This window comes from Oncorhynchus kisutch, linkage group LG23 (genome assembly GCF_002021735.2).
Source record: "Oncorhynchus kisutch isolate 150728-3 linkage group LG23, Okis_V2, whole genome shotgun sequence".
NCBI classification, from domain to species: domain Eukaryota; kingdom Metazoa; phylum Chordata; class Actinopteri; order Salmoniformes; family Salmonidae; genus Oncorhynchus; species Oncorhynchus kisutch.
In genome coordinates this window covers 11,492,595-11,780,952 of record NC_034196.2, presented here as the reverse complement: position 1 = coordinate 11,780,952, position 288,358 = coordinate 11,492,595, and the positions used below count along the sequence as shown (strand labels likewise).

The 288,358-nt window shown below is 42.7% G+C and overlaps 6 protein-coding genes across 17 annotated transcripts in view; 2 read left to right on the top strand and 4 right to left on the bottom strand.

The window, feature by feature from the left end:
- unc5cb (unc-5 netrin receptor Cb) overlaps window positions 1-22,544 on the bottom strand; it is a 202,612-nt gene extending 180,068 nt beyond the window's left edge. For all 3 annotated transcript variants that reach the window (XM_031802490.1, XM_031802491.1, XM_031802492.1), the window contains exon 1: window positions 21,871-22,544. In XM_031802490.1, the coding sequence (XP_031658350.1) occupies window positions 21,871-21,991 (121 nt within the window). In that variant the 5' untranslated portion in view covers window positions 21,992-22,544. The remainder of the gene's footprint in view (window positions 1-21,870) is intronic.
- Window positions 22,545-131,208: 108,664 nt separating this feature from the next.
- glis3 (GLIS family zinc finger 3) lies at window positions 131,209-171,122 on the top strand. Of its 2 annotated transcripts, XM_020458328.2 has the most exons (11): window positions 131,209-131,560; window positions 141,700-142,290; window positions 146,891-147,080; window positions 147,263-148,421; window positions 159,373-159,534; window positions 159,983-160,093; window positions 160,588-160,729; window positions 160,916-161,036; window positions 168,845-169,014; window positions 169,862-170,047; window positions 170,152-171,122. In XM_020458328.2, exons 2-11 carry the CDS (start codon window positions 141,873-141,875, stop codon window positions 170,274-170,276), a joined length of 2,784 nt encoding a protein of 927 aa, XP_020313917.1. In that variant the 5' UTR covers window positions 131,209-131,560; window positions 141,700-141,872; the 3' UTR covers window positions 170,277-171,122. The 2 variants fall into 2 exon arrangements, with proteins under 2 accessions (XP_020313917.1, XP_020313918.1); XM_020458329.2 differs by lacking the exons at window positions 131,209-131,560; window positions 141,700-142,290 and having other exon boundaries at window positions 146,973-147,080; window positions 147,250-148,421.
- Window positions 171,123-173,437: 2,315 nt separating this feature from the next.
- rfx3 (regulatory factor X, 3 (influences HLA class II expression)) lies at window positions 173,438-226,911 on the top strand. Of its 3 annotated transcripts, none has more exons than XM_031803320.1 (17): window positions 173,438-173,645; window positions 197,341-197,465; window positions 197,555-197,643; window positions 200,397-200,664; window positions 205,082-205,156; window positions 205,454-205,635; window positions 205,982-206,101; window positions 207,852-207,976; window positions 208,289-208,404; window positions 211,781-211,896; window positions 212,516-212,670; window positions 212,789-212,886; window positions 213,063-213,212; window positions 213,465-213,673; window positions 213,946-214,099; window positions 214,212-214,254; window positions 221,396-226,911. In XM_031803320.1, exons 2-17 carry the CDS (start codon window positions 197,346-197,348, stop codon window positions 221,686-221,688), a joined length of 2,313 nt encoding a protein of 770 aa, XP_031659180.1. In that variant the 5' UTR covers window positions 173,438-173,645; window positions 197,341-197,345; the 3' UTR covers window positions 221,689-226,911. The 3 variants fall into 3 exon arrangements, with proteins under 3 accessions (XP_031659180.1, XP_031659178.1, XP_031659179.1); XM_031803318.1 differs by having other exon boundaries at window positions 200,397-200,670; XM_031803319.1 differs by lacking the exon at window positions 173,438-173,645 and adding an exon at window positions 192,136-192,232 and having other exon boundaries at window positions 200,397-200,670.
- Window positions 226,912-227,148: 237 nt separating this feature from the next.
- Window positions 227,149-242,969, bottom strand: smad4a (SMAD family member 4a). 7 transcript variants are annotated; one of them, XM_020457269.2, is made up of 12 exons: window positions 242,857-242,969; window positions 241,393-241,801; window positions 240,992-241,166; window positions 240,852-240,881; window positions 240,553-240,756; window positions 240,118-240,255; window positions 236,566-236,673; window positions 236,240-236,290; window positions 234,543-234,726; window positions 234,154-234,322; window positions 228,971-229,109; window positions 227,149-228,565 (listed from the first exon to the last, which is right to left on the bottom strand). In XM_020457269.2, exons 2-12 carry the CDS (start codon window positions 241,630-241,632, stop codon window positions 228,354-228,356), a joined length of 1,650 nt encoding a protein of 549 aa, XP_020312858.1. In that variant the 5' UTR covers window positions 241,633-241,801; window positions 242,857-242,969; the 3' UTR covers window positions 227,149-228,353. The 7 variants fall into 7 exon arrangements, with proteins under 7 accessions (XP_020312858.1, XP_020312857.1, XP_020312856.1 ...); XM_020457268.2 differs by lacking the exon at window positions 242,857-242,969 and adding an exon at window positions 241,990-242,582; XM_020457267.2 differs by lacking the exon at window positions 242,857-242,969 and adding an exon at window positions 242,201-242,582.
- bmp10l (bone morphogenetic protein 10, like) lies at window positions 242,933-248,422 on the bottom strand. Its single transcript, XM_020457271.2, has 2 exons — window positions 247,671-248,422; window positions 242,933-247,097 (listed from the first exon to the last, which is right to left on the bottom strand). The coding sequence occupies exons 1-2, from the start codon at window positions 248,032-248,034 to the stop codon at window positions 246,034-246,036; spliced, it is 1,428 nt and encodes a 475-aa protein (XP_020312860.1). The 5' UTR covers window positions 248,035-248,422; the 3' UTR covers window positions 242,933-246,033.
- A 34,281-nt stretch (window positions 248,423-282,703) lies between these two features.
- On the bottom strand, window positions 282,704-288,338 carry npffr1l3 (neuropeptide FF receptor 1 like 3). Its single transcript, XM_020458503.2, has 4 exons — window positions 288,062-288,338; window positions 286,070-286,464; window positions 284,529-284,628; window positions 282,704-284,362 (listed from the first exon to the last, which is right to left on the bottom strand). Exons 2-4 carry the CDS (start codon window positions 286,428-286,430, stop codon window positions 283,498-283,500), a joined length of 1,326 nt encoding a protein of 441 aa, XP_020314092.1. The 5' UTR covers window positions 286,431-286,464; window positions 288,062-288,338; the 3' UTR covers window positions 282,704-283,497.
- Between the last annotated feature and the right edge of the window lie 20 nt (window positions 288,339-288,358).

Here is a 288,358-nt window from a genome sequence, read left to right as displayed (position 1 = left end):
TACTGTTGGGAATTAGAACAGTACAATGCACAACGTGCATCAGCAGTTTCTCTCTTGTGGTGTCAGTCACTCATAGTCACTCAATAGGCCATGTCACCTAACAATATTTAGATTGGTCAATTATTCTAGCGGCCAGCTTTCTAAACCTAGTAATCATGGTTGAATTACAGGCCGGGGGCCCCCATTGATTTAGTTAGTCACTCTCACTCAGATATCATGTTAAAAACTGCAAACATTTCTCTCCACCATATGGCAAAATGTATAGAATTTTCAGGAAATTAGCTGGAAATCACCTACTTTTCCTCTCCGCCCCATGGCAAAATGCGTAGAATTGCACGGGGGGGGGGGGGGGGGGGAGAGAGTTGTACGCAGACCCGAAAGCAACTATGGCCCCTCATGATGTGTTCAGATTTTTTTGTAGCCCACACCCCCATCAAAGATGCCCATGCCTGCTTTACATCATAGAATGTACTTGATTTCAGGGGTTCAGGAATGGTCTCATTCTATTCCATAACTTCTCCCCTCCCTATAGCATCTGCCCTCTCGTCTTCTCCCCTCCCTATAGCATCTGCCCTCTCGTCTTCTCCCCTCCCTATAGCATCTGCCCTCTCGTCTTCTCCCCTCCCTATAGCATCTGCCCTCTCGTCTTCTCCCCTCCCTATAGCATCTGCCCTCTCGTCTTCTCCCCTCCCTATAGCATCTGCCCTCTCGTCTTCTCCCCTCCCTATAGCATCTGCCCTCTCGTCTTCTCCCCTCCCTATAGCGTCTGCCCTCTCGTCTTCTCCCCTCCCTATAGCGTCTGCCCTCTCGTCTTCTCCCCTCCCTATAGCGTCTGCCCTCACGTCTTCTCCCCTCCCTATAGCATCTGCCCTCTCGTCTTCTCCCCTCCCGAAAGCGTCTGCCCTCTCGTCTTCTCCCCTCCCTATAGCGTCTGCCCTCACGTCTTCTCCCCTCCCTATAGCATCTGCCCTCTCGTCTTCTCCCCTCCCTACAGCATCTGCCCTCTCGTCTTCTCCCCTCCCTATAGCATCTGCCCTCTCGTCTTCTCCCCTCCCTATAGCATCTGCCCTCTCGTCTTCTCCCCTCCCAACTCTCCTCTGTACAGAGCGCAGCGTGGAGGCCTGCTGCTGTGGAATGAGGCAGAGGCCCATCATTATAAATCAGCCTGTCAAGAGGTAGAAACATATTAAGAGCTGCTCTCTGGATTCAAACTGGGCTCTCCAAGACAAATGGCTGCTTACATGGCAACATGGAACAAAATCAACACAACAAACTCCTTAGTGACCGTTTTCAAATCCCCAACTCCGTATTTCTCTTTTCTCAGTTATCTCAGTGTGTAACTCAACTTCCGTCTGCCAAGGAGTTGGAATGTGTAAGCGAATATTGTTCATATTAAACAGACAAAACGCCCACATCATTTAAAATATACAGACACAAATAACAAGATAAGGACAAAACATCTGGTTTATAAAATACACTCCTATGATTCATTAGAAATCTGTACGTTTCTCAGTTTCCCACATGAAATATGGAGCCCTCTCAAACATAAGAATAAACAGGAAGCCGGTAGATATAAGACATAGTATACATGAGTATGCTGCAACACAGAACCCTGGATGAAGATTGATACTGTCTTGTGTCCCATACCTCAGGCTAATCTTTCAACACCCTCACCCTTCCACCAGGAGACCTCTACGAGTTCTCCCTTCATCTGCTTAACGCAATTAGGAGAAAGGACTCTAATCCAGAGAGACATTCTTTTTTCCTAACCCTCAAGTCAGTCCACATAGCTAACGGGTGGAAAAAAATGAAGGAGAGGGGAGGAAGAGGAGGAGAGGAGAGGGGGTGTTCCTCTCCTCCTGCTGTGGTCGCTGGCATAGGCCTAGCCGCAGACAGGAGACAGATAGCAGGCATCAGAGCCCTGGGAACGACAGAGCGGGAGGAAAGAGGAGAAAAACAAGGCCACACAGCAGGAGCATGAAGATGGAGGGGCTGGGAGAGGGGTGTGAAGAGATGCTGATTAGTGGAAGGGGAAAAAATGATGTAAAGAGTTTAAAAACACAGCAGCTAAACACACACATACACACACACACACACACACACAGAGAGAGAGAGAGAGAGAATGGATTTTCATTGTGTTGCTGCCTGAGGGAGGCTGCTGCGCTTGTTGCTACATGTGCTGTGATCGAATCAAATTTTATTTGTCACATGCGCCGAATACAACAGCTGTAGACCTTACAGTGAAATGATTACTTACAAGCCCTTAACCAACAATGCAGTTTTAAGAAAAATACGTGTTAAGTCAAAAATAGATATAAATAAATAAAAAATAGTTAAAGAGCCGCAGTAAAATAACAGCAGCGAGGATATATACAGGGGTTACCGGTACAGAGTCTGCTCCTCGCCAGTGGGCCAGCGGAGGGGGGCGATTAACGACAGCAGGCAGAGTATGTGTAAGTGTGTGTAAGGCCTGATCGTTACAACGGACAACTCGTGTAACACAATTACAGGGGCTTGCAGGGAAACTGCTAATGTGCATGCAGGCAACTCCGTCGGACGGATCAGGTATTGAGTTCTCTCCGTTTAATTCACTTTCCAGCGCACACACTGGGTGCATTAGTTCGATTAGACCAGGGGAGGCTGGGGGGAGCCGAAGGGAGGAGAGGGGTGGTGGGCGACAGACAGATTTGTTTAGCGCGGCTTGTCAATTGCAGTCCTGACCCTTACACTAAATGGCTGCTCATCCCGTAGGAAAAGAAGGGGAAACTGGGGGAACTGAACAAAGCCTCGAAGTGATTGGTAAAGACAGGGCCATTTGCCATGGGAGATAACTAGTGACATGTTGTGGAGCCACACAATAACCACAATATCTAGCATGATGCCTCACCAATCAAACAGAGTGCTGCACGGGGCTTGAAAGCTCAGCCGTTATTCACATTGGGGGGAAATGACTGTAGTAAGCGTTGTTATTAACAGGTAGTAGCAATGGGACCAAACAATGCACCGTGGCAGAGTTAGACAGGTAGGTACTGTGGAGAGATGAGCTGGAGAATATCTGACAAGGAAATGCCACCTTTAATCCAACAGATGGATGTGCTAGAGGTGTGTATCGTCTATAATCCACCCTACAATTCCACATTGATCTACAACACCATTGGATCATTTTGAAATGATCAAACTCTAATCTGCATACGGCCTATATTTTTTTCCATCCTTTTTCAGGAAAGTTGTTCAGCTTTTACTAAAGTGGAAAAACTGATTAAAAAACTAAGTAAAAATGGCTAGCAATTATGTGGCAGAAGCTTTGAAAACCTCCCCAAAATGTGTGTCCTTGCGTCTGTGTAGAGCAATTACAGACTTCTTTCACCAATGCTGAGACTATCCACCTCAGGGGAAGATAATGACTCTAACTAGTGCCACACTCCTTATCAGGCCCTCTCCCAGAGATCAGCTAAATAGAGCGGCAGTCTACTGCTGCCGCAAAAACAGCTCTGGTTCCACAGCTTCTTAGCTTCTCCAGTAGCTAGGTGAAAAAGAAGAAGAAGGAGGGAGGGAGGGAAGGGGGGGGGGGGGGGGGGGGGGGCTACGGTTTCCTGCGTAAACACTTCCCAACCATGTAAACACACATCACAACAATATGGCCGCTGCAGCACAGCCAAGGGCTCGTAATTGTATCACTTAGTTTGAAAGGGGCCGGGGGGGGGGGGCCTTTATTGCTGTTTGGCAGTTTATTTAATTAAAATGGCTGCCTTGCTCCCCTGAGATCACCCCTATACAAAGGCGCCACATTTTGGCCATGTTACTGGGGCATAGCGAACAGATGTAATCTTGTAAGCATTTTTCTAAAGAACCCTGTCTGCTCCCCCTGACACTACACTTGCCCTCCGTCACCTCCCTCTCTTCTCGAAGACAAGAGGAAGCAAAAAGAGTGCATGCTCCAAAGACAAAGAGAGAGAAGTAAAAATGAAGAGTTTGCTTCGATGTGACAGGAAGTGAAGAGGGGACGTGGTGCCGCTGATAGAGGTTAGACAGTTACATCCCCTCTGTGTGGCACATCCATCACGCTCTTCATCACTGTAGTCCTCCCTCTTGTTCACCAGATACCCACACTGTGTCAGCAATGTTTTAGACTGTCCACTCCATTTACACCATCAGCCGCTGACTATCCCGTTGACTATACAGGGGTGACCATTGACGCTCCCTCGATTTGACATGGACATTTCGGAAACGCGACACTACATTCTGTCAACAAACTACAGGAACAGAGCCCAAATGGAAGCTACAAAATTAAATATTAGAGATCACGTTTTCTCATGCCCTAGTCTCTCAGAATAAAGCAATGGGGTAAACAAACTGGCAAAAAGAAAAATGTGTGAGATTGTGTGAGGTGCGCAACTTTTACTGGGGACTGGGGGACATGCCCCCCCACATTCTGAAATTGCATTGTTGTCCCCCCCAGATGTATCATTGGAATGTGATACAAAATGAGGCAATGTGTGCTTTAGAACCGCCTCCTAGAGGTGGACTGGATCATTTTATTTATTTTTATGTCCCCCCCACTTCTAAAACCAAAGTTGCGCCCCTGCTCCACATGACAGAAATACAAAAGGGTCCGGATTTCCATACCCAATCATTCCCAAGAAGACAACGAAGGGAAACAAACACACGCCTATGAGAGGGAGGAAGTAAAAGCAACCCAATCCCAACGAAAGATTAGTTCTTTCAACATTGTTGTGCTTGTTTATCAGACTTAAGGTTCTTTCGATGAACAAAGCAGCCAACAAAGCAGCCCAGAATAGATGTGGTTAATGTGTCTGGATCCTGCTGGTTCCACGATGCGCTCGTCCTGTTCAAACTGCCTCTTAAAGCCACGCAGCTTAGGAGAAGCGGCTGTGCTATCTCTGTATCCTTCCTCTCCTCCTCCTTCTCATCTTCCTTCTCCTCCTCTTTCTAGTCCTCCTCTCTGGCCTGTCTCTGTGCTTTTGTTGGCGGAGCCAGCGCTCGCTGGGGCTGAACAATAAAACATCTTGCATGGAACAACAGCGATAAAACACAGAAAATGTAACCGCCGGAAAGCTAGTACGTTTTTGCAGCTTTGTTGTAAAAACAAAAACATTGTGATTTAGTAATGTGTTCCTTTGCAAATGAGAGGAGTAAGGGAATGTGTAGGGTAGGATTTATGCAGGTGGCTACCGGCGGAAACTCCTCAGGAGGTGTGATTTACATTGCACGGTATGAACCGTTCATACAGCAACCGTTGCCGTGGTGCGTGGCTTCCCCCTCCACCTCTCGGTGGTGCGGTGAGTAAACGGTGATTTACATTGCACGGTATGAACCGTTCATACAGCAACCGTTGCCGTGGTGCGTGGCTTCCCCCTCCACCTCTCGGTGGTGCGGTGAGTAAACCCCCCAGCTCATACCTGCCAGCTCGGCTTACCCCGTGTCAGCCTAAAAACCTGGGAACCCCAAAGCTTTGCGTGTCACCAGTGAATTATCGGTTTCCGGTGCACATGTTGCAGCATAGCTACAGCAACCCATTATGGTGTATCGGTTTCCACTGGCGAGCTGGATCTCTTACAGCTGTGTTACTGTATGGGGTCATGGTTTATAGGGGTCTGGGCTGGCAGGAATAAGCCCCCGCCATCTCATTCCATATCAATCGTTTATTCCGTACACAAACCTCCTTCCTCTATAACAAACCTCTTTTCTATAACAATCAAGTGGGATGGATGGCTTGAGGCTTGTGAAAAATAACTGATACAAATCTACAGTCAAATTAAATAAACATTGCTTGGAAACATTCCAACAACGTTTTATTCATGTACATTCCCGTACACTGCTTTTTAGCATTGCATAAAACCACAGCACAGAAAGCCATCAGAAATGTCTTCCTCAGTCAGTCTAGACTATATTTACAGTCCTCTTAGCCTTTGACCTTCAAAATAGCCATTTTGTTGTTCGTTTCTGTTCCGGTCTGATCATCACAACAACATTCATTATTCATCCTCTTCCTGCGGTCTGTTTGGTCAGCTACTTCTGGACTGTTTATCCCATTCTACCCTCTACCTACCTTAACTATTTCCATACTTTCCTCAGAGTATGAATCCAAATATGTGCTGTGCAGATGATTGCTATAGGGTGCCTCTGTGTGCCGACTCCCTGATGACCTACCGTTTGAAAAAGTCATAGAATATTGCACCAAAAATATCTTCACCCCTCAGATTATTGCTATTCTACACTTTACCTGTGTTTTCTTTCTCCCATCAGACTCAGACCCAGTTCTGGTTTTGTGGGACCATTACAGCCCACCCACACACACACACGACCCTGACCTAATTTCCAGGTCTGTGAGTAATGATGTTTAACTTCCACCTAGTCCATTATGTGCAGCTTTCTGTCACGTTCACGTCATCCCCATACTGCTTTTCATTCCACTGGACTAAGTGGTACAAGAAGCGTCTCTCTGGGGCTATGGAGTAAAGAAACTCTCCGTCTATGAAGCCCTTAATTTGGCAGACAGCTTCAGATTTAACAGTAGTCTACACTTTGGTTCCTGACTGTGTGTCTGAGGAGACATACAGTACAAACAGCCTTTATCTAGCGAGCAGACATACTGTAACTTTATGAAAATGCGGTTCACAAACAGAATAAGTGAAGTCGTAAAGCAACCCTTCGCAATGGGGTTTCTGACTGGGCCCCATTTAAATGAGCCCCATTGAGCTTGGCCCAGTTTAACGGTGCCTGCCAGCGAGCTGCTCCTGCCACTGGGGACTGATCACAGAGATATGGCACACACACCAGCACACAAACACATGCTGTACAAACACAGAAAGTGCTGACACCCGAGAGCCATTTTGAGCTGAGAAGTAATAGTGGAATTACAGTAACAAGCCCCAAACTGGAGAAAAGAGGTCAGAGTTTGGGGAGGGGGTCCATCACACACACACACACACACACACACACACACGAGAGATGCATTTAAACACATTAGAGGAATAAAACAATATGCAATATGGACAAAATAAGCAGAGTAGATTATTTGATGGTGAGTTCCAGTCTCCACTAAAACATGTAGAGAGCATTATTAAATCAAAACTAAAATAACAACCTTTCATAATTCCGATATAATTATAGATGACTACAACACCATTTGACTTCTAGGCACCTATGCCTTTTGACACAAACAGTCGTCACATTCCTTCTTTTATCTCAGTCAATAACGCGAGGGGGAGGAGAATCGATCAGATCACACACTCACCCACAGCACTGCAAACCAATGGCAGAGGACTTTAATTTAGCACCTCACTGAACAGAGTAAGAAACAACAACATCACACGTTGACATTCTGGCACACATTGAATGGGGCCTTGGTCATAATGGCCTGCTCTGTTTAAAAGTCTGTTGGCAGCTCTGTAGATAACAGATGGAAGAAAAATGAGGGGAATTATAAGACATATTGATTTCCTGGGGATGAATGGCCTGGTATTCTCACAGATTTATCTAGAGAAGACTTTCCTCCCAGGGTCAGACTCTGTTACTATCGGACACACACACACACACACACTCTTTAACCCTGACCTGTCTAAGTGTGTGTGTGTGTGTGTGTGTGTGTGTGTGTGTGTGTGTGTGTGTGTGTGTGTGTGTGTGTGTGTGTGTGTGTGTGTGTGTGTGTGTGTGTGTGTGTGTGAGGGGGTGAGGGTCCCAGGGAAAACAGGTAAATGTTTAGCAGGACAGGTCTAGCAGTAATCTCTGTTTCTGCAGTGGTTAATGTTGTCCCGAACCAGCCTTAGGGATTTAGGGGTGAGACACAGAGCTGTTATTTCATTAGATAACACAGACACACCCTACAACACACACACACACTACCAGAAAATCCACTTACTCCTTCCTGGTAAGATTGGACAATTACATAGCTCTACCCTCATTCCCCATTACTGCAACCTCTGACTCGTTCAACATACAGCGATTAGAGTTACTGTAAGACCATTCATTAGTGTAGGGGGAAGATGAAGTAACACTGTCCTTCTAGCATCCCCAGTCTGCCTCCATTGAGCTCTAATGTAAACCAGAAACCATAACTCTGCTTGTGAGATCACAGAGCTGGGGTAGGAATGGAGGATGTCATTTAAGCCCCATAAAAACAAGGAGGCACAAACATTTATCTGTGCTGGCCTTTCATCAGGCGTTTTAAGAGCCCGGGGATAACAGAGAGGGAGATGCTGATAAACGTTAGACAGGAAACGCAGAGCGTGGGTCTCCTGATCTCATGTTTCCACTAAAGGGCATTGGTCCCATATCTCCCTCCCCCCATGTCTCCCTCCCCCCGTCGCCTCAATGCTGATATACACTGAACCCCCCAAAAAACACAACATGCAACAATTTCAAAGATTTTATTGAGTTACAGTTCATTTAAGGAAATCAGTCCATTTAAATAAATTCATTAGACCACAATCTATGGATTTCACATGACTGGAATTTTTTTATGCTTCATTTAACTAGGCCAGTCAGTTAAGAACAATTTCTTATTTACAATGACGGCCTACACCGGCCAAACCTGGACGACGCTGGGCAAATTGTGTGCCGCCCTGTGGGACTCCCAATCACAGACAGTTGGGATACAGCCTGGATTCAAACCAGGGTGTCTGTAGTGACACCTTTAACACTGAGATGCAGTGCCTTAGACCGCTGCGCCACTTTGGAGACCAAATACAGACATGCATGTGTTGGTCACAGATACCTTAAAATAAAAAGTAGGGACGTGAATCAGAAAACCAGTCAGTATCTGGTGTGACCACCATTTGCCTCACGCAGTGCGACACATTTCCTTCGAATAGAGTTGATCTCTTCAATGACCGTGCGAAGTTCCTGATATTGGCGGGAACAGGAACATTTTCAGCTCACAGGAATTTTGTACAGATCCCTGTGACATGGCAGCGGATGAATGGCACGACAATGGGCCTCAGGATCTTGTCATGGTATCTCTGTGCATTCAAATTGCCATCGATAAAATGCAACTGTGTTCGTTGTCCGTAGCTTATGCCTGCCCATACCATAACCCCACCGACACCATGGGGCACTCTGTTCACAACGTTGACACCAGCAAACCGCCATCTGTCCAGTACAGCTGAAACCCGGGATTAATCCGTGAAGAGCACACTTCTCCAGCGTACCAGTGGCCATCCACGGAGTGCATTTGCCGACTGAAGTTGGTTACAACACTGAACTGCAGTCTGGTCAAGACCCTGGTGAGTACGAAAAGTACGCAGATGAGCCTCCCTGAGACAGTTTCTGACAGTTTGTGCAGAAATTCCTTGGTTGTACAAATCCACAGTTTCATCAGCTGCTCAAGTGGCTGGTCTCAGATGATAACGAAGGTGAAGAAGCTGGATGTGGAGGTCCTGGGCTGGAGTGGTTACAAGTGGTTTGCGGTTGTGAGGCCGGTTGGACGTAATGCCAAATTCTCTAAAATGACATTAGAGGCAGCTTATGGAAGAGAAATGAACATTCAATTCTCTGGCAACAGCTCTGGTGGACATTCATGCAGTCAACATGCCAATTGTATGCTCCCTCAAAACTTGAGACATCTGTGGCATTGTGTTGTGTGACAAAACTGTCCCTAGTTTCCTTTTATTGTCCCCAGCACAAGGTGTACCTGTGTAATGATCATGCTGTTTAATCAGCTTCTTGATATGCCACACCAGTCAACTGGATGGATTATCTTGGCAAAGGAGAAATGCTCACTAACAGGAATGTAAACAAATTTATGCACAAAATAAACTTTTTGTGCATATGTAATATTTTTGAAAATCTTTTATTTCAGCTCATGAAACCAAACACTTTACATGATGCGTTTTATATTTTTGTTCAGCGTACATACACCACAGCACTACTAAGACCCATGCCTGGTGAATGTCCCTACAATTGAAAAGGATAAGGCCCAGACAACTCAGGAAATAACGTGCTGATGGGGCGTGAAGATTTTATTACCGTACAATTATAATTATATGTCCAAGTTTACGACATCTTCCGTATCTGAGTTTTTAAGCTTAACAAAATATCAGGCAGTAAGACACATGGTTTCTATCTTGGATTAATGCTGTTTCTATTCTTTGAGGGGTCCTAACATTTGATTGAGTTATGTTCTTCTCCTTAGTGTTCCACAGTGAAAACAGCCAGCTTTAGCTGTCTGCACAAGAAGACATCAGGTGACCGGATTAAAAGGTTTAGCTTTGTCAATCATAGACGGCACATAGGCACAGATAGGAGCTCTCTGAAGAGGTATGATTTCCATAGCGGTTGTGTACAGTACACTAGGACCCAGATGATGCCTGCTCTGCTCCATACTGTGTGGTGGTGTTGGTGGTGGTGTTGGATTAGTCAACACACCCATCAGCTCAGACCAGCCACTTCCTGCTGCTGCTACTGGGAGCTACACCCAGGTCTTTGTCATCTGAACTGCATGACTTTAGGATGACTTTCTAACCACTTTCCACAGAAAGACGGCGCTGTAGTTTTCTCTAAAGTTTTTTTTAAAAAGGGGGGGGGGGGGGGGGGGAGAAGCAGTATGCTCACTGCAGGCTTAGATTCTGTATCCTGTGGAGCTCGGGGGTCTGAGGTGCATCGCAAGTAAGACACGGCACACAGTGTCCGTTTTTATTCACCTACCTCCTCTAGCTCTGTACAGTACTATAGCCTACTGTAGTGCACCTGCTGGGACGAGGCAGCGCCAGGAGTCTGAAAGGAACACCATTAAAGGAACAGCAGGGAAATAACAGCCATATGACTGTTTGGTGCTCATCAGCACTTTGGGGCTTTTTATAGTGTCTGCCAGTGTGTAACATCCGTGTGCCAGCAGCATTCCAATTCAGTCCCAAATCCCTCCACTCTTACTCCGCCTATTTTGTGTCCTAATCCTCTTCTTTTTAAAGGAAGACTAACATGCATAGCAAAAGGAGAGGATATCAGTTTGATTGCGTGTCCTCTTATTGTTGATGTCAGTTGTAGTAGGCAGAAAGGGGTATTTCACCAGGTGAGTTACACAGTGTTTTAAACATACAGGTACAGTGCTTTCCATAGTGTGCGTTGGAGTATGAGTGTTTGGGTTGAATCTATTGTATATTCCAAATTCCCTATCAGTCAACTCATAAACAACATTCTGCAAATGTTAAAAGCGTACTTGGGGATGTTGGCAACGAGACCATGTATCTACTTCCCCAGAGTCAGATGAACTCGTGGATACCATTTTAATGTCTCTGTGTCCAGTATGAAGGAAGTTAGAGGTAGTTTTGCGAGCTAATGCTAAGTCATTGCGCTAACACTAGTTAGCAATTGCGCTCGCGCTAGCTAGAAACTTATGTCAAAAATGCACACATAGATGTAAAAAGTGTGTGCATCCGACTCTGGGGATGTAGATTGAAAAAAATATCCCTTTAATAGCAAAAGAGTTACAAACCATCCCCCCATGTCATGTTAACTCAGCTATGTAGCAGATCTGTGCTCAGTTGTGCTCGTTGCAATGCCAAACATGTAGTTTACGGCATGACAATGAATTACAAAAGGCTTTGATTAAGCACATACAGATTTAGATGGCTAGTCACATAACACAAAAAACATCCAATTCTGTAGCAACAAACATTGAAAGCACACCTAAGATCACATAAAATCCTGTATTTGACCTGTCCTGTCCCCTGGCTGCTCTCCTGTTAAGGGCATGGAAAGATGCAAAAGCAACAGGGTATTTGTGGTTGCACCCCAGTGGGCCCACAGGGAGAACAAAAGCCAAATTAAAGGGCAGAGGATAGAGTCTGTACTTGTATTCGCTCAAGATGTGCCCTGTCAGTCTCTGCTTAAAATGGCATGAGAAGGGCCACTTAACTGGAAATCACTTCTCCCTCGCTCTCTTTTTCTCTCCTTCTCCCTGTCTCTCCCTTTCCCTCTGTCCCTCTGATCCTCCATTTCTCTCCCCTCTGATAATAATGTGCCTCTCCGTGTGGAGTGGGGGCTGTAGTGTACCCTTGCACCACCTCTCCTCTCCTTGCCTGGGATCCTTCAGTATAACCACTGTAGTGTTCACTGATTCACCCTCTGAATGTGAAATTACTGAGAATGTTAGCAGCCACCAACCACCTCAGATTGGGAGAGCCATGATCTGGTATTCACTCCAAAACAGAGGTGAGAGCACAGGTAACCTTCAACATGACCATAACAGTCATCATCCCTTATCAAAGCTGGTAGCACGGTTGATTAAGTATAGGAGCTCTTTTTTAATAACCATTTTTGTCAGTGACTACATGTAGTCAAAAGGCAAAATGGGACACAGTACTCAGGCAATAGCAGTTGGACAGAGTGTTCGCTCACTGAGCTCTCTAATGCACTGTGTCACTCCAAACACTGAGCTCTCTAATGCACTGTGTCACTCCAAACACTGAGCTCTCTAACGCACTGTGTCACTCCAAACACTGAGCTCTCTAATGCACTGTGTCACTTCAAACACTGAGCTCTCTAACGCACTGTGGCACTCCAACCACTGAGCTCTCTAATGCACTGTGTCACTCCAAACATTGAGCTCTCTAACGCACTGTGTCACTCCAAACACTGAGCTCTGGTGAAATCAAAGGCGCACGCACACACACACACAGGCACACACCCACACACAGGCACACACAAGCACACACACACACAGGCACACATTATGCACAACACTTCAGCTGTGTGTATGTGATGTGAATGGGAGGCTTTCTGCTCTCTGGGTGGTATTGAAGAGGAGTATCCGTTGTGCTGAAACAGAGGTCAGCCGTTCTGGCACAGGCCTGCTTGTCAAGGGCTGCTACTTGTGCTGGGCCCTGCTAATGCACTGCTAATAGAAGTGAATCTTGCACTGTGACGCTCCCCTGTAGTTTAGAGTGTCACACTGCAGGGTGATTAATGACACTTTCCTCTCATCTTCTCTCTAACCCCGTCATCTCCTCCTCGTATCTCTCCCTCTCGTCGTCGCTCTCTCCCTCTCGACTCCCTGTCCTCTTTGACTCTCACCCTCTCCAGTCTGCCTTTCCTCTCTCCTCTCTACTGTATCTCTCTGCTCCCTGCCTCCGCCTCTCCTTTATTTTGTATCTCGGAGAATAAGGCAGATGACAGAGGATGTTGTGAGTCGTTATTGTGCCCATGATACAGTATCTAGCCGTATCCGCACAGCTGGAGATATCCGGATTCAACAGCACTGCTGCACACACATCAGGCCCAATAACAGTCATATTTATACCCTTTCCCTTCAACAAAAATAGAAAGTGATGTCAGGTGTGGGGACACAAACTCAGCAGCCTCTTTTCACAGTAATTATCACCCTAAACCACACTCACACTCCATCTGGAGTAGAGCCAACAAACACCATGTTTTTCTGACATCATCCGCCTGAGGAAAAGGCTCCAGAAGGCCATTTCTGATGACATACACAGTTGGATGTTGCCCTTTGCCATCAGCTAGGTTGCATATGTTACTGAGTCTCACTTTCCCTCAATGAAATATGGGCCTGAAAGCATAATCTTGTCACCTTCTGGGCATTGCCAAAAGGTCTTAGCGCTAGATAATTCGCTAGCATTCCTCCACAGGTACAATGTGCTCATTGTGCGTGCAGACGGCATTTGTGAAATGACTGCAAGTGGCTGTAACCTTAGCAGCTCGGCTGGGACCATAGTTGTCAGGCAATTGGGGAAACGTTTAGAGTAATAATGATAGCAACAACATTCTCACTTACCCCGTTTTTTTAAACACACTGTGATCAATCTCGAAATACGAGTGTGTGTGTGTGTGTGTGTGTGTGTGTGTGTGTGTGTGTGTGTGTGTAAGCACGTTGTGTGTGTGTGCCTCTGCGAATGTGGTTACATTTCCATCCTAAGTTTCCCTTCACTTAAAAAGAATAACAAACTCTTATACTGTCTGGTTGTTTGAACAATATTTGTTTTTGTTCAAATAGAGGGAGAGAGAGCACTGGGGGGGTGTAGTATGAAGTATTGGGAGGAAAGCTTGGAAAAAGTGGCTAATGGCTGTGTCCACAGACTCCCACAGACTTGGGTTTGGTTAGATTTGGTTTGCCTCTGCACAGTGTCTGAAGCTGCAGTTTCTGAAGATGACAGAGAGGCTTAGTTGGCATCATACTGGTCTTCATTATGAAACAGCTTATCTCATGTATCAAATAGGCCTGTCATTTAAGTAAAAATGTACTTAAATCTTGTTAACACATTTGACTTTTAGTTCAATATATTGTGTAATTCCATACCGGAGTGACAGCAGGGTGGGTGTATTGGCTGGGATGTATTTGAAGTAGGCTTAAACATTGATTTAGATATGCACTGTTTGGAGAACGATCAAAGATAAACCTTCTCTTCCACTGCCTCTTCTCTCTCATCCTTAGCTCATCTGCATATTCAGACAGTCACAGAGCCCAGGTCTGCTCCTAAATATACACACACACACACACACACACACACACACACACACACACACACACACACACACACACACACACACACACACACACACACACACACACACACACACACACACACACACACACACACACACACCTGCTGCTGCTGTGCGAATGGATGATGGTGTGGACGCCTGCCCCTTCTTCAAGAATGCCAATCAAGCTACTGTCCCTGAATTGGAAAGCATTTGGCTGCTGGCTGGCTAACCCCATTTCTCTGGGGCGGCAGGGTAGCCTAGTGGTTAGAGTATTGGACTAGTAACCGGAAGGTTGCAAGTTCAAACCCCCGAGCTGACAAGGTACAAATCTGTCGTTCTGCCCCTGAACAGGCAGTCAGTGAAAATAAGAATTTGTTGTTAAATGACTTGCCTGGTAAAATCAAATAAAAAATTCCTGCTTTGTAAAGAGTTTGGTAGGGTAAAAAGCTATCTTCTTTAACCCCTGTTCCCTGATAGCTAGACAGCTATCCTACTCTCTTTCTCTCTCTCTGCTGGAAACAAGCTAGGTGGATTACCTTGTCAAGAGTACAAGTTCAAACATAGACTAATAAGAAGCAGAGCCTGTTTAAATTCACCATGAGGAGCTACCATGCCGAGAGTCCGTCTCATACTATCTGTGTCACAACCGGCTTTGATCAGGAGTCCCATAGGGTGGCGCACAATTGGCCCAGATTTGTCCGGGTTAGGTGAGGGTTTGGCCGGGGTGGCTTTAGTTGGCTCATCGCAATCTAGTGACTCCTTGTGGCGGGCCGGGCACCTGCAGGCTGACCCCGGTCGTCAGTTGAACAGTGTTTCATCCGACACATTGGTGAGGTTGGCTTCCTGGTTAAGCGGGCGGGTGTTAAGAAGCACGGTTTGGCGGGTCATGTTTCGGAGGATACACGACTCGACCTTTAACTCCCGAGCCCGTTGAGGAGTTGCAGCGATGAGACAGGTTGAAATTGTGGAGAAAAATGGGGGTAATTCTTTTTATTTTATTACATTAAAAATAGAAAAGTCTGTTGCCGGGTAAGTGAGACACTAATCACCAACCGGGTGAGTCCTTTTGAGCTGAAGAGGCTCTCCAGTGGAATTTGCACAGGCAGCTCATCAGTGACCAAAGAAGGCAGGGCCATTAATTACCCCCAAACAATGTTCTCCAGGCTTATCGACTTCTTAATGGACAGGGAACGACCTGGTTCGTGTTCCCACTCCAGTCAACGACACGACCCTCTCCGGGGTTCTGGAATGGCCATTATGTCATCCCAGCCCTGCCCTTTAGAAACCAGAGCTGTTTTTCCTCCTCCGTTTTTCTCATTCCTCATTAACTATGTAGGAATCACTGTGATGCTGTGGCTGAGGCTGGGGCCCGGGACTGAGAGCTGGGGCAGGATCTATGGCTGGGAGCTGGGGCAGGGGTTGGGGCCAGGACAGACTGAATTGGGTTGCTGACAGACCCTTTTCCCTGTATGGATCATCTGAAATTATGGTTTTAGGGCTGCAATTTGAGATTGCAGGGGACTCTTGGACTGATCCAGAGCATGAAGGGCGAAAGCGTGACTTCCAAATTACTCGTTAAACTGTTGGGAAAACATTCTTTCCTCCTCCAGCTGGTTCTGTGTTAATAGAGCCCTTAGTTCTGACATAGAAAATGTGAAAAATCCTCACACCATTACTTCCATTGTTACATTATGTGTGTGTGAATGTGTTTGGGATATTCACAATGCATCTATGGTAAGAAAGAGGCCACCCACCTGCCTCCGGAGAAAAAAACACACACAGGGATGCACATTCAGCACACCCTAGGGGATGGTTTTTTGCCTTTTTTTGTTTGACAGACAATCCAGCTCAGTTGGGAATGGATTTGGTAAATGGGTTTTGGTGTTCGAAGCTCTCTGCATGCTATTTGAGATTTGACTGCTATTTGAAATGGCAGCATGCAGGAAAATAATGAAGAAGGATACAAGCCTCAATAAAACACAAATCAGAACCATCGAGAATTAATAACATTCAACCATTGAAACGTTATACTGTATGTAACCAATAAAGCCTTCCAATACTATTGTTGACCAATGACTCTAGCCTCAGCGTTGTGGGCCTACCACTGCTCAGACAGCTGCAGGTGAATATCCAAGGACAACAGATGTGAGAAGAGCAACTCTCCTGATGGATGAGGCAGTGGCCTATGACCCTGAACTTTACCATCCTTTCAACAAGTGTGAGAGATGGAAGAAAGAGGGAATAATGGAAGGAAGAGGGAAATGAAAGGCGATGAAAATCCACAACAACAGGCGACAACTATACCTCATTATAAGTCTATGAGTGCATTAAAATCCAACGCTGAGATTGATCTAACTCATAGTTGCAAAAAGCTGATATAAAGGACAGAATATTTACCAGGGGGGGGGGGGGGGGGTTCGAACGTTTAGTTTTGTTTTGGGGAGGGTTGTGTGATTTTTTTTTATTGGGCACAGGGGAGGGTAATGTGTTTTGTTCCTGGTTTACGTTTGCTCGTTTGCAGGTTTTACTATATAATGTCTTCCATCCTAGCTAAATGTCCTCATCTGCTTGTATGTACCTCCCTTATATCAAGGTGTTTTGGTACTTCCCTTTTGCACTACGCTTTTCTGCACTAGCTTGTACTATACCCCAGGTCAATATAGTCCAGTCTGTCGATCCCGCCCTCTGTCCACCAGTCATAGTGACAATAGTGCTAGGTGGATTGTTCGTCCAGATCTGCAATAGGCTGACTAGCAATCGTTCCACACATCAAATCAGTGTGGCCAGGTGCATCATGGAGCATGAAAGAGTAGAAGACGTGAGACGCACAGCTCAAACAGCTCCTCTATTGATCTTGTTCAGGGACAACATAATGCATAGACTAGCCGACAACGCCACATTGCAATGAATAGTTGCATTATTGTTACAAAATTCTACTCCAGGCTGCAGTGAAAATGTCATTTGAATAACGGCGCAAAAGCCCTGTGATTTGACTGTTTTATTCCATTTGGATCAGTTGTGGGTCTACACTCGACAGTTTAGAAGGTCTAGAAAGGGCTGTATTTTCACTTCTGATACTGAGATGCGCTGTCTGTTGCAGATCATCATTCTCCCTAGTCGTCCTAAAGCAATGTGGCTTCATATGCTCCCAACAAGGCCCAGTTATTCAGATACATCAAATATAATTCCAGTGTCCTCAAAATGACTTGACGTTAACCAGGTTTCCATCCAACCTTTTTAAGGGAGCAAAGTATGTATACATGTCGGATCATTTATCTGTTTATGTCATCATGGGAAAGCATGGAGTTTATTAGGCTACAGAGGAAATAAGTTATGAGGGACTTCACAGGGTGGTAAACGTGCACGGTCATCGTGATGCTTTCCAATAAATATTGAGGGTCTTGTCCTGGTGATATATTCTGCCATTTGACAAATAAAATAATATTGCATTCGTCATGCAGTAGGCTCTACCCGCACTGTATCTGCCGGCTGTTGGCTAGAACGCCAATGTCAACACCAGAGTGGGTACATTCCCTATACCTACACAACATTTTTTTGTGACAAAAGCATCAGCAGGCCTAGAGTTGAAAATGCCATGGAAACTAATTTAACTTTTATTCGGTATGGGAATTTAATACCAAAATACATTTTTTATGTGCACGATGTATTTATGCCCAGACTTTTATCCTCAACGAGTCAATTTGATGGAAACAACTCTGATGGGATTTTTTTTTTAAACATTCACATGAAAATCTGTCACCAATTGAATGGAAACCTAGCTACAGACACCCTAAAGACTCTGGAAGGTGGGCTAGTCCAGTTTCATTGATAATGCCTACACATCATGGTCCACCAGCAGCCCCAAACATCTAAAGACCAAGCAAAACAAGAATTGTACTTAAACTCCCCTCTCATACTCATCTGGAGGTTGAGCAGTTTTTTGTCTGCTTCTCTGTAATCTGTCTATCTATGTAATAGAGCCCCACATTGGAGGTGTCATAATACCCATAAAACCTAGCAGTAAAACAGGGAAATGGTTACAATCGTTTTTCCACCGTTCATTTTTCCCCACATGGGATTTTAGAAACACTTAAAATAAGCGCTGTGCTTCGTGTAGGCTTACCCTGGCATGACGTTTTCATAACCATGTTAATCTCTCTCGGACATGGTGACGTTTATCAATATATTCGGCTCTACTTAGTCTCAGACTCAAAAATGCTAATTAGCATCAAAGTAGACATGCAAAACTACAATCCCCTGCAAGCTCCTGCACATCATTGCTAGCTGACACCTTTGCTAACAGGTATTGTGTCAATTTAAAACTTGCACAACACAGTTCACATAATTGTCAATTTCAAGAAATGTTGCCAATTTATTAATTACCACATTTAGCTAATGTGTGATAGTTAATCCAGAGATTCTTACCTTTGCCTCGATTTGACTGTCTCACCCAGATCATCATGGCATTTGTAGTTCTTTAGCAGCTAATTAGCATTTCATTTTTTTTTGGGGGGGGGGGGGGATACAGGCGAATATATTGATTAAAGTCACCTTTTCCTAGAGAGATTTGCACAGTTATCAAAACGTCACTACTGGGTAAGCCTGACTCTTACTATGTGCCTTCATACCCCTTGACTTATTCAACTTTTTGTGTTACAGCCTGAATTCCAAATTGATTCATTAGATGTTTTGTTTTCTCATCTACACACAATACCCCATAATATTAAGGTGAAAACATGTTTTTTTTGTTTTTGTTTTTTGAAAATATCTAATTTACATAAGTATTCAAATCCAAACTGTAACTCGCCACTCAGGCACATTCACTGTCTTCTTGGTAAGCAACTCCATTGTAGATTTGTCCTTGTGTTGTAGGTTATTATCCTGCTGAAAGGTGAATTCATCTCCCAGTGTCTGGTGGAAAACAGACTGAGCAAAGTTTTCCTCTGGGATTTTGCCTGTGCTTAGCTCCCTTCCGTTTATTTTTTTATCCTGAAAACTCCCCAGATCTTAACGATTACAAATGTACCCATAACATGCTGCACTATGCTTGAAAATATGGACAGTGGTATCCAGCAATGTGTTGTATTATTGGATTTGTCTCAAACATAACACTTTGTATTCAGGACTTGTTGCAAACAGGATGCATGTTATGGAATATTTGTTATTCTTTCCTTCTTTTCAAACTGTCAATTAGGTTAGTATTGTGGAGTAACTACAATGTTGTTGATCAATCCTCAGTTTTCTCCTATCACAGCCATTAAACTCTAACTGTTTTAAAGTCACCATTGGTCTCATGGTGAAATCCCTGAGCGGTTTCTGTCCTCTCTGGGAACTGAGATAGGAAGGACGCCTGTGTCTTTGTAGTGACTGGGTGTATTGATACACCATCCAAATGGCAATTAATAACGTCACCATGCTCAAAGGGATATATATTCAATGTCTGCCGTTTACCCATCTACCAATAGGTGCCCTTCTTTGTGAGGCATTGGAAATCCTCCCAGGTCTTTGTGGTTGAATCTGTGCTTGAAATTCACTGCTCAACTGAGGGACCGTACAGATAATTGTATGTGTGGGGTACAGAGATGTGTCATTCAAAAATAATGTTAAACACTATTATTGCACACAGAATGAGTCCATGCAACTTATTAGGTGATTTGCTAAGGACATTTTTACTCCTGAACTTATTTATGCTTGCCATAACAAAGGGGTTGAATACTTATTGACTCAAGACATTTCAGCGTTTCATTTTCAGTAAATTTGTAAAAACATTATTCCACTGACATTATGGGGTATTTATTGTGTGTCGGTCAGTGACAAAACATCAAAATGTAATCCATTTTTTTATTCAAGCAGTAACACAACAAAATGTCCAAAAAATGGAGGGGTGTGAATACTTTCTGAAGGCACTGTATTTATGTACAAAAAAATAGGGACCACAATGGAAATAATTTCCTGACTTTATAGTGCAATCCCGGTCACTTGTAAAAAATATTTGTACTGTGTGTAAATATATGCATTTTTTTAAAACTGACAAATAAAACCAATCAATCCAAACTGTGCCATTTGATGAAACACCAAACACCAAAATGTTGAATGACATTTGGATACTGGGTAAGCCTACAAGGTAGGAAGGGATGCATTTTCTGTTTGTCGAGATTGTCATAGTCTATTTATTGTGGTGTTGAAAACACAAACCATGATATTGGTTTGTTTGTTGGTTGTGTGGTGCACAAATGTGGTGTATATATTTGATATAATTATAAATATGGCATAAAAAAAATTGAAAATCTGATTTCCCCCTAGCTGATCATTGTCTGCAGCCGGCTCTGATTGTAGTGTAATGAAACAGGCAGGGAGAGTGAGCTTGTCTGTGGTGGTCGGTGAGAACCCTCAACCTTCTGACCTGTAGCCCTGAGTAGCATCGCCTGCACCACAAAATCATGCTGAAGTGGGAAAGTCTATATCCACGTTTATTAACACCGGGTTGCTACAGTTATTGTTATTTGTGGTATTAAACATGATTTTGAGTTAACTCTACGAGGGGGGGTGGGCAGTTTATTTTAAATGTTGGGGAGACAGGTGCAGTTCTTTTGACACCTTAAGTTGGACCAGTAAATTTCGACCTGCCCCTTAGGAGTATGATGAAATATAATTAAGCCTCCACGGGCAGTTATTGAATTTTGCTGATAGGGTTAGAGTCAACGTTCCTTAAACGAAATATTTTCAATTGCTGTTTAAGGCCTAGGCTACTATGTAAAATGCCGGAGAAGATGATTTCTTTTATGTCTCGATATAAGACATCCCGCGCACTTTGATCCGCACGCAAAGTTGAAGTCAACTGCGTGTTTGTGTGTGTGTGTGTGTGTGTGTGTGTGCAGCGCGCGAGAGAGAGGGATAGTCTAAAGAAACATATTGTGACTACGATGACTCAGGTGTAGCTTGCTAATCTTTCGTTTATATAACAACAACAAAAACTATTAAAAGTATCTTAAAATTGAGCAAAAATGGCTATGGTCAGGTCTGTTTTACACCAAGCAAAGGCTTTATTGAAGTTGTGTCCTTTTAACGCATAGCCTTAAACTTAGGTAATAAACACATTTGAAAAACGTCGATATCCACCACATTCCAGTGGTCGATATGGAAGAAACAGTAATTAACTGTGTAAATATCCCAGAGCGCACCATAGTACAGCTGTGACTATATTTTTCACTCTATAAGGTATGCGACTCTGGGATTCTTCTATTTTGTTGGGCAGAAATGGACAAGTCTATACTATTCATTTACGGTGTCAGCGAACTATGATTTTCTGTTGTTGCAAAAATCCAGCACAAATCTTCGACTTTGGCCATCCGCAAAACACTCGAGCGCTGGAGCTTTTTTCTGCATGCAGGTATGAATTCGATCGCTTACCTTGAGCAGCTCCGATATCCACGAGGGCAATTAGCAAAACGAAAGATATGGTGATCATCTGCAGTAAGTATCCTGTGACTCCTCTTCTTCCACTTCTTGCAGTTTGTACACTATACCCCATGATGAGGAGTCAAAAACTCCGCGATGAGGCAAGTCCAGTGGCTATCAAATGCTGTTTCAAAGACCTACTGCCTTGCAGCAGCTGCAATTGAAATCTTTAGGAGTCTCACACACTTGACGAATATAAGGGGAAGGTAAAACAAGGTGGGGATGGATAGAGAATGAACAAATTCCAGGACTTCAGAGAATGAACAAATTCCAGGACTTCAGCGAAACAGTTTTGAAATATGACAGCTATTAAATTGTCTTAAGAGAAGCGAGCACCGCCCTCAGTCATATGAAGGTATGCATGAAAACCTTTGCAATTACCGTTTGCTCTGTTCACTTTTAATGCTTATCGTGTCTAGCTGACTACCTGGGCCGATGTCTGGTTGATATGAAGTTCATGTTCCGAATCAGAAAATTCACAAAAGTCCTCCGTAACTGCCGCTACCACGCTCCGCACTCCGTCTAGCGACAGTATACAACCTCAGTACCGCGCCTAGCGCTCTACTGATGGAATTGAATCGGACAAGGCTCCGTCTCTGTACTATGCTACTTCAACCAATCCAACAACGACCGACTCCTGTCTGTGGCGGCCATATCAAAACCCGGCTTGGAGCCTCGGAATGGATGTTATTTATCGCGTATAAAGTGGTGAGGAGGAGAAGCTCCATATCCGGAAGTAATTTGGCCATTCATAGTAGCAATTGACGCTATGTAGAGTCGTTATTTTTTTTAGGTTATGGATACAAGACTGTGGACATATCTGGCTGTGTTGGCAAAACCACTACATATCCCATCGAGCAAAGTGGGTAGAGGCTGCCTGTTATCACAGTTGGCAATGATGCCGAAGAGACCTTGAACCAGTCATGGCTATTCAAAAAACACTAAATAATTTTCAAGTTTCTTTCCAGGTAATTTCTTAGTTACATGATTGTATAACTAGCAAAGGACTTTTGAATTTGAGGGTGTAGTATTTATGAAGTTTGGGAATGAGGATGAAAACTAGCATAGCTTAGCTAGCCATCTAGTTTAGCCAGGGAAAACAAGGTAAAAAAAAAAAGAAGAAGCTCGAGACAGGCTATAGCTGTGCGCACTAGGCTAATTCAGGAGACAGATTGGAGTTGTTATGCCCTGATATCAGGAGCTGGCGGCGAAAAGTTTGATTAAACAATTCAGAGACGAAAACGAATACATCAGTTCACAAATATTTAAGGAGAACGAATCCCGAAATCAGCTGTAACTATCAATAGTAAAACAAAGCTTAAAATGATGTTTGAATGAACCTGAATCCAGGAAATGAATGGTGAAGTCGCTTCTGATAAGCATTAGTCTACCATCAATTATTTATTTATGGTGGTTAAAATGAGCAATCAGCAGTTGCTACATCCATTCTTGGACTTATGTAAATTCATGATAATATGTGCCCATTGATTCTTGAAGAATATAACTTATAAATGCCTCATGTGCTTAGTTCAACTGTAGTACCCCATCAGAACCCAAAGTATAAGCTTGTTTCACTCCTATGTTTGTAAACAAAGTAAATGTAAACATACCCTGTACAGCCTAAAAACATGTTTAAAACTATAATTGTGATATCATGGATGGTCAGTCCTTGCATCCATAGCTATCTATGAATTTGAGAGTGGTTATATTTCTCCATCCCCATTCCTCAGCTTTTTTTTTTTAAACAGTGGCAGTAGCAGTAGTTTATTATTTAAATTCCTGATTGCCGCTTTAAGTCGAATCCTCTTCCAAAATTCCACCAAAATATAAACAAATAGGTAAGGCTATATTGAAAAGAATAGCCTGTAGACAGTGAAATTGTTGGTTATGTTGGTTAACATGGTTGGTTATGTAGCAGTAGCCTATAATCGATTAGCTCAGAATTGAAATATAAGGTTTTTACCACTGATATTCTACCCTAAAGTGACTATCATTTTAATCTGTCTATTACAATATCTTTTGTAAAGGATGTTTGAGCAAGCATATTGCCTGCTGAGCAAACAAAAGGCAACATCGCTTTATACTGCTGTAAGACCGCAAATGTAATCACTGTTGAAATTCAATCAAGAAACACATTTTCTCTAACTGGCATTTGTTCTCGTCACAGTCGCACTCCTGATTCTCGTTTAGACACGGTCATTAGGACTAACATACAGCCATGTCTAAAGACCTGATCAATAATTACCACAGAGGGACAGTGGAGTCAGTTCAGCTAAACCTTTTGGGGGGGGGGGGTCTCAAAGTTGAAGCTCATTTACTGCATTTCTAGACAATTTTCAAACTCTAAAATGCTATTTGGAGAACACCAAAAACAAAACAAAAACGCAATATTAGGTTTAGAGGTCTGTGGAACGACATGTACAATGTGAACCACTACTCAACCTCATCCATAAATTGACTTGTGTAGTGGTCCATACTGTGCAACATGAAATAGATGCATAAAACACGCTATGCAGTCACAACGAGGTCGAATTCAAAAGTCGACATCAATGTGAAAGTAACCGGTCCATAAAAAAGCTGGCTTTGAGGCTAACAGGGCCGAGTTCAAATGCCTACATCAAATTAAAAGCAAATCGGCGCACTTGCTAAATGGCTGACCGGCAAAGCAAACTGTTTGGCGCTGTCTCTGCTCTCTGCTTTCTTAAAGTGAGAGAAAGGCGCGCAGCATGGCAACTTCTCTCTGAGCGATGCTCCGCATGGTCCTAAAGCAAGCCATCAAATACGCTAAACAGTCGTTGCATTTTAATTGGGATTGGAATGATTTTAGTGTTCTTTTTTGTAGCCTACTTTGACATTTTTGGTCTTGAGGTAGGGTATGGCGACTGCCTTACCCAGCTGACGGGCATGAATGAGTTACAACACCCTTGTCTGACTCCTCCAGTCCCCCAGTGCTCCTACAGTCTGACTGGTGCAGATCAATCCTGCTTAGTACTCCAGGGGCAACACATTTTATGAATGAACCATGACCTGGTTGACTATATCAGAAAGCAAGAGCAATGTTGGAAACAAGTAAAAGTGGGGTTTGTTGAGTTTATACAGGCACACATTGTTTTAGGCTTTGGGGAGCTCATGATTCCATCCCAAACACTTTTCAGAAATCACTGCACATCAATCAAGGTCTATGGAGAGTCTAATGCACACATACCATTGCTTTATTTAATATTTTTTGGACATAACTTTGTTTTGCAAAGTGAGAAAGTGGAAGCCTTTATTGTATTTAGGGCAATACTTTTTCCATTAGAACATAATGTTTTTTATTTTTTAATATTTACATATGTATGTGTGACAGAATTGTACACTACCTTGACTTTCTGGGATTAATGTGAAATGTGAAGTTGACGGTCGCTCTATGCCTCACAAAATTGAAAAGTGAAAATGACAATTTTTAAATGTAATTTGAGAAACAGGGTATTCTCATCACCTTCCTTCCATTTTAGGTGAATGTACAATAATGTCAATGGGCCACTGTCATCTCACTGGCATTTCAGTTTGAGTTACGAGACGCAGGAAATTGCTTTTGGAACTCTTGTGGGATGGGAGAGACGGGTTGACTGAGGCATAGGGCTCCAAAACATCCATCCCTCAAATTGACTTCTGATCATCAAAATCTGGTTTACTGCCATTTCATCCTAAATCACTTTCAGTGTGGTGATTTGCATAGTGGTACAGTTACTGTAATATGTTAATAGCTAATGTCGTGCCATTCGTTTACGTTTCTCATGAGCCTGAGAGAAAATGTTGTTTTAAAGCAAATTTCCTGCAACTCTACCCATATTGCCATGAAGCAGAGTTGAAAATCTGCAGTTTTATAGCTAATCTTATGCTCTTCTACACATGTTGTTATGAGGCTGGAAGAATTTAGGCATTTTTAATGCACATTTCCTGCTATTCTACACATTTTACCATGGGGGGGTGTCCAGAGTGTGGCATTTACCTGCTGCATTTATATAATTTCAATCAGTATTTTCATTGGACTCTCTAACTGGACTTTGAATGTCATAAATAAAAAGTCACTGCCCACTGGGCACAGACCTCAATTCAACGTCTATTCCACAATGATGTGGAAACAACATTGATTCAACCAGTGTGTGCCCAGTGGCTGGTATAATCGGTTGTTAATTCATTCAAAGAGCTGATGTTACTATCGCAGTACTGTTTACACGGTAATTGCATGCAATAAACACATCGGCTACTGTACTTTCTGCTACATATTTCAAGTCATTTCACTATTTTGTAACTACTTTGTAAGGATTATTGAATCCCCAAGAAACAGAAAATGCTTATTGCGTAATGATATTAGCTAGTTATTGCCTCCTTGACACTTCTAAGTAGATACAGTACCATGTAAATAGTGCATGGTAAAACAGTACCACCAAACAGTGGACAGATGAAGCAGGCTGCTCTTTCCTCCACTCATACCGCTGTCAGATTTGAATTAAGGAACAGTAAAAGTGTATTAATGGTATGGTTGTTAATTAGAGGACAGGAGGAGAGGGAGGTGGTGTATTGTGGTAATGAGGTTGACCACACCACAGACTAAATAGTATACTAAACAGCAGCAGTTAAAACTCTGTGTCTCTCTATTGCCCTGCTGATAGCATAGTTAGGGATAGTAATGTCCCCACACTGTCCAGGCTCTAAAACACTTGAATATTCTCAGTGTCTCATCAGGGACTCCTTGGGATTGAAGTGTTGCCATTTGATTTTGGTACTTAGGATGAGGCATAACAGTCGCTGAGTGATTCCCAAAATTATTTCCTCCCTATTCAGCGTCTAACAACTCTTGCTGGGCCTTTGTTCTGTTCTCTTTAGCCTGGCCGTCCAGATATATCACTAACAGAAACTGTGTGTCAAAGGTCACAGCATCTTTACAGAAAGTAGTACTGAACAAACAAAGCCTCCCTGTACTGATCGATCACCTCACTCACTCAAGCAGCAAGGGATGTGAAGATGATGTCACCACCCGAAAGAGCTTCTTTCTAATTTAGAAGATACACATCTCAGAGTGAAATTTGAATCGGAAATTAATCCTGCCTGTGAATTGCAGCGTCTTCGTAGGGTTGCCTGTCCCCTAACAGTGTGACACAGAATGAGGGTACCAAGCTGCAAGAGCGAGAAAGAGTTGGAAATTATTACAACCGACCTGATATGATTTGTACACAAAGCAGCAGTTTGGAGGTGATTTTTATTACTGTGAGCCACAGAGAGACAGTGACTGTCTGCCAGTCGTTGATGACAGTATGTGACACACAATAAAGCTATTTTCCATGACTTCAGGCTCTATACTTTACTGTTGCCCTTGATAACAGTATTAAAAAGTGATTTGCAGCACCGTATGTGGCAAGGAATCAAAACTTAATTTCGGCAGATAAAGATGCCATTTTGCAGGGAGATAAAGTGCTGCATCATGGACGATGTGTCCTCCCTGCTCTGCTCTCAGCTCCTCACTCGGCCTCACAGATTTACAAGCTACTTTTTCCTGCCCCATAAAACGGCAAATCTGCTCACCAGGCGACACAGGGAAATGTTAATGGATTCATTTGTCAAGAAGCCTCCACTTATTTACAGTCCTCTTCCATTACCATCGTTTTTCCTGTAAGACAAAAATCAGGTGCCAAAGTCAAAATATCGATCTACCTGTCTGTCATGGCCATGAGTCATCGTAGAAAACACACAGAGCCAAAGATGCTGCCGACAGACCTGCCTACCGCAAGGATGGATTAGTCTGTTTCACATCAATAGCTTCACAGTCACATTAGCATAATCATTTTAATTTGCAATATAACAATTCTTCTTTAGAAACTGACAATGAGTGTAATTACAAATACAGCTATGACAATATGCCAGAAAGACTCAGTAAATGAACGGTAAGATGTTTGGCTCATATCACTGAATGCTGATTGCTTTCACCAACACAGTATCAATACTTATTTTCATTCTATTTCTTTAGTTGTTTTGCCACTATGCAGTGCCGTGTCTGACCTCTGTCAAGCAAAGTAGAAAGATCAGAGATGAGTGGTGCCCAGGAAAGTCCTACGATTTAGCATATGTCACAACCATTCCATTGACCTATGCCTCTTCTGTCTCAATGGCTGCAAACTAAGAGGTATTTTCCTTGCTCTCACTTCTCGTCCACAACTTCTGTGCCTCCACATTAACTGCCGCAGAGAATCTATCCGAAATAATTGGTTTTCTGACATGATTAATATATTCTGCATAACCCTGTGAACCTCTTAAAGAGACTGAAGTCTTTTGGTTTCTGAAAGGGTTCATAATGGCAGAGGGTTAATTTCATGTTATACTCCTCTGTGGGTTTGCCAGAACAAACTGGGCAGCTCACTACTGGCGAGTACATACTGGAGAGAGAAGCGGGTTGGACGAGGAAGAGCTAAACTGGAAAATACAGTATGCATTAATTTATCAGACAATGAAGTGTACCAAAATACCCAAATAAACCTGACCACAATCATTATTAATATACGCTATATATACAAAAGTATGTGGACACCCCTTCAAATGAGTGTATTTGGCTAGTTCAGCCACGCCTGTTGCTGTCAAGTGTATAAAATTGAACACACTGCCATGTAATCTCCATAGACTAAACATTGAAAGTAGAATGGCCTTACTGAAGAGCTCAGTGAATTTCAACGTGGTACCATCACCTTTCGAACAAGTCAGTTTGTAACATTTCTGCCCTGCTAGAGCTGCGCCGGTCAACTGTATGTGCTGTTATTGTGAAGTGGAAATGTCTAGGAGAAACAACAGCTCAGCCGCGAAGTGGTAGGCCACACATGTACTGTAGTACGCAATTTTAGGGGACCACTTTTGACTCGTGAGCGCTACTTTCAGAACTACTGGCTAAAAAGTATACAAAAGTACCGGAGAATCTCTTTAATACTGTATTTTGGCACACTTCATTGTCTGATAAATTCATGCATACTGCATTTGTCCATATGTGTTTGTTTCTGGTAAGGGACCACATACAGTACTGTACTATTCTGCCCTTCACATGACGAGTACTCTGCTTCTCCTTTGGAATTTGTGCCTAATGGGCCTCTGTAGACCACCACTAGTGTTCAACAGTGACTAGTGACTTAAGCCAGATCTTAACCCTAACTACTAACCTTTGACCTTCCACCCTATCTTTCCTGTGAGATTGTGTCAGCAGTGGAAGAGATGGAAACCCGCATACTGTTGAAAGAATAGGAATAAATCCAAAATGGAGGCTTAAATGCAAAAATGTAGATGTTTTATTTGGATATCACGGTGGCCAAAACCTGATTGTGCAGAAAAGTGCATAAGTAAAGAGTGAAAACAAAAAGACAAACCTTTCGGCATCAAGCCATCAGTAGTGTGAAATAAAATGATACCTACACAGGACCATTAAAGAGTGCTGATGGCCTCCTACCATTTCTGAGCTTGTGTCAGCACAAATTACCACAAGATAAGAAGGAAGACACTAGGGATCCAACATGGTGCTGAGGTTCAGCCACAGATCATCACTAAAGCTCTCTTTTCACTGTCAAATTCATGATATAATAGAGATGACAGTATATTGTCATCTCAGTCGATGGCATCTCTTGTGACACTGTAAACGCACTTTTATGGCAGAGGGTTTGAATAATAATAAAAACCACTTTGAATAATAATTCATAAGAATATATCAGTGATTCAATGAAATAGTTTGAAGACAAATATCAGGATCATTGACATAAAGTTTACAGGTCAAATCAAACAGCCTGAGACGAGGATAGAATCCAGGGTCTTAAAGCAGCTATTCTTCTCCACATGTACACACCATGGCCCAACCTTATAGCAGTGTTAAGAGTTCCAGTGACCCACTGTCACTCCCGCTCTTGTACATAGCACTGAAACATGACAACCCTGTGACTGTTCCCAATAGCCTGTGATACAATAAGATTGGATAAGACAAATATCCATTTTGGCTATTGTATCGCAACCCTGTCACTGTTTCAGTAGCCTGTGATATAACTGGAAATCAGAAGAACACCCATTGAGTTATTGTATCTCTGAACCATTGTTTGATATACCATTCTAATCACCACTGAACGCAACCTTGGAGGAAATGTTTGTAAGCCTCTGCATCCAACGAGCATTCTATGACTCAGTTCCATAGAGATTTGTTGTTTGCCTTCTGTAACAGTATGAAAGGTTTTGTTTATTTCTCGCCCACCCCGGCACACAGGGTCCAACAAGAGTTGGCACACAGAACCTCTGCTTGGTTCACTGTACTCCCCTGTAGGCCTGTGAGAATACCACACACACTTCAACACATACACAACACACGCACACAAACTTTCTTATACACACACACATACGTCAAATGCATGCACGCAAACACACTCAAATCGAATTCATGGGGACCGTATGTACAGTATATGAAGCAATGAGCAATTGCACTTCAATGTACCCTCCCTCCACGGGAATGGTTTGGCCTTCCGGTGTAAACAGGCATTAATCACTCTATCTGACAGAAATGTCAAGGGGAGAGCCCAAGGCATCTGAGAAGGGTTGGTATGTAGGCGAATGGGACAGGGAGATAGATGTTGCCCCCCCCCCCCCTGGGAGCTGGACTGCACCAGATGATGGGGTCACTGTGCCCACCACCTTGAGAAAGTGTGTCAAGGACACCGAGTGAGGAAAGAGGGAGGGACTCTACTAGGGTCTGGCTGAATTCATCACTCCAACCCAACACAGCACAGACGTGTTAGTCCAAGAACCAGTAGCTGGCAGTGCACCATAAGTACTCCTATGTCCTGCTTTCAGGGACAAGCAACGATACTCAAGTGTATATCTTACATGAAAATAGATAGGGAGGAACAAAGAAAATATACCTCGAATTGCTCAGAGCCTTCTCTGCTGTCAGTCAGTAATATCACATAATTGAATTCTTTGAAACTATTATTTGATTTCTACTTTCGAACGTTTCATGACAGTGTGCAACCTAATTTCATTTCTGACAGACGCATTCAATTATCCTCCAACAACCGTGAGCATTCTTAAAATTAAAAGTGTGATCTCTCACCAAGCGCTAGACCAAAATAAGTCTGCCAGAAACACAACTGTCACGAGGAGTGAATCAGAGATTTTTCTGTGTTGGGTTGTCCATTACTAGCATGCTGCTGGAGGCTAGGTCTGTGGTACAGTCCCCTGCTCTTAAAACAATGGATCCCTGGCCTCCAGTATAAGACACAACCACTTAGACAGAGAGCATATAGGAGACATATGTCCCTCATCTTAAGTGGTGCTTGAAAAGATATTGATGGTTTAAAAGCAGGCAGTAAGTAAGTAGGTGATCAATGAGGAGATCCTTGTCTGTGGGTTGTCATCATGTTGCTGCCTCCTAAACAATGATATACTGTACAGATGGAGCCTGTCAGACTGTTCCGATCCTCCCTATAGACTCCTTCAGTTCACTGACCTCTCAATTAGATGACTGAATTCTCATTCAGTTCAGATTAAATTCCAAATCTTAGACCTCGCGATAGTCAATTAAGAGGCATCGGAGGTCTATTGTTGTCTTCCCCCCTGTGCCATTGTGCACAGAACATTGCCTATTTTTGCTGAGGTCTTGAGTAGTATTTTAGAGAAACAGAAAACGTGTGATTTGGGTAAGAAAACCAACTGTGTTGTGTGAACTGGCACTGCAGGAGCAAAGCTCTGCTGATTGCAATCAGTCAGAGTGCCAGGCGATGTTTGATTGCAATTGTACAGAAGGGATTTTTTTTTTTCTTACTCAGTATATTTTTCATTCCGTTCTGTAATGATCTAAACTCCGACAAATAGCAGAACAATTTGGAGCATGTGAAGTACACAGGTTGACTGTTATTTCATTGATTGTAGGCTACATAGTAAAATACTGCAGCCTATGTAGATTTCTGACACTGGTATTATGTGTATGAATATACAATTAGGATTATAGTACACTGTAAAACCCAAAGCAATTTTTCCTCAAATACTTCTAGTAAGTTGAACTCAAAGTCAATTACAAGTCTTTATTACTTAAACTGTTTATGTGGTACTGACTAAAAACTACATGAGAAGTCACATCAACTTTGTTCTTTAAGTTAATATGATTTGATAATGATAATAAATGATAACTAAGCAAGTACAACTTTATCATAGCAATTGTGCTTTTATTATTACACATGTATGATGTTTTTTAAGTAAGTGATTTAAACAACAGATATGTGCGTTTCATTTATTTAAAATTTACTAGTTTATTTTGTTTGGCCAAATAGTTTGTCTTGTTTTTTTGGGGACAGAGCTAATTTTTTGGGGACAGAGCTAATTTTATTTTTATTTTATTTTACCTTTATTTAACCAGGTAGGCAAGATGAGAACAAGTTCTCATTTACAATTGCGACCTGGCCAAGATAAAGCAAAGCAGTTCGAAGGATACAACGACACAGAGTTACACATGGAGTAAAACAAACATACAGTCAATAATGCAGTATAAACAAGTCTATATACAATGTGAGCAAATGAGGTGAGAAGGGAGGTAAAGGCAAAAAAGGCCATGGTGGCAAAGTAAATACAACATAGCAAGTAAAACACTGGAATGGTAGTTTTGCAATGGAAGAATGTGCAAAGTAGAAATAAAAATTATGGGGTGCAGTTGGGAAAGAGGTAGTTGTTTGGGCTAAATTATAGGTGGGCTATGTACAGGTGCAGTAATCTGTGAGCTGCTCTGACAGTTGGAGCTTAAAGCTAGTGAGGGAGATAAGTGTTTCCAGTTTCAGAGATTTTTGTAGTTCGTTCCAGTCATTGGCAGCAGAGAACTGGAAGGAGAGGCGGCCAAAGAAAGAATTGGTTTTGGGGGTGACTAGAGAGATATACCTGCTGGAGCGTGTGCTACAGGTGGGAGATGCTATGGTGACCAGCGAGCTGAGATAAGGGGGGACTTTACCTAGCAGGGTCTTGTAGATGACATGGAGCCAGTGGGTTTGGCGACGAGTATGAAGCGAGGGCCAGCCAACGAGAGCGTACAGGTCGCAATGGTGGGTAGTATATGGGGCTTTGGTGACAAAACGGATTGCACTGTGATAGACTGCATCCAATTTGTTGAGTAGGGTATTGGAGGCTATTTTGTAAATGACATCGCCAAAGACGAGGATTGGTAGGATGGTCAGTTTTACAAGGGTATGTTTGGCAGCATGAGTGAAGGATGCTTTGTTGCGAAATAGGAAGCCAATTCTAGATTTAACTTTGGATTGGAGATGTTTGATATGGGTCTGGAAGGAGAGTTTACAGTCTAACCAGACACCTAAGTATTTGTAGTTGTCCACGTATTCTAAGTCAGAGCCGTCCAGAGTAGTGATGTTGGACAGGCGGGTAGGTGCAGGTAGCGATCGGTTGAAGAGCATGCATTTAGTTTTACTTGTATTTAAGAGCAATTGGAGGCCACGGAAGGAGAGTTGTATGGCATTGAAGCTTGCCTGGAGGGTTGTTAACACAGTGTCCAAAGAAGGGCCGGAAGTATACAGAATGGTGTCGTCTGCGTAGAGGTGGATCAGAGACTCACCAGCAGCAAGAGCGACCTCATTGATGTATACAGAGAAGAGAGTCGGTCCAAGAATTGAACCCTGTGGCACCCCCATAGAGACTGCCAGAGGTCCGGACAGCAGACCCTCCGATTTGACACACTGAACTCTATCAGAGAAGTAGTTGGTGAACCAGGCGAGGCAATCATTTGAGAAACCAAGGCTGTCGAGTCTGCCGATGAGGATGTGGTGATTGACAGAGTCGAAAGCCTTGGCCAGATCAATGAATACGGCTGCACAGTAATGTTTCTTATCGATGGCGGTTAAGATATCGTTTAGGACCTTGAGCGTGGCTGAGGTGCACCCATGACCAGCTCTGAAACCAGATTGCATAGCAGAGAAGGTATGGTGAGATTCGAAATGGTCGGTAATCTGTTTGTTGACTTGGCTTTCGAAGACCTTAGAAAGGCACGGTAGAATAGATATAGGTCTGTAGCAGTTTGGGTCAAGAGTGTCCCCCCCTTTGAAGAGGGGGATGACCGCAGCTGCTTTCCAATCTTTGGGAATCTCAGACGACACGAAAGAGAGGTTGAACAGGCTAGTAATAGGGGTGGCAACAATTTCGGCAGATAATTTTAGAAAGAAAGGGTCCAGATTGTCTAGCCCGGCTGATTTGTAGGGGTCCAGATTTTGCAGCTCTTTCAGAACATCAGCTGAATGGATTTGGGAGAAGGAGAAATGGGGAAGGCTTGGGCGAGTTGCTGTTGGGGGTGCAGTGCTGTTGACCGGGGTAGGAGTAGCCAGGTGGAAAGCATGGCCAGCCGTAGAAAAATGCTTATTGAAATTCTCAATTATGGTGGATTTATCAGTGGTGACAGTGTTTCCTATCTTCAGTGCAGTGGGCAGCTGGGAGGAGGTGTTCTTATTCTCCATGGACTTTACAGTGTCCCAGAACTTTTTTGAGTTAGTGTTGCAGGAAGCAAATTTCTGCTTGAAAAAGCTAGCCTTGGCTTTTCTAACTGCCTGTGTATAATGGTTTCTAGCTTCCCTGAACAGCTGCATATCACGGGGGCTGTTCGATGCTAATGCAGAACGCCATAGGATGTTTTTGTGTTGGTTAAGGGCAGTCAGGTCTGGGGAGAGCCAAGGGCTATATCTGTTCCTGGTTCTACATTTCTTGAATGGGGCATGTTTATTTAAGATGGTTAGGAAGGCATTTAAAAAATATATCCAGGCATCCTCTACTGACGGGATGAGATCAATATCCTTCCAGGATACCCCGGCCAGGTCGATTAGAAAGGCCTGCTCGCTGAAGTGTTTCAGGGAGCGTTTTACAGTGATGAGTGGAGGTCGTTTGACCGCTGACCCATTACGGATGCAGGCAATGAGGCAGTGATCGCTGAGATCTTGGTTGAAGACAGCAGAGGTGTATTTAGAGGGGAAGTTGGTTAGGATGATATCTATGAGGGTGCCCGTGTTTAAGGCTTTGGGGAGGTACCTGGTAGGTTCATTGATAATTTGTGTGAGATTGAGGGCATCAAGTTTAGATTTTAGGATGGCTGGGGTGTTAAGCATATTCCAGTTTAGGTCGCCTAGCAGCACGAACTCTGAAGATAGATGGGGGGCAATCAGTTCACATATGGTGTCCAGAGCACAGCTGGGGGCAGAGGGTGGTCTATAGCAGGCGGCAACGGTGAGAGACTTGTTTTTAGAGAGGTGGATTTTTAAAAGTAGAAGTTCAAATTGTTTGGGTACAGACCTGGATAGTAGGACAGAACTCTGCAGGCTATCTTTGCAGTAGATTGCAACACCGCCCCCTTTGGCAGTTCTATCTTGTCTGAAAATGTTGTAGTTTGGAATTAAAATTTCTGAATTTTTGGTGGTCTTCCTAAGCCAGGATTCAGACACAGCTAGAACATCCGGGTTGGCAGAGTGTGCTAAAGCAGTGAATAGAACAAACTTAGGGAGGAGGCTTCTAATGTTAACATGCATGAATCCAAGGCTATTACGGTTACAGAAGTCGTCAAAAGAGAGCGCCTGGGGAATAGGAGTGGAGCTAGACACTGCAGGGCCTGGATTCACCTCTACATCGCCAGAGGAACATAGGAGGAGTAGAATAAGGGTACGGCTAAAAGCTATGAGAATTGGTCGTCTACGTCTGGAACATAGAGTAAAAGGAGGTTTCTGGGGGCGATAAAATAGCATCAAGGTATAATGTACAGACAAAGGTATGGTAGTATGTGAATACAGTGGAGGTAAACCTAGGTATTGAGTGATGAAGAGAGAGATATTGTCTCTAGAAACATCATTGAAACCAGGAGATGTCATTGCATGTGTGGGTGGTGGAACTAATAGGTTGGATAAGGTATAGTGAGCAGGACTAGAGGCTCTACAGTGAAATAAGCCCATAAACACTAACCAGAACAGCAATGGACAAGACATATTGACATTAAGGAGAGGCATGGTTAGTCGAGTGATCAAAAGGGTCCAGTGAGTGGAGAGGTTGGTTGGGGGTCACGGCGATTTAGACAGCTAGCCAGGCCATCGGTAGCAAGCTAGCGTATGATGGAGGTCTGTTGTTAGCCACCTCTTGCGTTCCGTCAGTAGATTAGTAGGGTTCCGTGTGGTAGAGGGGATTAATCCAAATCACACAACAACAAAAAAAATAAAAACAATAGATATAGTTATAGAGGCCCAAGAAGAAAACATAATAATAATAAAAATAAATAAATAGTCCGATTGTCTATTCAGATAGCAGCCGGTAAGACAGCTAACGGTTAGCAGGCCGCAGATGGGCGTTCAGGTAACGTCGCGACGGAGGAGCCAGCCGGATCTCCTTCGGGTAGATAACGTCGGCAGTCCAGTTGTGAAGGCCCGGTGGGGCTCCGCATAGGCAGTAAAACGGGTCCGGATAGGTGACTGCAGCCCAGGAGTGATTGATGGAACTCAGGAGTGATTGACGGAGCTGGCTAGCTCCGGAATAATTGATGTTTGCTCCGGAATCGACGAAGGCCGATAGTCACACGGATAGCAGCTAGCTAGCTGTGAGATCTGGGTATGAATGTCCAGAGAGCAGTCGAAATCCAGGGACATGGAGAGAAAAATTGGTCCGGTATGATCCGTTCCGAGCCGCGCTGCGCCGTACAGAACTGGCGATAGATTTTCGAGCTAAAGGATAGCTGATGACCACAAACCGTGGTTAGCTGAATACTAACGATTTGCCAGTAAAGAAGCTAACTAGCTTCTGAACTAGCTTCTGATTAGCTTCTGGCTAGTTTCAGGCTAGCTTCTTGGAGTTTCTGGCTAGCTTCTTGGAGGATTACAGATTTGAGGTAAATAATACTTTTTTATAAATATAAATTGGTGAGGCGGGTTGCAGGAGAGAGTTTTGAAGATGAGTTGATGGAAAATAAAAATAAAATGTATGTGAAAAAAGTTGTAAATATATATATACACAGGACACGACAAGACGAGGACAAAAGACGTCTGAACTGCTATGCCACCTTGATACCCAGCATGCTATCCAAATGTTAGTTTATACATTTACATTTTGGTCATTTAGCAGACGCTTTTATCCAGACCAACTTCAGTCAGTGCATTCAGCTGAAGTAGATAAAATAAAGTTTCTGGTAAGCATTACTGAGAATGTCGTTGTAGTTATTGAAGTGGTCTGTTGGTTGGGCCATTTTTGACATGGGTGTTAATGACAGTTCTAAAAAAGCATACAGAAGTGCAAGAGACAGATAGGAGCCTTAATGCTCCCTACTGAATTCTGTTATGCTATTATTAATTGGAAATTAAACTTTTGAATGTGACATAATGCTTCCTTCATTAAGTTGTGTTAGAAACTGGATAAAATACTTTCTTTGTAGTTTCTTTGCGGTTGGGAAAAACAACGAAGTTTGGAAAATATTTTTAATATTTTTGAAATATTAAGCTTGAAAATATTGACGAGGATATGTTCATGTAAGAACAAAATGTCTGTATTCTAAGTTCAATCAAATTAATATTAACAATTTCTTAACACATCTGTTTAGTCCCAGCCACTAAAAAGTTTTGCATTTAATTAACAATGAGCTTAAACTTCAATGAACTTAAAACCTTTCTTGATTTACTCAAAATTGTCAAGCTGATACAACTCAAAAACCGACTCTATCGGTTTGAGTAATGACTAAAAAAATCACTTCAAGTAACTGTACTCTTATGGTACAGTAGTGCAACGGGTTTGTACAGAAGTTTTGAGTAATGACAGCACATTGGGGTTTACAGCGTCTGTTCCCAGAAATAGGATTTTAGTTGACATCTATGGTTTTACCCATTTTATCTCTGTACAGTATTTCCATTTGGACCTATTTCCCTGAATTCATACGTAAGTTATAGTTGAATGAATACCATACTTTTTCAGGTCCACTTATTTTTACTGCTCAAAATGCTGAATTTTTACAAACAACTTAGTATGCACACTATTATGCTCTCACTTACCTCCCCTTATTTGATAGCTCTAGCATTCGTTAATAGCTTTAAAAGCACCCTGACTGTCATTGTAGCCTACTCAGTTTGGCAGGGATACAAACAGAAATCCACATTCCTGGCAGGTTCGGGGGTGAAAAGCTTAACATAATGTACTGCGGCATTAGCGTGCCGCTCTCCACATTCTGGGAGACGCTTTCATCTCGCTCTCTGGAACTCAACCCTCTCGTTCTTTGTTAGGGGTGTGAGCTTCAGTAATGTTTCTAGCTGAAACTACACAGCCAGCCATGTTTGTACATCCAGCGTAGAAATTCCTGACTAGAGAGGACTATGTGGTGATGTCTGGGCAGGATGTCAGGAGCTGTCTGTTAACGATGATTTATGATGGTTTCAGGGGGAGGCTGTGAGGCCTGTGGGAATGCAGCCGCTAGTTACAATGCTACTGTAAACACAGCGTAGGAAGCCTGATGAAGACCTCACACCAGAACCCAACACACTCAAACACATTCCTCTCTATATGAACCTGTCTATCTAACCTTCAGTAACAGTATCTTCCTCAATCCAGCAGAATGCTGTTCCTCTCCCAAGTCAAAACTGTTGCACCGATGAAATAGATCAGTGAATATGTCTCAAACAGAGAGAGAGAGAGAGAGAGTGTGACAGATCAGATGAGAAGTATATTTTGTTTCGTGAAAGTAGTTCTCAACTTGACCAGAAGCACTTCAAGCAGTGGGGTTGTTGTGACTCTCTATCAATAGCATTTCAGTGGCCTCTTTAGTTTCAAGTCCTTGGAGAAGGCTCCCTCTTAAAGACAGGGACTCGCTTATCACGGTGTGATCACACCAACATCACAGACATAGACCCGAATCCTATAACAGTTGTGTGTGTGGAGACCAGCACAGGGATCATGGTGTGATGTTACTCTAGACCTTGACCCATCAAAGAGGCTCTGATAAGCAGACGGGACATTTCTCAGAGTGCATCCTGTGGGGCTGCTGGTCGCCACGGTGACGGGAGGGGGCACTGTGTCAGACTCCCATCCTGCCCCATTACTCAGCACTGCCTCATTAACATATCTGCCATCTGATCTGCTCTGGTACAGGCGAGAGGGGACAAGTAAATACACAGAGAGAACAGGGAAGTCAGAGAGAAGGAACGGAGGATGGAAGGTTGTGATTCTTCGTGCGTAAAGCGCACATCACTAGAGTACTGCTCCTTACCCTGCAAGGTACGCAAATAGCATGTAGAAGCAATTATGTTGTGTACCTACAAGGTCAAATCAATCGAAGAAAAGCTGATTTACTTTTACTGCAGATGTAATCTCTAGGGGTTATTAAATTGAGGGAGGAGGAGGAAAAGTGGGGGGTTGTCCAGTGATGTGTGTGTGTGTTTGAGTGTGTGCATGTGATAGATCGATTTGGATAAAGAGAACATGTGCCTATTCAAGTGTGGTAGCATGGTAAGCACCTCCCTTGCCGATAAGGACCGGTTTGCCTCATTAATAGATTGTAGCTGAAGGGGAAAAATATGCAAACCAAGCAAGAAAAATTTGAATCTAAATATTTTCTGTCTTCCTTGGAGTTCTCTGGGGAGTGTCTCGACCTCTAGACAGGGCAGAGTGTGTTCAGAACACAATATGTTGTTCAACACAGCAAACACAGCTTCTACAGTATATTAACGACTTCCGCTTTGAGGTTCAATATAGAGGTGTAGGCTGGCCAATCAATATTTATTGCATTTCAGTTGTAGAGTCTTATACAAAAGTGTCTGAAGTGATTTCCTTTTGTGCAATAGATATTGTAGACTGCAGCTCAGTGAAGAAAGAATGCTTTAATCTTGGTAGAGTCGCATCTTTGCCTTGAAACTAGAACAGCCTACCCCTTACTCCTAGGAATAATGAACAAATAGGAACACATGAACGAGTAGAAAGTCAATGTTCTGAAAACCTGGTAGAATAGGAGAATGGCTGAGATATTGCATCCGCCAGAGAATCCGTACTATGCACAGTAAGCAAACCACAATAGTTAACACAACAGTAAACAACAGAAAACAACAGTAGACAACAACAGAGAACACAGCACAGCATAGCATCCTAACCTAAACACAACAAAGCAGAGCAGAGAGCCCAACTCACCAGGAAACCAATGCCTGTCACATTGACTATCGCCCAAGGTATAGAAACCAGACACCAAATGCCAAAACCCCAGAAATGGGAGGGAGGGGGCAATGATAAAACAAAATAGGGTTTTAATTCTACTTTTCTTCTCCCCCTGCTGCAGACTGTAGCCCTGAGAAAAGGGTTTGTGTCTCCAGCAAGGCCCCCTGCAGAGAGGGGCTGGTGCTGGGAAGATAGGGACTCCAGACAGACTGCTCTCCAGACTCAGAGCAGGGGATATGGGGTTTAGAGGGGCCCTCTCCAGACCGGGGGTGTGAGATAAACCGGGAACCCCTGCTCTGATGGAGCCCCAGGTTACAGCAGCCATAGCAGGGGTTCCCTCAGTCACGGAGGAGGGGGGGGGGGGCTCACCCCTGGATGAACCAGGATGAACCTAGGTAGTTAAAGGGTAACTGTCATCAAACACTTTAATGTTATATACCTGCTCTGTTAGTCCTCATGAGGAAGGTACTGCAGGGGATATTGGGGACATTCAAGATGGTTGGGGGGGGGAGGGGTTGATTGCAACCAAATCAAACGGGAATCACTTGAATCATCTGCCACCCTTTCATACAAAGACTTCAGATTTGTCAAGTATCCCCTGTGGTAAGACATTTTCGGCAATAGTCTCTTCCAAAACCTCACCACATCCTACCCATAAAATACGAAGAATATTTTCGGTGGTTGTTTAGAGCTGGGAATAGTTATGTGACGAAACAAAATGAAAACAGAAATCGACCCATAAGAAGAGAAAACAATCAATGAAGAAATCCAATCTTCCTGTAGCCTCTGAAACACTCAAATCTGTAACTACCGGAATCCATAGACTTTACTGTGCAATGCAGAGCATCCTGAAACGGAGTCTCTACTTCTCAAGAACCATATGGGTGTTATGTGGGTACTCAAATCAAACAAGTAAACAGTAAATAGTCAACAACAATAGTAAAAAACAACACCAGAAAACAGACTGGCACAAGATCCTAACTCAACCTAAACACAACACCCAAACACATACTTCTTTTATAACAGGCATGGCAAGGCAGACTCTCACAAGTGCTGTTTAACTGTGAATTTGGAGTGACCTATTTTTAAATAAGAGGGAGAAATGAACTATTCATACATGCAAAAGGCAGCAGCAGCCTACAATAGACCAGACTCCTTTCAAATGCTGGAGAAATTGAATTTTCATGTAGGCAGCTTGAAGCTTTTATTCCACAGAGGCATTGCAGTGCATTGAACCCTCAGAAGTTTGAGGAAGTCCTCAGGAACCAGAGTGCTGGTTCAACCTATCTCCATCACCTTCCCACACCTCTTTTTTTTTACTGCAAGGGGCGAGCCGTCTTGTAGGTACAATGCAAACATTGTTGGTCTCAATTTCATTGACATTGTTGCCGCACTTAAGTGCAGAGTCACTCGATCCCTACTGAAACAGAAGGGTTTCAACCTCGGCCAGAGGGCCGGGAGGCACAGAGAGAGGAGTGGGAAGGGAAGAGGGGGTGGTGAGGGATGGGTGTCGTTACTGCACTTACAGCATTACAGACCACTATGGAGGAAGAGGCGGGGGCCTTGGGGTTATTTAGATAGGGTTCCCTTACCCCTGAGATGTTAAATTCAAAAGCACATTTATTATCGCGAAAAATGCTTTTCTTTCAACATCTGCTCGCTTAATGTTAATTATAGCTTCCCTTTAGAGGAGGGAGGCCATTAAGCCGGTTTGGGGTCTTAACTCACACTGCTCTCTCAGTGTGGAGTAGCTACACTATTTCTCAGCTAAGTGAAGACTAGGGAGACTATGTAGCTACACTGTTTCTCGGCTAAGTGAAGACTAGGGAGACTATGTAGCTACACTGTTTCTCAGCTAAGTGAAGACTAGGGAGACTATGGGTTGAGGTTCATGGAGTTATTCTTCATTCTCTAATTGCCATCATTATTTCAGTAAACACTACAGAGTTTTCCACATTGAGAAAGCAATCCTCCTTAAAGGTGAAGGCAAAACCGGTCTACTCTAAAATGGTTGATTTTACACCAGTTTACAGAACAGCACATTGCTGGGAGGGAAGATCATTAGTGAGGTTTTGCATTGACTCGGTTGTTGTGGAGACGCAGGCGGACAAGTTATATTCTGTATAATTACCGGGGAGAAGTACAGTAGGTAGCTACAGTAACTGTAAACGTGTTCTAGTTTAGTATTTATTCAAATGCTCCCCTGCACGTCTGCATGCTGTAATCTTTGGTGTCTTTGTCATTATTTTTCCCATTTTCCCACAATGTACTATAAGTAGTTAGAGAGTACCCCACTGGAGAGATTAGTTGTGTTTCCTGTTGGTGAAGCTTTGAAGTTAAGTCCTCAGGGAAACCAACGCCATACAGTCCTGTTCCCTTCATCTGTGTCATTCAATGTATAGCACTGTACAATCACCTCCAATGTCAACCAGCCATTCACGCTCCTGCCCTCTTACACACAGCGATAGCAGGCCTGTAATTGGAACAGCATGAAAAAAAAGAGGTTTGATTTCCTCTTTGAATGTCACAGTTACAGCTTTGCATCTCTGCTGACAGAGAACTGCATAGTGCGACTGGGTGACTGGGAGAGCATCCTTTGAGCTAAAGGACGTTTTATCTGAATCCTCAATCAGTTCAGCTGCAGTTGGCCGAAATTATAGTACATATAAGCATCACGAAGAGTAAGAGATGCAGTATGTTTTCAACACAATTATTGTATATCATTTCAAATAAAGTGAGGTTCAGTAGAAACATGTTCAAACGTGAGTGTAGATACAATAGACTAGGCCTTCTGACTTATGTTGTAAGTTAGATTCCACCATAACATAAGATGTCTGAGTGTAGAATTGTTCTCTTTCAGGTGCTTTTAGAGGTCCTAGCAGTGGCCAGAACAGTAGTAGTGGTTGGAGGAGTGTGTGGTGTAACAGTAGTAGTGGTTGGAGGAGTGTGTGGTATAACAGTAGTAGTTAGGAGTAGTGGTTGGAGGAGTGTGTGGTGTAACAGTAGTAGTTAGGAGTAGTGGTTGGAGGAGTGTATGGTGTATCAGTAGTAGTTAGGAGTAGTGGTTGGAGGAGTGTGTGGTGTAACAGTAGTAGTTTGGAGGAGTGTGTGGTGTAACAGTAGTAGTTAGGAGTAGTGGTAGGAGGAGTGTGTGGTGTAACAGTAGTAGTTAGGAGTAGTGGTTGGAGGAGTGTGTGGTGTAACAGTAGTAGTTAGGAGTAGTGGTTGGAGGAGTGTGTGGTGTAACAGTAGTAGTTAGGAGTAGTGGTTGGAGGAGTGTGTGGTGTAACAGTAGTAGTTAGGAGTAGTGGTTGGAGGAGTGTGTGGTGTAGGAGTAGTGGTTGGAGGAGTGTGTGGTGTAGCAGTAGTAGTTTGGAGGAGTGTATGGTGTAACAGTAGTAGTTAGGAGTAGTGGTAGGAGGAGTGTATGGTGTAACAGTAGTAGTTAGGAGTAGTGGTTGGAGGAGTGTGTGGTGTAGCAGTAGTAGTTTGGAGGAGTGTATGGTGTAACAGTAGTAGTTAGGAGGAGTGTATGGTGTAATAGTAGTAGTAGTAGTAGTTAGTAGAAGTGGTAGGAGGAGTGTGTGGTGTAACAGTAGTAGTTTGTAGGAGTGTATGGTGTAACAGTAGTAGTTAGGAGGAGTGTATAGTGTATCAGTAGTAGTTAGGAGTAGTGGTAGGAGGAGTGTGTGGTGTAACAGTAGTAGTTAGGAGTAGTGGTAGGAGGAGTGTGTGGTGTAGCAGTAGTAGTTAGGAGTAGTGGTAGGAGGAGTGTGTGGTGTAACAACAGTAGTTAGGAGTAGTGGTTGGAGGAGTGTGTGGTGTAACAGTAGTAGTTAGGAGTAGTGGTTGGAGGAGTGTGTGGTGTAACAGTAGTAGTTAGGAGTAGTGGTTGGAGGAGTGTGTGGTGTAACAGTAGTAGTTTGGAGTGTGTGGTATAACAGTAGTAGTTAGGAGTAGTGGTTGGAGGAGTGTGTGGTGTAACAGTAGTAGTTAGGAGTAGTGGTAGGAGGAGTGTGTGGTGTAACAGTAGTAGTTAGGAGTAGTGGTTGGAGGAGTGTGTGGTGTAGCAGTAGTAGTTAGGAGTAGTGGTAGGAGGAGTGTGTGGTGTAACAGTAGTAGTTAGGAGTAGTGGTTGGAGGAGTGTGTGGTGTAGCAGTAGTAGTTAGGAGTAGTGTATGGTGTAACAGTAGTAGTTAGGAGGAGTGTATGGTGTAGCAGTAGTAGTTAGGAGTAGTGGTAGGAGGAGTGTGTGGTGTAACAGTAGTAGTTAGGAGTAGTGGTTGGAGGAGTGTGTGGTGTAGCAGTAGTAGTTAGGAGTAGTGTATGGTGTAACAGTAGTAGTTAGGAGGAGTGTATGGTGTAGCAGTAGTAGTATGCATGCCTAGAGGTACAACATTAGTAGAAGTATCATCGTATGTCTGCCTTTAAAATGCTCTTACCTCTAAGATAATAATAGTTCTGAAAGTCCCATCTGGTGCTGTGCACTGCTCCCTCTTGTCCATTTGCAGACGGAAAGAGAGAGAACATCACAAGATGAAAACCAATACCGCTTCCCTTTGTGAGTGTAAAACAGATAAGGATCTTGATGAAATTGGCAATGTTTTTGTACGAATTATACTTTCAAATTAAATATAGCAAATATAAAAAATTGGCCAAATCATATAAAATGACACTGCAGTATGTATTTTGATATCATATGCACCTACGTCAGTCTCATTAAGAGTGCAGAACTGGTAGTGTACAAGCTTTAATCACAGAACACAACATAACAAATGAACTGGAATGACAATCCAGCTCATGGGGGGGGGGGGCAATAAGCACAAAGCCACGCCCCCAACAAGCCATGCCTCCAAGTCTTCTAATAGGCTGCCACCATTAAAATAGATTTTGTCAAAATGCATTTTTGTTGTACTTGACACATACCAAAGCACTAACATGCATTTAAATAGTGGCTCCATGTCTTTTATGTGCATATGACAAGTAAACAATGCATTGCAACAACCACCCAAAAGCTATATTTTGGCATTTGTTTCTTTAGTCCATTGTTGACATAGTCCCAAAGTGTTTTGCTTGTCAGCAATCAAGTTTTCAAGATATGTAACTTTCAAAATACAGAAATCACACAGTATGAAGCATTTTGCATCATATGATGCTGCGTTTTGCATCAAATGGGGATGATTTCAGTATCTTGAAAACCTGATTGCTAACAAGGAACCCTTTTTGGAACTATGGCAACAATGGATAAATGAAACAAATACCAAAATATAGCTTTTGGGTGGAATTTTCCTTTTAAACCTCTACAGGATCGGTGGGTCCCCCGCGGGACGGTTGAGCTAAAGTAGGCTAATGTGATTAGCATGAGGTTGTAAGTAACAAAAACATTTCCCAAGACATAGACATATCTGATATTGGCAGAAAGCTTAAATTCTTGTTAATCTAACTGCACTGTCCAATTTACAGTAGCTATTACAGTGAAATAATACCATGCTATTGTTTGAGGAGAGTGCACAGTTATGAACTTGAACATGTATTAATTAACCAATTAGGCACATTTGGGCAGTTTTGATACAAACATTTGAACAGAAATGCAATGGTCCGTTGGATCAGTCAAACACTTTGCACATACACTGCTGTCATCTAGTGGCCAACATTTAAATTGTGCCTGTTCTGGCATAATACAATATGGCCTTTCTCTTGCATTTCAAAAATGATGGTACAAAAAAAATACAAAAAAACACGTTTTTTTCTTTTACCAGATCTGATGTGTTATATTCTCCTACATTACTTTAACATTTCCACAAACTTCAAAGTGTTTCCTTTCAAATGGTACCAAGCATATGCATATCCTTGCGTCAGGTCCTGAGCAACAGGCAGTTAGATTTGGGTATGTCATTTTAGGCGAAAGCTGAAAAAAAGGGGTGGATCCTTACAGGTACTGGGGCGTTCCACAAAATGAATTTCCTTTTGCATCACTTTGATGTGTTAATTGGATATGATGCACCAATATTGAATTTAAAAGCCTATTTAAAAGCCTGTTATAGGAAATGAAGTGCCCTTTAATATAGACCACATGGAGAATTCAATAAATACAATTTTCAATATGAATAAAGACTTAAGTGGCAAAATGATGCATTTTGACATGTCCCTCTGTGCACCATCTGTGACTTCTAGGAAGATTTTAACCCACTAACGCCCTCAAAATACTCCAAGTTTTCCCAATCATTGAAAAGCCGTAGTTATGTCATTACTTGTACAAGGTTATTTGTGAAGAGTATTATTTATTTCATGTGATTAGTGATTAATTTACCTCTGTTCCTCATTTTAAGGTGAACTCTGTTATGTGAACTGAACTCTCGTTTTAATATGGTGAAACTATTCCTTTTTAAATATCTGTTTTGAAAGAAACATTGAACATCTAATAGACAAATCATAGTGTAAAATAAGGGGAGGGGAATAAGGGGAATAAGGGTTTGACTCTTTTTGGATATTTTCTGGTGTTTTGTGGAGAAAACCTGAGTGGGTCGAGCATACCATCTTAACCCTGTTACACCATAGATAGGCTAGACATTTTTTAACAATTACATTTTTGGGGCGAATCTTGCATTCAAATGCCTCTCCCTGTTGCACACAACAAGCTTCGATTCCCCCGGTCACAAGGGGATTCGTGGCTGATTTAACTAGTAATTACCAGTTGGAGGGCCTTTCAAGTAGATTTTTCCCAGATGTGGTAAATTCCCTCTTTCCACTTGGTTACGAACGCACCGTAACACCGCTAACCATTCGCTGTAGAGCCGTATAATACCACTTATTGGAAGCACAAGACCTAGCGTTGTACGATGGATGTATAGTCAAAAATGTGTATTTTTAAAACAAGTGCCCGATCTTGATTGATTACCTCCATTGATCAATACGTGAAGAGTAATTAAGGAAGACGAATTAGGAAGCACTTTGGCCACCCTGTAGACTAGATGTCATAGCCACGCATTTCTGGAATATTGTCAGGAATTACATGCATTTGAGCAAAGATGGACATTTGACGTGACTTTAAATATATTGAAATGTATCTTTTTTTTCGTATGGGTCTCTCGAAAGGACAGAGACCACCGTTTTTTTCCAAATTCAGCTTCTCAGCTGGTAGCAGCATGAGCCTATCAGCAGAGGTACTAAAACAGGAAGAAGAGACAGCGGCAAATCTGCACATGGACCTTAACTGAACGTTTCTTGCATGTGGAGAATATTCTAGTGTTTACTGTAAACTCTGCATTCTATATATTTCATATTGGGGCATGCAGAGACCATCAGAGGGGATTTAGGATGAGTGGGGGGACATCAAAGGGGCCACGAGAGCTGAGGAGACTGAACAGCAGGGTGGGATAGCTGGGAAGGTTTGGAACAGGGGAAGCATGTGCGTACTGCTATGTACACGTATGTTTGTGTACTTTTTGTGAGCACTATGAACGGCTGTTAGTATTTTCTGTCCTTTAAAACTTAAATAAATGAAAAACATGTTATCCAAACACTAAATCTTAGTAAAAGGACGGTAGGGGTTGTGCTATATTTGCTAAAAATCACAGAATATATGGGGTGCAGATTGACTAGAAACCAATACGGGGGAAAATAATCCTACTCCATTATTCATGGGCATGTATAGCAGAACAATTTTGTTTTGGGGGAATGATTTTCATTCTACTTTATTTCTCTCCATTTTCTTCTTTGTAATATTAATTCTAATTTAAGCAATATTTATGGTTGTACCTCTGCTACGTTCGGCTAGCCTCACAGCTGCAGCCCCCCCCCCCTAGAGCTGTCAACGTGATTGACGATTGAGACAGTGCATGAATTTCAAATCCTGCAGGAACATAAGGGGCCTAGAACATAAACAGGTACAAAACTCCCAAGTAATAGGACTCAAACGCAGGCAATTACAACTCTTGCATGTAAATCAGGTGCATGTGCAGCAGTCTGAGGTTTTTTGTTGCCATTACTTGTCAGCGAAGCATGGATCTCCCCCCTCTGCTCACTCATCAGGAATTGGCTAAAGAAAGCAGGGTCCCTGGGCCCTTTGCCGCCAATTATTGGCCTCTTAAATCCTCCAACCCCTGAGTGAAGAACAGCTTCTACAAGTTGGCCAGGCAATGTAACAGACAGACAGACAGACAGACACTCCCTGTTTTCATATTAGAGTATGGGAGCGTATCCAAGCAAGGATTTGAGTCTTTTTTTCTTCACAAGTAGGCTGATGCAGTTGCTTCTCATTGAATAATGTTGGCTCTGGTGGGACAGCAATGAGTCTCAGATAAGATATTTTAAAACACCAGATCACCTAAGGGACAGATTCTCTGAAAATAACAGAGAAAACCTCCAGGATGGATTGATTTTCTCATGTGTCCTGTATGATGGCAGTGAATGAATGATTAGAAACATACTGTATGCATACTCTTTCCATGTACTCTTTACAACATGTGATAAATTAGTCCGTTTGTGTATGGGCCCTAGTCAATGTAGCCAATTGACAGCTTCTTTGATGGACTCGATTGAGCAGAGTTGATGAGAACACAAGACTGTGATTTACCAGATGGCACATTAAGTTCTTGTTTCTTGGCAGTGTGACCCTATTGAATATTTAAATGAGAGACCAGCTTGGGTTTTTGTGGAGAAAATGTCTTGCAGGGACAACGTTGCCTATCTTACTACACTGTACTTTTGTATTTGTATGAATGTGTATCGACTTATTAAGTTCTTCCAAGTTTATGGTCTTCTCTTGTTTTATTAAGTAGGACAAGCCTGGGAGAACAACCAAGTTAAACAGAGGCTTTGGAGTGTTTATATATTGTTCTGTGAAAGACTGTGATAATAGCGCAGATAATCAGATATAGTACTCAGACATCCCGGAGCAAAACTACGCTGTTTGACACTAAGGGCTCTATTCAATCTGCATTGCTGAAGCATTACAGATTGCGAGATAGAAATGTAAAGGTCATTTCCGATTGAGCCGACATGCAGTGTTTCGCGTGAATGCAGTCTCAGCCAACGCGGGAACGTTGCCTTTAAATTTCAATTGGGCTTTGGCGCTGAACTCCCACGACAAACATTCTAAGTTGGCTACATCTCTGATATCAGATCATCTACGGTATAGGACTACATTATGGATTCACAAATATAGAGACTTAAAAAAATAAAAATAATAATGTTCATTTGAATTAAACCCTCAAACATCTCATTGCTACGTACATGCATAAGACCTGTTTTGTAGAGTCATATGTCAATCACGACATGTTTCACCCCCCTGAGAGATACAAGTCTATCCAGACAGTGGCAACGCCAAGTGCTCCGGGGCAATGGCAACCAGCGTCAAACGTACAGTTGACATTATTATCATAAGATAAGTTTGGTACTCCTTTTTTAAGAGTATGTTTTAAAGGACAATCTCCAGTGTTTTTACTGTTACTCTGCTGGTGCAACACAGTACAGGTGTGCCACCAGGACATCTCCCATTAAACAGCAGGCCTTTCCGGCCCAGCGGCCTGCTTCAGATTTGAACCTAACCTTAACACAGGCCTCGGCCCTATCTTTTCATCATGGGCCCCTGGATCCTTTCATTAACCTCTTTCATTAACCGCTGAGCTGGCTTTGTCACAGATTGGAAACAGCTGTGGGTGGGTGGGTGGGTGGGTGGGAGAGGGGAGTGGGCAGACCCAAAAATAAAACATGGGGACCCTCTCACCTGAGCACTGATCCCTTGAGTCGGACATATTAGACAGAGCAGAAATTTATGAGGCTTATCTAGTACACCATTACACAGGAAGGCTGAAGGGAGGGGGTGGATATCGGTAAGATGTAAAACTAAGGTAGTAAGTGTGTGTGCATGTGTGTGTGTACTTGTCTGTGGGTCTGCATGCATGCATACCTGCGCAGATCTTTGTTTCTTTATGTCTATGTGTCGTAAAATGCAATGATAGCATAGTGACTGATAGCACAAATTGGGCATCAAATTGGGTACTTCACTGATTCATCATATCCTCAAATAGTTCTACAGCTGCACCACTGAGAGCATATTGACTGGCTGCATCACCTCTTGGTATGGCAACTGCTTGGCATCCGACCACCAGGCGCTACAGAGGGTAGTGCGTACGGCCCAGTACATCACTGGGGCCGGTCTCCCTGCCATCCAGGACCGCTATACCAGTCGTTGTCATGTGAAGTCAGAGGAAGGCCCTATACCAGGCGGTGTCATAGGAAGGCCCTATACCAGGTGGTGTCAGAGGAAGGCCCTATACCAGGCGGTGTCAGAGGAAGGCCCTATACCAGGCGATGTCAGAGGAAGGCCCTAAAAATTGTCAAAGACTCCAGCCACCTAAGTCATAGACTGTTCTCTCTGCTACTGCACAGCAAGCAGTACCAGTGTACCAGTCTGGAACCAACAGAACCCTGAACAGCCATAAGATTGCTAAATAGTTAGTTAAATAGTTAACAAAATAGTTCCCCGGACTATCTGCATTGACCCTTTGAGTCATCTCATACGTTGCTGTTACTGTTTATTATCTGTATATTTGAAGTCGGAAGTTTACATTAGGTTGGAGTCATTAAAACGCGTTTTTCAACCACTCCACAAATTTCTTGTTAACAAACTATAGTTTTGACAAGTAGTTTAGGATACCTACTGTGTGCATGACACAACTCATTTTTCCAACAATTGTTTACAGACAGGTTATTTCACTTATAATTCACAGTATCACAAATCCAGTGGGTCAGAAGGTTACAATCACTAAGTTGACTGTGCCTTTAAACAACTTGGAGAATTTGAGAAAATAATGTCATGGCTTTAGAGGCTTCTGATAGGCTAATTGACATAATATGAGTCAATTGGAGGTGTACCTGTGGATGTATTTCAAGGCCTACCTTCAAACTCAGTGCCTCTTTGCTTGACATCATGGGAAAATCAAAAGAAATCAGCCAAGACCTCAGGAAAATATTTGTAGACCTCCACAAGTCTGGTTCATCCTTGGGAGCAATTTCCAAACGCCTGAAGGTACCACGTTCATCTGTACAAGCAGGAAGGAGACGCGTTCTGTCTCCTAGAGATGAACATACTTTGGTGCGAAAAGTGCATATCAATCCCAGAACAACAGCAAAGGACCTTGTGAACATGCTGGAGGAAACAGGTACAAAAGTATCTATATCCACAGTAAAACGAGTCCTATATCAACATAACCTGATAGGCCGCTCAGCAAGGAAGAAGCCACTGCTCCAAAACCGCCATAAAAAAGCCAGACTATGGTTTGCAACTACGGTTTGCAACTGCACATGGGGACAAAGATCGTACTTTCTGGAGAAATGTCCTCTGCTCTGATGAAACAAAAATAGAACTGTTTGGCCATAATGACCAACGTTATGTTTGGAGGAAATCCCAACTGTGAAGCACAGGGGTGATTGTTGTGTGGGTGCTTTGCTGCAGGAGGTACTGGTGCACTTCACAAAATAGATGGCATCATGAGGCTGGAAAATTATGTGGGTGGAAAATTATGTGGATATATTGAAGCAACATCTCAAGACATCAATCAGGAAGTTAAAGCTTGGTCGCAAATGGGTCTTCCAAATGAACAATGACCCCAAGCATACTTCCAAAGTTGTGGAAAAATGGCTTAAGGTCAACAAAGTCAAGGTATTTAATTGGCCATCACAAAGCCCTGACCCCCATCCTATAGAACATTTGTGGGCAGAACTGAAACAGTGTGTGCGAGCAAGAAGGTCTACAAACCTGACTCAGTTACACTAGCTCTGTCAGGAGGAATGAGTCAAAATTCACCCAACTTTGTGTGGGAAGCTTGTGGAAGGCAACCCGAAACATTTGACCCAAGTTAAACAGTTTAAAGGCAATGCTACCAAATACTAATTGATTATACAGTGGGGCAAAAAAGCATTTAGTCAGCCACCAATTGTGCAAGTTCTCCTACTTAAAAAGATGAGAGGCCTGTAATTTTCATCATAGGTACACAGAAATCCAGAAAAATCACATTGTAGGATTTTTTATGAATTTATTTGCAAATAAGTTTTTCGTCAATAACAAAAGTTTATCTCAATACTTTACATACCCTTTGTATACCTTTTGTTGGCAATGACAGAGGTCAAACGTTTTCTGTAAGTGTTCACAAGGTTTTCACACACTGTTGCTGGTATTTTGGCCCATTCCTCCATGCAGATCTCCTCTAGAGCAATGATGTTTTGGGGCTGTTGCTGAGCAACACAGGCTTTCAACTGCCTCCAAAGATGTTCTATGGGGTTGAGATCTGGAGACTGGCTAGGCCACTCCAGGATCTTGAAATGCTTTTTACGAAGCCACTCCTTTGTTGCCCGGGCAGTGTGTTTGGGATCATTGTCATGCTGAAAGACCCAGCCACGTTTCATCTTCAATGCCCTTGCTGATGGAAGGAGGTTTTTATTCAAAATCTCACGATACATGGCCCCATTCATTCTTTCCTTTACATGGATCAGTCGTCCTGGGCCCTTTGCAGAAAAACAGCCCCAAAGCATGATGTTTCCACCCCCATGCTTCACAGTAGGTATGGTGTTCTTTGGATGCAACTCAGCATTCTTTGTCCTCCAAACATGACGAGTTGAGTTTTTACCAAAAAGTTATATTTTGGATTCATCTGACCATATGACATTCTCCCAATCTTCTTCTGGATCATCCAACTGCTCTCTAGCAAACTTCAGATGGGCCTGGACATGTACTGGTTTAAGCAGGGGGACACGTCTGGCACTGCAGGATTTGAGTCCCTGGCGGCGTAGTGTGTTACTGATGGTAGGCTTTGTTACTTTGGTCCCAGCTCTCTGCAGGTCATTCACTAGGTCCCCCCGTGTGGTTCTGGGATTTTTGCTCACCATTCTTGTGATAATTTTGACCCCACGGGGTGAGATCTTGCGTGGAGCCCCAGATCGAGGGAGATTATCAGTGGTATTGTATGTCTTCCATTTCCTAATAATTGCTCCCACAGTTGATTTCTTCAAACCAAGCTGCTTACCTATTGCAGATTCAGTCTTCCCAGCCTGGTGCAGGTCTACAATTTTGTTTCTGGTGTCCTTTGACAGCTCTTAGGAGTTGGCCATAGTGGAGTTTGGAGTGTGACTGTTTGAGGTTGTGGACAGGTGTCTTTTATACTGATAACAAGTTCAAACAGGTGTCATTAATACAGGTAACGAGTGGAGGAGCCTCTTAAAGAAGAAGTTACAGGTCTGTGAGAGCCAGAAATCTTGGTTGTTTGTAGGTGACCAAATATTTATTTTCTACCATAATTTGCAAATAAATTCATTAAAAATCCTACAATGTGATTTTCTGGAGTTTTTTCCCTCATTTTGTCTGCCATAGTTGAAGTGTACCAATGATGAAAATTACAGGCCTCTCTCATCATTTTAAGTGGGAGAACTTGCACAATTGGTGGCTGACTAAATATTTTTTTGCCTCACTGTATAAACTTCAGACCCACTGGGAATGTGATGAAACTACTATTATTCTGATGTTTCACATTCTTTAAATAAAGTGGTGATCCTAACTGACCTAAGACAGATAATTTTTTTCTAGGATTAAATGTGAGGAATTGTGAAAGACTGAGTTTAAATGTAGTTGACTAAGGTGTATGTAAACTTCCGACTTCAACTGTACCTCAACTACCTCATACCCCTGCACATCAATTCACTACTGGTACCCCATGTGTATAGCAAAGTTATCGTTACTCATTGTGTATTTATTATTATGTGTTTTACTCAATGGTGTAAAGTACTTAAGTAAATATACTTGAAAGTACTACTTAAGTCATTTTTTGGGGTGTCTGTACTTTACTTTACTATTTATATTTGTAACAACTTTTACTTCACTACATTCCTAAAGAAAATAATGTACTTTTTGCTCCTTGCATTTTCCCTGACACCCAAAAGTACTCGTTACATTTTGACAGGATAATTGTCTAATTCACACACTTATCAAGAGAACATCCCTGGTCATCCCTACTGCCTCTGATCTGGCAGACTCACTAAACACAAATGCTTCTTTTGTAAATTATATCTGAGTGTTGGAGTGTGCCCCTGGCGATCTGTAAAGAAGAAGAAAAAAAAAATATTGTGACATCTGGTTTGTTTAATATAAGGAATTCTAAATTATTTATACTTTTACTTTTCATACTTAAGTACATTTAAATCCAAATACTTTTAGACTTTTACTGAATTATTTTACTGGGTGACTTTCACTTTTACCTGAGTCATTTTCTATTAAGTTATCTTTACTTTTACTCAAGTATGAGAATGTGGTACTTTTTCCATCACTGGTTTAACTTTTCTATTATTTAGTCTATTTTCTTTCTCTCTGCATTGTTGGGAAAGGCCCATAAGTAAGCATTTCACTGTTAGTCTACACCTGTTGTTTACCAAGCATGTGACAAATCTTTTTGGTGTGAAATATTATAAAGCACTCATTCCAACATAAGCCGTGACCTAGAGTAGGAAGAGTAGAGTAGGAAGCACCCACACACAGACCTACATTATTTATTAATGACTCTCTCAGTTACATCATGCCCAGCACACATGAAATGATATGTTTGTGTTACTTACCTGTGTGTTGTTAGCTTTAGTTATACAAAAGCTAACAATTAATTCACACATTGTATAGGAACTACCTCAGAGCCTTTTGATGATCGTATCTTCTGACCGGGGGAGTTTTGTTTAGATCTTGACGCTTGCTCTAAACGATAAACGTTGGAAGCATAAGTATCTTTCATATCAGTGATAAATAAATATTTAAAAAATAAAAAATAAAGTTGAAATTACTACACACCTTTATACAGATGTAGGATATTCATTTGAGCCAGTTTGCTACAGCAGGAAACGTGAATTACTATGTGGTTCATAATTAATGGACATTTTTGTAGGGGTTGATCCATTTTTCGATAGGGCAAATGAAGTCTGACATTTTAAAATGGAAATGACAAACTTTCGAAGCCTTTTTAAACCTCGAATACACCTGCTGTGCAGGAAGATTCTCAGCAACAGAAGAGTGATCAAATGAAGGGTTAGGGTTCCCACACAGCCATATTTCCATGCTACACCGCTTGTTTATGGGAAACAGACAGAAGACAGAGTGGACTACCTGTGCTAATTAGCTCTCTGCCTCTACGAACATCTGTGTGTAAACGGAAGACAGACATCTCAAAAGTGTTGTCACTGAAAAATATGGTTGGCTGCAACTGTGTTAAAACAGTGTACACAAAGTGTTTATTTTGCAGTTGTGAAGTCATTTTAATGTGTTATGAAAGTAGAGGGCTTTATGTTTCTAGAACCGTACCGCAATTGAGAATCGATTCACATTCACATAGATTATTTGGCTGTTTTGGCTGCCAGAGCCAATTCACCTTTAAACAGAACATTTAATGTCCTTGGACTATAAGGAGTAACATTAGGCTCCTATAATCCATTATTGGGCTAAGCCTTACTTCCCAAGTCATTTTGGTGTAAGCTAACCTAGTCCTTTAAGGACCTTATGTTATGTTCAATGGTAAACTGGCTCTGGTACTCTCTCTAATACACTGACTGTTCACTATTTTAACACAGTTGACAGTATTTCTCAGTTACAATTTTTTTTTCTGGTGTCCTTCTTCCATTACACACAGTTGTTAAGAGATGCTAGATAGCTGATTAGAACAGGTGGCCGCCTCTCTCTTCCGTAAACAAGCCATCATGTTAAAAAGTTGCTTTTGAAAACGTCCTCAATGGTATTAAAGTTAAGTTCCAAATGTTTCCAAAACTGTACTGCAAGTGAAGCGTATTAACGTTTAGACATCGCATCGGGCAGCAATGGAGCGTCTGTACAATTACCCTGGACAGGAGATAGGTTTGTGAATAGACAATATGTTTAGCATTACTGTCTATAAATGGGCTAGTCGTAGCTCAACCTTTCTTCTTCTTCTTCTTCCAAAAAGGTGTATTTCCGCCAACAACTGAACAGGTTGAAAAACAAAAACAAGGTAAAAAGAAAATCCATTTGTGATAGGGAAACTAACTTAATCCACCTAAATAAAAATAGTACATTGACAAAAAATATATCTCTAATCTCTATATCTCCCTTCTCAGGCCCTAGGTCCGGAGAGGGTGGTAAAGGCTTGTGACAATATTCCATTTAACTCCTCCGCTGAGAAATCTTTCAGTCCCAGGAACCGCTCCGCTGCATCCACAATGATATCTATGTTCCTGGACCTTCTCTCCACCATTAATCACCACAGCTATAAAGGCCACAAAGTCCACCTTCTTAACCTTTCAAATGTCAGGATCCTGCTGGTGAAAGGCAACCCTTGCAGTCTGCATTTAAGGCCCATCCACCACCATGGACTCTTCAGGTGCACCATTCAACCCCTCAACCCTTTTAACAGCTGCTGCATATGAAATGCTCTAGACAGCCCTGACTTTTCCCCCTTATTCCTTTCCCCCTTGTCGGGTGATCATGGTTCCCGCCACAACTGCGACATGTCACGTTTTCCTCACTTTTAAAACACATGACATGATCTTTTCCACAACTTGGACATCTTGGCTTCTCCCTTCTGCAAACACTTCAAACATGACCAAAAGCTTGTACAGTGGTCACACCGCTCTAACTCTGCCGTTTATAAACCCTAACTGCACTTGAGTAGAGAGAGACTCCATATCAAAGGAACAGATAGACACTTTTTTCACCATTCACCACACGATTCATCCGAAGTGCATCAATCACTCCAGGAACATTTTTAATCTCTTTAAAATTGACTTCCCACGAGACGCCAGATATAACCCCCTTGAGGGGTGCCCACACACGACACTTCCAACTTATCAAATCGGATGAGACGCAACGCACGTTCCTTCTGATCCGCAGAAGCACTAAAAATCGAAGCAAGCCCACCTCTTGTTATCCTCACAGACTTCACTTTTACCCAGAACTCTCTCCACCGGTTTGGATAACTCACATGGTTTCTTCAAGATTGGTCATCTGTTTAGCCAGTCCTCATTAACAAACGATACTTCTACTAGATACAAAGGGACATTCTCATCCCAGTACACTACTTTGCTCCGTTTTCCATTCTTTTGGACAATATTCTAATTCTCCTTGATTCTACCTCCGTTGGATTCAGAATCCACTTCATCCAGTCTTGAGAAAAACTGCTCAACCTTTGAATGGTATGCTTACTTTTGATCTTAACCATCGCAGAGATATGCACAGTCATAGATCGATTTCTATCATTGGGATTTGGTTAGATGGGCAATTTACTAAGGTGGGCAAATTCTGTTATCTTTATTGTAACTCATTTAAATCAAAATAGTTTGTTGTTTCTATTGAATTTACCCTGTCGAACGAAGTCCCAGTCGTCCAAACTGGATGTGGCAAACCTGGGCCATGTTCAGGTCGAAAACGTTGTGAAATGTTGCGAATAGAAATGCCATGTAATTCCTTATTCTATACACCAGCAAGGTATGTTTGTTCTACATTATACATTCCTATCGGAGCGTTGGCCAACGTTGTATCCTGCTGAAAGTTGCTCTGTATTGGGAGATTCCAAGGACAATAGTTGAGGGGTTCCCGGGGTTCAAACCAAGTAGGCCTGCTGTATAGGTGGGGAATTTATGAACTGTTTGGAATTTACACCAGATTGCTATAACATATTGGGTGTGTTCTCAGTAAGGCTAACCAAATCGAAGTCGGGGGAGGTGCATCTGCAACAGCCCGAAAGACGGACACTGTAGTGGTTTTCCAACAGCAAGGCTCAGACCAACATGGCAGTGTCAACAAGGCTGCTATTGTTTATACTTTTTTTTAATGGCGAAATAAGCATTCCTCTGTTTAGATGTTGTTGACGCCTGCCACATCTTAAAACTCCTGGATAGGTATTTTACATATAGGCTAACCACATCACATGTCATAGCAATCTGATGGCGTGGCAGGCAACCATTGGTTGATGTACTGTATGGAACATCTGAGCAGGTGGACGTGACCATGATGTGGTTGGCTAATACGTAACATACCTATCCAGATTTCACCTGGGTTCCCCTGGTCAGTCTATGTCATGGAAAGCGCAGGCGTCCCTAATGTTTTGTACACTCAGTGTAAAATAATTCCCACTGGGACCTGGAACTTCACATCTTTAGTCAAATAAACATGGTGACTCTGTACTGCTGCTTCTGTTCCAGTGCTTTCAAGCCTCCTACTGCTGGGACAACCTACTCTGAGATGTTGTGTGTGACAAACAATCACTGTACAATGTTGTGACGTACATTCAACAAGATGTATGGAAGTGGCTGGGCTGCCACCTTGAGGTAAGGAGATGTACTTTTACAATGTCATGCCTTTCAAACTCTCCTGTCAAGTAAAATATGTTGATGGATGACCTGAACACAACTCTGCACATTGCACATTCTTTAGATAACTGAAACGTATGTCAACATGTGCCTTGATGGAAGACTGCAAACACAAGTATTTAAAACTTGCAATGAAAAAAAATCACATTATTGCAGATATCAACAGTTTTCTTATATTTGAACGAGCTTCAAAGCATACTGTATATTCTTGCCTATCCCGGACTTCAGGTGTTAAGTTATGGTCTGTTGTTGATACGGTCAACAGGTTGATTGGTTAGAACAGATACCAACCAATGAAAAACGAGGGGAAGTAACAAACTGGGAGAAGCCTCATGCTACATTCATCCATACATTCATAATTGACCATCTAATTATGGTGAAATGACAGAGCCTTCAGGGGAGGCCATGCCCTACATCTCAGTGGCACAGCTCCCTATGATACTTGCTGATACAAGACACAAGCTTCTGTGTTATGCAGCTGAATAGCTGGCATGGAGATGGTCTGCTGTGTGGCTCAGTAAAAACCACTTGCTTCCTCCACTATATCAGAAGGCTTCAATGTGTGAGGGATGACGCGAGAGTGCTGGTTGTATGTCACAAGTGCGTCTGGGGTTTAGACTGAGACTGTAAAGGACACATGCTGTCGAATTTATAGTGGTATTAAATGCTATAATGCAGTAGAAATGTCATGAGAGGGAAATGGGATAGTTAATAACGCTCTCAGTGAGCTGCTTCCCCGAGCTTAGACAGGGTGTACAATCAGGTCAAGTCGACTGGAGAATTAGCGTAAGGGCAGCGTTTTTTTTTTAGGACTTTTCCACTTTGGAGTGTGTGATATGGGGCATTAATCACAGTAATGTTGCTGCATTGCTACCACAGACAGTCAATGATGCCTTTATATTCTAAAGAGAATATTTCAGCTAATTTATGTACTGCTGTGCCTCGACAGTAAAGCTTTCTGTGGATGCTTATTGCATCGTATCTCATAACGGCTAAGAGAACGCATTGGCCTCACTTATTAGGTGCTTCTGTTATATGGTAGCAAGCAACTGTGCTCGTGAGTAGAGGGCACTATGTGGTAGTGGAAAGGGAGTAGGGAACAGAAACCAGAATGGAAGCCTTCCATCTCCAGCATGATCTGCTAGTTTCCTCCTCCTGATATTGTAGATCCCCTACAGGGCAGGGTGATAACAGAGAGTGGGTTACCGTACCCCACTACCCAACCCCTATTAGCAGGGACGGTCCTAGCTTTTAGGGGGACCTACAGTGGCTTGCGAAAGTATTCACCCCCTTGGCATTTTTCCTTTTTGTTACCTTACAACCTGGAATTAAAATGGATTTTGGGGGTATTCGTATCATTTGATTTCCACAACATGCCTACCACTTTGAAGATGCAAAATATTTTTTCTTGTGAAACAAACAAACTTGAGTGTGCATAACTATTCACCGCACCAAAGTCAATACTTTGTACAGCCACCTTCTGCAGCAATTACAGCTGCAAGTCTTTTGGGGTATGTCTCTATAAGTTTGGCACATCTAGCCACTGGGATTTTTGCCCATTCTTCAAGGCAAAACTGCTCCAGCTCCTTCAAGTTGGATGTGTTCTGCTGGTGTACAGCAATCTTTAAGTCATAACACAGATTCTCAATTGGATTGAGGTCTGGGCTTTGACTAGGCCATTCCAAGACATTTAAATGTTTCCCCTTAAACCACTTGAGTGTTGCTTTAGCAGTATGCTCATTGTCCTACTGTAAGGTGAACCTCCGTCCCAGTCTCAAATCTCTGGAAGACTGAAGCAGGTTTCCCTCAAGAATTTCTTTGTATTTAGGGCCATCCATCATTCCTTCAATTCTGACTAGTTTCCCAGTCCCTGCCAATGAAAAACATACCCACAGCATGATGCTGCCACCACCATGCTTCACTGTGGGGATGGTGTTCTTGGGGTGATGGGTTTGCACCAGACATAGCGTTTTCCTTGATGGCCAAAAATCACAATTTTAGTCTCATCTGACCAGAGTACCTTCTTCCATATGTTTGGGGAGTCTCCCACATGCCTTTTGGCGAACACCAAATGTGTTTGCTTATTTTGTTCTTTAAGCAATGGCTTTTCTTCTGGCCACTGTTCCGTAAAGCCCAGGTTTGTGGAGTGTAGGCTTAAAGTGGTCCTATGGACAGATACTCCAGTCTCTTTGCAGCTCCTTCAGGGTTATGTTTGGTCTCTTTGTTGCCTCTCTGATTAATGCCCTCCTTGCCTGGTCTGTGCATTTTGGTGGGCGGCCCTCTCTTGGCAGGTTTGTTGTGGTGCCACATTTTTTCAATTTTTGAATAATGGATTTAATGGTGCTCCGTGGGATATTTAAAGTTTCGGATTTTTTTTTATAACCCAACCCTGATCTGTACTTCTCCACAACTTTTTCAGTGATCTGTTTGGAGAGCTCCTTGTTCTTCATGGTGCCGCTTGCTTGTTGGTGCCCCTTGCTTAGTGGTGTTGCAGACTTTCAGAACAGGTGTGTATATATATTGAGATCATGTGACACTTAGATTGCACACAGGTGGACTTTATTTTACTAATTATGTGACTTCTGAAGATAATTGGTTGCACCAGATTGTATTTAGGGGCTTTATAGCAAAGGGGTACGCACCACTTTTCCGCTTTAAAAAAATATATTTAACAAGAAAAATGTTTCATTTCACTTCACCAATTTGGACTATTTTTTGTATGTCCATTACATGAAGTCCAAATAAAAATAAATGTCAATTACAGGCTGTAATGCAACAAAATAGGAAAAACGAAAAAGTTTAGATAGCTGGTTAGACTATTTTGCAAATCTAAAAAATGTTAGCTGACATGGGCTAATGGACTGCTAGTGGCTGACATAACAAGAGAAAAACTGCTGGTGCCCAACCAAATTTCAAAATTGCACAACAGTAAGTTGAGACCCTGACTGAGTTCCTAAAAAATATATATAAAAAATGGGTTGGGGGCCCCCTAGCGTCTGGGGGCCTAAAGAGACCGCTTATGTTGCTTATGCCTGGGGCCAGCCCTGCATACTAGAGAGACAGTGGGGTACCTCACTACCTTCCCAGCCCCCTACTCATTTATCGCAGCACAATCTCTATTTATTTGTAACTTCTTTCTTTAGTTTAGCTCGATTTAACAAGCTACATTAGCTAATGGAGTGCAGCACAGTTTGAGGGGAAAGTTGGACCTTTTCCAAACACTTGAGTCTTTACTGAGCTCATCTGCCATGTAATTCAGATTTAACAGAAATCAACAGTTTCCATGGTGAGGAAACACAGTATGCCGTTGGATATGTTATCCTTGATTGTTTGTATTTAGTTGGTTAAATACACTACTGTATTTCGTGGCCTGTCTTCAACATAGTTTAAGGAAGCAAAAAGTATTATGGAAAATTCATCTGTTCATGAGCGATCTAAAACAACATATGCTACCCATGCCAGAATATGATGAAAAATGTTGTTAGGCTTATGCAACAGTTCACTTGTTAAGTGCAATACCTTAATGAGACATATGCAGATGAGAGCCTGTTGTAAAATGCCCTTACTGTATGTACTGTATTGATTCATATTGGCTGGGGAAAAGGTCATTATCACTTCATGAGATTGTACCGAGTGTACTAATGGATTTATACAGTACACACACACCTCTATGCTATACGTACAGTACCTATACCTTTTGTCTTCATGCAGGTCAAGGTGGTGCAGGAGTTCAGTCCTACCTCTTTGGATGAAGGTCAGTCAGGTTCAGCGCAAAGGACAACATGGGCTGGAGGTGTAGTGGGTCTAAATGAGTAGCAGATGGTAGGATAATGACCAGCTCCAGAATGAAGAGGAATTTACAGGAAAAGGAAGTGACAGGAGCAGGCTGACGTATGGAGAGCAAAGACACAAGGTTGAGAACGGTCCTTTCAAATACGTACACGCAAACATCCCATGCACGCACGTACTGTGTATTCTCACACACACACACACACACACACACACACACACACACACACACACACACACACACACACACACACACACACACACACACACAGATAGAAATGCATCATGTGTGGAACACCAGTACTGTACACTTGCAACATACCTACATGCAAAGATATTGTTTGGTACTCGCATGCCAAAGATAAGCAACAGTAGATTTTCAATAGAATTATTCAGGAGCTTAATTTACTTAGCATAATGGAGCTAATTTATAATTTCCCTCTTAAACCATTATGAAAATGACACTTAACTGCATGCCTACACCATTAGGATAAATCACTCTAACAGCACTTCTGCTAACAGCATGTCAAAAAATATATACATTTAAAAGGAATATTCCAACAACTCCTGTCTCCTGGAAATAGATATTTGACTATTAATTTTTCACAGTTTCATTAAATGATAGAACATGTTGATGAACAACATGGCTGTTTCATTGCTCAGGCCCATGTAGAATGAACTGCTGTAGGTGCTTGGCATAGGCTACTAAAATATGGAATGTTTCAAACTATCATGATTATTAGAGCTTGAAAACCCCACCTGTCTCCAACCCCACGTCTTTGTTAACTGACAAACATAAAATGAAGGTTGTGGTTACACTTCGAAAAGAGTCTGGATTTTAGAGAGAGAGAAACCAAGATGACATTTCCAAATGAATTTAGTGAGGTTTTTGGTCCAAATAAAAAAAGATAAACAGAAACGTTTCATCCAACACAGACCAATAAACAATTTACCAATCTGCCAGAATCTCATACACCCTCCCCCTTAGCACACGTGCGCACGTACACATGGGACATAGCTGTCCCCACATTCTTCCCTGGGGATGTGTTGCTAGAGATTTCACATAGCCGCTCTGGCCCAGTCACAGTAAACATCCTGTGGCCAGAAACACGATGGGATGGCTGTGTACATAGACCAGGCAGTGTGGGTTAAGTAGAATCCAACGGAGTTAATGGCATAAAAGCTATGACTGTATGGTTGTCATACATAGGAGTCATTGGGAGCATAACGTTAGGCACACACATCAATATGGACTTTGACAGAAGTAGGCCTGTAACATCTTCAATAATCAACCATTGTATAAAAGACTCCAACCACCTAAGTCATAGACTGTTCTCTCTGCTACCGCACGGCAAGCGGTACCAATGCACCAAGTCTGGAACCAATAGGACCCTGAACAGCTGCTACCCCCAAGCAATAAGACTAATAAATCGTTAGTTAATTAGTTAACCAAATAGCTAGCCGGACTATCTGCATTGACCCTTTTTACACTAACTGTTTTTGACTCATCACATACGCTGCTGCTACTGTTTATTATCTATGGTGTTGCCTGGTACTGTGTGTAAATATCTACCTCAATTAACTCACACCCCTGCACATCAACTCACTACTGGTACCCCGTGTATATAGCAAAGTTATCGTTACACATTGTGTATTTACGATTACTTTTATTATCATGTTTTTTACTTTTCTATTATTCCTCCATTTTCTCTCTCTCCGCAATGTTGTGAAGGGCCTGTCAGTAAGCATTCCACTGTTAGCCTACACATGTTGTTTTGCGAAGCGTGGGACAAATCCATTTTGATTTGATTTGATGAGTGAATGGAATTAATAGTTTTCATGGCATAAGCCCGTTAAACGAAACAATTTAGCTGTAGTTGTAGGCCGCTTCGATCTCTGTATGACAGTGTGATTCTTAACCTTTCCAAAATGAGGAGTATGGTTGAGGGTTTCCAATCTATTCTGACAGAGATCACACCTGGCTTCTCCCGGAGTGAGAGAAAGACAATGATTTATGACATGCTGCTGATACAATATGCAAAGCAACCGAGGAAAGTTTGAACTGATGCTTGCAAGATTGGCTAATGAACTGCGTGTTGGCAGAGGAAGTTTTCGGGGAAGTGTGTTCCGTGTGGTGGGTGGGCAGGAGCTATGGACCTTGTATAGTACAGCAGATGGGGGTGTTCGTTAGGGCTGCACTCTCCAACACTGTAGCCTTGGTAACAGAAATGGCAGATGCTTACATGGTGGGGTGAGGAACAATGCATAAAATATATGACAATGTCCTAGTTTTTATGGAAAACCCCCCCAGAGATGACAAGGGACCAGTTTTAATCCAGATAATGAGAAGTGCAATGGACCACCAACATACAAAGGGATCCATTTGATATGGGAAAGGGAGATACCTAGTCAGTTGTACAGAATGCCTTCAACTGAAATGTGTCTTCCTCATTTAACCCAACCCCTCAGAATCAGCCCAGCATAGCTGCTCTCATAACACCTTCATACATTGAAAATTCTTAATTACACAGAAAACACATTGTAAATGCCAGTTCATGCTAGTTTCCTGTTAGCGGATGACACCGTGGTTCTTTTCTAAACATGACATTTATGTGTAGACCCACCATCGTTCTCGGCTCCCTACGAACATGGATAGGTGAGGATGTAATTACGTTCATGTAAGAGAGGGCAGTCATTTTCAAATGAACTTGAGGAGCTTCGGGAGAAATCCACAGGGGCACACAACGTCATTTCGACATGGAAATGTGGGTAATATTTGGTTGAGATGTTGATCAGTGAGATTTCCTCCTTTATTCACCCACTTAAAAAGATGTTATCGCTATGCTTTCAACCATCTAAAAGCACAACAACGATCAAATGGGAACAATGTCAGATATTTTGTATACAACAACTTCCTGTGTTATCACTGTGCTTCGTCTAATTACATTTAAAAAGTACATGGTGCAAGTGATCAATGCTGTTCAAGATTCTGCACAGATTATTATAGCAATTGTGAAGATCTCCACAGACCTGGGACCTTTGCTATCTTGAACATACACACCTTCTACGATTACATAAGAAGACATTTATAGTTACAGTAACCTCAAAATGTGGCCATGGTTGTGTTACTCATTTTAAGGTTGAATGTTACATTAGTTTGTAAGATAGCCTTAACTTTAGGCTGTTTATGGTATTACAAAGGTAATATTGAATTGTGTTTGGTAAACAAAGCAACCAAATATCAACATTTAAAGGTGATGTATCTAATGTTTGGGTAGTTGCATCCTGCCTCCGCTGACCTTATTGAAGCCACGAACTTTCTCAACCTTCAGTCTCATCTACTCATGATTATGAGTTTTAATTTGCTTGATTTTGTTGTTGTTGCAGTACAGAGCTTTGAGATTTGTTTATGTTATGAATAGAGCTATACAATTTGAATAAATTATTATTACTATTATACGTTTTATCTGAGCCACTGGCTTGATCCAATTATTTTACTTGTATTTTTGATTTAGTTGGACATTGTCACGCCCTGACCTGAGTATTCTTTGTATTCTTTATATATTTTGGTTAGGTCAGGGTGTGACATGGGTGATGTATGTGTTTTTGTACTGTCTAGGGGTTTTATAGGTTTATGGGGTTGTTTACCAACTAGGTGTTTATGTATGTCTATGGTTGCCTAGATTGGTTCTCAATTAGAGTCAGCTGTTTATCGTTGTCTCTGATTGGGAACCATATTTAGGCAGCCATCCTCTTTGGGTATTTGGTGGGTTATTGTCTATGTGATGTTGCATGTTTGCACTCAGTATATATAGCGGTCACGGTCGTCTTGTTATTTTGTTTGTTTAGTGTCCTTCGTGTTTTTTCGTCTATCATTAAAATTATGTATTCACACCACGCTGCGCTTTGGTCTACTCCATACAACGATTGTGGCAGACATAATTTGTTAACTTGTTAACAAGTTAATAGGCTATTTACTGTATTGCAACAGTGGTATTGAATTGTGTTTGGTTGTCAACACAACCAAATATCAACATTTGAAGGAGACGTGTCTTTTCTACCACTGACTTAGTTTGTCTACAAATGAATAATTGATATGTTGGATTCACTTCTCCATCTCAACCAAAAATCTAAGTTAAAGATTAGGACTAAATGAAAACGTTATTTAAAGTGCTTTTATTTTTTACTTGATTTGATTTAGTACTATTCTTTCACTTAGTTTTTTTGTAGAGGAGACATGAATTGAACATATTAATTATCAAGATTACATTTGAAATCCACCAAATCTTGTAGCCCTAGGCCTATACACTGTCTATAACAAACATTAGGAACACATTCCCTACATTGAGTTGCACCTTGACATAAATAGATTATAGCTTCTATGGCATGGAAAGAGCAGGTGTTCTTAATGTTTTCTATACAAAGTGTATGCATTTTCAGTTGAATACTGGGTTGAATAGCTCTTGATTACTTTGCAAATGCTATGTATGCCTAAATATCATCATTGATGATGTATAATTTATCAGTGGTGTAAAGTACTGAGGTAAAAATAGTTTAAAGTATTACTTAAGTATTTTGGGGGGGGGGGTATCTGTACTTTACAATTTATATTTTTGACAACTTTTGCTTCACTACATTCCTAAAGAAAATATTGTACTTTTTACTCCATACATTTTTCTTGACAACCTGAAGTACTCGCTACATTTTGAATGCTTAGCAGGACAGGAAAATTGTCAAATTCATGTGGTCATCCCTACTGCCTATGGTCTGGCGGACTCACTAAACACACATGCATCTTTTGTAAGTAATGTCTGAGTGTTGGAGTGTGGCCCTGGCTATTCGTACATTTTAAAAACAAGAAAAGGGTGTCTTTTGCTTTGCTTAATATAATCCATTTGAAATTATTTATACTTTTACTTCTACTTTTGGTTCTTAAGTACATTTTAGCAATTACATGTACTTTTGTGTAACGGTTCTCTTGTGGTGAAGGAGAGTCGGACCAAAATGCGGCATGTAGATTGCGATCCATGTTTAATAAACAAACGTAAAAACACGAATCGATACAAACACTACAAAAACAAAGACCGTAAATGAACGTAACGAAAACAGTCCTATCTGGTGCAAACACAGAGATAGGAACAATCACCCACAAACACACAGTGAGACCCAGGCTACCTAAATATGGTTCCCAATCAGAGACAATGACTAACACCTGCCTCTGATTGAGAACCATATCAGGCCAGACATAGAAATAGACAAACTAGACATGAAACATAGAATGCCCACTCAGCTCACACCCTGACCAACCAAAACATAGAAATATACAAAGTAAACTATGGTCAGGGTGTGACATTTTGATACTGTAGTATATTTAAAACCATATACTTTTAGACTTTTACTCAAGTACTATTTTACTGGGTGACTTTCACTTTTACTTGAGTAACTTTCTATTAAGGTATCTATACTTTTACTCAAGTATGACAATTGAGTACTTTTTCCACCACTGTAATTTATGTAAGTATGGTTACATTTCATTTGCTCTGTTAAACTTACCCGTTGGAATGACTTCAATAGCAACAGTGAATCTATTTAGTTATTAAGAGATCTCTCAACAATCCTTCTCACGACAGCACATTAGTAGTGGTCAGAAGACACATATCAAAGATAAACAGGGCTTGGTTAAAATCCTGGATGAGAGGTCAAATGGATAGATTAACTTTACTTTCCAGTAGGAGGTGCTGCCCAGCCTACTATAGTTTTTTCTTCTTCAAATAGTGGCTATAACATTGAAGATCTGACATTGTTTCAAAGGTACAAATTCAACATATTTTGTACAAGATTTGACTATGTTGAAAATTGGTTAACATGATGACATACTACTGTGGTTGAAATTTTACCCCCAAAACAACATTTTACATCATCTTCTGTCATCATGGAGTGCTTTGAGAGGCTAGTTAAGGATCATATCACCTCTACCTTATCTGACACCCTAGACCCACTTCAATTTGCCCCAATAGATCCACAGACGATGCAATCGATATCGCAATGCACACTGCCCTATCCCATCTGGACAAGAGGAATACCTATGTAAGAATGCTCTTAATTGACTATAGCTCAGCATTCAACAACTTAGTACACTCCAAGCTCATCATTAAGCTTTGTGCAGCTGGGCACTGGACTTCCTGATGTGCAGCCCCCACGTAGGAAACAACACCTCCACTTCACTGATGCTCAACACAGGGGCCCCACAAGGGTGTGTGCTCAGCCCCTTCCTGTACTCCCTGTTCACCCATGACTGCGTGGCCAAGCACGCCTCCAACTCAATCATCAAGTTTGCAGACAACACAACAATAGTAGGCCTGATTACCAACAATGACGAGACCGCCTACAGGGAGGAGGTGAGGGCCCTGGATGTGTGGTTCCAGGAAAATAACCTGTCACTCAATGTCGACAAAACAAAGGAGCTGATCGTGGACTTCAGTAAACACACCGACGGGACCGCAGTGGAGCTGGTGGAAAAATGTGGTGTGCACATCACTGATGATCTGAAATGGTTCACCCACACAGACCGTGTGGTGAAGAAGGCGCAACCGCACCTGTTCAACCTCAGGAGGCGGAATAAATTTGGCTTGGCACCTAAAACCCTCACAAACCTTTACAGATGCACAATTGAGAGTATCCTGTCGGGCTGTATCACCGCCTGGTACGGCAACTGCAGCGCCCGCAACCACAGGGCTTTCCAGAGGGTGGTGCAGTCTGCCCAGCGCATCATCGGGGGCAAACTACCTGCCCTCCAGGACACCTACAGCACCCGATGTCACAGGAAGGCCAAAAAGATTATCACCGAGCCACCGCCTCTTCACCCCGCATCCAGAAGCTGAGGTCAGTACGTTCAAAGCTGGGACCGAGAGACTGAAAAACAGCTTCTATCTCAAGGCCATCAGACTGTTAAATAGCCATCAGTAGGCAGCTTCCACCCAGTTATGTAACCCTGCACCTTAGAGGCTGCTGCCCCATATACATAGACTTGAAATCACTGGCCACTTTAATAATGGAACACTACTCACTTGAATAATGTTTACATATCTTTGCTTTACTCATCTCATATGTTTATACTGTATTCTATTCTACTGTATTTTAGTCTATTCCACTCCGACATTGCTCATCCTAATATTTATATTTTCTTTAATTCCATTATTTTACTTTAGGTTTGTTTGCATTGTGTGTATTTTTGTGAATTGTGAGACATTACTGCACTGTTGAAGCTAGAAACACAAGCATGTGTATGTTACCAATATGATTTGATTTGATGTATTTTCCATGTAGATTCCACGTCACAATATGTGGACACATTATGTTGAACCAATGTTGATTCAACCAGTTTGTGCCCAGTGGGGAAGGAACCACTATTCGTTTTCCTTTTGTATGTAGATGAGCTTCCATAGCCGTGTGAATCGTTAATGTGTTTATTGTGCTTATCAATTAAGGCCCTTCTCTGGGGTGAGAGCAGGCAGATGGGAATACAGCTGTGTGCAGTCAGAAAATGATCTCTGCCATTATCAAGGCTAATCTCCTAGGCAGACACACACAGACTGTCTGTACTGTGTTAAATATTGTAGATTGCATGTAGCTAAATACCAATGATATGTCAATGTAATTTTGCTACAGAGATGAAACAGCAATAAGACAAGGAAAGCAATATCTGTTCTATCCGTTTCTGTACCTGTGGTTTCAGCACAGCTTCTACACAGGGACCTAATTTCCTTTTCCCAGCATGCATATGTGGTCCGCCCAGCACCCTGACGTGGTTGTTGTGTCTGGGCTGCTCATGCAGAGAGGACTGTTTTTCTTTGAGTCACACTGAGATAAGCCCATTCCGTTACAGAGACTCACGGCCCCTGCAGTCTGACACATTTTTGTTTTCAGCACAACTAAAAGACAAAGATGCCAGTTGTTCAATTACAATTATTATTTTTTTAAACAGAGGACAAACCTAATGTAATGGTAGATTACCTTGAAGAAATAGCCCACGTTTGATAATGAGAGTGAAATCAAATGGTTGAACAAACGTTGCATTTTTATTTGATTTATTTAACTAGACAAGTCAGTTAAGAACAAATTCTTATTTACAGTGACAGCCTACCACAGCCAAACCCTAACCCGGACGACGCTGGGCCAATTGTGCGCCGCCCTATGGGACTCCCAATCACGGCCGGCTGTGATGCAGACTGGAATCGAACCAGGGTCTGTAGTAATACCTCTGAGAACGCTGCGCCACTCAGGAGCCAAAATAGCGCCCAACGTGGGCATACATATAGTACTATACAAAAACTGAACATGATTTTACATCGAAGTCTTACTTACAGTTGTACTGTTGAAAAACAAATGATAGTCCCACTATGTGCGAACCAGATGGCATGGCGTATCGCTGCAGAATGCTGTGGTAGCCATGCTGGTTAAGAGGGCCTTGAAATCTAAATAAATCACCAAAAGTGTCACCGACAAAGCTCCCCCACACCATCACACCTCCTCCCCTATGCTTCACGGTGGGAACCATACATACAGAGATCATCCGTTCACCTACTCTGCGTCTCACAATAGACATGGCAGTTGGATCCAAAAATCTCAAATTTGGACTCATCAGACCAAAGATTTCATATTTCCACCGATCTAATGTCCATTGCTCGTGTTTCTTGGCCCAAGCAAGTCTCTTCTGATTATTGGTGTCCTTTTAGTAGTGGTTTCTTTGCAGCAAATTGACCATGAAGGCCTGATTCACACAGGCTCCTCTGAACAGTTGATGTTGAGATGTGTCTGTATTTGAACTCTGTGAAGGATGTATTTGGGCTGCAATCTGTGGTGCAGTTATCCTCTGCAGCAGAGGTAACTCTGTGTCTTCCTTTCCTGTGGCGGTCCTCATGAGAGACAGTTTCATCACAGCGCTTATTAATGGTTTTTGTGACTGCACTTGAAGAAACGTTAAACGTTTTTGACATTTTCTGTATTGACAGACCTTCAGGTCACAACACAACTGATTGGCTCAAATGCATTAAGAAGGAAAGAAATTCCACAAATGAACTTTTAACAAGGCACACCTGTTAATTGAAATGCATTCCAGGTGACGACATCATGAAGCTGGTTGAGAGAATGCCAAGAGTGTGCAAAGCAGTCATCAAGGCAAAGGGTGGCTATTTGAAGAATCTCAAATATAAAATATGTTTTGATTTGTTCAACACTTTTTTGTTCAACACTTTTTTCATGTTATTTTTCTACAATGTAAAAAATGGTCTAAATACAGAAAAACCCTTGAATGAGTAGGTGTGTCCACACAACTGCTCCACCCTCAACCACATGGCTCTTCAGAGGGTGGTGCGGTCAGTCCCAAGCATCGCCGGGGCCATGCTACCAGCCCTCCAGGACATCGACGGCACCAAGTGTCAAAGGAAGAACAAGGAGATAATCAAGGACCTGTCACCCGATCCACAGACTGTTCACTAGGCTGCTGTCTGACAGATGGAAACAGTACAGCTGCATCAAAGCCAAGACCGAGAGACCTAAAAACAGCTTCTATTACCAAACCATCAGACAGTTGAACAGATTCTATTACCAGGCCATCAGACAGCCATCTCTGGCCATCTAACAGGTAATGCACACACACACACACACACACACTTCCCGTTTCACAAGGGTGTATAATATTATAATATTTCTACTACTGTAGATTGTGTTTTAGTTACACTTATGTTGGAGTGTATAAACAGTATATGTAAACTTCTGACTTCAACTGTATGTACGCAGGGTGAATTTACACAAGATAAACTAAGAATAATATGTACAACAGTAAATATATTAAAGTGAGCTATGTCAAGAATCCAGTATATAAATAAATATACGGACTCATTAAAACTCGTTTTTCAACCACCCCACAAATGTCTTGTTAACAAACTATAGTTTTGGTATGTCGGTTAGGACATCTACTTTGTGCATGACACAAGTCATTTTTCCAACAATTGTTTACAGACAGATTATTTCACTTATAATTCACTGTATCAGAATTCCAGTGGGCCAGAAGTTTACATACACGATGTTGACTGTTCCTTTAAACAGCTTGGAAAATTCCAGAAAATTATTCCATGGTTATAGAAGCTTCTGATAGGCTAATTGACATCATTTGAGTCAATTGGAGGTGTACCTGTGGATGTATTTCAAGGCCTACCTTCAAACTCAGTGCCTCTTTAATTAACATCATGGCAAAAATTTTAAAAATCAGCCAAGACCTCAAAAAAATATTTGTGGACTCCCACAAGTCTGGTTCATCCTTGGGAGCAATTTCCAAACACCTGAAGGTACCACGTTCATCTGTACAAACAATAGAACGCAAGTATAAACACCATGGGACCAGGCAGCCGTCATACCACTCAGGAAGGAGACGCATTCTGTCTCCTAGAGATGAACATACTTTGGTGCGAAAAGTGCAAATCAATCCCAGAACAACAGCAAAGGACCTTGTTAACATGCTGTAGGAAACAGGTACAAAAGTCTCTATACCCACAGTAAAACGAGTCCTATATCGACATAACCTGAAAGACTGCTCAGCAAGGAAGAAGCCACTGCTCCAAAACCGCCACAAAAAAGCCAGACTATGGTTTGCAGCCGCACATGGGGACAAATATCGTACTTTTTGGAGAAATTTCCTCTGGTCTGATGAAACAAAAATAGAACTGTTTGGCCATAATGACCATCGTTATGTTTGGAGGAAAAAGGGAGAGGCTTGCAAGCCGAAGAACACCATCCCAACCGCGAAGCACGGGAGTGGCAGCATCATGTTGTGGGGGTGCATTGCTGCAGGAGGGACTGGTTCACTTCAGAAAATACGCATCATGAGGATGGAAAATTATGTGGATACATTGAAGCAACATCTCAAGACATCAGTCAGGAAGTTAAAGCTTGGTCGCAAATCGGTCTTCCAAATGGACAATTACCCCAAGCATACTTCCAAAGTTGAGGCAAAATGGCTTAAGGCCAACAAAGTCAAGGTATTGGAGTTGCCATCACAAAGCCCTGACCTCAATCATATAGAACATTTGTGGGCAGAACTGAAAAAGCGTGTGCGAGCAAGGAGGCCTACAAACCTGACTCAGTTACACCAGCTCTGTCAGGCGGAATGGGCCAGAATATTAAACTTCTGACCCACTGGGAATGTGATGAAAGAAATAAAAGCTGAAATAAATCATTCTCTCTACTATTATTCTGACATTTCACATTCTTAAAATAAATTGGTGATCCTAACTGATCTAAGACAGGGAATCTTTACTAGGACTAAATGTCAGGAATTTGAAAACTGAGTTTAAATGTACTTAGCTAAGGTGTATGTAAACTTCAGACTTGATACTGTTACAGTGATTATTTGGATGTGTCCTGCCGTTCTTGATTTCATCATGACATTTAACGGAATTGTTAGGAACTAGTAACATAAGCATTTTGTTGCACCTCTAACACCTGCTAAACTGTCTACAAGACCAATCAACTTTGATTTGATCTGATCTCTGGGGATGAAAGTGATCCTGTATCTCAGGATATGACCCAGATGCAGACACAGGCGGATGGTTCGCTTCTCAGAATATGTATTATGACAAAGGGGCAGGCAAAAGGACAGGTCGAGGGTCAAGCAGAGGTTCGCAGTCCAAGGCAGAGTCAACAAGGGACAGAACGGCAGGCTCAGGGGCGGAGCCGGGAAGACTAGAAAACAACAACTTGAGAACTGAAAACACACGGAAAACACACTGGGACAATATGACGGAACAAGACCAACTGGCAACAGACAGGCAGAAAATGCAGGTATAAATACACAGGGATAATGGGGAAAATAGGAGACACCTAGAAGGGGTTGGAGACAAGCACAAGACAGGTGAAACAAATAAGGGTGTGACGTCCTGAGAAATTAGACTTCCTGTATAAAGTCTCACATCCCATATACTCATTGCCTTACATCTTTCTGATCAATTATCATCTTTGATCTTTTCCGTATCCCTATCTCTTTTCGTGATAGTGTGACACAGAGTAAGGCTCTAGCTGCTAACAAAAAGGTTTCCCTGCCAATGGACAGGATAGGAAAACATAAAAGAAACGTCAAAGAGTGAACTTTCAATTCATTCAGACCGGAGGGTGGCCAGTAACACCTACCTAGGGCCAGTAGGAGGCACTCTTTCCTCTGGTCTAAAAAATATTCCAATGCCCCAGGGCAGTGATTGGGGACACTGCTCTGTGTAGGGTGCCGTCTTTCGGATGGGACGTTAAACGGGCGTCCTGACTCTCTGAGGTCATTTAAGATCCCATGGCACTTATCGTAAGAGTAGGGGTGTTAACCCTGGTGTCCTGGCTAAATTCCCAATCTGGCCCTCAAACCATCATGGCCACCTAATCATCCCCAGCTTACAATTGGCTCATTCATCCCCTTCCTCTCCCCTGTAACTATTCCCCAGGTCGTTGCTGTAAATGAGAATATGTTCTCAGTCAACTTACCTGGTAAAATAACGGTAAAATAAAAAATAAAAAATTCTGTCACAACTGCAGCAAGATGCATAATCAATGTACATTCTCTGACAATATTTTATTAACTCAATTTCACAAAGTTCAATAATGAATTGTACCATTTCCAGGTCCGCTACTGTATGTTTAGTTTTGCGAGGGTGCTGAGGCGACCGTTGAAAAGTGAGTGAGTGACTGTGTGGTCTACATTCAAATGAGCTATGATTTCCTCCGAATATCTAGAAAACGCTTGTGAAGGCTGATAATTCTGAAGAATATACAGTATGATTTTTATACATGGGCCTACTTTTAGCATATCATTGATGTAGAAGTAGTGTACCTGTCATCTATCCACTCAGAAGGGCCTTTATGCTATTTTAACAGGCATTTAATCCCAGAGTGTTTAAATCAAGAGTACAGGACATTCAACGAAAATACATTTGTAAGCACCAACAATTACTCATCTATTTGAATAGCCATTATTCACCCGCATCCTTCACTCATCTCTCTCTCTCTCTCTCTGTTTCTTCACATGTTCCCATTCCTTCACAAACAGAGCTGTATCCAGCAGCCGGCAAGTGGCTTCCTATGGGAGCTGGCCTACGACAACCAGCCTCTCTCTGCTCTACCAGACTGGGGTGGAATCCACTAATCGGCTTTGTTGCCAAACCTGATAAACCCTCATTCAGCATCAGACCAGTTTACCACGTGTCAGATTCCTGTGTCCCGTGTGAGATGCGTGGCCATGCAGAGACAAACATGAGACCGGGCCCATCGTCTTAGAGACCATCTCCACTGTCTGTCTCTGTGAGAGAGGCTGTGTGAGAGGCTGTGTCTGCGTGTGCTTAGCCCAGTTTGAGGAGGCAGCATCGGGCACTACAGCTGGTGTCTCCAAGAGACACATTTGCATGGAATGGTCTTCATACACACTCTCAGTGTAGGGTCTCCTTGTCAGATACATACAAGCAATGGAGCGGCAGGTAGCCTAGTGGTTAGAGCGTTGGACTTGTAACCAAAAGATTGCAATAGATCCAATCCGTGAGCTGACATGGTAAAAATCTGTCGTTCAGCCCCTGAACCAGGCTATCATTGAAAACACACATTTGTTCTTAACTGACTTGCCTAGTTAAATAAAGGTAAAAATCAAACAAAAACACCATGAGCTGACAGTGTGTGTCAGATTACAGCAGTGCAGATGCTGCCAAGGTACTGGCTACTAAGGAGTATGGATGAACATTTTTGATGAACAGTCATTAAGATACACAACACATGCTGTATTTGTACTCCATACAGATACTGCATGTGTACGTGTGCCTTAGGGCGTAGCAGAGGAAGGTGTTGTAGATCAACTGGCGAGAGTTTTTTTTAAATTCCAATTTCAGACTGATTAATATCAACAACACGGTTGGCTCTAAGCTGTGTTGCAATCTTGATAAATAACACTCCATATTGTCTTAAATCAAGAGGGGCCGTTTAAAAAAACACAAGTCGTTATTAGAGTTACTCTCATCATCGCTGCGTGGCTTATACTTTTCAACCGCCCCTCTTTATAGAGGAATTAAATCATGGCTCAGCTGACGTGCACATTGAATCATTCCACCTGTTGTGAGAGGGGCTGGCAGGAATGTAAATGTGGAGGTGGCTGCTCTGACTTAGATAAGAAAATAGGTCGACAAAAAACCTTGACGACAAAAGATCTGAAAGTCTTACACAATAGCAGTATGCCAACACATAGACACTCCCGATGCTCAGATTTACTGAAGGAAGCGACTGTCTTGGAGGTGTTGGATTACAACCACCTTGCATAGCTAGTGTAGGTGCCAACATGTTCACTTGTCTATACACTGCCTGCTTTACATGACTTCATGTTTAAGTGTTCAAATGAACAATGGAAAATATCTCCTCAAGCGAGGAGTAAAAAAATGAAATAGGCAGTATTGTACGGCACATGAACAGAAGGGGGGCACCGAGGCCCTGGCAGCCATTTTAGAGAGCATGCCAGCCTCCTTATGGGTATGTGCCATCCACATTATGTGTGCCAGGGCTGGGAGCTCACAGACATGTGGAGATGCAAGGACCCTGTGCCCTGTGGGCAGCACTGCTGCAGGACAAAAGCAGACTATAGGCTACAGCCGACATAGAACAACCCGTTCCTGTAATGTTCCCTTCCTACTGTATTAGTAACCTCCATTGACCTGCGTTTTTCACTGTGGATTCGGTTAAGATGGTAGTGACATAGCTGTTGACATCGAAATGCTTTCTCAGCATTTTTTGGGGGGGGGGTCTGTCACGGGAAGGTATTAAATATCTGATTATTTCTCAGGTTGACTGACGCCAGCCTTCCGTTAGACATTTTGGACACATTGAATAGAACGTGTTGAGGACTTACACATATGGAGATGTATGATTTGGTTGAGTCATACTGGACCATATTTAGGACATCCTAGCCAGAAACAAATTCTCTGTGCCTACTTATCGTATTGAATGACATGCTTAACAGTGTGTCTCACTGTGAGAAAGATTTTCCAGGTCGTGTTTGTTGGATAAACAATATTCAAAACAGTTCTCTGATCTCTGCCGTCTATAGTCCCACTGTCAGTGTCATTATTCAGTCAAGGTGGCTTTGTGACGTCCCTCCCCAGTCTTGGCGTTAAAACAACGTCATCCTCACCTCCCCCCATTCCTCAAACCCTCTCTCTCTCTAGATTTTTCTCTACCTCTCCTTTGTGCGCTCTCTTTTACTCTCTCCCTTTCTACTGTCTTGATCTTTCTCTGTCTGACTCTCACTGCCCTTCTCACTGCCCCTCCTCCCGTACAGCACAGTACGTCTGAGCCTCCTAGTAGTTTGAAGCAGTGTGGCTAGACTAGTCTGAGGAGTGTTCTCGTCGTCATTGCCCCTTATGACCTCCACGTTCCCTCTGGCACCGGGTCAATTATTCACCACACCTGTGTCCCTTGTGGATCTCCCTGACAACCAGCAGCAGCCAGAAAAAAAATGAGTCTATTACCATGGCGATGCCAGGTGATGGATTTCCTGTTTGCCAGTTTAGTGCAGGTAGAACCAAGGGAAGTCATCAAAGATGACCTTCACAGCTACGGCACCATTTCCAACAACTCTCTCTGCAGACTCCCAGGAGAAGAGAGGAGAGAACAAAAGAGAAAGGAGGGAGAAAGAAAGGAAAGAAATCCATGTCGGACTTGTTTGTTGTGTTTGATGGTATGATGTTGTGAATTCAGCAAGTCTCAATGACCTTCAGCTGTGTGATACCGATTTTTTTCCCCCCGCTTCCACATTACCCTGTGGACTACTGCAGCTGTGATGATGTGCTCTGTCTATCAGCCTGTTAGAAATGGATCGCACCAGGCTTTTGTGAGACTGCCGCTTTATCTGTGGAGAGACAAACTTGTCGGTTGACATTCAACAACGACCGGTATGGTGTGGTAGGATAGAGAGGTCTGTGTCTCGAAGGTCTTGACTGAGAGGCGCACCAGAACTGAAAGTTTACATACAAGCTTTACTCGTTTTTACTGATGACATGGGGTTTTCAACTGAATTGTATTATTTCACTAAACGACTGAATTACTAATGCAATCACACCAGTACAATAGATGGAACATTTTGATCCTGAAATCTTGCACCTTTCGTGCCACATTGTCCGTACCCACTAGTGAGGTGGCATCTGTAGAGCTCAAGGCAGGATGGCGCCCATGCAGGGTAGCACCAACCCAAGCTGTCAGCCCTGCTGTCTCCTGATACAGTCGATGGTGGCACCACACCCTGCAAACCACATGCAGCCAGCACTCCAGGTCAACACACATGGTCATTACATGTGGTCAGCACATGTGGTCAAGACACACGGCCAGTGCACTATTCCACCGCATGCAAAAACATGGAACTACTGACCTAACTGCAAGCAAAGGTAGTTATTGAGTGGCTTACCCCAATATGGCCCGGACCTTCTCCTGCTCTCCTTGTGCCACGCCTGTGCAGTGGTTGTGTGTGTGTGTGTGTGTGTGTGTGTGTGTGTGTGTGTGTGTGTGTGTGTGTGTGTGTGTGTGTGTGTGTGTGTGTGTGTGTGCGTGCTTGTGTGCGTGCTTGTCTGTGCGTGTCTGCGGGTGTGTGCACGCATGCGTACGTGTGTGTGCGTTCGTGCATGTGTGGGCGGGAGGAAAGTTGGCTACATTTTATAGGGACAGGTGAGGTATCCAGTGGGGCCAGGCAGTTTTTTGGATCTCCCTCTCCTTCCCTCCTCATCTCCTCTGCTGTCCAAAAGGCTTTCTGTACCGTTGGACGGTTGATGAGTCTGTCTTAATACCAGCGTGTGTCAGCTGTCCTCAGCATGCAGAGGCACTGAACTGTACAGCTCCAGTCTGCTGCTCCTCCTCTCCTCAGTCCCACTAGCTCCCAGGCCAAACCGCCACTGGCACACACACACACACACACACACACATACACACACACACTCACACACAAGCCCGCCACAATACCACAGGCCTGGCACAGGCAGACCAGGAGAGGGTCCGGGCCGCCACACAACTCAGCCTCAGTCAGTCAGCCTGTACTCGCTTTTGTTACAAAACAAGTCTGGCTGATTAGTTTCTCTCTCTTCCGAAGATGAAGCCGCTGAATAGAGAGAGAGAGAGACAGAGACAGAGACCGCCTTGGTTGGTTTGATTATAGTATATTACATTACGTTCAATTATGTGATTATATATACATGCTAAAGTTCTGGTAGTGGAGCTAACAGTACATGCTTGGTGTTGTCATTGATATACGTACTGTATGTAGCTGTGATCTTCTCACACTACTGGGCTTGGTCAATACATGCATATGCACATGGTCATTCATACAATTGACAGTGAATGAATGTACTGATAAGAGACCTGAGTAGAAAGATGGCAGACACACACTAGACACACACTAGACACACACTAGACATCTGTTATCCTCTAATCTTGCAGAGTTAATTACGTGTAATTTGAGTCTGTGACATGATGTGTCCATTAATGAGACGGTAAGCATACGCACTCCCCCTACATGTCCGTCATTAATCCCATGGACTAAGGTGAGGTGGTTGGTGGTTGAGTGGAGCAGGGCAGGGCTGGGAGATGGGTGGGGGGGGGATTCTCCCTCACCAGTCACCTCTAGTCAACATCTCTGTCTGCCCCCACCTCCACAATCTTTACCCTGGCATATTCTACTATGAATAGCCCAATAATTGCTATTGACACAAAGTAACGACAAACTATGAGCAGAGGTCCCTGCTGTCCAAACCCATGACCACTGCTCCAATCACCAGTCAGCTCCAATCACCCTTGTAGTATCAGAACCTCAATGGTCTAAAGCTGTTACTGTAGCCCCACAGCACCAAGCGTATTATAGTGAGTGTGGTGTCAGGAAAATAACCTCACACTCAACGTCAACAAAACTAAGGAGATGATTGTGGACTTCAGGAAACAGCAGAGGGAACACCCCCCTATCCACATTGATGGAACAGTAGTGGAGAGGGTAGCAAGTTTTAAGTTCCTTGGCATACACATCACAGACAAACTGAATTGGTCCACTCACACAGACAGCATCGTGAAGAAGGCGCAGCAGCGCCTCTTCAACCTCAGGAGGCTGAAGAAATTCGGCTTGTCACCAAAAGCACTCACAAACTTCTACAGATGCACAATCGAGAGCATCCTGGTGGGGTGTATCACCGCCTGGTATGGCAACTGCACCGCCCTCAACCGTAAGGCTCTCCAGAGGGTAGTGAGGTCTGCACAACGCATCACCGGGGGCAAACTACCTGCCCTCCAGGACACCTACACCACCCGATGCTACAGGAAGGCCATAAAGATCATCAAGGACATCAACCACCCGAGCCACTGCCTGTTCACCCCGCTGTCATCCAGAAGGCGAGGTCAGTACAGGTGCATCAAAGCTGGGACCGAGAGACTGAAAAACAGCTTCTATCTCAAGGCCATCAGACTGTTAAACAGCCACCACTAACATTGAGTGGCTGCTGCCAACACACTGTCAATGACACTGACTCAAATCCAGCCACTTTAATAATGGGAATTGATGGGAAATTATGTAAATATATCACTAGCCACTTTAAACAATGCTACCTTATATAATGTTACTTACCCTACATTATTCATCTCATATGCATATGTATATACTGTACTCTATATCATCGACTGCATCCTTATGTAATACATGTATCACTAGCCACTTTAACTATGCCACTTTGTTTACATACTCATCTCATATGTTATACTGTACTCGATATCATCTACTGTATCTTGCCTATGCTGCTTTGTACCATCACTCATTCATATATCCTTATGTACATATTCCTTATCCCCTTACACTGTGTATAAGACAGTAGTTTTTTTGGAATTGTTAGATTACTTGTTCGTTATTACTGCATTGTCGGAACTAGAAGCACAAGCATTTCGCTACACTCGCATTAACATCTGCTAACCATGTGTATGTGACAAATAAAATTTGATTTGATTTGATTTGAGTAAAGAGATATCTGTGACGATTCTCACACTGTCTGTCCTCTGCTGCCCCTAGTGGTAGTGTCAGCAGATATCTCTCTCAATTTCTGAGTATCACATTGCATGGGTCCACTCTAATATTAGGAGCATTCTTGGTCCCCAGATGTTGATTATTGCCAGATGCTGAGATTTCTTTCTACCGTTAGAGCTATTGTTACTAGAAAGGTCACTCTAATACCGATAACAAAAGTTAACCCTTGTCGTTAGTGTTTGGGAGCACAGGAGGTTGGTGGGACCTTAATTGGGGAGAAGGGGTTCTTGTTAGTGGAATGGTATCAGCCTCCTGTGTTGGGGAGACAGCATATGCAGGGCTGGTCCTGGCTGCTCTGCCGCCCTAGGCAAGACGAAAAAATTGTCTCCCCCAGCAAAACTAGAATAGTCCCAGTAAGCAAAATTACGTTGAAAAGACGTCTAAAATACGTATTACGTACGAAGTCTGGAGTCTGAAGTCTAGGTTCTGAATGAAAGGTGAAAATACATATTTTCTGGACTTTGAAATCAGGTACATTTTCGGGTTCTGAATGAGTTGAAAAGACATCATTTGAAATGGAATTTTAGGAAGGCTCATCTATGTGGTAGGCCTACCGTATGTAAAACACACACAAAAAGACGGCCGGTCTGGACAGGACAAAAAAAAAGACGTCCAAAAGATGTTGGCGTTGGTCCGTGCTTCCTGGGGAGTGGCCTACTGTTTCGGCCTGAAATGGAATTTTATCAACGTCCATCCATATTGTAAACCCACCATTTGTAAAACAGGCGTTGGCTTTATTCGTCCTGATTTCTCTGACTAATCAATTTGGCTATTTAAGCTCTGAATATCACCTACCCAACTTTATCAGGAGTCGCCCTTAGCGCATTTGCAATCTGTTTAAACAGTGAGAAATGCAGAAGTATTTTCTTTTTTGCTATGATCAGCTTGTCAAAAATGTACAGATTAAAACTTGACAATTTAGCCCATGGGACGAAACTCATGGACAGCAGTTGTGAGTAGCCTGATTGTCCCTTCCATATTGTCCATTTCACTTTGACCTGTCCTGTTATTAAGATATGTTGTTTGTTAAACATGTCAGCACATTTTTCATTTGATTGGGCGCCATTTAGCTTAGGCTATTTGATCTGAGAATGCATGATCCTGCATGATGTAAAATGTTTCCGTCTCATCACATTGTCATGCATTTTATCTCCAGCCTGTAGGCTACAGAAAAGGCCACGTACTCTTTCTACCATATCCTACAGTATATCTGCTACGTCGATGCCGCAGCGATGCGTCTCTCCAACAGCACCCTGGAGAGGCGCGCTGGGAATGGACAAGATAAATATTTAGGATCCCTGCCTTTGACAAACTGGGCACTTCTTATTACAGGGCGGCATTAGCTCTCACCTAAAAATCCCATATGCCACTGGTTGAGAGAAATTGTCATTGTTTTTGGGCAGAATTATGTGAGGTTTTATGTGCTGTTGTTGGAGGTGTGTTTCGGTCAGTTTAGCTCAAATAATGAGAGTCAATGTGCGGAGGCATCGGTGTCGAGGTAATTGAGTTAATTATGTACATGCAGGTAGGCTTATTAAAGTGGCTATGCATAGATAATAACTGAGAGTAGCAGCAGCGTAGGGGGGAGGGGGTGCAACTAGTCAGGGTAGCCATTTGATTAGCTGTTCAGGAGTCTTATGGCTTAGAGATATAAGCTGTTTAGAAGGCTCTTGGACCTAGACATGGAGCTCCGGAACCACTTGCTGTGCGATAGCAGAGAGAACAGTCTATGACTAGGGTGGCTGGAGTCTTTGACAATTTTTAGGCCCTTCCTCTGACACCGCCTGGTATAGAGGTTCTGGATGGCAGGAATCTTGGCCCTGGTGATGTACTGGGCCGTACTCACTACCCTCTGTAGTGCCTTGCAGTCCGTGGCCAAGCAGTTGCCATACCAGGCAGTGATGCAACACGTCAGGATGCTCTCGATTATGCAGCTGTAAAACCTTTTGAGGATCTGAGGACCCATGCCAAATCTTTTCAGTCTCCTGAGTGGGAATAGGTTTTGTCCTGCCCTCTTCACGACTGTCTTGGTGTACATGGACCATGTTGGTGATGTGGACACCAAGGATCTTGAAGCTCTCAACCTGCTCCACTACAGCCCCGTTGATGAGAATGAGGGCATGCTCAGTCCTCCTTTTCCTGTAGTCCACAAACTTAATGATGGTGTTGTAGTTGTGCCTGGCCGCGCAGTCATGTGCGTGAACAGGGAGTACAGGAGGGGACTGAGCACGCACCCGTGAGGGGCCCCCATGTTGAGGATCAACGGGACGGATGTGTTGTTACCTACCCTTACCACCTGGGGGCGTCCCGTCAGGAAGTCTAGGATCCAGTTACAGAGGGAGTTATTTAGTCCCAGGATCCTTAGCTTAGTGATGAGCTTTGAGGGCACTATGGTGTTGAACTCTGAGCTGTAGTCAATGAATAGCATTCTCACATAGGTGTTTATTTTTTCCAGGTGGGAAAGGGCAGTATGGAGTGCAATAGGGATTGTATCATCTGTGGATATGTTGGTGCGATAAATTGGAGTGGGTCTAGGATTTCTGGGATAATAGTGTTGATGTGACCCATGACCAGCCTTTCAAAGCATTTCATGTCTACAGACGTGAGTGCTTGGGCACAGGAACTATGGTGGTCTGCTTGAAACATGTTGGTATTACAGACTCAGACAGGGAGAGGTTGAAAATATCAGTGAAGACACTTGCCAGTTGGTCAGCGCATGCTCGCAGTACACGTCCTGGTAATCTGTCTGGCCCAGCGGCCTTGTGAATGTGGACATGTTTAATGGTCTTACTCACATCGGCTGCGGAGAGCGTGATCACACATTCATCCGGACCAGCTGATGCTCTCATTGCATGTTTTAGTGTTACTTGCCTCGAAGTGAGCATAGAAGTTATTTAGCTCGTCTGGTAGGCTCGTGTCACTGGGCAGCTCTCGGTTGTGCTTCCCTTTGTAGTCTGTAATAGTTTGCAAGCCCTGCCACATCCGACAAGCATCAGAGCCGGTGTAGAATGATTCGGTCTTAATCCTGTATTGATGCTTTGCCGTTTGATGGTTCGTCAGAAGAGCATAGATTTCTTATAAGCTTCCTGGTTAGAGTCCCACTCCTTGAAAGCGTCAGCTCTACCCTTTAGCTCGGTGTAAATGTATCCTGTAATCCATGGCTTCTGGTTGGGACATGTACGTACAGTCACTGTGGGGATGACATCCTCGATGCACTCATTGATAAAGCCAGTGACTGATGTGTTGTATTCCTCAATGCCGTCAGAAAACCAGGAACATATTCCAGTCTGTGCTAGCACAACAGTCCTGTAGTTTAGCATCTGCTTCACCTGACCACTTTTTTATAGACCGAGTCACTGGTGCTTCCTGCTTCAATTTTTGCTTGTAAGCAAGGAATCAGGAGGATACAATTATGGTCAGATTTGTACTCGTTTTTAGCTTTGTACTCGTCTCTGTGTGTGGAGTAAATGTGTTCTACAATTTTTTGCCCTCTGTGTGTGGAGTAAATGTGTTCTACAATTTTTTGCCCTCTGGTTGCACATTTAACGTGCTGATAGAAATTCTGTAGAACGGATTTAAGTTTCCCTGCATTAAAGTCACAGGTCACCAGGAGCGTCGCCTCTGGATGAGCATTTTCCCGTTTGCTTATGGCGGAATACAGCTCATTGAGTGCGGTTTTAGTGCCTTCTTTGCTCTGTGGTGGTATATAGACATCTACGAAAAATACAGATGAAAACTCTCTAGGTAGATAGTATGGTCTACAGCTTATCATGAGCTACTCAGGTGAGCAAAACTTTGAGACTTCCTTAGATATCGTGCACCAGCTGTTGTTTGCATAAATTCATAGGCCCCCGCCCCGTGTCTTTACCAGAGGCTGCTGTTCTGTCTTGCCATTAGACAACATACAGTGTTGAAACCAGTAGCCTGATGCAAGTCACCCAAGACCAGGTGAGTAGTCCCTCAACAGAGAGTGAATAATACTTGGAGAAAGTCTCAGTAGAAAATAACAGTTTAATGTATTTTGGTTTATGTATGAGAGGGAATATCAAAAGTTTAAAAACCCCCCAAAAAAACGAACATGAAAAGGGTTTCAAGGGTGTATTGAAAAAGGGAGAGAAACCCAACCAGAGCACATTGTGACCTACGGACAGACCCCCATGTACCTATTTAGACGAGAGAACATTTGAACATTCAAACAATTGAACAAAATACTTACATTTACTGAATTAGACCAACTTGACTACTATGTAGCCTACATGTATGCACTAAAATAACAGTTGAATTATAATTGAATTTCACATTATCTTTGATTCATTATTAAGTTGCTATTTCCTCTTAATGCCCCCAACAGTGGTGGTTTATGGACCGAACCTATTTGAGGCCTGCTTTCATTAATCCATACAGGACCCCGGGCGTCTCCCTCTCCCTCTGAGAGGGTACCCACCCTGCCTTTGCCCACATCAGGGATGGAGAACAAGACTGATGGCAGGAGGGATGGAAGGAGGAGGGAGAAGGAGGCGGATAGAACAGGAGAAGGCCAATTTGTGTGTTAGCCCCTGCAGCAGGACAGGCAGGCACTTAATTCAGTGGAAGCGCATCATTATACGCATCATTTACCAGATGCTCATTTAACATGCAATAATTAGATCACTCAGTTTGGGGAGAAAAGGAGTGAAGAAGTGGGCTACTTAGATGGAGTCCCGTTTCCATAATATTATCTAGCCCCCACAGGGGCGATTGTCAAAACTGTTTGAGGGATGATTTATTTGGAGTGTTGAGGGGGGAAAAAAGGTAATGTATGCACTATCTATTTGTGTTTTGGGTCTTTGTTTTCCGTTGTCTACGTTTGATCTCTGAGACTGATCTAGAAAGTTGTTTGAACAGTGTGTTTTTATCTGATCTCTACAGTACAAACTAATTACAGTACTCCTTGTCCTTCCATGACCTCTTTCTACGAACATTCCTTATAACATGTATTTTTTACAACAGTATCCTTTTACCTTTTATACTTTCGATCTTGAGATTGTATGAAGTTATATAAAATGCTACTTTGGAGCAAGAATGCCATAATGGCATTATTATTGACTTCATATTGTTCCTAATAAATGGAAAAGCATTCCATCTCTTCATGGAGGTTTCAATCTCCGTCCATATCTAAATGGCCTAATATCCTTGCCATAATGTTTACTGACTCGCTCCATCATGAAGCACACTGCTTGAGACTTCCACACACTCACAGAAGGGCTCTTACTTGAGAATACCAGTCAACTAAATTCCATTTCATCTGTTCAATTTTATGTCATCTATTTTCATATGAAATATAGTTTCTTCAGAGTTTCACTCCATGTCACCCAGTCAGTCCAGAGACAGACGTTGGGTCCACGGAACCTCTAGACCCCCTGTGAAGTGCAACCAAAGCCTTGCTGACCTCTATCTCCAGAAGCAGGCGTTGGGTCCACGGAACCTTTAGACCCCCTGTGAAGTGGAACCAAAGCCTTGCTGACCTCTATCTACAGAAGCAGATGTTGGGTCCACGGAACCTCTAGACCCCCTGTGAAGTGGAACCAAAGCCTTGCTGACCACTATCTCCAGAAGCATACGTTGGGTCCACGGAACCTCTAGACCCCCTGTGAAGTGGAACCAAAGCCTTGCTGACCTCTATCTCCAGAAGCAGATGTTGGGTCCACGAAACTCTAGACCCCCTGTGAAGTGGAACCAAAGCCTTGCTGACCTCTATCTCCAGAAGCAGACGTTGGGTCCACGGAACCTCTAGACCCCCTGTGAAGTGGAACCAAAGCCTTGCTGACCTCTATCTCCAGAAGCAGATGTTGCCTTGCCTTCACTGAACATCCTATGCCTTTAGTAGAGCCTTTATGGAGATGTTAACGGAGTCATTTATGGAAGATATAAAAATGAAACAGGTCATCAAGAGTCCTCCAGCTTTCACTCCAGCAGAGCCCAGTGTGTGTGCTGGCCTGTGCCTTGCTCCATTCAGCCGAGAGGAGCGGAGCCATTAAACCCTAGTGCAATGGGTAGGGTTGGAGGAGAGGAGAGAAGGAGAGGAGAGGAGTCATTAAACCCTAGTGCCTTGGGTACAGTTGGAGGAGAGGAGAGAAGGAGAGGAGAGTGAAGCACGTGAGGGGGTTAATGGGTTGAGGAAGACATGGTTCAAGGTGCATTTATACTTTATGGCCCTAACAATGTCCCAGCATCAATGTCCTCATATGGTGCATAGAGATACAATGTAGTGCTTCTGGTTTAGTAATGTTTGGTGCATTTGTGTTAACGATCTACTTACTCAAACACAGAAAGGTGTACTGTTCTGTATAGTATCCTCCGTGCGCCCAGGTGGTGTACTGTGCAAAACTGCACTGATGAAATGATGCTAATGTATGTTTGATGGCCCATAGCTTACCCCCTCTGTATTGAGTGTAAAAATGGACCAAGTTGTGCACCAGAAAGGCTCAAATGGAGGGAAAGTGGACCCTATGAACCTGTCTCCTGGCACTAGCTATATTCCCTGTAGTTTTCTCCTCTATTAAAATAGGAAAGTACCCCTTCTGTCTCAATTGCATGGTACAGCACCACTGGAACAATAGGAAAGGGGATCTCTTAGTGCCATAGCACCCAGTGGACCTGAGATTGGCCTACAGTTTGGTTTATGTTTGCCATTATGTGTGACTGGCTATTTACACCAATTTCTATGTCTTTTAAACTTAGCAAATAAATGGGACATTGTCTGTAATATCTGCATCTCTTTATTATGGTACTTGTAGATTGACACTTGGGATCACTTCTGGGATTTTTCATTTTGTTGGGAATTTTGGTTTATCGTTTTATGCTAACAAATTAGCATTGCATGATTCATTTGTTATTATGCCTGTGTGATGGTTTCTATTGCCCAGAAGCCATGCTGGGACCATAGCTGGGACCATAGCTGGGACCATAACGGAGCACTGTCATCAGGAGTGACAGGAAGGTAGCCACTGATTCACTTAGAAATGGAAGGCCCATTTTGTGAGTAATGCTTACAAATGGAAGGCCCATTTTGTGAGTAATGCAGTCATTGTCATATTCATTAGCTGTGTCAGCCATAGATGATATAGCCATCTAATAACACAAAGAGCTTTTTTATTCCTGTGTCACTGGGATTGGCAGCCTCTGATTGGCTGGTTAGCCCGTTTTGGTCTGCAGATAAAATTAAACTACCCTCGACCATAATTTATAAATGCAATTTCGCATGACAGTCGCAAGCCCATATTTGATGCCAATTTTAAGGCATGTCTGTGTGTGTTCGCTCCTGTGTGTGTGTGCAGAATAATTTCCACAACATTTACAAAAAAGAAAGGATTTTTAAAGTGTTTATTCCCCTTCATATTTCTCTTTTGCACAATAGGCCCTAAGACACTGCAATCTGATTATAATTATCGCTCTGTTGTATTGTACAAATTAGTAACTAACCACTCCCAGGCATATTGATTCTAACAGAGACAAAAGGCATGCAGTATAGCTATTGATTACCTGTCTCACCTATTAGTCAGAAGACATCAGTTGTCAAGGTCAGCTGCATAAACAAGTACATACTAGCCCCTCCCCTTGGCCCCACTCTCCACTCCAGCCACTCTCCCTGACCACTTAAGGCAAACATTAGCCGGACACTAATCAAATCCAGAGTTTGTTTTCCCATTGGTTCTGGCTTTTAGCAACGATTCATACGAATCGATGAACACTGTCTATATACCCAATAGTCTTGGCAGTAACGCAGTCAATGGGCGGCCTGCTTATTCTGCAACTTCTAACACACACGAAAAGCATTGTCCATCGGGGAAAACAAACAAGAATGCACACATTTATTCTGCACTGCCAAATCCCGTGTTATTATATCGCCTCAACGGTGACGTTCACAATGTGTGTCTATTTTCCAGTATTTGACCTTTTGCTCTTGTCGAGGCTGCCTGAGGGTATTGCTTCACATAGTGCAGGTACATCAGTAGAGCCTTAGTTGAGGAGGGGGGTCTGCTGACTTCTAAAGGGAAGCTGCTGAATCATGTGCGGATGGAGTGGGAATCTGGGGATGATGTGAGGAGCTGAGGCCTCCCTGCTCTGGGCGCAGAGTAACACTTCCTGTGTGATCCATTCGATTTATGAGAAATTTGGTCCGAAATCAAAGCGGGGGAAATTGGCTGGAATATGTGCGAGGCAGAACATCCATTTATCATCTCCAGATAAAACATAATTTCTCCGGCTAGATGTGATATTTCAAAGGCAGATTGATGGCTAGCAGGGCTGGCCAGAGAGGCTGTGCACAGTGTGTGTCTAAAAGCAGGGGCCATGGTATTACTATGTTGTGATGCTAGGATGTGATGTCATCTCAGGTAAGGATTTTGTCAAGACATCTGCACGTGCCATCATCATTTTTCGTTACGTAAAGAGACATTATATGTAAATGCAGTTACGTTGCTGTATGTCAAGAACTTGAGTGAGATGTGATGAGAATATGTGTCAGCTGTCAGAACATTGTTCTAATATCTAGAATGTTTCTCAATGACAGCTGTCCTTCCAACAACTTCTGAGAAAATACATCCTAATGGTGCTATAATGGCAACTATCTAAAAGCACATGAAATGAAAAAGAATGTGATTTGAATGACTCTGACGTTAACAGGATGGCATAGAACAAGGTGTGAAAGTATGTTTTGTACTTTGGGCCCCCCTACTGAGATCCGCCCCCTTGGCAAAAGGGTTCCCATTACCTAAATCAGCTCCATTAGTCTTTCTCTGTGGGGACCGCCAGGCTGCCTGAACCAAACCCACCAAACCCGCTCGCACACTTGGAAACAGCTTTCATAACGCCATTTCTCTATTGCCCTCCAGTTTTCTTTCTGATTTACATACAAATTGATCTTGAGGTAAATCAGATGTCATTTTTCTCCAGGTCACGGTGGGAACACGCTGAGATAATGAAATCAGGGTCCGATGAGTGCTATGCTACCACGGCGACCAGATGGGTCTCTCTGTTAATGTGTGTGTGTGTGTGTGTGTGTGTGTGTGTGTGTGTGTGTGTGTGTGTGTGTGTGTGTGTGTGTGTGTGTGTGTGTGTGTGTGTGTGTGTGTGTGTGTGTGTGTGTGTGTGTGTGTGTGTGTGTGTGTGTGTGTGTGTTATTTCCTTTCTCAATGAAGGAGCGAATCATGTGTGATCATTCATTTGACGGTGTTGTATAGAGTACATGGCTCTTCTGAATGAGTCTGTGATTGGTTTGATGGGGGCTGTGATTACCTGGGTCTGCATGCCAGGATGCATTTCCTTCTACGCCAGCAGCATCCAGACATGGAAATCCCTCATATTCCCTACACACATATTACTGTAGGTTAAGAAATTGTCCACGAATACAAGTTTTTCTTACCTACAGTTTATTCTGACAATTGCACAATGCAGTTGCACAGTCCAGAGGACAGTGTTAATCTTCTTTCCCATTTTGAAAGTTGTCCAATGGAGTATATTTCTATGACCAGAAAAAAAGCCACAAGCAAACCACTATTGACTAGATTGTAATGACATGCGACTCCCCCCTCCAGAAGGTGAGAGAGGCAAGAACGCATGCAGAGGGAGGGCCCAAGGCCCAGGGTAGTACACGGAGAGGGGAAAGAACTGAACGGACCATCACATCCTATTAATGATGTCACTGGGACATTAATAAGCAAAACATTTTTTCTCTAATGGAACAGACTGGTAATGTGGGGAGCCGTGTGTGACTGCATGGGGTAGCGTAGTTGTAAGCACTAATATTTGTTGATGAAAGGCAAAAATGACTCCTCCAAGTTCATTATGTCAGCGATTTCTTTAAATAAAAGCCTGTTTGTGCATGTGCTCTATAAATGCATATCTGCATATCCTTATGGAGAATAATGTTAGTTATGTCATGCTTTTTAAATGAGGTTTGCCTACTGTGACAACAGCATCAGAAGGGGTTAGTTATTATGGGCTCAGACGAGTGGTTCTCCTCTACATTCCACTCACCTCATACAATTCTAATTGACCGGGTATGAGAAGGTAGTCCCAAGCTCTCAGTCATTGGGGGAATTGCTAATTGTGAGGAATTACAGATCCTTTGTTTAGTTGTTCATCTTTTTTTAAAGGTTTTACCAGAGTACCCATTAGAGGAAGAAAAAAGTGCAGAGCATTTGGCATTTAGGACAAAGAGTTCAATCTTGGTTTCATCAGACCAGACATCTTTTAGGTGCCTTTTGGCAAACTCCAAGCGGGCTGTCATGTGGCTCTTACTGAGGAGTGGCTTCCGTCAGGCCACTCTACCATAAAGGCCTGATTGGTGGAGTGCTGCAGAGATGGTTGTCCTTTTGGAAGTTTCTCCCATCTCCACAGAGGAACTCTGGAGCTCTGTCAGAGTGACCATCGGGTTCTTGATCCCCCCCTCTGACCAAAGCCCTTCTCCCCGGATTGCTCAGTTTGACCGGGTGGCCAGCTCTAGGAAGAGTCTTGGTGATTCCTAACTTCTTCCATTTAAGAATGATGGAGGCCAATGTGTTATTGGGGACTTTCAATGCTGTAGACATTTTTTTGAACCCTTCCCCAGATTTGTGCCTTGACACAATCATGTCTCGGAGTTCTACAGACAATTTCTTCAACTTCATGGCTTGGTTTTTGCTCTGACATGCACTGTCAACTGTGGGACCTCATATAGACAGGTCCAAATCATGTCCAATCATTTGAATTTTCAACAGGTGGACTCTGATCAAGTTGTAGAAACATCTCAAGGATGATCAATGGAAACAGGATGCACTTGAGTAATGCTCAATTTTGAGTCTCAAAGCAAAGGGTCTGAATACTTATGGAAATCATGTATTTTTGTTTTTAGTTTTTATTCATGTGCAACATTTCTAAAATCCTGCTTTTACTTTGTCATTATGGGGTGTTGTGGGTAGATTGATGAAGAAACCATTTAATTTAATCCATTTTAGAATAAGGCTGTAACGTAGTAGATGCAGTAGATCTAGCTGGTCTGTCATAATATAACAAAATGTGGAAAAAGTCATGGGGTCTGAAGGAGTCATTTGGAGTGATCTGTCAATGACAGGTTTGAAATGGGACAGTGCCATTGTTCACTCCCCAGCTCTATACTGTACACTATTTTAATATTTGTTAAATAACTTCAGTATGCATGAGCCAGTGCCCAGCTATTGTAATTCCAGCTGTCATGGCCCAATTAAAGAGAGGGTGAAAAATGACTGGCATGCTCACTCTGTTACAGGACCGGGCTCTGCAGTACCACCTTTATACTCTACTGTTTTAATTTGTAAAAAAAAAAAAAAAAATCTGATTGGATTTGAAATTAGAATATTGTATTACCTGACCAATAATTAAAGATTCCAAAAAGATACTGGCAACCGCAGTGGGAATAGTCATTGTGCCATTGTCTATATGGTGCTTGGGTTGCCATATTTTGCCATTTAGCGTAATTCTTTCAAGGTCATCCTCCTCCTTTTAGTCCCAGTACAGTATGTCTTTCTCTATCATAACTCTGTCATCAGAGGGTATAAAGAGAGAATATAATGGGGCAGTAGTTTATATTCTACTACCAGTAGGTAGTGGTAGTCTCAGCAGGCTGTCTATGGCCGGTGAGTCCTAATCTTTGGCATGATGAGGGACATAAATCAATGGGACAATAACCTGGATGGCCCTATCACTACCCAAGGGGCACCACTTGGAATTGATAAAGGTGGGGACTGACAAGCCCAGAACCAATAACAGCACAGTCTGGTCAAGATAAATGTAACACAAATTGTCTTGTTTAATTGGGTTCATGATCTGTGGACCTGAGTGTCAGGTGCTCCCAGTAAAAAGGCCTGACAAATGGAACGCACAGATCTCCCAGCGCCAGGCAATGCTATTAGAAAGATTAAAAAATACTGGAGGTGTCAGGGGAAAAGGAGATTGAGTTACTGCCAGGTCGTGTAGGCTACTCTACTACCTGGGTGTGAAACTGCTCACTAGTGCCTCTATTATGGATCAATCTCATTTACGACACCTGGTCCGGGCTGAGGACCTCTGGAAGGAGTCTCCTAGCTGTGATGCACAGCCAGTCACTATACTGGCAGTGTTACCACACTCTCTCTCTCTCTCTCACACACACACACGAACGCACACATTCAGAGACACACACACACACACACACAAACAAACAGGTATGCTTGCTTTTACTGAGACGTACTATTTTCCACTAACTCTCCTGCACTGACTCTATACTCACACACGCACACGTTCTTACACTGAAACCCCAACACACACACGCACGCACGCACGCACACACTACATACACCCACACACACATAACACGTGCACACATACATACTGACGTCATACACACTTTCACAATCTGCATGCCTGACGACTCAAACGGAATTCTCGCTATTCTCGCTATGTACTTCAGTCAGAGACTGTCTTTGTAGAAGTCCATTGTGGTGACATCATAATGAGGGCTTTTGTACCAAACAACAGTGATTGACTCATCTCTAACCAATCGTAGTATCAAAGCCAATTATAAATGTTATAAATGTTCTTTGGCCCAACCCATTGTTTCCTGGGACCAATCAAACAATCTAGAATGCCTCGGATTTCACTGTTTGTCTACACCTGTTGTTTATGAAGCACGTGACAAGTAACATTTGATTTGATATCATTAATCAAAATGTACATTGGACTGAATAGGTAAATAACCAAATTAAGATCAAGATATTTCAATATGGACATTGTTAAGAGTATTGATACAATAACAACTAATCTGTTGTGGTACAAGGCATCTTACACTATGCAGGGATGATCTACCGGTGTCGTGTTTGTGTCCATTTGTTCCTCATGAATGACACTGAAACTGCAATTAAGGTCTGTGATGATGTGCAGTCAAATGATTCCTGTCTGAACAGTGACTCCTACTGGTATATGAAGGGAACTGCACTTCAGTGAGAATAAGTCTACCAACCAGATGCCTACCTCCAAGTACCCTGCTTAGCAAACAAACTGTGTTCGATTCAGCTGAGTTACTATGTCAACACATTTAGATATTGATCAGCTTCCATACTCAGTTTCCTGTGTCTATCAAGAATGGTCCACCACCCGAAGGACATCCAGCCAACTTGACACAACTGTGGGAAGAATTGGAGTCAACATGGGCCAGCATCCCTGTGGAACACTTTCCACGCCTTGTGGAGTCCATGCACCTTGTAGAGTCTCTATTAGGAAGGTGTCCCTAATGTTTGGTATGCTCAGTATATATTGAATATGTGGAATTTTCAACACAATTTCAATGTATACATAGTTCTGATGATTATGTTGAAATTAGATTGATGTAACAACCTGTTAGTCAAGTTAAGTCGATGTATTTAGGTTAAAGTTTTCACCTAATTTTAAATGTTTACAACGCAGGTTGAAATTAGATGAAAACAGTACAGGTTCATGACTATTTTCAAATCCAATGTATTTTCAATGTATTTTCCATATTGATTCCACGTCACAATACATTGGCAAATTACGTTGAAACAGCGTTGCTTCAGGGCGGCCGATTCTAATCAGGAAGCCCAATTCTGATCTTTTGCCAAATTATCCGCAAAACCCCTGTTCTGATGGGTCAAAAGACCAATTATCGATAAAAGATCTGAATTAGACTGCCTGTGTAAACGCTGCCAGAGACACACACATCTAGTCAGTTCAGGCAAAGGCATCAGAAACACCTGGGAACAGAGTCTTACTAAACAGACATAACACCCTCACTGGCCAAGGCTACTTTACAGATGCAGGATGTGAAAGAGACTGATGGATCAGCCACTCACACCAAATCAGAAGTCAAATCAAACGCATATAAGGCAAACAGACAAATTACAAATACAGTCAGATTTGATAATGATGGATTGATTGTAAATGTTTAATATGTGGTTTGATTTAAATCAGTAACTGATGTGAGAACCCAATTATGCTAATCCATTACGTGTCCGGCTCCTGGTGATGCAGTCTGAGTAATGGTTCGGTAGATAGCAGATGGTGTGGCTGCCAGAATGTGAATGTGATTTTTGATTATGACTCATTTTGAGATGGAAATTAAATATATTTTCCTGTGCCACTCATACGCCGCCTCACTGTGCTGTCTGTGGAGAGAAGTTCATTTATAATTGTCACACCATGTGCACAAACACACACACAGACAGACAGACAGACAGACAGACAGACAGACAGACAGACAGACAGACAGACAGACAGACAGACAGACAGACAGACACACACACAGACAGACAGACACACACGCACACGTACTGCACACCAGCCATACCTCCCCTGAGGCCAAGCTCAAATGTCAGTTTTACTCAACACCCCCACTCTCATATCTCTCTCTTCCTCTCTCTCTTCCTCTCATACTCACTTACGTACACGCACACATACACAGACACTCAGACACACACACGTACACAGACACTCAGACACACACACATACACAGACACTCAGACACACACACACACACACATACACAGACACTCAGACACACACACATACACAGACACTCAGACACACACACATACACAGACACTCAGACACACACACACATACACAGACGCTCAGACACACACACACACACACACGCATACATGTGCGGAGGGTCCGGGGGGAGGAAAGTGGAACATGATATAGAGATCGCTACCCATGTCTGATAACTGTGTGTGAAGGTCATTTGTCCCCCGCCTCAGCCAGCCTTATCGTAAATCATTCTGGAATCACCACGATGAGTATTCATGGAGGCAGCAGATTACTACCCAGACTCCCTCAGTCTTGTCTCCCACAACACAGGCAGATGTGTACAATAAATAACACCCTGTTGTGACCATTTCATCCATTACCCTCATGAGTATGTTCCATACTGACACACCACCCGTCAACCCTGCCTCTGACTGTCTCCCTCTCTCTCCATCCTCGAGTATCTTCCAATTTGAGTTGGTTGGCTATGGTTCATGCTGTCTTTATTTGTCTCAGGGCCCTTGTTATTGTTGATGGAAGATTAGCAGACTGCTGCAGTCGTTTTATTTCATTCCTATTTGATTGTGAGCGTGTTTAATTAACCTATCCTTGGGCTAAAAAAAACATAGCTGCCCTTCAGAAAACGTACTTATTAAAACATCCAAATGAAACCCAACTCTTCCTGGTATCCCTGCACCATGTAACTATTCTTCTAATCTCTGTCACTTACCAAGAAGCAGTTAAGGCATGCAACCCAAGTGGGTTGACACCTTCTCGTGTGTGTGTGTGTGTGTGTGTGTGTGTGTGTGTGTGTGTGTGTGTGTGTGTGTGTGTGTGTGTGTGTGTGTGTGTGTGTGTGTGTGTGTGTGTGTGTGTGTGTGTGTGTGTGAGTATGTGTGTGTGTGTGTGTGTGTGTGTGTGTGTGTGTGTGTGAGTATGTGTGTGTGTGTGTGTGTGTGTGTGTGTGTGTGTGTGTGTGTGTGTGTGTGTGTGTGTGTGTGTGTGTGTGTGTGTGTGTGTGTGTGTGTGTGTGAAGGAAATAGAGAGTGGCAGGTTTGGACCCTGAGGCGATGACAGAGCGATCAAACTCTACGTGTAAAATATAAATTGCATTGAGCTCTTTTCCTCTTCGACTCATGGCTCTGTGGCGACAGGGGACATTTTATACCAACTGAAAATCGTGCTCAGGTCGGCAGAATATTAGAAAAACAGGGAATGTGGAAATTAACAGACGTATGTGTTTGAAAACTGATATCCTCTGGGAATGTGCATTTCCCATTTCCCAAAAGACATTCAAGAGACCATGACGTTCATTTCAATAAATTGCATGATAATGGAAATAATTCTGAAATAAAATGTTGCTGGTAATGAAGCAAATTATTATATTTCCAGATATTATGGCATTAGCTCATGTTAAATAAAGGTTAAATAACACAGACACTCAGACTGTGGGAAGCAAAGAAAGAAATACAATTCAAAAAAGATAATGCACTTTTACAGTAACCTAGAATTACTCCTACTAATCCTCTCAACTACAGTAGGTGAGGAGGCAGCCTTGTGTTGTTGTCTAAAAATTGACCCCATTTCCACATTTCAATTCTTCAAAGTTGCATGAATTCTAAATACATTTCATAAAGAGATGTGTTGTCTTCAGTGGCCATCTGGCCAGAAGTCATGTTTAGAAATGGGCCTCGAGACACTTGACTTTTGAGTTACCAGCCATGATTACTTTCTTGGCCTAATGCAATATTCATGCATTAGCCTGAGCATTCATTAGTCTACTTTCTCTGGTCTCCTTTCCTCACTTCTCCTCATGCTGCTCTCAGTAATAGAAATTTCTGAAGTGTGGCATGTTTAATAATGGAATTCATTTCCCATGGAAAGGGTTTGAGATTGACAATGCATTGAGAGTGGAGGTGGGAAGCGACTGTTTTTTTTTAAGGGAAGAAAATGGCAGACTATGAGCTAATGAGCCATGTAGTAGGGTGCATAGATTTCTAATAAAATCAAGGACTGGTTTAACTTAGCTTTACTCTTGTTTTCACCTAATGCATGGACTTATTTAATACTGTACTGCCCATGAAGATCTGATGTCCATAACTGATTGAAAATGAAGAGGATGCAGCTGAGTGATCCATAAACCAGTTTAAAATGTAAATGTTCCATCTCGGCACTGTGAATATGTGTACTACAGTGCATTCAGAAAGAATTCTGACCCCTTCACTTTTTCCACGTTTTGTTCAATTACAGCCTTATTCCAGAACGGATTAAATCGCTTTCCCCCCTCATCAATCTACACACAATATCCCATAATAACAAAGCAAAAACATTTGCATAAGTATTCATACCCTTTACTCAGTACTTTGTTGAAGCACCTCTTCTTCGCTACAAGCTTGGCACACCTGTATTTGGGGAGTTTCTCCCATTCTTATCTGCAGAGCCTCTCAAGCTCTGTCAGGTTGGATGGGGAGCGTTGCTGCACAGCTATTTTCAAGTCTCTCCAGAGATGTTAGATTGGGTTCAAGTCCGGGCTCTGGCTGGGCCACTCAAGGACATTTAGAGACTTGTCCTGAAGCCACTCCTGCATCATCTTGACTGTGTGCTAAGGGTCGTTGTCCTGTTGGAAGGTGAACCTTCACCTCACTCCAAGTGGGCTGTCATATGCCTTTTACTGAAGAGTGCCTTCCGTCTGGCCACTCAACAATAAAGGCTTGATTGGTGGAGTGCTGCTGAGATGGTTGTCCTTCTGGAAGGTTCTCCCATCTCCACAGAGGAACTCTGGAGCTCTGTCAGAGTGACCATCAGGTTCTTGATCACCTCTCTGACCAAGGCCCTTCTCCCCCGATTTCTCAGTTTTGCCAGGTGGCCAGCTCTAGGAAGAGTCTTGGTGGTTCCACTGTGTTCTTGGTGACCTTCAATGCTGCAGTTTTTTTTTACCCTTCCCCAGATCTGTGCCGTGACACAATTCTGTCTCGGAGCTCCACGGGCAATTCCTCCGACCTCGTGTCTTGGTTTTTTGCTCTGACATGCACTGTCAACTGTGGGACCTTATATAGACAGGTGTGTGCCTTTTCCAAATCATGTCCAATCAATTGAATTTACCACAGGTGGACTCCAATAAAGTTGTAGAAACATCTCAAAGGTGATCAATGGAAACAGGATGAACCTGAGATCCATTTCGACTCTCATAGCAAAGGCTCTGATTATTTGTGGAAATAAGGTATATCTGTTTTTTATGTTTAATAAATGTGCAAAAATGTCTAAAACCCTGTTTTTGCTTTGTCATTATGTGGTATTATGTGTAGATTGATGAGGAAAAAACATAATTTCATCCATTTTAGAATAAGGCTATAATGTAACAAAATGTGGAAAAAGTCAAGGGGTCTGAATACTTTCTGAATGCACTGTATATCAGGAACGGTCATACTACAGAGCAGATGAACTTCATCAATAGTGGAGTCAAAGAATGAATGTCATCGTGATGTTTTTTTTTATCATACAAGAGGTAGAGAGGGAGAGAGACAGGGGGAGAGAGTATCGGGATGTGATACAGAGTAGAATATGCAAAGTGATTTTTAAAAGTCCTGATAAATGGACCAGTAGGAGGATGGGGATTCCCAGCTGCTTGTTAGGAGGTAATGATCAAACTGGGTTGACCTCTGAGGCAGTTAATGCGGAGCAGACTTCAGCTTCCAGCGAGCTGGCCTGGATGTAAATGACGGACAGATCATCACAGGCAGAGAACAAAAGCCTGCAGCTCTCAGACCAGACCTGCTCAGCATGGCCACTCACTCATCACGCTGGGGAGACAGGGAACAAAATCTTCATCCCACTGCACATGTTTCGATCTAATAGAGAACATGATGGTGCTATTCTCTCTCTCTCTCTCTCTCTCTCTCTCTCTCTGTGAGAGTGGTGTGTTTTATAATACATTCCTTTTGCTCACCATCCACTCATCTTTTTTGTTGTTTTCCAAACCTGTATCTCCCTCTTTGCCAAATCTCAGACTTCCCCATGTCTTTCTCCCTCTCTCCATCTCCATCTCTCCCCCCCATTACTGTAATATGTTTCTCCTTTCTCTCCTCCTCCTCTCTCTGTCTCCACCACCTGTTGTGTGGAGCTGTCTTTCTGTCCCTGCAGGCTGGCTGTGGGGGTGGAAGTGGCATAGCATTGGGGAGCAGAGATAGAGTGGGCTCCAGCTGGGGGATGTGTACACACATGCTGCAGCAGCCAAGCCATAGACATATTAGGCTAATGAAATGTGCACAGGCTGTAATTATGGTAATAGAAGGGCCTGGGGAGAAGGCACTGTACTGTACAGGCAACCAGGCAGAGCGAGGGGAGAAAGAAGGGACAAGGAGAAGGACAAGCCTTCCAGCAAATCTATTCAGTTTGAGGAAAATCGAAAGGTATTACATCCACTACAATTATGACTGGATCCGTTTAAAAAAAATGTTAATGCTAATTGAATCCTGCCAAGAATCTTGTTTTCTTTTCTATGTAGTTTTTCTCTTGTTTTTTTTTGTTGGTTCATTTACTTCACTGTCACCTTTCCCTTAAGATCGGATCTGCAGTATGTTTTCTAAACGCATTAAGAAGAGCCTCCCACATCTGTCAACATATCACTTATTTTAGAGACGGCTAATGCTACTGAGATCTGTCAACACATTATCACATTCCCTCCTACAGCAGGCTCTGTGCTTGTCAAAGAGACTACGCACCCACGCGTTTTCCAACAGTTCCATAATGAAGAAAATAAAAAGTTTGAACTTGATCTACATATAGAAGAGAGAGAGAGAGAGAGAGGGGGGGGGGAGAGAGAGAGGGGGGGGGGGGGGGGGGTAAGTCAGTTGCATTCTAATACGTGATGATAACATCTCCTGAAGTGTCAAGTACATTTCCATTTAAAGTGCTTGCTTAAACACCCATGAAGGAGAGCTCTCTGCCTGCCTGCCACGCATACAGCTGATGACTAGGGAGTCTCTTAGGACCCTGGAGCCATGAGACTCACCTCTCCCTCCTCATATACCCTGCAGAAGACCTCCATCATTGACAGGCTAACATTGTGTTAAGAAGGTACAGGAGAGCCTTCTTAACACAACGTATGTCAATCATGGCGGAATATTAACAATGTCCCTGAAAACTACATAGACATGTCTTGTGAAATGTGTTGGAAAATCCCCCCCAAAAACACACAAGCAACACTAATTGTGGGCATGTGAATAAAGGCTCTACTTGTAGGGTATTGAGAAGCAGAAGGAAAAGTTGAGAAGCAGCAGCTACATTGACATGTGTTGGCGCAGGGTGTGAATTACTTCAACAGTGACGTTTTAAGGATGAGAATGGCTGCCTGCCATTGGCATGATTAAAATACAGCACTGTTGTTTGCCTTTGTGTTTGGCCTCTTTGTCTTTGTCATCCGAGTGCCCTCACCCAGCGCCAAATAACAGCCAGTAAACAACATGAATGATGTGTCGTGTACCACGGCCGCCCTTAACGCAGATTTATTAAATCACACTTTTCAGCCGCGCATCAGCTTTCTCCTTTGATTCATTCTCGTTAATGAGTTTGCTGATGTAGAATGGCGTGGTATAATGAAAAGGTAAAGACAAGCAAGCTGGAGAGGCATAAATAAGTCTAGAAGCTGACGGAATAATGACAGGAGTTTAATGTCCAATTAGATTAAAAGGCTCAGAGACACAAAGGCAGGATGTAGGATCTGGTGAATGCGCTGCTCAATGAACCTCGGAGGGACATTGATTAATGCTAAACGGATCTATTACTCCCATCAGCGGCGTCCTGATCAACAGCCCTGGCTGCCATCTCTCGCACTGCCGTGCCCTGACTGTGTGTGTGTGTGTGTGTGTGTGTGTGTGTGCACGCATGTGCGCACGTGCGTGTGTGTGCGTGTGTGCGCGTGCGTGTGTGCGCGCGCACGTGTGTGTGTGTGTGTGTGTGCGCACTCATCCTCACCCCTTGGTGAGTTACGGTATTAAGAGAGCTGCCGAAATATGTCCTAAGAATCCATGAAGGTTAGAACCGTTCTCAAGGGCATCCAACTGATTATTTATTCACCATTTGTTTTTGCTTATTAATTTTATTCATAAACTAAAAAGCAAGCTAAGCCAAGCTGGTTTATACAATCAATTACTTTTGATATATGAGTTTCATAAAACACACAGCTGTCTTCTCAAGAGAGCTCAGAAAGTCTTACTATCAATCAGTGCTACGGGTGACTGGCTTCTTCTCAAAGGAATGCCTTAAAGACAATTTAGTGGGTTTACTGTCCATCTGCACAGTGCACTTTACACAGTCACAGGCCTCCTAAAAGACTTAGAGGTACGGAGTTGAACTTCCTTAGAGTAAGTTTGGAGCATCAGAGGAGCCATACACATGAGCCAATTCTATCCTCCCCTGACCTGAGAGGGAGGAAAGTCCCCTACTGTTGTTCATTAGGCCGGTCACAGAGTGACTGAAAGAGTGATGAGTGATCTCCCTCCTCTGGTGAGGCCTGTCAACACCTCCGACACATCAGACAGGCCAGACCACCTCCTCTCCCTAACCTCTCCCAGGCAACCCAGAGGATGTGGTTTACAGGGACCAGATCAAACATACACATATCACTACAAACTGTAATGAGTTGTCTCCCTAGAAGACAGAGCAGAGTGCTCCCAACAAACGAAAATGGAAAGTTCCCAGAATATTTGTTTGGTTGCGGCAACTGTTGTCACACAACAAAATCTGTCCAGTTGTTTCGGTATCACAGTTTAGCTGAAGTACGGCCACCCTAGAAAGACAATAATCATAGACGGTCCCATAGAGTAGTACATTTTTAAAATTCCAAATAAGACACTTTAGTCATCAACTTTATACTCACAGGCAAAGTTATGAACATTTCAAAGATTCATGCTGTGACGTGGGCGAGCTAATGTACACTGAAGGGAAATCACTTGCGCGCTCTAGACCGGGACCTTCTCATTTGTGTCTGGAAGATTCTTTCCACCTGTTGAACAGAAGCAGCAAGAACCTGAATATACAGCTTTCAACTGCACCAAACATGCAATTACGTCTATTTAGTTATGGATTTTGTCATGATGCGCATAGATCGATGGGTGATTATGTGTTGTATTGGAAGCTAGCACGTAGCTAGCTAACATCAACTACCTTAAGCTTCTCGACAAGGCATCTTGACATGGCTTGTGGTTGTTTGCTTGTTATGCTTGCTTACTATTATAGCTAGCTATAGACACAAAATATTTGCTAAGATAATTGTGAGGATAAGGCAACATAGCGGCATAACTCTGGCAGCACAAGATAGCTATTTAGAATCCAAGTGGATGTGACAGACCTAATCTGACTCCAAGTTAGCCTGGCTATAACTAGACTATTATTGGACTAAAGTAGCCTAACGTTACTCCTTACAGTCCAAGGACCTTACATGTTCTGTTTAAGCGCAAATTGACTCTGGCAGCCAAAGCAGAATGCTACAGTAAATAAGAATTTGTTCTTAACTGATTCCATATGTATTATTTCATAGTTGTGATGTCTTAACTATTTTTCTAAATCCTGGAATGAGTAGGTGTGTCCAAACCTTTGACTGGTACTTGCATAATTAATTTGATTAATATTATGGTTTTTCTATTCCAAGAAAAACGAAAAACCCTCTGGGTTTCCATTAGGATGGAACGGAAAATATGGCACTGTACAACGTGATGGTCGGCAGTACAGTACTGGGCTACTTACAGTTAAAGTCGGAAGTTTACATACACCTTAGCCAAATACATTTAAACAACGTTTTTCACAATTCCTGACATTTAATCTTAGTAAACATTCCCTGCCTTAGGTCAGTTAGAGGATCACCACTTTATTTTAAGAATGTGAAATGTCAGAATAACAGTTGAGAGGATGATTTATTTCAGCTTTTACTTCTTTCATCACATTCCCAGTGGGTCAGAAGTTTACATACACTCAATTAGTATTTGGTAGCATTGCCTTTAAATTCAACTTGGGTCAAATGTTTCGGGTAGCCTTCCACAAGCTTCCCACAATAAGTTGGGTGAATTTTGGCCCATTCCTCCTGACAGAGCTGGTGTAACTGAGTCAGGTTTGTAGGCCTTATTTTACTCTTGTAGGCCCACTTTAGCTAAGGACGTGAGGGTGTATGTTTCCTCCTGCTCGGTGTGCGCCCAGTGCTAGGCACCTAGACACCTGCCCAGAGGGAAATAACAACCCCTACCCATTCCACAACGGCCGTGGTCACACCTATCGGTGGATTTCGTGACGAATCTCCCTCTGTCACAAGGAAACACCACGATTCTGGTTGTTGTGGATCGTTTTTCTAAGTCCTGCTGTCTCATTCCTTTGCCCGGTCTCCCTACGGCCCTACAGACTGTGGAGGCCCTGTTAACACACGTCTTCCAGCACTACGCGGTGCCTGAGGATATAGTGTCTGATCGGGATCCCCAGTTCACATCAAGGGTCTGGAGGGCGTTCATGGATGGGGGTCTCGGTCAGCCTGACCTCAGGGTTTCACCCCAAAAGTAATGGGCAGGTGGAGAGAGTTAACCAGGATGTGGGTAGGTTTCTGTGGTCTTATTGCCAGGACCAGCCGGGCGAGTGGTTGGCTTTCATCCCCTGGACAGAGATGGCCCGAAACTCCCTCCGCCACTCCACTCCACTAACCTGTCTCCGTTTCAGTGTGTACTAGGTTATCAGCCGGTTCTGGCACCGTGGCATCAGAGCCAGATCGAGGCACCTGCGGTAGATGAATGGTTTCGGCACTCGAAGGAAACCTGGGACGCTGCCCATGTACGCCTGCAACAGGCCATCAGATGACAGAACGCGAGCTCCGACCGCCACCACAGTGAGGCCCCGGTGTATGCACCGGGAGACCAGATCTGGCTCTCGACTCGAAACCTGCCCCTTCGCCTGCCCTGCAGGAAGCAGGGTCTGCGATTTGTGGGGCCATTTAAAGTCCTGAGGAGACTGAACGAGGTATGAAATGGGTTACAGCTTCCCCCTGATTATTGTATTAACCCCTCGTTCCATGTGTCTCTCCTTAGGCCAATGGTGGCTGGTCCGCTCCAGCAGTCTGAGGTGCGGGAGGTTCCTCTGCTCCCTCTGGACATCGAGGGGGCCCCGGCGTATACTGTGCGAGCCATCATGGACTCAAGGTGTCGGGCGAGGGGCCTTCAGTACCTTGTGGAGTGGGAGGGGTACGTTCCGGAGGAGAGATGCTGGGTGCCGGACATACTGGACCCTTCCTTACTGCAGGAATTTCACCGTCTCCACCCGGATCGCCCTGCGCCTCATCCTCCGGGTCGTCCCCGAGGCCGGTGTCGGCGTGCTGTTGGAGCCGGGCGTCAGGGGGGGAGGGGTACTGTCACGACTTCCGCCGAAGTTGGTGCCTCTCCTTGTTCGGAGTGGCGTTCGGTGGTAGTCGTCACCGCCTTTCTAGCTGCCACCGATCCACGTTTCTTTTTCTATTTGTTATGTCTTGATTGTACACACCTGGTTCCCATTACGTTATTATTATTTCTCTATTTATCCCTCTGGTTCTCATTATGTTTAGCGCGTGATTGTTCCTGGTTTTGTGTTAGTCTTCTGTGTTAGGGTTTGTCATCCCTGCGTGGATTTATTGGTTGATTATTTTTCAGAGTAAAGTACGTTATTTTACTCAGTTCTGTGTCCTGCGCCTGACTCTGAGGTCTTGGCTGATTTCTTTTGGTTTTACCATGACGTCACGCAACGAGGCACTGAGTTTGAAGGTAGGCCTTGAAATACATCCACAGGTACACCTCCAATTGACTCAAATGATGTCAATTAGCCCATCAAAAACTTCTAAAGCCATGACATAATTTTCTGGAATGTTCCAAGCAGTTTAAAGGCACAGTCAACTTAGTGTATGTAAACTTGATACAGTGAATTATAAGTGAAATAATCTGTCTGTAAACAATTGTTGTTTGTGTAGTAATTGAAAAATAACTTTTAATGACTCCAACCTAAGTGTAAACTTCCAACTTCAACTGTAGCTAAAAATCCCCACAGGGCATGCGGGAGACCGGGGTTCAATTCCCTGATGGGGAGGAAGGAGTAGGCTGTCCTTGGAAATAAGAATTTGTTCTTAACTGACTTGCCTAGTTAAATAAAGGTTACACTAAGAGCATAACATTTCTGCACCCTAATTTTCTCATTTTTGTCTAACCAATACCCACATGGAGATTAAGATAAATCTCATTGATTTATCAAGACCAGTCCCCAATTTTCCGTAAACAAGCGCTGTAACATGGAAATATAGCCGTGTCTGAAGCCTAAACCTATAAAGTTGTGTATCAATTTAACCTTCTGTTTTTTGAAAATCATTTCTTGCTGAAATGAAAGATAAGGTCCTTCTTCTTCCAAAATCGTACCGCAAGCGATGAATGTCAATGTTCAGACCGAGCGTCGCGGCTCTTAACAAAACTCCCCCCTACAGAAGACGCCTTCGTTCAATGACTCGTATGTGTAATTTAATGGAACTGAGAGTTGTGATCAAGGGGTTGTCCTTGAGTAAAGACATTTTGTCACCTCACCGTCCATCGAACATTAGTTTTAGGACATTAGCTAGCTAGCTATTGGTTTTCATCCAAGAGTTACAGCATACACTGAAGACATGTAAAAATAATATGAAAACTGAATTGCTTTATTTCTCTCAGCTAACTCATTTCATGAAATTCATTGTGAAAGTGTAACAAAACATTTAGACCAAATGCATCGAATCTATCAGACCTCAGGATAAGACCCAGATGCAGACAGTTTGAAATAACAAATGTTTATTTACAAAACAGGGGTCAGGCAAACGACAGGTCAAGGGCAGGCAGAGGTCAGTAATCCAGGGCATCCGTAAGATGCAGAACGGTAGGCAGGCTCAGGGTCAGGGCAGGCAGGGGTCAGTAACGCAGGGACAATGCAGGTGATACAGATCAGGGTGTGACAGAATCGTTAAGTAATGTCTATCATGTATGGTCCTAGTATATATATATATATATATTTTCACCCTATGAGATTGGAATAATACTGTGAAGTTGTGAAAATTATGATAATGCCCTTTTAGTGTATAATATATTTCTGCCTGTTTTGGTGGGATGTAGTTTTGGCCTGCCTGGTGACATCACCAGAAGGTAAATCAGTTAATAAACCAATATGAAAGATAGTTCCAAACTGCCAACAACAGCTAGTTTTCAGTTTTCCCCTCTCCACTCAGACCACTCTCAGACAGTCCTAGCAAAATTCTTGCTTGAGAAATTGTTTTTTGCTAAGAAGCTGTAGTCGTAGTTTTTTTTTACCATTTGAATTGAAAACAATCACAGTAAGGTATTTAATTGTTACACATAAATGATTTGATATTGAGATACAAACTGCTGCACTGGGCCTTTAAAGCCAGGGTCCCACAGGAGGCTGCTTCCTCTACAGAACTTAATCAAACTAATGACACTACAATGTGAGAAAAAAGGTCTCTTCAGCTGTCCCCATAGGAGAACATTCTTGGTTCAGGTATTACCCCTTTGGGTTCCTTGTAAAACCCTCTGTAGAAAAGGTTCTACATGTAACCCAAAAGGTTTCTACCTGCAACCAAAAAGGGTTCCTTAAAGGGTTCTCCTATGGGGACAGCTAAGGAACCCTTTAAAGTTCAAGAGAGCACCTTTGTAACACTCAATTTAAAACCTTCATTCGTCTCTGATTACAACTGAGGGACCCGTGAGTGGCTGGGAGGGGAGTTAGCTGACTTAGTGGTTGGTTCAGAGTGAACAATGGGAGAAACAAAGTTAGCAAGTTGTTTTCTCTTTAGAAGTTGCTCTAGCTCATAAAAACACCTACTCCTACATGTATCTATATCTGTCTCTCCTCCTCCGTCACCATTAGTATCACCAAGACAACCCTGTGCACCACATTAGTCTGAAAGTCTATATCATTCTCCCCTTCAGAATCACCATGGTTTAACCAAGGCTTTAGAAGGGGATGATAGTGAACTTGCAGATGTACAAGGCTTTAGGAGTTCCTATTTCAAGCACAAGTCAAATAATAGGCCCACTTTTCCAAAAACCTACACTGTTCGACACCACACTTTCACAACAAAAAAAAACAGAAGCTACAGGTAAGTTCAGTTTCACTGTCTGTCACAAAATCCAACTGAATAAAACTGATACAATTAAATACACTAGTGTATATAATTCAACAACAAAAACTTTTATCGCAGTAATTTCAAAGCAGTGGTAGGACGATTGCTGGTTTTGTCACTGGAGGGCAAGCATAGCACAACTGGTTTTGATGAAGTTTTAAACAGCCCTGATGAGGATTTCTAAATATTTTGAAAATATGTTGTCACATTGCCTAGCAACAATCCATGGCAACAATCTTATTTGTTTTTGTTTCATGTTCAACATTGTCAAGGGTTGTCAGCAAGTATTCATGGTAATGGAACATGTTGAACTATGGCTGACCACATGTTGAGCAATCTAGTTCTGATTTGTTTTGGAAGGTTTTTGTCTGTAAAATAATACATAGAGGAGAAACAAACAATGTTTTCACAAATAATAATTATATTCATGAATGAACACATAATAGACAGGTGTTCTAATGATGCAACACATGAGTGAATCAATTAATTACATAAAAATATATTATATTATTCAAGGTGTTCACAGAACCTTAAATACACCAGTTCACCATGCAGAGGATGAAGTTCACAGTCTCTGTCTCTCCCCAGATGGGAAAACAGCATTTGAAAATAAAGGAATTCATTACTGTAAAACTAGAAAAAGTTAATTAGCTAGGTGAGCCTTGGGGCTCTTACAAAATGCCTCCCCAAGCAAGATCAGAGAGCAAGAAGTACCCCCAGCTACAGCAGACCTGCTTACTGATACAGAAAATTTGATTGCTTTTCATATTCCACCGCATCTTGAACATTTCCTTTTTTAGCTCTAGGACACAGAGACACCCAGAACACATTAGAATAGGTGCATCGTGGGAATAGGGTGGGGGAAAGGGGGCAGGGCGTGGGGGAGTGGGGGCGGAATTAGTTCAATGTATTTTAATCAACAGCATTGAAAAAAAATGCAACATAAGTCAACTTAATGAAGAAATTAAACACTTGTTAAAGTATGCAAGTTGATAATAGAATACTGGAGGTGTGTTTGTCCAACTTGTTCAATTTATATGTAAATCCAATAACTTAATGGAATGACCTCCTCCAGGTGCAACATGATATGACAATGTTTCTACCTAAAAAAAAACATTTTAAGTGCATAATACAGTATATATCACGCAGGATGGCATCACTGCACACGCTTCTCTAGCCTATGAGAATAGTGTGCATGCGTTCCTCTGTCCAAGATTTGTCTCCACATGCCACATGACACATAAAGATGTCCTGATCTCTAATTGCATGTGTCCATGTGAATGCCACCAGTAATGCTCAAGCTATCTTGTTCACCCAGCTGTTCGCGTGAATGTAAGATAGATTGGCGTTCCCACGTCGCGCAACCACTGTCTGTGTAGCCTACTGTCTGTCTGAGTGGTAGAACAACCAAGTCTGTCACTTTGTCTCTCTTTATTAGAGTCACAGTAGAGGATGATAAGACAACAAGCATGCTGTAAACGTGAACCCCTTCTGGAGTATGACCTTTGACCACATATACGTACGGCAGGCTTGCTAGCTCCCAATGACTTATTGTAACAACACAGACATAGAGCAATATGATTTACTGCACATGCATTGTAATGAACAGATTCCTTCGAAGACAACAGTGTCTCTTATGGGTTTGTTCATGAGAAGAGTAAGGTTTTATTCCTTACCACAGCAGTCTGTGGGATCTTCCTTGGGATACTGGTGTAATCCAGTCACACTAATGGTGAGGAGCAGAGGGAGAGGAGCCAGGACACCGGTGTCTGCCTCCTTGATGATAATGAACATGATGAAGATGGATAACATAATCACTCTGCTCTCTGGTTAGGAATCACTACAGAATCAGCTGAAAACACTGCCCACTAGGCACGGACGTCAGTTCAACGTCTGGTTTTGATTTACATTTGGTTGAGTTGTCAACTAACGTGAATTCAACGTGACATTTTCACCCTGTCATTAGATGCACGTTGATTCAACCAGTTTTTGCCCAGCGAGTTGGAACCTCTGAGACTGCTAGCAGTACCTAACCTCTGATCTACTGGTGTGTGTTGTTATCTTAGCAGGCATTGTGCAGTTGTGCACAGCACTGAGTCAAGCAGCAATGAGTCAAGCTACAGATGTAGGATCTTATTTTTTTTAACCTGTATTGTCAGAGCAACATAATCTTGCAGCAACAGGATTTGAACATTTAGTCCATAACGTTGCTTGATTTGCGGTTAGGCTATTAGCTGGTAAATATGAGGCTAGATGGAAGGTGGAATACTGTAAACATAACCGTGTTTGTGTGCAGGTTTTTTCAGTTAATTGATGTAAATCACAAAGCTCATCTGCATTTCCTACGACTCAGGAAAACTTTCAGCAATGAAAGAGTGATCAAATTAAGATCCTACATATGTAAGGTGAGTCAGCTACACAAAGACCCCTGAACAGAGCAGCATGGCATATTTTCACATATGGTTTTGCAGCTCTACAATGCCTTTGCTCACAATAATATCTCTAAATTACGTGGTCAGGTTCAAAACAGCACACTGCAGTAGTATTTTTCATAGCTCATAAAGTTAAAGAGACACCGGTGCACTATCCTCCAACGCTGACACAATCAAGTTTTGTGGATTTGCCTCAATCTACTGCATGTACCCAAACTATAATCTTGGAAACCCAGAACTAAAATCATGATAATTGATACTTGATTAGGTTCTGGGGAATGATGTATGTTGAAATATAATAATGAGACTAGCGACAGCCTGGCCTCAGAGCCATACAAAACATCTCTGATGTACACCACCGGTCAAAAGTTTTACAATACCTACTCATTCAAGGGTTTTTCTTTATTTTCACTATTTTCTACATTGTAGAATAATAGTGAAGACATCAAAACTATGGAATAACACATATAGAATCATGTAGTAACCAATAAAGTGTTAAACAAATTAAACAAATGATAGTCCCACCAAGCCCAAACAAGATCTGATGGCGTATCTCTGCCGAACGCTGTGGTAGCCATGCTGGTTAAGCACCACAACACCTCCTCCTCCATGCTTCACGGTGGGAAATACACATGCAGAGATCATACGTTCACCCACACCGCATCTCACTAAGACACAGTGGTTGGAACCAAAAATCTCCCCTTTGGACTCCAGACAAAAGGACACATTTCCACAAGTCCAATGTCCATTGCTTGTGTTTCTCGTGTTTTTTGGCCCAAGAAAGTCTCTTCTTTTGAAGAATCTCAAATATAAAATATATTTAGATTTGTTTAACATTTTTTGGGTTACTACATGATTCCATATGTTTTATTATGCTGAAAATAGTCTAAATATAGAAAAACCCTTGAATGAGTAGGAGTTCTAAAATGATTAAGCATGTTAAGTTTGGTATCGGTATCTAAAAAATAAGGAAACTATTAACAATTAACGTTTTTGACCATGTAAAGCTAATGCTTAAAATAATCATAAAAAATCTTCTGATCTAAAAGTCTGATTCTTCACTTCAAATTTGGTCTTTGAACTCATCATAATAGTCCCTAAAGAGTTTGAGAAAATAACATTGATGCGTTCAAGGATAGCCACACAATACCAGTAGATGCATATTAGCACATACATTAATATGCTAAAATGTGCCAAAACAATCTTCTTCTCATTAACCATAGGACCAAATGACACCAAATTGCAATTTAGGTATACGGTACCGGTCTTAACTTGGTTTAAGAACAGCTAAGGGATTGGTCAAAAGATGGCTTAGTTTTTGACTAATCATAAATCAAATTATTTCATGTCCATTTAAACCATTGTAAATCCACTCCACAGAGGCCTATCATCTTCAAACTTATCATTGCTATCATGGACGTTCCTAAGAGGAATCACACCGAATTCTTTGCATATGTAATGCTAATGCTCAAAATAATCTGCAATAATCTTCTCCTCATGAACCATACATCAGATTCACTCCAGATGTTGTATTTAGACTCATTACATCTTTCATGGGTTTGAGAAGAAAGTGTTGTTGCATTAAAATATGGTTGCCTATAGATGCAGGTTAGCACATATGCTAATGCTTTAAAAAATCCCTTCTCAAGAACCATGAATCTGATTGCCTCCAGATTTTGTATACAGTGATTTGCGAAAGTATTCACCCCCCTTGACCTTTTTTCTATTTTGTTTCCTTACAACCTGGAATTATAATGTATTTTTTGTGGTTTGTATCATTTGATTTACAAAACATGCCTTCCACTTTGAAGATGCAAAATATTTTTTCTTGTGAAACAAACAAGAAATATGACAAAAACACAGAAAACTTGAGCGTGCATAACTATTCATAACTAAAGTCAATTCTTTGTAGAGCCATCTTTTGCAGCAATTACAGTTGCAAGTCTCTTGCGGTATGTCTCTATAAGCTTGGCACATCTAGCCACTGGGATGTTTGCTCATTCCTCATCGTAAAACTGCTCTAGCTCCTTGAAGTTGGATGGGTTCCGCTGGTGTACAGCAATCTTTAAGTCATACCACAGATTCTCAATTGGATTGAGGTCTGGGCTTTGACTAGGCCATTCCAAGACATTTAAATGTTTCCCCTTAAACCACTTGAGTGTTGCTTTAGCAGTATGCTTAGGGTCATTGTCCTGCTGGAAGGTGAACCTCTGTCCCAGTCTCAAATCTCTGGAAGACTGAAACAGGTTTCCCTCAAGAATTTCCCTGTATTTAGCTCCATCCATCATTCCTTCAATTCTGACCAGTTTCCATTCCCTGCCGATGAAAATCTTCAAATCAAATCTAATTTATTTATATAGCCCTTCTTACATCAGCTGATATCTCAAAGTGCTGTACAGAAACCCAGCATAAAACCCCAAACAGCAAGCAATGCCGGTGTAGAAGCACAGTGGCGAGGAAAAACTCCCTAGAAAGACCAAAACCTAGGAAGAAACCTAGAGAGGAACCAGGCTATGAGGAGTGGCCAGTCCTCTTCTGGCTGTGCCGGGTGGAGATTATAACAGAACATGGCCAAGATGTTCACATGTTCATAAATGACCAACATGGTCAAATAATAATAATCACAGTAGTTGTCGAGGATGCAGCAAGTCAGCACCTCAGGAGTAAATGTCAGTTGGCTTTTCATAGCCAATCATTAAGAATATCTCTACCACTCCTGCTGTCTCTAGAGAGTTGAAAACAGCAGTTCTGGGACAGGTAGCACGTCCGGTAAACAGGTCAGGGTTCCATAGCCGCAGGCAGATCAGTTGAAACTGGAGCAGCAGCACAGCCAGGTGGACTGGGGACAGCAAGGAGTCATCATGCCAGGTAACCCTACCCACTTTGCTAAAGCACAGCCCCCACACCACTAGAGGCATATCTTCAACCACCAACTTACCATCCTGAGACAAGGCTGAGTATAGCCCACAAAGATCTCTGCCACTGCACAACCCAAGGGGGGGGCGCCAACCCAGACAGGAAGATCATGTCAGTGACTCAACCCACTCAAGTGACGCACCCCTCCTAGGGACGGCATGAAAGAGCACCAGTAAGCAAGTGACTCAGCCCCTGTAATAGGGTTAGAGGCAGAGAATCCCAGTGGAGAGAGGGGAACCGACCAGGCAGAGACAGAAAGGGCGGTTTGTTGCTCCAGAGCCTTTCCGTTCACCTTCACACTCCTGTAACATCCCTTCAGCATGATGCTGCCACCACCATGCTTCACTGTGACATAGTGTTTTCCTTGATGACCAAAAAGCTCAATTTTAGTGTCGTCTGACCAGAGTACCCCTTCTTCCATATGTTTGGGGAGTCTCCCACATGCTTTTTGTCGAACACCGAACATGTTTTTTTCTTTAAGCAATGGCTTTTTTTCTAGCCACTCTTCCGTAAAGCCCAGCTCTGTGGAGTGTACAGCTTAAAGTGGTCCTATGGACAGATACTCCCATCTAAGCTGTGGAGCTTTGCAGCTCCTTCAGGGTTATCTTTGGTCTCTTTGTTGCCTCTCTGATTAATGCTCTTCTTGCCTGCTCCGTGAGTTTTGGTGGGCGGCCCTCTCTTGGCAGGTTTGTTGTGGTGCCATAATCTTTCTATTTTTTAATAATGGATTTAATGGTGCTCCGTGGGATGTTCAATGTTTCTGATATTTTTTATAACCCAACCCTGATCTGTACTTCTCCACAACTTTGTCCCTGACCTGTTTGGAGAACTTCTTGGTCTTTGTGGTGCCACTCTGGGGCCAATCAGAACATACTGATATACTGAGATCATGTGACAGATCATGTGACACTTAGATTGCACACAGGTGGACTTTATTTAACTAATTCTGTGACTTCTGAAGGTAATTGGTTGCACCAGATCTTATTTAGGGGCTTCATAGCAAAGGGGTATGAATACATATGTACCTTACTTTTCCGTTTGAATTTTTTTGTAATTTTATGGAAAAAGTTATATTTTTTATTTCACTTCACCAATTTGGTCTATTTTGTGTATGTCCATTACTTTAAATCCAAATACAAATCTATTTAAATGACAGGTTGTAATGCAACAAAATAGGAAAAACACCAAGGGGGATGAATACTTTTGCAAGGCACCGTAGACTCAATGAATTAGCCTCTAATGAACTTCAGAATGATTCGTTACTGCATTCAAAGTCAACCACAATACATCAATTGATGGCACCATATCACAGCAGGGCTATGAGAACTGAACCGATGAACCTGGGGCCACGAAATGTTGTATGTAAATCTTATGTATATGTCCTCAGAACCTGTATGAATGTAAAGTCTCTGCAACCTTAGATGGCTGCACCAGACCAGTTAGTGGCACTATAGATGTCATTGGCACCAGCTGGCACTAATGCAAATTTATGGGCCTAATAGTTAAGACATGTCATTTAATGGTAAAAATGTTTTATTGCCTTTTAATTTGATATGAACAACCAGTCAAACAAATCACTTAAAAACATCTGCGCATGTTCAACCACTTAACAATAGTTCCAGCATCATTTCATGAATGGAAAGAGACCTCTGAGATACAGGATTGTCCCGCAATAACAAGTGAAGCCACATGTAAAAAATAAATATGTAATCCATGAGACAGAGGTGTGGGGGGGGGTGGAATAAGCTTGTTTGAATTTACCATTGTAGCAGTAGAAATGTCATTCTAAACAGGTAGGAGAGTGGTTAAATTAGCATTATTTAGAGCGGCCAGTGGCGATGCATGCCAGCAAAGCCAATACACAACACAACACTAAACAATACATGAATTGCACTATAACGGTGACAAACGGTGCCCACAAACTGTTAATTGCCTACATAAAGCTGTCCCAACAGCAGTCCCAACATCTTACCACTGCTACACATGGGTATCAGCAAAGCCATGTCTGGCAGCAAAACAGTTCCTTCAGCCTCATTTACTGCCTTTTAAAAAAACATAGCTGATATGGCTGACTTGCTTAAACAAATGTGGTTTCTAATGACAATTGAGATGTACAAACTATGGCATAATGAGACAAGCGGATAAGAGGCAATCTGTAATTTCGATAAAGACATTAATGAGCGAGCTAGGACGGACGTAGTCAATATAACTATTTGTTGAGCACTTTTGAAATGTACAGCAACAGAATTCAGAACATGGGCTGTTCTTACAGTGTTCTCCCTGTACACCAAGTCAGAACCGTAGGATAAAAAAAGGGGGCATATAAGCAGACAATGAAAGCTCTTACAATATTCAATGATTATGTTACTCTAAAACAGGTTATAGGCTACATGTGCACCACCAAGTCAGAACAATAGGCACAATTAAGACGGCTAACATCTTACTACACAACATACATTTAGTATTAATTTCTTAGCTAGAGTATACATATTTCCCTGGCATTTTGCATAATTTTTGCAGCAGCATACAATACATTTTTGGACTCACATTGTTGTGCTGTGCTCACGTGAACAAGAAGGTGCTGTGATGGGCCTTCATGGGCAAAATTTGCCATCTGAGTCTGGCATTCTCTGGATTTATGGTGCTTTCAAAACAACTGGAAACTATGAAAAAATAAGGTTGAATCATGATGACGTCATTGATCTCCAGGTCGTAGCTCTAGAAAGAGGCCGGATTTACAATTCAAATCAAATCAAATTTTATTTGTCACATGAGTGGGGCACTGGTTAGTCGAGGTAATTGACTAACATGTACATTTAGGAAGAGTTATTAACGTGAATATGTATATAATAACAGATAATAACAGAGAGTAGCAGGAGTGTAGATGGGTGGGGCAATGCAAATAGTCTAGGTAGCCATTTGATTAGATGTTCAGGAGTCTTATGGCTTGGGGGAAGATGCTGTTTAGATGCCTCTTGGACCTAGACTTGGCGCTCCGGTACAGCTTGAAGTGTGGTAGCAGGGAGAACAGTCTATGATTAGGGTGACTGGAATCTCTGACAATTTTTAGGGCCTTCCTCTGACACCGCCTGGTACAGAGGTACTGGATGGCAGCAAGCTTGGCCCCGGTGATGTACTGGGCCGTACGCACTACCCTCTGTAGTGCCTTGTGGTCGGAGGCCGAGCAAGTTGCCATACCAGGCAGTGATGCAACCCGTCAGGATGCTCTCAATGGTGCAGCTTTAGAACCTTTTGAGGATCTGAGGACCCATGACAAATCTTTTTCCTGAGGGGGCACACAGCCCTATGGGGTCCCCTTGTTGAGGATCAGCGCGGCGGCTGTATTGTTACCTACCCTTACCACCTGAGGGGGGGCTCGTCCTAAAGTCCAGGATCCAGTTGCAGAGGGAGGTGTTTAGTCCCAGGGTTTTTAGATTAGTGATGAGCTTTGAGGGCACTATGGTGTTGAACGCTGAGCTGTAGTCAATGAATAGCATTCTCATGTTCCTTTTGTCCAGGTGTGAAAGGGCAGTGTGGAGTGCAATAGGGATTGCATCATATGTGGTTCTGTTGGGGCGCTATGCAAATTGGAGTGGGGTCTAGGGTTTCTGGGATAATAGTGTTGATGTGATCCATGACCAGCCTTTCAAAGCACTTCATTGCTACATACATGAGTTCTACGGGTTGGGAGTCATTTAGGCAGGTTACCTTAGTGTTCTTGGGCACAGGGACTATGGTGGTCTGCTTGAAACATGCTGGTATTACAGAATCAGACAGCGAGAGGTTGAAAATGTCAGTGAAGACACTTGCCAGTTGGTCAGCGCATGCTCGGGGTATACATCCTGGTAATCCATCTGGCCCTGTGGCCTTGTCAATGTTGACCTGTTTAAAGGTCTTACTCACATCAGCTGCAGAGAGTGTGATCACACAGTCGACCGGAACAGCTGATGCATGTTTCAGTGTTACTTACCTCGAAGCAAGCATAGAAGTTATTTAGCTCGTCTGGTAGGTTCGTGTCACTGGGCAGCTCTCGGCTGTGCTTCCCTTTGTAGTCTGTAATAGTTTACGTGCCCTGATTCATCCGACACGTGTCGGAGCCGGTGTAGTACGATTCGATGCTAGTCCTATAAGTGACGCTTTGCCTGTTTGATGGTTTGTCGGAGGGCATAGATTTCTTATAAGGTTCCGGGTTAGAGTCCCGCTCCTTGAAATTGGCAGCTCTACCCTTTAGCTCAGTGCGGATGTTGCCTGTAATCCATGGCTTCTGGTTGGGATATGTACCTACAGTCACTGTGGGGACGACGTCAACGATGCACTTGTTGATGAAGCCAGTGATCTGGTGTATTTCTCAATGCCATCGGAGGAATCCCGGAACATATTCCGGGATTCCTCCGGAACATGATGACTCCTTGCTGTCCCCAGTCCACCTGGCCATGCTGCTGCTCCAGTTTCAACTTCCACCTGACTGTGCTGCTGCTCCAGTTTCAACTGTTCTGCCTTATTATTATTTGACCATGCTGGTCATTTATGAACATTTGAACATCTTGGCCATGTTCTGTTATAATCTCCACCCGGCACAGCCAGAAGAGGACTGGCCACCCCACATAGCCTGGTTCCTCTCTAGGTTTCTTCCTAGGTATTGGCCTTTCTAGGGAGTTTTTCCTAGCCACCGTGCTTCTACACCTGCATTGCTTGCTGTTTGGGGTTTTAGGCTGGGTTTCTGTACAGCACTTTGAGATATCAGCTGATGTACGAAGGGCTATATAAATAAATTTGATTTGATTTGATTTGATTTGATATTCCAGTCTGTGCTAGAAAAACAGTCCAGTAGTTTAGCAGCTGCTTCATCTGACCACTTTTTTATTGATCGAGTCACTGGTGCTTCCTACTTTAATTTTAGCTTGTAAGCAGGAATCAGGAGGATAGAATTATGGTCAGATTTGCCAAATGGAGGGTGAGGGAGAGCTTTGTACGCGTCTCTGTGTGTGGAGTAAAGGTGGTCTAGAGGTTTTTTTCCCCTTAGATGAAAACTCTCTAGGTAGATAGTGTGGTCTACAGTTTATCATGAGATACTATACCTCAGGCGAGCAAAACCTTGAGACTTCCTTAGATATCGTGCACCAGCTGTTGTTTACAAATATACAATGACCGCCACCCCTTGTCTTACCAGAGGCTGCTGTTCTATCCTGCCGATAGAGTGTATAACCCGCCAGCTGTACGTTATTAATGTCGTCGTTCAGCCACGACTCGGTGAAACGTGATATTTAATGTCCCGTTGGTACTGTAGGATATACGTGCTTTTAGTTCATCCCATTTATTTTCCATAGATTGTACATTGACTTACAGTACAGATGGCAAAGGCAGATTAGCAACTTGTCGCCTGATCCTCGCCCGATCTCCTTCCGCAAAATCTATGTATTTTTCTCCTGTGAATGACGTGAATGATGGCCTGTTCGGGTGTCTGGAGTAAATCCCTCCCGTCTGACTCATTAAAGAAAAAATCTTCGGCCAATTCAAGGTGAGTAATCGCTGTTCTGATGTCCAGAAGCTCTTTTTGGTCATAAGAGATGGTAGCAGCAACATTACGTACAAAATAAGTTACAAACGGTTGGTTAAGCACGGTTGGTTAAGGGCCAATAAAACAGCAGCTATCCTCTCCTGCGTTCATTGAATGCAATTCCGAGTTGGATGACCGCTCAAAACGTATTTTCTCATTCAGAGATTGTTTATTCCCGACTTCCCAGTTGTCTTGAACTCACTGAAGTTAAGTTTTCGCAGTTCCAAGTTAACAGTTGTTTTGAGCGCGGCACAAATCATTTTTCTTTGACAGCATGGCCAATGTTGAATGTTTATCATTTTAAACTTGGAAAAGAGCCTCTCATTCCCAGATTTGGGACCACACAGCTGCATAACAGGCTCGTTATTGCTTTGCAAATTCTTCATGTTAGCCACTGTCCCTGATTCCTTCCAAACCACTCATTGATGAATTTGCGATTTCCAACTTGTTGTGTAATGTTTCTGTCCAATGGCCCATGAGCACCGAACAGTGAGCCAATCACAGCGTAACGCTCCGTGTTTTCTGCTGGCTTGCCCCACCACCACAGAAAGCACTGAGCTAGGCTGAAACACCTGCATTTTTTGGAGTTGCCTTACTCAAGAAAACAAAAAAGAGAACATGTTTGTATGCGGCTTTATTAACTAAATTATATATATATTTTTTTACATTGTTTGCAAACTGATATGTGAATTTATGCCAAAATAACTTGCAAAACAGGCAAAAAAAAATATATATATATTTTTAAAAATTGTTGCTAAAAATGTGGTGCTCAAAACATGCCCTGAATGACGGGTTTGACTTTGTTGCATTTAGGGGGACTCATGTCTCATTCAAGGGGTCTGAGACCACCCTGGGCCCCCTGTAATTCACACTCTGCCTGCATTCTACACAGCTCCGCTGGACAGATGGGAGGAAGAGAGAGAGAGAAAAACTGTATTATGGGAATGTTCTTTCCAAAATAAGAAGCCTCCACTAATATAGTATGTCCTCTCTGACACTTTAGAAACACAAGCTAAGTCAATTGCAAATGGGGTTTCATTCATTCTATGGCCATGAAAACATGCTGTCATACTGTCAAGACATTTAAGAAATGTTAACATCCAATTTCACCAAGTCAATTACTGGTAACTACAGTATGACCTTGGATGCAGATTGTCATTAAATGTTTGTCCGTTTCCGGAAGCATGCATTGAAACGCGTGGCTTTCTCATTGCTTTCTTTTGCAAAATAACTATGAATTAACAGATTTATTTTCAAGTCATTGTCAACATAAAGTGCATTCAGAAAGTATTCACACCCCTTGACTTTTTCCAAATTTAGGAAAAAAAGCATTAAAAACTTAACACTAATATATCTTGATTAGATAAGTATTCAATCTCCTGAGTCAATACATGTTAGAATAACCTTTGGCAGTGATTGCAGCTGTTAGTCTTTTTGGGTCTCTAAGAGCATTCCACACCTGGATTGTCCAATATTTGGCCATTATACTTTTCAAAAATTTTCGAGCTCTGTCAAATAGTTTTTTTATCAATGCATTTTCAGGTCTTGATATAGATTTTTAAGCAGATTTAAGTAAAAACTGTAACTCGGACAGGAACATTCACTGTCTTCTTGGTAATCAACTCCAGTGTAGATTTGGCCTTGTGTTTTAGGTTGTTGTCCTGCTGAAAGGTGAATTTATCTCCCAGTGTCTGGTGTGAAGCAGACTGAACCAGGTTTTCATCTAGGATTTTGTCAGTGCTTAGATCCATTCTATTTATTTTTTTGTCATGAAAATCTCCCCAGTCCTTAACCATTTTGAGTATACTCATAACATGACGAAGCCACCACTATGCTTGAAAATATGGAGAATGGTACTCAGTAATATGTTGTATTGGATTTGCCCCAAACATAATACTGGTCATATCTCTGGTCTGTCTTGGAACATATGGGAATTGGCTCCAATTTCATTAATATGATTAAAATGCTATATGCCGTCCCTCAGCCATAGTTATAACAGGCAATATCTGCTCTGCTTCGTTCAGAGTTACTCGAAGCAGCAGACTAAGGCGATCCAATTTTTCTTTTATTATCCATGGAACCCCTGGCCCAGGCAATTCGCCAATCGAATGAAATAACACAAATTTCCCTCAAATCTACTGATCCCTTCATCTCGTCTCATATTTTACTATATCTAGACAATGTACTGTATCTCACCTGTTTCCAAAGGCATGGAAGATCATATTCACCTTAATCTCAAGTTATAAAACTAATATAACCAAATCAGCCATACTGTCTCTCAAGACCCCGGTGGAAGACTCCATTTCTACTTAAGAAATCTCAATAGTTTCCCATTTTAAATAGAGTAGATCTTTTTCCTTCCTGAGATAAAACCATTGCCAGAAACTTTAACAAAATGCTCAAATCAATTCAAAAGTATGTGGACACCCCTTCAATTAGTGGATTCTGCTATTTTAGCCACCCCGGTTGCTGAGAGGTGTATAAAATTGAGCACACGGCCATACAACCTCCATAGACAAACATTGGCAGTAGAATACCCTTACTGAGGAGCTCAGTGACTTTCAACGTGGCACCGTCATAGGTAGCCACCTTTCCAACAGGCCAGTTCGTCAAATTTCTGCTTTGCTAGAGCTGCCCTGTTCAACTGTATGTGCTGTTATTGTGAATTGAAATATCTATGTGAATTGGAAATATCTAGGAGCAACACCGGCTCAGGCGCAAAGTGGTAGGCCACACATCCTAACATAACGGGACCGCCGAGTGCTAAAAATCATGAGTCCTCAGTTGCAAAACTCACTACCGAGTTCCAAACTGTCCGCACAAGAACTGTTCATCTTGAGCTTCATGAAATGGGTTTCCATGGCCGAGCAGCCGCACACAAGCCTAATATCACGATGTGCAATGCCAAGCGTCGGCTGGAGTATTGTAAAGCTCGCCGCCATTGGACTCTGGAGCAGTGGAAAAGCTTTCCCTGAAGTGATGAATCACACTTCACCATCTGGCAGTCCAATGGACAAATCTGGGTTTGGCGGCTGCCAGGAGAACGCTACCTGCCCGAATGCATAGTGCCACCTGTAAAGTTTGGTGGAGGAGGAATAATGGTCTGGAGCTGTTTTTCATGGTTCCGACTAGGCTACAGCATAAAATGACATTCTAGACAATTCTGTGCTTCCAACTTTGTATCAACAGTTTGGGGAAGGCCCTTTCCAGATATTTTATTTACACAAGTATTCAGACCCTTTGTTGTGAGACTCGAATTGAGCTCGGGTGCATCCTGTATCCATTGATCATCCTTGAGATGTTTCTACAACTTGATTGGAGTCCACCTGTGGTAAATTCAATTGATTGGACATGATTTGGAAAGGCTCACACCTGTCTATTTAAGGTCCGCAGTTGAAAGTGCATGTCAGAGCAAAAACCAAGTAATGAGGTCGAAGGAACTGTCCGTAGAGTTCCATGGCAGGATTTTGTTGTGGCACAGATCTGGGGAAGGGAACCAAAGCATTTCTGCAGCATCGAATGTCCCAAGAACACAGTGGCCTCCATCATTCTTAAATGGTAGAAGTTTGGAACCACCAAGTTGAGCAATCGGAGGAGAAGGGCCTTGGTCAGGGAGGTGACCAAGAACCTGATTGTTACTCTGACAGAGCTCTAGAACCTCTGTGGATATGAGAGAACCTTCCAGAAGGACAACCATCTCTGCAGCACTCCACCAATCAGGCCTTTATGGTAGAGTGGCCAGACGGAAACCACTCCTCAGTAAAAGGCACATGACAGCCCGCTTGGAGTTTGCCAAAAGGCACCTAAAGGACTGTCAGACCATGAGAAACAAGATTCTCTGGTTGGATGAAACCAGGATTGAACTATTTGGCCTGAATGCCAAGCGTCACGTCTGGATGAAACCTGGAACCATCCCTACGGTGAAGCATGGTGGTGGCAGCATCATGCTGTGGGGATGTTTTTTAGAGGCGGGGACTGGAAGACTAGTCAGGATCGAGGGAAAGATGAACTGAGCAAAGTACAGAGGGATCCTTGATAAAAACCTGCTCCAGAGCGCTCAGGAACAAGACTGGGGCCTAAGTTCACCTTCAAACAGAACAACGACCCTAAGCACACAGCCAAGACATTGCAGGAGTGGCTTCGGGACAAGTCTCTGAATGTCCTTGAGTGGCCAAGCCAGATCCCGGACTTGAACCCAATCGAATATCTCTGGAGAGACCTGAAAATAGCTGTGCAGCGACGCTCCCCATCCAACCTGGCGTGGCTTGTGAGGATCTGCAGGGAAGAATGGGAAAATCTCCCCAAATACAGGTGGGCCAAACTTGTAGCGTCATACCCAAGAAGACTCAAGGCTGTAATCACTCCCAAAGGTGTTTCAACTAAGTACTGAGTAAAGGGTCTGAATACTTATGGAAATGTGACATTCCAGTTTTTTATTTTTGATACATTTGTAAAATTTCTAAAAACCTGTTTTTGCTTTGTCATTACGGGGTATTGTGTTTGATGAGAGGGAAAAAGCAATTGAATCACTTTTAGAATAAGGCTGTAATGTAACAAAATGTGAGAAAAGTCAAGGGTCTGAATACTTTCCAAATCCACTGTATATATTATATTTTTGCTTTCAGGCACACGGGGCATAGTTTGTTTCAAATTTTGTGTGACTGTAAAAATGTGTGACTGTAAAAACATTTTTTTGTAGTTATACATGCTCCATGTTCAACCAGTTATCAAGTCAAAAAAGAATAATATCCTAGTTCTGACTAGTACGTGAACACGGCATAAGTTTGTAAGTGACAAAGTGAGGGCTTTGCATAGACGCTTTGTGGCGATTTTTTATTTTCCGGAACTGTACAGATCACTCGGTTTGGGTTCTGCTCTTCAAATAATTGAGTTATTTTCCGGTGTTCGGTTCTGTTCCCTGAACCGGTTCAAACCCTTGATTTAAATACTGTACCTATAACACCCCCCCCCCCCCCCCCCCCCAACAAAAAAAGTACAGAATAAAGTACATTTCATCACACAAAAAAAGTTTGCTTCACCACAGTCAAATGCCATGTCTAAAAAACAAACAAATAAAAACAGGCCTTGTGTCATTCTCAGGTGACCTCGTGGAATTCCTCTGAGGGGTAGTTTGACTACAAAGGTGCCATTAAAGGGGTGATGTGATGGGTGTCCTCCAGGTAGTGTCCCAGTACAAGGAGGAGGAGGAGGGCTATTCATTACCATCTGCTCAGAGAGAGGCCAGCTTCATCTCTTTAATGAAGACGTATTTGTAGATAAGAGAGCCTGACCAGGAGGTGCTAGGCAGGGGGCTAATGACACAGTGGGTCCACTACCTGGTCCTGGCTTCCCACTGAGGCCAATGGGCACACCCATTAACACTCGGGGTGGGTTGCACCAACATGGATTAACTCTTAAACTGGGTTCAGTCAAGGTGTAGCTATAAATATTGTTTCACCAAAATGTAAACCTAGTTTTAAATCAATCCTAGTTAAATTCCTCTAAAACTCAGTTTAATTGTTTTTACTTTAAACCAAAATCAAACGTAATCTTGTTGCTCCATTGTTACAAAATCAGATTTAAATTCAGTTTAGGGATTAAATCTTACTGGTTGTTTTTTTTTGTTAATCTAATGTCACTGTATGTGCAGTTTCTTTCGGTGTTATTAACAATTTTAGCTCTTGTGGTTTATCATGTTTGTGAAATTTAACTAGCCAGCGAACTAATTTGACAAAAAAGTACAATTAAGTTCAGAATTTAGCCCGAAGTCAAAACTCACTTTTGTTTCCACAGAAATATAATTAGAACATATTGCTATGGTGAATCCATTATGACACGTGTCTCTAACCATAATTTTGTGATTAAACCTTAGATTAACTAACCCAGGTTTAAAATGAAATGGTGCAACACATCTCTAGCTTTACAAAGTCTAGGTTAGGTTTATTATAAACTGTATTTGAAGCATGTTGGTGCAACCCACCCCCAATATTAAAAGTAGACTCAGCGAAATGACGTTGCCCCGAACGGCATTGCAGAACAAGATGCAAGACTTTGCTCTGACACAGTCACACATAGTATCTGTGCATGTGCACGGCTTCGCTTCACGCTGTCCACAGCATGTTAGCCAGAAGTTGAGCCTTCAACGCTCTTAGTTCTTGTGAAAATTGACCCATTATCCTGTTTACTTTCTGCATCTATGTCATATTACAAACTCTACCTTCAACTCCACACACCCTCACCGCCTGTGTCAGACATTAGGACTAGTGAAATATTACTGTGGCATAGGCATTGAGTGACCCCTGCGTGAGCTTACACTTTTCAGTGAACCTCAGCTATACACTTATCAAATGCATCTTTTGAAGGCCTGTCACATTCAATGTGATGCTATGTCTGATTCAAAGAGGTTGAATATACATTTGAAATGGTCTGTGTCAGAAAATGAAGTCAAAAACATGTAAGATCATACGTAACGGTGATGTCACTTTAAAAAAAAGTGGTTACGCCTCCTGTCTGAAGTGATGCTGCAGTTGTATTGTAGAGTGTAATTTCAGAGCTCATGCTCAACAGCTCTCCACCCATGAACTACTTGGAATGTTGTGACTCATCTCCTATGAGTGCTCATATTTACTCCCTGCATCAAGAGGTGTCAGACAGGGACTACTGCAAATGAGAACTGTGTTCAACTCAAGTTCAATCCAATCCAATCTATAAAACCTGTAGGCCTACCTCATTCAGAAGCCTATTGATACTTTTTTCCTGGGATGTTCACAAACTCATCTGGCACAGGCCTTGCTTATTTCCTCAACTACCTCTCAAAAGTCACAATAGCTCTGGGAAATTGCAGCTCCGGCTCTTTTATGTTCATACATCAACAGATCACCACAGTGGAAGACAAGGGTCAATGATGAACATCACTGTACTCTGATGTTACTGGATTTCCAATAAAAATCTAAACAGAAAAGACCTTTTGTACGTTTATTTCTTTTATTTTTTATGACCTGGCCCATTTCAGCTTTTGAAGCAGAACAAATGTCCTGAAGCTTTTCATTACGTTTTACGGAGAAAAAAACTCCTCTGTTTGCCTTAATTTAGGTGACATGCTGGCCCAGATATCCTGGCCGATTGGCAGAGGGAGTAGAAGAGCTGTGGAGGATGCCCAGTGTGAGGCATCGCATCTAAGGTCCAATAACTGTGCTCTTAATAACATCCAAAGAGAAGTGAGTTTACAACACACACCCTCGGGCCTGAACCTGCTGGCCTACTGAAATTAAAAACAAGCATTTGGCCCGAAACGGTTGATTCCCTACACAAGCTGTTGTGTCAGCAGTCTTTTACTAGAGTCATCCTGTCCTCAAAGACAACAGTGAGATCAGAAAAACAACACATGACAAGAATGAAAGAGTGGTGGCTGCTGTCTATATCTGCGTCCAATCCAATCCATTCATTTTCCTCATTTAGTGGTTATTCTGTTGCAAAGGTTATTAGTGAAGTAGAATAAGATTGATGGATGGAAGTGAGAGGCATTTAGAGGCCCATCTCTCCCTCGCTCATCCCTGTCTGGAGGATGTGAGGGAGGGACTGCCTTCAGAGGGCAGAGGGATGGATGGCTTACACTCCCCCTTTACATTGGCATTCACAGTGGACGGCATCATCTATACTTCAGATGAGAGGAGAGAGAGTTTATGGCCTTTAGAGTGATGATGAGGCATTGTTTCCAGGGCAGCTCAGAGAGCCAGCTCTTATTCATACCCTCTCCACCCCACAACACTGTTTACAGCAGAAAGCCAATCATGAATATATTGTATGAGATTTCTGTATGTTACAGGTTGTCCGACATGCACACAACATCCATTCTTTCCGTAATGGCCCTCTGGAGTATCTATGGAAAAGCTCTTCTTTTTGTGTGTTTTGTTTTGCATTCCAGTAAAAAAGGATAATGTATCTGTGTAATATATGTAATTGAATAAAAGCCCTGGGATTTTGAGGGATTATTCAAAGAAATGGATAACTTTAAATCACTACAAACACTCCCTCTGTCTCTCACTCTCCTGCACTAAAAGGGTTGAGTCAGCCTGCAGTAACCTTGTATTGGACTTGTATTGTCATTAGCAAATCAAACGTGGCTTAATTAGCCAGCACTCCAGCGGAATGTGCATTACACTAAGTGATTATAGTAATATAACTTCAAGAAAAATCACCAATGGTCTTTCACATTGACACCAGAATGAATGAACAAGGTGTTTTGGTGCTTTTGGAAGTGCTACTGTTGTCATCAAGTATGGACATTGATTATTTGAGTATTAGAGAGCCCATAAGTGCATTAATCCAATACAAATGGAACTCCCTCCCCAGATGGGTGCCACCCCTTTCCCCCGGTCTCTCTCTCTCTCTCTCTCTGTCTCTCTCTCTCTCTCTCTCTCTGTCTCTCTCTCTCTCTATCTCTCTCTCTCTCTCTCCCTCTCTCATACATACACAAATAAATGGTTGGAAAGAAACATCTTTAGGGGACAAAGGAACACTCTTGTATGCTGACTTTACCCTAAGGTTTACATTAACAGTAAATACCATCTACAATGGACATAAACCCAATCGTGGTGTTCCCGCTCTATCCGTGTTTGTAGTGAAGATGGAGTCAGAGGGCTGTTTGTGTGACTGTGTTGTTGCTCTGCCCCCAGTCCTACTGCTGTTATATTCCGCCACGCTCTGACATTTGAAAACCCACCGTGACTAGCTTAGCCAGGCGAAGGGAAAGGAGAGGCCAAATCACAGAGGGACCAGGGGGAGGTTGCTCCTTGAAGGAACACACCCTGCAAGTATACAACCCTCATGATAATATTGTAAACAACATCCAATCACATCTAGTTGACCTCTACAGGCTGCATATGTGGTAAAAGGTACTGTAAGTCTATCCTAAAGGGACACTTAACTAATGTACTGTACTAGACTCCAAAATCATGTCATTGGTGTACTAACAGTACCCCCTGCTGGTAAGAGGGACAACCTTTTACATACAAGGAGTACAAAAATGACACAATGTACGTGCTGTGAGCTGATGAAAATTACACGCAGTACTACGCAATAAATATCAAATATTAAATGATGAATGGGGAATGAATTAATAATGACAGCAAGTGAGCAGAGGGAAAGGGATGGGCGGGATCCTGTGTATTGAGGATTAAGGACAAGCCTTCCTTCGACTCTCCAATAGAGGTCATCATCATACTGACTTCCTGCTGAAAGCTGACACAATTACCAATCTGCTCCACTTCCACTCTAATACACAGCCTAAAATGTACAATGGAACATTCCAAGTCAAAAGCCATATGAGTTAGAATCTAAGATGTATTTCTCCTAGTAATACTGTCATTACTTTAGCTGGGATTCGTCTTGACACTGAAACAGGTGTAATCAGAGACCCACTGACCCTAAAAGGCATAATCACTGCCCACCTAAGAATCTCAGAACGTCCTTGATATCACACTGATTTGGCTAAAAGAGAATGTACCCACCATAGAGATCCTATAAAATGAGTATTAAATTAGTAAGCTATTCTAATTCCTAATTATATGGTATCCACATACCGATACGTCAATGCTCAATGTCCCCAATATTATAGTGTTTTTGACCAGTCCCCCTGTCACACAGCCTTCATATAAAATGCATTTATTTGGTATTTATTTATATTCCCTCCTATTTTATATTTCTTTTGATACTATTATTGGATGTGTTGCCCCGGCACAGAGAATTCCTCCTTTACAGGTTCCCAAGCACTACTACCTTCAAGTCACCCTAGAGTAAACACTGTGGTTGCCATGCCAACTTGGAGCAGGATCCACAGAGCAAACACTTTAGACGCCAGGAGAAAAGTGCGTAACAATGGAGCCTGAACTGGGGTTAGAGGGGAAGGGGGAGATGGAGCAGCACACAGGTAGACTGGGAACATTAAGTTCCATGTAGCTAAATAAACAGTGTTCAAAATCTTGGGACACTGACAAGTTTATATCGAAAGTATGTCATGTTCGCCTTAACATTAACAATTTGCCAATCTACTGCTATTTCCTAGCCATACCTATCAAGTGAAAATATGGTCAGAAATAGGCCTACTGGTATATAATATAATTATCTGTGTCTGTCTGTCTGTCTGTCTGTCTGTCTGTCTGTCTGTCTGTCTGTCTGTCTGTCTGTCTGTCTGTCTGTCTGTCTGTCTGTCTGTCTGTCTGTCTGTCTGTCTGTCTGTCTGTCTGTCTGTCTGTCTGTCTGTCTGTCTGTCTGTCTGTCTGTCTGTCTGTCTGTCTGTCTGTCTGTCTGTCTGTCTGTCTGTCTGTCTGTCTGTCTGTCTGTCTGTCTGTCTGGTCTGTCTGTCTGTCTGTCTGTCTGTCTGTCTGTCTGTCTGTCTGTCTGTCTGTCTGTCTGTCTGTCTGTCTGTCTGTCTGTCTGTCTGTCTGTCTGTCTGTCTGTCTGTCTGTCTGTCTGTCTGTCTGTCTGTCTGTCTGTCTGTCTGTCTGTCTGTCTGTCTGTCTGTCTGTCTGTCTGTCTGTCTGTCTGTCTGTCTGTCTGTCTGTCTGTCTGTCTGTCTGTCTGTCTGTCTGTCTGTCTGTCTGTCTGTCTGTCTGTCTGTCTGTCTGTCTCTCTCTCTCTCTCTCTCTCTCTGTCTCTGTCTCTGTCTCTCTCTCTCTGTCTCTCAATTCAATTCAATTCAATTCAAGGGCTTTATTGGCATGGGAAACATGTGTTAACATTGCCAAAGCAAGTGAGGTAGAAAACATACAAAGTGAATATATAAAGTGAAAAACAACAAAAATTAACAGTAAACATTACACATACAGAAGTTTCAAAACAGTAAAGACATTACAAATGTCATATTATATATATATACAGTGTTCTAACAATGTACAAATGGCTAAAGGACACAAGATAAAATAAATAAGCATAAATATGGGTTGTATTTACAATGGTGTTTGTTCTTCACTGGTTGCCCTTTTCTCGTGGCAACAGGTCACAAATCTTGCTGCTGTGATGGCACACTGTGGAATTTCACCCAGTAGATATGGGAGTTTTTCAAAATTGGATTTGTTTTCGAATTCTTTGTGGATCTGTGTAATCTGAGGGAAATATGTCTCTCTAATATGGTCATACATTGGGCAGGAGGTTAGGAAGTGCAGCTCAGTTTCCACCTCATTTTGTGGGCAGTGAGCACATAGCCTGTCTTCTCTTGAGAGCCAAGTCTGCCTATGGCGGCCTTTCTCAATAGCAAGGCTATGCTCACTGAGTCTGTACTGTGTCTCTCTCTGTGTCTCTCTCTCTCTCTCTCTGTGTCTCTCTCTCTGTGTCTCTCTCTCTCTGTGTCTCTCTCTCTGTGTCTCTCTCTCTCTGTCTCTCTCTCTCTCTCTGTCTCTCTCTCTCTGTCCCTCTCTCTCTGTCTCTCTCTGTGTCTCTCTCTGTGTCTCTCTCTCTCTCTCTGTCTCTCTGTCTCTGTCTCTCGCTCTCTGTCTCTCTCTCTCTGCCTCTCTCTCTCTGTGTCTCTCTCTCTCTCTCTCTCACTCTCTCTCTGTGTGTGTCTCTCACACACGCACACATACACACACAGAGATAATACTTTTTAAAAAATCTAGCACACACTCGTCAAAACTAACCTAATAGCCTAATATTCAGCAAAATGTTAATAATTTTACCAGTTGTAAAACACCTGAAAACCATTGGATTTTCAATTTGCATAGAGCAGAGTTAAATAATTACCTCTTGCTGCAACCTGGACTCAGGGGTAGACATAACATAGTAAATGTAGAGCTGTTTCCTCCATTTAGTATGAAATTATATGTTATGCATTCCAATTTGTTGTTGCTAACATTAGCTAGGTGGCTAATGCTAACGTTAGCTATGGGTTAAGGTTAGGGTTAAAGTTAGGGTTGACGTTAGTGTTAGTAGTTAGGTTAAAGGGTTTTAAGGTTAGGGGAAGGGTTAGTTAACATGCTAAGTAGTTGCAAAGTAGGTAAAAAGTAGTAAGCAGTTGCAAATTAGCTAAAATGCTAATGTGCTTGCTGAGATTCGAACACGCAAGATTTGCCTTAAGTAACCTGTTCTGTCATGTGTAACTATACAAAACATAACATATCATACTAATTTGAGTGTCCCGGATTTTCGTTTACTGTGTTACGTCTAGTATATGAGACCAGGCTGCTTGAATATGAAATCACATCGCTCACACACAAGGGCAAAAGGGTAACCGATACACCTCCCTGCTGGAGATGATGACCAAAACGAATACGTAGCCTACCAACAAGAGGCTCAGTGACTGGGTGCAAAGAGCGCGTGGGACCAACTTCATCACAACTTCTCAACTTCTCAAACATAGATATGAATAATGTATCGAAACCGCGAACAGTAATTTCACCTTAACTGTGTGGTGATGTCGAAAATCTGCCTTATTTAGATACTTAGCGATGTCATCATCACCTTGCGGTTTCGAATTTTGACCTGGCAATCTACCGAGAAATGATCATACTTAGATACATTATCTGAAGTCATTATTGCCTTGCTGTTTCGAGTTTTCACCTGTCAATCTACTACTTGACAGATGATAGTTTCAGTGCTAAAGAATTTTCAGGTGAGTAAACATGTAATTGACAGTATTTACAATTCAATAGAAGTTTGACATTGTCATTAACTTTTTATTTACTTTAGTTTACTGTTAACGTTAGGGTTGACAATGATAGGCCTACTACAAACATTTGAAATAAATGTGCTCACTTTGTGCTAAATCTACCAAATTACTTGCCATTGCAATTCGTCTTTAGTAACAAAGTAGCCAACAGTAAATAGAAACTGCAATCTGTCTTGTAGAAAGTTGTTTTTAATGATAAAGCATGTACGATTTGATTTATAATATGCCTGTCATGTTTTTAAGACAGAAAGTGCATTTGTGGGGGGCTTAAATCAAATGTAAGGGATTTGCATTTTGTTTTCACATTGTATTCAAGTAACGTTACAGACTCAGCGCTTCAAAAGGGTACATCATACACTGTAGTTGGATCAAACATGGGGAAGTAATGTTGCTTTAAATGTTGATTAATGTATAATTCCATTTAGGAGAAAAAGGCTTTCAAAGATTTGGCAGCCATTTACACACTTGCTTTACAATAATCCTTGGGAAACATGTATTTAGAAAATAAATATTTTCACCAAATTGCCAAAATAGATATTCTGTACATTATCTCATTAATTCCCTCATTAGGCAAAACATTAACGGTATTAAATTGCCCATTTGTTGTATGATAAAGATAACCTTTCATATTGAACAGCTACAGTGCTTCTCTTTGTTCACGCCCATTTAACATAGTTCAAACACTCTTAAGCCTTAGACCCACCCATCTCTTTAAGAATGCACATGTGAACCCATGTGACTGTGGCCATATGCTAAAGCAGTGAGGTACATTGCTTAAAAAAAAACAAAGAAAATATTTAAATATTACAATATTTGATTAACTTCAGGTGCTAGTTTACAAGAAGGAACAACTTAAAACACCCAAACACATATCATAAGATCCTTTTGAGCAGAAGTGGTGTGTGGGTAAAATCACTGGGGAAGCCAAGAACCCCCCCCCCCCAAAAAAAAAGTCATATTAGAACCCACACAACCGTGCAAAAGTTTGGGGTCACTTAGAAATGTCCTTGTTTTTGAAAGAAAAAAATGGCCAGAAACAAATAACTTTCTTTTGAAACTTGTCAGTCTATTCTTGTTCTGAGAAATGAAGGCAATTCCATGCGAGAAATTGCTAAGAAACTGAAGATCTCGTACACCGCTGTGTACTACTCCCTTCACAGAACAGCTCAAACTGGCTCTAACCAGAATAGAAAGAGGAGTGGGCGGCCCCGGTGCACAACTGAGGACAAGTACATTAGAGTATCTAGTTTGAGAAACCGACGTCTCACAAATCCTAAACTGGCAGCCTCATTAAATAGTACCCACAACAGTGAAGAGGCGACTTAGGGATGCTGGCTTTCTAGGCAGTGTTCCTCTGTCCAGTGTCCGTGTTCTTTTGGCCATCATAATCTTTTCTTTTTATTGGCCAGTCTGAGATATGGCGTTTTCTTTGCAACTCTTCTGTGAAGGGAGAGGAACACAGCATTGTACGAGATCTTCAGTTTCTTGGCAATTTCTGGCATGGAATAGCCTTAATTTCTCAGAACAAGAATGAACTGACAAGTTTCAGAAGAAAGTTCTGTGTTTCTGGCCATTTTGATTCATTAATCGAACCCACAAATGCTGATGCTCCAGATACTCAACTAGCTTTTTTAATCAGAACAAAAGTTTTAAGCTGTGCTAACATAATTGCAAAAGGTCAATGATCAATTAGCCTTTAAAATGATAAACTTGGATTAGCTAAGACAACGTGCCATTGGAACACAGGAGTGATGGTTGCTGATAATGGGTCTCTGTACACCTATGTAGATACTCCATTAAAAAATCTGTTGTTTCCAGCTACAATAGTCATTTACAACATTAACAATATCTACATTGTATTTCTGATCAATTTTATGTTTTTTTAATGGACAAAAAATGTGCTTTTCTTTGAAAAACAAGGACATTTCTAAGTGACCCCAAACTTTTGTGTTGTGATAATTGCATTGTTTTCTCTATAACCTGTTAATTCATATGCCTTGCAAATGTGATATATAAGCCTAAAGGTTGATACAATAAGAAGACACAGTGGCAGAATAAATTCAACCACACCTTTGTTTTATCACAAAACCAGATAGCAACCTCTGTCCAGTGAAGTCCACAAAGCATATTGCATGTACAGTAACAGACAGTTATATGACCTACAGTATGGTCAAGAAAGTTAATGTTTCCGCCATTTATAGACCACTAAACAACAGTACGGAGAATTAAGTAAAACCACAAGTCCAAATCCCATCTCAATCCATGGCTAATTTAGGAAAGGGACAATATTAAATTAGCCATGGATTAAATTAACCATGGATTGAGATGGGATTTGGACTTGTGGTTTTACTTAATTCTCCGTACTGGCCAATGATTATAACGGTGATTCTGATCCAACCATTAATTCATACATTGTTGTGTCCCTGGCCTGAGAGGATGGAAGTTCAATATGTAGCTAAATGTAGAAGGCTCATGTTAACTAGCTAACGTTGCCCATGAATGGAAGATAGGCGAGCGAGCAAGCATTTTAGCTAGGTAGCCTAGGACAACAAAAAATAAGTGGACAACAGCACAATGAGAAGCAACAAGTTTCTCTGTCAATTATGTATGCTCTCAATGGGATGAGGTGTGATGGAAAAATCTAAGTTGGCTTCCTTTGACACTTTTTTTTGGTGCGCCAGGACCATTTACATTTTAGATCAACGCTGATTGGCAAATGTTTTATATATTTTTTTATCAAGGGAAGCCAAATGCTTGCTGGCTTCCTTTGCCTTCAATGCTACGGGTGGCAACAATGTCATACTCGTTTGGACCAGACAGCATCAGATAGATGGCCTACACTTAGAGAGACAGAGAGGTGCTGTTTCACTCGCTCGAATGCTTTCTCCTGTGCGATACATTCAGCCGGTTGCGAATTGAAAGAAAATGAGGAAACACAGAGAGACAAAAGATACATTTTTATGTATTTTTTTATTTTTTCTTGGTCAATTTTTGGGGGAAGCCCGGCTTCCCTTGGCATCCATGAATACACGCCACTGCCTTTGAGTGACTTTGGTTCAGGTCATGTTATGATATGAACAAAGGAATCTACTGCCATTTGGAGCAGGACATGTAATATTCATGGCCTTTTCCTTCTCAAAAATATATGTTTGCCGGGATGTGTCCAGTCCAGGGGATTCTTGCACATCTCTGGGAGGAAGGACGTCAACGTTGCAAAGCAGCTGAAATCTGGTTCCATCTGAACGAAAGCTCCTTGGCTACAACAACACCAGGCTCCAGACATTTGAAGCCGAAAAAGAGGAAAGCAGACTAAAATAGACAAGACTTTAAAACCTTGTATTAAAAATAACAAACCCAGCACTAACATTAACTGACCCCCGAGTCAAGCAATAAGCTCATAAAGTACAAATACAAAATACCGAAAGTGCTGCTTGTTCACCCTTGTTCATCTCCTTGTACTTGCAGAGGAGAGCAGGTTCTTCTTATGCTGAAAGACAAATTCCAGGAAATAGGTTAGAGTTAATACATAAATACATTCATACTCTAATAGCTTGTTATTGGCTGTTGACTGCTACAGCTGTACTAATTTGCCAGCTAAAAAACAAGCCCTGTAGTCAACCTGCTTCCAGTCAAACAATGGCAATGCTGACACAACTTATTTAGCAAACATTTAACTTCATAATTAGCTAAATGTAAATGATATTCGTCTAGCTAGCCAGTTAGTTGAAAATGCAAAAAACAACATAAATCTAAATCTATTATCCAATCTAGATAGCTTTTTAGCCATTATTTAATTGTGGCTAGCTAGCTAGAAAACCTTAGCCTGTATGTACCTATCACCTGGCTAACATGGGTTAGCATATGCACCACAGTGGCTATTTTCGATGGTTAAACATGACCAACTGACAAACATGACAAAGATTATCATCATGTTATGCATGGCTCAGCACATCAACAATAAACATTAGACAATCTAACATTAGCTAGCTAAAGTTCTAGCCAGCTAAAGTTAGCTAGCTGTATTAGTGCTATGTTCATTATGAGTTATTATTATTATTTGTTTATTATTAGTGCTTTTTGAGGTCGGTTCAGTTTCGGCACAATTATTTAAAAAAGAATAACGATTTTTGATTTCGGTTTTGATCATTTAAAAAATAAATGTTGGTTGAATAAAACAAAATAACACAAAAAACACAGATTAAAACAATTAATAGAAGTGATGGTAGTGAATGTTCATTACTGCTTATCACTTACACATTACTTAACTTTATTAATATAATTTTTTTTACCCCTTTTTTCTCCCCAATTTCGTGGTATCCAATTGTCTCATCGCTACATCTCCCGTACGGGTTCAGGAGAGACGAAGGTTGAATGTCATTCGTCCTCCGATACACAACCCAACCAAGCCGCACTGCTTCATAACATAGCGCGCATCCAACCCGGAAGCCAGCCGCACCAATATGTCGGAGGAAACACCGTGCACCTTAGTGTGCACTGCGCCCGGCCCGCCACAGGAGTCGCTGGTGCGTGATGAGACAAGGACATCCCTACCGGCCAAACGACGCTGGGCCAATTGTGCATCGCGTTTTATCACGTTTTCTGTGCTAAACTATGTAGAACATTGGCCTGTTGGAAACTACAACTCCCTACTACATCTTACAGTTAAGGCATAATCTGATTTATCTCTAGATTAACTGTAGCGCAATGTGCAAAGTGAGCTCACAGAATAAACATTTTTGAAATATAATTCAGATAATTGAACCGACTTCAGTCAATTAGTAAAGAAAATTCTGAAAAAAAGACTCTTTGTTTAATCGTTCAGCAGTAGCCTGTATGCAGCTGTTTAGTTACACAGCAATAGCCACTGGGCACACCACCTCATTTCAACGTGGATAATTGGGTCATATTTGGTAAATACATTGATCAACAACAGGACTAAATAAAATCTAACTTTAAATACACTTTAAATACAATTTGATTTGATGTAATCTTATTCTTTCAATTGTATTTTTGGTTTAGATGGAGACGTGAATCCAACATATGTATTATTAACTTGTAGATTCCATTTGAAATCAACCAAAGCTGAAACGTAGGCCTATATGTATTTTCTATTTTTAGTTGAACCCTGGGTTGAATTGCAACATTAGCTGTTGATGACTTCCCAAATGCTATACAGGCCTAAATGTCATCATTGATGATATATGATTGACAAATGATGGTTATATTTGATTTGATTTGTTGGGCCTACCCGTTGGAATGACTTCGATAGCAACAGTGAATCTATTAACTTGAGATTTTCTCAACAATCATTATCACGATAGCACATTGGTAATAGTCAGTGACAAATATGTCAAAGCTAAACAAGGCTGGGCTTGGTTAAAATCCTGGATGGAGGACCGAAGGAATGGCTGTAGATAGAGTTGATCTATCTTTTTTTGTTATAGTGGCTATTATGTTGAAGATCTGACGTTGTTTCAGTTGTACAAATTCAACATATTTTGGTTGTTTAAATGTTACCCTCAAAATGACAGTTTTAACAAAGGTTCATAACTTTTTTCAAATCCAATGTATGTTCCACCACAGGAAGTTGGCTGCACCTTAATTGGGGAGGACTGGCTCATAGTAACGGCTGGAGCAGAATAGGTGGAATGGAATCAAATACATTAAACACATTGTTTAATGCCATTCCATTCACTTCATTCCAGCCATTATCATGAGCCGTTCTCCCCTCAGCAGCCTCCACTGTTTTCCACGTAGATTCCACATCGCAAAATGTTGACAAATTACATTGATTCAACCAGTTTGTGCCCAGTGGGTAGCTAGCAACAAAAACAACTTTATGACACTGTGTTGAGCTAGCTAATGAAGTATGCACATGAAGCTAGCAAGCTGTTTCACAGGGGACTCTTACCTGCATATGGGTGATGATTAATCACAGCAGACTAAAACTCAGACTCAAAATATTCTTCCCACTCGGCATCAACCAGTAAGAGCTGCATGATACCAGCACCAGCAGAATTCAGGGCGACACTGTTGTTGAAAGCTGTAGCTACACTTAGCATGTTATCTATAATGGAAATATGAAATATGAGTAATTTTTCCAATATCCGCGGTATCAGAGAGCAGGATGTGACATTTGATAGAAGGCTGGAGGAAACTCGCTAGCTAGCTAACCAAATCAAAGTTTATTTGTGAAATCAAATCAAAGTTTATTTGTCACGTGCACCAAAGACAACCGGTGTAGACCTGAAATGCTTGATTACAGGCCCTAACCAACAGTGCAATTTTTAAGTAAAAAATAGGTATTAGGTGAACAATAGATAAGTAAAGAAATAAAAAACAGCATTACAAACAGTGAAAAATAACAGTAGCGAGGCTATATACAGTAGCGAGGCTATATACAGTAGTGAGGCTATATACAGTAGCGAGGCTATATACAGTAGTGAGGCTATATACAGTAGCGAGGCTATATACTGTAGCGAGGCTACATACAGACACCGGTTAGTCGGGCCAATCGAGTGTACCTTACCGTGAAATGCTTACTTACAACCCCTTAACCAACAGTGCAGTTCAAGAAGAGTTAAGAAAATATTTAACAAATAAACTAAAGAACATTTTTTTCACAAAAAATAAATAAATAAATAAAAGTAATACATTAACATAACAATAGAGGCTATACAGGGGGTACTGATACCGAGTCAGTGTGCGGGGGTACAGGTAGTTGAGGTAATTTGTACATGTAGGTAAGGGTGAAGTGACTATGCATAGATAATAAACAGCAAGTAGCAACATGTACAAACAAATGGAGAGGGGGGTGGTGTCAATGTAATAGTCCGGTGGCCATTTAATTAATTGTTCAGCAGTCTTATGGCTTGTGGGTAGAAGCTGTTTTAAGGAGTCTTTTGGTCCTAGACTTAGCGCTCCGGTACTGCTTGCCGTGTGGTAGCAGAGAAAACAGTCGATGGTTTGGGTGACTGGAGTCTCTGATAATATTATGGGCTTTCCTCTGACACCGCCTATTATTATTATTTATTTATTTATTTATTTGTTTCACCTTTATTTAACCAGGTACGCCAGTTGAGAACAAGTTCTCATTTACAATTGCGATCTGGCCAAGATCAAGCAAAGCAGTGTGAAACAGACAACAACATGAGTTACACATGGAGTAAACAATAAACAAGCCAATAACGCAATAAACAAATCAATGAGACAGTAGAAAATAAATAGGCCATAGGAGCGAATAGTTACAATTTAGCAGATGAACACTGGAGTGATAAATGAGCAGATGATGATGTGCAAGTAGAGATACTGGTGTGCAAAAGAGCAGAGAAGTAAATAAAATAAAAACAGTATGGGGATGAGGTAGATAGATTGGGTGGGCTATTTACTGATGGACTATGTACAGCTGCAGCGATCGGTTAGCTGCTCAGATAGTTGATGTTTAAAGTTGGTGAGGGAAATAAAAGTCTCCAACTTCAGCGATTTTTGCAATTGGTTCCAGTCACTGGCAGCAGAGAACTTGAAGGAAAGGCGGCCAAATGGGGTGTCGGCTTTGGGGATGATCAGTGAGATATACCTGCTGGAACGTGTGCTACAGGTGGGTGTTGTTATCGTGATATATAGGTACTGAATGGCAGGAAGCTTGGCCCAGTGATGTTATGGGCCGTTCGCACTACCCTCTGTAGCTCCTTACGGTCAGATGCCAAGCAGTTGCCATACCAGGCGGTGATGCAACCGTTCTGGTTGCTCTCGATGGTGCAGCTGTAGAACTCTTTGAGGATCTGGGAACCATTGCCAAGACTTTCAGTCTCCTGAGGGGGAAAAGAACACACAACTGTCTTGGTGTGTTTGGACCATGATAGTTTGTTGGTGATGTGGACACCAAGGAACTTGAAACTCTCGACCACTCCACTACTGCCCCGTTGATGTTAATGGGGGCCTGTTCGGCCCATCTTTTCCTGTAGTCTACGATCAGCTCCTTTGTCTTGCTCACATTGAGGGAGAGTTTGTTGTCCTGGCACCACACTGACAGTTCTCTGACCTCCTCTCTACAGTGGCTTGGGAAATTATTTACCCTTCTTGGCATTTTTCCTATTTTGTTGCCTTACAACCTGGGATTCAAGTAGATTTTTTGGGGGGGTTGTATCTTTTGATTTACACAACATGCCCACCACTTTGAAGATGCAAAATATTTTTTTCTTGTGAAACAAACAAGAAATATGACAAAAAAAGCGAACTTGAGCATGCTTAACTATTCATAACTAAAGTCAATACTTTGTTAGAGCCACTTTTTTTGCAGCAATTACACCTGCAAGTCTCTTGGGGTATGTCTCTATAAGCTTGGTACATCTAGCCACTGGGATTTTTGTATATTCTTCAAGGCAAAACTGCTCCAGCTCCTTCAAATTGGATGGGTTCTGCTGGTGTATAGCCATCTTTAAGTAATACCACAGATTATCAATTGGATTGAGGTCTGGGCTTTGACTAGGCCATTTCAAGACATTTAAATGTTTCCCCTTAAAGCACTCAAGTGTTGCTTTAGCAGTATGCTTGTGCTGCTGGAAGGTGAACCTCCGTCCCAGTCTCAAATCTCTGGAAGACTGTTTCCCTCAAGAATTTCTCTGTATTTAACGCCATCCATCATTCCTTCAATTCTGACCAGTTTCACAATCCCTGCTGATGAAAACATCTCCACAGCATGATGCTGCCACCACCATGCTTCACCATGGGGATGGTGTTCTCGGGGTGATGATAGGTTTTGGGTTTGCACCAGACATAGCATTTTCCTTGATGGCCAAAAAGCTCAATTTTAGTCTCATCTGACCAGAGTACCTTCTTCCATATTTTTGGGGAGTCTCCCACATGCTTTTTGGCAAACATATTTTTTTCTTTAAGCAATGGCTTTTTTTCTGGCCACTCTTCCTTAAAGCCCAGCTCTGTGGAGTGTACAGCTTAAAGTGGTCCTATGGACAGATACTCCAATCTCCGCTGTGGAGCTTTGCAGCTCCAGTCTCTTTGTTTCCGCTCTGATTAATGCCCTCCTTGCCTAGTCTGTGAGTTTTGGTGGGCGGCACTCTCTTGACAGGTTTGTTGTGGTGCCATATTCTTTCAATTTTTTAATAATGGATTTAATGGTGCTCTGTGGGATGTTCAAAGTTTCTGATATTTTTTTAGAACCCAACCCTGATCTGTACTTCTCCACAACTTTGTCCCTGACCTGTTTGGAGAGCTTCTTCGTCTTCATGGTACCACTTGCTGTAAGGGATTTCTTCCATTGACGGAGAGGCGGACCAAAGCGCAGCGTGGTTATTTTGAGTCATGTTTTAATAAATCACTTCACATGAACAAACTAACAAAAACAAGAAACGTGAAAACCCAAAACAGTCCTATCTGGTGCAAAACACAGAGACAGGAACAATCACCCACAAACACACAGTGAAACCCAGGCTACCTAAGTATGATTCTCAATCAGAGACAACTAATGACACCTGCCTCTGATTGAGAACCATACTAGGCCGAAACATAGAAATACCCAAATCATAGAAAAACAAACATAGACTGCCCACCCAACTCACGCCCTGACCATACTAAATAATGACAAAACAAAGGAAATAAAGGTCAGAACGTGACACTTGCTTGGTGGTGCCCCTTGCTTAGTGGTATTGCAGACTCTGGGGCCTTTCAGAACAGGTGTGTATATATACTGAGATCATGTGACAGATCATGTGACACTTAGATTGCACACAGATGGACTTTATTTAACTAATTATTGGAGACTAAATATAGTTTACCTGTTGTTAACAATATAAGCCATGCCCGTCTGTTTTGCCCCATAGTTGCTCACATTTAAGTTTTCTGTTGTAGTTCTGTTTGCTGTCAAACGTCCCAGACAAGGACACCTAATTCAACTTGTCAACTAATCCTGCCCGCAATTAATTGAATCAGGTGTTTTTTGTCTTGGGATACAATAAAAATGTGTATTGTTGGGGGTTCTCGATGGACTAGAGTTGGGAACCATGAGTATGTGGTTCATTTATTACTCATAACTATAAATGTGTGCCTGTCTCACTGATATATTTCAGATGTCTTTGTCCGTATGGATAGACCACTGAGAGCCTGAAGATGAGATGCTGATTTAGCCACGGATCTTCTGCTGACTCAAGCATGACTTTTGGGAAGAGGAGCATTGTGGGAAAAGTTGTTCTTGTCTCCTAAACCCCCCAAGGCTGTTTGTGAAAAAGAAACCAGGTCAGACATGAACGGTAAGGGCTGTCACCTCTTGGTCTCTCCCTCTGGTGTACCCCCATCGCTGGACATGATCACAGGACAGCAGGCCCCCTCCATCAGGATGCCTATGCGCACCACCCTGTCCCCAGGATTCTGTGCCACCCTGAGCCCCTCTCCAGTGGGTAGCAGCTGGGGTAGAGGAGGGGGTGTCCACCACTCCCAGGTACCCCTCAGCTCCGGGACAAACTCTGGGAATTCTGGGAGTTCTGTCCTGCTCCCTGCCCTGAGCCTCCGCAGGCAGATGTTGACCAATGGGAAACAGCCAAATGTGTCAAGTGTCTCACAGATGTCAAGGCAACAAGTGCCAGCCCTTCAACTCCCACCCATCAGCATTGCAGCCACCAATCAGGGCATGGCATCTGACTGCTCTGACAGTGGTGTCAAAGGTACGTTCTTGTAAGCTTTGTCGATATACAGTATTACAATGCAGACTAATACTGTATGTAGATGTGAGTGATGTATTGACATTTTATATAGGATAAGGTAATTTCCATGTGAAAGGTTCCATGAGCACCAACATGTGAAGTTCATAGGAGGATATCAAATTGGGTGTCAAATGAAAGCTAAGGCTCTATTTATGTTTTATTAAGACATGTACATTTTTCAACCATTTCCATTCTAGAAATTAGGAATAAGCACAGGCTTTGATTTCTTGTCAAACAGGTGGAAAAGAGGTCTTAGAAAACATCTACCAGAAAAAGCTTTCAAATCTATTAGAAATAAACAGCAAAAAAAGAAACTTCCCTTTTTCAAGACCCCGTCTTTCAAAGATAATTCGTAAAAATCAAAATAACTTCACAGCTCTTCATTGTAAAGGGTTTAAACACTATTTCCCATGCTTGTTCAATGAACCATGAACAATTAATGAACATGCACCTGTGGAACGGTGGTTAAGACACTAACAGCTTACAGATGGTATGCAATTAAGGTCATAGTTATGAAAACTTAGGACACTAAAGAGGCCTTTCTACTGACTCTGAAAAACACCAAAATAAAGATGCCCAGGGTACGTGGGGCGGCAGTGTAGACTAGTGGTTAGAGTGTTGGACTAGTAACCGAAGGGTTGCAAGTTCAAATCCCCAAGCTGCCTTGTTCAGTTCTGCCCCTGAACAAGGCAGTTAACCCACTGTTCCTACGCCATCATCTTAACTGACTTGCCTAGTTAAATAAAGGTAAAATACATTTAAAAAATACTACAAGGAGGCACGAGGACTGCAGATGTGGCCAGGGCAATACATTGCAATGTCTGTACTGTGAGAAGCCTAAGACAGTGCTACAGGATGGACAGCTAATTGTCCTTGCAGTGGCAGATCACGTGTAACAACACCTGCACAGGATTGGTACATCGTCTGTGGTGGTATGTCACAGCATCATTGGACTGAGCTTGTTGTCATTGCAGGCAATCTCAACGCTGTGCATTACAGGGAAGACATGTGGTACCCTTCCTGCAGACTTATCAGCATGACAATGCCACCAGGCATACTGCTCGTTCTGTGCATGATTTCCTGCAATCACGCACAGAACGAGCAGTATGCCTCATCCCATTGAGCTGGGACCTGTTGGATCGGAGGTTGAGGGCTAGGGCCATTCCCCCCATCCCCCCAGGACAGGTGGAATTTATTTAACTAATTATTGGAGACTAAATATAGTTTACTTTGTTCAGGGACACATTATTCCATTTCTGTTAGTCAAATGGAACTGTGGAACGTGTCTGTGGAACTTGTTCAGTTGTTGAATCTTGTTATGTTCATACAAATATTTACACATGTTAAGTTTGCTGCAAATAAACGCAGTTGACAGTGAGAGGACGTTTCTTTTTTTGCCGAGTTTACATCAAAACACAATCATGTTGAAGACCTCTGCCAACTAATATCAACATTTAGTTATGGGGAAAAAAATTCTGCCTTCTGTAAGTTTCCGTTGCCAAAATCTTCATGATATTTTCACATTTCTCTCCCTCATTAGGGGGGAGGATAAAGACAGTTCACAGAGGTGACAAGTAAAGGTAGACCTGCCAGTTAGTTCTAGTGTTTTTACTGATATTAATCTAGTTCATTTTGTAGACTAAGTGATTAAAACAAATTGGTTACAGAATTTCTGCAAATGAATTAGCTACAATGGGAACTCCAAGCAGTCACAAACCACAGTTGGGTCACCTGCTACTGTCCTCCCATCCACTGGCATTCTGTTAAGTTCAGCTGACAACTGACAACTGTTTTCTTTCTCTTTCTGTCATCTGGTGGTCAAAGCAAGTGTGTGAAAAGTCTAGACAACCCCTCCCTCTCTCACTCCCTCTCTCTTCAATGAATGTCCCCTCTCCCGGCTCTTACTGACACTCCCTTTCCATTTACTATAACCAGGATCCTCACCCACTGAACACTGACCGACACTGGACATCCATGGACATTGAAAAGTAGTTTGCATTTGGTCCTGGCCTTGATTTCAACATCCACAGACGTCTGTACTGACCTTCATTTGGCCCAAACATAGACGTCCATGATTCACAAGTTTGGACAGCACAGTACATTACAGTACAGTACAGTAGACTATAGTACACTACAGTAAAGAAATGTAGAGTATAGTACAGTACATTACAGTAGAGCCCAGTAGAGTATAGTACACTACAGCAAAGAAATGTATAGTACAGTACATTACAGTAGAGCCCAGTAGAGTATAGTACACTACAGCAAAGAAATGTATAGTACAGTACATTACAGTAGAGCCCAGTAGAGTATAGTACACTACAGCAAAGAAATGTATAGTACAGTACATTACAGTAGAGCCCAGTAGAGTATAGTACACTACAGTAAAGAAATGTATAGTACAGTACAGTACATTACAGTAGAGCCCAGTAGAGTATAGTACACTACAGTAAAGAAATGTATAGTACAGTACAGTACATTACAGTAGAGCCCAGTAGAGTATAGTACACTACAGCAAAGAAAAGTAGAGTATGGTTCAGTAGAGTTCAGTACAGTATACAGTAGAGCACACTAGAGTGGAGTACACTATAATGTACTGTACTTGTGAAACATAGACATCTGTGATTGGTTAATATTTGGTCCAGTCTGGACCAACCAAATGTGGTCTTATTTGGTGGCGGAGCTCATTAAAATAATAGCCAGTGTGTAGAATAATACCTAAATCGGAGGATATTACATATTTATACCTTTGTGTACCATTTTAGGATACAACACCATGAAGAGAATGAAATGCATATCCATAATTATTCATTTCTGTGTAGTACAGATCAGGGACCAATGATGAAATTCAGTTACTGGGTGTAAATCCACTTCACTTACTGTAGTTCAATAACCAAAAGAGATTTAAAGATAAAATAGAAATAAAAATAGAAATAGTGACATGGGAACTAAATACAGTGCATAAGGAATAACAATAATGAGTAAAAAATAACATGACTATTTACAGGAAGTAGCTATAAGCATCTGCACAGGTCTTCCAGGAAATTGTTAAAAGTAGTCCTTGTGCAGAGAGTTATACAGTTTGTTAAACTTTGAAATCAAATGGTTTTTGTTTGGCATACAATTTAAGAGAGAGAAAAATCGGAGTCTCAGCGCAGTTCCTTTAGTGTGGAATTGGCCATAACTGTGATTATTTTGATCAGTCTTTGTCCCCTCATTATGAAATATTGTGACCCTCGTGACCTTAGGTTAGTTATCCTCTCTAGGTGCACTTGTCCCTCCAAATATATTGAAAGCACCCTATTAAAGTAATCAGTTGTTTAATAGCTAGCTAAATGTTCCCTACCATAAACGACTGATTTAAAGCCTGATACCTATGCCCTCCAAAGAACCGGTATGGAGGACTTCTTCCTCCCTTTCAATTGAAAGATCACAGTGTGCACATGTCCCAGTGATATGTTGTAAACAGCATTTCAATCAGCCCCTCTCTTCTCGCCACTCTTCAAAGTAGCACTGATTTACATAGAAGTCGTCATACTTCACTTCAATGTCGTCCTCCCACCCTAACCTCCGTTCTTCCCCAGGACTCCTTTCTCCCTGGCTTGTTTATTGATAACTAACCAAGCAGAAAACATATCCCTAAATGAGCGATGGAGGAAAAAGGAAGAAAAAAACAATCTCATTCGTAATTAACAGAGCAGAAAGTGTCTCTGGGCAGTTCAGGTTTGTTAGGGTGAATTACAGGACTCATAAGCTTCTATTGAGCAAGACAAAAAACAAATGTAGGTTTGTGTTTGATTTCTGTTGATGATATCTGCCTCATGGGTCCCTGGTGTACAAACACAGTTTGGTGAAGTGAACTGTGGCGGAGATGAACAGACGCTGGACCATGGATTCATTGCGTCTCTATCAAAGTCAGATACTGCCAGTACAAACTAAGAAATGTGTGTCAAGCATGATTACAATGGTTGGATGCAAATGGCAATGCCACAACCACTGAAGTGTGACCATTGTAGAAGACGACACAGTAGTTGGAGCTCTCACGACAATTAATACACAGTGAGAGTTCTCCACAAGTGTCTCTCTATTATCTCGGTCTGTAATTTACTTTGAATGACTTGATTCCACAATTAATTCAAATTAGTATTCTTTTTCAGTGTTTTCTTTTTCAATCTTGTTTCAAGCTGTGTCGAACGATTTTGTTTGAATGTGGTCTTAGCGCAAAGCAACAGCACAGGAAGGCTGGATGCTCAGATGTAAAGACCTCTTCTTTATTATGATTTTTATAATATTCCCAGTTGAACATGAATTTGAAACCGTGTTGATTCATTTATGAGACCTAACAAATGTCACTCGACATTTTAGACCCTTAATCATTGATACAGTATGTGGTTCCTCACTATTTAGATATTATTATGCAAGAAGAAATGTCTGTATTTCTTATATTTGTAAAGTATATGGTCTAATTCAAGCAAACCATGTCAAGTGATTGTATTTCCTACTGTATGACCCTGACGTTGGTGGTGAACCCTCAAAACTCTAATGGTGAACTTGTCTCTACCAGGTTACTCTGTCTCAGGACCAAGTATGCAGGTGTTGGGCCAGCCAGCTGGTGCTAACCTCTGGGTCACCAGTAGTCCGATGGTGGTCCAGAGCCAGAGTGCCCAGGCCTACACCTCAGGTCCTCTGGTACCACATGCCCCCCAAGACTCCCAACCCCCACAAGGCCTGATGGTACCCTACACAGATGCCAGGTGAGTCAACCTCTGCACCACTCTAGGTGGGGGAGTATACCTTCAAACTCTTTTCATTGCACTGATTTCTGAGCTACTTTCAACAAAATCCATGTATGTTATTAAACAGCTGTGATACTCAACTCTACCAGACTTTCCTGGTATTGCTATCCTTACTCACATACTACAGTGTTGTGCCTCAGGTCCTTGCTCTCCAGAGAGTCCCTGGCCTCCACCACCCTGAGCCTAGCAGAGACCCAGTCAGTTCTGAGTGGCAGACAGGAGTGGCCCTATGGCTACCGGGTCATTCCTCCACTCTGCCCACAGCAGGGCTCAACCCTTGGCAGCGAGGGGGGTGAGCTGCTCAGCATGCCCCCTGGCACTGCCATGTCAGGGAGCACCAGCATCTCCAACTCTGCGTCCCTGCCTTCCTACCTGTTTGGCGGGGATGCCAACAGCCCCCGGCAGTACTCAGCCCGTTCCAAGAAGAGGGCCCTCTCCATGTCCCCTCTGTCAGATGGCTATGGCATCGACTTCAACTCCATCATCCGCACCTCACCCACCTCGCTGGTGGCTTACATCAATGGCTCCCGGAGCTCTCCGGCTTCCCACCACACCCTTTCACCCCTCCAGCCTGAGGTCTATGGCCACTTCCTAGGGGTGAGAGGGAGCTGTATCCCCTATCCTCAGTCTCCAGGCCTCTTCAGCCTCCCAGGCTCCACGCTGGCCCTGATCCCACTGAGTGACTCCCACCCTGGGACGGAGTGTGGCCGCATGCAGATGCTGGAGCAGGGAGGGGCGCTGGAGAGCCAAATGGCTAACATGGTGGTGGAGCAGCAGTGTCTCCCAGAGGAGGGAGGGACACTACAGGAGGCAGCCAGGAGTGCTAATGACCTGGTGCCATCTCTACACTTTCAGCTAGAGTTGGCCACCATCATCAGATCAGCTAGTCCACCACAGGGCCCTCCGCCTCCCTACCACTCTCACCAGCACCTCCACCTCCACAGACCTCCCAGCCACATCCAGGGCCCTGTCCCACAGGCTCCGCCAGCTCCCCCTGTGCATGGGGCCAGCCTCCAGCCCCATCCCCTGTCCCTGTTCCCCATGCTGGAGGAAGAGGAGGGGGAGACAGAGGAATACAGTGGGGGCCACTGCTGCCGCTGGGTTGACTGCAGTGCTGTGTATGACCAAAAGGAGGAGCTGGTAAGGCACATAGAGAAGCTCCATGTGGACCAGCGGAAAGGCGAGGACTTCACCTGCTTCTGGGCAGGGTGTCCACGCAGGTTCAAGCCCTTCAACGCCCGGTACAAACTCCTCATCCACATGAGAGTCCACTCAGGAGAGAAGCCCAACAAGTGCACGGTACATAGCAAATCAATCTCTGGTGAATGCCTCAAAACTGTCTATAAAATGCAAGTGTGAATCTGTTTAGTCACCCACTTTAGTCACCCGCTTTACCTGAACAAAATGTTACCTCAGGTATTCCACCCCCCTTATGCACAATGGTTAACATCTTTTTCCCATAAGTATGCTAAAGGTGGAAGTGAGTGCACCAGTTCCCTTCCAGACTGTCTCCCCTGTCTACTGTGAGTCAACCAGCCAATCCTCTAGACCGGAGCTGTAGAGGGCCTTTCAGCCTCTTAATAGCCTTGCTGAGACGGTTTAGAGGGAAATCGACATCTTGAAGTACGCACGTTGTACCTCTTTAAGGTCTTTGTGTACTCTGATGTACGTCCGAAGGCTGAAGGTTTGGGTCAGAAATATGGTCTCTCTCTCCTCTTAACTGTGGCCATGGGCTAATTAGTCCAGCTCTGTGATAGTTGACATGGCAGTTAACTTAATTATGTAGTTATTAAATCAGCACAAAGGCAGCACAGCGCTTAAGTTCTGGCAGGGCACCAGTCAGCCAGCCTCCTGATCCCTGCTCTGCCACAGTCCCCTCTCTCTCTCTCTCTCTCTGAGCTACTCTACCAGGCAGTCACAGGGCCTGTCAGCAGCCAAGAGCCTGCCAGGCAGGGACAGACTTGGCTGGGGTTCTGGGAAGGTGATGTTCCCTGGCCCGGTTCTGATTGGGTCTGGTTCTGTGGCCAAGGAGAGAGAGACTTGAATGGAGCTCATCTGAAGGCCATGTATCCTTGGACCTGGTACTGATGAGGAGGATTGGCTGGATTCCCCTGAGACAGGTGCTCCCAGTCCTAGTGCTACTGGTGGTTCTCTCAGATGTGCTGTTAGAGAAGGCTATGTTTGGTTCTTTTGATTTCACGGCATGACAACATACCATGTTCAAAGCCAAAGTGTAGTTGACAGATGAGTTGTTCTGCTCTGGATTTTTTTATTACATTTTTTTATTTCACCTTTATTTAACCAGGTAGGCTAGTTGAGAACAAGTTCTCATTTGCAACTGCGACCTGGCCAAGATAAAGCATAGCAGTGTGAACAGACAACACAGAGTTACACATGGAGTAAACAATTAACAAGTCAATAACACAGTAGAAAAAAAAGGGGAGTCTATATACATTGTGTGTAAAAGGCATGAGGAGGTAGGCGAATAATTACAATTTTGCAGATTAACACTGGAGTGATAAATGATCAGATGGTCATGTACAGGTAGAGATATTGGTGTGCAAAAGAGCAGAAAAGTAAATAAATTAAAACAGTATGGGGACGAGGTAGGTAAAAATGGGTGGGCTATTTACCGATAGACTATGTACAGCTGCAACGATCGGTTAGCTGCTCAGATAGCAGATGTTTGAAGTTGGTGAGGGAGAAAAAAGTCTCCAACTTCAGCGATTTTTGCAATTCGTTCCAGTCACAGGCAGCAGAGAACTGGAACGAAAGGCGGCCAAATTAGGTGTTGGCTTTAGGGATGATCAGTGAGATACACCTGCTGGAGCGCGTGCTACGGATGGGTGTTGCCATCGTGACCAGTGAACTGAGATAAGGCGGAGCTTTACCTAGCATGGACTTGTAGATGACCTGGAGCCAGTGGGTCTGGCGACGAATATGTAGCGAGGGCCAGCCGACTAGAGCATACAAGTCGCAGTGGTGGGTGGTATAAGGTGCTTTAGTGACAAAACGGATGGCACTGTGATAAACTGCATCCAGTTTGCTGAGTAGAGTGTTGGAAGCAATTTTGTAGATGACATCGCCGAAGTCGAGGATCGGTAGGATAGTCAGTTTTACTAGGGTAAGTTTGGCGGCGTGAGTGAAGGAGGCTTTGTTGCGGAATAGAAAGCCGACTCTTGATTTGATTTTCCATTGGAGATGTTTGATATGAGTCTGGAAGGAGAGTTTACAGTCTAGCCAGACACCTAGGTACTTATAGATGTCCACATATTGAAGGTCGGAACCATCCAGGATGGTGATGCTGGTCAGGCGTGCGGGTGCAGGCAGCGAACGGTTGAAAAGCATGCATTTGGTTTTACTAGCGTTTAAGAGTAGTTGGAGGCCACGGAAGGAGTGTTGTATGGCATTGAAGCTCGTTTGGAGGTTAGATAGCACAGTGTCCAAGGACGGGCCGGAAGTATATAGAATGGTGTCGTCTGCGTAGAGGTGGATCAGGGAATCGCCCGCAGCAAGAGCAACATCATTGATATATACAGAGAAAAGAGTCGGCCCGAGGATTGAACCCTGTGGCACCCCCATAGAGACTGCCAGAGGACCGGACAGCATGCCCTCCAATTTGACACACTGAACTCTGTCTGCAAAGTAATTGGTGAACCAGGCAAGGCAGTCATTCGAAAAACAGAGGCTACTGAGTCTGCCGATAAGAATATGGTGATTGACAGAGTCGAAAGCCTTGGCAAGGTCGATGAAGACGGCTGCACAGTACTGTCTTTTATCGATGGCGGTTATGACATCGTTTAGTACCTTGAGCGTGGCTGAGGTGCACCCGTGACCGGCTCGGAAACCAGATTGCACAGCGGAGATTCGAGATGGTCAGTGACCTGTTTGTTGACTTGGCTTTCGAAGACCTTAGATAGGCAGGGCAGGATGGATATAGGTCTGTAACAGTTTGGGTCCAGGGTGTCTCCCCCTTTGAAGAGGGGGATGACTGCGGCAGCTTTCCAATCCTTGGGGATCTCAGACGATATGAAAGAGAGGTTGAACAGGCTGGTAATAGGGGTTGCGACAATGGCGGCGGATAGTTTCAGAAATAGAGGGTCCAGATTGTCAAGCCCAGCTGATTTGTACGGGTCCAGGTTTTGCAGCTCTTTCAGAACATCTGCTATCTGGATTTGGGTAAAGGAGAACCTGGAGAGGCTTGGGCGAGTAGCTGCGGGGGGGCGGAGCTGTTGGCCGAGGTTGGAGTAGCCAGGCGGAAGGCATGGCCAGCCGTTGAGAAATGCTTGTTGAAGTTTTCGATAATCATGGATTTATCGGTGGTGACCGTGTTACCTAGCCTCAGTGCAGTGGGCAGCTGGGAGGAGGTGCTCTTGTTCTCCATGGACTTCACAGTGTCCCAGAACTTTTTGGAGTTGGAGCTACAGGATGCAAACTTCTGCCTGAAGAAGCTGGCCTTAGCTTTCCTGACTGACTGCGTGTATTGGTTCCTGACATCCCTGAACAGTTGCATATCGCGGGGACTATTCGATGCTATTGCAGTCCGCCACAGGATGTTTTTGTGCTGGTCGTGGGCAGTCAGGTCTGGAGTGAACCAAGGGCTATATCTGTTCTTAGTTCTGCATTTTTTGAACGGAGCATGCTTATCTAAAATGGTGAGGAAGTTACTTTTAAAGAATGACCAGGCATCCTCAACTGACGGGATGAGGTCAATGTCCTTCCAGGATACCCGGGCCAGGTCGATTAGAAAGGCCTGCTCACAGAAGTGTTTTAGGGAGCATTTGACAGTGATGAAGGGTGGTCCTTTGACTGCGGCTCCGTAGCGGATACAGGCAATGAGGCAGTGATCACTGAGATCCTGGTTGAAGACAGCGGAGGTGTATTTGGAGGGCCAGTTGGTCAGGATGACGTCTATGAGGGTGCCCTTGTTTACAGATTTAGGGTTGTACCTGGTGGGTTCCTTGATGATTTGTGTGAGATTGAGGGCATCTAGCTTAGATTGTAGGACTGCCGGGGTGTTAAGCATATCCCAGTTTAGGTCACCTAACAGAACAAACTCTGAAGCTAGATGGGGGGCGATCAATTCACAAATGGTGTCCAGGGCACAGCTGGGAGCTGAGGGGGGTCGGTAGCAGGCGGCAACAGTGAGAGACTTATTTCTGGAGAGAGTAATTTTCAAAATTAGTAGTTCGAACTGTTTGGGTATGGACCTGGAAAGTATGACATTACTTTGCAGGCTATCTCTGCAGTAAACTGCAACTCCTCCCCCTTTGGCAGTTCTATCTTGACGGAAAATGTTATAGTTGGGTATGGAAATCTCAGAATTTTTGGTGGCTTTCCTGAGCCAGGATTCAGACACGGCAAGGACATCAGGGTTAGCAGAGTGTGCTAAAGCAGTGAGTAAAACAAACTTAGGGAGGAGGCTTCTGATGTTGACATGCATGAAACCAAGGCTTTTTCGATCACAGAAGTCAACAAATGAGGGTGCCTGGGGACATGCAGGGCCTGGGTTTACCTCCACATCACCCACGGAACAGAGGAGGAGTAGAAGGAGGGTGCGGCTAAAGGCTATCAAAACTGGTCGCCTAGAGCGTTGGGGACAGAGAATAAAAGGAGCAGATTTCTGGGCATGGTAGAATATATTCAGGGCATAATGCGCAGACAGGGGTATGGTGGGGTGCGGGTACAGCGGAGGTAAGCCCAGGCACTGGGTGATGATGAGAGAGGTTGTAGCACTGGACATGCTGGTTGTAATGGGTGAGGTCACCGCATGTGTGGGAGGTGGGACAAAGGAGGTATCAGGGGTATGAAGAGTGGAACCTGGGGCTCCATTGTAAACTAAAACAATGATAACTAACCTGAACAACAGTATACAAGGCATATTGACATTTGAGAGAGACATACAGTGAGGCATACAGTAATCACAGGTGTTGAATTGGGAGAGCTAGCTAAAACAGTAGCTAAAACAGTAGGTGAGACAACAACAGCTAATCAGCTAGCACAACAACAGCAGATAAAATGGCGTTGACTGGGCAGGGAGGGTCGGATTAACTACACACAGAGCCTGAGTGCGGCTGGGGCCGACAGATAAAACATAAACAAGCAGAATGGAGTACCGTGATTAATGGACAGTCCAGCATGCATCAGCTATGTAGCCAAGTGATCAGTGTCCAGGGGGCAGCGGTGGATGGGGCAGGGAAGCTGGACTGGCGAGTATTATCCAGGTTTAAAAACTGGCTGGCTGTGCAGAAGGTAAAAGGTAAAAGCCGCTAGCAGTGGCTAACAATGACTAAATAGCTTGTAGCTAGTTAGCTGGTTAGCTTCTGGAGGTTCTTGAGTGTGTTCTAAAAATAAAAAATGATAACGATTCCGTATCACATTGGGTGAGGCAGGTTACCGGAAGGTATAAACAAATTAAAAATCGAAAAGAGATTGAAAGTAAATATGGGTCCAGTGAGTGTTTGGGACGCGGCGATTCAGACGGTTAGCAGGCCTGTGCTAACAAGCTAACAGTTAGTAGGCCGGGGCTAAACAAGGTAGCAGTTAGCGGACCGGGGCTAAACAAGGTAGCAGTTAGCGGACCGGGGCTAAACAAGCTAGCAGTTAGCAGGCCGAATTAGCAAGCAAGGAGCTAGCAAGGGCTAGAAAGTTAGCCTTTGGAGGGCGTCGCGATGGGGTGAGTCTGTTTATGCCTCTTCATGCGGTGACATTGATAGACCGGTCGTGGGATAGCCTTCCTGTGCTGTAATTGCAGTTATAGGAGTACTTCAGGAGCCATAGCAGCACATAACCTATGCACATTAGTTGCAGTAGTGAGCTCGGGCTCTTTTCTAGGCTCATCAAGCTGGAAGTGTAGAGTTTTTTCTTTTAACCGATTACCAAAATGAAACTGTAGAAATTATATTGGACCTACATTGAAACAGTCTCTTTACTCTTTCCAGGTTGCTATGAGTCACCGAAAAGAAAGCTGAATAGTTAGGAAGAATAAAACATTTTAGAACAATTTTGAAATCAAACACATTTTCTGGACTCCGAATGTGGCCCGCAGGCAAACTGACTTTGACATCCCTGGTCGAAACAATTGTAGAGATACCACCCGCCCTCAACCCCACTGGGAACATACTTGAGGTTCAGATGAGTAAGAGGCCAACAATTCTCATTCTTGACTCGTTTCGCTGCTTCTTGGTTAGACAATTATTAACTGGGTGCATACCTGTGGTCGACCTTTCGCTCCAAAACACTCACTTATTAGTACCAACCAGTCACGTTGCTATGGAGGCTGCAGCTGCAGTCAGAGGGTTCTGTGTACCATGTAATCATGTGTTACAGGGGAAAATATCCAGGGTCATGCCCAAAAACAGAACATTGGAAATGGCACCTTATTCCCTATTTAATAGAGTGCCTATTTGGACATACCCATTGTGTGACATCCCATCATCCCAGGCTTGATTTCAGTGTACGCTGAAAAAGTCAGACTGAAAAGAAATAGAACGAGGTCAGTCTAATTGACAGAAACTGTCAGAAAACCCATACTTACTGAACAAAACAGTCTGAGCAATCAAAGTCAGAGCCGAGGAGCTAGACAGACAGCAGAGACTCTCACAGAACGAGAGAACCAGTTCTACTTCACTAAAAACGTCTTAGATGCCATGCCAGTCAATTGTCCGAGAATTACACTCGGTCTTATTGTGAGGAATGATTGACAGGAAGGATGGGGCTGGTGAATGGCAAACAGAGGCGCGAGCCGCCCGCCCAGCCGGTAGCATTACAATGAAGTAGATCTGATTACGCAGCACACTGCCCCACATACACCAGGCAAGCCATGACTTGTACCTGTCAGCTCTCAGTGCGTGAAGGTGATTGAGCACTTTCTTAACACATAGTTGATTCATCTGTGTATTTAGTATATGCCTTATCACTGGGATTTCAACACTTTCAACAGTTTTCAAACGGGTTTGGAGCTTTGGAAAGCACCAAGAGCAACGCCTTTGTAAACACATTAGCTAATCATGTTTTTTGCTCTACATTCATTTGATGATTTACTGTTCGAAGGATGAACAATTACCGCCATAGTTAATAATGGTTACATTTTCCAGCTTATCAGAACAGCTTTAGATGTTGTGCAATAGATTCATACAGTTTCTTGGAAAGCTGAACCATATCTCCTTCTACAGTAACTATATTATTTTCTAATGGAAGCTCCCTGTGTTGTTGGATCTGGATCATGGTTAATTAAATAGAGAGACATATGGGGTACCCAAGCAACTGTGGAGGCCAGGGTTCCTCTAGCTTAGTCAGTTTAATAAAGCACTCCATGGGAATAGAGGCGTTCAAGTGTCATGGTAGCTGCATGGCTGTGCAATTAAGATGAACCAGTCAGCTCAGATAATTCCCGTTGGTTACTCAATCCACATTGCTGCAGTGTGATGTTCAGCTACGTGAATGATATAGACGATATCTTGACACATCCTGGAGTTATCGGTTTTGTTTGGGCCTCAAAGCATGTACATCTTCTGAATTATAAATGGTCTTGATGCTGGGTGTTCTATTCTGCGCTAGAGTACTTGAGTTGTAGGTTCACTTGAGGAATCACAGTGTGCATTTTAGCATATCTCTTATTGATGTTCGAAGACTGTAGCCGTTAAGGTGTAACACAACCCCAGTAGTTTGGTTTTAATCCACTTAGTTTCCCTTACAATGGACAGCTTGAAATTCTAGTCCTGCCCGCAACGGCACAGAATGCAGGCCTGATGGGATTTATGGTTTGCCAAGATTTTTAGCGCCATCTCTACAACCGTAAGGAGGGAAATAACTTGATTTTGCCGCCAGAAACCGGTTCAGACTTCAAAGTATTTTAACGCAGCAGCTTATTCTCCAGCTTCTGTAACCGTTTTCAGCTCTTGTTTTAAAGACCTCAAAATCTCATGAACTAACTTTTTGCACTTAAAGAAGATGACGATAGATGAGAAGATAAGAGGGAGAGGAGACGTTGACTGGGCATGAGGAGAGGATATGTGAGAGGGGGTGAGATTTGAGCGTTTGAAGAAGATAAGAAAGGGAGTTGAGCTGTAGATAAGAGTAAGGAAAGCGTTCTGTAAAGATGTGAGAAAGAACAGGGGGCACACGGAAGGGATGGAGAAGAGAGTAGAAGAGAGAGAGGCGATGTGAGAGAGCGGAGATGTGAGAGAGCGGAGATGTGAGAAAGAGGAGATGTGAGAGAGTGGATATGTGAGAGGAGATGTGAGAAAGTGGAGATGTGAGATGTGAGAGAGAGGAGATGTGAGAGAGAGGAGATGTGAGAGAGTGGAGATGTGAGAGAGTGGAGATGTGAGAGAGAGAGAGGAGACATGAGAGAGAGAGTGGAGACGTGAGAGAGTGGAGACGTGAGAGGGAGGAGATGTGAGAGAGGAGATGTGAGAGAGAGGAGATGTGAGAGAGAGAGAGGAGACGTGTGTGAGAGAGAGAGAGGAGTCGTGAGAGAGAGAGAGGAGACGTGTGAGAGAGAGAGGAGTCGTGAGAGAGAGAGGAGACGTGAGAGGGGGAGATGTGAGAGAGAGAGAGGAGACGTGAGAGAGAGAGGAGACGTGAGAGAGAGGAGATGTGAGAGAGAGGAAAGAGGCTGAGGCACTATAGAGGGCACTAGACTGACTCTGCTGGCACGCTGTGGGCGGGTCATTGTTCCCCAGGGCATGCCCGACTGCCAGGACCTGTCAGGAGGCTGGCTGTGGCATTCAGCTCCACTGAGGAGCCATGTTGCTGTCTATTCAGACCCTCTGTCCCTCACAGCAGCTAAAAGGGGACTCTAAGCTTTATTAGCAAGAGAGTGTGTGTGTGCGTGTGTGAGTGTGTGAGTGTGCATGACAGGCCACTCCTGGGCACCGCTGGGCTCCTGGCAGTATATTTGTGTGTGATGCTGGTTCTCAGTTCTCTTCCCATCCCCAGGCTGAATGGCTATTTATCCTGCTCATTCTCCCTGGCCTGTATTTTTCTTATGCTAGCCCGTCTGAATGGTCCGATGCTGATCCTTTTCTCTTCACTGTGGTTTGGAGTGTCCGGTCGTGGTGTACTTCCCTGGTATGCCACCGTTTTAGAGAGCATTTGGACAGAATATCCTGCTGTGTGTGAAGAAGACTTGTGAAAGACTAGAAAGACTATGGAATGGTGGTGGCTTTCTCCACTTTCAGGGATACTTCTGTTAGGTCATTACTCGTGTCCCCAGACAAGCAGGACATAGAGTGCAGTGGTAAAGACCCACAAGGAGATATATCGTCATCGTTGCATGGGAGACCTCATCTGTAAGCACTAAAATGCTGTTGATTGTGCCCCGAATTCACACATTCGCTATGATACAGTCATGCAGAATATGTTTACTATCCCTAATAGGCTGGTGAGCACTGATAGAATTATCAGGCATGTCTGCCTCCCTCTCTCCCTCTTGAATTACTTAAGGCTTATAAAGTCTGACTCCCATTCCTTTTGACAATATGAACATATGGTTGCCATCAGAAGGAGTCATAATGGCCTTACTGGAATTGAGGGTCAAAGTTAGGCATAATGAGTTTTGGCATAATGGCCGTACTCTGCTGGGGGTTTTGCTCGGCAGAGTGTACAGTATGTTCGCGCCTGCTGTTTGCCAGCTTCCAGACAGAACAACATCGAGTGTAGTGGCTGCTGAGTAGGTAACACTTTGCCTATACAGCACGTTAGAGATTTGAATTTTATCGCGATATTGTCTTGCAAGAAGAGAGTGGCAATGTTGATTCAGATAGAGTTCCGAGGAGAAATACAGTCGGGAAGTTAGCATTATGTTATTACGCAAATCAAAGGAATCAAAGGAGTGAATCAAAGGAATATGTCCCATAGCGATGCAGACGAATGTGATGAGTCAAATATTAAAGGAACTGATTCATTTGTAGTTGGTCAGCTCAGACTGAGGGAGAGGTATAGCTATGCAAGGAATCCAGTCCTGGAGGGACAATAATAAAATGGGTCATGGTTCCATGACTTTACTCTGTGAAACTGAAGTAAGGACATTCCAAGCCCTTTGACTGTGGAGTGAGAGAGCAAAGTACTAGTCTTGACTTACAGTAGGAAACTGTGATGATTCACATGTCTTAAGGGTGAGGTCATTGGAGTGAGGTGGTAGTACTCAGGGGCGGACTGGGACCAGAAGTCGTCTCGGGCATTTCTAACACACTGGCCTATTTTTCTCCTTGAGGCCCCCAGACACACCAGCCTATTTTATTTCTTGAGGCCCCCACACACACCGGCCTATTTTATTTCTTGAGGCCCCCACACACACCGGCCTATTTTATTTCTTGAGGCCCCCACACACACCGGCCTATTTTATTTCTTGAGGCCCCCACACACACCGGCCTATTTTATTTCTTGAGGCCCCCACACACACCGGCCTATTTTATTTCTTGAGGCCCCCACACACACCGGCCTATTTTATTTCTTGAGGCCCCCACACACACCGGCCTATTTTATTTCTTGAGGCCACCATTATTAGCCAGATAATTTTGCAAAAACAAGTTTGACAGGCACAATAGGCTGAAAGTGGAAGGCCATCTGGCATTTGCCCGAAGTGACAGATGGCCAGTCTGCCACTGGTAGTACTGCACAAAGGAGAGCTGTTTAGTTCTGCTGACTTGGATCAGCTTCCATCCACTACTCTTGAATCCCATAGGTTGTGACAGCTAGTGTACCTGTGCAGGGAGCAAGCCCTTTTGATGAGGAACAAACCCCTCTTTACCTTAACCTCTCTACAAGTTGGTGGTTGCATGTTTCTACAATGAGTTCATCTGTCAACACATTTAGATCCTACACGACCCTTGAGACAAGACAGATTCTACAGACTGAAGTCTGTGTACACACAGATACTGACCCCTGCTGGACACATTGACCACCACACCTCTTATAGTGTTAACCAGTGGTAGTTTACATATCGAGAGCTTCTATCTGCATTAAAATTGGGTTATTGATAGACCCTTGTTTTGTGCAATGTTCCCAAATCTATATACTACTCATGTTGTTGTTAAGTCCAAAAGAAAACAACATAAAAATTGCTGACACCTTTCAAACCAATTATCCTATGTTTTGCAGATATAACTTTATAGGCTCAAGCTCTCCATATGCTGAATGTTTGGATGTTGTTTTGTGGACCCCTGATGTACAGTATAGGTTAATGACAGGGATATTAAGTGTACACTATCCCTCTTCTCCCTGTGCCCTTTGTGTGTTGTTGCAGTTTGAGGGCTGTCAGAAGGCTTTCTCTCGGCTGGAGAACCTGAAGATCCACCTGCGCAGCCACACTGGAGAGAAGCCTTATCAATGCCAGCACCCCGGCTGCCACAAAGCCTTCAGCAACTCCAGCGACCGAGCCAAGCATCAGCGCACCCACCTGGACACGGTGAGTTGAGTGGGATATCTCAGACAGACACACAGGAAACGCACGCATTGAGAATTGAGACACTGATCTCTTACTCTAAGTGTTCTTCCTTGTTCACTCTCTTGTGCTCTCGCATTCTCTGTTTTTTCTTCTTTTCTCTGTCGCTGCCTTGTTTTCCTCTCTCGAGCTGGACTTACCCACATGGCAGCTAGCTAGCATTTCCACCTTCAAGAAAGCTGTACACAAATGCTTCTGTGTAGACTTTTATCTAGACAGCATCTATGTGATGTGTATGCTTTTATTGACTATATGGAACCCAGGACTCCCTGGAAAACAGTGGCTGAGTGGACTATCCTGGCTAAATCAAATCAAATCAAATGACATACATGCACACACTGCAAGTCGAAACGGGAAGCTGTTGGTTTTGTGACATTCCCAGTTGTGTGTGGCCGTGTGTGTGTTTATGCAGAAGCCGTACGCGTGTCAGATCCCTGGTTGTGTAAAGCGCTACACTGACCCCAGCTCCCTGCGCAAGCACGTCAAATCCCATTCATCAAAAGAGAGGCAGTTGAGGAAGAAGGTCAGTATGGAGCTGCCTGGACTCTACTCTTTACACTTGAACATTTGCTCAATCCCCCTCAGCAATGTACACTTTGCAGTGAAAGGATCCCCCTGACTGTATCATAGTCTCAATGTCTTTTGGGACTGCCGCTCTCTTTCACAGCCTCTTACTTTCCCCCACTTCTATTGTATCGCAAACACATCCACTTATACAGTACACTAACGCAGAGTGCCTCCACATATTGTTGTGTAAATCTAGTTGATTTTCTTTGCTGCGCTGTAATGCTCAGACCATATTAAACTCCCTGTTGGGGATAATTATGCTCATTAATTCTATCTTACAGTTAAGGTTACGTCACCATAGATACAATTTGCCGCAGGAGGTGGGCTGTTTCTATAAAAAAGTATTGTTTTTACGAATGCTCCCACATTCACTGTTTTTTTCATTAGCAAGTTAGTTTATTCTCTACTTGCATTTATACTGATCTCTGTATCTCTGTGATTGGTCTAAAGCTGAGGTTGTCCGTTGACATGAGCCAAGAGGCATTAACGGATTGCCTAACCATCCAACCCCTGAAACCCAGCCTCTCTCCTCTGGACATGATTGACAGAAGGTTGGGCCAATCCCCTAGCCCCTCCATAGATCACTACACAGGTACACATCATCCAGATGCTCTGACTGTGCCTTTATTTAGAGTTAGGTAGACCTATTCGGGTGTGAAATCCATGGTTTGATATGTACGTATATTCTTCTTTAATTAGAGTCTCAGTGATGGGTTTATGTTGCGTGTAGCCTTGTCCAGTGTATCTATATCTCCATTTTGTTGTCTGTGTTTTATAGATTTGCTGTCCAGTGGCCAGTCAAGCCACTGTGTATCTCTATCCATCCCTGTCCCTCCAGCTGTTCCACAGGCCCAACGCTCCTCAAACAGCTCACACCTGGCTCTGCAGGACAGTTACAGGTACTGCAGCCACACAGCAGAACAACTAGTGTTAGTCTTCTAATCTATTTGAGTTCACCACAGAAGTTTATTCAGCTTTGACTATGAGTTTTTGTGTGTGTGTGTGTGTGTCATTGCCGGTTGTAAGTTTATATGCAAAGTGAACATTTGCATTCATGATAAACAATGGGTATTCATACAAGGGTGTTTTACCTATGCTCAAATGATGAAAATTCATTAGCAGCTGTCACAATCTGGACCATGCTAAACTTCCCTGACTTCTGTCACGTAGTACTTGTTGCTGTGGTAGTGATGTGGGAATCGTTTTCTAAGACATTGGTGGTGAGAACATTTCCATTTGAAAAGTTCACCGTGGTGATATGTGCACATACTATATATGTGATATGTGCACATACTATATATGTGATATGTGCACATACTATACATGTGATATGTGCACAGTGCGTGCTACACTGTAATTCTGTATTAAATGTTCAAATGTGTAGGAGACCTAGTCTTGATCTAAAAAAGTGGGTGCTATTTAAACATTTCATCATGCATAGTCATATTTAGTCACATATTTGTATCTCTGTAACTAAGGCTACTCATCATCAATGCAGTAATCAATTTACAATAAACATATAGGATTAGAAGTCGAGCAAGGATTTCTATAACTGCGTTCAATGTTCCTTCCTTGAGACTTTGAGAATTCAGTCATGTTCCCAGATCTGGTGTAACGGTTGAGGCATTTACATTGAATGTGTTTCGTAGTTATGACAAGTGCTGGCTCATGAAAGTTCTGAAAGTCATTACCTTAAGAACAGTCTTTCAGTCTCTCTCACTTCCTACTGGGTAATCAATTAGCAGCGTTCTTGGAATTCTGCAGGTGAAAAAATGATCCCTATATATTGTGAAAGAACTTACTTAGTCCTGTTGAAAGCCACAGCCCCTTCAAGACACTCTATTGATGGCTTTTGGCAGATACTTTTCTCTGTGTGTCTAAGACATTGACGGCGAGATATGTGTTTTAATGGCATCGCTGGTAGCATAATGTCTGGCTCTCTGACAATGTGTCAGACAATGATGAATAGATGGTTATATTTCTCATCCATCCTGGTAAAGTGGTTTGGTTTTTGAAACATGTTCACATCTACTTTCTGGGAAGAGAACCTGCTGCAGGCCCAGTTGCATCTGTTGGGCAAGCGACTTGGTATTTCTATTCATTTTGAGTTCCCGTTGGCAGAGTGACTGTAGCCATGACTGATTTAAATGCCTATCCCCTTTTCCTTCTTTTTTTTCTGATCTGAAACAAATAAGTACTTAAACGTCGGTTGTCATGGCTTCATGGCAGTAAGCTCATAGTTAGAATAATCTGATTAAAATAAAGCACCATTTTCTCCCCTTTTGAAAGACCCCAATGGGCTTTTTTGTGGCCCGCAGCACCTCAGCTGTGAAGAGAGCGGTTGGGAAGAGGTTTTACAGGTTGGGAATGGCCAGCAACACTGTTGCCTGGTCAGCCCACAAAAAAAAAACATTTCTTCATCCATGCACTTCAAAGGCGGTGAGAAGGAGTGTTTTCTGAAGTTTTGGGCAGCCAGATGCTCATGGCTTCTCAATGACACTGATTGATTGTCCTGGTAGCAGCGGTAGGCCGCAGCATTCACCACAGGATTCTGGGTACACAATCAGCCAATGAAAGCAGGTCTTGCTTTGCCTCATCAGTCTCTAGGGCCTGCATTAGTGGATGCTATAGCCACCATCTAGAGTGGCTCAGGAATTCAATAAGTGAATTATAAAATTGGAAAAATACCATTCAGAGGCTCTGGGAAGAGGATTGCTGTAATTACTTTTCTAGATGTTAAATCGATTGTAAAATCCCATTTGCTATTTTATTCACTGCCATTATGTGATTTCTTTATTTCCTCATTCAGCCTGTGCATTGTTATCCCCTTAATCAATTGCATTGTAAACACCTCACTTATTTTAATTATTACCCTGGTGCCAGCCAGCAAGAAAAATGAAAAAGGTTTACAGATACACCATAAAAGCACTAAAAGCACTTGTTTGGCTTTCCTTCTAAGGATGTTCTTCACAATATCCTCTTTCTTACTTTCTGATGCTTGGTATGAGAAAAGAAGGTTGCCATATTTAAGTAACCAGGCATTTTAGTCTGGGCAAACAGACTAAAACAAGTCATTTAAGATTTCTCTCACGTATCTGTGCTTAGTTAACATGGGTTATTTAAAGAGGTGTGCTATGTTACTACCCCTCAGTGATGAGTTAGCGGCCTCTTTTAAACTTGTCAGATATCAGTGTCTTTTCACTGAAAGAGCTGTCTGTGGGGCAAGGGTGTAACTTTGTGTTGCTTATTTGGGGAGGGGTCCGACATAAAAAACAACAACTGTGAAATGGTTGTTCCTGGTGAATTTTGAAGTGAAATACATCCAAAATGTTCCTGATAATTTGGTCAATATATCCCAACCACAACATTTCTGTATTACTTTAAACTGTTGCTCTAACACTACATTTTCACAAACAATTAGTGCTTTTTGAGGTCGGCTCGGTTTTGCTTCGATTATTAAAGAATAATTATGGGTTTCGATTCCAGTTTAGATTATTTATTTTTAGCAAATGCACCATGCATAATGTGGGTTGAATGCTGGAACAACACAGATTAAAACAATTAATGAGTCCATGATGGTAGTGAATGTTCATTACTGCTTATCTTAACTTATTAATCTTAGAGAGTTATTGATTCGCATAACTTTACTTTTAATAAAATATTTTAAAGAAGATTTCAGTTGTTGTGTATATTACATTTGTTTTATTTGATGACTTTATTATTTAATTCCAAGTCATCATCTCATCTCTATAGAGCTGCTCGCTATGCTGTCTGACAAAATCACTATTTTAGTAGTTCTTCAAAGTAAATAAGGCATACTTTAATAACTTCTGAATTCCAACTATCAATCACTTAGATCATGTATTTTCAGGTAGAGATAACTCATGAAGCAACTGCGGTCTATCTCTCTCTCGATTGTGCATTCTTCTCTCTCTCTCTCTATCTCTATCTCTATCTCCATGTCTGTCCCACACTTATCTAAACTAGCAGGCATAGAAGAAACACACAAACCGGACCAGTAGGCGTGCAATGGATTATGGTCATTGTAGTTAAATGTTTTCTGCTCTAAACTATGTAGAATACTAAAACTCCCTACTACATCGCACAGTTCAGGCTTGAAGTGATTCATCTCTAGAGAAACTGTGCAATGTGCTTATTGAGCTCACAGGAATTCAGTCAATTAGTTGTTTAAAAGCCGGAAAATAACTGAAATGTCGGTTAATCACTCAGCACTAGTTTACACATTACACAGGCAGCCCAATTCTGTCCAATCAGAACACCTCTTTTGCAAAACCCCTTTAAGTGTCATAACCTATTATGCTTATTTGTATACTTTTCACTCTGTTTTTCACCCCCTCTAATTCTGTAGCCTACTAGAAACAAGATATTTTAAAGTTTATAATATTACCAAAGTTGTCTTTGAACTCCCAAAAATGTGTCCAATATACCCATTAACAATATCACTCATTTTGATAAATATCACTCATGCGCATTACGTCACTTCACAATATAAACTTTCTCCAAAAACATCCTTTTCTACATCATTCTTATTCGTGTTTATGAATTTACCATGTAAAATTTGACTACTATTTTATTTGTTCCAAGTTAGCTCACAAAGTTGAGGGTTTGTTAACCTTTCTAGGGCAGCGCTTGAAATTCAAAAATATTTAGAAATATGTAACTTTCACACATTAACAAGTCCAATACAGCAAATGAAAGATAAACTTCTTGTTAATCTACCCATCGTGTCCGATTTCAAAAATGCTTTACAGCGAAATCACAACATATGATTATGTTAGATCACCGCCAAGTCAAAAAAAACACAGCCATTTTTCCAGCCAAAGATAAGAGTCACAAAAAGCAGAAATATAAATAAAATTAATCACTAACCTTTGATGATCTTCATCAGATGACACTCATAGGACATCATGTTACACAATACATGTATGTTTTGTAATAATGTGCATATTTATATCCAAGAATCTCAGTTTACATTGGCGTGTTACGTGCAGTAATGTTTTGATTCCAAAACATCTGGTGATTTTGCAGAAATACTCATAATAAACATTGATAAATGATACAATTGTTATTCACAGAATTAAAGATAGACTTCTCCTTAATGCAACTGCTGTGTCAAATTTCCAAAAAACTTTACAGAAAAAGCATAATCTGAGAACGGCGCTCAGAGCCCAATCCAGCCAGAGAAATATCCGCCATTTTGGAGTCAACAGAAGATAGAAATAACACTATAGATATTAACTTACCTTTGATGATCTTCATCAGAAGGCACTCCCAGGAATCCCAGTTCGACAATAAATGACTGATTTGTTCCATAAAGTCCATCATTTATGTCCAAATAGCCACTTGTTGTTAGCGTGTTCAGCCCAGTAATCCATAACTACTTCTCTGATAGAGTTCAGTGTGTCAAATCGGAGGGTCTGCTGTCCGGACCTCTGGCAGTCTCTATGGGGGTGCCACAGGGTTCAATTCTTGGACCGACTCTCTTCTCTGTATACATCACTGAGGTCGCTCTTGCTGCTGGTGAGTCTCTGATCCACCTCTACGCAGACGACACCATTCTGTATACTTCTGGCCCTTCTTTGGACACTGTGTTAACAACCCTCCAGGCATGCTTCAATGCCATACAACTCTCCTTCCGTGGCCTCCAATTGCTCTTAAATACAAGTAAAACTAAATGCATGCTCTTCAACCGATCGCTACCTGCACCTACCCGCCTGTCCAACATCACTACTCTGGACGGCTCTGACTTAGAATACGTGGACAACTACAAATACTTAGGTGTCTGGTTAGACTGTAAACTCTCCTTCCAGACCCATATCAAACATCTCCAATCCAAAGTTAAATCTAGAATTGGCTTCCTATTTCGCAACAAAGCATCCTTCACTCATGCTGCCAAACATACCCTTGTAAAACTGACCATCCTACCAATCCTCGACTTTGACGATGTCATTTACAAAATAGCCTCCAATACCCTACTCAACAAATTGGATGCAGTCTATCACAGTGCAATCCGTTTTGTCACCAAAACCCCATATACTACCCACCATTGCGACCTGTACGCTCTCGTTGGCTGGCCCTCGCTTCATACTCGTCGCAAAACCCACTGGCTCCATGTCATCTACAAGACCCTGCTAGGTAAAGTCCCCCCTTATCTCAGCTCGCTGGTCACCATAGCATCTCCCACCTGTAGCACACGCTCCAGCAGGTATATCTCTCTAGTCACCCCCAAAACCAATTATTTCTTTGGCCGCCTCTCCTTCCAGTTCTCTGCTGCCAATGACTGGAACGAACTACAAAAATCTCTGAAACTGGAAACACTTATCTCCCTCACTAGCTTTAAGCACCAACTGTCAGAGCAGCTCACAGATTACTGCACCTGTACATAGCCCACCTATAATTTAGCCCAAACAACTACCTCTTTCCCAACTGTATTTAATTTATTTATTTATTTTTGTCACGCCTTGGTCTTAGTGTTTTGTGTTTTCGTTATATATTTTGGTCAGGCCAGGGTGTGACATGGGTTTACGTGTTGTGTTTCGTATTGGGGTTTTATAGGATTTGGGATTGCTAGGTTTAGGGGTGTGTCTAGTTAGGCTTGGCTGCCTGAGGCGGTTCTTGATCAGTCAGGTGCTTCTCGTTGCCTCTGATTGGGAACCGTATTTAGGTAGCCTGAGTTCGCTTTGTCTTTCGTGGGTGATTGTCCCTGTCTCTGTGTAGTGTTCACCAGATAGGCTGTAATAAGTTTCACGTTCCGTTTGTTGTTTTTGTATTTATTTAGTTATTTCATGTATCGTCACTTTTTCCATTAAAAGACAACAAACGAAGAACGCCGTTACAACTTTGCTTCTTTGCACCCCATTATTTTTATTTCTACCTTGCACATTCTTCCATTGCAAAACTACCATTCCAGTGTTTTACTTGCTATATTGTATTTACTTTGCCACCATGGCCTTTTTTGCCTTTACCTCCCTTCTCACCTCATTTGCTCACATTGTATATAGACTTGTTTATACTGTATTATTGACTGTATGTTTGTTTTACTCCATGTGTAACTCTGTGTCGTTGTATCTGTCGAACTGCTTTGCTTTATCTTGGCCAGGTCGTAATTGTAAATGAGAACTTGTTCTCAACTTGCCTACCTGGTTAAATAAAGGTGTTCTCAACTTGCCTACCTGGTTAAATAAAGGTGTTCTCAACTTGCCTACCTGGTCAAATAAAGGTGTTCTCAACTTGCCTACCTGGTCAAATAAAGGTCAAATAAAAAAAATATATAAAAAAAATCTTCATGAGGCGTGCGCACTTCGTCCAGACAAAAACAAAAAGTTCTGTTACAGGTCATAGAAACAAGTTGCGCAGTGGTCTACGGCACTGCATCTCAGTGCAGGAGGTGTCACTACAGTCCCTGGTTCAAATCCTGGTTGAATCACATTCTTCTGTGATTGGGAGTCCCATAGGGCCCAGCATCATCTGGGTTTGGCTGGGGTAGGCCGTCATTGTAAATAAGAATTTGTTCTTAACTGACTTGCCTAGTTAAATGAAGGTTGCAATTTTGAGACCATAAATGTCTCAAAAAATATAAATTGGAAAGCTGAGAGTGCTATTATATAATATCAGTACTTGTTGCATTTACAACTTGTCTAAGTCCTATCGTCAGCTGATTTCAGCCAGTGTATGGCTATGGATTGACTGAATTGTTTGAATGGAATGTTGGCATATTGGCAGTTAATTTGAGAAAATGTATAGAATCATTCCTCTAAAACGGTTTGGCTAGCTAGCTAGCTAACAAACCGCGTAGAAAAATGATTCAAATTCATTATTTTACACAATATCTTATCACTGCACTGGCATACCATGGTTGACCAACTTCATGACCAAAATGGCTGACATTTATCCAATAAGAAGGTTCATGTCCACTCCAGTATTCTGATTCCTAATTCTATTGGGCCGACCTCAAGGGGGCCCCCAACCTCAAGAAATCTAAATATATATATACATTTTGGGGGTTGGGTGCCCCCAAAGCTTGTGGGCCCCCCGGCTTGCATGGGCTGCGGGGGTTTGTGGTACGCCAGTGACCCCCCCCCCCACCCACTCCGTTGGTTGTGCATGTTGATCTGCCCTGTACGGAGCTCGCGTGTGGCCGGTTGCGCATTTTCCCAGTCTGTCCTGTACAGAGATTCAAACATGCATGGCTTGAGAGATGCGATTGCCGATCGAGTGTGTGTAGCTAGCTACTTAGTTAAAATATCAACAGTACTGCCACAGCAGCATAACATTTGATTAACACTTGATAACACTTGATTTAGCCAACATCATCGTCAATATTCGGTCTGGTTGGCTGATACGTGTAGCAGAGAGATACAGAAAGACACAGGTCAATCACAATCAGTAAAAGAAATCGAGCTAGCTAACTAGCAGATTAACATGAATCATCAACATCAATGATCAGCTGATATCCCACTCTCTTTTCCCCATGTCAATCGTGTTTTTAGGAGGCACTGTAAATAGATTACTTAAGATTTGTGACGATGAGTGAGTGTGTTGTTGCATAAATAAATAAGCCTACTGCAGGGGCAGTGTCACAGTATCATGTTGTTTTGCAGCAGGTGTGCAGATTAAATTCTATATGTCCATTTGTATCTTGAACAACCTGATATTATTTCATATACCGGTTTGTGAAACATTTCAGGTTTGCCAATAGGTCCCCCCACCACCTCAGCCCCGGGTCACACCAAAACCAACTGCCTGGTCCCTCCACTCCTTTTACCCACCACCATCCCACTGGCTTATCCCTAAAGACCAGCACAGCTCTGAGTCATCCCAATCACACTCCTGTGGTAAAAACAGACCACCACCCAGGTAAATTACATCTACCAACTACAGGCACATGAAATATGTTCACTGCATTCACCTACTCGGTGCTAATGTACTAAATTGAAGATATCCTTCCCTCGAATGTCAAAAGGGACAGCAGATCAGGTCAATAATGCGTCCCAGAGATCTGCATAGGATTACACCTGCACCTACAGGAGGGCGTAGCTTATTGACTGTGGAAATGTGCCTGCGGAAAGAAAACAATGGTACAATTCCACAGGGAAATTCCTGCTCTGAAATGAGAGTTACTGTTAGTTTTATTGTGTGAAAGTCTATTAAATAATTGTGTGGGTGGTTTGACATTCTGTTTCGACAGATACTCTCAGATATAGGATGATCATGGCTTAATGCAGTTTGTTGTGCAGCAGGTGGCTGATGTTTTTCTATTTCGGAAAGAAGAAGCAGCTTTACTCTCTAGATCATAGCTTAAAATAGACTGCACATTTTCCCCACTGGACTTGCCAGCAGTGCTTGATGTTGACAAGGTGTTCATGCTGTGCACCATTTCTATTGTTTTCATAAGAACAATGCTTCAAACTACTCAATAGTACAGTTCTGTAGTATCAGATGAGTAATAGTGCTTCCATAAGGTGCCATGGTGGTTGTAAGGGTTCATAGAACTACAATTGAGTATTCTACCTTTTATCTATACGTGATTTATTTGTGCATATGAATATCAAGATATGAAGCCAATGTGCTTGTGGGAAGAAGTAACAATGAATGAAGATGAAAAGTGGGAAACACCAGAGAAGAAAAACAGATTCTTCAGTCTCCCCCTTCATCTATTCGTAAAATGTAAATAACTAGATGTACCTGTTATTGTCCTCCTCAGGTTTTAGTGGTCAGATCCAAATGGTGTACTCTCCGTCATACAACAATGATACACACAGATCCACCAAGCAGACCAACTCCTGTCACCTGATGCAAACCCCAGTGTTTGATGACAGCTTTGCTCCAACATTTACCACTCAGAATGGACTAGACATCTCCCAAAGAGCTCTGTCGTCTGGGCTCACAGGTAATGAAGAGACAAAGTACAATTACAGTACAGTACGGATCAACGTGCATTCATTTGCATCTATCGTATAACAATGACCCCTTGTGTGTGTGCTGCATCCACAGTATACGACCTGCAAGGTGCGTCACAGGATCTGCCAGCGCCAGTGATGTCAGAGGACGCTTATCTACATGTCAGCGGGGTGGACCGTTGCTCTAGCCAGCTCTCCTGTATCTACACTGAGGGTTGACGTCTTTCAAATCTATTTACTTCTTAAGGCAGATGCTTTCTATAATACTCCTACAACAACCCTATTGTTCTTCAGCTCCATGCGCACAGACATTGACCTGAGTGTGATGCCCCTATTGGGTGAGAACTGTAGACAAGAGGAGACATACAGTAGTTTGAATTAATTAAATTGTCAAAATGAACATATACATATCACATATTAACTGATATTATTCAATCGACATTGTTTTCATAATGGCAAGTCATATGGTCATATGTATCATAAAAACTATTCTGAGATCCTTACTTTTGAAGTCTGCAAGATGCTGTCTTCATTCAAGTGAGTATCATCCACAAGAGGCTGCTGAGGGGTGAACGGCTCATAATAATGGCCGGGAAGGGAGCAAATGGAATGGCATCAAACACCTGGCAACCATGTGTTTGATGTATTTGTTGCCATCCCGCCAATTCCGATCCAGTCATTAACACAAGCCCGTTCTCCACAATTAAGGTGCCACCAACCTCCTGCGGTATCATCAGAAGTCTAAGCCCACAATGAAATATGCCTCCTAAAGATTGTGTTGTACTGAGAAAAATGACACTTCTGTGGGTGCCTATGGTCTTGAGCTTTGGAGGATTTTTTATGTTTACATTAGTTGAATGCATTTGTACTACAGTTGTATCGAAATATTGTCCCTCCTATTATGCAATTACTGTAGATACCATAAAAAGCACATGAAAGGCATGTTCTTTTGTTTTTAAAACATGTTAGTAGCATAGGAATTATACTGATCAAAAATATAAATACATCATGTAAACTGTTGGTCCCATGTTTCATGAGCTGAAATAAAAGATCAGAGAAATTTTCCATACGCACAAAAAGCTTATTTCTCTCAAATAAATGTTGTGCACAAATTTGGTTACATCCCTGTTAGTGAGCATTTCTCCTTTACCAAGATAATCAATCCACCTGACTGGTGTGGCATTTCAAGAAGCTGATTAAACAGCATGATCATTACAAAGGTCTTCAATTGTCTACCATAAGCCGTCTCCAGCATCGTTTTAGAGCAGGGTTTCCCAAACTCGGTCCTTGGTGCCCCCCCTGGGTGCACGTTTTGGTTATTGCCCTAGCACTACACAGCTCATTCAAATAACCAACTCATCATCGAGCTTTGATTATTTGAATCAGCTGTTAGTGTTAGGGGCATTAAAAAAAGTGCACCCAGGGGGGGCCCCAGGACCGACTTTGGGAAACACTGGTTTTAGAAAATTTGGCACTACGTCCAACCGGCCTCACAACCGCAAACCACATGCACAACCGCAAACCACTCCGACCCAGGACCTCCACATCCGGCTTCTTCACCTGCGGGATCGTCTGAGACCAGCCACCCGGACAGCTGATGAAACTGGGTTTGCACAACCAAAGAATTCCTGCACAAACTGTCAGAAACCATCTCAGGGAAGCCCATCTGCGTGCTCGTCGTCCTCACCAGTGGACAAATGCTCACCTTCAATGGCCACTGGCATGCTGTAGAAGTGTGCTCTTCACTGATGAATCCTAGTTTCCTAGTTTCGACCCTTGCAGGTGGCAAGGGTCGCTAGCATCTGTACACAATTTCTGTAAGCTGAAAATGTCCCAGTTCTTCTGTGGCCTGCATACTCACCAGACATACCGTATCACCCAAGGAGCATGGTTGGGGTGCTCTGAATCAACGTGTACGACAGTGTGTTCCAGTTCCCGGGAATATCCAGCAACTTCGCACAGCCATTGAAGAGGAGTGGGACAACCTTCCACAGGTCACAATCAACAGCCTGATCAACTCTATGCGAGGCAAATGGTGGTCACACCAGATACTGGATGGTTTTAGGATCCATGCTCTACCTTTTTTTTTGGTTTAAAGGTATCTGTGACCAACAGATGCATATCTATATTCTCAGTCATGTGAAATCCATACTGTAGATTAGGGCCTAATTTATTTATTTCAAATTGACTGATTTCCTTATATGAACTGTAACTCAGTAAAAAAATGAAATGGTTGAAATGGTTGCATGTTGCATTTATATTTTTTTGTTCAGTGTAATTAATGTTCTTGGATAAATCAAAGTTCTTTTGTGCAAAATATATTAGAGGAATCTAACCTGAATTGTGTGTGTTTTTCTGCTTGTCAGATTAATTAAATGTTTTAATGACTGAGCCTAGAGAAAATTGAGGTGGCTGTACGAAGGCATGTCTGTACTATTGTACATCATTGTGTAAGAAGGGGAAAAAAGCTTGTCATTTATTATATTTAGTGGCGTAGGTAGATGATTATGAAACACTGACTGTTAATTTGGATCTAAACAATAGAAAATATCTAGAGTGTAAATTACATGTAATTAATGACAAAGTAATGTGTATTACAGAAGTAATCTTAGTTTACTTTTTTCCTAGCTGGCTCTGAAAATGCCCATTATTGATTGGATGGAATAGAGCAATTATTTGTACCTTTTAAAGGTTAAACTGAAACATTCGAATGGCATCGATGGACCATATTTAGAAATAAACTCCAAAAAGTCCCTTATAGTAATGTCTAATAGGTTCACTATCCGTATCCTTGAACTGTTTGGCTAATGCAATTATGTATAGCCTTTCACTAAAACACAAGATTTTACATGATCTGGCTGTAGCTTCAAGTTTAAATTGGCTTAAAAATTACATATTCACTAATATCTATGTGTTTATATGGTTTGTGTTGTCTGTGTCTGTCTGTGAGAGAGAGAGAGAGAGAGAGAGAGAGAAAGGGATGGATGGATGGTTGCCTCCTTTCTTTGTTATCTCAACCACTCTTTATCACCTATTGGTGCATGGTAGTCCCGCCTTGGGAAATAACCTGATTCAATGAACTAACGCGATTATTAATGTTGTTTGCCATGTTCTATTGTGCGCATAATGAAACATTCTGTGTTATTTCTATTGCCATTTTTCATACATTTGAAGACTTATTGAACCAAGAATATTGTGATCAATCCACCCTAATGTGATGATGTACTGAGTAAATGAAAGATGAAAGATTCATGTTGATGTTAATGTTAATTCATTTTAATACCGCTTATAATACCAAGCAGTTTTTATTTTATAATAATTGTTTTCTTCTTATCAGGAGCACATACATCCATTTATCAAATAAACCTTAATATGCATCCCTCCAACGCTCCCTCATCGCAGCTCCTCCTACAGAATATTCTGTTAGGTTGCGCCCGGTGAGTTTTATAGCAACTGTTGCCCAGTGAGGCAGCGCCATAGTCACCGTAGTCCTGGCGACTGTAACCCACCAACAACAACAACCTTTCGTTCCATCATTGCCACCTCCACCATCCTCACTTCATCCTCATCAACCAGTCCTCAGCCCAGGTTTGAATATACTTACTATTTCTAACAGCATCTGTTTTCTCGATTCTTCGCCAAAGCATTTTACTTTATGTATTAAATGTCTAGCTTGCTAGTTTTGTCATGAGCAAGTTAATGTCTGCCCTCCTTTATTAGCTACATGGTTAACGATAGTTAGCTGATCTGATGTTAGATGTTATTTCCTTCCAGTACTTGTTAACGTTGTTAGAAGAAAGCAATGTGCTTAACGTTATCTGCGAAAGTAAACTGGCTACCTAATGAACCCGGCTGTTAACAGTACGTCAAAAAAAAGATGTTTCTGTTAGTTAGCTTTTCTACCCGAGTTTGCTGTGCTGTTCGTCGGCTGTCCAATGACAGCTAACGCTAGATAGCTAGCGCGATAGCCACCGTAGATAGCGTGTGTTGGCTAAGTTAGCAACGCAACTAACGTTAGCTAACGTTACAGAGCAGGTGTCTGATTTATGTGTCTCGTTCAATGACCGCTAACTTCCTGGTGTGATGTTGGTGGCTGTCAAGATACGAAACATTTTCAATAATATTATACAAGATATAACTACTTGCTTTGGCATTTTGAATAAATTCGAACTGGTACCACCTTCATTCAGCAATTGCTAATTGAGGTTAGCAGTAGCTTCTCCCTTTTGTCTTGGCTAGCCAGCTAGTTTCCTTTGTAGCTAACGTTAGCTGACGAAGCCACAAAGGCTTCGTCAGCTAGCTAACGCTGTTAGCGAGAGCGGATAGCCACGCTAGCTACTTTAGCTAAACCTTCAATTTGTATTGATCTCAGGTCTCTTATCACAAACCTTTACCCTTTTAACCAGCTAGTTTCATAAATGATATCCCATCTAGCTAGGTGGCCAGTTTGAAATGCCTATGGCACAGTGCATTAGCTAGCTAACATTTTTGAAGCTGATACAAAAAGTAAAAGCAATAATAGCTGTCACGTTGACATTTAGCTACAGTTGCATGTGTGTCTCAGAGAGATATGTACTTTTGAGCAGGTAGAAGAGTGAAGTAGAGACTGTCATCTTAAAGACAGCACATAATAAATGCAGCAGTCATCTGGCTGTCATAGGGCAATTCCATGACCATGGTAACTGAATTAAGCCGAGACTGACTTCCATCTTTTACTTTAAAATGTATGCAGTCAAAAACCATTTCAAAGTTTAACAAATCAAACGACTCTATGCAGAAGGACTACTTTGGACAATTTACACAGAATCATATTTTTTTTATGCGACCATATTTTCCTAAAAATAATTGGGTGTCCGTTATGACATGACACCTTGGGCTGTATTTAACGACCCGAACTCAATGGTAACTCTAAGCACTGGTGGTAGACCTATAGGTCCTGTGGTGTGTCAGACATATTTTAGCTATTTTCACAGGTGGAATTATGAGTGCAATAGCTGGTCATGGTGCGAAAGGACTGGGTTTTGATGAATAAACAAGTTGTAGGTGTGACAAGGGTTTGGCCAATCAACGCAACACGTTCCATAGCTTAATGCTGCAGGCATTTGTCTCAAGTTCTGTAGGTTATTGACATTTGCATTGTGATCAACTCCAGTTCAGCTGGGTGCATGGAATATTCATATCCTGGTCCATTGTGGATTGAAACTGTAGTTTATTAAATAGCATAGGCTACAGTAACGAGTAATAGACACAGTAAAAATTAAAACAATCCAGTGTTTGCTCAATAGACTATGTTTGGAGTGTTGCAGTCAACATTGCTATATATAGGGAGTAGAAAATAACATGGCTATATACAGGGAGTACCAGTACCGAGGCGCTGTGCGGGGAGGTGTACGAAGTATTTGAGGTAGCGGTAAAGTGACTACACAACAGGATAGATAATAGACAGTAGCAGCAGCGTATGTGGTGAGTGTGAAAGTTTGTGACTGTGGGGCATCAGTGTGCATGTTGTGTATGTGTGTGGGCATATGTAGTGTGTGTGTGTGTTGGGATGTAAGTACTGTACAGCCCAGCGTGTGTACAGTCCAGTGTGTGTGCGTAGTCGGTGCAAGAGAGTTAGTGCAAAAAAGAGTCAATGCAGGTAGTCCGGGTCGCCATTTGATTTAGCTTTTTAGCAGTATTGTTTAGAAGTCTTATGGCTTAGGGGTGGAAGCTGTTTCAGGGTTCTGTTGGTTCCAGACTTGGGTGCATTGGTAAAGCTTGCTGTGCTGTAGCAGAGAACACTCTGTGGCTTGGGTGGCTGGAGTCTTTGACCATTTTTTGCGGCTACCTCTGACACCGCCTGGTGTATATAGGTCCTGGATGGCAGGGAGCATGGCCCCAGTGATGTACTGGGCCAAACGCACTACCCTCTGTAGCACCTTGCGGTCGGATGTCAAGCTGTTGCCAAAGCAAGAGGTGATGCAGCCAGTCAAGATGCTCTCGATGGTGCGGCTGTATAACTTTTTTAGTATCTGAGGGCATTTGGCATGGGCCCTCAGGAGCCCCCATGCTGTGGGTCAGCATGATGGATGTGTTGTTGCCTACCCTCACCACCTGCAGGCGGTCCGTCAGGAAGTCCAGGATCCAGTTGCAGAGGGAGGTGTTCAGTCCCAGGGACATTAGCTTAGGGATGAGCTTCGACTTCACTATGGTATTGAATGCTAAGCAGTAATCAATCAACAGCATTCTCACGTAGGTGTTCCTTTTGTCCAGGTGGGAAAGGACAGTGTGGAGTGCAATAGAAAATGCATCATCTGTGTATCTGTTGGAGCGGTATGGGAATTGGAGTGGGTCCAAGGTGTCTGGGATGATAGTGTTGATGTGAGCCATGACCAGCTTTTCAAAGCATTTCATGGATACAGATGTGAGTGCTGCAGGATGATAGTCTTTTAGACAGGTTACCTTGGCGTTCTTGGGCACAGTCCTATGGTAGACTGCTTGAAATATGTAGGTATCACAGACTGGCCCATGGAGAGGTTGAAATCCTGGGCTCGAACCAGCATCTGAAGTGTTGCAGTTCCTTAGACTGCTGCGACAGTCGGGGGCCAAGTGAGCTGATGTTAGACAGGTAAATTGCCGAACCTGGCATTAGGGCAGTAAAATGCCAGTGCGCTCATTTTTAAAATCACGAAATTGCAAACTAACGTGCGTTTGACACTAGTGGGTCCTTTAAAGCCAGCTTAAAAAAATGGAGCCATTTGAGTTTGAAGAAATCTCTTTTGGTTATTGAACTGCAGTAAGTGAAGTGTATTTACACCCAGTAACATAATTACATTGTAGGTCCCTGATCTGTACTACACAGAAATGAATAATTATGGATATGCATTTCATTCTCTTCATGGTGATGTAACCTGAATACGTACACAAAGGTAGAAATATGCAACATCCTCCTTTGCATATACCTCATGGGTGTTATTCTACACACTGACTATTATTTTAATGAGCTCCACCCGAAACAAGACCACATTTGGTTGGTCTGGACCGGACCAAATCTGAAACATCATAGCTGTCTGTTTCACAAGTTTGGATATCACAGTACAATAGAGCACAGTAGAGTACTACAGCACATCACAGAGTAGAGTATAGTTCAGTACATTATACTGTACTCTTTAGTGTGGTCTACTGTACTAAACTCTGCTGTACTGAACTATACTCTACTTTTCTGTACTGTGCTGTTAAACTTGTGAAACATAGATGTCTATGATTGGTGACCAGACCAAATCAGAACCAATCATGGTCCAGACCGGACCAAAACGTCCGTGGACAGTGAAATCAAGGCCACGGGCGGGCTGACCAAATTTCAACTACTTTTCAACATCCATGGACGTCCTGTGTCGGTCGGTGCTCAGTGGGTGGGGATGCTGGTTAGAGTAAATAGAGAGAGGGGGGACTCATGGGTAGGTAACATTGAGGGGTCTACGTATAATACACAAATGGCCGACGGAGCGCAGTGTTGCAATGTCGTTCTTTTGTCACAAAAGGGCAGCTCCGTCATTTAACCCATTTTTTTCCTACCTGGAAATCGAGACCCGACTTATCATTCCTTGCAGAGACTGAGGGGCAGTATTGAGTGAGTTTTGCAATGGAAGTCGCACCGCTGTGTGTCAATCACATACTTTCCAGTATCCCTTCTGGTATAAACACAGAAGAGATCGATGTTCTGCTTCTTCGTTCTACTATTTGCAACCTTCCTTTTTTTGTGCTTTTTATTTTGAGATTTGCTAAGCGCAATTATTTCTATGTTTAGTTTGGAGGAGCGTCTGTGCGAGCTGGTGAGACAATACGAGAACGTTTACAACCCTTTGATGCGGTTGTATTCGGACAAGCAAGCAAAAGACAACAGCTGGAGGGAGATATCACGGAATTTGAACACCGGTACTGATATCAAAGAAACATGGAGAAAGATTCGGGACCGGTATGTTCGCAATCTGAAAAAGGTGAAGGAGATGAGTAGTGGGTGTCTGCCGCTGGTGTCTGTCCCACCGATTCAGACCACTAGATTGGCTTCGTGTTCACGTGAAGCATCATCAGACAGACACCAATATGCCAGATACGGTATGTTCTCGTCACGCAGCCGAGTCCTTTTGTGCAGTCAGCGTGTGTGTTTGTGATCTTATGTTTAGCGGACCTTGTTAGAACATGTGAAATCAGCTCTTTTCTGAATGGGCAAAATTGTGAGTGTGGAAAATGTTCAGTGGCTGTGTTATCATACTGACTGACAGGGCTAGTTCAAACACCAGAAAACCTACAGAGTGGTGTGTGTGTGTGTGTGTTAATTAGATTGAGATGTTTAAGAAATCATTTCTTTTGGGTAAACATTTCAACTCAAAGGAGTCCATGGAGATGGTTTAAGATTGCTTGCATTGTATTCACCATCTGCTTTTGTGGTGTTTTGGACAGTCCGGAGATGGAGCTGAGCCCTGAGGGGCCCCATCTACAGGTGGTTTATCGCCCCTTGATTCATCATCTCCCCGGCTAGCAAAGACCCGTTCTCTCTGCCCTGCAACTCTATCAACCTCCATCCCATCTCCCCGGCCCAGCTCCAATGGCCGGAAGAGGAAGACCTCCTGGGATCCTTTGGACACTGACATTATGCAGCGCGTGGATGCCTGCAGCAGGAATTCCAGAAACCGCAGCAGTGTCCAGCAAAGGCTGTCTACGACGTCGTGGTACCAGGGATGGTGTCTATTCCTGCTGATCAACGTCTCTTGTTTGTCTCACTCCAAAAATGATTGTGCTTTAAAAAATATATATTATTCATACATTAGGCTGGTGGGTAATTTACTGTGTTTTTTTGCATGTTTTTTTTATACTTATTTCCTCATTCATGTGTTACTGGTGTTTACTTTGTTTAAAAAAGTCTTCCCCTTTTCATCACAGTTCACCTGTTTTTACGTTGCACCATTTTCTTCATGTGGTAGTAAATACATAGCTAAAAGGTCTGCAAATGTATTTGTCTGGTTATTTGTACTTATACTGTACAAATATGTAAATGCAACATGAGTTACAGTTCACATAAGGAAATCAGTCAATTGAAATAAATTCAATAGGCCCTAATCTATGGATTTCACATGACTGGGCAGGGGTTCAGCCATGTGTGGGCCTGGGAGGGCCAGAGGCCACCCATTGGGGAGCCAGGCCTTGCCAATCAATTAGTTTTTTTCCCCACAAAAGGGCGTTATTACAGACAGAGATACTCCTCAGTATCATCAGTTCTTAGGGTGGCTGGTCTCAGACGATCCCGCAGGTGAAGAAGCCGGATGTGGCGGTCCTGTGCTGGTGTGGTTGCATGTGGTCTGTGGTTGGGAGGCCGGTTGGACGTACTGCTAAATTCTCTAAAATGGTGTTGGAAGCAGCTTATGGTAGAGAAATGAACATTCAATTCTCTGGCAACAGCTCTGGTGGACATTCCTGCAGTCAGCATGACAATTGCCCGCACCCTCAACTTAAGACATCTGTTGCATTGTTGTGACAACTGCACATTTTAGTGGCCTTTTATTGTCCCCAGCACAAGGTGCACCTGTGTAATGATTATGCTGTTTAATCAGCTTCTTGATATGGCACACATGTCAGGTGGATGGATTATCTTGGCAAAGGAGGGAATGCTCACTAACAGGGATGTAAACCAAATTTGAGAGAAATAAACTTTTTGTGCGTATGGAACATTTCTGGGATCTTTTATTTCAGCTCATGAAACATGTACCAACACATTGCATCTTGGGTTTTATATTTTTATATTACTGTTTTGAATCAGTCACTCAGTAAACTTGTACTGCTTTGTACATGAGCTATGTAGATGAGGTTAGTGTCTTGGGGGGAAACCGATCGCTGCCCACACCTGCCCGCTCATCTAGTATCACTACTCTGTACGGTTCTGACTTAGAATATGTGGACAACTACAAATACCTAGGTGTCTGGTTAGACTGTAAACTCTCCTTTCAGACTCTCATTAAGCACCTCCAATTCACCACCAGTCTACAGCTGGACACTCACCCATGTGCAAAAGCAGGAAGGTCTCCACTGAAAGGCCACTACACATGACCATGTACAATCTTGTGTTATGTAGATTAAGTTAATGTCTCAAGGGTCTAGCCTGGGCAATTATTTTCCATGGAGGGCCACATTAGAATATATTTTTGCCATCGTGGGCCAGAATCATATTACAGGATTATACATGTGTATGACTGTGCTGACATATCTACTGTAAATCACGTCCAGATATGCTACTTATTCAAAAATTTTAACATGCACAGAAATAAACCACTGTTCTCCTTTTGGTAGGTATTTTCATTATTTAACATGCAATGAACTACACAGAGCGAAAGTACACTGTGCATTCAGCACCACGGACAGAACTGGTTATGCACAAAAACACAGAGAGAGCTCAACATTTACGTTTAAACTACTCAATCAGCGTGAGGAGTGAAGTCTCTGATGGGCATTGACTAGAGCAGTGAAATCAGTTATAGTTTCTGACGTCGCTATGCGTCGGATTGCTGAGAGGTGAGAATCAGTAAGAGATGATCTGTGCCTTGACTCGTTATATTTCGTCACTGAAAATGTCTGTTCACATACATACACACACATAGGTTGACCCAAACATCTTCTGAGCATGACTCCTAATCTTTGGAAAGTTTTGTTCATCGAGAGATGCATAGAACCTTGTCAGTGACATTGTGTTTTGAATAGTTCTCCAATCAATCTTAAATGCAAGTAAAACGAAATGAATGCTCTAAAACCAATCGCTGCCCACACCTGCCCGCTCATCTAGTATCACTACTCTGTACGGTTCTGACTTAGAATATGTGAACAACTACAAATACCTAGGTGTCTGGTTAGACTGTAAACTCTCCTTTCAGACTCGCATTAAGCATCGCCAATCCAAAATTAAATATAGAATCCTTCCTATTTCGCAGCAAAGCATCCTTCACTCATGCTGCCAAACATACCCTCGTAAAACTGACTATCCTGCCCATTCTTGACTTCAGCGATGTCATTTACAAAATAACCTACAACACTCTACTCAGCAAATTGTATGCAGTCTATCACAGCGCCATCCATTTTGTCACCAAAGCCCCTTATACTACCCACCACTGCGACCTGTATGCTCTCGTTGGCTGGCCCTCGCTTCATATTCGACGCCAAACCCACTGGCTCCATGTCATCTATAAGTCTTTGCTACGTAAAGCCCCACCTTATCTCAGCTCATTGGTCACCATAGCAGCACCCACCCGTAGCACGTGCTCTAGCAGGTATATTTCCCTAGTCACCCCCAAAGACAATTCCTCGTTCAGCCGCCTTTCCTTCCAGTTCTCTGCTGCCAATGGAACGAATTGCAAAAATGGAACGAATTGCAAAAATCACTGAAGCTGTAGACCCATATCTCCCTCACTAGCTTTAAGCACCAGCTGTCAGAGCAGCTCACAGATCACTGCACCTGTACATAGCCCATCTGTAAATAGCCCATCCAACTTCCTCATCCCCATGCTGTTATTTTTTTGCTCCTTTGCACCCAGTATCTCTACTTGCACTTTCACCTTTTGCACATCTATCACTCCAGTGTTTAATTGCTAAATTGTAATTATTTCGCCACTATGGTCTATTTATTGCCTACCTCCCTTATCTTACCTCATTTGCACACACTGTATATAGACTTTTTCTCTATTGTGTTATTAACTGTATGTTTGTTTATTCTGTGTAACTCTGTTTGTGTCGCACTGCTTTGCTTTATCTTGGTCAGGTCGCAGTTGTAAACTAGCCTACCTGGTTAAATAAAGTATGTCCCCATTACCAGTAAAACATCATCAAAACCTATTTCTTTCACCTTACTTGCTGTGCTGTTTCGTTGTTCATTTGTTCAGTTGTTATATTCTCAACCAGGATTTCATCATACATGTGAAGTTTCAGCTCTGTCTCTCTTCCTCGGTGCGCACTGTCACTGTGTCCGTTTCCATCTTGTCCAGCTGTGTATGGAACATCTCACGTAAACCCTGTTTCTTGTCTGCATCGACGTAGTGGTCCTAGTACCTAGCATCGAGCATGGTGGCGACACATGTTGGCTCATGGTGGCTCAGAGAGAATGCCTGTTAAAGAAGTAGTGGTCCTTGTCTCTAGCATCGAGCATGGTGGCGACACAGTAAAGAGGCTCAGAGAGAATGCATGTTAAAGAAGTAGTGGTCCTTGTACCTAGCATCGAGCATGGTGGCGACACAGTAAAGAGGCTCAGCGAGAATGCCTGTTAAAGAAGTAGTGGTCCTTGTACCTAGCATCGAGCATGGTGGCGACACAGTAAAGAGGCTCAGAGAGAATGCCTGTTAAAGAAGTAGTGGTCCTTGTACCTAGCATCGAGCATGGTGGCGACACAGTAAAGAGGCTCAGCGAGAATGCCTGTTAAAGAAGTAGTGGTCCTTGTACCTAGCATCGAGCATGGTGGCGACACAGTAAAGAGGCTCAGAGAGAATGCCTGTTAAAGAAGTAGTGGTCCTTGTACCTAGCATCGAGCATGGTGGCGACACAGTAAAGAGGCTCCGCGAGAATGCCACCGAATCGCTTGTTCACTGCTTTGAGGACTTTTGTACGTTTTAACACCACGGTCTGTGTCGGCAATTTTGTTGAGCAGGCATTTCAATCCATGACAGGGGGTATCACACGGGGTATCACATCTGCTGCAGATGCAGTTGATGAGCTTGTTTTTCGAGTCAGTTGTTCGAATGGTGCTAGGAGTGTGTTCATGTTTCCAGGTTTCAAACATGTTCTCAAATGCCATTGAAATGGCAGTATGAGAACCAGCTCATTCTTGAGCATGCAATATGGCTTTCTTCAGTACGAAATCCTCGTCAACCCACTTTGCTGTCAGACTCGGCTTGCTCATGGGGCTGACATCGCTGGTCCAAATGTCAGTCGTGAAGCTAATAGCAGTGGCGCCCATAGCAAGTAGCTCATTGATGTACGTTTCAACAACACTGTGGAACTCCGGTAGGGCAACATCTGAAAAAGAATGTGTACCGCGGCTTGACCAGTCGACGAAAGCCAACATCAGAGGACGGTTGACTGTCAAGGGCAATGAATGCCATTATCTTGCCGTTAATGGATTTTGCTGACATTTTCTTACTCTTTCAAATGACTGCTCGACTTGAGCTTGTTTAGTTGTTGGAAGAGTGCGCTTGGTATTTTTCTGCTTTTGTTCCGTGTAGCGCTGTATTTTTTGTGGCGTCATTACGTAATCTACTTATGATATAGGTATGCACATCATCTACTTATGTTATAGGTATGCACATCATCTACTTATGTTATAGGTATGCACGTCATCTACTTATGTTATGGGTATGCACGTCATCTACTTATGTTATGGGTATGCACGTCATCTACTTATGTTATGGGTATGCACGTCATCTACTTATGTTATGGGTATGCACGTCATCTACTTATGTTATGGGTATGCACGTCATCTACTTATGTTATGGGTATGCACGTCATCTACTTATGTTATGGGTATGCACGTCATCTACTTATGTTATGGGTATGCACGTCATCTACTTATGTTATGGGTATGCACGTCATCTACTTATGTTATGGGTATGCACGTCATCTACTTATGTTATGGGTATGCACGTCATCTACTTATGTTATGGGTATGCACGTCATCTACTTATGTTATGGGTATGCACGTCATCTACTTATGTTATGGGTATGCACGTCATCTACTTATGTTATGGGTATGCACGTCAGCTTTGACATCGGTTTTGCACATTGGCGTTAAACTAATCATCGGGCCGCTGCCGATGTTGGCATTTTTAGCTAATATCATCCGATTCCGATATGTTCACCGATATATCATGCATCTCTAGTTCAAAGCGCGCAGCAGCGATATATACGTCTCTAGTGGTGTCGGAAGGTGTGTGAGATTGTTGGCTTCTACTTGGCGGGTCAGGAGGAGTAATTTGTCCTTGAAGGCTTTGACAAGGCTGTGCATCTGATGTGCAAAAAGGCCCTTCCCTTGTAGTTTGGAATTCAGTTAATTCATGAGGGCCATGATGTACATGGTGAAGGCAAAGTCAGCCAACCATTCTTTGTCTTGCAGTTGAGGGAAATCCACATATTTTCCTTTCATTTGCAAAAACTCAGCAATCTCTGACTTCAGGTCCCACACCCTTTTAAGCACCTTCCCCAAACTCAGCCATCTCACGTTTGTGAGGTAGGGGAGATCTGCATGACCTGACTGTGTCTCTTCCAACAGTGATACAAACTGCCTGTGGTAAAAGATTTTGCTCTTATGAAGTTTACCACTTTAGTGGCTGTGTCCACAACATGGCTCATTTTCAGAACACATTTACTGAGCAGCTCCTGATGAATAAATACAATGCAGGAAAATAATTTTCTGTTCTGGGTTCAGCTCAGCTACCTGATCTGGTATCCTTTTAAAATTGCCAATGTTTTTTCCTGTCAAGTTTGGGCACCCATCAGTGGTCACACTGGATACCTTTTTAAAAACTCAGTCCCAGCTTTGCCACACACTTATTAACCTCCTCCAATAAACATTTCCCCGTGGCTGTGCTCTTCATTGACTGCACTGAAGCAAGCTCCTCTGTAATGTCAAAGTCTGGGATTATGCCTCATAAGAATATCAACAACTGTGCCGTGTCACATGCATCACTGCTCTCATCCAGGGCAAAGGAGAAATAGGTGCAATCCTTTACCTTGCCTTTCAACTGTTGTTCCATATTCTCTGCGATGTACTCGACATGCTGTGTCACTGAAAATATTTCCCTGTCAAGACGAACAAACAGCTCTTTCTTGTCGGGGCAAATAGACATTCTTCAATGAATTGCCCTCAGCAAATGGCTTGCTATGTTTAGCAATTTTGTGGGACAGTACATAGCTAGCTCTCGCAATTCCGTCGCTTGCTGAATGCGGTTTTGTGCAACTCTTTCGATGCACTTGCCCTCTGCTCAGAAGACATATTCCTATATTTCTCTGCATGCTTCGTCTGGAAGTTTCGAGGACAAGTTGTAGTCTTTCAAGACAGTGATGCTCTCTTTGCACACTAAGCACACTGCTTTCCCTGATACCTCAATAAAGAAATATTTCGATGTCCACTCTTGCTGGAACACCCTACATTCATTGTCTAATTTCCTTTTCTTGAAGTCTTTAAAAATATATATATATATTTTTGCGCAATTTCTAGCTAGCTAGTATTTGTAACTGTGATGTGTGGGTGTCAGCCTGTCAGTCACTGTCTGTCCTCGTACAGTTGTTATTTATACGTGCCTTCAAAATAAATGTCCCACGAGCGGTGGGAGTTAAATCATTACACAAAGATGAGTATTCATTGGGCTTTTAATGTTCTTTAAAAACATTTTTTTAACGAGGCAAGTCAGTTAAGGACACATTTTTATTTACAATGACGGCCTACCAAAAGGCAAAAGACCTCCTGCGGGGACGGGGGCTGGGATTAAACATTTAAAATAAATGACATGTAAATATAGGACACAACACACATCACGACAAGAGAGACAACACTACATAAAGAGAGACCTAAGACAACAACATAGCAAGGCAGCAACACATGACCACACAGCATGGTAACAACAGAACATGACAACAACACGGTAGCAAAACAATATGGTAGCACCACAAAACATGGTACAAACATTATAGGGCACAGACAACCGAAGGTAGAGACAACAATACATCATACAAAGCAGCCACAGCTGTCAGTAAGAGTGTCCATGAGTCTTTAAATGAAGAAATTGCAATTAAACTGTCCAGTTTGAGTGTTTGTTGCAGCTCGTTACAGTCACTAGCTGCAGCGAACTGAAAAGAGGAGCAATCCAGGAATGTGTGTGCTTTGGGGACCTTTAACAGAATGTGACTGGCAGAACGGGTGGAGGATGAGGGCTGCAGTAGATATCTCAGATAGGGGGGAGTGAGGCCTAAGACGGTTTTATAAATGAGCATCAACCAGTGGGTCTTGCGACGGGTATACCGAGATGACCAGTTTACAGAGGAGTATAGAGTGCAGTGATGTGTCCTATAAGGAGCATTGATGGCATATCTGATGACCGAAATGGTAAAGATCATCTAGCCGCTTGAGAGCACCCATACCAGCTGATCTATAAATGACGTCTCCGTAATCTAGCATGGGTAGGATGGTCATCTGAATCAGGGTTAGTTTGGCAGCTGGGATGAAAGAGGAGTGATTACGATAGAGGAAACCAAGTCTAGATTTAACTTTAGCCTGCAGCTTTGATTTTTGCTGAGAGAAAGATAGTGCACCGTCTAGCCATACTCCCAAGTACTTGTATGAGGTGACTATCTCGAGCTCTAAACCCTCAGAGGTAGTAATCACACTAATGTGGAGAGGGGCATTCTTCTTACCAAACCACATGACCTTTGTTTTGGAGGTGTACAGAACGAGGTTAAGGGCAGAGAAAGCTTGTTGGACATTAAGAAAGCTTTGTTGTAGAGCATTTAACACAAAATCCGGGGAGGGGCCAGCTGAGTATAAGACTGTATCATCTGCATATGCATCTGCATGTTGTTGTAATTTGAGTAACAAATACGCTTTTCAAAACTTCACGGTCGCAAATGATTTGATCTGATTTGATCATAAACAAAAATGGATATCAATAAAAACACTAGGCCTATAAGTAAGTGGTAGGTCTACATTGTTACTTCTGTGAACGTGTATTATCCTCCCTCCTCATGAGAGAAATGAGAAAATATCTTTAAAGATATGTGCTTTTGGTAAACTTACAGAAGGCCAATCATTTGTCCAAAATGAAGTACAAGTGTTGATATTAGTTGGCAGTTTTTTTTACTTCAACATCATTGTTTTGATGTATTAACTTAATAATACTTTTTTGAGGTAGATGTTTTGGAAGAACCCTTTTCCATCCGTTTGACCAGAAATCAAAGCCATACATTTTTAAGAAGGAACATTTGATAAAAATGCATCAATGCCTTTTATTTCCCCAAAATATAGACTCTCTGCTTTCATTTGACACCCAATTTGATATCCTCTTATGAACTTCACATGTTGGTGCTCATGGGTCCTTTTACATGGAAATGTATCACATTCCTTTCATTGACAATGTAACATTAGACTAATATTAGTTTACTGCTGTTTGGAAGATGAAGAAACAAACTGAACCTGATTATGACAGGTTTGTTTATAAGTTACTGGTGTGGTGGGGTAGGTAGTTGATAGGCTAGTAAAAAGTGGAAGTGGAACCACTCCGATTCAGCTGCATTTTGGACTCACTGATCCAACCAAGCTGAGGAAATCTGTAAATGTCAAAGCCTGGATTTCTGTATTTTACAGACAACTAATGGCACGGAATACAAAGTTCATAACGTTTGAATATTACACACACATGTTCTAACAGAGGTTTCCAGCTGTCATTTCGTAAGGCCTACATTTTCTGTCCGTCCATAAAAATGGAGCGCAGTATGGAATCGCTGGAATAATGAAAGACACAACAGTCAGATTCTCAAAGTGTGAATGATTATTATTATTACTGGAATAGGCTGGATGGCTTGTAATTATTATCAGGGCCATATCCCAGTCGGCCTCTCCACTAAAACATCATTAAAATGGCTTTTGGACACCCTTTTTACTCTCTTAAACCTCTGCAATTTGCATGAAAAGTTACGAATCTGCAGTATGGAAATATCCTAGGCTTCCTAAACAGAATGCCGGTTTGGTGTTTGCTCAGTCAAGACAGGTGTGTAAGCCTACTGCCTAGATTAAATTATGCATTCCTCTCATGCTACTCCTTACAGACATATCTTTTTTGACTTCATTAATGATTTTTTTTTTGACTTCATTATTGTGTTGTTTTAAAGCAAATTGTCAATGAAAGTGTAGAAACACATGGATCTCTATATGTGATCCATTTCCTCCTAGTGGTTTTGTGGCTCTTATGGCCTCTTGGCTGACTATAGATGGATTTGGACCCCTCTTATGGCCTCTTGGCTGACTATAGATGGATTTGGACCCCTCTTATGGCCTCTTGGCTGACTATAGATGGATTTAGACCCCTCTTATGGCCTCTTGGCTGACTATAGATGGATTTGGACCCCTCTTATGGCCTCTTGGCTGACTATAGATGGATTTGGACCCCTCTTATGGCCTCTTGGCTGACTATAGATGGATTTGGACCCCTCTTATGGCCTCTTGGCTGACTATAGATGGATTTGGACCCCTCTTATGGCCTCTTGGCTGACTATAGATGGATTTAGACCCCTCTTATGGCCTCTTGGCTGACTATAGATGGATTTGGACCCCTCTTATGGCCTCTTGGCTGACTATAGATGGATTTGGACCCCTCTTATGGCCTCTTGGCTGACTATAGATGGATTTGGACCCCTCTTATGGCCTCTTGGCTGACTATAGATGGATTTGGACCCCTCTTATGGCCTCTTGGCTGACTATAGATGGATTTAGACCCCTCTTATGGCCTCTTGGCTGACTATAGATGGATTTGGACCCCTCTTATGGCCTCTTGGCTGACTATAGATGGATTTGGACCCCTCTTATGGCCTCTTGGCTGACTATAGATGGATTTGGACCCCTCTTATGGCCTCTTGGCTGACTATAGATGGATTTGGACCCCTCTTATGGCCTCTTGGCTGACTATAGATGGATTTGGACCCCTCTTATGGCCTCTTGGCTGATTATAGATGGATTTGGACCCCTATTATGGCCTCTTGGCTGACTATAGATGGATTTGGACCCCTCTTATGGCCTCTTGGATGAGGAAGGAAAAAGCTCCAGGGTTGTTGTGAGGAAGGAAAAGCTCCATGGTTCTCTTGTGTTGCATCATCATTCTCTACAGTCAGGTCCACTGGGTGTTCTCTGCAGCCAGCTGCAGCCCTCTGTTCCCACCTAGGGGAGAGGAACAGGTGTGTGTTCGAGAGGGGGAGGTGGAAGGGGGGACAGGTGCACAGCGGGTCTTAGTGGGACTCCTGACCACCTAGGCTAATTGTTTTTGAGCCACCCTAAGTCTTTCCCTGACAAACATGCCAAGAAATGACTGGTATATATGTAGGCAGGCTATAGGCCCACCAAGCTTGCAATTAGGCTAGATATGACCATTTCCATGGTTACTGCAAGTTTATATGGGTAGCATCTCACAATAAAGTCATTTCAATCTGTCACTCCATATTCCACTGAATTTGTGTGGACCATGATGCGATAAAACACATAGCAGGCCTCAATCCCAAATGAACGGAACAGACTGGCAACATCTGGAAAATAAGCTAATGAATTTTACTGAAATTAATTAGCTTAATGATTATTTGCACAGCTTGATTTTAGTTAAAGTAAGTTATTGCTGGGATATGAGGACTCCAGTTCTCAACCGTGAGCATTTGAAGGTCTGTCTATTGACACTATTGTTTTGCATTGTAAAAAATAGGGCCTAGGCCAGGGATGGATAACTGGTGGCCCCTCTTTTGTAGCCCCCCCCCCCCCCCCCCCCCCCCCCCACACACACACACACACACAAATATATGTGTGTACACTACCGGTCAAAGGTTTTAGAACACCTACTCATTCAAGGGTTTATCTTTATTTTTACTATTTTCTACATTGTAGAATAATAGTGAAGACATCAAAACTATGAAATAACACATGGAATCATGTAGTAACCAAAAAAGTGTTAAGCAAATATTTGAGATTCTTCAAATAGCCACCTGTTGCTATTTAACACTTTGCTTTGTTTACTACATGATTCCATGTGTTATTTCATAGTTTCATAGTATTTCATAGTCTTCACTATTATTCTACAAGGTAGAAAATAGTATAAAGAAAGAAAATCCCTTGAATGAGTAGGTCTGTCCAAACTTTTGACTGATTGTATGTCTGTCATATATATAAATAAATATATATATATATATATAGGACTCATTTGAGAGTTAGAATAGTAGAATATACAAGGTGCAATTTTTAAATGTTGTGCATCAGCAGTTTTTATCTTGTCGGTCACTGACAGTCACTCCAATTAGACCATGTCAAAAAAAAAAAGATTGGTAAGTTAGTCTAGCAGCCAGCTATCTTAACTTGTAGCAAGCATGGTCGAATTACTGACCCGGGCCCCCATTGATTTGTTAGGAACTCTCACTCAGATGTCATATTAAGAACTGCAAATATTCGCTCCACCCCATGGCAAAATGTGTAGAATTGCAGCAAACTTGCATTAAAACGGTAACATTTTCTCTACTCCCCATGGAAAAAATGTGTAGAATGGCAGGAAATGAACTCTGAAACTTCACTTCGCTGTCAAGAGGGGGGCCACTAACATGCTTTGCTCCCAAGTTGGGGGAAGCCCCCAACAAAATGTTCCTTAGGGCCCGTAAAGGCTAGCGCCGCATGTATGGATGTGGGTATGTAGACCCACGAGCCACTGCAGATTTTTTGTGGCCCCCCACCCCCATCAAAGATGCCCATCCCTGGCCTAGGCCTATAGCCTATTATAAGGCAATAATGGCATACACACCTCTGTGGACAGAGGACAGGATGTCAGAAACGGCTAGTTACCACTTACCTGAAGTCAGGTGTTGGGTGGGCAACAATAGAACCATGCCACCTGTTCACTGGATCCTGTTCCATTTCCAATCACTTAAAGAGCCGCTGATTCATTTGATTATTCATCCTCCCATTTTCATGGCTTAGCAGCATCAACTGGGGTTTTTGCTGTGCTATTTGCACGCACAGCAGCCTGTGTACACTGTTTTTACATTGCAAGGTGTACTTTATCACTAACCTCAACCCTGTTCCATAGTTGTGAAGGAAATTGGTTAATGCTGCAGCTTCAGACAGTGTTTTTATCACTGCCAGCCTAACATTGCCACAGGTCTAACATGATGGAGACCGGAAGGAAATGAGATCAATACAAAGGAGACGTGCCTCTTTATTTGGGGTTGTGTTTCTTTCACAGTGTTACAACTCCTCTCTAAAGCATGTTGTTTCTGGACATTAATCAGTACATTTTAGGTTGAGGACAATCCACTTGCTACCAGTCTCATGCTCACAATGGATATCCCAGGCATTAACAGCATTTTAGACTTTAAACATATGTTGTTTTGATCATGCCATTAAAGTTGCCCATATTATTGACTGTGGTAATGTGGTGAGATAACATTATAGATCTCGTTCTGATCATCTGATGTAATAAGTCCTGTTCCCCCTATTTCCCCAGCTGTCAGTCATATGGGGAGGAGGGACCCGGGGGGAGGGTGAAGGAGAGGCAAGGCAAGTGCTGCCCCCCTCTCTGGCCTTTGTTCCTGCGTGGGCTTGTAGAGCTTGCAGTTGTTCAGTTGAGCACAGCGCTTAAGTGGGCCACAGGGGAGCGAGAGCAAGCTGAAGGGGGGGGTGCTGCAGGAGTGAGGTAGGTGCCCTGTTTACATCCAGAAAGTCAATCCTCCCCTCATCTCCTAATCATCAGGGGCAGGCTGCAGGGAGCAGGTGGATTTGGTGTAGTAGAGGCCGATAGGGCCTCTCCTACTGCAGAGTGCATGGAGCAGAAGAAAAATGGTACCTGTAGAGACTAAAAAGAGAAAGCATGACAACCTCTGAATGGATCACTTGACTGCCATGTCAGCAGCATCTCCCTGGCACAATTTACCCTATAACCACGTAACTGATGGTTATAAAAGAACTGAAGACGGAATGGCCAGGCATTTGTGCGGTGGAATCAATTTTTGAGGTGACGTGGACTCTTAACAATGTGAATAAACTTTGTTGCTCAAGCAAAGTGTTGTAGCAAACGAGTCTTCGGTTGCCTAGGTGACGCCCGCATGCCTGCAGCAGCAGCACACATTGAAATATAGTTGATGGTCCCAGTCGGTATTCACGCCAACAAATTGGGGGAAACCAACATTATTTTCTATTGACCCCCCATTGTAAAAGAGGTAACTTCGTCATAAAAAATGTTGTTATACAAAAATAACAAAACATGCCGAAAAGCTGCTGTGTTAGTTAATGTGCATGTAACCGTGTCAAAAATCATGACCTCTGGTTCGCAGTGCTCCCACGTAGGGAAATAAGAGCCTGTGAGTTCTGTGTGGGGGATGCGGTGTCCGAGGAGTCTACACGTACTGTAGATATGTGTGTGGGAAACATTAAATCACAGGTAAGACATAGCTTGTTTAGTACAGTCCGTTTGTAACTCCACTCACTACTTGCAGCTGAGCTGTATAGTCCGTTTGTTTGTGTTGTTAGTCTTGGCAAGTGTAATGTTACGGTCGGTAACTAGCTAGCGCTCAAGTGGCTGCTAGCATCGTCATGAAAAGGGGCGTGAGGAAAGCGCTACAAGATTGAGTTTTTCTAAGTAGTGAGAACGCCAGGGAGCAGGCAATGTTGAAAATGAATCTCTAGACATATTATATTTTTCTTAAATGTGATTTTGTAATCGACTAAAACAAGCAGAGAACAAGTACTGCATTTAAAAAAGTTAATGTCATCATTACTAATCAACTGCATTACAGTTAAAAATGACTCACTCTACCACTGTTGCTAACCAGCTTATACATTTGGCATTTTTAGCAGTCACTTCTTCTAAACCTGAAAATAGACTTGTTGAAGTTCTACATGTTATGCAGTGGAAAACATCTCAATATATAAAAATTGTGCGCCTGTTACAATACATAAATCATGATGGATTTGACGAATATCCACTTTGTCAGATCAGTTGAATGTGAGCCAATCTGGTCAATGGAACTATCTGTGTTCCATTGACTCCTTTACGGCATCTACAGTATTTGACTGGTGATCTCATGGATACACTCTCAATGGCTGCCTCTTTATTAATTAAATAAAGGTAAACAAAACAAAACAAAAATTAAATGGAATTATTTTTTGTCATGTCTGTTGAGTTGAATCAACAAATAACAGCACATATTGATGGGTACACTTCCTCTTTTTACTTCCTGCTTTGCTCCTATGAGTACACTCAATGGCGGCCAGTCCACCCATTTATGCCATCATTGACCTTGAATGGGTATGCCCGTTCTATTCATTCTATGTCTATGGCATCACATACAGTCAGCAGCAGAGGAGAGGAGAACATGTGCAAATAGGCTATTCAAACATTTGGCTGCCCAATAACAGTCATCCAAAATTCCATGACCGTCCCAGGCCTACCTGGCACTGGTTGTCACTGTCATGTTAGTTTCTGTCGTCTGCTGCCTTCCTACTAGCATCGCCCTGTGATCAGGTACCTGGGCTTTTGGAGCTTTTTAGACCATGTTGTCACGCTACCAGCAGAACATATGCAATTTGCTGAGCGACATTAAAAGGCCATATCAGATGGAACGATAAGTGTCTTGAATCATGCAGGATTTTTTAAAATCTTCAATGGATGCTGAAAGCTCTTCAGGATTGTTTAAGTCTTTCTGTCTTTTTTATCAAATGGTAGGCTAATACATTATAGAAACAAGGGGAACACTTTTCTTAAACCCCTGCTGCACCATCAAAGTATAGACTATGTTCCTTCAACTGAGCGGTTTCAGTTTGAAAGTCCTGACTGATGGCAGAACAGGAGCGGAATGGTCTGACTGACTGGTCTCTGGTTCTTTCTGTGAACAGCATGGAGAACCACCTGTCTGAATCAGTGCTCAACTGTTTTAGTGTTTTAACAATACAGGATGGAAGAAAATACTATTCAATTCAATGCAGCCTCCTGAGTTAAAAGGAAACTACGCTGATTGACACCCTGTGCATGCACTATACTGTGCTGTACTATCATGCACTATACTGTGCTGTACTATCATGCATTATACTGTGCTGTACTATCATGCACCATACTGTGCTGTACTATCATGCACCATACTGTGCTGTACTATCATGCACCATACTGTGCTGTACTATCATGCACTATACTGTGCTGTACTATCACGCACTATACTGTGCTGTACTATCACGCACTATACTGTGCTGTACTATCACGCACTATACTGTGCTGTACTATCACGCACTATACTGTGCTGTACTATCATGCACTATACTGTGCTGTACTATCACGCACTATACTGTGCTGTACTATCACGCACTATACTGTGCTGTACTATCACGCACTATACTGTGCTGTACTATCACGCACTATACTGTGCTGTACTATCACGCACTATACTGTGCTGTACTATCACGCACTATACTGTGCTGTACTATCACGCACTATACTGTGCTGTACTATCACGCACTATGAAGGGAGAAATGCATCTGAACACAACCTCTGGTATATCACTGAAGATAGAGAGGATGAGTAGTAGGGTGGAGAGAAGAGGGGGTGGAGGAGGACAGGCAGACCCCGGAGAGATCCAGGGCTCTTAGGAGACAGGTTAATTAACCAGGAGAGGCTTGGTCATGGAAACTAAGTTCAGCAGATGAGGGGGAGTGTGTGGGGGGTCACCGTGGAGGACAGAGCAAGAGGAGGAGAGGTGGCTGTTCTATGATTAGCCTACATGCTGCTTTACTGTGAATGTCTCCCTCTGCCCAAGTCCTCATCTCACCGTAGCTCTGTGTGTTCAGGGTTGGGTCGTTAGCCAATAAAGATGGATTCTAAATCTCTGACACCAGATACATTTTTGGACACCTATGCATGTGTTCCAATGCCGAGGTGTGAGAACAAACTAAAAACCGTGGTTTGACAAATACGACCACATTTTCACAAAATTAGCCTAAATGTGTTTGGCAAGAATTAATCAACAAATGTCTGAATGATAAAAAATCGTTGGAAGATGTGAAGGGAACAGATTTGTGAGAGCAGAGGGAGAAAGATAAGCTCATTAGGGCTGTTAAATATTAACTGTTTTTTTATTGCTGTGAACACGGAGACAGGAGACGAGCTCTCTGCTCGGACCACTGACTCATACACTACCCTGAGTACATTCAGTACTGCTGGCCACAGCTGCCTGTTCTAGCAGCCCAGCAGTCAGAATTACAACGGTGCAGTCAATGTGATGAGTTGCTTAAGCACTGACTCTCAAATGGACAGTTATTGTACACACAGAGTCGGTATTCTTATTCATATTATACCACAGAATAATGATGATATGGTATTGTGACTGTATTAGTACATGTTGTGCATAGATGATTGGTTGAGAGAAGCTTCTTCCCAGGAACCAAATCATCTAATCAAATGACAATTTTATTTGTCACATGCGCCGAATACAACAGGTGTAGACCTTACCGTGAAATGCTTACCTACAAGCCGTTAACCAACAATGCAGTTCAAGAAAGAGGTTAAGAAAATATTTACAAATAAACTAAAGTAAAAATAGTCAAATAAAAAAAGTAACACAATAAAAATAACAATAATGAGTCTATATACAAGGGGTTCCAGTACCGAGTCAATGTGCAGGTTAGAAGAGTTATTTTGTATATGTAGGTAGGGGTAAAGTGACTATGCATAGGTAATAAGAAGCGAGTAGCAGCAGTGTGAAGACAAAGGGAGGTGGGGGGCGTGTCAATGTAAATAGTCCTGGTGGCCATTTTGATTAATTGTTCAGCAGGCTTAAGGCTTGGGGGTAGAAGCTGTTAAGGAGCCTTTTGGTCCTAGCCTTGGCGCACCGGTACTGCTTGCCGTGTGGTAGCAGAGAGAACAGTCTATAACTTGGGTGACTGGAGTCTTTGACAATTTAATGGGCTTTCCTCTAACACCGCCTAGTACATAGAGTTGAAGTCAGAAGTTTACATACACCTTATACATGTATACAGCCAAATACATTTAAACTCTGTTTTTCACAATTCCTGACATTTAGTCCCTAGTAAAAATGCCATGTCTTAGGTCAGTTAGAATCACCACTTTATTTTAAGAATGTGAAATGTCAGAATAATAGTAGAGAGAATGATTTATTTCAGCTTTTATTTCTTTCATCACATTCCCAGTGGGTCAGAAGTTTACATACACTCAATTAGTATTTGGTAGCATTGCCTTTAAATTATTTAACTTGGGTCAAACATTTTGGGTAGCCTTCCACAAGCTTCCCACAATAATTTGGGTGAATCTGGGCCCATTCCTCCTGACAGAGCTGGTGTAAGTCAGGTTTGTAGGCCTCCTTGCTTGCACACGCTTTTTCAGTTCTGCCCACAAATTTTCTATAGGATTGAGGTCAGGGCTTTGTGATGGCCTTGACTTTGTTGCTATTTTGCCACAACTTTGGAAGTATGCCTGGGGTCATTGTCCATTTGGAAGACCATTTGCGACCAAGATTTAACTTCCTGACTGAATTCTTGAAATGTTGCTTTAATATATCCACATAATTTTCCATCCTCGTGATGCCATTTATTTTGTGAAGTGCACCAGTCCCTCTTGCAGCAAAGCCCCCCCACAACATGATGCTGCCACCCCTGTGCTTCACGGTTTGGGATGGTGTTATTCAGCTTGCAAGCCTCCCCCTTTTTCATCCAAACATAAAGATGGTCATTATGGCCAAACAGTTCTATTTTTGTTTCATCAGACCAGAGGACATTTATCGGCCATTCCGATTAATCGGTCGATAGTCCTAACCGACTTACCAAAACTATAGTTTGTTAACAAGAAATTTGTGGACTGGTTGAAAACTAGTTTTAATGACTCCAACCTAAGTGTATGTAAACTTCCGACTTCAACTGTAGGTCCTGGATGGTAGGAAGCTCGGCCCCAGTGATGTATTTGGCCGTACGCACTACCCACTGTAGGGCCTTATGCCGAGCAGTTTCCATACTAGGCAGGGATGCAACTGGTCCGTATGCTCTCGATGGTGCAGCTGTAGATCTTTTAGAGGATCTGGGGACCCATGCCAAATCTTTTCAGTTTCCTGTGGGGGAAAAGGTTTTGTCGTACCATCTTCACGACTGTCTTGGTGTGTTTGGACCATGATAGTTCGTTGGTAATGTGGACACCAAGGAACTTGAAACTCTCGACCCGCTCCACTACAGCCCCTGTTCATTCGTCAACATGGATACAGTAATACCATAGATATAATCTAGAATTCATGTCTCTGTGAGTGATATTGATTTTATACTCCCAGAGCCAGATACTCCTTAGTTAGCACTTAAATTGTCCTGGTACTGTGCATCTAAACCAAATTGAGACAAAGGTTTCTTGTGGAGTTCTTTGCAGTGGACTTTGTTCTGCCACTTTGGCGCCAGGCCAGAGAAGAGCTTGTGGTTCTCCTATAGTCCGTCTATCAATGTGCTCCCCTTCATCGATGGCTCTGGTGGTACCCAGTTGACCAATGTGTCCTCTCTCTCCTGCAGGCGCCATGCAGACCCCTGAGGCAGGCGCTGACTCCGCCTCCACTGTCCCTCTCCAGACCGCCGTGCCTGTGCAGCCCGCAGGCTCCGCCCAGCAGGTGACCTCTCAGGTGCCTGTCCAGCAGCAGGTAAACGGTTGTGTGTGTGTTTGTGTGTGTGTTCATTTGCATGTGTTTGATTTGTGTGTCGTTTCTAACTTGTTGCCCTACGGTTGCAGACCCAGACTGTTCAACAGGTTCAGCATGTATACCCAGCACAGGTGCAGTATGTGGAGGAGAACAGTGGCGTCTACACCAACGGAACCATGTGAGTGTTTAGTGTTGCTCATCCACCGCTGCCTTTGTCACTCACTCTGCAGTGGCACTATACAGTGGCTTTATCGTCTTCTCTGTAGTCAACGGCAACAGCTAAAGTCACTTCACAGCAGTAGTTCTGCCACACACACATGGCGGGTGCGGAGGGCGTAAGTAACAGCACAGTGAAGTACTGTGTGATTGTGTGCAGTCACCTGGAGATGACCAGGAGTATGAATAAGTGCTGCGCACTCCTTGGATCGGGGGACAAGGTTATGTACACACTCCACAGGCTGGGGCTGTCCCATAGTGAGTGACACACAGTCACAAATCGACCGACAGCAGTCTCTGATGGAGGGGCAAGGCCTGGCTAATAATCAGGACAGAAGAAGTGAGCTGAGCACACACCCACTTACTATTTGAGTCTGTTAACAGTGTGTTAGTACCAGCTGCTTGTCCCCTCCATAGTTCTATTGGGTATAGAAGTAGATTCACTACACACCAAAAGAGTAGATGAGAAAGGGGCAGGAGGTATTTCTTACCGTTCAGATGATTTGTCAACGAGTCATTCCGGTGCCCTAAACTTTCCTCCATAACCTGGTATTTCTCCAGAGTTTCGGCATAAGTTTTATTTGATTTATTTGGACATTGACGCTTTTAATATGGCTTTGGATTTGAGATCAAATGTTTTATGAGGCGAGAGAATAGAAATAGGACAGCATTCTGGTAAATAAACTTAAATTGAGGTTTTTATTACTGCACTAAAAATATGTCAATTTAAGTTTATTTGCCGAAGCGCTGTCTGATTTCTGTTCTTTGGATTATATACAAGAGAGTACAGAATGTCACCTTTTTATTTGAGGGTATTTTACTACATATCTGTTTCACCGTTTAGAAATGAAAGCACTTTATGTATCTTGGCCCCAATTGTAAAGTATGTGGACAAATTCACTTATAATGTATTTCATTTTGTCAAGTTTAGTATTTGGTCCCATATTCCTAGCACACAAACACTGCGTCAAGCTTGCTACTCTACAAGCTTGTTGGATTCATTTGCAGTTTGTTTATGTTGTGTTTCGGATTATGTTGTGCCCAATAGAAATGAATGGTAAATAACGTATTGTCTCATTTTGGAGTCACTTTTATTGTCAATCATTATATAATATATTTCTGAACACGTCTACATTAATGTGGATGCTACCATTACGGATAATAACGAATGAATCGTGACCAATGAGCGAAAAAGTTAGAGGCATTATTATCACATATGACACAATACATTATTTACCATTCATTTCTATTTGGCATAACATAATCCAAAACATAACCCAACATAATCCAAAACATAACCCAAATGAATCCAACAAATTTGTAGTGTCAAGCTTGATGTAGTCATTGCGTGCTAGGAATATGGGGCCAAATTATTTCTGCATGGTATACCGAAACTTCGGTACCTTTTTGATACTAGAACATGAAAAACATTTTGGTACTCAAATGTTTGTTTCTTTCAGCACTTCTGTCAAATGTGTCTCACTTCGTCTACTGATTGAGAGAGGATCAAGTCTTTTTATCAGCGAGTCCATGTCTCTCTTGTAGCGCGAGTGCACTGTGCCTGCTCCAATTACTCATTGCTAGCTCTAGCCTGAACCACTACACTCACTGGGAGTCTGGGCTGCGTAACGTTAGCTTCCCACTCATGCTGCATGGAAGCTAACACACAGTTTCAACACAATGTTGAAACTGTTCATTACTGTTTGCAAAACGATGTCTGTTACAGGCTAGAATGCTTTACAATGCAAGAACAAACTGTTAGCTTCCAGTTTTGTAGGCTAACTTTTCTTGCTAGCTTACAGCTGAAGCTAACATCAAATTTACTACCCTAGTACTTTTTTTGTGCAAACCATAATGCAAAATATGCCGATTGTCACCACAAACTTTATTAATTCAGTTCAGAGCAACTGACTGTGTGTGTGAATTACTTCTTTATTGGGTCTTAAGAGACAGCGCACACTTTTTTAAATAAAATAAGAGATTGCTTCTTTTATGCAAATCTTGTTCAGCTGTATAATAAAATAAGTCCCAAATGGAAGGGAAGCTAATAGTTTTTTCCCTCTGTAGCCCCATGAAAGCAGCCAAATCAAGCTCAATATCTCAATACATGCACACACTCCTATTGAATATGCATTTCCCATATTGAATATGCACTCCTATTGAATATGCATAAAGTGCATTCATTTCTTAGCGGTGAAACAGATATGTATGAAAATATCCTCAAGTAAAAGGTGACATGCTGTACTGTCGCTTCATATGAAACATTTGATCTCATATCCAAAATGGAGTATAGAGCCACATTTTAAAGTTTTAGCATCACTGTCCCAAATTTATATGTAGGGGAATGTATATAAAGGTCTGAGAGAGAGAATATGTTTCTGGTCCACAACACCTGTTGTGTCAAGGCACTGAAGGGTGTCATTATATCAGAGGCCAAGGTAATGGTCTGAGTCACTGCAGAGGAAAACGACAATCACACAAATCTCTGTCGGCACGGCGACTCCTCAGGTGATTTGTGTAACTATGGAAACTCCACTTTCATTAACACAGGAATATTGCCTTCCCGTGAAGGCTCAGAATGGCACCACTAATTCACATCAAATAGGCACTCTAGCACCATTCAAACTTTCCTTTATGTAAAAGGAAATTATCCTGACCTATCACTCCTGGGGGGGGGGGAAATTCCTAACTTTTCCCTCCATTGTTTTTGCCCAGACGGACGTACTCGTACTCCGAGCCCCAGGTGTACAGCCAGAACAGTGGAGGGAGCTACTTTGACACGCAGGGCAGCTCGTCCGAGGTGTCTACAGTGGTGTCGTCCCATGGCATGGCCAACAATGGAGGGGGGAACGGGGGTCTGACCATGGGTCTGGCCGGGGGGCAGATCATCAGCAGCTCTGGAGCCTACCTCATCGGGGGCAACTCCATGGACAACTCTGCCCCCCACCCAGCCACCCAGACTACCCGAGCCTCCCCGTCCACTGTGAGTGTACGGCCCCCCTTTACTTACTCTTCTCGTCCTGTCAGTCTGTCTGTCTGTGTCTGTCAGGCCACTCTCTCCTGCCTGTCATAATGCATATCTGAAGCCTTTCTTGAGTAACTATAGTACCACTTAGCTACTTTATGTCAGTGTCTGAGAATGTGTTATTTAGTCCAGTCTCGCTCTGTCCTGTCCTGTGGTCTTCTCAGCTAGTACTTTCTATAGGTATCTACCCTTCCAGTGCTGTAAATTGGAATTTCCTCTCGTGCTGTGTTTTAACTAAAGATTAAAATAAATATTAAATCATATTTGTTAGTACTGCTTTACTGTGTCGTGAAGCTTTTAAGACAAAACACAATGGGTGTGTTTGAGCAGTAAGCGTAACGAAGACTACCGTAGAGGGAAGTCGGCGAGTGAAGTCAGGGAGTTGCATCTTCGACAGCCGAAAGTCGGACACTGTAGGGGTTTTCCAACAGCAAGGCTCAGACCAACATGGCAGTGTCAACAAAGCTGCTGTTATTTCTAAACGCTTTCCTGTATAAATGTCACAAAACTTTATACCCCCATATCACACACTCACAAACTGAAATCATATCGGGGTCATACTTGCAAACATTAGAAACAGTTTAAATGTAAACAATTTCTCAATCTAAAACTGTTCATCAGGCAGTTAAAATCGTTGATTTTGATACAACGCTACATTGTAGCTAATCCCATCAGATAATCTGGCACACGTTAGCCCTATGCTAACCTCACCAGATGACCGTGATTATTTCCTGATTATTTCCTGTCAAAGACCTTAGACTTTATATCCACCAACCAATGGCATTTCTTAAAATCAATCCTGGCCACCAGAGGGATATTTTAAACCTTAAAATTCCAGATTCACTTTTGTTCCATTGGTCTGTAACAAAATGTTTTGTGCCAATATTGCATCGAGGCATCCTTGACTAGACTACTAGCTATTAGTACTAACGATAGACAAAATGTTCACGTTTTTGCATATATTTGACACACATTCATGTTCTTTCACAGCAATAAAGATGTAAGAGGATTGTACAACATGTACGTTGTATATTCGTTGTATATTCGCAAATTGTAATAAAATAAAATAAAAAAAATCTCTGACGCTCGAGGTCTTGTCAAATACCCTACATGACCAAAAGTATGTGGACAGCTGCTCGTCAAACATCTCATTCTAAAATCATGGGAATTAATATGGAGTCAGTCCCGACCTTTGCTGTAATAACAGCCTCCACTCTTCTGGGAAGGCATTCCACTAGATGTTGGAACATTGCTGCGGGGACTTGCTTCCATTCAGCAACAAGAGCATTCGTGAGGTCTGGCACTGATCTTGTGCGATTAGGCCTGGCTCGCAGTCGGTGTTCCAATTCATCCCAAAGGTGTTCGATGGGGTTGAGGTCAACCTCTGTGCATGCCAGTCAAGTTTTTCCTCACCGATCTCGACAAACCATTTATGTATGGACCTCGCTTTGTGCATGGGGGCATTGTCATGCTGAAACAGGGAACTAAGGGGCCTAGAATTAAGGGGCCTAGCCCAAACTGTGAAAAACAGCCCCAGACCATTATTCCTCATCCACCAAACTTTACAGTTGGCACTATGCATTGGGGCAGGTAGCGTTCTCCTGGCATCCGCCAAACCCAGATTCGTCCGTCGGACTGCCAGATGGTGAAGCGTGATTCATCACTCCTGAGAACGCGTTTCCACTGCTCCAGAGTCCAATGGCGGCAAGCTTTACACCACTCCAGCTGACACTTGGCATTGCGCATGGTGATCTTAGGCTTGTGTGTGGCTGCTCGGCCAGGGAAACACATTTCAGGAAGCTCCAGATGAACAGTTATTTTGCTGACATTGCTTCCAGAGGCAGTTTGGAACTCGGTAGTGAGTTGCAACTGAGGACAAAGATTTTTACGCACTCGGCGGTCCCATTCTTTGAGCTTGTGTGGCCTACCACTTCACAGCTGACCTGTTTTTGCTCCTAGACATTTCACAGCACTTACAGTTGACTGGGGAAGCTCTAGCAAGGTAGCAATTTTACAAACAGACTTGTTGGAAAGGTGGCATCCTATGATGGTGCCACGTTGAAAATCACTGAGCTCTTCAGTACGGTCATTCTACTGCCAATGTTGCCTAAGGAGATTGCATGGCTGTGTGCTCGATTTTATACACCTGTCTTGTTCTAATATACACATGTCAGCAATACACAAATTTCAAGGGGTCTCCACATAGTTTTGTGTGTATATATAGTGTAGCTGTAATTTACCCTTACTGCTAACATTAATTTGTGGCGTGATCCTCTAAGGCAGTAAGCCCAGAGACGGCAAGGTTTTTATTTGAGGAAAAATCGCTCCATTGTTGGTCCTCAAGTCAAATAACGCATATGTGACAAAGTAGATGATTATAAAAACGCATATAAAACATTGTACATGTAAGTATAGCCTACATGTCTATATAATATAGCAAATATTATTTATGTAGCACTGCCAGTAGCTTGTGTCGTCTGGAAGAGGGACTCTAACAAGAAACTCCTCATAAAATATATTCGTAATCTTCATTTACAAGGTTTTGCCAACACACTACCACAATTAGTGTAGGCCTAATATGTGGTTTTACATTTGTGCCACCCCTCCAAGCCATGTGAAGTGAGTGATTTTAGGTTGTTTTGTTATAAATGTGCTTGTTAATAGGCTGTTTGGGGAAAAGCTTCTCTGGTGAAAACATGTGATTGGAATGATTTCATTTTTGTCATTTGCATCAAATGTAAGGTAAACAACAAGTTGTAGGTTACATTCGTAGAAAGTGTCTCCTCGCCAGACGAGGGCGTAATCGCTACGGGTATCCTCTACTAGGCTTTCACCTCACAGGCCTGGAAGCCGAGGCTGCCCTATGGAATAGTTGACCTGCATGGGGGAAGGTTTGTTCCTGGGTTGTCATGTTCTGTGCTAAGCTAGCAGTAAGACGAAATATGAATCGTCGAAGAGAGAAGTTGATCAGCTCGTCTTTCTATCCACGCCTTACACAATCAAGGAGAAACACTTGAGCAACGAGGCAAGCAGAGACATGCTGTAAAATATGTGCTGGCGATGTAAAACAAGTGCTGTTGAGTTAATACATTTAAATACCGTTTTTTAAAGTTATTTTTCAATGGGATTATTAGCAGTTGTCACTATGACAATGAAGACACCCTGAAAGCACGGAATGACCTTGTTACCACCTTATTAGTAGGCCTACAGCGTGCAGTAGGGTGTGTTGATCAGTTGATTGACAGGTGTACTGTAGAACGATAAACATCAAACTTTCTTCTAGTGTGGATGCTTGCAAATGTGGGTTCTTTAAAATAACTTAACACTATTACTGCAATACTGCCATCTGTAGGGTGATAACAAGAGTGCTTGACTTTGTTAAGGACGCTGTTATGGAAAAGCGTTTGTTCACCTCAATCTATGTCAACATTTGTAATTGGCTGATGTAGAACCTGTTCCAGGAAATCATCACTGTCATCTGGTGAGGTTAGCATAGGGCAAAGGGCTACCGTGTGCCAGGTTATCTGATGGAACCAGCCACAATGTATCGTACTGTCATGTAAATCGACTATTTTACTTGGCAGATGTGTATTTTGAGACGGGTCCAACAAAAACAACCTAATGATTGGTTGACACATAGTGCCTCCCACAATGCAAGTGAGAAGCAACTGCAGCGACTTCATCAAAAACTGCATGACCTTTGATCACATCATTTTTGTAAAGTTCGTGCAGTCGACATGGAGTCGCAAGTCTGACAATTTTTTTTGAACTATAATACAACACTTTGAAAGGACTTGAAAAAATTGGTCTGCTCCAACATGCGCAGTGAGGTCTCTCTCAACATGCGCAGTGAGGTCTCCCTCAGTGGGTCTGTGCTCTCCTCTGGTGGCTGAAAATGGTAGTTTCACAGCTTCTGATTACTGTGGCGCTTGTTTATTTATGTAACCTTTATTTAACTAGGCAAGTCGGTTAAGAACAAATTCTTATTTACAATGACAGCCTACCGGGGAACAGTGGGTTAATTACATTGTTCAGGGGCAGAACAACAGGTTGCTCCCGGGATTTGATCCAGCAACCTTTCGGTTAGTGGCCCAACGCTCTAACCACTAGGCTATGTGCCGCTTGACTTTCTGTTAGCACTCTGCTTCATTAAGACAATGGGAAATGTAATTCAAAAGACAGTTAGGTGAATTTAAGTTTAAACTGACTTTGCTATGCTGGGCTTTTGGCACTAGTTTGGGTGACGCTTGCTTTCGGAGCTGTTCTGGATTTTTCTGATTTTCTATGTGTGTCAGTACTGTGTCAGTATTCTAGTGCAACCTTTTCCTTTGTTGTTTTTGTTTTTCCTTCTATTTTTTGCTCCTTGGTCTATCAGATTGAAATGGCGATTGAGACGCTCCAAAAGACTGAAGGTTTATCCAGTCAGAGAAGCTCGCTGCTCAACAGCCATGTAAGTCGCCACTCTAAACGCCTCGCCTGCCTGCCCTCTATTGCTGTTCTCACTCTCTAGTACCTCCAGAACTCTCCCTTTGCATCTCTCTCTCTTTCTCTCTATGGTGGTGGGGGTTCTTCCTGTGCTCCAATTTTAATTTTTCGCTGCTTTAGTTAATTGTGCTTTTATAGCTAGGGAAGGGGGTGTTAGTATTTACAGACAAGTGGGGGGTGAAACATGCATCTGCTGTGGATTACAGAGAGGTGTAATGACATACATGTGTGTAATTGACAGAATATCTTTTCTCCTCCACAGCTGCAATGGCTACTGGATAACTATGAGACTGCGGAGGGGGTGAGTCTGCCTCGCTCCACCCTCTACAACCACTACTTGCGCCACTGCCAGGAGCAGAAATTGGACCCGGTCAACGCCGCTTCCTTCGGCAAGCTCATCCGCTCCATCTTCATGGGGCTACGCACGCGACGCCTCGGCACAAGGTGATCTACTGAGAGGACAGACACGCTCTGATAACTCCCTCTGCACCTTGCACCCCCTTCTCTCCTTCTCTATCCTGTCACTGCATCTCAAGTCCCCCAGTTCTGCTCTCCCTAACTCTCCTCTGACGCCTTCAGTTTAGTCTTGTCCTTTCCTTTTTCCTTGGTTGTCTTCATGATTTCCTGTTTGGTATTACAGCATGTTTAAAAAATGTAATAAACACATTTAAATATTTTTTGTTCTGAAGTTCTGAAACACAGAACTTTTAGCTGTCTGTTCGTGTGTGTGTGTGTGTGTGTGTGTGTGTGTGTGTGTGTGTGTGTGTGTGTGTGTGTGTGTGTGTTGCAGAGGGAACTCAAAGTACCACTACTATGGGATCCGGCTGAAGCCGGACTCTCCTCTCAACAGACTGCAGGAGGACATGCAGTACATGGCCCTCAGACAGCAGCCTGTCCAACAGAAACAGAGGTATAATATGTGCATTCGGAAAGTATTCAGACCCCTTTACCTTTTCCACATTTTGTTACGTTACAGCTTTACTCTAAAATTGATCAAATTGTTTTTTTCCCTCAACAATCTACACACATTACCCAATAATGACAAAGCAAAAACAGGTTTTTAGAAATGTTTGCAAATGTATATAAAAATACTAAAACTGAAATAACACATTTCAGTAAGTATTCAGACCCTTTACTCAGTACCTTGTTGAAGCACCTTTGGCAGCGATTACAGCCTCGAGTCTTCTTGGGTATGATGCTACAAGCTTGGCACACCTGTATTTGGGGAGTTTCTCCCATTCTTCTCTGTAGATCCTCTCAAGCTCTGTCAGGTTGGATGGGGAGCTTCAATGCAAGTCTCCAGTAATGTTCGATCGGGTTCAAGTCTGGGCTCTGGCTGGGCCACTCAAGGACATTCAGAAACTTGTCCCGAAGCCACTCCTGCATTGTCTTAGCTGTGTGCTTAGGATCGTTGTCCTGAGTGCTCTGGAGCAGGTTTTCATCAAGGATCTATCTCTCTCTCTCTGTGCTCTGTTCATCTTTCCCTCGACCCTGACTCGTCTCCCAGTTCCTGCCGCTGAAAAGCATCACAGAATGATGCTGCCACCACCATGCTTCACCATAGGGATGGTGCCAGGTTTCCTCCAGACAAGACCAAAGCTAATTGGCATTTCATCAGACCAGAGAATCATGTTTCTCATGGTTAGAGTCCTGTAGGTTCCTTTTGGCAAACTCTAAGCGGGCTGTCATGTGCCTTTTTACTGAGGAGTGGCTTCTGTCTGGCAACTCTACCACAAAGGCCTGATTGGTGGAGTGCTGAAAAGATGGTTGTCCTTCTGGATGGTTATCCCAAATCTCCACAGAGGGACTTTGGAGCTCTGTCAGAGTGACCATCGGGTTCTTGGTCACCTGCCTAACTAAGGCCCTTCTCCCCCGATTGCTCAGTTTGGTCGGTCGTCCAGCTCTAGGAAGAGTCTTGGTGGTTCCAAACTTCTTCCATTTAAGAATGATTGAGGCCAGTGTCTTCTTGGGAACCTTCAATGCTACAGACATTTTGTGGTACCCTTCCTCAGATCTGTGCCTCGACATAATCCTGTATCGGAGCTCTATGGACAATTCCTTCAACCTCATGGCTTGGTTTTTGCTCTAACATGCACTGTCAACTATGGGACATTATATAGACAGGTGTGTGTCTTTCCAAATCATGTCCAATCAATTGAATTTACCACATGTGGACTCCAATCAAGTTGTAGAACCATCTCAAGGATAATCAATGGGAACAGGATGCACCTGAGCTCAATTTCGAGTCTCATAGCAAAGGGTCTGAATAGTTATGTAAATAAGGTATTTCAGTTTATTAAAAAAACTGTGTTTCCCTTTTTTGTTATGGGGTATTGTGTGTAGATTGAGGATTTTTAAATATTTTTTAATGCATTTTAGAATAAGGCTGTAACGTAACAATGTGTCGCAGTTGTAAATGAGAACTTGTTCTCAACTGGCCTACCTGGTTAAATAAAGGTGTAATAAAACAATAAACAAATTGGAGTCAACACGGGCCAGCATTCCTGTTGAACGCTTTTGACACCTTGTGGAGTCCATGCCCCGACGAATTGAGGCTGTTCTGAGGGGAAAAGGGTGCTCAACTCAATGTTAGGAAGGTGTTCCTAATGCTTGGTATACTCAGTGTACATATACAAACAGTACTGACATTGTCCTTGTAGGTTTAAGCCGGTGCAGAAGGTTGATGGTGTGTCTGGGGAGAACTTCTCAGGCGGTGGCCAGCACACCCCCAGTGCAGCGGAGCAGACCGTCATTGCACAGAGCCAGCACCACCAGCAGTACCTGGGTGAGTGAGCGGTGTGTATATTTCTGTGTGTTTAGACTGACTAAGTGACTTTCAGCATCAATAGATTGCTACTGTTTGATGATCCCTTGTTATTAATACGTTTTGATACCACTTCATGAAAGTGCTCCTCCGCTGAGTGCTGTAAGGGTTCCCCTGTCGGGTTATATTCTGCAATGAACCACTGATAGGATTTTCTCAGCCTTCAGTATTTCCTTGTTAAATATCTACCCCTGTGTTCCTCTGCTTTAAACTGGATTCATAACGTGAGTTGTGGTTGACCTTGTCTGATTTCTATGCGTCTCTCCCTGACAGACGCATCCCGGGCGCTGCCAGACTTTGTGGAGCTGGACCTGGGAGAGACCAACGTGGAGAACATCGGCCCAGACGACATCAAAGCTCTCCAGTCACTATACAGAGAGCACTGTGAGGTCAGAGATTATCCATCACCTCTAACAAAGTTCTACTGGAAAGTTTGTATTATTCTCTACGGGGTAAATTCAGACCAGGTACACGCATATAAATGGAACTTCATTCTATTTTCATGCACTTTCCTCTCTGCACACATTCTGACCTTGATCTTAAGCAAGGGTAATCAAATGTGCCCAACAGGTATTAGTTTGGGGTGGAGATTGCAGAAATGGAGGTGTATCTACAAATCAAATCAAACTTTGTCACATGCGCTGAATACAACAAGTGTAGACCTTACAGTGAAATGCGTACTTACAAGCCCTTAACCAACAGTGCAGTTCATGAAGAGTTAAGAAAATATTTACCAAATAAACTAAACTACAAAATAATAACAAGTAACATAGTAATAACGAGTCTACATACAGGGGATACCGAGTCAGTGTGCAGGGGTACAGGTTAGAGGTAATTTGTTCATGTAGGTAAGGGTGAAGTGACTATGCATAGATAATAAACAGCGAGTAGCAGCAGTGTACAAAACAAATGGGGGGGGGGGCAATGAAATAGTCCAGTGGCCATTTGATTAATAGTTCAGCAGTCTTATGGCTTGGGGATGAAGCTGGTAAGGAGCCTTTTGTTCCTAGACTTGGCACTCCAGAGAAAACAGTCTATGACTTGGGGGACTGGATTCTCTGACAATTTTATGGGCTTTCCTCTGACACCGCCTATTATATAGGTCCTGGATTGCAGGAAGCTTGGCCTCAGTGATGTACTGGGCTTTACGCACTACCCTCTGTAGCGCCTGTTCGGCCCGCCTTTTCCTGTAGTCCACCATCAGCTCCTTTGTCTTGCTCACATTGAGGGAGAGGTTGTTGTCGTGTTTGGTCGTGTTTGGCCACGCAGTCGTGGGTGAACAGGGAGTACAGGAGGGGACTAAGTACACAACCCTGAGGGGCCCCGGTGTTGAGGATCAACGTGGCAGACATGTTGTTGCCTACCCTTACCACCCGGGGGCAGCCTGTCAGGAAATCCAGGATCCAGTTGCAGAGGGAGGTGTTTAGTCCCAAGGTCCTTAGCTTAGTGATGAGCTTCGTGGGCATTAATGGTGTTGAACCTTGAGCTGTAGTCAATGAACAGCATTCTCTGTTGGGGCGGTATGCGAATTGGAGTGTGTCTATGGTATCCGGGAGGTACTGATAGCATAAGCTACCAGCTAACTGGTAATAAAATGTGGTAAGTAGTAGACTCAAAGAGAAAGACAAAAGTTGAACAGTTTTGAACAAATTCAAGAGTCTTTTTTTATACATTTGTTTTACTTTCAATTACTTAGCTAGCAAATTCAGCTAGCTAGTTTAGCCTACTCAAACAGAGAGATGCTATGTTAGCTGGCTATGACTATCCAACACGGGACCTTTTACAAATCACATGCTGACCAGACCGGACACGTCGCGTGCGTCGCAAAATAAATGTAGAAATCCATGTTATTCAATTATTGCACCCACACTGCTCGCACGCGCCAACGAGCGTCTGCGATGCCACGGGCTAAAATAGAACTCCTTTCTATTTCTGACGCAGATCGTGCTGAATGTCCTGCCTCTTCCATCTCCTCATTGGTTTATAGAAGCAGGTACCCACGTGCCATCTCCTCATTGGTTATACCCACGTGGGTGATTGAAAGACTAACTGTTTTGCCGGTAGTCGTGGTAATACTATTAAAGTTTAGATGCCTATCACCATATAAGTTCAACGATGAAAAGGCCTCGAAGGAGGAGAGATGACTAGAAACGATTCGGTTGGCCGTTTTATGTGTGGATTAATTTGTCGGAGTAGAGGACCTTGTGCAGTTCAGGTAAAATAACAACTCAATGTTTATATCGTAGGACAAATTAGCTAGCAACAGCAAGCTAACTAGCTAAATTGCCATACATGTTTAATGCTTTCGATCTGTCCCCAAATTAATGTAATTTGTTCAGAGTTTGTTTTGGTATTTTAACCTGTGTGTCGTGATCGCGTTTGGTGTAGGGGGACAAAATACATTTATGCACGATAGCGCCCGCGTGCAGCCGGTTTGGGTTCCGTGTCAAGGTAAGCTTTTAGTTTTACAAATGTATTGCCACCGGGGGCCCACAGGTGTAACTGCTTACTAACTGTACACTGTACAGCATGATTGTAGCCGGTTTACTAACGCGTTAATTCTATTAGCTATGCTGACTATGACGTTACTTTAGCTAATATGGTGACAACGATGTAGGCTGTGAGTAGCGGTTATGATATGAAGGTTTGGCTTGGAAAGTTTTTTTTTGCATCTACAGCTGATGTATTGGTCATTGAAGTCCACAAGTGAAGGGAAACGGTGAGAAGAGGAGAGCGCATAGATGCGAGAAGGAATACAATGAGGTGATTCTGTTGAAAAACGTTCTTAAACAGAAGCTTACGGAATTAAATGGGAATAAACATATGTGAATTTGTCCAAATGAAACTTGTTTGCAACTTTTAAACTAATGATTACACCCTAAATCAGCTAGATGCAGGCAAGAGTGTGCAAGGCTGTATTGAATGTGTCACTGTTCTGTCACCTGAAATCTTTCTCTCGACCTGTGTGCACCTGCGTTCTAAACTTTCATTCATAGGCTAGGTTGTAGCAACCTTATGATGGGTATAGGGAAAATTTTAGTATTATGTAGTAGCCTAGACCTATTGATGTTACATTGAGCTAGGTGAATGGAATATGAATAACAGTCATCCAATATGCTGTAATAAAAATAAGGCCATGCTCGTAAAAACAAATATTGTCCTCCCTCATCTTAAACGGCACTGACCCCCACTGTTGTACACTTTTCTCACCTTCCAATAATTCATGGATTGAATATGGCAACTCACAGGATGAATCAAACCACTGTATTGTTTTATTCAACAATATATTTAGTGTGTAAAGGCTCTCCTCGACCTTAAAAAAAAATATTCATAAATACATTCCCAACCCTAAGTAATCTACAAGATCAGAGTATTTTTTAATCTTAAAGGGATGGCTTTAGATAAATGTACTGAAAACCCTATTTCGCGAACACTCCACGAGATAATCTATTGGCCAGCAAGAGTGAGGGATTTTCAGCAGTTGAATTGAATGTATTCAGTATGCGCAAGGGAGCCACACCCATAAGGTAAGTCTTAATACCAACTACTGAGAAGTTCTTGAATCAAAAAAAAAGAAGAAAAAGCACAGATTTTCCAAGTCTGAATCAGCCTCCATGTGCAGATGAATGGGGGCTTTCTTTGGCATGCATGATATTTACAAGTCTTCATCTTCATTGATCCACACCAGCTCATCCACACTAATCAGCTTGACTGTGAATAGTTATTCAGCTCAGTTGTGTGATGCTGACCATGTCTCTCTTGCAGGCCATTCTGGATGTGGTGGTGAACCTCCAGTTCAGTCTAATAGAGAAGCTGTGGCAGACATTCTGGCGCTATTCCCCCTCTGACTTAGTGGAGGGCACCACCATCACAGAAAACAGGTCAGCTCTCTCTCTCTCTCGTTCTCTCCCTCTCTCCTGAAGGTCACTTCTGTTGACTTTTTAAAAGGATATTCTACTCCAAAATAAGTGAAAATAAAATAATGCTGACACCATCTAAAATATCAGTTCTACCTCGAGAAATGAGCCCAATATCATATTGGTAAATTAATTAGCAGAAATTATTTTTACATATTGGAACATGTTTATAGCCTGTGCATGCTCCATATTATCAGTATTTTTTTCCGCTCATGCAGGAGCAAAAAAGTCCTAGTGCACTTTGGTGCGATTAAAAAAATATATATACTATATTTTTTACATGGATGAGTTAGTTCATTGGGACAGTGCACGACCCCTGTAACTAATGTAAAACTTCAATCAATCAGTCAAACGCAAATATCCGCTTGTCCCTTTTTAATAGCTGGGCAACGGCACACATTTATCAGCAAATAAACACCTATTTCAAATAAATACCTGGTTTAATTGAATTGTTTACAGGGTTTAATATTTTATTTGCTACATAATTCAGTAATGACACAAACCCCCCCCCCCCCACAGTAGGCCGAGTGAGATTGAGGTTAATCTGATCCAGTATGTGTAACTTTGAACTCCGTCTCCACAGTGGTATGAGTGAGATTGAGGGCCGTTTGCCCTGCTCCAGGCTGGTGGTGCTCTGTAGGAACGAGGCTGTGCTCAAGTGGATGAGTTCCTGTGACCACCTGATGTACCAGGCCCTAGTGGAGATCCTCATCCCTGATGTCCTCAGACCCATCCCCAGTGAGTGGCTGACACACACAGTCACACACACACTTTCTCGCTCATTCCTAGTTGGGTATCAGAATTCAAATGGTGATCTTTATATAGACTGCTGTCCGCTGTATCTCTCCCTCTCTAGGTGCCTTGACTCAAGCCATCCGCAACTTTGCCAAAAGCCTGGAAGGCTGGCTCAACAATGCCATGAACGTCATTCCACAGAGAATGATCCAGACAAAAGTACAGACACTCTCTCTTCACTCACTCACTCTCTCACACACACACATATTGGCAAATAAACTTAAATTGCCTCTATTTTGTTTGATCCTGACTTTCCTCTCTTATCTTTTTTGACTGGCCTTGGTCTGATTTTAATTGGCTGCTGTTTGATCCTCTGTGTGTTTGATTGGCCTCAGGTTGCCGCTGTTAGTGCCTTTTCTCAGACGATGCGTCGTTACACTAGTCTGAACCACCTGGCCCAGGCAGCCCGCGCCGTGTTGCAGAACACCTCCCAGATCAATCAGATGCTCAGCGACCTCAACCGCGTCGACTTCGCCAATGTGCAGGTCCGTCTGTCCCTCTGGATGGCTGTCTGTCTGCCTGTCCCTCCATCTGGCTGAATGTGGTTTGGTCTGCTTTGTCTGTGTATTTAGTTAGAGGGACACGTCTGTCCACCGTATAGCCATCTGTCATTATCTCTATGTCCTCTCCCAGCTTGAGGTTGCTGTTTATTTCATCAAGGGGCGCGTGTGCATCTGTGTTTTTGCATGTTTGTTTGTGTTATCCCACACTGACCCGTCCTCGCTCTCTCTCTTTAGGAGCAGGCGTCGTGGGTGTGTCAGTGTGAGGAGGGTGTGGTTCAGAGGTTAGAGCAGGACTTCAAGGCCACACTGCAGCAGCAGAGCTCTCTGGAGCAGTGGGCTGCCTGGCTGGACAACGTGGTCACCCAGGTCCTACAGCCCTTCGAGGACAGGCCCAGCTTCCCCAGGGCTGCGCGTCAGTTCCTGCTCAAGTGGTCCTTCTACAGGTCAGCTACTGTACTGTCCATAGAAATTGAATGGGTTCTATGAGTACCATACAATTCATCCACATTTTATGGTGAGAAAAAAAACATGTTATTTTGGAACGCAAGTCACAGAAAATGCAACGTACACACTTACAAAATATATATGTTTTTGCTCCCTCAACCAATTTAAGTAGTGTGTTGTGATATTTATTGTTTATCATATCAATTGATTTGGTTTGGCAGCTTATTAGCAGTTTTCCAGTGGTTGATCTCGTTGTCCATCTCTTTGTCAGCTCCATGGTGATTCGAGACCTGACTTTGCGCAGCGCGGCCAGTTTCGGCTCGTTCCACCTGATCCGCCTGCTCTACGACGAGTACATGTTCTACCTGGTGGAACACCGCGTCGCCCAGGCAACCGGCGAGACGCCCATCGGTGTCATGGGAGAAGTAAGGCCCCGATGAAATGAACACACACCACACACGCACATAATTGTAATGTTCCCATTACTCCTTGGCTCAGTCTCAGTATGGTTTCTTTGTGCTGCTTAATGTATTGCAGTTCGATGACCTCAACGCCATGTCGCCTGCTTACATGGACAAAGGTAAGCCAACCCCAAGCTGCGTCTACAGGCTAAGTCTCTGTAGGCTTCTGCTTCCACATTACATGGAGTTATTAAGCCCTTTGAAGCCATGTCCGTTCAGCATTGCTGTGCGTCATTCTTCTTTTGTTACGCGTCGTACCTCCTTCTACCTTCGTCTCAACGTGCTGCAACTTAGAGGACAGCAGTTTCAATTATTACCCATTCAAACATGTTATGGTCAGCTGCAGTCGAGAAGCTATTGGATCATTTCACATTTTTGTGAAGTTCCGTTTTAATACTAAGATGTTCATAAGAAAAGGCAAGGAGCTTTTGTTAAACAGTTGCCGTGCCTAAACACCAGACTGTTACTGTGGTTACGCCATGAATATCAGTCTGAAAGAAGTCGCTGTTAAAAAATAAGCGACAGTCTCTACAAGGCAGAATGTTGAGTAAGATGATATTTATACTTATTTTAACAGTTGTACATGCTGTTGGTCCTTTTGGCAGTAGGAGGTGGCGATAGGGTGTCCACAAGAAAGGGCTGTTTACCCGACTTTTTGTGGCGCCTGTTGGTTCTGTCGCTTGTATTTTCCATCTGTTGCACGTAATGCACAATATGTAAACAATAGCTGAATGTAACCCGAATGTAGTCGTCCGAAGCACGTTTCCTCGCAATCGGCTAGAAGTGGTTGCTGTTCGGTTCGGCTCATCCGTATTGTGAAAGTATTTGTCACGTGCGAATTGCATCAGTATTGACAATAAAAACTGGAAATACAAACTATGTGCAGACCAACATATTGAAGGCCGGGTTGATAACACGACTCTGAAGATATTTTGTCTCACAAAAGTATGTGGACACCTGCTCGTCGAACATCTCATTCCACAATCATGGGCATTAATATGGAGTTGGTCCCCCCCTTTGCTGCTATAACAGCCGCCACTCTTCTGGGAAGGCTTTCCACTACATGTTGGAACATTGACCAGAGGACTTCCATTCAGCCACGAGCATTAGTGAGCTCGGGCACTGATGTTGTGCGATTAGGCCTGGCCCGCAGTTGGTGTACCAATTCATCCAAAATGTGTTCGATGGGGTTGAGATCACGGCTCTGTGCAGGCCAGTCAAGTTCTTCCACACCGATCTTGACAAACTATTTCTGTATGGACCTCGCTTTGTGCCCGGGGCATTGTCACGTTAAAACAGGAAAGGTCCTTCCCCAAACTGTTGCCACAAAGTTGGAGGCACAGAATCGTCTAGAATGTCATTGTATGTTGTAGCAGTAACATTTCCCTTCACTGGAATTAAGGGGCCTAGCCCAAACCATGAAAAACAGCCCCAGACCATTATTCCTCCTCCACCAAACTTTAAAGTTGGCACTATGCATTGGGGCAGGTACTGTTCTCCTGGCATCTTCCAAACTCAGATTTGTCCGTCGGACTGTCAGATGGTAAAGCAGTCCGACGGACAAATCTGCCAGATGGCGAAGCGTCATCACTCCAGAGAACGTGTTTACACTGCTCCAGAGTCCAATGGCGGCGAGCTTTTCGCCACTCCAGTGGACGCTTGGCATTGAGCATGGTGATCTTAGGCTTGTGTGCGACTGCTGGGCCATGGAACCTCATTTCATGAAGCTCCCGACGAACAGTTCTTGTGCTGGCGTTGCTTCCAGAGGCAGTTTGGAACTCGGTAGTGAGTGTTGCAACTGGGGACAGACAATTTGTACGCGCTTCAGCACTCGGCGGTCCCGTTCCGTGAGCTTGTGTGGCCTACCACTTCACGGCTGAGCCGCTGTTGCTCTTAGGCGTTTCTACTTCACAATAACAGCACTTACAGTTGACCGGGGCAGCTCTAGCAGGGGAGAAATTTGACGAACTGACTTGTTAGAAAGGTGGCATCCTATGACAGTGCCACATTGAAAGTCACTGAGCTCTTCAGTAAGGTCATTCTACTGCCAATGTGTGTCTGGAGTTTGAATGCCTGTGTGCTCAATTTTATACATCTGTCAGGGGTTTGGCTGAATTCCAATCAAGCTTTCTTTTATACAGCACCTTTCAGACATGGAATGCAACACAATGTGCTTTACAGAAATAAAATAACAAAATATTTACTGCACAACATACAGTGGGGCAAAAAAGTATTTAGTCAGCCACTAATTGTGCAAGTTCTCCCACTTAAAAAGATGAGAGGGGCCTGTAATTTTCATCATAGGTACACTTCAACTATGACAGACAAAAATAGAAAATGATGGTGGAAAATAAGTATTTGGTCAATAACAAAAGTTTATCTCAATACTTTGTTATATACCCTTTGTTGGCAATGACAGAGGTCAAACATTTTCTGTAAGTCTTCACAAGGTTTTCACACACTGTTGCTGGTATTTTGGCCCATTCCTCCATGCAGATCTCCTCTAGAGCAGTGATGTTTTGGGGCTGTTGCTGGGCAACACGGACTTTAAACTCCCTCCAAATACTTTCTATGTGGTTGAGATCTGGAGACTAGCTAGGCCACTCCAGGACCTTGAAATGCTTCTTACGAAGCCACTCCTTCGTTGCCCGGGTGGTGTGTTTGGGATCATTGTCATGCTGAAAGACCCAGCCACGTTTCATCTTCAATGCCCTTGCTGATGGTAGGCTTTGTTACTTTGGTCCCAGCTCTCTGCAGGTCATTCACTAGGTCCCCCCGTGTGGTTCTGGGATTTTTGCTCACCGTTCTTGTAATCGTTTTGACCCCACGGGGTGAGATCTTGCGTGGAGCCTCAGATCGAGGGAGATTATCAGTGGTCTTGTATGTCTTCCATTTCCTAATACTTGCTCCCACAGTTGATTTCTTCAAACCAAGCTTGCTTACCTATTGCAGATTCAGTCTTCCCAGCCTGGTGCAGGTCTACAATTTTGTTTCTGGTGTCCTTTGACAGCTCTTTGGTCTTGGCCATAGTGGAGTTTGGAGTGTGACTGTTTGAGGTTGTGGACAGGTGTCTTTTATACTGATAACAAGTTCAGACAGGTGCCATTAATACAGATAACGAGTGGAGGACAGAGGAGCCTCTTAAAGAAGAAGTTACAGGTCTGTGAGAGCCAGAAATCTTGCTTGTTTGTAGGTGACCAAATACTTATTTTCCACCATAATTTGCAAATTCATTAAAAATCCTACAATGTGATTTTCTGGATTTTTTTTCTTCTCATCTTGTCTGTCATAGTTGAAGTGTACCTATGATGAAAATTACAGGCCTCTCTCATATTTTTAAGTGGGAGAACTTGCACAATTGGTGACTGACTAAATACTTTTTTGCCCCACAAAAAACAAAAGAATGACACAACTGAACTAAAATGCACCCTAACACTGTAGCCAAACCAACGTTGATTGGTTTAAAAACAATAGAAGAATCTTAAAGTCAATTCTAACACTCACAGGCAGCCAGTGCAGAGACCTTAAAACTGGTGTAATGTGTGATCTCCGTCTGGCCTTGGTCAGTACCCGTGCTGCAGCATTCTCTATGTTTTGCAGTTGACCAATGTCTTTCTTAGGTAGACCAGACAGGAGAGCATTACAGTAGTCAAGCCTGATTGTAGTAAAAGCATGGATGTGTCTCTCTGTATCAGTCAGAGAGAGAAACAGCCGCATCTTGGCAATTTCCCTCAGGTGGTAAAAAAGCTATTTTGGTCACTTTCCTAATGTGTGACTCAAAGTTTTGTTCACAATCTAAAATAACACAGGTTTTTTTTATCTGGTGTTTTATCTTTATTGCTTGTGAATTCAAATGTGCGGCTAGATTTTCTCTCTGTGCTTCGGCTCCAAGTACCTTTTGTCTTGATTTAGCTGGAGGAAGTTGTGAGTCATCCAAGTATTTAAATCAGTAATACAGTCCAATAATTTATCTGTGGAGATAAAATCCTCAGGTGACACAGAAATGTAAAGTTGTGTATCGTCTGCGTAGGTGTGAAAATCAATGCTGTGCTTTCTGATAATGCTGCCAAGGCATAACATATAAACTGAACAGTACCGGACCCAAAATCGAACCTTGTGGAATGCCACATGTGATATGTTTTTTTCTGAGTTATGTTCACAAAAAACTAATTGACTGGTTAAATAGGTCCAAAACTAATTTAGAACTGGACCTGAGAGGCCAACCTACCTCTCCAGTCTGTCCAGAAAGACGACATGATCAACAGTGTTGAATGCAGCACTTAAATCTAAGAGTACAACGACCGAGAGCTGTTATCTGTCAAGATAATTTACCACTTTAACTAAGGCTTTCTCTGTGCTGTGGTGGGCACAAAAACCAGATTGGAATTTTTCAGTTGGCAATACAGTTGGCACTTAAAACAATGTTTTAGCTTTTTTGTACACCAATTCATCCAGAATATTTCTTAAGAATGGAAGGTTGAGAATTGCTAAGAGCTGAAGAATCTAAATTACTTTTCTTTGGAAGGGGTTTCACCATAGCAGTTTTTAGTGCAGTGAGGAAAGTGCCTGTGAACAGGCAGTGATTAACAATAGCTTGCAGTTCTTCAGATATGCAATTAAAAACCGTTTTAAAGAAAGTGGTAGGGATAGGATTGAGAAATCAGGTTGAAGGCTTAAGTTGTGATATCACTTTCCTGCGCATGTCTGTCAACTTCTCAAATAAAAAATATGAAATATGCCGCAAGCTCATCACATTTCATCACTCGAGAAGAGTGCTCTCTAATTATTCTGATTAATAGTGATCAAGTTAGAAAAATGAGCCCGTCTGGCAATTCTAATTGCCAACTTGCGCTCTCAGAATATCATAATAGACCTGCAACTTTTACTTTCACCACTTCCGCTCTGCCTTTGTGCAATTTCTCTTTAATTGATTAGTTTCCTCACTTATCCAAGGGGCTCTACGTTTGGATGTGGCCTTTTTCAACTTTACTGGAGCTATGGCATCAATGGTTGCCCTTAATTTGCTATTAAAGTTATCAACTAAATCATCACAAGATGAAGGCAGAATGGGTGGTGGATTATTGTTCATACACTCAATCAAATCTGTAGCAACTTCAGAGGTAAGATAGTGTTTCTTAATAATGCGTTCAGTATTACCCTGTGCTATGGGCAACAAGGTAGTAGAAAATACACAGTGGTGATCAGATAAAGCAACATCAACCATAGAGGATATGTCAATACAAAGCCCCTTGGCAATAACCTGGTATGGCTGCATCTATGGGTGTGCCCGGTAACATGTTGGATAAAGTCCATAGAGCTCAAAAGATTCATAAATTCAATGGCCTTTGAGTCAGTCTCTTTGTCAACATGAATATTAAAATCGCCCAACACAATGATTCTATCATCTTAAGGACAATAGGCAATAGTTCAGATAAACCAGTAAAGAAAGTGGGGCAGTGCTTTGGTGGCCTATACAGGGTTATGGCCATCACTGGTGGCTGACATTTAAACAGTACAGCATGATGCTCAAAATACCCAAAGTCGCCAAAGAAAATGTCCATAGAGCTAAGAGCATTAGTAAAAATAGAGGCTGATAGAGTATGAAAATCTGTAGTCCGAGGGGGAGGCTTCAATAAGATCGGCACTAAAGTCTGATGACAGCTATGTTTCAGTGAGAAACATGCAATCATCTTAATGCTCAGTAATGAGGCAATCACGAGAAAGATTTTACTTGTGATTGCTCTAACATTTCAAAGCACCATATTCAATGAGTGTGGGCATCTGCCTTCGAGGTAACCAATAGAATAACAACCAAATTATTAACGTTACAACCACACTTTCTGACAGTCTCCAATCTATCAGAATGGTAGGAGATAACAGTTTGTATAACCTCACTAGAAGGCAGAGTTAAAGGAACATACAGTGCCTTTGGAAAGTATAAAGACCCCTTGACTTTTTTTTGTGCAAATGTATTAATAAAATACATAAATACCTTATTTACATAAGTATTCAGACCCTTTGCTATGAGACTTGAAATTGAGCTCTGGTGCATCCTGTTTCCATTGATCATTGCCGCCCGGCCAAATTGAGCAATCGGGGGAGAAGGGCGTTGGTCAGGGAGGTGTCCAAGAACCCGATGGTCTCTCTGACAGAGCTCCAGAGTTCCTCTATGGAGATGGGAGAACTTTCCAGAAGGACAACCATCTATGCAGCACTCCACCAATCAGGCCTTTATGGTAGAGTGGCCAGACAGAAGCCACTCCTCAGTAAAAGGCACATGACAGCCCACTTGGAGTTTGCCAAAAGGCACCTAAAGACTCTCAGACCATGAGAAACATGATTCTCTGGTCTGATGAAACCAAGCGTCACATCTTTAAGAAATAGGGCACCATCCCTACAATGAAGCATGGTGGTGGCTGCATGGGGATGTTTTTCAGTGGCATTATGGGATATTGCTTTGTTATTGTGTGTAGATTGATGAGGAAAAATCAATCGATTTTAGAAGAAGGCTGTAACGTAACAAAATGTGGGAAAAGTCTGAATACTTTCCTGAAGGCACTGTAAATTGGGTTACTCACAATAACCATAGTGCCATTTCTACAGGAGTTGATATGGTTTCCAAGTCCTCTGTTGCTTATTCTGACAGGGAGCACTACCAGACCCTGCCTGTCAGTCTCTAAAACAGTTTGTGATGTTGCTGGAAATAAGCCTGGAACCCCTGCGTTGTTACAAAAAGAGATTTTCCTGTCGTTGGAAAGTTTTCTTCAAGTACTTGTTCAGGGCAAAGAGTTGTCTGAAATGTTCCGAAGCCCTTTGGTAGCACGGGAGGGTGCCAGATATAATTATTCTCTTCTATGTGCTAGTGAGGGTGTTTAAAACATGTTTGTAGTCCTGCCTCAGTTCCGAATCCACTAATTTGAAGGGGTGTCCACATAATTTTCTGTTTTATATAGTGTTCCTTCAAAAGGACCAACCACTCAGACAACCGGTAAAATATCATTTTATTCAGCATTCTGGCTTATAGAGAGAGGTTGTGAGAGAGAACTTTCCTGATCCAAACACTCATTATTGCCCAACGTAGAATTCTATGCAATTCAAAGTCGGGTCTTCAGGTCCATCAGCCTTTCCTGCAAACACAATGGTCCAACCTGACTAATGAGAATCCTGAAGAGTCGGCATTCTAACCCTGTACATCTGTCTGTCTGTCTGTCTACCTGTCTGTCTGACTGACTGACCCTGTCCCCTTGTCTGTGTCTCCAGACGAGGTGAGTGAGATGGACAGTGACCTGGAGGAGGACATGGAGGAGTCTGGGGAGCCGCTGGCCAAGCGGGAGAAGGCTGAGTTGCAGCATGAGCACCAGGTGATCCAGGTGATTCAGGTGGGGGCTCTGGAGGACGGCTGTAACCCCGTGGTGGGGGTGGTGCAGCCGGGTATCCTGCACTCCCTGCCCCAGCCCCCCCAGGACCACGCTGAGCACATCCTCACCCCTTCTGCCACCACCCCCACCATCCGCCACTGCAGCGCCACCGGCAACACCTACGCCTCCGTCTGAAGAGAGAGACGCCCACAAACCACTCTTCTCTTGATCTGTCTGTCTCTCCCTCTCTATTTCAATGGGTCACGCTGTCTCACACACACGTCTGCACTATTTCCCTCTGTCATGTGCTGTGTTTTCTCTGCTCTCCTCCGCCCCCAGGCCACTAGAGGACGATGAAAATCACCATGACCACAGCCACTGGCGTCACACAAACCGTGGATAGATTAAGAGAGCTGGATGTGAATAGGAATGTGGGCGGGCCACCTCTGTCTGCTGTCATCCCATATTTCTGTCCTCTGGGAGTGGATGCTGGGTGAGGGAGGAGGATTGGAAGGGGGGGGGGGGGTGACCCATGAGATGCTGCCAGATGTGAGACACTGACTGACCCTAGCTGTGTAGAGGGGAGGGTATATATTCAAAGCTCAAATCCAAGCCACCAGCCCCAGATGAGCGATGTGATTGATAAGAGTACTCTTGGTTCACTCTTAGATCGGTTTGTTTCGTATGTAGTGCATATATAATAAACAAAACAGAGGTGCTGTTCTCTCACATTAGCAGATATTCCTCCCAATCATGAGGTGATATACGTTCTTACAGAGAAAGCATGGACACATTCCAGTTAAGGACAGAATTGAGTTGAACGATATGAGATTTTTTGTTGTTGTTGACTTTTTTGTGTATTTCAAACCTTTGTTTAGATATGACATTCGGTGATGTATGATTGCTTGTGATGTGGCAGCTGTTTTGCGTTCTATGATTTATTGAATAGTGTATAATCGTAGCCATGATCCCCTGATAACCCCTAATGACTTCTAGCCGTGAAGTTTGTTCTGCCCTTGAAGAAAGACGTACTCTTATGCGTGCTGCTACTCTATAGAAACACAAGGCGAGACAGACAGACGGACTGGATGTACTATACCACTACAACACTAGCTTTTCTACGCACTTCATGCATCGTATGGGATGCTCTTGACTTATTGCCTTGGTTTGGTTGGATTTAGATCCTATAGTGTGATAAAAATGTAATTAGTTAAGACTCGTATAATCTACCGACATGTTCTCAGTGTGTGTGTTTGTAGTTTCTATCTTGGTAGATGTCTTAAATTGTGAATGGACCAAAAAAACAAACCATCCAGAGGAAACTGGCAGAGAGTGAGAGCCATCATGGCCGCCACAGTGGTCCCGGCGAGGCTGCAGCGTGTCCCGTTTTCCTGTCCCAACAGTGCTGTGGGTGGTGTTGCAGAGCAGACTGAATGTCAGGGATTCTATGTACCTCGGCTTCATCCTAGTGCCTTAATAACCCTTACTGCAGCTGTCCATGTAGTCCTGACTGATTATGTGGTTGTGGGGAGGGATAGTACATTCTGCGTTACTGTCCCAGCCACAGCTTTGGCCCTCTCTCTGGTGACTTGTGGCTGGATTTGGGCTGGCTCGTTGGTGTTACTGAAGGCTGGGGAGGTGCAGGTTCAGAGGTACTTGTAGTTTTCTCTGGATTGTGCCGGTTCTATCACTTTTTGTTTGTTCGGTTTCCCACTGATGTGGGTGTGTTGCCTCGTTCCTGCTCTCTCTCTCTCGAGGCCTGCTCCTGCTTTGGCATGTGCAATCGGGTGAAGCGTGCGCGTGTGCCGACGTGAGCGCTCGACCTGATCGAGATGATGGTTGCGCGTAACCGTTGTGGTTGTTGTGGATGAATGAGTCCGAGCGTGGGTTTTGCGCACACCCACTAGTCACCCTACCTCACACCAGCGGTGCCAGCCTTTTAACACATGCAGCACGTCACCAAACCTTGTTCTCACACACATATGTATCCTTCTACTCCCACGACACACCACAATAACACTATATGCCTCTCACACTACATAGCTAAAAATACACATTGTCATTTTAGCCCATTCAGTCCTCAGTCCACATCATCATCTCTTGTTCTATCGGTTGTAAAGTGCATTTTTGTATAGTGGACCAAAAGTAGATATTTTCTGATATTTAAATATATATATATATATAGATAGATATATATAAGGATGATACAATACGTATGTATTCATCTTTATTTGTTTTGTTTTTCATGTGGTTGATCTGTCATCCGTGGTTGTTTCGTTGGTAGCTAGCTCTTCTGTGATTGGTCGATTGACTGTGAAATTGGCGGGGGCATGGGACCAGCTTCTGACGACACTGGATACACATTTTGTACTTGAACTGTTATTGATCGCTTTTTAGGAAATGGACAACACACTGGCAAAAGGTGTTGAACTGGAAGAATCTTGTTGATACAACTGAAATTACTTTTCTGTTTTTTGTTTAACTCTCATCTGGAGAACTGTATGCACCAATGCTTTGCCTAGACTTTATTTATTGGTATTTATTGTGCTTTTGTTTGACTATTTGAGAAGTTATTCTTAAGTTATGCACACGTATCCATACCAGTCTTGAAAATGAAATTACACTATATATACAAAAGTATGTGGACATCCCTTCAAATCAGTAGATTCAGCTATTTCAGCCACACCCGTTGCTGACAGGTGTATAAAATCATCGATCACACAGCCATGCAATCTCCATAGACAAACTTTGTCAGTAGTTTGGCCTCACTGAAGAGCTCAGTGACTTTCAACGTGGCACCGTCATTTCCAACAAGTCAGTTCGTCAAATTTCTGCCCTGCTAGAGCTGCCCCAGTCAACTCTAAGTGCTGTTATTGTGAAGTGGAAACGTCTAGGAGTAACAACCACTCCGAAGTGAAGTGGTAGGCCACACAAGTTCACAGAACGGGAACACCGAGTGCTGAAGCGCGTAGCCCGTAAAAATCGTCTCTCCTCGGTTGCAACACTCACTAACGAGTTCTAAACTGCCTCTGGAAGCAACGTCAGCACAAAAACTTGCCTGCACAGATCCTGACCTCAACCCCATCGAACATCTTTGGGATGAATCGGAAGGCTGAATGCAAGCCAGGCCTAAAAGCCTTCCCAGAAGAGTGGAGGCTGTTATAGCAGCAAAGGAGAGACCAACTCCATATTAATGCCCATGATTTTGAAATGAGATGTTCGACGAGCAGGTGTCCACATACTTTTGGTCTTGTAGTGTATGAGTTCTGACAATTTTTACTACTGAGAAACAAAATGTACCTGCTAAAAAACTGGAAATTATGTTTTCAGAGGATCATTAATTTATTTTATCAACTACATTTTCTTTAGATATATATATGGTACTTAGCAGATTGTGCATGTGTGATTTATGAGAAAGGGCCATTCTACTGATAATGCCTTTTACTAGTTCACTGAAGATAAAGTGCATTCACTTTAGACTGAAAAGGCAATTGACCTTGCTTACAGGTTATTGAAAGCTTTGGGCATTTGTTTACATGTCAAACTCTGACCACACAGAAATTACAAGATCTTACTCAACCTGACTGTACAGTCAGTCACCTAACATGTCATTAGAGATGGCTCTTGAACTTTGAACATTGACCTTTTTGTCCGGAAAATACTGAAGATGTTAAGATGAATTGTGTATTCATTTGTGCCTGGAGTGCAAATAGCTTACAGATGTGCTTTAGAATCTTGAAAGTGCTTTTTTTGATCTTGCATGCCTTTTTGTGCTGCTAGAATCTATTGGTTCGTCTACTTTGTGTTTGGTTTTCTTTGGAATATGTGCCAGATTGTAAATGCTGTATTCACTCTGCGACCTCATCAAACCTGCCTGTTTCAAAACTGGACTCAAGCCAATTCTGTCAACACAAATTATGTTGTAATCATAGATAACCATTCACAAAAATTAATACGTTTATTTGTTTGGAACAAAAAATATTATAGGTCCTTCCCCATTGTCTTACGTCACTGATGGTTCCTGGCAACGTGTGGCGTTTAGAAGACAATAGGGCCTTGATTAATTGAGCCCATTTCTAACCTAAAAGGTTTGATACAGCAACTACAACAACAAAAAATGAAAAGGATACAATCTTGACATCCTGAAAAACATATCAGCTATTCTCAAACTGTCAGTTGGAAGTGGTGAGAATACATCAGCTTCACTGATCCACAAGACTCCAGTGCCTTTAATTTGACCCAGACAGCTGGGCCTAACGTCTCTGGTCTGACTCCATGGCTCCAGACACAGGCTCTTTAGAGCAGACTTTATGGAAGAGGTGAAAATGGCTGCTCACATGGAGAAGAGGATATGGGCCTATGGGATCGTACAGTCCTATCCTTAATTCTGACCTCATCCAACTGACTACTGGTCAACTGTCACTGACCAATGACCAAACATGAGTTTACACTGGGTGGGGCTTTCTCCACATATTTGCTGTTGGATGGAGCTTTAGGAGAGAACTACTACAGATTTACATTATCACTAAACTAAGAGAAAGATTGGAGTACTACTGGACTGGGATATTTGCCAATGGCAACACTGTACTATCATTATCATTTCCTTTTGTTGTATGATATTCACTGATTGCTGTATGGTGGCTTTATTCAGTTTGATTTTCAATATTTTCTTGATCTATTTTAAGTGCCATTTGACGGTCTAGTGAGTTGTGGCCCACTGTAGCACGCTCTAATGCAAGCACAAGCATTTGGCAGTGGATATTAGGGAAACCTTTTCCTTGAACCCCTTTCCCCCTAAGATGTAAATATAGACAAAATGGGAAGAAATATTTATTTCTCTTAAATATTTGTTTTGTTCTTTTTGGATGAGTTTTATTTCATCTGATATGTTGGCAAAAGTACTTTTGTGATTTCTCTTGTTTTGGATAATGTATTGTATTTATATATACATATCATGTGACTTTCTTTTTGTTTCAAGTTACGTCTTAGTATATACTATCTTCTGAAATTGGCAAGAGAAAACCAATAAGTGTAGGGTGATTTGTAATGTGTATTTTACATAAAAGATGAAACTGTGGAACTTTTATATTTATAAAGGCATATTAACATTAAGGCCAAGGGCTCTATTCAATTTAAAGGCAATGTTCCCACGTTAGCGGAGACTGCATTCACGGTAAATGCTGCATATGTCGGCTCAATCGGAAATAACTTTTACAGTTCTATTGCGCAATCTGTAAAGCTTCAGCGATAGATTGAATAGAGCCCTCAGTGTGTCGTAATGATGGAAATATAGGAACTATTAAAGACATGTAGTTTGGTTTTCTGAATATTTCAGACTTGAGCTCAGGCTAGCTTAGTGTTGTTTTCTTAATTTGTGGCTTGTCTTTAAATTAATAAACTTTTTCTTGTTAAAAATAAGTCGTTGTCATAGAAGGGACACACAAGATGAACAGATAAAAGTATTGGTGATGAACTGCTGTATAATCAGTGGTAAGGCAAGATGTCGAATCGGCTGGAAATTTACACTACATATTTTTGTCAGAGGCAATAGGACAGCCACCTGCTGAAGTACTCGACTGATTGTGTGTTTCCTCTTATACACCACAGCACACAGCAAGGTTCTCCCTAAGACCAAGCGAAAGAATGAACACCAAACAAATTATACACCATTTTATTTCCATTAATTATGAAGGTAAAGGACAAGCACTTGATCACATCTGTCCTTAGCCTACATATATCATTTTCTAACTTTAAAACATATGCTCATAAGGCAGAAAAATATATAATTAAGCAATAAGGCCCAAAAAGGGAGTGCCACATTGCTATTATAAACATGTTACCAACATAATTAGAACAGTAAACAAGTAGTTTTGCATCATACCACGGCTCGAACAACCCGGTGACAAGTAGTCCAGGCCCACACAATTGCTGATATTCTCAATGCAGGATCTGGTCATAAAAACATGTATTTATTTACAACTTTCACAATACTGACACACGACTGTGCTCTGAACTGTTTCCTTTCATATGGGTTCATTTGGCATCAATATGGCTTCAGACTTCCTTTCCTCCAATATCTCCAAGGAATGTTACCACAAGTCAATTCATCAAAGTCACGATTACAGAAATATGAAGTGGAGATAAAAATGTTAATGAACTGAACACCTGTCTAGACATTGAGGCATCTGAAAACATTATTGAAGTGAAAACCATCTGGCCTGGATCCCACTCATCGCTACAAAAGCTGAATATTCTAAGAAGAAATGTATGCGGAAACTACCCCTCACACTGCATACCTAAACATACTGAAAACAAGCACATGAAAAGCAAACCAATAAAGTGCTTAATTAAGCTAACATACTGAAAACAAGCACATGAAAAGCAAACCAATAAAGTGCTTAATTAAGCTAACATACTGAAAACAAGCACATGAAAAGCAAACCAATAAAGTGCTTAATTAAGCTAACATACTGAAAACAAGCACATGAAAAGCAAACCAATAAAGTGCTTAATTAAGCTAATATGCCATAAAAAACAGCATTGAAACTCAAATACAGTATATAAAGTGTCATGTCATGGCCTTCTGTCAGTCAATGAACAGGATGATATGAATAGAACAGAATGAAAAGCATCCATGAGTAACGACTATATATCCTGATTCTGAGGCAAATAGAAAACAGATTAATGAGCTGGTATCTTCAGAGAAGGAACCCTGTCTGGCTTTGATGCCAGTGGGTAGGAAAAAAAATGAATAATTCACACCCCTCTCTCATCCCGGACAGCGTTAAAATGGCTAGCCTACGCGGCATGGGCAGTCAGTCAGTCCAGCATGTGTCGAGTTAGTGTTGCCGTTCTATAACTCAGTCCAGGGGCTGGGGGTCAGCGATGGGCATGGTATGCAGCACCTCATCCAGTAGCTGCAGGGCACGGTGGAGATGGATCTCAATCCAGCACGGAGTCTCCTTGATGCTCTGCCGGGGGTAGTCAGGCCCCCAGCCCTTCACAAAGCTCATCCTCAGGATACACAGCCTGCGCAGGTCGTCCACTCCTATACCTGCCGCCGCAGACAAACCTGGAGGGAGAGGGTTACAAACAATAGTTACATTTTTTATTTATTTAACTAGGCAAGTCAGTTAAGAACAAATTCTTATTTACAATGACGGCCAAACCCGGATGTTGCTGGGCCAATTGTCCGCCGCCCTATGGGACTCCCAATCACGGCCGGTTGTGATGCATCCTGGATTCGAACAAGGTACTGCAGTGATACCTCTTAGACCGCTGCGCCACTCGAGCCCAGTTAGAGGGTAGTACTACATATTTGATAGAATGATTCACTACCTATATAGAGTTACATGTCTAAGGCAGTGCACACATTTAGCCATTTCTGTAAGGTCCTGAGATGCTCGGAGACAAGACAGATGGATATATTGCTTGGCAGACAGGTTAAAGGATGAATAGTCTGAAGAGAGAGACTCACTGATGGCGGGGGCGATGCCTCCTACAGAGCCAGGCCCGGGGATGTTTCCAGCCACTGCCGCTGCCTGTGCTGCGGCTGCCGCCTGTGCTGTGGCTGCCTGCTGCTGCATCTGCCTGTGGCACTGGCGCAGGTCAAACACCTGCACAGCACACAGGGAGGGTTAGGGACTACACACAATAGGGCAAACTACACACATTTTCCGACAAGATAGAACTGCCAAAGGGGGCGGAGTTCTGTTTTACTATCCAGGTCTGAGCTTCTACTTTTAAAAATCCACCTTTGCAGAAACAAGTCTCTCACCATTGTCGCTTGCTATAGACCACCTTCTGCCCCCAGCTGTGAATTGATTGCCCACCATCTATCTTCAGACCTCGTGCTGTTAAGTGACCTAAACTGGGACATGCTTAAACACCCCAGCCATCCTACAATTTAAGCTTGATGCCCTCAATCTCACACAAATTATCAATGAACCTACCAGGTACAACCCCAAATCCGTAAACTCGGGCACCCTCATAGATATCATCCTAACCAACCTGCCCTCCAAATACACCTCTGCTGTCTTCAACCAGGATCTCAGCGATCACTACCTCATTGCCTGTGTCCGTAATGGGTCTGCGGTCAAACAACCACCCCTCATCACTGTCAAACTCTCCCTGAAACACTTCAGCGAGAAGGCCTTTCTAATTGACCTGGCCCGGGTATCCTGGAAGGATATTGACCTCATTCAGTCAGTAGAAGATGCCTGGTTATTCTTTAAAAGTGATTTCCTCACAATCTTAAATAAGCATGCCCCATTCAAAAAATGTAGAACCAGGAACAGATATCTCTTGGTTCACTCCAGACCTGACTGCACTTGACCAGCACAAAAACATCCTGTGGCGTACTGCATTAGCATCAAATAGCACCCACGATATACAACTTTTCAGGGAAGTTAGGAACCAATATACACAGGCAGTTAGGAAAGCAAAGACTAGCTCTTTCAAACAGAAATGTGCATCCTGTAGCACAAACTCCAAAAAGTTCTGGGACACTAAAGTCCATGGAGAATAAGAGCAGCTCCCAGCTGCCCACTGCACTGAGGCTAGGAAACACTGTCACCACCAATAAATCCACAATAATTGAGAATTTCGAAAAGCATTTTTCTACAGCTGGCCATGCTTTCCACCTGTTTACCCCTATCCCGGTCAACGCCCTGCACCCCCCACAGCAACTTGCCCAAGCATCCCCCATTTATCCTTCACCCAAATCCAGATAGCGGATGTTCTGAAAGAGCTGCAAAATCTGGACCCCTACAAATCCACCGGGCTAGACAGTCTGGACCCTCTCTAAAATTATCAGCTGAAATTGTTGCAACCCCTATTACTAGCCTGTTCTACCTCTGTTTTGTATTGTCTGAGATCCCCAAAGATTGGAAAGCTGCCGCGGTCATCCCCCTCTTCAAAAGGGGGAGACACTCTAGACCCAAACTGCTACAGACCTATATCTATCCTACCCTGCCTTTCTAAGGTCTTCGAAAGCCAAGTTAACAAACAGATCACCGAATATTTCGAATCAAACCGTACCTTCTCCGCTATGCAATCTGGTTTCCGAGCTGGTCATGGGTGCACCTCAGCCACACTCAAGGTACTAAACGATATCATAACCGCCATCGATAAGAGACAATACTGTGCAGCTGTATTCATCGACCTGGCCAAGGCTTTCGACTCTGTCAATCACCACATTTTTATCGGCAGACTCAACAGCCTTGGTTTCTCAAATGACTGCCTCCCCTCGTTCACCAACTACTTCTCAGACAGAGTTCGGTGTGTCAAATCGGATGGCCTGTTGTCCGGACCACTGGCAGTCTCTGTGGGTACCACAGGGTTCAATCCTCGGGCGGACTCTATTCTCTGTATACATCAATATATGCGGCTGGTGATTCTCTAATCCACCTCTACGCAGAAGACACCATTCTGTATACTTCTGGCCCTTCTTTGGACACTGTGTTAACTAACCTCCAGACGAGCTTCAATGCCATACAACTCTCCTTCCGTGGCCTCCAACTGCTCTTAAATGCAAGTATAACTAAATGCATGCTCTTCAACGGATCGCTGCCCACACCTGCCTGCCCATCCAGCATCACTACTCTGGACGGTTCTGACTTGGGGACAACTACAAATACCTAGGTGTCTGGTTAGACTGTAAACTCTCCTTCCAGCGTCACATTAAGCATCTCCAATCCAAAATTAAATCTAGAATCGCAGCAAAGCATCCTTCACTCATGCTGCCAAACATACCCTCGTAAAACTGATCCTCGACTTCGGCGATGTCATTTATAAAATAGCCTCCAACACTACTCAGCAAACTGGATGTAGTCTATCACAGTGCCATCCGTTTTGTCACCAAAACCCCATATACTACCCACCACTGCGACCTGTATGCTCTCGTTGGCTGGCCCTCGCTTCATATTCGTCACCAAACCCACTGGCTCCAGGCCATCTATAAGTCTTTGCTAGGTAAAGCCCCGCCTTATCTCAGCTCACTGGTCACCATAGCAGCACCCACCCGTAGCACGCGCTCTAGCAGGTATATTTCCCTAGTCACCCCCAAAGACAATTCCTCATTCAGCCGCCTTTCCTTCCAATTCTCTGCTGCCAATGACTGGAACGAACTGCAAAAATCACTGAAGTTTGAGACTCATATCTCCCTCACTAGCTTTAAGCACCAACTGTCAGAGCAGCTCACAGATCACTGCACCTGTACATAGTCCATCTGTAAATAGCCCATCCAACTACCTCATCCCCATACTGTTATTTAATTTATTTTGCTCCTTTGCACCCCAGTATCTCTACTTGCACACTCATCTTCTGCACATCTATCACTCCAGTGTTTAATTGCTATATTTTAACTATTTTGCCACTATGGCCTATTTATTGCCTTACCTCCCTTATCCTACCTCATTTGCACACACTGTATATAGACTTTTTCTATTGTATTATTGACTGTATGTTTGTTTATTCCATGTATAACTCTGTTGTTGTTTGTGTCGCACTGCTTTGCTTTATCTTGGCCAGGTCGCCATTGTAAATGAGAACTTGTTCTCAACTACCTGGTTAAATAAAGGTTAAATAAATCAAATAAATAAGAGGGGTTCAACTAGAGATGGGCAACTGAAATAATTTCACTATTCAAATAATATATTATGAAATTTGATATCCGGATAGTCGAAATACATAGTTTTTTTTGTACTTATTTTCTTTAACCTGAGCACTTATTGCTGCGCGAGGGACAAGTGGTGGCACTCTGCTGTTGCAACAGGGGGAGGGGCCGGTGTGTTTGGGACGCAGGAGTGCAGGGCAAGCAGAGAGAGATGTAGAATGTATCAAAGCCGACTCATGCTAGTTAGAAAACTTCTAGCTACCATAGGTTATTTATCATCCCATCTGATAGTGCTGGTCTTGACTGCAAGTCTCGACTGCATCGATTACAGCAGTGTTTCCCAACTCCAGTACCACCCACAACAGCACACATGTTTGTCGCAGCCCCAGGGCAAACATACCCGATTTAATTAATCAAATGGCTTGATGATTAGTTGACAAGTTGAATCAGATGTGCTTGTCCACAGCTTCAATAAAAATGTGTACTGTAGATGCAAGTTTTCCATTTTAATTTACCGGACATTAGAGAAATCTGCCGGACCCTTATGCATTGGGTGCGTAACCTTTAGGGTGTCCACCCGCGGTGCTCAGAATGACAGAAATCCCATGTAGATTATGGCAATTCGTATTAACAGAACATGCAAGTCGAGGATGCAACAATGTGCAGTCCTTACCGAATTCTGATGTGTAGAATTCAGTAAGAAGTTGGTTTTTAGATATGATCTATTCTATTGGTCAGCTTGTCGAGGTAGAAATAGGACTATTCCAAACAGACTCTGGGACAGTTGTGGGAAGATAGATGCCAAATTCATACAATCAGTAGGCCTAGGCAAAAAAAATAAAAAATTAAAAAGCAAATGAGTCCGATGCAACAGATCAGAAAGTTTAGCTTCAAATGTTGCTGAACTATTCTTCACATTATAAGCACAGCAATGCGCACAAGGCATTAGACCATGTGCAAATGTTTGATCCATAATGCAATTAGCGGGAAAACACAGTTGTCAAAAGGGCACCGCCCATGCAAGCGGTTTCATGAGACAGACAGCACCCCCTAAATAATCAGTTTTTGATATAAAAATAATGCACTGGGCCTTTACTAGTCCTGTATTAGCAGAACAATATAGCCGTCTGTCGCGGGTGCAAAATATTTAACGGCTTTTCTATTTTTTTTTTTTTTTACCCTAACGGAAACCTTGTGTTGGAGGTACTTGAGGACTGGAGTTGGGAAACACTGGATAAAAGAAGCCAGCTAGGCTAATTGGTGCTATATTTTGTTGTGCTTTCTCCCTGTCCTTGTTTACACATAACACCCATTCAGATTAAACAACCTACCTGTTTGCCTACTCCTCCTCATTAGTTAACTTTTAATTCTGTCATTTTGATTCCATCTTGCATTGATTAAATATCTCATCAATTCACTTGCTAGAAATGTAGCCTTTAAATGAATAAAGTCCCGCTTCGATTGGCCGACAAAAATATAAATATATATGTAAGCTACTGAGCGTGCATGTCATAAGAACTACATTCAAACATTTGTTGTTTATTACATCAAATGTCATGGTATATCCTTGTATGTAACAATGTCACGTGGATAATCGAATTTAGCTTTTTAACTTTTAAAACTGGCCTTATATTTATCTTCTCAAAAATGAATACTAAAGTCAGTTCAGATATTTGAATAACTGTGCTCATCCAAAGGTTCAACGGTCTAAAACGTAAGGATTTTAACCCGTTTTGAGAACAATCAACCTTCCATAGCAGTCAAATAACCACTGAGACACAATGCATGTAAATAATACAGATCAGAAAACATGTCCTTGTTTACTTAGGGGTGCCATTCCTCAGCAGTGAGTCTGTGGGCTGTGATATCAAATATATTTGTCATATGCACAGAATACGCATAGTGTGTACACAGTACAATGACATATTCACTTGCAGGTAACCCTCTCAACTATACGACAAAAATAAGAAGAGAAGTAATTCAAATAATAAAAAAAGTACAAAATAAAAGCTCAATGGAATACAATAAAAAATATAATATCTCACCTTGATGTAGGCGCTGGGGTAGATCTTGTGCACTGCATCTCCAGGAGCACGTCCTGCCTCCCTGTCCAAGTAATAACTCTGCACAAACACTGCATGATCGCTAAGGCAACGCACCCACACGTCCCCTTCCCCTTTACACTCCAACTGCACCCCTTTACCAATGTGAAGTCTATAGAGCCAGGAAGAAAGAAGGGAAGAAGAGAAGCAAACAGAGAGACAGTATGACAAGATATTTTATCTGCCTAAAAAAAATACTTTATATTGCTATGGTACACTAATACTCTTCCAAAAATATGAATTATATAAAAAACTGAAGGGAGTGGAAGGCACTCTACTTAGCCATTTCATTTCGCAAAGACATTAAATCCTTCCTTTTTTTTTTTTTGTACCTGGCTCTCTCGATTGCCTCTGTCCTGTGGACATTGCTGAGCTGACCCAGGCAGAAGCGGTCTCCTCCCGAGGGATCCACATACCCGTCCACAGTCACCGTGGGGCAGCTGGCCGGAACCTTGAACGTCTCCCCAACCTGAACATCCATTTCAAAGTAGGCAATGGAACACCAGTAGTCAGGTGCTGGAACAGAATGAAAGAACCACCATCAATTGGTCTCGGTCTCTATACCGTCTACAATCCCTTCAGAAAGTATTTATACATCTTGATTATGTCCATATTGTGCTATTACAAAGTAAGATTGAAATGGATTTAATGGTCTTTTTTGTCAACGATTTACATAAGATACTCATGTCAAAGTAGAATTGTATTTTTATTTGTTTATGTATGGAAAATAAAAGCACTTAATCTTCATTAGATAAGTATTCAACCCCGAGTGTTAGAATCACCTTCGGCAGCTGTAAGTCGTTCTGGGTAACTCTCTACGAGCTTTGCACACCTGGATTGTACAATATTTGCCCATTATTCTTCAAATAAATTCTTCAAGCTCTATCAAGTTGGTTGTTGATTATTACTAGACAGCCATTTTCAAGTCTTGCCATAGATTTCCAAGCCTATTCAAGTCAAATTTGTAACTAGGCTACATTCAATGTCGTCTTTGTAAGCAGCAACTCCAGTGTATAGTCCTTGCCAATGAGAAGCATACCCATAACATAATGCAGTAACCACCATGCTTGAAAATATGAAGAGTGGTACTAGGTGATGTGTTGTGTTTGCCCCAAATATAACACCTTGTATTCAGGACAAATAATTAAATTTCTTTGCCACATTTTTTGCATTATTACTTTAGTGCCTTGTCGCAAACAGGATGCATCTTTTGGAATATTTTTATTCTGTACAGGGTTCCTTCTTTTCACTCTGTCATTTGTTAGCATTGCAAAATAACTACAATGCTGTTGATCCATCCTCAGTTTTCTCCTATCACAACCATTAAACTCTAACGGTTTTAAAATCACCACTGGCCTCATGGTTAGAGCGGTTTCCTTCCTCTCCGGCAACTGAGTTAGGAAGGCTGCTTGTATCTTTGTAGTAACTAAGTTTATTGACACCATCCAAAATGTAATTAATAACTGCACAATACTCAAAGGGATATTCAATGTCTGCTTCTTTTTTACCCATCTACCAATAGGTGCCCATCTTTGCAAACCATTGGAAAACCTCCCTGGTCTTTGTGGTTGTGCTTGAAATTCACTGCTCAACTGAGGGACCTTACAGAAAATTGTATGTGTGGAGTAGAGATGAGGTAGCCATTAAAAAAATAATGTTAAACACTATTGCACACAGAGTGAGTCCATGCAACTTATTATGTGACTTGTTATGCACATTTGTACTCCTGAATGTTAAGCTTGCCATAACAAAGGGGTTGAATACTTATCGACTCAAGACATTTCAGCTTAAAATTGGTTTAAAAAAATAAATAATGTAAAAACATAATTCCACTATGACATTATGAGGTGGTGTGTGTAGGCCAGTGAAAAACATCTAAATGTAATCCATTTTAAATGTAGGCTGTAACACCACAAAATGTGGAATAAGTCAAGGGGTATGAATACTTTCTGAAGGCACTGTATTTCACACCTCATGCCGGATCAGATGGGGACACATACTCTCTGAATAACATTGCACACAGACTCACCAGGGTGATTGGATATGGGGGTCTGGAATGCAATCTCATTATGCGAGAGCCCTGGAAGAGAATGGGAGGTAAATAAGACAACAATCCAGAGAATGGTGCTGTTTGTACTGCTCGTGCTAAATGAACAAAAAATGTATGTTGAATGGCATAATTACAAATTCACATAATTTCTGGAAAATAGCTCTCATTTCACAAGACCATAATCTTTGTTACATGAAATCAATGTTAGCTTGTTGCTTTGTGGGAGACAACATATGTTAGGCTCAGATGTTGGCGGCAGCACCACTAGCTGTATACCCAGAGAGGGGGCCAACACAGCCACTCACAGTAGTGTGGGGTGTTGGGCATGGGTTGGTGGTGCTGCAGGTGCCCATTCTGGTGGTGAGGCACTGAGGGGGAGAAGTTCCCGTTTCTCAGCCAGCCCGAGGTGGCACCTGAAAGCAGAACAATCACCCGTTGCGTCAGACCATCAATATAGCAAGAAAAGACCTAGCTTTGAACTAACCACAACTCAAAATCACACTCGACACATACATAGGTTACAGTCACAGTGGTGAGAGGAATTCTATAACTGACCGAGGAGGAATGAACCCGCTGGAGATGCAATGTGGTAATGCTGAAAAGCTTTTTTGAGAGAAGAAAAATGTTGAGAACGTCCAGGTTCTGAGAAGTTAATAGGGTTACTGTGAAAAGCAGCAGGGAGGAAATATGAAGGCTGTTATGGTATATGGAGGGCGGATGAATGTGAGTGCTACCTGTAATGGTTGCTTGTAAGTGCAGGTCATTTCTGTAATTGCTAATAGCATAGGCAGTGAGAGTTATATTTAGGCTGATGAAGGCAGGTGCCCACTCCCTTTAAAGGTCAACTTGCCCTTAGAATCAACTTCTCTGGTTTTAAATGGCCTGTGGGGCATCAATACAAGTCAGAAAGACACGTTTGTGTCAAAATTGACTACAAAGTGGAAATATGCTCATTTTTGTCCTAAATTCAGTCTTGTACAAAGTCAGACTCGTACTGAGTTTTGTAAATCAATTCGTCACGACTTACTGGAGAGTTGGGGATATGGATTATGATCATGCCCACTTTCTCAGTGCACACTAACATGAGAGAAGCATCTGTGCTGACTGTGCTCAGCTGTGCGCTCTATCCAATCATAGAGCCAGAACCTCCAGACAGTGTGATGGACCTGGGCTGCGTTCAGTACTTGTTTACGTTCTGGCATATTCAATTGAATGGAAACGATGCTGTACTGAACGACCAGTTGAAAAACTGGGAGGAGTTGGGTTGTGGAACGCCGTCAGCGTGGCCACTGCCCTTTAAATACATCACTTATTGCCTCAAGCCACGCCCACCAAACGGGAGCAAACGTACCTCAAAGTCGGTTGTAGAACGTGCAAGAACGGTTTGGGGAAACGTGTCGTTCAGCACAAACCGTTCCGCAACATAGTAAACGTTCAAGCAAACTGAACGCACCCCTGGGCCCGGTTTCCCAAAAACATCTTATGGCTAAGTTCATCATTAGAACCTTAGTAGCAGCATCATTAAATCTCTGTGGTGTTTCCCAAAACCAGCGTAACTGGTTGTTATTTATCGACTGCCTCAGACCACTCATAGACCAGCTAAGTGCGTCGTTAGATAAAGATCTCCGCTAAACATAAAATCAAGAGGTTTGTCTGACTGTGAAGGCTGTTAACTTCTGAACAGGGTTGACTACAAAGTCACCAAAGTCTTTACAATGGTTACAAAAAAAGTGAAGGATGACTAGATGCTTCAAATGAAAACCGAGATGACTGCATTCAAATATATTTAGGCTACACGGGCCTATAATATATTTTTATATATTTCAATCACTTTCATGTTCAATCAATTGAGCACTATTGTGCCAATAGGCTACTGTCAAATTTCTTGCCTCAAAATATTTGTTGGGTAGCCTTGAATAATAAGCCACCTTGATATTTACAGCCATAGGTGATAACGCTCTAGAAACTGCTCCGTCATCATTATTGTGAAGCAATTATAATCTTAAAAGGTAAGATTTGAATGAATAAAGCTGATCTGAGAGCAGTGATGGTTTTATTTTCTATCCTCTAAGTATCTAACAACGCACTTAAAGAACGTTCTCTGCATGGTGTTTTGGGAAATGCACGTTACATCTTCGGCCGTTGTAGGAACAATGCATCGTTAAAACAAGTGATGCCCCAAATACACATCGTAACATATTTAATTTAAGCAAAAAGACACGGGGGGTGTGCTATACAGCCAATATATTTTTCCACCAACTGTTGTGTCGTCAGCGAACTTAATGATGGCGTTGGAGTCGTGCTTGGCCACGCAGTCGTGGGTGAACAGGGAGTACAGGATGGGCCCCGGTGTTGAGGATCAGTGTGGCAGGCATTGCCGCCTACCCTTACCACCTGGGGACGGCCCACCAGGAAGTTCATGATCGAGTTTCAGAAGGTGTTTAGTCCCAGGATCATTAGCTTAGTGATGAGCTTTGAGGGCACTATGGTGTTGAACGCTGAGCTGTTAATGAACAGCATTCTCACATTGGTGTTCATTTTGTCCAATTGGGAAAGGGCAATGTGGAGTGCGATGGCGATTGCGGCATCTGTGGATGCCTTTTGCAGTGGGTCTAGGGTTTCTGGGATGATTGTGTTGATATGAGCCATGACCAGCATTTCAAAGCACTTCATGGCTCCCGACGTGAGTGCTACAGGGCAGTAGTTATTTAGGCAAGTTACCTTTGTTTTCTTGGGCACAGGGACTATGGTGGTCTGCTTGAAACATGTAGGTATTACAGACTCGGTCAGGAAGAGGTTGAAAATGTCAGTGAAGACACTTGCCAGTTGGTCCCCTCTGTATACACATCCTGGTAATCCGTCTGGCCCCATGGCCTTGTGAATGTTGACTTGTTTAAAGGTCTTGCTCACATCGACTATGGAGTGCGTTATCACACATTCGTCCGGAACAGCTGGTGCTCTCATGCATGCTTGCCTCGAAGCGAGCATAAAAGGCATTTAGCTCATCTGGTAGGCTTGCTTCGCTGGGCAGCTCGCGGCTGGGTTTCCCTTTGTGATCCGTAATACTTTGCAAGCCTTGCCACATCTGACGAGGGTGAGGGAGAGCTTTGTATGCATCTCTGTGTGTGAAGTAAAGGTGTTCTAGAGTTTATTTTCCTCTGGTTGCACATGCTGGTAGAAATTAGGTAAGTCTGCCTGCATTAAAGTCCCCGGTGCATTTTCTTGTTTACTTATGGCCTTATACAGCTCGTTGAGTGCGGTCTTAGTGCCAGTATCGGTTTTGTGGTGGTAAATAGACAGCTATGAATAATATAAATTTAAACTCTTAGTAGATAAGTGTGGTCTACAGCTCATCATGAGGTACAATTCCTCAGACGAGCAATACCTCCAAGACTTCTTTAATATTAGACATCATGCACCAGCTGTTATTGACAAATAGACCCCCCCACCCCTTGTCTTACCAGACGTGGCTGCTCTGTCCTGCCGATGCACGGAAAACCCAGCCAGCTCTATATTAGCCAAGACGTCGTTCAGCCACAACTTGGTGAAACATAAGATATTACAGTTTTCATGTCCCGTTGGTAGGATAGTCTCAATCATAGATCCTCCAGTTTATTTTCCAGTGATTGCACGTTGGCCAATAGAACAGATGGTAAAGGCAGTTTACCCACTTGCCAACGAATTCTCACAAGGCACCCCGACCTCTGCCCCCTGTATTTCCATCTTTTCTTGACACGAATGATGGGAATTTGGGCCTGGTCTTGGGGAAGCAGTATATCCTTCCTGTCAGATTCATTAAAGAAAAGTATTGTATCTGGTATTGTATTAAATTTGGAGGGCTGAGTGTGGGTGCTTACTGTGATGGTATGTGGCACTTTGTGCCAGGGGATAGCCGTTCTGCTGTGAGCTCTGTCCCTGTGCTGGGCCTGGCCCTGAGGATAGCTGCCGCAGACCTTCACTGATATGGCTCCCTGACAGAAGGCTACTGGACTGGGCTATAGGGACAGAAGCAGGACAGGCCAGGGTGGGTGGGTATGGAAAACAATAAGCACACACAGCCAAACACAAACACGCATACATACACCACGATACAGACACACACACACAAACAAAAGTGATCAGGAATGACACATCTGAAAAACTTCTCAGCATGACCTTGACTTGGGGTACGAGGGATCCACTGTGTCCTGTATTTATGTCAGAAGCTTATTCACTACAAAATGAAACTTTACATTTAAAGGGAGTAATGAACTACAAGACAGGGGAGGGTTAAACACAACACAGTGTCTCACTTGAAGCTCCAGCAGCGAGGCTGGAGAAGGCAGAGGTGGAGGCTGAGCTGCTGCCCTCGGGGGAAGGGAGCAGGGCCGGGCTGCTGAACTCCTGGGGACCCCCCGGTCTGGAGGGTTGGTGCTGGATGGTCTGATGGTGGCTGTCCGCGCCGGAGTGAGATGGCTGGTTCTCAAATTCATACTCATCTTTGACCATGAGTGTGCCTGGTAGGGCGAGAGGGTTGAGGTTTTGGGGAACTTCACTTTAATCCTCCATTGTGAACTGCAAATTACTAGTACAGAGCGAGAGTCTCCCTTACCTGAGCTTGAAAGAGTCAGTCCTGAAAGGTCTGTGAAGAGAAGTAGAAGGACACAAATGAGATCCAACTTAGAATTCAAAGGAAAAGTCAGAGGGGCTAAACAACAGTATTCAAGAGAGGAGAAAATAAATCCCACTCACCAATCCCTGGCGATACCACCCTCTCGTAGTGGTATGGGTTAACACACACATTGTCAGCTTTGAGGTCAAAAGCAAACTGGCAGTATTTCACATGCTTCAGTTCATTTTTGTGCAGGTCAGGCCACCGCCACAGTCTTGCATAGATCACATGGGGGAAGCCTTTACGCCCCGCAACCTGAGCAGAGATGAGGAGACAAGAGTTATGAAAATATTACACTTGCATTACAGGACTGCTGTACTATCTCCTCTCTATCACCAAGGTGGAATTCATTAGGCACCAAAGGGACTGAAACAGGGAGGGACGATCAGAACTTGTCCAATAAGAAACGCTCTTTTTCATTTTAAGTTGCAAAATGTTTTACTTCGGGATGCCCTAATGAATGACCAAGCTACCCCATTACCTGCAGGCGTCCATCCAGGGTGCGCTGTATGGTGACACACTTGCTGGGGTGAGCTCCGTTGGTGGTGATGGCTGTGATTAAAGAATCTAGCTCATCTTTCTTCTCCTTCAGTTTCTTAACAAGGCTCTCAATGGCTCGCTTGGCGAAGGTCTCGCTCTCTCCACCCTGTCTGTGGCACATCAGGCTGTGCACGATGCTCAGACAAGCGTCATTGCTTGTGGGGGTGTTTGTGATCGACATCTTGCTCACCGTTCCAGTCTCTATAACTTGCGGAGTTCAATCTTAAGGAGGCTTCCAGTTCAGTCGTCACTCCAGATCAATGAGTCAAAAACACATTTTCTGAAACCCTTTGCCTGGGTTAGAATGGAATGTGTCCCCTTCACTCTACAGGTGGGGTGTACAGGACAGACTGCAGTGAGGGAGCAAGAAAATAACGTTAGAGCACTACCGTACTATCAATGCATAGAAGCATTGACTGGCAGCAAATTAATAATGCCACCATGTTTAGTTAGCTAGCAAGCAAACGTTAGCACCACAAACTTAGCTAGCTACTTTCCTACACAATCTTAGCTAGGTAGTTTCAAAAATATTACTTACAAAAGCTAACTATTTTGCATAAAATTCCTCGTTTTAACGTTAGCTAACGCAAATACCCAGCTTACTGGCTAAATAGCTATGGTTAACGTTTACATATGTAACAGCATAATACGCTAGCTAGCTAGCTACAATAGTAGGCTCGCTTAAAATCAAAAAACGACGTGCCCCGTGTGGATAAGTTGTAGCTAATAGTCAGTGTAGCTGAAATTACCATTTCAAAAAAAAAAATGCTAATACTTTCTCGTAGCAAACCTAAAATGTTATTATCGTTGAACTAGTTAGCTTGCTCGCCGACAACAAAACCAGTGTTCTTTGAATCGAAGTTCGAGCCAATACTTGACTATCTTCTCATTCTGAGATATGCTGCGACTCTTTGATGTTTCTCAATTGTGCCAGTGGCGAAACAAGACAAACAATGGTTTAAATATACTGACTGGCAAACAATGCTAAAGCGCTAGCTACGAAAATAAACAATTCCCTCTCTCCCTGCAACGCCCTCGCGACTCCAGTGCAAATGTGCAATGGGGTGCATTGCTCCAGTTCTACTCATGTCAGCAGGGGGAGCATGTTCTGTGAGTTCAGAGAACCAGGCTGGGCAGCAAAAAGCATGGCCCTAGTTCCGTTTTGATTTCTTATCGGTGTTCATTCTGTTTTCCATTCATGACAAACACATGTCATTTATACAATATTAATGTAATTTTCACCTGCAGCTGTCCTACAAACTCATGTCCTACAAACTCATGTAGAAGTGTTCATAAGTCCCATAAATTAGGTCTGAGTAACCAAGATGTGCCTTCATGAGTCAATCTCTGCTCCTGGTTTATAACCTACAAGTGTAATTAGTTTCCAAGTAAATGTACCATATACCTATGTGCTTATCCAACATTCTGGAGATTTCATCTGGCATTTCATTCAACAACACCATATGCCAACCGTGTCTTCGTGCTGCAAAACAAATAAAGTTTATTTTTCCTCAAAATAATTAATTTCCACAGGATGCAATAAGTCTACTGAACTTTCACATGCACATCAAATTTACTAAATAAATAACCATCACCTTTCAAGTCATGAATAAATACTCTGAAATAATATCTGTAACAACTCAATAGATATTAGGTACAGTATACAGTATAGTTTTGATTAACAAATGCATGGCAGTGAAAAGCAAATCTTGACTGAGAACCAAGTCCAGTTGGTTTAAAAGTTCAGGGTGATTCCATAGAGGTTGTCTCTCTTCAGTCTGCTGACAGCAGAAGAGGAGTGGTGATGTGACATGTTTTTTTTCTATCTGTACTGCAGGCAACGCCATGATAAGGGCCCCAGAGTATCCATGCCAGAGAAGGGAAGTGGGAGTGTTTGGGGCCAGGCAGTGGTGAATAGAGAGAGACTGGCCAGTAAACAGAGGCTGGCTGGGGGGTGTATTGAATGTTCCATAGAGATTGTTGGTGTTGGGGCCCAGGAATCTGACAGCACACTCTCCCTACTGCTCTCCACTTGGAATGGTTTCTCATCCTGAGTGATGGTCTACACGTCTCCAGGCCCTAACACCTCCTTATCACCAATGCTTGCATTGCATGTGGCTCTAGAAGGATGTGTGATGGTGGGGTGGTAGAGGGTGTGAGTCGGACTGAGGCAGATAGATTAGCCCAATAATAAGTGGGCAGAAATTATTTAAAACATTCATTTGGTTCCATGGACATGGACAGTATATTATATATTCAGGAAAAATAACTTTTTTCTGGCAAACTTAATCTAAGGCTTTGTACATCATCTGTACCTTTTTGCTTCTGCTTTCTCCAAATGTAGAGGTATGACATTTTGCAGAGACATAAAGTCATCTGCAATAAAAAATGAAAAAATGAAAAAGCCATAACACCTTCTAAATTGTTCACCCTTTGATTTCACATTCTCTGACCTGATATGACACTCCTCTTGAAAGGTTTAAATATATATTTTTTAATTAAAAAAAATATATATTTTTATACCGAATACAAACAACCACTTACAGATGTACACAAACAACGACTAAATCTCTACTGCCCAGACCCACATGCTCACATCTCCATCCCTAGTGCCTGCGTTATTGTTGCCACATGGCCTTAAATTGTACCAATTCACTTTTCTCGTTTGCCCTTGCTATTTCAATATTTCCATAATAAATCATTTGATTTTTCCATTGTGTTAATGATGGCGGAGTAATTGATTTACAAGTTTTTTATTTAATAAAATTCAAGATGAGTGATGAGAGGAGAATCGTCCAGGCCATTGGGTATCTCAATACACCTCCATATGCCATGTCTTGAAATATGCAGCAGATTAAAAGTACTTCAGACACCCAACTTTCTAGCTCCGCTCACAATTTCTGGACATTATAGCATAACCCAGACAGAATGGATTATTGAATCATTGTTAGTTTTACACTTCAGACCTGACTCTGCCGTTATGCTGTGGAATTTGTGAAATTTGTCTATTCTATAATAACATTCTATATTCAAGGTTGCTCTGATGTCCAAAATATTTCAAATCGACATTTTGTGATATATAGCTTTTAAATTGCATGTATTTGAAACTATACATTGGTCAGTCCAAAATTACTTTTTTAATTCTCTCATGGAAATAAATGTTTTCCTGTTACCAAGTCATTTCCGGTTTATATGCCTTTGGTTTTCCATGTGGACCAATTTATCAGTGAATTCAGAAAAGCTATCCACGATTATTCCATAATGTTCATTTCCTTCCATATTGTTATAGTGTTCTTAACTATGAAGTTGTTAATGTTCTTAGCTTTATCCTTAGAAAATAGACAAGTAAACAGATTCTGGGGATAAGCATGCTCATCTTCAATATGCACCCATTGTTCCTCTTTAGTGCATTTAACTATATGCGGCAAGTAAAAGCCTTGCTTTGCGAGTTAATACAATATTCCAAGTCTGGAAGGTTAAAAACAACCCTTAGACTTAGGTAGATGTAAAACCTACCTTTTTATTCTATGAATTTATTAGCCCCTATAAAGTATGTTATGACCGAGTATACTTTTTTAAAGAATGTCTTCGGTAGGGTAATTGGTATTACCGAAAATAAATATCAAAACCTTTGGAGCAATGCCATTCTTGAAAGGTTTTTCATATGGCAGTTGCATTGATCAATACCATTTTGCACAATGCCACTCCATTCAAATCTATGCAAGATTAACTTCTGTAGTGAACATGTATTCTTGGCTTGTCCACAGGCCTTGGTAAAAGACGACCTCAAACAAAGTTGCATTCCCATAATACATTTCTGGAACACATGTGTTTCTATAATACATTTCATTTCACATTTTATGACATCTAGTCCATCATGGAAGCACTCATATTTGAAATATCAAACACCATTCAGCCTGCGCTCTTTTAGAATGAGCATCTGTCTTTGCATGTAGAATATACGGTTATATTTATGTAACAGCATGTATATATACTGGGCATGCAGGAGTGATCTGTTCTGTTTTTCTGTCATTTAAACCAAGAGAGTTTTGTGCATATCTGACAGTACATACCAACAAATCGTCACGATTAAAGTCAAATGTAAGATGACAAACATATACAAACTACAAAGAACAGCATAATATTCACATTCAAATCTTTTTTGTGTTTCTCTTTTGTTTTTACAAAATCACATTATATTGCTGGCATTGTAAAATAGCATTTTATATCATCTCCATATACTAACAAATGTACTTTCACAAATGACAAATTTCCATCATATAATGCACCCTTTTGCTCTGTCATCTTTCTATTTACTCCTCCCTGTTTATCTTTATCTTAAAATGTAGTTGAAGCTGCGTGTTCATTAGATACTGTAAATATAAATTATTCATGCCCTACTATATATCAGTTACTAGCGCACAAAGCAAGTATCCTTGATGCTTGTGGAAATGGATGTGTTATTTTCAAATCGGCACTTTTGATCTGGATTTCTTCTTTGATAGTGAAACTGAGGACCACTCAGTCTATGCTAATCCAAAGTCTCTATAATTCTCTCCTGCACCTTTAGTCAGTTCTATGACTATCTACAGCCGCACTCTGCCACCACCATTCCCTCGTACTTGTGCATGTAGGTGACCACTCCTCCATCCTCGTAAAGGAGTGAGATGGGCTCTAGCTTGGTGGGAACACAGCAGGCTGGTGACACCTTCTGTGGAATCTTACTGCTCAACCGAGTCTGGACAATGGCATGCTTGGTAGGCGAGACCTCAGAGGTCATAGGGTAGCTGCATACACCATTGCACTCGTAGGCTTCATAGCCCATGGGCTGTATGACCCAGGTATCCCAGCCAATGTCCTTAAACTCCACATAGAGAGGGATCTTCTTACAGGGATCACCCTTGGCGTTGCGGCGGATTCGGGGAGGAGTGTCGTAATAGAGGTTGGAGTGCAGTTGCATGAGAGTCTCCTCATCCAGTTCCACTCCATCCGTGTTCCTAGCATCGCTCCCAGCCTGGTCCCCCCGGTTCCCGTGTGGACTCAGCTCCAGGTCAGCCGGCACATCGTTCTCATGTTCCATCATCCGGTTGAGCTCCCCCTTGTCCTCCTCACGATGGTCTCTGCTTTGATCATCTGAGAAGACAATCACCACTGGCTTGTGTTTCTCATCCAAGCCCATGTCAACATACACATCGACCAACTCTTTCTTTCCAGCCTCTTTTCTGACTTCCTGGCGGGTCTTCCCACCTTTGTACCTCAGACTTGCAATGTGGACCTCCAGTCGGTGGGTGGAGCTCTCTGCCTTCCGCCAAAGGTTGACCTGATTGGTCAGGTCGAAGGTGACCCAGACATCGTCTTTACCATAGACGTGCCGTGTTGCCAGCTCCTCCATTTCCTCAATTTCGTCTGTCTCCTGCTCATTCCTTCTTCTGTCTCTCCCCTCTTCTTTCCTCCAGTGCCCCCCCTCGTGTATCTTGTAAACGGTCACCTTGCGTTCAAGGCCGGCATAGTGTCTGCGGTCCTTCTGGACCAGGGTGTAAAGGCGAAGCTCGGCGGTGAGGATGTGCTCGTGGTGGGGGATGGAGATGTTGAACAGCAGGGGGTGTCTCCTCACGCCCCCGACCGTCACACTGTAGGGGGAGGAATCTGGAATTAAAATATCAATGAAGGTCTGAATTGGGTTTAGACTTCAATTGGATTTAATCAATTTGAAATGAAATAATGCATCAATAATAAGGGTTTCATTTTAGCTCTTTTGTTAATGGTTAAATTTTATTGCAATCATATCATCTGACTTCAAGAAGAGGAAATAATAAGCAACTGTTAAACCAATTTCAATTCAATAAAAGTTTCTTTAAGGGCAAATCAAATGTTTTATTCTTGTCAATTTAGGGCTACAGTTCATAAAACCTGCTTTAAAGTCAATCTCAGTTAACCTGAGCCCAAAACAAAAAGTGGTTTACAGTTACAGTCAAATATGAACTCCTCTAAAAGAAAACAAACAGCTGTGTTTACCCTTTGACATACTAAATTGTATTAGTCAATATATTGTATAATGCTATCATTCTCAAATTAAACTAAACTAATTTGAGTGGCTTTTCATGTTAGCTCAATTAACAATTAATAATATCAAAAGATACATTTTCAGGATGATAAAAATAAGAAAATGTCAAACAAAAATAAAAAATGTCTTCAGACAAATAGAAGTAAGTGTTCTACCTTCATTCTTGAAACTACGCACTATGTTGGCAGAGGGCACCGCTGTGTGATCGTTGGCAAAGCGGTTGTACAGTTCCAGCATGTATTCTGGTGGCTCTTTACGGGTGGCACGGGGCCTTGCCCGGGCCTCCAGCTCTGTGAGGTTCAACGTAGACAGAAACTGACCCAGAGAGTCCTGCATGTCCAGCTCTACATCCTGATCCTGCTCCAACATGGATGTATCCACCAGACCCCTGGCCCCAGGGCCCCGTCGAGGCTCCTCAGGGGACATGATGGGACTGCCCTGGCTCCTACCAGGCAGTAGCAGGGGCAGGAGGCTAAGAGAGTAGATGTATCCCAGTATGGAGAACACTGGAGCGACCATGACTGAATGACTCAAGGGCAGGTTCAGGTCCAAAGGATGAGTATCAAATATAGAAATATGAAAGGATCCTTAGCAGAGGACACCTGCGGAACAGTTCCCCCCTATCCAGCTGCAGTTTGTCTCGGTTGGGGCTGAAAGGGTGGTGTGTGGGTCGAGGGAAAACAGCTTTGTCCTTGTTGATCTTGTGATCGGGTGCAGAGGGCAGGGTGAGATGTGTTGTCCACCCCACTGTGCTGACATGTTTGGAGATGTCACTAGGGCTCTGCTCGCCCCCTGCCTCTCTCCGGGCCCACCAGCCTGCTGACGACCTCTAACTCCAACTCCACTCATCTTCTATCTACTACTTTCTCTATGCATACTTTTCTCTGGCTGTTTGCGGGCCACTGCTGAGGGGAGACTTGCTTTGTACACATCATTTTCTGCTTGAATGATCTTTTATGAATAATCCACCTGAGAACATGTTGCTTAATGCTTGTAGGACAAACTATATATTTCTTTACATCTGAGCGAGGGCACTAGATATCAGCATACATGCATTTTCAGAGTAACCTCTGAAAAGTGAGTCAGAACCACTGTCATTGACAAGCTAATGCAGTGCTACAGGTGTTCCACAAGAGGTCAGAGTACATCGATTCATGACAGTGCTTTCCTTTGTTGAGTTCACTGTATAGGGAAAGCGAGATACCTCATTAGTTTTACAACTGAATGCCTTCAAGCGAAATGTGTCTTCTGCATTTAACCCAACCAATCTGAATCAGAGAGGTGCAGGGGGCTGCCTTAATTGATCAACATCCATGTCTTCAGCACCCAGGGAACAGTTAACTGCCTTGCTCAAGGGCAAAAATACATATCTGTACCTTGTCAGCTCGGGGATTTGATCCAGCAACCTTCCGGTTACTAGCCCAACACTCTAACCGCGAGGCTATCTGCCACCCTATAGTATATTGGTTACAACAAAATGCTTATCAGTAGTTCTAATATTCAACAATGAATTTCAATACATTTCCTGATTAGATGTTTCAGCGACATTTATTGATTAGATGAAAAATACATGTATTTAATAAGCATACTCTAAAATCTGCAAGACCAATTACAAAGCTTTGATATCTCTTGGTGAGGTATTATTGATTGATTGACATCTCACAGCTGATTTTAATGAAGCCCTCTGCGCTGCCTAATGACAGCCTCTGGGCAGACTGAGTAGTGCTTAAGGCTTTGATATACTTTTACAGTAGGGGAGAGTGGGTTAGACTTACGTTTAGCAAAAACATTTATTCAGCATCACTACATCAAGGGAAATATAGTATTATTCATAACAACGATATGTAAGTGAAAATCAAAGAGGGGCTATGCGTTCTATGGAAAATAATCAACGACGTGGAGGTGTGTTCGACGCGCTAGCTGAGTGGCACTGACCTTCCACTTAGTTGAATTATTTTCCAGAGAACGCATAGAACACCGAGTTGATTATCCCTTTTATACCACGACTATAATTTAACACATTTGCCTCTAGAAATGTGTTAATTTGCAGGAAGAAATGTGTTCAACATCCACTGCAGTAGCCAGTAAGTTTACTAGAGAGCTGTGGTAGTTACCGTGGTAACCAAACCAACAGAGTTGTTGATTTCGTTAAACCAACCCTCAGTCCCAGCTTGCCATCATGAAAATCGAATTTAACAATGCAAATAATGCTTTCAAACGGAGCTCAAACATAGAACATGTAAGAATTGAATTCCACCATGCAAATATACTGTGCGTTATAGGGAAATAATACGCGCTCTAGAATGCCAATCAGAAACAAGTATTCAACAGAGGAGGAAGGGACGCGCTATTATTAAGGTACACAATAGTACATTTCGGTAGATAGAAGGTGCTCTTTGGTAAAAGGGGTAAATTGGTCATCAAAAAGAAAGGAGGACAAGGCACTCTTCATATAATTAATTAAAATGCCTTTATTGGTATGGCATGTTCAATAGAAACAAAACCGTTTTTTTATTGTTTCTATTGAACATGCCATACCAATAAAGGCATTTTAATTAATTATATGAAGAGTGCCTTGGTCCTCCTTCTTAATGCCATGGTATATTTAAGCAATCAGGCCCGATGAGGTGTGGTATATGGCCAAGATGCCAATGCTAAGGGCTATTCTTAAGCACGATGCAAGGCGGAGTGCATGGATGCCTGGATACAGTATTTATACCACAAACCCCTGATGTGCCTTACTGCTATTATAAACTGGTTACCTACTTAATTAGAGCAGTAAACATAAATGTTTTGTCATAGCCGTGGTATACGTTCTGATAAGTGTAGATTTAAGGACTGAGTGGATCGAGTCCTGAATGCTGATTGCAGGGTTCGTACAGACATTGGCAAGTCAAACGTTCAAGTACTTTTTCAAGCATTAATATTTATTTTAAAGGACCATCAATTTGTCATAGTTAATATTATGCAATTGTTTGTAGTCGCCACCAGATGGCAGTATATCGCCACAACGTCATAAAAAATAACTAATTTAATATTCATCACTACGTTGTTTCACTACTTATTTACTACATACATGAGTGGTGAAGTCAGTACTGATGATTTTGTCATTTGAGCAAAGTAGTGATGAGCAGAGTTTTGGGACATGCCGCCTACTGGTTGGTACACACTTTTCCCTATTCGCATTACTACACAATTCCAGCTTAATGACTGACTGGCCATTTGGGAATCTACTACATAATAGCTACGAAAACGCGAATTTATTCCGACTGGCAGCTTTGGTGAGGAAAACAGCACCTGAACGGCCGCCAGAACTGCAGGAGCACGGATGCCACTTGATAAAGCGGTATATCGCAGGCGCTCCGTGCATGAGGTGATTGGCAAAACAGCTCTGGGTGTTATTGTAGAGAAAAAGTATCATAATGTAGAACTGGCGCTAGCATAGTATGCAGCGTTACGTCTTACCCCCTTCACGTGGCTCTTCAGGGCCGACTCACCCATGTAATGTCAGTCTGAAGCATTTTCTGAAGCATTTTTTGCACCTTACACGGTGTGTGTTGGTTGGGTCCAGTGATGTAGAGGGAAAAAGTTGGGTAAACTATACTGAACGGAAATATAAAACGCAACACGTGAAGGTTAGGTTTAAAATCTGATTTGAAGATTTTTTTTTTTTTTTAAATAGGCAGGGTTTATGACTTTGTGGCTATGGTAACTAATGACGACCATGGATGATGGTAGCTGGGTCATTCCTTGCATGCGGTGCTTTTTCTGTCCCCAGGAAATATCAGTTCTTAATTAGTGTCAAATGTGGAATTTTACGCATTTTTAACACTTTTTGTCAGTGGATGTAGGCGTTTTTGCCATGTCCCCAGGTGTTATGTATCAACTTCCACAATAAATATAAGCCATAAAATAATTACAATTTAAAAAATGGTCCTCATTATTTTATAGTCCTATTTCTTGATTATTGTATGTGTGACCATGACACTACTTTCCACCCTGTTAGTTTGATGTAATTCTCCATTTAAGAAAACCCCTTCCTACAATGGCCCCACATTCATGAAGTGTCATAGGCTAAATTATAGAGAAAAATAAATAAATAAAAATGGTAAAATACATTTGATAGAGAAGTTAAAATCCTGTTCAAGTGTTCACTATTATGCTCGCTCAACCTTGCTCACTCACAGAGCTATGGCTAATTTAGGCAAACAATTCCACCCTGTTAGGTTCCACCCTGTTATGATTATGCACCTAACAAATTAGAAAATGCCTCCCAAAAATGTTTAGGTGCCTGAGCTTGACTAATATGTTTTTCCTGAAAGTCAAACATGCCCTTTTTCTGATGGAATACATATTTTTTTAAATGGTACCACATTGTAGGAATGACCCAGCTATGAAGTAGCCTACTTCCTGTTAAGGCTTTTCCGCTTCTTCTCTTGGGTTTAAGAGGTGCAGCCACCTACTGTATGTTGTGATCAACACTTTTTTCAAGTGGGTGAGGCGGTTTAGGGAGTTGCATTTATTACTAGAAAGGGACCGTTTGTATTGCCTTAAATATATGTGCCTTCTAAAAGTTTAACAAACATTGCTTTGTGCCTTGTAATTCCGTTACGAAAAACCCACATATCTTTAAGATATTTTCAGATTTTTAAAGAAAGTTCACAGAAGTAACAAGTAAAGGTAGACCTACAAATTAGTTATAGTGTTTTTACTGATATCAAGCTTGTTTTTGAATTATTAACTGATTAAAACCTGTAATTCTGTTATTTGGCTCTTCGCGCTCTAGCGGCTCCTTGTGGCGGGCCGAATACCTGCAGGCTGACCCCGCCACCGGGGTTGTGGCTGGCTTCCTGGCTAAACTGGCGGGTGTTAATAAGGATCTGCCCCCTTTTTCTTTTTTTTTCACCAAAAAATGACATACCCAAATCGAACTGCCTGTAGCACAGGCCCTGAAGAAAGGATATGCATATTCTTGGTAACATTTGAACGGAAACACTTTGAAGTTTGTGGAAATGTGAAAGGAATGTAGGAGATAATACAAAGAAAAAACAAACCTGTTTTTTTGTACCTTCATCTTTGAAATGCCATAATGTAAAAGGGCATAATGTATTATTCCAGCCCAGGTGTAATTTACATTTTTCCAAATGCACAGAGTATTGCCTCTGCATGGTAAGTCAGGACTGGGTCATTGCTCTTTCCCTGTAGATGTAGCCCTTTTACAGATGTTGAATTCTATTGGCAGGCGAAAGTTCCTATAGAGCACAGTGAAAAGCTGTTTTGTTGTTCTGTTGAACTGAATAACAAAAATTGCAGCAGAATGTCACCTATATCAAGGTTCGCAGTTGAACCAGAGATGAAGTGCTTCTCTGAATCAAATAAAAAGCTGGTTTAAAAATACAATAATATTCTTTGGTGAATAAGCACATCAAGTCATGCTAAATGATAAAAACTAGTCCTACATTTTTTTTCCCATGGTTCTACCAAAATGCACAAAGGGTTGATCCATCTTCATTCTCAGATGTAGAGGTTTTTGTTTGTAGATGAAAGCCTTGCTTTTTTGATGAGCAGATGTTGTGATATAACAGTAAGATAGTATTAGTAGTAGTTGCTGTAGCTAGTTCTGTTTTGATTCCTTCGATCCAATGCTACTGGCTGTTGATATTGCTGATGACAAAAGTGTAATTTTCTTATTAGGGAAGTGATTCATTTTCATAGTGGCTGGCTATTTTCCATCAGAATACCATCTTTGGCAGAATTGCAGAACATTTATTATCTAGGGTCACTCTGTTTCTGTTCTCGAATGCTGCCTATCCAAGGTGGTACAATGGTAATTCAGTGATATGTATTGTGTCTAAAGGAGGACACCATTTAAAAAAAAGTTAAACCACTTTCAGAATCACTTTGCCAACTAAAGTACTGTACATTTCAGTGCAATCATACATTTTTCTCTTTACTTAAACTATTCAAATGTTTATGACCATAGTCCAGCAGTTCTTAAGCTTTTTCAGCCTGTGACCCAAATGAGAAATTCAGTGTTTTCCTGCAACTCAAGCTCATGAAAACATGCCCCCTTTTTGGCACCCTGAGTGAGATTTGGTTGGTGGGACCCCAACCTTGCAGGTAAAACATTTTAGTCGCCAACCTCCTGACAGTGGAGCGAATATTTTTTGCTATGATATCTAAGTGAGAGTGACCAATAAATCATTCGGGGCCCCCTTGAGGTCAGGGCCCCTGGGCACATGCTCTGCATGCCCGGTCGATATACGGCCAGATTTACTACAAGTTTAGATAGCTGGCTAGACTAATTTACCAATCTAAAAATTGTTAGCTGACATGGCTAATTGAGTGACTGTCAGTGACATAGCAAGAGAAAAACTCCTGATGCACAACCACATTTCGAACCATACTTTATGCACAACCACGAACCATACTTTGAAGGGGCAATCTGCAGTTGCTACATCCATTTTTGGACCTATAAATTAATGGTGATATGTACCCATTTATTATTGAAGAAAATAACTTCTAAATGCCTCGAGCTTAGTTCAACTGTTGGTAAAACTTCACTTGACACCCAGCGTCATAACACCTTATGATATGATCATAACCATGTCATAATATGTCATACCAGCTGACATAACTTGTCACAACCTGTTATAATAAATCAAATCAAATGTTATTTGTCACATGCGCTGAATACAACAGCCTTACCGTGAAATACTTACTTACAAGCCCTTAACCAACAATGCAGTTTTAAGAAAATAGAGTTAAGAAAATATTTCCTAATAAACTAAAGAAAAGAAAAAAAGTAACACAATAAAATAACAATAAAGAGGCTATATACAGGGGGTACAGGTACCGAGTCAATGTGTGGGAATACAGGTTAGTCGAGGTCATTTGTACAGATAAGATAAGGGGTAAAGTGAATATGCATAGATAATAAACAGTGAGTAGCAGCAGTGTGAAAACAGGGGGAGGGGGGGTCAATATAAATAGTCCAGATGGCCATTTGATTAATTGTTCAGCAGTCTTAAGGCTTGGGGGTAGGTCTTTTGGACCTAGACTTGGCGCTCCGGTACCACTTGCCATGTGGTAGCAGAGAGAACAGTCTATGACTTGGGTGGACTGGAGTCTTTGGGCTTTTCTCTGACACTGCCTAGTATATACAGTATCAGTCAAAAGTTTGGACACACCTACTCATTGAAGATTTTATTTTTATTTTTTACAATTGTCTACATTGTAGAATAATAGTGAAGACATCAACACTATGAAATGACACATATGGAATCATGTAGTAACCAAATGTAACGGCGTTCTTCGTTTGTTGAAAGAGAGGACCGAAATGCAGCGTGGTGGTTACTCATGATCTTTAATGAAGGAAAGTGACGATACATGAAATAACTTAATAAATACAAAACAACAAACGGAACGTGAAACCTCATTACAGCCTATCTGGTGAAACTACACAGAGACAGGAACAATCACCCACGAAATACAAAGCGAACTCAGGCTACCTAAATACGGTTCCCAATCAGAGGCAACGAGAAGCACCTGACTGATCGAGAACCGCCTCAGGCAGCCAAGCCTACACTCGACACACCCCTAATCAACCACAATCCCAATGCCTACAAAAAAAACCAATACGACAACACAAAAACCCATGTCACACCCTGGCCTGAACAAATAATTAAAGAAAACAGAAAATACTAAGACCAAGGCGTGACAGAACCCCCCCCCCCCCCAAGGTGCGGACTCCCGGACGCACCTCAAAACCATAGGGATGGTCCGGGTGGGCGTCTGTCCATGGTGGCGGCTCCGGCTCGGGACGTGGACCCCACTCCATAAATGTCATAGTTCCTCCCCTTCGCGTCCTGGGATAATCCACCCTCGCCGCCGACCATGGCCTAATAGTCCTCACCCAGAACCCCACAGAACTGAGGAGCAGCTCGTGACTGAGGGGCATCTCGGGACTGAGGGACAGCTCGGGACTGAGGGGCAGCTCGGGACTGAGGGGCAGCTCGGGACTGAGGCAGCTCGGGACTGAGGGGCAGCTCGGGACTGAGGGGCAGCCCGGAACTGAGGGGCAGCCCGGAACTGAGGGGCAGCCCGGAACTGAGGGGAAGCCCAGTACTGAGAGGAAGCCCAGTACTGAGAGGAAGCCCAGTACTGAGATGAAGCTCAGGTAGGTAGTAGGCTCCGGTAGATCCTGGCTGGCTGGCGGATCTGGAAGATTCAGGTTGACTAGCAGATCTGGAAGATTCTGGTTGACTAGCAGATCTGGAAGATTCTGGTTGACTGGCGGATCTAGCTGCTCTATGCAGACTGACAGCTCTGACTGCTCCATGCAGGCTGACAGCTCCTTGCAGACTGGCAGCTCCTTGCAGACTGGCAGCTCCTTGCAGACTGGCAGCTCCTTGCAGACTGGCAGCTCCTTGCAGACTGACAGCTCCCTGCAGACTGGCAGATCCTTGCAGACTGACAGCACCCTGCAGACTGACAGCTCCTTGCAGACAGCTCCCTGCAGACTGGCAGCTCCTTGCAGACTGACAGCTCTGACTGCTCCATGCAGGCTGACAGCTCCTTGCAGACTGACAGCTCCTTGCAGACTGGCAGCTCTGACTGCTCCATGCAGGCTGACAGCACCCTGCAGACTGGCAGCTCCTTGCAGACTGGCAGCTCTTTGCAGACTGACAGCTCTGGCTGCTTCATGCAGACTGACAGCTATTTGCAGACTGACAGCTCTGGCTGCTTCATGCAGACTGACAGCTCTTTGCAGACGGGAAGCTCTGGCTGCTTCATTCAGACTGACAGCTCCCTGCAGACTGGCAGCTCAGGCTGCTTCATGCAGGCAGGAGGCTCCGTCAGCGCAGGAGAGGAGAAAGGCTCTGGCTGCGCTAAACAGGCGGGAGACTCCGACAGCGCAGGAGGGAAGGAAGGCTCTGGCTGTGCTGAACAGGCGGGAGACTCCGACAGCGCAGGAGGGAAGGAAGGCTCTGGCTGTGCTGAACAGGCGAGGCGCACAGAAGGCGCACAGAAGGCCTCTGTAACGGCGTTCTTCGTTTGTTGAAAGAGAGGACCGAAATGCAACCACAATCCCAATGCCTACAAAAAAAAACAATACGACAACACAAAAACGCCATGTCACACCCTGGCCTGAACAAATAATTAAAGAAAACACAAAATACTAAGACCAAGGCGTGACACCAAAAGTGTTAAACCAATCAAAATATATTTAATGTTTTAGATTCTTCAAAGTAGCCACCCTTTGCCTTGATAACAGCATTGCACACCCTTTGCATTCTCTCAACCAGCTTCATGAGGAATACTTTTACAACAGTCTTGAAAGAGTTCCCACATACGCTGAGCACTTGCTGGCTGCTTTTCCTTCCCTCTGCGATCCAACTCATCCCAAACCATCTCAGTTGGGTTAAGGTCGGGTGAATGTGGAGGCCAGTTCATCAGATGCAGAACTCCATCACTCTCCTTCTTGGTCAAATAGCTCTTACACAGCCTGGAGGTGTGTGTTTGGTCATTGTCCTGTTGAAAAACAAATAGTAGTCCCACTAAGCGCAAACCAGATGGGATGGCGTATCACTGCAGAATGCTGTGGTAGCCATGCTGGTTAAGTGTGCCTTGAATTCTAAATAAATCACTGACAGTATCACTAGCAAAGCACCCCCACACCATCACACCTCCTCCTCCATGCTTCACGGTGGGAACCACACATGCGGAGATCATCCATTCACCTATTCTACGTCTCTACAAAACACGGCGGTTGGAACCAAAAATGTCAAATTTGGACTCATCAGACCAAAGGAAAGATTTCCACCGGTCTGATGTCCATTGCTTATGTTTCTTGGCCCAAGCAAGTCTCTTCTTCTTATTGTTGTCATTTAGTTATTTTTTGCAGCAGCAGCAATTCAACCATGAAGGCCTGATTCACACATTCTCCCCTGAACAGTTGTTGAGATGTGTCTGTTACTTGAACTCTGTGAAGCATTTATTTGGGCTGCAATCTGAGGTGCAGTTAACGCTAATGAACTTATCCTCTGCAGCAGAGGTAACTCTGGGTCTTCCTTTCCTGGGTTGGTCCTCATTAGAGCCAGTTTCATCAAAGCGCTCAATGGTTTTTGTGACTGCACTTGAAGAAACTTGTTGATATTTTCCTGATTGACTGACCTTCATGTCTTAAAGTAATGATGGACTTTCATTTGTCTTTGCTTATTTGAGCTTACCATAATATGGACTTGGTCTTTTACCAAATAGGGCTACCTTATGTATACCACCCCTACCTATACCAGCCCTACAACACAAGTGATTGACTCAAACGCATTAAGAAGGAAAGAGATTCCACAAATTAACAAGGCACACCTGTTAATTGAAATGCATTCCAGGTGACTACTTCATGAAGCTGGTTGAGAGAATGCCAATCGTGTGCAAAGCTGTCATCAAGGCAAAGTTGGCTACCTTGAAGAATCTCAAATATAATTTTTGTTTTGATTTGTTTCACTTTTTTGATTACTACATGACTCCATGTGTTATTTCATAGTTTTGATGTCTTCACTATTATTCTACAATGTAGAAAATAGTAAAAATAAAGAAAAACCCTTGAATGAGTAAGTGGGTCCAAACCTTTGACTGGTACTGTAGGTCCTGAATGGCAGGAAGCTTGGCCCCAGTGATGTATTGGGCCATACGCATTTCCCTCTGTAGCACTTTATGGTCAGATGCCAAGGAGTTTCCATACCAGGCGGTGATGCAACCGGTCAGGATGCTCTTGATGGTGCAGCAGTAGAACTTTTTGAGCATCTGGGGACCCATGCCAAATCTTTTCAGTCTCCTGAGGGGGGAAGGGGTTGTCGTGCCCTCTTCATGACTGTCTTGGTATGTTTGGTCCATGATAGTTTGTTGGTGATGTGGACACCAAGGATCTTGAAACTCTGGACCCGCTCCACTACAGCCCCGTCGATGTGAATGGGGGCGTGTTCGGCCTTTCTTTTCCTGTCGTCCACACCCATCTCCTTTGTCTTGTTGAGGGAGAGGTTGTTGTCCTGGCACTACACTGCCAGGTCTCTGACCTCCTCCCTATAGGCTGTCTCATCGTTGTCGATGATCAGGCCTACCACTGTTGTGTTGTCAGCAAACTTAATGGTGTTGGAGTCGTGCTTGGCCATGCAGTCGTGGGTGAACAGGGAGTACAGGAGGGGACTAAGCACGCACTCCTGAGGGACCTGTCTTGCCAAATAATGTCCCCCTTTGCGTCACAATGAGATTCGATAAACTATTAGCGTCGGTTGCTATATCAACGGTGTGATGACCTAATGATTCGAATTTTGGAGATCGTTACCGCCTAAATTACGTTATTTTCATCATCGCTATGCAAACAGGGCTGATTTACGCAACAATGTTGCTGTTTAAACAAGGTTTGTTTGGCTAATAAAATTAAAACATTAATTCAAACTACTTTTGGGTACCTTGTTAACATTACAACATGAAATAATTGTTTTAAACTTTGCTATGTTTCGGGAAATGGCAAAGAAAAGGTGTAATCTGCTTGACACAAAGTTACTTACCTTACAGATCACAGTCAGCTAATTTCCACTCCATTCATATGCAAATCCATTTGATTCAAACTGTCTTGTCTGGCTGTCATGTTTTCATTTTAACCTGCCCTTACCTTCGCTGAAATAATATCATTTCAGTAATCCTCTATTATGATTCCTTTTGTTCTATCTCGCATAGCTCATCAGTACCCCCTTGTGGTTGAATATATATATATTTATCTATTGTAGGTCCTAGGATACAACAATGAATAATGCGGAACAAAGAAATGCCATCAGAGAATACCTTACAAATTACAATAATGAACACCTTGTGAAACAACTGTGAAAACCAAACTGGCAATATATACGATTTTAATACATAAACAATATATACGATTTTTTAATACATAAACGTTTATATTTTTGTAATGCAGGTGTGTCATTCATTTTCAAATCAAATTCAAATCAAATTTATTTATATAGCCCTTCGTACATCAGCTGATATCTCAAAGTGCTGTACAGAAACCCAGCCTAAAACCCCAAACAGCAAGCAATGCAGGTGGAGAAGCACGGTGGCTAGGAAAAACTCCCTAGAAAGGCCAATACCTAGGAAGAAACCTAGAGAGGAACCAGGCTATGTGGGGTGGCCAGTCCTCTTCTGGCTGTGCCGGGTGGAGATTATAACAGAACATGGTCAAGATGTTCAATGTTCATAAATGACCAGCATGGTCGAATAATAATAAGGCAGAACAGTTGAAACTAGAGCAGCAGCACAGTCAGGTGGAAGTTGAAACTGGAGCAGCAGCATGGCCAGGTAGACTGGGGACAGCAAGGAGTCATCATGTCAGGTAGTCCTGGGGCATGGTCCTAGGGCTCAGGTCAGTTGAAACTGGAACAGCAGCATGGCCAGGTGGACTGGGGACAGCAAGGAGTCATCATGTCAGGTAGTCCTGGGGCATGGTCCTAGGGCTCAGGTCCTCCGAGAGAGAGAAAGAAAGAGAGAAGGAGAGAATTAGAGAACGCACACTTAGATTCACACAGGACACCGAATAGGACAGGAGAAGTACTCCAGATATAACAAACTGACCCCAGCCCCCCGACACATAAACTACTGCAGCATAAATACTGGAGGCTGAGACAGGAGGGGTCAGGAGACACTGTGGCCCCATCCGAGGACACCCCCGGACAGGGCCAAACAGGAAGGATATAACCCCACCCACTTTGCCAAAGCACAGCCCCCACACCACTAGAGGGATATCTTCAACCACCAACCTACCATCCTGAGACAAGGCTGAGTATAGCCCACAAAGATCTCCGCCACGGCACAACCCAAGGGGGGGGGGGGGGGGGGGGCCAACCCAGACAGGATGACCACAACAGTGAATCAACCCACTCAGGTGACGCACCCCCTCCAGGGACGGCATGAGAGAGCCCCAGCAAGCCAGTGACTCAGCCCCTGTAATAGGGTTAGAGGCAGAGAATCCCAGTGGAAAGAGGGGAACCGGCCAGGCAGAGACAGCAAGGGCGGTTCGTTGCTCCAGAGCCTTTCCGTTCACCTTCCCACTCCTGGGCCAGACTACACTCAATCATATGACCCACTGAAGAGATGAGTCTTCAGTAAAGACTTAAAGGTTGAGACCGAGTTTGCGTCTCTGACATGGGTAGGCAGACCGTTCCATAAAAATGGAGCTCTATAGGAGAAAGCCCTGCCTCCAGCTGTTTGCTTAGAAATTCTAGGGACAATTAGGAGGCCTGCGTCTTGTGACCGTAGCGTACGTATAGGTATGTACGGCAGGACCAAATCAGAGAGATAGGTAGGAGCAAGCCCATGTAATGCTTTGTAGGTTAGCAGTAAAACATTGAAATCAGCCCTTGCTTTGACAGGAAGCCAGTGTAGAGAGGCTAGCACTGGAGTAATATGATCAATTTTTTTTGGTTCTAGTCAGGATTCTAGCAGCCGTATTTAGCACTAACTGAAGTTTATTTAGTGCTTTATCCGGGTAGCCGGAAAATAGAGCATTGCAGTAGTCTAACCTAGAAGTGACAAAAGCATGGATAAATTTTTCTGCATCATTTTTGGACAGAAAGTTTCTGATTTTTGCAATGTTACGTAGATGGAAAAAAGCTGTCCTCGAAATGGTCTTGATATGTTCTTCAAAAGAGAGATCAGGGTCCAGAGTAACGCCGAGGTCCTTCACAGTTTTATTTGAGACGACTGTACAACCATTAAGATTAATTGTCAGATTCAACAGAAGATCTCTTTGTTTCTTGGGACCTAGAACAAGCATCTCTGTTTTGTCCGAGTTTAATAGTAGAAAGTTTGCAGCCATCCACTTCCTTATGTCTGAAACACATGCTTCTAGCGAGGGCAATTTTGGGGCTTCACCATGTTTCATTGAAATGTACAGCTGTGTGTCATCCGCATAGCAGTGAAAGTTTACATTATGTTTTCGAATAACATCCCCAAGAGGTAAAATATATAGTGAAAACAATAGTGGTCCTAAAACGGAACCTTGAGGAACACCGAAATTTACAGTTGATTTGTCAGAGGACAAACCATTCACAGAGACAAACTGATATCTTTCCGACAGATAAGATCTAAACCAGGCCAGAACATGTCCGTGTAGACCAATTTGGGTTTCCAATCTCTCCAAAAGAATGTGGTGATCGATGGTATCAAAAGCAGCACTAAGGTCTAGGAGCACGAGGACAGATGCAGAGCCTCGGTCCGATGCCATTAAAATGTCATTTACCACCTTCACAAGTGCCGTCTCAGTGCTATGATGGGGTCTAAAACCAGACTGAAGCATTTCGTATACATTGTTTGTCTTCAGGAAGGCAGTGAGTTGCTGCGCAACAGCCTTCTCTAAAATTTTTGAGAGGAATGGAAGATTCGATATAGGCCGATAGTTTTTTATATTTTCTGGATCAAGGTTTGGCTTTTTCAAGAGAGGCTTTATTACTGCCACTTTTAGTGAGTTTGGTACACATCCAGTGGATAGAGAGCCGTTTATTATGTTCAACATAGGAGGGCCAAGCACAGGAAGCAGCTCTTTCAGTAGTTTAGTTGGAATAGGGTCCAGTATGCAGCTTGAAGGTTTAGAGGCCATGATTATTTTCATCATTGTGTCAAGAGATATAGTACTAAAACACTTGAGCGTCTCTCTTGATCCTAGGTCCTGGCAGAGTTGTGCAGACTCAGGACAACTGAGGTTTGGAGGAATACGCAGGTTTAAAGAGGAGTCCGTAATTTGCTTTCTAATAATCATAATCTTTTCCTCAAAGAAGTTCATGAATTTATCACTGCTAAAGTGAAAGTCATCCTCTCTTGGGGAATGCTGCTTTTTAGTTAGCTTTGCGACAGTATTAAAAAGGAATTTCGGATTGTTCTTATTTTCCTCAATTAAGTTAGAAAAATAGGATGATCGAGCAGCAGTAAGGGCTCTACGGTACTGCACGGTACCGTCCTTCCAAGCTAGTCGGAAGACTTCCAGTTTGGTGTGGCGCCATTTCCGTTCCAATTTTCTGGAAGCTTGCTTCAGAGCTCGGGTATTTTCTGTGTACCAGGGAGCTAGTTTCTTATGAGACATTTTTTTTGTTTTTAGGGGTGCAACTGCATCTAGGGTATTGCGCAAGGTTAGATTGAGATCCTCAGTTAGGTGGTTAACTGATTTTTGTCCTCTGGCGTCCTTGGGTAGGCAGAGGGAGTCTGGAAGGGCATCAAGGAATCTTTGTGTTGTCTGTGAATTTATAGCACGACTTTTCACAGATAATTGTTTGCACACTCGCATGGCAATCAGACTGAAATACTTCATTGTGGTGGGTGGAATAGAGAGGTGGGTGCTGTGTGGTTGGGAGGTTCTGCCTGTCACCAGAATGTCAGCCAGTCTTAGAAGGGGGACTTGAAGAGGGAGAGTACGAAGTCCATGCACTACTGCCCTCTTTGTTCTGTTTGCAGTGCTAGTTTTTTTTTTGTTCATCTGTGTATCGCATATATTATGTGCCCAGTATGATATGGCTAGCAACCTTTATTAGCAGATAATGACAGCAACCATAGCTTTAGATGATGTAATGAGATGGAGGAGGGGGATGGGATGAGTGGGCAGATTGTTGGGTAATCAGACGTCACTTGATGCAGAATTACGTCTGGAGGGAGATGAGAGAAAGAGTTAAATAATGAGGAGATAGGAAAGAGACAGAATCAAGAGACAGGTGCTGCAGCTAGTTCTTCCTGTCACGTGTCCTCGACAGGCAACGTGTCACGGTCGTCATAATGAGGAGACCAAGGCGCAGGGTGGTAAGCAAACATCTCTCTTTTATTAAAGAGAGAACACTGAACAGATAAAACAAACCGTGAAGTAATATGGCTAGTGCAGAACAGGCAACTAAACATAGAATAACAACCCACAAAATACCCAAGGATTATGGCTACCTAAATATGGTCCCCAATCAGAGACAACGATAAACAGCTGCCTCTGATTGAGAACCAATCTAGGCAACCATAGACATATAAACACCTAGACTAGAAAACCCCCTAGACATACAAGACCCCCTAGACAATACAAAAACTAAACAAACCACCCTTGTCACACATAATAAAGATGTAATATAATAAAGAAAACAAAGATAACTAAGTTCAGGGCGTGACACAACCACTCTCAGTCTTGGTATGTTTGATGGTGGGATGGAAAAGCAGACAAAGGATACTTCAGTTTCAATAACATGGTCCTGGTTTAGTTGGAAGCCCTCTCACCACGTCAAGGTACAGGCAGAGAGAAATTTATTTTAAATGTTTATTACCCAGTTTAATTAAAGTCTTTAACCCCCTACTCTATCTCTGTAGTGTTTGACCTGATGGGGCTTGGATAGGTGTAGCAATATGGTGATGACTCAACCCTGCTGTGTAATGGACTCCAGGAGACTTCTGCAATATTACATACACAAATCTAGAACCTCCAGATATGCAAACACTAACTAGAAACCAATGTCCAATTCCATACCAACCCCGGCCTAAAATTGGATTCATGGCTAGGGAGAATGGGTTAAGGACCAGTAAGGAACTGGGCAACTGAACAGTCAATGGAACATTTTAGCAGGTTTAGAATATTTACCAGCAAACAAATGGAAAAAATATACAAATATTTACATGCTTGTTAACGTTACTTGCAATATAAGACATGATACATGTGCTGTATACTTACCAACCAACTTCACAGCCAATGTCTGGAAGAAAACACATCTTTATACAAATTAGAAACAGTATTACACAGGTTATTAGCAATAACATACAGTTTACAAAAAGATGCAGTTGTAGTAAAACACCTACCGTCTTGAGGTGGGGAGCTGGTCAAGCAGTGACAACAAGGGTGGGGAAAACAGACTAAACAGATGACAGGCGATGGACAGACAAATTCACACACATTGATGACATGAGAGAAGACATGAAAATGCTTGCACCGGGCCACCTCCTTACCTTCTCTCACGTATTTCCGACAGAAGCAGTGGACCTCTGTTGTGTAGGGTGTGGACACCTTGGGAGGCCTGGACCCAGGACGGGGATTGGAATCGGGACTGGGAAATTGTGCCAGGCACCCAGCCTGAAAACTAGAGAAAATATGATTTCTCATGGATTTCTGATGGTCTCATTCCATGGAAGGGTTCCTCATCTCTGCAGAGAGTAAGACTGTTTGCAATAGCAAACAGCCCGTAATCTGTTTCCCCTTTCTGCCATTGGACGGATGGCCACTCCACAGTTACAGAGGTCAGTGGAAAAGATAAGAGAGAGATGAGTTGTGAGAGGAACTCTGGGCTGGTGTCATGACCACTGGAGTCATACACCTTAACAGTACCTACCAGGCAGCGGAGGTTACTTACCGTGACCCAGTGGTTAGCCTTGAGATTGACTATCTGGACAAACCCCATGACTAGTTGTCACGTTCGTCGTAAGAATTATCGGACCAAGGTGCAGTGTGATATGGTTTCCACATATTTATTAATTGAAACGCACAAAAACAATAAAGACACTAGTGTTGGTACTGCTGACAGCATGGCGATGCTGCCCACTGCAAGGAGGCCTTCTACTTCTGGATGCTGCACCTGCAAAAGAGCTTGAGCATGATCAATTGTAAAACTGTCTAACGAGGAACGTGACGGAAGAATGACACCCGAAAGTCCTCCATCCGGCCACAGAGATGTCGATGTTCAGTGTCGCCTTGATTGATAATACTGTATACTTGATATTATTACAAAGACATCTCTTACATATCTCTTGGAGGGCCAGGAAATAAATGAACAGAAGACAATCATTTTTACCTGGTCAAAAACCTCCACATCCTTCTCAGCCCGTGTTTGAATGTGGTCCTCGAAGGCGTTCTGATCTGGTTCGACAACTTCCACCACATCAGGTGGGGTTTCAGTGATCTGAAAGTATGTTATTCCAAAAATAGCAATAGACAAACAACAACACATTAAGTTAATCACACATTTGAATGACTGCAGTAAATGCAATCATTTAATTGTTTACCTCAGTAAACAGCTGTGGCTCCCGTCCGTATACAGTAGGCGATAGGGTGAGTACTCTGGAGGCCTAGACACTGTTGTTGTGTGCAGTCTTGGGGGTCTGGTTGGTCCGTTAATCCAAACCTAAATTGGGTGAATTTTTATCCATTGGGTGATTTTTGACCCAACATTCACCCAACTTATTGTGGGAAGCTTGTGGAAGGCTACTCAAAATGTTTGACCAAAGTTAAACAATTTAAAGGTAATGCTACCAAATACTAATTGAGTGTATGTAAACTTCTGACCCACTGGAGAAGAAATAAAAGCTGAAATAAGTCATTCTCTCTACTATTATTCTGACATTTTACATTCTTAAAATAAATTGGTGATCCTAACTGACCATAGATAGGGTAGGTTTACTAGGATAAAATGTCAGGAATTGTGAAAAACTGAGTTTAAATGTATTTGGCTAAGGTGTATGTAAACTTCTGACTTGAACTGTATATGCACAAAGAGACACATTTTAACACTGTGTGCGCTCTGATATGACAGTCATCGAAATCATAATCATTTCAGATATAATAGCATGTGATTGATAAACAAAATATTATTTTACTTGCCCAGCTGTCCACATCCTTGACAATCCCATGCCTGAAGAAGCTTAGGTTGATTTTGGCAATCATGTGCTTCACGCATAACTTGTGCTGCAAGTTATAGCAACAGCCCTAGCGATGTGTTGTTGCATACCCTTACCACCTGGGAGCGGTCTGGCAGGAAGTCCAGGATCCAGTTGCAAATTGAGGTGATTAGTCCCAGACTGTGAATGTTGACCTGTTTAAAGGTCTTGCTCACATCGACTACGGAGAGCGTGATCACACAGGCGTCCGGAACAGCTGGTGCTCTCATGCATGCTTCAGTGTTGCTTGCCTCAAAGCTAGCATAAAAGGCCCGTCTGGTAGGCTCGTGTCACTGGGCAGCTCATGGCTGGGTTACCCTTTGTAGTCCGTAATAGTTTGCAAGCCCTACCACATCTGACGAGCGTCAGAGCTGGTGTAGTAGGATTCAATCTTAGTCCTGTATTGACGCTATGCCTGTTTGATGGTTTGTCTGAGGGAATAGCGGGATTTCTTATCAGTGTCCGTATTAGTGTCCCGCTCCTTGAAAGCAGCAGCTCTAGCCTTAAGCTCAGTGCGGATGTTGCCTGTATGGCTTCAGGTTTGGATATGTACATACGGTCACTAATATGGTCATAACACTGTCATGGCACATATGCTGTATTTAGACATGTTGTGACATATATTACATTATTTTATGGCTGGTTATGACACCTACATAAGAGTGTCAAAACCCACAAAACCTACAACACAAGGCAAAACATTGCTGTACACCATAGCCTATGTGTTAAATGATTAAATTAAATGATCATTGTAATTGCACACTGATGTCAGACATGCACCTACCCCAATGCTCTGTTGCTGATGACCTGGATGAATGCAGGACCAGATTTCAGGAGTAGGACAAGACACCCTCTTTTTAACTGATGATGACTGATATAAAAGCATGTACGTGATATGCCTATCTGGTTTACATGATTATCATGGTCATGATGCTTCTTGACTTCTTCATGAACAGTGACACAGTAAGGTTATAATGCTGCTTTATTTTCAACTAGTTATTTAAAATGTGATTTAAAAAACATGACTGTAAAGATTTAATAACAACAAAGGATTTAAGAAACAAAATTTCAAACAAAAATAAACTTTGTGGCAGGGAAAAAATGAATTGTAATAAATGTGAGTTTTGACACTCTATGTGCGTGTTATAACCAGTGGTGACCCATCATTCAGTGGTGCCCCGTTTTTGTTGTTGCCTGTTTTGCATGTTATTTTGGCATTAATACGTGTCACATATCAGTTTGAAAACAAATAAATAATTGAATTAATAAAGCCGCATACAAACATGGTCTCTTTTTTGCTTTCTTGAGTAAGGCAGGTGTTTCAGCTTAGCTTAGTGCTTTCTTGAGTAAGGCAGGTGTTTCTGTGGTGGTGGGCAGCCATCAGAAAATACGGAGCATAGGGGTTGGTAATGTTCTCTAGTTGCGCCGTGATTGGCTCAGTGTTCTCTCATTCATGGTGACAATGAGTGGTTTGGAGGGAATCAGTGGCTAACTGCAAGCGTTGCAAAACAATGACTAGCCTGCTATTCAGTGGAGTGGGTGTGTAGTTCAAGTCTGGGTTTAATGGTCTCTTCTCCAAGCTTAAAGGGTAAATATTCAACACCACGGGCCAGAAAAGTTTGATAACAACATTTTCTCACAAGGACTGCCGCACCACCTTCCTATTCAAGTGAGCACAGCACAACAAGTTGAGTCCAAAAATGGCTTGTATGCTGCTGCATAAATGATGTAATATGCCAGGGAGGTATGTATACTGTAGCTAAGAAAGTAATACTAAGTGTATGATGTGTTAGTAGCCCTTGTGCCTCACCCTAATAGTTTGTTCCCTTTCCCCCTCATAACATAGCTTACTGTTCTGACAAGGTGGTGCACATGTAGCCTATAGACTGTTTTAGAGAAATGTAATTATAGAATATTGTAAGAGCTTTAATTTTCTGCTTATACGCCCCCTTTATTTATGCTATGGTTCTGACTTGGTGTACAGGGAGAATACTGGAATAATGACCCATGTTCGGAATTCTATCTCTGTACATTTCAAAAGTGCTGAACAAATATTATATTGACCACGTCCGTCCTAGCTCGCTCATTAATGTCTTAATCGAAATTACAGATTGCCTCCGCTCGTCATTCCCTTATGCTATAGTTTGTACATCTCAATTGTCAGAAGAAACCACATTTGTTTATGCAAGTCAGCCATATCAGCAGTTTTTTTTAAAGGATGTAAATAAGACTGAATGAACTGTTTCACTGCCAGACAAGGCTCCGCTGATAGCCAGGTGTACCAGTGGTAATGATTAACTCCATGGTGCTGAAAAGTAAGCTCTGCTGTTGGGACAGCTTTATGTAGGCCCTCACAGTTTGTGGGCACCGTTTGTCACAGTGTAATTAATGTATTGTTTAGTGTTGTGTTGTGTTGTGTTTTATAGTGGCTTTGCTGGCATGCATCTAAAACAACTGTTTTGAGTTTGTCCCGCCAATATTGACATGCTAAAATCACCGCAGGTCATAACTACGGTAGCCATAAAATAATGCACTAAATGTCACAACAGGTGTAAATATATTGGGCATTACAGTGTTATGACATGTTATGACATATTCCCTCTAAGCTCATCTGGGACTGCCATGCAGAAATATCAGCCCACAGAGAAATGCACGAGATTGAATTTCGCAGTGGTCACCAACCGGTCGATCGCGATCCACTAGTCGATCTCCAAGGCATTCCTAGTCGATCTCCAAGGCATTCCTAGTCAATCTCCAAGGCATTCCTAGTCGATCTCCAAGGCATTCCTAGTCGATCTCCAAGGCATTCCTAGTCGATCGCCAAACATTTATGTTAAAAACCTAACGATAAAGCCTTTTGTTCCTATTTTGCATTATTCGTCTCGGGCTGTTGGTGCACCCAATTTAGCAGCCCTGCACGCCGGGTGAACCATTTCATGTGTCTGAAGGTACAAACTCTGTCTTCCCGGTGGGCCCAGAGAGCAAATCAAGTGCACTACAGGCCTACCGCTGGCCAATTGGATGGCTCAGATTACTGTGTCTTCAGTGACGTGGCAGGCATAAAAGAAAGCTACTGCAAAGTTGATACTATGAGACTTCAAAACGTTTAAAACCATGATTAGATAAAGACTGTTAACGAATACAGTTGTTTAAGTTCTTACTCAGCACTATCAATACTTTGTATTCAACACTTTTATAAGCCATAAAATGCATGTTCTTCCTATTTCCACTCAGCGCTACAACAAACAGTGTAGCAGTAATGAATGAGTAGGAAAGTGTATCTATAGGGTAGATTTGTTTGAGGAATTTCACTTTCTCTGTCCATAGGAGTAATAACGTGAATTTGTGCATGAGGCAGAAATAATGCGTTGCGTCTTGAGTTTCCCCATCAGCTGAAAAATGTGTCCCTTTTTGGTCAGTTTCAGTGGAGGAAAGGGAGAGTGGGGATGTTGAGAGGCGGACCCTCAGTCTGTGTCACGATCTTGGAAATGAGCGGACCAAGGCACAGCGTGAGTATAGTTCCACATATTTATTTAAGTGAAACTAACAAACAAAATAACAAAACATACAAAGACCGTGAGGTGCCCAAACACACTAACCAACAATCAATATCCTACAAAACACAGGTGGGGAAATAGCTACCTAAATATGATCCCCAATCAGAGGCAACGATAAACAGCTGCCTCTAATTGGGAACCATATTAGCACCAACATAGAAATAGATATACTAGATCGCCCCCTAGTCACGCCCTGACCTACTCCACCGTAGAGAACCAAGGGCTCTCTATGGTCAGGGCGTGACAGCCTGCTGCTCTCTCCCTTCTCTGAGACTGACCATCAGATGCAGGCACCATCAGCAATGTAAAATAAAAAACAAAAAGCAATAATAATAATAATTTAAATAATTTAAATGTATGCAAATAGACCATTGCCATATATGTATCTGTGCCATTTACTTTGAACTGGACTGTGTTTACAGCATGAGCGGTGGTGAGTAGATGCGCTTGTTTTGAGATCAAAGCAAGAGCTGCATGTAGCCATGTGTGAACATTTGGTTCATATCCTTTGCTAGTTAGTGAGTTATTAGCCCAGTTATAGATCATTTATAGTCAGCAATAGGGGAGTGACTGCTTTCTACAAGAGCACAAAACATCTACATTTCTAGGCATCTTTGAAAAGCGAGTCAGGTAAAGAGCTTTTTTTGTCATAAATTGGCAGTGTTGTATTTTGAAACAGGCTTGAATAAGCTAAGTGGCCAATAGGCAGAGGGTAGCATAATTTGTCTGATTCTCTGTAATAATGGTATGGGAATAATAATGCATTTTATTTTGTAAAGTGGTTGCTTGCATCAAACAACACAACAACATTTTCAGTCACCTCCTTGTCTGAAGGACAAGTGGATAAACAGGTTAATGTCAAGCCCTGCATATTTTTTTTCAAAGTCTCAATGAATGTAGGCCCACATTGAGCACCAGACATTGGCTGCTACTTTAGGCTGAGTGACAGAACAGCTATTTCCATGTTAAAATGTTATGGGATGTATTTTCTCCATTTGTTTTTGATGGTAGACCACTCTGGTACTCTGTAGGCCACATTATTATCAAATAGCCACAGTAGCCTACTTGGCCGCTGTTAAAACTGTAACTTAAAGTGGGTACAGCCTCAGGGTTCACAGTAAACGTGCGCTGGAAGCTGCACAGAATTTTCACAATGTTCAAGTTTGCGCTCGGCAGACCTGAAATTTGCTCAGTGCCAAACATTTTTTAGAATGAACATTGGTAATGTATTATGACACTGGGTAGTCAAGTAAAGTGTTACCCCAAAATCTAATATCATGGATGGCCAGTCATTTCATCCGTAGCTCTGGCTATGAATTTAAGAGTGGGGCGGGAAGAACGGTTTGTTATTGTTTCACCTTTGATTGACGCTTTAACAGAGCGTAGCCACGCTAGCCTCGTCCTCATATGGGCGCAAATAAGCTAGCAAGCAAGCTACAGTGAGGGAAAAAAGTGTTTGATCCCCTGCTTATTTTGTACGTTTGCCCACTGACAAAGAAATGATCCGTCTATCATTTTAATGGTAGGTTTATTTGAACAGTGAGAGACAGAATAACAACAAAAAAATCCAGATAAACGCATGTCAAAAATGTTATAAATTGATTTGCATTTTAATGAGGGAAATAAGTATTTGACCCCTCTGTAAAACATGACTTAGTATTTGGTGGCAAAACCCTTGTTGGCAATCACAGAGGTCAGACATTTCTTGTAGTTGGCCACCAGGTTTGGGATGGTGTTCTTGGGGTCATAGGCAGCATTCCTCCTCCAAACACGGCGAGTTGAGTTGATGCCAAAGAGTTCCATTTTGGTCTCATCTGACCACAACACTTTCACCCAGTTGTCCTCTGAATCATTCAGATGTTCATTGGAAAACTTCAGACGGGCATGTATATGTGCTTTCTTGAGCAGGGGGACCTTGCGGGCGCTGCAGGATTTCAGTCCTTCATGGCGTAGTGTGTTACCAATTGTTTTGTTGGTGACTATGGTCCCAGCTGCCTTGAGATCATTGACAAGATCCTCCCGTGTAGTTCTGGGCTGATTCCTCACCGTTCTCATGATCATTGCAACTCCAAGAGGTGAGATCTTGCATGGAGCCCCAGGCCGAGGGAGATTGACAGTTATTTAGTGTTTCCTCCATTTGCGAATAATCGCACCAACTATAGTCACCTTCTCACCAAGCTGCTTGGCGATGGTCTTGTAGCCCATTCCAGCCTTGTGTAGGTCTACAATCTTGTCCCTGACATCCTTGGAGAGCTCTTTGGTCTTGGCCATAGTTGAGAGTTTGGAATCTGATTGATTGATTGCTTCTGTGGACAGGTGTCTTTTATACAGATAACAAACTGAGATTAGGAGCACTCCCTTTAAGAGTGTGCTCGTTACCTGTATAAAAGACACCTGGGAGACAGAAATCTTTCTGATTGAAAGGGGGTCAAATACTTATTTCCCTCATTAAAATGCAAATCAATTTATAACATTTTTGACATGCGTTTTTCAGGATTTTTTTGTTGTTATTCTGTCTCTCACTGTTCAAATAAACCTACCATTAAAATTATAGACTGATAATTTCTTTGTCAGTGGGCAAACGTACAAAATCATCAGGGGATCAAATACTTTTTCCCCTCACTGTAGGTAGTGCTACGTATCAACAGCCAGTACGCTCTACTTCTACATACAGGACTTCTCAGTTGGAACATTGCAACTCTTATGACCTAACAGCCATTAGCTTAAGTACTCAGAATAAAATGACTCACTTTGTTCCAAACCCCAAGCCAAGGCCTGTATGACATAGCTTTTTTTTTTCTTAAATAGCATCTACTGGATCTGGACCACATGGCTTCAGAGTCAATCAGTCAAATTAAATGCACTTTGGACTGCCTTATAAATATGGAACATGTAGGCCTACCCCATTTAGTTGTACCCTCCAGTTCCCCTGTTATTGTGGTGATCAAGAGACAGTGGGAGGCCTGATAACATGCAGAGTACTGAGACAGACAGTGCATCTCACCAGTAGCTGATTATCATCTGCTGAGTGGCAGCGAGTCACAAATAAATGGCCCAAACTCTCACTCATTTATCAATGTTAATACATACACTACCGTTCAAAAGTTTGTGGTCACTTAGAAATGTCCTTGTTTTTTAAAGAAAAACAATATTTTGGCCATTAAAATAACATCAAATTGATCAGAAATACAGTGTAGACATTGTTAATGTTATAAATGACTACTGTAGCTGGAAACAGCAGATTTTTAATGGAATATCTACATAGGCATACAGAGGCCCATTATCAGCAACATCACTCCTGTGTTCCAATGGCACGTTGTGTTAGCTAATCCAAGTTTATCATTTTAAAAAGCTAATTGATCATTAGAAAACCCTTTTGCAGTTATGTTAGCACAGCTGAAAACTGTTGTTCTGATTAAAGAAGCAATAAAACTGGCCTTCTTTAGACTAGTTGAGTATCTGGAGCATCAGCATTTATGGGTTCGATTACAGGCTCAATATGGCCAGAAACAAATAACTTTCTTCTGAAACTCATCAGTCTATTCTTGTTCTGAGAAATGGCTATTCCATGCAAGAAATTGCCAAGAAACTGAAGATCTCGTACACCGCTGTGTACTACTCCAAATCAAATCAAATTTTATTTGTCACATACACATGGTTAGCAGATGTTAATGCGAGTGTAGCGAAATGCTTGTGCTTCTAGTTCCGACAATGCAGTAATAACCAACAAGTAATCTAGCTAACAATTCCAAAACTACTACCTTATAGACACAAGTGTAAGGGGATAAAGAATATGTACATAAAGATATATGAATGAGTGATGGTACAGAGCGCCATAGGCAAGATACAGTAGATGGTATTTAGTACAGTATATACATATGAGATGAGTATGTAAACAAAGTGGCATAGTTAAAGTGGCTAGTGATACATGTATTACATAAAGATGCAGTAGATGATATAGAGTACAGTATATATGTATACATATGAGATGAATAATGTAGGGTATGTAAACATTATATTAGGTAGCATTGTTTAAAGTGGCTAGTGATATATTTTACATAATTTCCCATCAATTCCCATTATTAAAGTGGCTGGAGTTGAGTCAGTGTGTTGGCAGCAGCCACTCAATGTTAGTGGTGGCTGTTTAACAGTCTGATGGCCTTGAGATAGAAGCTGTTTTTCAGTCTCTCGGTCCCAGCTTTGATGCACCTGTACTGACCTCGCCTTCTGGATGATAGCGGGGTGAACAGGCAGTGGCTCGGGTGGTTGTTGTCCTTGATGATCTTTATGGCCTTCCTGTGACATCGGGTGGTGTAGGTGTCCTGGAGGGCCGGTTAGTTTGCCCCCTCCCAAGGCTGCAGGCCCAGACGGCAACCCCCGCCGCACCCTCAGAGCATGCGCAGACCAGCTGGCTGGTGTGTTTACGGACATATTCAATCAATCCCTATCCCAGTCTGTTGTTCCCACATGCTTCAAGAGGGCCACCATTGTTCCTGTTCCCAAGAAAGCTAAGGTAACTGAGCTAAACGACTACCGTCATCATGAAGTGCTTTGAGAGACTAGTCAAGGACCATATCACCTCCACCCTACCTGACACCCTAGACCCACTCCAATTTGCTTACCGCCCAAATAGGTCCACAGACGATGCAATCACAACCACACTGCACACTGACCTAACCCATCTGGACAAGAGGAATACCTATGTGAGAATGCTGTTCATCGACTACAGCTCGACATTTAACACCATAGTGCCCTCCAAGCTCGTCATCAAGCTCGAGACCCTGGGTCTCGACCCCACCCTGTGCAACTGGGTACTGGACTTCCTGACGGGCCGACCCCAGGTGGTGAGGGTAGGCAACAACATCTCCACCCCGCTGATCCTCAACACTGGGGCCCCACAAGGGTGCGTTCTGAGCCCTCTCCTGTACTCCCTGTTCACCCACGACTGTGTGGCCACGCACGCCTCCAACTCAATCATCAGGTTTGCGGACGACACAACAGTTGTAGACTTGATTACCAACAACGACGAGACGGCCTACAGGGAGGAGGTGAGGGCCCTTGGAGTGTGGTGTCAGGAAAATAACCTCACACTCAACGTCAACAAAACTAAGGAGATGATTGTGGACTTCAGGAAACAGCAGAGGGAACACCCCCCTATCCACATCGATGGAACAGTAGTGGAGAGGGTAGTAAGTTTTAAGTTCCTCGGCGTACCAATCACAGACAAACTGAATTGGTCCACCCACACAGACAGCATCGTGAAGAAGCCGCAGCAGCGCCTCTTCAACCTCAGGAGGCTGAAGAAATTCGGCTTTCACCAAAAGCACTCACAAACTTCTACAGATGCACAATCGAGAGCATCCTGTCGGGCTGTATCACCGCCTGGTACAGCAACTGCTCCGCCCACAACCGTAAGGCTCTCCAGAGGGTAGTGAGGTCTGCACAACGCATCCCTTCACAGAACAGCGCAAACTGGCTCTAAGCAGAATAGAAAGAGGAGTGGGAGGCCCCGGTGCACAACTGAGCAAGAGGACAAGTACATTAGAGTGTCTAGTTTGAGAAACAGACGCTTCTCAAGTCCTCAACTGGCAGCTTCATTAAATAGTACCCGCAAAACACCATTCTCAACGTCAACAGTGAAGAGGCAACTACGGGATGCTGGCCTTCTAGGCAGAGTTGCAAAGAAAAAGCCATATCTCAGACTGGCCAATAAAAAGAAAAGATTAAGATGGGCAAAAGAACAGTTCCTCTGTCCAGTGTCTGTGTTCTTTTGCCCATCTTAATCTTTTACAAAATTAACAATGTCTACACTGTATTTCAGATCAATTTGATGTTATTTTAAAGGTCAAAAAACATGGACATTTCTAAGTGATCTCAAACTTTTGAACGGTAGTGTACATACAAACACGCACTCGTTCTTCATCATGTTTTATACATGTCAAGAAATTATCATAATGGTAAATACATATTTTTAACACTGATGACTACAATAACTGATTTTTGATTCCCAGTAACAAGAGACAACATGGGGGTGTGCATGTTAACATTTTGTGAACTTTATTCAAAGAAAACAAGCAATTTTTTTATATATATATTATTGATCCAGGAAGCAATTAACTTGTGCCTCTGTAGGAGATGGGAATTTGACGTGAAAGGGAACTAATTGGAGATACAACATGCACTAATGAGAAATCTACAGGAAAACAACATTTGATGGGATGAATGTGATGAGAAGATGGTAATATTCAGAATAAGGAGGATGCAGTGCTAAATTTGGTATAGAAGAAAATTGAATCGTTTTTGTAATATGGATAGCTTCACTCAAATGTCCATTAAAGGTAGAGCTTTATACAAGAATACAACTCAACAGCAATTTCCACTTAACAACCAAGGCAGGACCTAAGGACAATATCTAACATGAGACAATTATTAAGAAATATAAACTCAGTGTGAGGTCGGTATTGTATCTACAACAATCCATCATCATACTGAAATCTGGTAATGCAAACGTATCTCAAGATCACTTATACTTAAGCAATAAGGCCCGAGGAGGTGTAGTATATGGCCAATATATCACGACTAAGGGCTGTTCCTAGGCCCGATGCAACGCACAGTGCCTGGACACAGCCCTTAGCACAAACCACCAAGGAGCCTTTTTGCTATTATAAACTGGTTATCAACGTAATTAGTGCAATAAAAATTAATGTTTTGTCATACCCGTGGTATACGGTCTGATATACCACGGCTGTCAGCCAATCAGCATTCAGGGCTCAAACCACCCAGTTTATAATGTACTATACATAACCACAATCATTGTCTGTCACTCTTTTACTATGCCAACAGTGAAAGCAATAATCTGCGGTAGCTGCAAAAATAAATACACAAAAATATACTGAGAATCACAAACACAACATAAATAACCTTTCCACATTGTAAACACAGCACTTTGATCTGTATTCATACACAGTGCACACCAACATCACCTGTTGGATCATTTAAGGTTACATACTTCAAGTGTATGTACAGTTTCATTACCAATTAGCCTTGCAACAGCTTGAAACTCTTCTAACTTCATTTCTGTTACTTTCTCAGTGTCATATCTGCTCTGCATTTTACCATCTGGAATAGGCGCATATTTGGTTCACATGTTGATACAGAAACAGGAAACTTTGTTAAGAAAAATGTTATAGTTTAAATTCAAAACACGTTGCTCTCATGCAATGTCATTCCTTGACCAGAAGAAATCGAAAAAAGTGCTATTTACATGTGAAAATGTCATGGAAGGAATTTTCTGCATTTTCTTCTTTTTTTACCAACTCTTTCTGGGTTCTCTGGTTGAGTTTATTGGCTAATTAATGTCAGTGATACCCTGTTAGTAGTGAAATATGAATGTCCTCCTGCATAACCTAAAGATTTCCCTAATCATTGTTAACCAATATTTGATCTTTAGTTAAGCAACCTGTAACAAGTCATTCTGTAGCTGGGGGACAGAAATGCAGGTGGTTCACGTTATTCTTCCCTCACGTGGATGCTATAACTGGGTCTCTGTAGGTGAATTGAGGGTGCCTATATGGGACACTAAGAGCACTGACTGAAATGTTTGGGGCGTATGTACTGCACATCTGGTAGCTACAGTCAGGTGTAAAAAGCTCTTTCACAGTCAAATGTCATGTCAGTACCTTCTAGTGCTGAGTGATTAGTGCTTTTTGAGGTCGGTTCAGTTTCTGTTTGTTATGGAAAAAATAGTCACGGTTTTCGATTTCATTTTTTGGGGGGGACATTAAATGCACTATGTATTATGTGGGTTGAATTCTGTAACAACAAAGAATAAAACAATGAATAAAAGTACCATGATGGTAGTGACAGCTCACTACTGTTTATCACTTATTAACCATCAATTATTCACATTACTTTACTGTAATGATATATTTTAGTTGTTGTGTATATTACATTTCTTTTATTTGATTATTTGATTAATTCCAAGTCATCATCTCATCTCTATGGAGCTGCTGTCTGACAAAATCACAATTTTAGTAGTTCTTCAAAGTAAATAAGGCATACTTTATGACTGCTGATTACCAACTATCAATTACTTAGATCATGTATTTCAGGTAGATTCCTTGCAGAGCAACTGCTTTTTATCCCTCTATCTCTCTCCATCACATGTTCTCTCTTCTCTCCGTCTCGTGTCTGCTCCACACAGACTGGACAAGTAGGCGGGTGCACAATGGATTGTGATCATTGTAGTTTATTATTATGTTTTCTGTGCTAAACTATGTAGAATATTGGCCTGTTGGACACTACAACTCACTACTACATAGCACAGTTCGGGCACAGCTCCAGGCATAAGCGGCGTTAGCAGTCGCTTTGGCCCCCAACCTAAAAGTCTCAACTTACTGAGTTAGAATAGTAGAATACACAGGGTGCAAGATAGACATTTGGTTGTGTATCAGCAGTTTTTATCTTGTTGGGTCAGTCACTGACAGCCACTCAATTAGCAATGTCAGCTAAGAATTTTTAGATTGATAAATTAGTCTAGCCAGTTATCTGAACTGATCTCCAGAGGGGCCCCATTGATTTTGTTAGTCACTCTCACTCAGATATCATTATGATGGCATACTGAAAGTCATGGCAAAATGTGTAGAATCGCATGAAATTTGTTAGATATATTTTTGTTGTTGTAATGTCTCTGCCCCATGCCCCAAAAATGTTTATTGCAGGAAATTTGCTTTTAAGGGCAACTCCACCACTTTTCAACCTTATTTGCATTATCTCCAGCACGAATACCAGTGTCAACATATGTGAAAACAGCTTATTTCTTAGTTTTGTAGAAATACAATGCCTTCAGAATGTATTCATACACCTTGACTTATTCCACATTTTGTTGTGTTACAGCCTGAATTCAAAATGTATTAAATATGTTTTTTCTCACCCATCTACACACAATACCCCATAATGACAAAATGAGAACATATTTTCAGAAAACAAAAATATCTCATTTACATAATAAGTATTCACAACCCTGAGTCGATACATGTTAGAATCATCTTTGACAGCGATTACAGCTGGGAGGCTTTATGGGTGTCTTTAAGAGTTTTGCACACCTTTTTAAATTCTTCAAGCTCTGTCAAGTTTGTTGCTGATCATTGCTAGACAGCCATTTTCAAGTCTTGCCGATTCAAGCTCAAACTGTAACTAGGCCACTCAGAACATTCAATCTCATCTTGGTAAGCAACTCCAGTGTATATTTGGCCTTGTGTTTTAGGTTATTGTTCTGCTGAAAGGTGAATTTGTCTCCCTGTGTTTGTTGGAAAGCAGACTGAACCAGGTTTTCCTCTAGGATTTGACCTGTGCTTAGCTCTATTCCGTTTCTTTTTATCTAAAGAACTCCCTAGTCCTTGACAATGACAAGCATACCCATACATGATGCAGCCACCACCATGCTTTAAAATATGAAGAGGGGTACTCAGTGATGTGTTGTGTTGGATTTGCCCCAAGCATAACGCTTTGTATACAGGACATAAAGGTCATTTATATATATTTTTACCCATCTACCAATAGGTGCCCTTCATTGCGAGGCACTGGGAAAAAATCCCTGGTCTTTGTGGTTGAACCTGTACTTGAAATTCACCGCTCGACTGACTGACCGTACAGATAATTGTATATCTGGGGTACAGAGATGAGGTAGTCATTCCAAAATTAGGTTAAACATGAGTCCATGCAACTTATTATGTGACTTAGTAATTCCACTTTGACATTATAGGGTATTGTGTGTAGGCCAGTGACAAAACAATCTCAATTGAATCTATTTTTCATTCCGACTGTAGCACAACAAAATGTGGAAAAAGTCTTGGGGTGTGAGTACTTTCTGAAGGCACTGTAAATAGAAAGTTAAAAAGTTCTACCCGATGACATCATCAAAAGATAAAACCTTTTTAAATACAATATTTTCAAACAATATGAGATTCACAGTGACGTGGGGAGAAAAAAAAGACCCTCCCTTCGGTTAGAAACTCGTTGCAGATTTTGACCCTACCATGTGATGTCACAGAGAAGCATTTTTTTTGTACCTTATTTTTTTAACCACAGATCATAGAAAATAGCTGTTTTAACATACACTTCATGACCAAAAGTATGTGGACACTTGCTCGTTGAACATCTCATTCCAAAATCATGGGCATTGATATGGAGCTGGTCCCCCTTTTGCTGCTATAACAGCCTCCACAATCTGATGGGACGGCTTTCCACTAGATGTTAGAACATTGCTAGAGGGACTTGCTTCCATTCAGCCACAAGAGCATTAGTGAGGTCGGGCACTGATGTTGGGCCATTAGGCCTGGCTCGCAGTCTGCGTCCCAATTCATCCCAAAGGTGTTCAATGGGGTTGAGGTCACGGCTCTGTGCAGGCCAGTCAATTTCTTCCACACTCGACAAACCATTTCTGTACGGACCTTGCTTTGTGCACAGATGTACAGTGGGGCAAAAAAGTATTTAGTCAGCCACCAATTGTGCAAGTTCTCCCACTTAAAAAGATGAGAGAGGCCTGTAATTTTCATCATAGGTACACTTCAACTATGACAGACAAAATGAGAAAAAAAATCCAGAAAATCACATTGTAGGATTTTTAATGAATTTATTTTCAAATTACAGTGGAAAATAAGTATTTGGTCACCTACAAACAAGCAAGATTTCTGGCTCTCACAGACCTGTAACTTCTTCTTTAAGAGGCTCCTCTGTCCTCCACTCGTTACCTCTATTAATGGCACCTGTTTGAACTTGTTATCAGTATAAAAGACACCTGTCCACAACCTCAAACAGTCACACTCCAAACTCCACTATGGCCAAGACCAAAGAGCTGTCAAAGGACACCAGAAACAAATTTGTAACCTGCACCAGGCTGGGAAGACTGAATCTGCAATAGGTAAGCAGCTTGGTTTGAAGAAATCAACTGTGGGAGCAATTATTAGGAAATGGAAGACCACTGATAATCTCCCTCGATCTGGGGCTCCACGCAAGATCTCACCCCGTGGGGTAAAAATGATCACAAGAACAGTGAGCAAAATCCCAGAACCACACGGGGGGGACCTAGTGAATGACCTGCAGAGAGCTGGGACCAAAGTAACAAAGCCTACCATCAGTAACACACTACGCCGCCAGAGACTCAAATCCTGCAGTGCCAGACGTGTCCCCCTGCTTAAGCCAGTACATGTCCAGACCCGTCTGAAGTTTGCTAGAGAGCATTTGGATGATCCAGAAGAAGATTGGGAGAATGTCATATGGTCAGATGAAACCAAAATATAACTTTTTGGTAAAAACTCAACTCGTCGTGTTTGGAGGACAAAGAATGCTGAGTTGCATCCAAAGAACACCATACCTACTGTGAAGCATGGGGTGGAAACATCATGCTTTGGGGCTGTTTTTCTGCAAAGGGACCAGGACGACTGATCCGTGTAAAGGAAAGAATGAATGGGGCCATGTATCGTGAGATTTTGAGTGAAAACCTCCTTCCATCAGCAAGGGCATTGAAGATGAAACGTGGCTGGGTCTTTCAGCATGACAATGATCCCAAACACACCGCCCGGGCAACGAAGGAGTGGCTTCGTAAGAAGCATTTCAATGTCCTGGAGTGGCCTAGCCAGTCTCCAGATCTAAACCCCATAGAACATCTTTGAAGGGAGTTGAAAGTCTGTGTTGCCCAGCAACAGCCCCAAAACATCACTGCTCTAGAGGAGATCTGCATGGAGGAATGGGCCAAAATACCAGCAACAGTGTGTGAAAACCTTGTGAAGACTTACAGAAAACGTTTGACCTCTGTCATTGCCAACAAAGGGTATATAACAAAGTATTGAGATAAACTTTTGTTATTGACCAAATACTTATTTTCCACCATAGTTTGCAAATAAATTAATGTAAAAAATTCTGGATTTTTTTTTTCATTTTGTCTGTCATAGTTGAAGTGTACCTATGATGAAAATGACAGGCCTCTCTCATCTTTTTAAGTGGGAGAACTTGCACAATTGGTGGCTGACTAAATACTTTTTTGGCCCACTGTATTGTCATTTTGAAACAGGAAAGGGCCTTCCCCAAACTGTTGCCACAAAGCTGGAAGCACAGAATCGTCTAGAATGTCATTGTATGTTGTAGCATTAAGATTTCCCTTCACTGGAATTAAGGGGCCTAGCCCAAACCATGAAAAATAGCCCCAGACCATTATTCCTCCTCCACCAAACTTTACAGTTGGAACTATGCATTCGGATAGTTAGTGTTCTCTTGGCATCTGCCAAACCCAGATTCGTCCGCCAGATGGTGAAGCATCACTCCAGAGAACGTGTTTCCACTGCTCCAGAATCCAATGGCAGCGAGCTTTACACCACACCAGCCGACGTTTGGCATAGCGCATGGTGATCTTAGGCTTGTGTGCGGCTGCTCGGCCATGGAAACACATTTCATGAAGCTCCCGACGAACAGTTCTTGAGCTAACGCTGTTTCCAGAGGCATTTTTTCTCCCCAATTTCAATCTTGTCTCATCGCTGCAACTTCCCAATGGGCTCAGGAGAGGCAAAGGTCTAGTAATGCGTCCTCTGAAACATGACCCGCCAAACCACACTTCTTAACACCCGCCCACTTAACCAGCTGCACCAATGTGTCAGATGAAACACGGTTCAACTGATGACCAAGCTCCCGACCTGCCACAAGGTGTCGCTCAAGCGCGATGAGCCAAGTAAAGCCCCCCCCGGCCAAACCCTCCCCTGGGCCAATTGGGCGCCGCCCTATCGGTTGTGACATGGCCGGTTGTGACACAGCCTGGGATCAAACCCAGGTCTGTAAAGACACCTCAAGCACTGCGATGCAGTGAGCTTGTGTGGCCTACCACTTCGTGGCTGAGCCATTGTTGCTCCTAGACGTTTCCACTTCACTATAACTAATTTGAAGGGTGTCCACATATTTTTGTATATATAGTGTATGTAGACACTGGTTTGGTGCTGAAGATGATGAATATGAGATTGAAAAGAGGCGTAATTGCCCTTTAAAATTGCAACAATTTCTCTCCATCCCATGACAAGATTGGTAGAATTGCAAGCTCTGTCATACTCTTTCAAGTAAATTATCTTTAAAACTGCAAAATTTCTCTCAGCCAACTTGCAAAATTAGTAGAATTGCATGAAATGTGTAAGAAAATTGCACAACTGCAAAAGTTTATCCCTGCCCCATGGCAAAACGTGTAGAATTGCATGAAATGTGTTATAAAATGTTTGTTATTTCTCTGCCCCATGGTACAATTAGTAGAATTGCATAACATTTGTTGTAAAATTGCCACATTTCCTCTCTACCACATGGCAAAATGTGTGAAATTGGAAATCTACGATGTCTAGAGGACCACAACAACAACAAAAATCCCGCTTGGTGGCCACTTGTTGGGGGGGGGGCCCAAAAGGCTACAGCCAGCCCTGCAGTTCTGGCTTGGTCTGAGTTATCTCCAGAGAAACTGCAGATCGCGCTCACAGAAAGAAAACTAAAAATAACTTACATTTCGGTTAATCGCTCAGCACTATTGCGCTCTTATCTCCAACCTGTCCATTTTCCAACCTCACCATGCATACACACCCCACTGTTGTTGTCCACCCAACTGCCTTTCAAAGCTTCCACACCTGACACATAGCGACCCTTATTGGAAAGAGTCTATCCACATCCTCTGCATGAACACCCCTTTTTATTGACACTCTACCGTTACTGTTACTTCCCTCTGCCCAGGAGCCTCTGCAGAGCCTTCCTCCTTCCTCTGCTCCATCTCCAGACACACGCAGCCCATCAGGTCACTGTCGGTGTAGATGCGGTTCCTCACCCCCAGGGTGGTGAGAAAGTTGGCACTGAGGGCTGTGTTCCGGGGGGCTCTGGCATTGTGCCTCCGCTGAGCCTTGCTCACCACCTGCTCCTGAGGGACCACGCTGCAACATGATCTAGGGTGACAGGCAGCCTGGAAGCCCTTCTTGAAGTTCTCATTGAAGTAGCCATAGATGATGGGGTTGATGCTGGAGTTGGAGAAGGCCAGCCAGTGGGAGAAAGGGAAGATGTAGCCTGTCAGAAGGTCCAGCTGGTCCCCTTCAGGTCTGGCGTAGTCTGTGAGGAGCATCAGGGTCCAGAGAGGCAGCCAGGACAGCATGAAGAGGAGGGCCACCACGATTAGCATCTTAACCACCTTGACTTTCCTCTGGGAGATGGGGGACTTGACGTCCGGGTGCCCCCTACTGGACAGAACAGCTGTAGAGTAGAGCTTGGCCCCAATGCAGCCATACATTATCATGATGAGAGCCAGGGGCATCAGATAGATGTGTGTGAACAGGACCATGGTGTAAACTTTCCTCATCTCCGGGTCAGGCCAGGTTTCATAGCAGTAGTAGAGAGGGTAGGTCTGGTTGTCACTGGATACCATGTAGTGACCCTCCTCTTGCTCCACCATCAGCATCACTGCCGACGGAAGCATGATAACCAACGCAAGAGCCCATACCAGCCCTATAGTTGCCTTAGCAACAAGAAGGGTTAGCTTGGGCTTAAAGGGGTAAACAATACAGCGGAATCTAACAGGAGAAAGGAGAGATAGATGAGAAGTGATTAAATGATTTACCTGCCACATAGATTCAACTGTTTATTGTACAACATTAAGTATTTAACATGCATAGATGAGAGCCTCACTATCAACCTTCCAGTTCCCATGTGTAGATACTTTTTGGGGAGGGGACTTACCTGTCCACAGCGATGGCAACCAAGGTGAATACTGATGCACCCACTGATATCCCCTGTACCAGACCACTTAGCTTACACACTGCATTGCTAAAGGGCCAACCTGCAAAACATCAATAGCAACAATAATGCTTTATTAGTGAGCTGCCAGACATATCAATAGCCACACTTTGAACAGGTGTTTTGACATGTTTGGTACATGTGAGTTTGGTATATGGGATTTGGTCAGAATAATGAAGGGGATAACAACTTCAGGAGCACTATATTCATGCTTTTGTACTTTTCAAACCTGTATGAAAGGTACAGAAATAAACTGTTAGACAAGAGTGGATAAAGTGGAGGAAATCTTTGTACCTGCCCAGCGAAATAATTTAGCCTTGAAAAGGTCATTATTTTAAGTTAAGCCTTAAAATAAGGCTGAGGGATTTTGTGGCAATGCATGTTTCACACTTTTGTAAATGTGGGGTTTTCTAAAAGCCCTTTTCCTGCCAAGACTCAAGTAATGTCTGTATTGATGTTGTAAAACATGAAGAGATTGTGAAGAACTGTCTAAAAAATGTTAAGTAATTCATCAGGGGCGGCAGGGTGGCCTAGTGGTTAGAGCATTGGACTAGTAACCGAAAGGTTGCAAGTTCAAATCCCCGAGCTGACAAGCTACAAAATCTGTCGTTCTGCCCCTGAACAGGCAGTTAACCCACAGTTCCTAGGCTGTCATTGAAAATAAGAATTTGTTCTTAACTGACTTGCCTAGTAAAATAAAAAGAAAAAAATCAGGCTGTCAAATGAAAGACAGCTGTGATCATCATGTTCAGGCCCACTACTATTCTCTCAGTTCTGACACTCTAGCAAATATCCAAACATTAATCAGCAATTTCCGCAAATCCATGTGTAAACACTAAATAATAGTTTAAAAAAAGCCTAAATAACCGGATGGCGATCCAGCTCGTGAGATGTGTGAAGATTCAGTACTGTGGGAATGAACTGATCTTAACCATTGCAAAGCTGGCTGGGCTGGTGTATGTGCAACCACATAGACATGTAGACCCGTGCTGAAACTGAATCATACATTACATGTGAATGAACACTAGTAGCTATAATTATGCTTCTTTCAAGGCACGAGTTGTTTTTCCCAATAGCTAAAGGCAACTGGCCAATCTGTTATAAACAATAACTGTCTCTCGCTAAAGGTTGCATCATTATTTTCATCAAGGCCAACCGTAATCAATTCAAAGCATCATGCATTTATTAATTTATGGAATCATTATAGCAGTAGGGTAAAACTAACTCAGTGGCCTTGTGGCTAGTGTCCCCGCTCTGAGATTTGAAGGTAGGGTGGGTCGAACCCAAGTTGAGTCATACCAAAGACTCTAAAAATGGGAGGACCCAATGCCTCTCTGCATTACACTCAGCATTAATGAGATGGATTATGGGTAAGGCCCCTGCGATAGACTAGCTTCCTGTCCAATGGGTGTACTTGTACATCAAGCTGCCTCATACTACAGAAACAGGAGATTGGCCATTCTTCTATAGCAGTAAGGTGTTACCTGTGATGAGGTTGTCCACCAGTGTGGTGGGGATGCAGAAGATGCCCACCAGCAGGTCACTGATAGCCAGATTGAAGATGAAGAGGTTGGTGACCGTCCGCATGTGACGGTTCCTCACAACAATGAGGCACACCAGGCCATTACCCACCATGCACAGCAGGAAGATGAACAGGTAGGCCAGGGTGTAGCTGGCTGCTATTGTCAGGGAGTGTTGGTAATAAGGCGAGAGCTTGACGCTAGAGACGGTGCAGCTGGAGTTGGTGTTGGTGCAGTTGGTGACGTTGGTGAGGTTTGTGGATAGTAAGAGGTCAGAGGTCATGTAAAGAGTAGTGGTCAGTTGAAGTTCCCATGTGTCCTCCATCTTCTTAGACCAGGAGGAAAGTATCAGGCATAGGCTAAAAAAAAAATATATATATACAGTATATATTTATCACATGAATGTATTTGGTGTCGTTAAAAAAAAGTGTAATCACATTATCAGTCTTTGTCACTTTGGTAAATTCAATTAATTTATTGACTAGTAGATCGATATGGTTGTCCAGTTGATCCAGTCAGAATGCACTGCAGTGTATAGTTGTTTAGGACAATCCACTGTAGGACCTCAGGGTAATGTACAGTATACAGCAGCGGTGGCTGCCGAGGGGAGGACGGCTCATAATAATGGCTAGAACTGAGAGAATTGGAATGGCATCAAACACATGGAAACCATGGAAACGATGTGTTTAATACCGTTCTACTGAATACTCTCCAGCCATTAACACACGCCTGTCCTCCCCAATTAAGTTGCCACCAACCTCCTGTGGTGTACAGTATTGTAGCAAATACAGACGGTAGCCCCGACTGGGACTCAAACCTCAGTTCAGTGACTGTCAAACCAACACCTTAACTGTTACGGCAGGAAGTCCAAACCTCTTTACGAGGTCACTAGATGTTGGGTTAAGGTCGCTACATTACCTCCTTCCTTCAGGAGAGCGTGTCCCCACACTTTTCTATACCAAGTCTCACAGTTCTCCGATGGTCTCACAGTCTCCCACTTCTGACACCAATGTAGCCCCGACCGGGACTCAAACCCAGGTTATGTGACTTTCAAGCCAACACCTTAACTGTTATCCCAAGCGGGCCGGACCTCACGACGATGTCACAAGGTGTTGGGTTAAGGTCGCTACAGTATTTTCTAGTAATCGGCCACAAGTTCGTCTGTTTGTAAGCTGTCTCCATCAAGCGACAATGCTATGCATAACAAGCCTCAATGAATTATGCAATTAGGTGACGGCAATGTTGTTGTAATTATAGCGAGACGGTGAATGTCGATTAAGGAATATGAGAACTTCTCTATGACAACCATTCATCTTGGATGGCACAACACCCATTCTACTTTACTGAATGCATTCTGTTTTTCAAAGGGGATGAGAGATGTGTTTGTGAAAGTCATTGGCCTTATGATATGTCAACAGGGATGTTTTACATAATAATTCAACAAGTCAGTTAGCTCTGATATCTCTGATTGAACCGCATTCATTCATTACACTTTAGCAATGATCTATTTAAATATAATATTATGCTTATGATATGCTTATCAAGTGAATAAAACTGTATAAACATACACAACCAATCATGAAATGTTTTTTAGATGTCAAAATGAAGCTTTCATTCAAAACCAAAAGCATTTCATTCAAACAATAAACAATGAAAGAATGTATAAACAATAAAATAATTTAACTATTTCTCACATTTGAATAAAACATTTCAAATAAATAAAGTGATACAATAGCCTCTAAATATTTGGTGTTATTTCTCAACACATTAGTGAAGTGTTCACAGAGATATGCTGACATAGGAGTGAATCTCATTTTCACAACAGGTACATTTCAATGGATCAGAATTTTTAAATGGAATGGGATTTTCTTTTCTTTACGATAATTTTACAGAGTTATCATACTTTTTACTATTTAATTCGCCTTACATTTTCCGAAATAAAGTGAAAGCGCCTACCTTATCAAGATAATTCCGTTGACAAAGAAAGCCCTATACTAGACTTAAAATAGTACAAATAAAGCCGTTGATGATTTATAGAATAAAGACCATATCTTAAGTGCCTTTTCAAAGACCTCCACCCGTGCAGTAACAGAATAAAAAATAGCCAAATCGTAAATACTCTGCACACTAAAATTAAGAAATAGATACAGAGACAACGATTAAACTTTTCCTCACTAAAACACTTTCATGTAAATATTAAGCTCTTTTGCTTGTGTGTCTCATCCTCACAACCGTCAATGCGTCGGGCGAACG

Bases quoted from the DNA above. Each gene is read 5' to 3' on its own strand.
- npffr1l3 (XM_020458503.2), bottom strand. From the start codon at position 286,430: ATGGAGGACACATGGGAACTTCAACTGACCACTACTCTTTACATGACC. The intron at 284,629-286,069 runs GTAACACCTTAC...GATGTTTTGCAG, and splicing joins GGTGGACAACCTCATCACAG to GTTGGCCCTTTAGCAATGCA. The intron at 284,363-284,528 runs GTAAGTCCCCTC...TTCTCCTGTTAG, and splicing joins GTTGCCATCGCTGTGGACAG to ATTCCGCTGTATTGTTTACC.
- smad4a (XM_020457269.2), bottom strand. From the start codon at position 241,632: ATGTCGATCACAAACACCCCCACAAGCAATGACGCTTGTCTGAGCATC. The intron at 236,291-236,565 runs GTGAGTGGCTGT...ATTCTCTTCCAG, and splicing joins GCCCAACACCCCACACTACT to GGCTCTCGCATAATGAGATT. The intron at 229,110-234,153 runs GTGAGATATTAT...TGTGCTGTGCAG, and splicing joins ACCCCAGCGCCTACATCAAG to GTGTTTGACCTGCGCCAGTG.
- glis3 (XM_020458328.2), top strand. From the start codon at position 141,873: ATGAACGGTAAGGGCTGTCACCTCTTGGTCTCTCCCTCTGGTGTACCC. The intron at 160,730-160,915 runs GTACACATCATC...TGTGTTTTATAG, and splicing joins CTCCATAGATCACTACACAG to ATTTGCTGTCCAGTGGCCAG. The intron at 161,037-168,844 runs GTACTGCAGCCA...GAAACATTTCAG, and splicing joins GCTCTGCAGGACAGTTACAG to GTTTGCCAATAGGTCCCCCC.
- bmp10l (XM_020457271.2), bottom strand. From the start codon at position 248,034: ATGGTCGCTCCAGTGTTCTCCATACTGGGATACATCTACTCTCTTAGC. The intron at 247,098-247,670 runs GTAGAACACTTA...TTTTAATTCCAG, and splicing joins GCGTAGTTTCAAGAATGAAG to ATTCCTCCCCCTACAGTGTG.
- rfx3 (XM_031803318.1), top strand. From the start codon at position 197,346: ATGCAGACCCCTGAGGCAGGCGCTGACTCCGCCTCCACTGTCCCTCTC. The intron at 200,671-205,081 runs GTACGGCCCCCC...TTGGTCTATCAG, and splicing joins CCTCCCCGTCCACTGTGAGT to ATTGAAATGGCGATTGAGAC. The intron at 213,674-213,945 runs GTCAGCTACTGT...TCTCTTTGTCAG, and splicing joins CTCAAGTGGTCCTTCTACAG to CTCCATGGTGATTCGAGACC.